The sequence below is a fragment of the Nelumbo lutea genome, chromosome 4 (assembly GCF_056320005.1).
Source record: "Nelumbo lutea isolate HS-2025 chromosome 4, American lotus-T2T, whole genome shotgun sequence".
NCBI classification, from domain to species: domain Eukaryota; kingdom Viridiplantae; phylum Streptophyta; class Magnoliopsida; order Proteales; family Nelumbonaceae; genus Nelumbo; species Nelumbo lutea.
In genome coordinates, this window is record NC_142687.1 from 91,299,768 (window position 1) to 91,588,125 (window position 288,358).

The window sequence follows — 288,358 nt, forward strand, 5'->3', positions numbered from 1 at the left end:
TCCTTTGGTCTTGCGTCGGTAGTCTTGTTTTGTTTTTCTACTTTTATCATGAAATTTGTTTGTTTCTGCTTTTTATCATAAAATGTAGTGTTTTCCACGTGCTAGCATTTGCCTTGTTTCAAATCAAAGAGGAGAGAGAAGTAGGAAGAATTTGAATAGGGGTAGGGAATTTGTTGGTTTCTTAAATGCATCCACCCTAGTAAGGACGGATCAGTGTTTGGCAATTTGATATGCCACATGGGTTGTCCTAAAGACATGATGCATGAGATTACTTATCAGTTAGACCACATGGGATGATGTGATGTGAATGACGTTCCATTTGATTCCGCATAATAAGTCCAGATCTGTTTCTCACAAAGTGCGCTTTACACGATCTCACAGTATGTCTTAATCATTCATCAAGAATATTTTCTGTATTTATATTTATTATTAATGAAAAAAATATTCTCAGTACAAGATTGAATGTGGCTGTGATGTTGGTGTAGGCACGCTATGGGAGGAAGATATCCCAATTCTTACAAAATAGGATAAAAAATGGATGACTGGTGGGTATGAATAGCTCTTTCAGTCAATTCCTTTGGATTGGGAGTTGGGACTTTGTTTTCAGTGTGAATGTGTGATGTTATTGAATTGAGGCAGTGTATAAATTAATGAAGGATAGTAGCTTCTTCATATGGAGATTATATTTAAGGATTAAAATATCTTATACCCCACCATGGGTATTGGTGGGCATTGATATGGACCGTTACTTTTTTTTTTGATATATTAACTTTATAATAATGAGATGGTCTAAGAAGAGATTTGAAACCCCTTAAACTTTTTAAAATATCTGTGTATCAGTGTATAGTGTATTCGTGTATTTGGGATACACCGATACCGATATATACTTTAATCCTTATTATATTATTTTAAAAAGGATCATTTACTAATAAGCCACCTCCTAAGTTTTGTGAATTTATTAAAACCTAGCTTTAATTGATTTACTTAATCGATCTTCCGTTAGATAATTATAGAAAATGGCATTTGATCATAATGTCCATTTCAATAAATTTAATCAAAAGAATAAAAAAATGAAAATATCATAGACATTGACAACTACTATATTTGATCTTATCGGATCATTTTTTTTTTCTATGTGAAGAAGTGTTAGGGATACTTTTAGAATAAAAAATCATGGGCCCATACCCTTTAATATTTTCCAATTAAATAAATAAATTGTAAATTATAGGAAGTATTTTAGTAAATGACCCTTCCAAAGTTCCAATGAATCACCATTCTTGCACCCATAGAGTCATAATCCAATGGCTATATGCATATATTTAGACGATAAATTCAGTATATTTTTGAAATTACTAACTTGCCCTACAAAACTTTTCCATGCTACCCTTGGGATTGTTGCAAAGAGAATAAAGATTAATAAAGTAAGATGAAAGGCCAATAAGATGAGAACAAAAAAAAAGAAAAGAAACAATTACACATGGTTCAGCATATCAAGTTTACATCAACAAACGGTCCATATTAAGTTTCACTAATTCCAATCAATCTTGCAACTTTAGCAAAAAGCTGGTTTATACTTTTGAACTAAAGGTTTAATGTTGCGGATGCCCTAATTCAATTTTAATTGACCAAAATACCATTTATGAACATTGTGAGTTGAAATCAGCCCCCCACAAGATAATTTCCCACAATGTCACACAGCATATTTCCGTGAGTTGAAATCAACCCCCCATAAGATAGTTTCTCACAACCTCACACAGCATATTTCTGCTTTGTATTATTGGAAATATCTCTCAATGATACCTTATCATTTCTGGTACTTATCATCGGGAGATATTCTCAATACACAGTGGAGATATGCTGTAGAATATTATGGAAAACTATCTTGTAGGAGGCTGATTTCAACTTGAACATTGTACATAGCATTTGAGCCTTTTTTTTCAACCATCTCTGGCTGCAATTTGGGCAGGCCCAACCTTGGGTGGGGCCTAAGTTTTCAGGTTGCAGGTTACGCTAGGTCAGAAAACTTGATTATAATCAAAACTTGGGTTGGGTTGGGTTTGAGCTGAGGGCATTAAGTATTAAATAGCCCAATTCCGGTTAGATCCAACCCGAGTCTGTCTGAACAAATACACATGTACATCCATTTTATTTACATAAAATATCCTCTCTCTCTCTCTCTCTCTAACCCTCCCCCTTGGACACATCAGCAACACTCTATAGTAAGTTTACAGAGTCTGGATCTCCTACCAATAAAACCTCAGTTCATGTCTACCCACGTAATATTGCAGCCACACATGGAGAACATCTCATCCTCTACATAGTATTGTGGATGAGGAGATGTTCCCAATGCATAAAGGTAGTGTGTTGTGGGTAGATGTATGCAAAGTTCTCTCTCTCTCTCTCTCTCTCACCTCACCTCACCTTAGAGGCCCTCTTTTCTCTCCTATACCCCTCTAAATTTTCTCCTTTTGACTGCATTTGGCATTTTTTATTTTAAGGACTTTCCTTTTTGCAGTTAAAATGCTTCAACACTCATTTTTTAACTGCAAAAACAGAAGATAAGTCCTCAAAATAAGGAATGCCAAATTCAGCCTTAATATTCTTCTCATGGTTTTCAAAACCAGACTAGATTGGACTGTCAGATCGAAAAAACCAGGAATCGAATCGTTTTTACCCCAGAATCGTTATTTCGCCAAAAACTGTTGGTTTGGTCAGAAAACCGTTGACCCATGTGGTCAAACTGCTTGAAATGCTCAACAGTTTTGGCCGTTTTTTTTTTTATTTTTTAATTTTTTGTCAGAACAAACCATCCATTCGATTCAAATGATCAAACCATTTGATCCGAGAACCAGACCCCTGACCGGTTCATTGTCCAATTCAGCTTTAAAAACCTAGATTCTTCTTTCTTTTCTCAAACCCTCATCTCTCTCTCTCTCTCTCTCCCCCCTACATCTAATCCCATGTCACAAGCAAGCCACTTTTGCTACGCTAAAACAAATATCAAAGGTGTGGATGTATCGTCATGGCCCCAGCTTGAATGATGTTCTAGCGGGGCCACAACAATACATCTAAGGCCATAAGGCCATGATTCTCAATTTTACGCCTACACTAAAACTATGTTGTAAAAAAGTGAACCCCGTCCTAGGCCCTCTTTTACCTCTTGTACCTGCCCTAAATTTTGTCTTTTTTTTTTCTAACAAGTAACAACATGGAAGCCATTAAACAATAGAAAATGATTAAATAATTCAAAATTGATTGAATAAATAATATGATAATTAGATAAGTAATAAAATGGTAAGATAATAAAAATAAATAAATGGATAAAAGGAATATAAATTGTTCAAACAATTAAAAACTGATTACTAAAATGATTTATATAACTAACCTAACTAACTAAAATAATTAACTTAGCTTAGTAATAGGAGTGAAGATGAAAATAATAGGGGAATTACTTGCCAAAAAATAATAGGAATGAAAATGATTAAATCATTAAAATTTGATTTATAATTTAAAATTATCAATAACTAATACAATAATTAAATAAATAATAAAATGGTTAAAAAATAAAAATGGCAACCTATAATTAAATGGTAAATAGAGAAATTTCAAACATTGAATTGGGGCTAAGGGTGTAGGTGATATTAAGATTGATGTCAATCTCAACAATCATCAAGATTAAAAGGGTTGCAGTCAAATCAAATCTCAACGACAATGCGATTAGTTTCTTCATCAAGGATTTGGTTCTTGCCTTAACCCTCCAAGTTTAAGGTTGTTGAAAGAAGTATAGTTTGTGTAGATTTTGTTGGTGGTTGGAAGATCATCACCATTTGAATTAATAAATAATAGTAATTTATATATTAAAGTTACAATTAATTAGAATTGTTCATGGGCCAGGTAATTTGATGGACTTGCCCACAAGGTCCGGCTTTTGTAAATAAGACCAACCCCTAATAATATCATATAATAAAAATATACATTAATAATATATAACAAATTTTGATTGGCTCTCAAATTTACATTTACTTCCTATTCAGATAAGCCTCTAGGCTTGGAATCAGGCTTTGAGCTTTATACAAGGGTTGGGCTTCAGCTTACACTTGGATATTTTCTATTGATAAGTGGTAAAGTCTGACCCGATTTCGGCTTGTGAACAAGTCATAAAGTGTATTATTAAAAAATAGTTGCACTTAATTAACTTATGACATGGGAATTAAAATTACAATTACTTCCATCTAAATTGATTAAGTTAAAATAATTAAAATAGAAAAGTAATTGCGTTGAAGTTAACTTAAACTCTAGTATTTACACTAACTTGACTTTTAAATTTAGTTAGAATAAAAGTAATTATTAATAACTATTATAAATTAAATTATTTAATTATTGTTCATGTAAATATACGCATGAGATTGGGACTTTCACTATCACATGGTTATTCATGCCCAACATCTAGATGTAATTAATTTTAGTTTCTGCCAATAAAGCCATAAATCATCATTCAGATATTCATCTTCAGAGTATCGACACAGGCCGATATGCCCTGTGTCGATACTTTTTTTTTTTAAGTTTCATTTGTTTTTTGTTTTGAAACCAGTTCAGAGGGGCCGGTTTAAGGTCCAACTATCCTCTGAACCTGTGGCTGACCCGATACAACCCCTGGAGGGGCGTATCGGTAAATCATTGGCACAATACGGGCCGATAAATATCAATACTTTGAACATTGATTTTCATAAATATGAAAAACACATGAACATTAGAGACTTCCTTCTATTTCAGTTTTACTTAACAAAACCTGCACACCGTCCAAAGGCCCAGCTAGTATATTCATAAATTCTTTCAAACCTGACCAACCCGCCCAAGCTCAACTCTAGTCCAAGTGTGTGTTGGGTTAACCTCAAGTTGGGCCACCCTTGAACCTAACACTTATCCAGGGCCTTGGGTTAACCTTTTCAATTTTGAACTCCATTCTCTGCTTTAAAACATTATAAAAAGAAGTGACAGACATATCAACTTCTGAACAATTGTCATGACAATGAAGAAAACATCAAGATTGTAGGCCTGTTTTGAGGGGTTGAACTAAATGAATAAAATTCAGAGAAAGTTAAAGATGCAAGATAGCATCTGACCAATACTGCAAGTAAAAAACCTGCAGTATTGGTCAAAACCTGCAGAGAGTGAATTTAACCTGCAGAGAGTGAAAGCTAACCATAGATTGTGATAATGACATTTGGAATAAAAAAACGTAGGGATAATAAGCAAAACCCACAAAAACAATCTTCACAGCCCATCCATTGTGGTGACATGAATTTAATCCCTCATTCTGGTCCTTAAGCTAATCATCATGAGGGGAAATATTGCAGAAAAATAATTAAGAAATTTACCAAACTGACATAAAGGATCACATTTGTTTGAAACCACTTCTTTCAGGGAATGTGAGAAAAAGTATTTATCCCTGCAAACAGAAAACAAAAATAAGATTCTCTTCATTAAACAATTGGACACTGTCCGCAATCAATCCAATATTACTACACCAGTGTCGAGGAAGTCTTAATCAAGAATTCTCTTTAATCGATAAAAAACAGTCAGAATTTAAGCACAATGATATACACTGGCATGGCTGCTTGATCAAACCCATTGGTATTTTCTTTTCTTATGCTCTTTTTAATGACCTTTTGTTTTGAGAAACAACAAAGAAAAAATTTGTTGACATAAATAAGGGATTTTAACAAGGGCTACGGAATCTTTAATACTGAAAGAGCATTGGAACTCACATACAAGATACAACCTACTTCATTGTAATTCTATACTGCTTATATATTTATATTAATTTCAACCAACTAGACTCCGAGCTTCAAATAGAGCACAACTGTGAGCCTTCATTTCATAAGCTATTAATCCTTGTATCTGCTCAGGAACAGGGTCACCATCATTTGAGAAAAATCCTGGAAATGGAAGGGCTGTGTCCACCAAACGAAGCCACACCATCCCTTCTGAAGGTGAAGGCAGAATAACACCCTCTGAATGTCCTCCAGCATTGAAGGCAATAAACAAGTCACCCCTGATTTGAGAAGAATCTGAGTCAGACTGGCTGTTATCTATGTCTGACTTCAATCTCAGGGCCAGGAATTTGCTTGATGGGTCTTCCCATCTTGGCTGAGACTGGTTGCTTCCATACCACTCTATATTTTCTACCTTCAGGAAGTTCCTCTTTTGAAGGAGATCACTTCTCCTTGTTCTAAGTGAACTAAGAAAAGCGATAAACTCCGTTGTTTGAATAGCAAAACCTGTCCTTAGAGCAGTCCAATCAAAAGGCTTCCTGTCACCATATGAAGTAGAGCCACTGGAAGATTGACCACACTCATCACCCATATTAAGAATAGGAACACCAAATGAGATGTACAAAATGAAGAGAAAATTGCGGATCTGTTTTAAACGTCTTTCAAGGACAACAGTATTATTTGTTGCACCTTCTTCGCCACAGTTCCAACTCAACTCTGAAGAAACTTCATTGCCACTGAAGCTGACCAAGTCCACGAGAGGAAGTCCAAAGTTCCTTGCAATAAAATTAAAAGAGAATGCAGGTCCCCGTCCATTTAAAAAGATGTCTCCACTCCCACATAGTCGAGTTGCTAGGTCACTAAGGAGACCCTCACCCCTCAAAAATTTTCTTATATCATGACAAAATCTATTATTAACTTCTGCCCATCTCTTCCAATGAGGGAAACGGATGTCCCTTGTTACCATTTCACATGGGTCCCAGCAGTCTGCTATAATCTTTGTCTTAGAGAGTAGTGGATCAAAAGCAATGGCCTCAACCAAAGGAGGCCGAGATAAGTACTCACCATTTAGCCCTCTCAAAAGAGAAGAAGCATTCATAAAGCAGAATCCATCTATGTGAAATTCTGTAACCCAATACTGAAGGATATCCAGAATCATCCGTTGGACAATAGGATTGTTGCAGTTCAAAGCATTCCTGGTACCCAATTGTGTGTCTCCATTAAGTATATAATAAGAAGAATTATCAATTCCTTGGAATGATATTGTTTGAAAAGAAGAATCACCACTTTCTGCAGCATGAGTGAAAACAACTTCAAGTAAAACCTCTATGCCATTGGCATGCAGTCTTTTTATCATCTCCTTCATAGAATTAATGGTAGATGCATTATCATAGGAGAGCCCATATAAGTCTGATGCTGAAAAGAAATGGTATGGAAAATAGGGCCCGTTTTGCTCACCAAAGGAGAACACTGGCTCTAATAAGACTGCATTCACACCGAGACTTTTAAAGTGGTGTAATTTCTCAATCAGACCAGAAAAGGTGCCTAAAACATCAGCAGGTAACTGGCAGGACTTGTCCTCAGTGAAACGTCTCACATTTAACCGATAAACCACTAGTTCTTCTATTTCCAAGCAAGGGCGGATATCACCACTCCAATCAAAAGTTGGTATCTTGCATAAGTGTCCAAGACATTTCGGAGGTGAATGGGTCTCTGAATGATTTGGAAGTGAGCTTGAAAGAATCTTAGCATATGGGTCTAAAAGAACATTGCGGGCATTAAATCTATCTCCTTTTTTCAAATGAATATCCCCTTTGCATCGATAACCATAGCTGACATATGGAGCCACACTTTCCATTGAGACATGCCAAATATTGCCTGTTCGATTAATGTATGGATCTAAATCAATCTCTAGGGAAGGTTGGTCTGACTTCTCATCATACAAACAAAGAACTACACTTTCAGCATTCCTAGAAAACAGAGAAAAATTCACTGATCCATCATCAGAGAAGGAGATACCCAACGGTGCAGGGTGCCCTGAACTGATACCAACAGGCACACAAAAGTTTGTTTTCCTATGACTTCTTATCTCTGAATTATTGGTAGCAGTATTAGATGAAAAAAGGAACATGAATGATAGATAGAAAGGGGCTTGATTTGATTCGAATTCAAGCTGTAGGAAATGTCTGCCTGAAGATTTCTGCATGAGAGGGGTTTCCATGGTACTGGAATGGGTTTCTGGAGCTGAAACTTGGGAGCCTGGAAGCGTCAAACATGATGAATCAGATCTGAAAATGCCCCAGTTCAGGAACAACTTATCCTCAGTAGTACACTGTGGTAAGGATGAAACTTCAATACACACTGTATAATTTGTATTCTTCCTTCCAACAGTTATCTTCACCTGACCACCAATTTCTGTTCTAAATAAATAAGTCAATGGCTTCTCTACTTCCTCAGTCTTGGTAAATGTACCCAAACTTGGTCGGGTTTGATCAACAGAACTTGGTGATGAAGCAAAGATTTTGAGATTATGATACCACTGAGCATTTTTGGTTATATCTCTCAAGCAGCCATGGCTTTGCCTTCTTCCCATGTCAATTCTCCTCACCCTGTGAATGCATTTATTTGGCCCATAATAACTGGTGGCAGTTGCCAACTTTGCCATTTTGATGGATCCACCATATAAACAGTGTGGTTCTATTGTAAGCGACAGTGGATTTGCCATTGATCTTCAGAAGGGAAAGCAAGACAAATTCAAAGTAGGATAACACTATTGCAAGCTATGAGGTTTGCCTACTGAAATTGCTGACTTATTCTGTGAGAGACAAGGAGAAACATTTAACTGAATGAGAACCTCTAAAACAATAAAGCAGAACTGATTCTTAGGCTCAGTTTGGAAGAAGTACAAATACAAATATGTACAGTACAAATACATATAAAATAATATAAAATATAAGGTTTTGTACTCCTTCCAAACTGAGCCTTAATAGCAAAATAAGACAGGACATTGAGCATCAGTCTAGGATGCTAACGGAATTCAAACAAACCTTAATAACATTTGAGAAAGAAGCCCAAGCAAGGTCTGATGCATATAAGCAAATTAATACAACAATTCATAGAAAACATTATCGTCTTCACATGAAAAACAGAAACTAAGACGAAGTAAGCGGAAACTATAAACCGTTATAGTTGAATGAGAAAAAAACTGTATAATCCAACTTAATGGATCTCTATTCCACACGAATACCTCCAATTTAATTTGAGGCATTGCCATTTAATAGAAAAACACCCAGTATGAGAAGTTGAGAACAAACAAATGCGTAAGAAAATTCATATATTTAATTTTCACCGAAGCTCCAAGAAATGAACGGCTTAAAGGAACAAGAGTACGAGATCAAACCAGAAGCAAAATCAACAAAGAAAATGATATTTGTTTTATGAAAAATCCAAGGCATTTATTACAACAACAGGGTCTCAACCATTAAAATCTTGAAACAAAGCAAACGAAAGAAAAACCAATTCAGAAGGGAACAAACCAACAAATTACATAAGAATTCGTATACGAAATCCCCATTACAACAAAACCCATTTGAAAAAGAAATGAAAAACTCGGAGAGATATAAGCTTCAACTTTGATTGGCTTTCTCTCCAAGGCAAAGAGATACCAAAGAAATTAAAAGGAAAAACAATGTGTCCTCTTTTCCTCGCAAAATCTCAATCATCAGCTAATTTAAGCCGACATGCGCAGAAAGCAGCAAAACAAGATCAAAGCAAGAAATGCGAAGAATCAAAACTTACATGGGATCTCCTCCATGACCAGAGCTGCAACCTCCCTGAGAATCCATGAGACGATAAGGGAAGCACCAAACAAGCCACAGTAAGCAATCCTAGCCGAGCGTCCGGAGATCCCAGAAGCCACAGCACTGCATAGACCGGAAGTACAAGACGCACAGCACGACAACAACCACGACATCCTCTCTCTCTCTCTCTCTGCGTCTGGACCGCACAGCCGAATTGGTTGAGAGATGAGGGTGGCAAGAGGGGGGCCGCCACGCCTGGACGTCAAGCCGACAAAGGTCTGATGTGCCTAGTGTTGTTTTACTTTTTTTTTTTCAATTTATATATTTGGAAAAATCTATGATATGGAATAGATATGGTATAAAAAGAGTTTTGAACGATCAAAGCCCACTCATCAATTTTGATAAATCACACCATGTTCCTAACCACGTTTAAGATTCTGTATTATTGGGTGATTGATCTCAGATTTTCAAGCATGATTGCACTCATGAAAGCATATCTTACACGTGGTATTAGAATCCAGAAAATTTCAAAATATCTGATGGGTCCTACTAAAAAGAAACATCAACGACCAACAGTGCTCGATATTGACTCCCTACCCTATCGACGTTCTCTGCCCCTGAAGAGCGAAAGATGACATCTACGGCCAAAAACATCAATCAGTGCATGCGGGCCCCGCCTAGAAAGATCTGGATTCTGGATGAAGAAACAAGCTGATCCAATGCCTATGGGTCCTACCAAAAGAACATCTGACCGAAGCCGAACGCTTAGGCTGTGTTTGGTTTGAAGGAAAAAGGTAGGGAAAGGAAGGAAAACCTTTCCTTTAAACCAAACATTGCCTTTAATTCTCTAGGTGGGTAAATGCAAAAGTTTGGTTGGAAGAAAGCAATCTGAGAATGCAAATTTATTGATGTTTGGGAGTTTTTTTCATTGCAAATTCAGAGAATGGGTCCCACCATCATGCCACGGCTTTTTTAAACAGTTTCCCCCTGTATTGGATCAATGAAGTCCCAACATATGTATATTTGGATTCCCATAAACGAATCATCTTAGCTAGGATATGTGGTCAACCGACTTCACCATATTTTGGATGGTTTTTCCTTTTCTCTCCCTGAATCTGCCTTGCCAAAGGAACTTTATATCGAATATGTGTTCTATCAATTGCATTATGCAATAGACATAGGATCAAACACGTTTTTTAATAGTGAATTATTGAAACTAGTGTATTCCTTATTTAGTAACCTACATACCTTAAACTATGGCATGAAGGGAGGGTCATTGATGGGGGGGTATGCATTACCACCACAATGGTATAATCCAAATACAACACGCAATACTTTGTGGAAGTACTAACAGTCTCCTAAGAATAGCTAAATCGTAGCTATTTCATACATTATGACCAATTGTGTGTAAGAACATGGCAACTTGTTCCATCACATTCATTTGGGTGGTGGGGTGGATGTCTCCATGAGGCATGAGCATTGTATAGAGTGAATCAAAACACCTACGTCTCATCTGAAGGGATGAGAGATCCATCATATGGATAACCGAACCCTGTAGGAAGGTAGGGTGAAATTTAAAAAATTTCTCTCTCTTCCATGTGAGAATCATATTCTCTGTTTTAGAAAACTGCATTTTCAAGAATCAATCTTGAACCCTAAATTAGACCAGATCTGTAACCAAAATGTATGAGATTGATATACTTGATACAGAGTAGTAATAACTCCCAAAGAAGGTGTTCACGCCTAAGGAGATCTCCAAAGACTGCTCCCACTAAAGATGACACAATGTAGGGTGGAGCAGAATCAGCAGGGTGGTCCTTTAGCAAAAACCTTATTCTTCATCAAGAATCTGATGGAGGGCGATTGAGCATGACTTCAGATCAATTTTTCACCAAAAACTAATATTAAGAATATTTCTTGATCACTCCTACTAGTGGAGAACGAATTGGCAATAACGACAACAATAAAGGGAGGTAAGAGCAAAAGGTGGCGTCAGTCTTACTGGAGCTATCTTCTCTCTTGGATCTGAGATCTTGTTGGGTGAAGTAGGGTTTTCCCTCCTCCTCTATTTATAGCCATAGAGAGAGCTCCTCCTAATCCCATTAGGAGTTTCTTAATCCAAATATGTATTTGGATCAAGACTCTCTTTAAGAGATAAGGATAAACCCTTATCTTATCTGTAGATTAAGATCAACCCTCCTAATCTTATTACGAGTTTCCTAATCCAAATCATCATTTGGATCAAGACTATCTGAGTGGATAGGGATAACTCCATATCCTATTTGCTTATCCAAATCCCAGAACTACCCCTCTTTAATTAATCAAATTAAACCAGTTCGATTTGGGCTTTAGGCCCATTAAGTTCATGTGCTCATTTGGCCCAAACTGCTACCTAGTTGGGTATCCTTGTATGGCGTGAGACCTAAACATTGATCTACACATCAGCCACATGGGTTCAGCCTAGCCTCTGTTACAAGACTTGGCCGAATTCACTATAACAGACAGTGAACCTCTGAGCCCATCACTATGGGCTCTTAATGGGCCCAACATTTACACTAAGTGGTCCTTGGGTCAAGCCACATTATGAAAACACAAAGACTGTGGGCAGATGCAAAATTAGCCCATTAGGTATTACCCTCAATGGTCTTACACTTAACCTCTCAACCCATAATGATCAAACACTTAACCTCTTAACATCTCAAGAAAACCCACACTGCATGTACCTCAGGTCTCACCCCGGCAACTGAGACAAGTTACCCCAACCAACTTGGCCGCACGTCAGTGTCAGCTTTGATAGGATAAATCTCCCCAGATCTATCCAATGACAGTGAAGATTCTAAACTAACACGAGTCTCATATGTATCTAGTTTAAGGGTATTACACAGAAACACACCATAATAACATGAATCAAATATGTATTTTATTCATTTACATTAAATATCATAATGTACATCATTCTAATTAGAACTAAGGATATACACTGTCTAACATCATCCTAATTTGTATAAGACATGATTCATCGCTATGGAATATGCTTCTCATAAACCGCCCTGTCCCTACACTTCTAACCTCTCAGATTATGGCTTCTCAACTAGGGTAAGGTATGCCATGCAGATAACTACAACGATGTAAGAACTCATAGTGGCAATGGCTCCAACAACCTACGCCTTTGAATGGTATTTGGTGGCCTCATGCCTAATGGAAAATAACACAAATATATAGGTTGAATGAGGCAAAGTCCCTAGAAAACTATTAGGTGATGCCACTAATTATAATTAGAAGATAACAAGGGTAGAACAAATCGTTTCCAATCCAAGCTATTCATTTAACATTATGTATTAAAGGGAGTTATCCATTGACAAATCATCAAGTTCTTAGGTTCCTTAAGTGGGCCCATCATATGGTTGTTATTCCCCGCTTTGGATTTTCTATTTTTCATGTGCTCCTTGATCTGTCTTCTATGTACCGTCATTTATAGATGATACTTTGAAGGCTTAAAACCAAGCTTTCTTATCGAGTTCATATTCATGAATGCTTCTAGACACTTCAGTCCAAACACTTCAGCTGTTATCAAGTGACCCCTAAGGCACCAATTAGTCACTTCAGTGCTGACCTATTAATATAACTCTTGAATTTCTAAATAACTCCTAATCCAATTAAGAAACTATCTCTTACAATAATTAGGAAAACAAACTCTCAATCCAATTAAGAAAATTAAGTCAAATAATCATTTTAATAACTAACTATGGTCCATACCTCTATAGAAATTAAAAAAAAAAAAAAACTTTTTTGGCATGTTGGTTCTTCCACCAACTGGTTATTGCCATGGGATATTGGTTATTTAGAAAATGACTATGGTAAAGATGTGGATGTTGAGATGGAATAGTGGAAAAATCAGAAAGAGTAGTAGTAAATACGAGCCGGGATCTACTCCTCACAAATGGGCACCTCATAGACACATCCATCATGCATTGGGATCATTTCCCATGAATAATAATTAATAAGTATGAGAGGTGTTCCCAATGCATGGTAGAATGTGCATTTGAAGCGCTAGGTGTGCGGAGCAGATCCGGTCTCGCTTATTCACGGGGGAGTAGGTTGTTGTCTTGATAGAAGATAAAAGGAGGGAAAATATATTATGGTTTTGGTACCTTACATAGAAAACAAAATACTGCACCACTAGCAAGTGTTTTGATGCAAGTTAAAAGGTCTAAGTAGGGCTGAGCTAAAAAGAATATGTACTAGTCAATAATGAGTTGAAGGCTCACAAAAAAAAAAAAAAACCTCCCCTAAAGTTTCTGACAATTATGAAAACCTCTCCTATAATTTAACTTTAGCAAAAACTTCCCTTCTATTTAAAAATAAATCAACAAAAACCTCCCTTCCATCAATGACCAAGACAAAAAACATTAAATCGATGATAATTTTTTTTAAATACCTATTTTACCCTTATATGAGTTATTGTATACCTATTTTTACTAAAATACCCTTTGCTCAATCTGAAGAAGAACTTTTGCCAGTTGAAGAAAAAACTAACTCTCAATGTACTGAGGATGAAACTCTGTTCATCCGGTTTCCTGAAAATGACAAAGCGTCGATACTCAGAGCAGAACTTATCGAACGTTGGGAACACCTCTGTATTTGTTTATTTTAATTCATGGAGAAATATTAGTAATGCACGACTGCAATGGGCTATTAGGACGGTGTGAGAAGAAGGGTTATGTGAGAATAAAATCTATTTTCCATACCTTACTGGCCATAGATATCAGCTCAAAGATTTCCAATTTCTTTTCACAAAATTGGTCCTCACATAGCCATGCATTGGGAGAAAACATACAAGTACGAGGTGTTCTTGATATGTAGTGGAAGGGCTGTAAGATGGATACAGAGATGTTCTCGATCAATATGCGGCTGCAATGGCTGTTGTTGGAGAAGATGGGGTTACTGTAACTTAGGAGGAGAAGCTCTGAGGCGCATCTGAAGACACTGTCTTTAGAATGTTATTTGCCCCCACTTAGTTTTACTGAATTTGCTATTGGGTTACAGGCAAATTCGTTCCTAGGATACAACAGAGCTTTTGGCAAGAATCTGCAACCAGTAAAGAAACCTTCTGTGAGATTATAGCAGACCGGACTGAGAGAGAGAGAGAGATAGTGAATTTCAAAATTGTGTTTTTGGAGTCTGATTCATGCTCCTTAAATAACTTGTGAAGAGGTATGAGGAAAATGTAGGTGCTGGTTTAGAGAAGACACCTTGAACTGATCGAATCAAAATTGGTGACTGTTAACTTTGAATTGTGCCTCTTGATCACACCCGATCGAATCGTGACCGTTGATCTCATCAATGGTGAGAAGTGCGAGCAAAATGCGCCTCATTGCGCCACACACACGCATGTGCGCGCGTGTTGCGCGATATCAAATCCCCATACTCTTCTCTACTAATTCTAAGGAGTATAAATAAGCTCCTATTGAAATATTGAAAACAAAACTTATAATTTTCCAATGTGGGACAAATTCAAAACTGAATTTTTGTAAGAGAAAAACTGATTTTTTCAAACAAGTGTACAAGTGTAATTTCTCATGTAATTGACCAATCAAATCCATTGGATTTAATCTCTTATGAGATTAAAATCCAACAGCTGTGAGGACCAATTTCGTAAGAAACAAATCCAAACAATAAGTTGGAAAACTGGCAGACCAGTTTATTCTAGATAGGCAACTCTTCAATCTTCATATGTTTCTGTTAGATTTTCCCTTGGTAACCGCAGTGTAATATTGCCGTAACCTTCATTGCAGGAAGAGGAGAAACAAAGAGTCGAATATTGGGTTCTGATGAGATACGATCAAAATTCCCAACGTTCGGTAAGTACTGCTCTACCGTTCACCCCAAGATGGAGGAATCTCTCTTCGCAGACTTGGAGCAAAGATGCCTAACTATGGATGGAAACCACCCGAGGACCGAGTTCTACGGAGAGTTTTTGAGCCTAGCAAAGGCAGTTTGGCTGCTACACTTGTTGGCTTTCTTACTCAATCCGGTGCCTTGTCATTTTTAGAAAACTGGAGGAACTACACTCTCAAAGGGTATTTTAGTAAAAATAGGTATATAATAACTCAAACAGGGGTAAAATGAGTATTTAAAAAAAAATTATCATCAGTTTAACGTTTTTTGTCTTGGTCATCGACGGAAGGGAAGTTTTTGTTGATTTTTTTTTTTAAATAGAAGGAAAATTTTTGCTAAAATTAAACTATAAAAGAGATTTTTATGATTGTCAAAAACTTTAGGGGAAGTTTTTATATTTTACGTAAAAAAAAAATTTTGAAGCAAAAAAAGAAAGCACGATGTCTAATTACATATATTGAAAAAGGGAATATTTATTATAGCCACCTTGTATCCTAAATAAGATTTAATTATCGAAGACTCCCTCTTACCAATCACAGTATAACATGATAACAAATTACCTTTTACAGAAATAAAATGTATCGTCTAGCTATTCAAAAAATCAAAGAGTCCTCTAGGACCTCTTATTCAATATCTCCATGTTGCCACCATTCAACAATTATGGAATTAAATTTTAAGCAAGATGATATGGAAATCTTACCTGATTGCAAATTTGTAATCCTTATAGCCAACCTTGCCCCAAACCTAACATTCAAAAAAAAATCTATTGCACACTCGAAACTTTGGGTGTGGGTTCAGCCCATATGGAGGGGCTCACCCCAACTTTATTTGCTCCCAAAAAAGGAGCCGTATAGTGAAAAAAAAAATGCTTTCATCTTTCGGTTTTTTGGCATCAAGTTCGTAATCACCTGACAGAGAAAAACAAAGAAAAAAAAAAAAAACACAGAACCAAAAGGATTTTTTCTGGTTCTTTGAGTTTTGTGAAGAAGAAGAAAAAGTTGGCTCTTATTCCATTCAAGATCAAGTTCAGAGGTGCCTTTCAAGCCCGTTCTTGATGATATTAAGTGCTAGAATTAAGAATCCCACTCCAGATCAGATTTGGTGATTCTTCTTCATTTCTCTACTTCTCAGTTCAGATTTATAATAACTTGGTGAGATCTAAACTTCTGTTTGTGTTATATTCACCTTGCATTTGGTGATGTTCTTATGGGCCAATGATTATTTCCTTGATGTTTGTAAGCCTCTAATTGCAACTAGAGAAGATTATTGTACCATTTAATTTCTGAATTAATGTAAGACTTTTAGGGACCATAGGTCCAATGGTTTTTTCCTGATTTTGGGGTTTTCCACGTAAAAATTCTGGTGTGCTATTGTGTGGTGATTGTTATCTGTTTTTCTGTTATTTGACTGAATTGTTTACTTGTTGTTGGCATATTTTCACACACAAACTTAGGAAAAAAGAATAGTGTAACTTAAAAAAAACATGGAGTAAGCATGAAACTAAAAAGAATCAAACATACCACACACAAAGATTCAAACGGGAAAAAAGTAAAAGAAACCATATGACAACCGACAACCAAAGGAAGTGTAATGGGATAAAAAAACATGAATTTTTCATAATATTGTCATCCCCCCCCAAAAAAATTCCTCATGTGACAACCAAAGGCTGCATTTCTTTTAAACCACATAATAGAAAAACAGATGAAACCAACATATGAAAAACATGCAAGAGTCAGAGGCTATGTACCTCCGATATCAAGAATCGGTTGTTTACTAGGTAGAAGAACAAGTGAGAACAAGTGGTCTCTGTCGAGCCTTGTTGCCTACAAAACACCAAAAAAAAAAAAAAAAAAAACACACAAAAACATTATTATCAGTAGATTATGTAGGCATCAAGGGAAAAGTAGAAGAAAACCCAGACATAATTTGGCCTCTATCTATTCCGGTATTTCTCAAATCTATTTTGGGCAGCAACTTTTCCCTTCCAAATACTGTGAAATACAGCGTCGATATGATGTATTTGGTCTTTCCATCACCGGTGAATCTCCATGGGGAGGACATAGAACATACTTGAGATGCTCTTAGGTCTTCAGAATCGCCGGCGACACCGTATGTTGATGTCAAGTCTGTCGAGCTCGAACAACAGTTTTCTGTTTTAATCAAAGGAGGTCGAGGCAATGATACGTAGCCATTGACAAGTAACTGTTGCTGTGGTGTTCGTCAACGAGAAGAAGTGACGAAGAGAGCCCTTTTCAACCATAACTCTCTTGATTGGTGAAAATATTTGGTATTTCGGTCCCCTTCTTGACCCATAACTCTCTTGATTTTACTCTCCATAACGACTCTTCCCTTTTCGACCATTTTCCATATTCCCTCATTAGGAAATCTTTCATGCGTTGGCCATCTGGACTATCCACTCCTTCCAACTCAGCTAATTGTACCTCTATTTCTCTGAGCTTAGTCTCAACCCTCCCATATCTACTAGTATTCCATTCCTTTAAAGCACATTTGCATCTTCTCAATTTGCTTGGTATTTGCGGAGAAGCCCCCATTGATTCTCAATTATTTTTTTAGTCTTCTTCCTCAGCCCATATTGGAAGAAAATGGAATTGCTTTGGTCCTGTAATCATCTGAGGGTTTGTTTCAAATGTTAACAAAGCATGATCCGAAAGGACAGTTCTCAAAGAGGTAATCTTGGCTAGAGGATGAGATGCCAGCCAGTGAATAGTGGCTAAACCTCGGTCTAGTTTCTCTCTTACATTCTTAATTCCTCCCTTTTTGTTGGACCATGTAAACTTGCATCCCACCATTTCCACTTCTACAAGAGAGTGGTTATCAATAAGGGAGTTAAATGAGGGAGAGATTTTCTTGCAAGCCCTACTTGCTGCAAAATATTCACTCGGGTGTATAATCTCATTAAATCCCCAAGTCCCACCTTTGGATATTTGTCATTTTTCTATTTAATTCATTCTCATATTTGGGCCTTTCTCTTTTCTCCGGGTGACCATAGGCTAAGCAAAGATACCATCATACCCGCCAGCGGTCTCACCTTCTTTTTCATCTATAGGCACATAATCCTCCCTTGATCTCCAGGTGTTTGAAACTTCCCCCGCATGGGGGCCATGTGTCATTTCACTTTTTGTTGTCTTTTCTTTACACTGTTTCCCATCATGGCGAGTTGAGTGAGTTGACTTGCTCTTGCCCGACGATTCCCCTTGCATCCTTCTTTGTGACCAGCTTCTTGACGTTCCTTTTCATCAATGCCGATCGGTCCTCTAGACATCTTCTTTTCTCAGCAGATCCTTCATCTTCCGAGTCCTCGTCTGACCCCGTTTCACTCATTCTTAGTAATTGAACTTTGCATCCTTCTCCTTGTACTCCATATATCGGAATTTTTAGAGGTTTCTCTGGTCGGTAATCAGCTCTAAGCCATTCACCCGGGAGGTCAATTTCTCTCTGCTCCAATTCCATTTTAACTAGCTCTAGTGACTGGTTCAACCTTTTACATCTTTGCCAGCGATGTCCCAGCAATCCACAATAAGTGCATAGCTTCGTGAGAGACTCGTAGCAGAACCGGATCCACTTCTTTTCCCCCTCTACAGTAACAAATAAGCCTGTGGTCAGAGGCTGTCGGATGTCCAGTATAACTTGAACTCTTGTGTAAATTCCTCTCATAATACCCCCGTTTGTATCTTCGGTTGATCATTTACTATATCTCCTGCCATTAGCCCAATAGCTTTAACTCTTGAATCCTCCACAATGGCACGAGGAATATAATTGGAGTTGTAGCCATACTTTTTGGAGGTGAAGCTTCTCAACCGTACCATCACCACTATCTGTCCAAGGACCTACCATCAGCCAACTCGATTTGTAAAACCATGGCCCTCCATTTATCACCTTTGCTCTCTCCTGTATATCATCAAAGAAGATCTCTTGTTGGCTGCCTTTAACAAGACCTGATGCTGTAGGTTCCAGATGGTCCTACCATGCTTTTCAATCGCCTCTCTTGAAGTTTGAAGTCAAGGAAACATTCTCCCCTTCAGTCAGTAGGTGTTGAATAAAGGCTTTTGCTTCCCTACAGGTTTCCATTTCTATCTCTACATGTGATCCTTTGACCACCGCTTTCCCTGCCATGAGCTTAGCCATCTGAAGGCTCAGAATCTGCTCTTTCCTTTGTTATTCTCCATCTGGTGAGAATATTTGGCAGCACAATGCTTTTCCAGATTATCCAAGTCCTATGGACACCTTTGAAGAATCTCTCAACAGGGGTACCAAGTACAGAAAGAGAGACGGGCACTCACGAGGATGGTTACTGTGGCTTCAGCATGGCAAGAGTGTAGTGATAAAGTAGGTTACCATATCACTATGAAACAGGAAACTTTTAGAGAAGAAAAAATAATAATAGTTAGAGGCAAGGAGGCCAGTAGAGTAACCGCATGCAAACTGATGTGAAACAGGAAACTTTTAGAAAAGAAGAAATAATAATAGTTGAAGGCAAGGAGGCCAGTAGAGTAAATGCATGCAAAGCTGAGAGAGAAAACTAAGCGACGTGAACACAGGAAACTAAAACGTGCATGCAGCTTTACCCCAGAGGAGACAGCCACAAGATAATTATGATAAGAGACAACATTTTTGATAACACGCTCATGGCTGAATTACAAAAAAACACAAGTAATGGAGATCAAACCATTGGCAGAACTCTTTTGTTCATTCTGGGTTCCAATCGGTCGAGGAGGCCAGACTGGTTGCCAGCCATTTTTTCAACGAAAATGGTGCCAAAACATCTATAGAAAAATGATTGTTGATATTTTGTTTAATTATTGCACTTTCAGATGAAAGCAAACAATTGATAATTTCTTCCAAAATGGCATGAATTTTGTTGATACTAATACAAGTAGTATAGTATTCTGTGGGTAGGGATGTGGGAACCGTTTGTGGGTAATAAATCCAGAGCACTATTCCAAAATGAAAACGATTCTATGTTAGGGCACCATTTTCATTTGAGTGTCACTGAAAAGAAAATTGTTTATATGTTGTCAATAGACTCCAAAAATCCCGATATGGTTAACCGGGTTTGGATATTAACACATGCATCAGTTAAGTAATTGGATCATATTAGCATATATTTGACCATCTCATCCATTAAAAAATTAGATCTGATTATATACAATATAATAATGTGTATGTATTATGCTTTTATATTTATATACATTTTTATTTTTATGTATGTATAAGTAAAAAATAGTTTGACATTTAATTTTTTTTTCTTGATAACAGAGTGGAACCGGATTAAATCGAAATCCAATTCAATATTTCGGAATTCAGATGGGAGTCAAATTTAGAGGTTAAATAATCAAGTTGGATTTGGATGTAGTTGAAGGGACTCTAAAACCACCTCCATTATGGCCCAAGCCATTTACGTTTTGAATGTGTTTTGATGTATTTTATTTAAAATGAGAAAATTACTTAAACCTTGTGTTTTTTAACAAATATTTTAAACTTTTTCTATGCAAGTTTTTTAAAATCGAATCAGACAATGAATCGGTTAGGGGTTCGGTTTTTGGGTCAAATGGTTTGACCATTCAAATCGAATGGACAGCCCATTCTAACAAAAAAATAAAAATAAATAAAATTTTTAAAAAATAAAAACTGTCAAAACCATTGGACGATTCGAATGACCAGTCATCAGTTTACTGACCAAATCAACAGTTTTTGGCAAAATAACTATTTTAGGGTAAAACAGAACCGATCACCTGACCGATTCTCAGTTTTTCCAGTCCGACCATCCAATCCGATCCAGTTTTAAAAACCATGCTTCTATGCTTTTACCCCTACAAAGCCTCTCTTCATGTTTCAAATAAGGGTGATCAATGGTCAGGCTGAGCAGCCTGAGTTTAACACCTATGATAAGAGAGATAGCTCAAGCCTAAAACATAAACATTTGGGATGGGCATGGGCCTATGCCTTTAAATATATTATCTTTTAATATATGGTAAAATATATACCATCGGAAAGACATAATACTGGGAGAGCTTTAACCAATCAACCCTCGGTATTTTGGTCAATACCATTTGATTAGTTACTTTTATGATACCGGTTCATCGACGCGGTTACAAGTTTTTTATGGTATCACATCTTTCTAGTATCATAGTTGAACCCTTAATATATATGATTTTCCATAATATGATACATGATTACATGTAATATATCACAAAAATAAAATAAAACATTATATATTATGAATGTATGTATATAATAAATATAATATATATGTAATATATAAATATTTGTATTTGGGACACAAAAACCTGACCTAAGCCTAGAAATTTGTGGGTTGGGTTGGTTAGGCAAAGAATGATCACCCCTATGTAATTAAGACATTGAGATTATGATTATGCCTTTGTCACGAAGGTTCACATTAAACATGGTTGTTTTCTCTCTAAAATGCCTAGGTATGGTGTTTGTTCTAAATAGAAGAGCAATGAAACTCACATAAATTGATCAACTTTTTTTGGAAATAAATTTGATAAATCCTCATTCTAATAATTTTTTATGGACAAAAATAGGATTTGGAAAATATTAAGGCTCAGTTTGGAAGGAGTATAAATACAAATATGTAAAGTGTAAAGCCTTGTATTTTGTATTATTTTATAGGGTAAATTTCTTAAACTACCCTTATGGTTTAGCTAATTGACTTAGTGTACCCTTACTGTTTGAAAATTGATTGATGCTACCCTTACGTGCATCAATGGAGATATAAAAAAGACTATTTTTCCCTCCATTATAATTACTCAGATCTCTCCCTATCCTTTTCATTTTCTTCGCCGAAACTATCGGAACTGCTAGAACTGCCAGAGCGGTAGATGATGACCGGATCTCAGATCTGAGTATCTCCCATATTTCAGGTCTGGGTTCCTTGAGAGATCTAGATTCCTTGTAGAGAATCTGAGAGATACTTAGATTTGGATTCCTTACTCAGACTTATCCCCTTTCTTCTGATTTTTCAGAATGGAGTAAACATTGGCAAGATAAGCCTTGTTTTTGTATTGTACATATTTGTATTTGCACTCTTCCCAAACTGAGCCTAAGGCTTAGTTTGGATTTTGGAAGGAGTACAAATATAAATATGTAGATTGCAAGACTTTGTTTTTTATATTATTTTATATGTATTTGTATTGTACATATTTGTATTTATACTCTTTCCAAATTGAGCCTAAAGCACATTAGCTCTACCAAGACAATTAAAGGAAACATGAAGCAAGGGTTTTTTTACAAATGAAAAACACAAGAAAGGTTTAAACATTTGTCAGAAAACAAAAAGGTGTTTAAAGTTATTTTTCATTTGGGGGATCATTTCTATCTTCACATATGAAAGATGGTGGCTTGTGCAATCTATATTTCTATTAGAGAGAGGAAAGAGAGGAAGGCAGGAATTGAACGGTTCTTTCACCCCAAAGTTCACATAGGCTTCCTCCTCCTCTCATTTCTTACACGTGTTTATCTATTTTTAGATTAAGGGGGTGTTCGACAACATGGTTGCTGAAGTGGCAATTGTTGTTATTTTCAAAAACAAAATCAACCATGTTGTTGAGCTCCCCCTAAATTATTAAAAATAAAGACTCTTAGGTCTTAATTTCCTCTATTAACATTCATCATTACTAACTGGAATAAGAAGATGAGGTCGTTCTTAAATCTCTCTCTCTCTAATATCTCCCCTCTCCCATTAAATCCTAGGTTTGGACCCAAACTGATTTTGAAACCCAAATTTGCCAACTCAGTCCTAACCAAATTTCTATTCAATCCCATGAATTTCTTGAGTTTACTTGCTAGTGAGATAAGAATGGGAAGAGAGGATACCAACTATCTTTTATGTGCTTTTCCTATCAAATATTCATGGGTATGTTAATTCTTTCACCATATCCTAGTATTTCCCAAGTGAAAGCATCTCTTAAAAGTGCCTTCACCAAACTCTTTGGGATAGCTATACTTTGAACTATGTCTTCAAATGAATAGCTAGAAATTAGAAATAGTTGTTAAGGGATGACATTTTCATTCTCGAATTAATATTTAAAAACAAGATAATAGACTTAAAATATTTGATAAAACATCTAACAATTGATTCCAAATTTTCATGTATATGTTCATGGCACTGGAATTTACTTTAGCCATTTTTTTTAATTTAAACTTATCCCTTCTTTTGTTTTAAATAAAACTGATATTTGTCTTTTTTATTTTCCATTTAGGCCCTATTCATTTGGTGGTAAGTTATTTATTCGGGTAAATGCATTTACCCCAGTAAGTGTTACTTAAGAAAGTGTTATCTAGGAAAGTACATTTACTTGTGTTGTTTTGTAGAAAAACATTATTTGGGTAAGTTAGAGAATTTCCTAATAGACCCCCTAGCTTTTATATGATGACAAGGGCATATTAGTCCCACATAGTTTGGCCAATTTCTCCCTTCATGAATAAATAACTTTCCCACTTAGAAGATGGATAGAACTTTCCTGAGTAAATTGCCAAAAGTCTTACCTAGGGGAAAGTTGGATTACTGTTGTGGCTACTCGTTCTAGAGGGAGGGATAGATTTTATATGGATATGGAGTTTGGAGTCGCCACCTAAATTTTTGGAATTGAGAATTTAGGAAAACCCGAGACTTTTTAAGAAAAACATTTTGCTTTCTTGGTGGCTCATTGCCCAATGTGGATGAGATTTTTAGGGTCCAGGGACCAAGGTACAGAGTGGGAAGGTGTTAGGCACCCCACACATGCCCGGTTAAACCGACCTCTACTTCACCAATGTTCTAAGAAATATTTAATAATTTTGGGACCTCTTTATTAGAAATAATGCATACACACACTAAACAAACAATTGAAAGGAATAACAATTCTATCTACTCATTTTATTAACTAAAAAAGGAGTATGTACTAGCAAAAAGACAAGAACACTAAAGAGAGAATGGTTAAGTAATGTCTAAAGCAAGAAAATGTATGACTCTCTAACAAATTAGAAAAAAAAAATGAATCTATTGAATTTTTAAATGAAAATGGGATTTTCTAAACTGAAGTTGCGATGATAGATTTATGTATATGCCATGAAAAAGTTGGTAGAACAAGAAATGGATGCATGGAACTAAATAGATTAATCAAAACACTTGTTGAAATAAAGATCCAACTTGAGAAACATGCTGTCTTTTTTATGTATATGAGATAAAACAGATTTGGAGACTCTGAAATTGATTTTCAAATGGTGAAAATAAATGAGCCTACTAAATAATGTTGAAGTCTAAAACAAAATAAGATGTGCAAATGAAGACAAGGGAACTAAACTACATGTTGCAACTTGAAGTGATAAAGGTGCATTTGAATACTATGGACTTTTTCCTAATTTATTTTTTCAGATGCCTTCTTAGTAGAACAACAATAAACATGCAACTATCTAAGCCTTGTAAGCCTAACTACTCTAATGCATGAGACAAATTAAAGTGCAATTTTAATATGTGAGAGATGCCCAGTAAGTGGTGTCCTAATGTAAGATAAAAGTGAAAGTGGTTAATAAATATATATAAATTGAAACAAATTAATAGTGTATGATCAAACTGAAATCCTAAGAGACTGAAAATTTGACAAAGGCTCAAATTATGATAAGAGAAGATTAAAAAAAGACATAGGAAAATATACTAAGAAATCTAAATTGACTAATTAAGGCTCAAATATGCTACATGCATGAGTGGTAGGAAAAACAAAAAAGAAGAGTGCTAGTAACGTAAGATAAAGAACTAGATGGTAAAGCAATGAGATTGACTAAAGAAGGGGACACTCAAACTAAATAAATAATAAACTTGAAAATGCAACGAAAGAAGAAAAAAAGGTGGTGGAATATTCATCTTTGGATAATCAGATGGACTAATCCTACTAGCCAACTTTAAAAAAGAAAACAAGAAACTAAGAAAGAGAAAAAAAAAAAGCATTAGTAGAAATCGTGCTGCTGGGTATGCTAATGGGTGTATCTTATGGAAGATTTTAACTAATCGAAATTGCCTTGATCTCCACCGGTGCATTTTCTTATGATAGCATAAATATTTTCAAGAATTTTTACTTGGAAACCTCCGTAGGATGTGTTCTTGATCATTCCTTGGCTGTTTATGGGTTTGAATTATAGCCCAAGTGTTGGGAAATATGGTGGATGACTATAATTTTCTACAACATTGTTTGGACTCAACGATGCTTCAAAGTTTACACCATGGATGTAAGAATGCTTTGGTGGTTTCTTGGACTGTAATATTGATATTGGGGGCTCTAGAGACGTGAGAGATGGTAGGGAGAGAGTATAGGACGTGGGTTAGGGAAGCTTGGGGCTGTTTGGGATGTGAAGGGAGGTATTCTCTAGGCTAATGGGGGTAGAGATCTCTCTCTAGGCTGGATTGTATCTAGGTTAGACTGTGTGCTTAGGACGTGAGAAAAGGGGTGGTATTTATAAATTTTTTGAGAGGGGAATGGAAGGCTGAGATGGGAGATAAGAGAGATTGATGGCTGAGGATTAAATGGTTTTAGAGGGAGATTGATTGAGAGAATGGGCTGTCAAGATAGGTCTGGATGAGATCCTCTCAGTCAATCAAAACAAAGAGTGGAAGATTTCACCAATTTACTTAAATTGGACATTCCAAGCTTAGGTGATTGGCTTGATTGATTAGAAACTCCTAACTGATCAAATCTTAGATTTTTAAGATGCTTTTAGAAGAGGAACTTTGGGTCATGGGATGCCCTAGGCTTGAAGTTTCTATAAAGAGGATTCCAAACGGAGGGTCCAGATTGAGTCTAGCTTCAAGTTTCGAGATGAAGGGGTTAACGATGTCAGAATTGGACAATCTTGGTACCATTGGACTCGGAATTTCAAACTCCTTCCACTTAAAAGATTGAATTCCATATTTCATAAGGAATATGGTTCAGATCAAAGATGATCCCAATTGAACGATTAGAATCGGTTCCGGCTTCGGGTCTTGAGATGATGGGGTAAATGGTGTCGGACTCGAGTAATCTTGGTGTGGTTGGATTTGGACTTTTAGGCTCTATATACCTATGATTTTGGATTTCTAATTTGATATGAAATGAGGTTTATGATCAAAATGACTCTCGGATGATGAAAATTGGTTTCGTATTCGGGTACTGGGATGAAGGAGTAAATGGTGTTGGAATCAGGTGATATTGGTGTTGTTGGTTTAGATTTTTGGGCTCTATGTACCTATGGTTTTGGATTTCCAATTTGATGTAAAATGAGGTTTATGATCAAAATGATTCCAATCGGATGATTAAAATCGGTTTCGACTTTGGGCCTTGGGATGAAGGGGTAAATGGTGTTGGAATTGGATGATCTTGGTGTCTTAGGTTTGATTTTTTGGGCTCGACATACCTATGGTCTCGGATCCTTGAGGCCCCAACTTTTGTAAAATTCAAAAAATACCCCTAGGTCAACTGAGAGGTTATTTAAAGAATGCTTGAAGTTTAAAATGCCGCAAAAAGACTAAGGAACACAAAAATGGGGTGTCTGTAAAATCCACACTTACAAAAAAAAGAGAAAGTGGAAAAATTGGTTAACAATACAAATTGGAAATTAAATTGTGATCTTTACAAATACATGTACTAACTAACATTCCATGTCTCATATCTAGGGCTATAAACAACATCCGTTTTTATCTAAGATGGAATCCGAAATTGATTCATCTATAACATGGTTGAGGATTTTCCTCTTCTTTTTATCCTAAATACAATCAAGAATTGATACATTGCAGTATGATATGATCACGTAAGATCTGAGTATATGCATTTAAGCTTGCAAAGTTGGTGTATATTTTGGATGTTGATTATTATTTACTAAGTGTCTCAAAAAATTGTTAGTTATTTCATTTTATCATCTATATTTATATTATACCATATAATGCATATACTTGCATTGATTTTGGTACAGATGATAAAAGTTAAACGACTTAAATCAGAATATCATATCATATAAGGTTAATATCTTTACTTGCATGTGCAATGTGCTTGTACACTAGTCTATATTATATGAAGCAGATACTTACCTTGAGTCCCGTATAAATCATAAAAGTAAATCCTAGTACCCTATGTCATATATGATTAATATTTACACACACATAGCATATACTCTTACACTAGTGATATATAATATCAAATCCATTTCTAGTTCCTTTTATTAATAAATAATATTTTGATAAGTTTTAATTAAATTTATTATAACATACCCAATATTTATATGATGGCCAAAATTTCATTAAAATTGAATACTAATGAGATGGTATTTGGATACAAGCATATCAAAGGGATGGGAAAGAGAAAAGAAATTAAAGAAAGAAAGTTCAATGTGATTAAACACCACAAGACTCTATTCAGTAAATCGACGATGGACAAAAGGTCCTTTCGTCCATGGTGCACATAATTGGCAGCTCACCCAATGGAAGACCTCTGGACTAGGATTGGTCGTCTTCAATTTTCCCTCCATTAAAATTTAAAACCACCCCTCCTGCATGCGAAGATAAACACGAGCTTCTTACCTGCAAAAAGTCTCTATAAGACAATAATTTGTGATTCTTGAAAATAAGATTCAATTTCCACAAAAAAGAAACTGAAGTGATTGTGGGTGAGTTGAAATGACCCCAAATTGAATGTTTTCTATTTTTTTTTTCAAAAATTCAAAATAAAATTTGAAACACCACAATGCCCCAATATTCCATATAAGAATGATTAGATTCATTTTCCTAGCATAAATGGAACTGAATCGATTGTGAGTTTGCTATTTTCTATTTCCCAAAGGCTTAGTTTGGAAGTAGTACAAATACAAATATAGAAATATGTAGAATGCAAAACCTTATAATTTATATTATTTTGTATATATTTACACTGTACATATTTATATTTGTACTCCTTCCAAATTGAGCCAAAAATTCAAAAAATAATCACAAAACCTGGGGAATCAAGAGGAGTAATGAACAACTCTATTTTGTATGTATAATAGATTTATCTTTCCTTGTTTTTCATCTCTCTCTCTCTCCTTTTTTTTCTATTTTGTGATATATAATTCAAATAAGGTTTACTGATTGCATCATATAGATACAGTCATCACTCAGACAGGAGGATTCGTGGAACAGCACCTCTATGTTGCCAAAAGAACCTCTCGCTCCTCTGATGTGCGTGACGGGATCTGCTCCTCACAAATGTATGTGAAATGTGCCTGTGAGGCGCCAGGTGTGAGGAGCAGATCCGATCTCCTGATGTGCATGGTAAGTGCGTGTGTATCTATGGTTTTTTTTTATACAATTTTCCATTTCCTAACAATGATAATTTGCTATCACTGTAATGTTGCTACTTGCTAGTACAAGTCAACACGCTCATACACGGGGTCTGCCCCCCACAGGACCCTATAGCCGCACATCCCGAATATGTTCGCAGTTGTAGTGTTTTGTGGGTAGCGTGTGAGTAGTGTCTAGTGGGTGGCAGATCTAGACCCCACACTGCTTCACTACTCTGTATATTGAGAATCTCTCTTATATTTGCATGTTACCATCCAATGAAGGTCGGAGAGACAACTTTATGCAGCCTCTTATATTTGAACCCTGTTCACCTAAGTCGCAATGTAACAACCAAACCATTACGCCAAGGCCCACCCTAAGACCCCACACTAACACACACAAAACAAAAGGAATCCTCAGGATAATATGGACTATGGAAAATACATTGAACCAGCTTGAGACCCATGTTGTTCCCGATTGGGTGTACTCCAAGCAGAATTTCTCTTGGTTTGCACAGGTTGATTGTACTCTTCCTCATTAATGGATGATGACCTCTCCGATTGGTTGTCCTTTAAGACTGGGTGCATGTATGCATCCTGGAGGTAGATTTTCAAGTTAAATTTGGGCTCTTTTGCACGCTCTAATGTATCCTTTCTCATTGCATCCTGTTATCAGGCATAACAGAAATTAATATCACAAGTAGAAAAGTAAATGCAATCACATAATACGCATGTAACATATTATCAATTTCCTTCAGTTTTGTCTAGTTTCCCATTCACAACAGGGACAACATAAAACTTCCTCTATGCAGGTATAACCATCTCATGGTTGCAAATCCTTTTAAACCATCTTCCATACGTTTGGACCAAAGGATTACATGCACCAATAGGAAGATGCTTGTGCGGTCCTGACTGTAATGTGATAAGATGTAAACCCCTAGACTCTCCGCATTTGCACAAAAATTCCAGGTCTAATTTTTGTCCTTTTATCATTTGGCATCTCTCTGTAATGGAAAAGGATCATTATGCTAGGAATTACTCTTTTTCCCATCTTAAAAGAGATAGATCTAAACTGTGTCAGCTTTATTTTTATGACAACACCAGTGCTTCTGCTGCACCGTTCAAACATATCAAGGATTCAAGGCAAAGAATATGCAGGATCAAAGACACTGCAGATTTATCTGTGTGAATAGAAATAAAGGATTATTAACCTGTAAAGGGAATTTCACAAATGCTGATTCAAAACGAACTTTGCAGAACATATGGAACCCAATGGTCAATACAGGAACTGGAATGAGTAATGATGCTAGGCCAGCTCCTTTTGTGCCCATCAATCCCATTAGCAGGAGTTGTGAAATGATCAACCCAATAACCAAACGGCGATGTACATCTGGCCAGAATGCTGCCCCACTCTCATATTTCTGATCATATACGTTGATAATCTTTGAAAATGGGAAAAAAAATCCATGAGCAAGGTGTTCAAAAGAAAATTGGTCAGCTTGTTGCCACATAGGTTAATTGTCACAACTCCTGAAAATATCCTTAATGCTTGGTCAACAGAAATACATTCATAGCATTTGGTAATATATCTCAATTAGAAGTATTAGAAACAGTAACAGAAGTTTAATTCATTTGGCATTATTTAAATTTTAAAGCAGAAAATTGGTCAGCTTGTTGCCATATAGGTTAATTGTCACAACTCCTGAAAATATCCTTATATGCTTGGTCAACAGAAATACATTCATAGCATTTGGTAAAATATCTTAATGAGAAATATTAAAAACAGTTAAACCGAACTTTAATTAATTTGACATTATTTAAATTTTAAAGCAGAAAAAAAAAACAAAGAAATTAAAGTAACACTATCATCACTCAGCATATATGACTAATTTACCTATGAAGTTGAAAGTATCAGCATGTAAGCATTGATGGAGATCATACAGATCCTTATGGACATATTATAGAAGGAGAAAAATACCAACCACACTACTGATTTGGCAGGAACATTATTCTAGGAAAATGGGCTGATTCTTATCATACGGGTATCTTGGTCATTTTGATCAATGTATGTTGGGTCCAGCCTATTATTTTGGTTTGTATGGTCACAGTTTAGTTGTATTTAAAATTTCAAAGTCATTGGTTTAGTTTATGAGGTTTTAGTCTTTTATTAGAGTCTGAACAGCAGAACTGTAATTTTCAGTTTTATTAGTTTAAGGAGTTCAGCTGATCCTAAACAATCTATATATGCGCATAAGGTTGCAAAAACAAATCATGGTTAATTATTCTATATTCTGCCTATGTGACTTTTGGTGAGTGATTCCTAAAGGCCTTGGAGTGATTCTAGGAACTGCAGGAATGTGTCTTGGGCTTTTCTTCTCTTTTCTTTCAATATATATATATTTTTTTAATTCATCCACTAACAGCCAAAAAAGACCTCATAAAAAAGGCAACCAAAAGTTATCATTTATAATCAGCTAAAGGAGTAAATTGATCCTAGGTAAGCCTCCTCTCAATTCCCTTCAATTCTCAACATCCACACACCTTTTGTAGAGAGAGAGAGACTTCTCTCTCCAGATCATCCCAATCAAATCCTAGTGAAAACAAGGTTTGTTCAGCCATCCCCCATATCTAAGGTTCTTCTTCATCCCACTAAAAAACTTTTCAAAATTTCCAATTAAAACCCTATTTTTCAAAAGTTTTTAATTTTTCTTTTGAAAACTTTCTATCTTTTTGTACCGAACCTTCTCAAGACTCCTTCAAATTCAATCTCCTCTGTTAGTTCACCAACCTAAACATCCCTCTAAATCAGTTTGAAGAAACCCCATTTCAATCCCTAGGTATTGAATTTTTTTGTCTCTCTCTAGAAATTTCAGCACTAAATAAGTTTCCTAATGGCATACATATAGCCTTAGACAAACCTTCATCCACCTTCAACAGGGTTGATGGGTTGTTGAGTGAGTCAACAACTTTTTGTAATATAACAGGTTAGGAGTTGACTTGAACTAGGATTTTGACTAGATCACTGGGTTACTGATTTGACCATCCATGTCAATGATGGGTTGAAAATACCAGTCCACACAGCTACTGATACCACCTGTACGGATGATGACATCAACAGAAGAAAAGCTAAACCCCCCTATGTTGTCTTGATGATCTCTTCTTGCTCTACCACCAACTTGCAACTCACCAGATGTGCAGTTCAATGTTAGATCAAGGAATAACGAGAAAGAAGAAAAAAAGGGAAAAAGAGGAAGATAAGTTTTAGGAAAAAGAATGTTAGCCTAATTGGCCACTTGTCCCATTATCATCTCCTTAATACAAAAAACAATGGAATTACAATAATGCCCTCACTCCCATTACATGCTTGTTTCTCTACAAAAAAGCATTAAGTTTGGTACTTAGAACACTAATATGTAGGGTAAAGTGTTGCCTTTGTTATTCAAATATAAATATGTAAGATAAATATTTATGGAGTTAATGCTAGATGCTGAACACAAGTTCTTCAAATATTAGAAGAATCACCTTGATGAAAATTAAATACATAGAATTTCTTTTGGTTTTTATTAAATTCAAGAAATGGGCATGTGACCCTCAAAAAGATGGAATCATAATAAACCTTACCTACCCTTATCTATATTGCTGATTGGAATATATAGACACACACAAACGCATGCACACGCACACACACACACATACACAAAGTATAAAGAGTATAAGTGCAACTTGGGCAGGCTCAACCCAAGACCAACCCAACCCAATCCAAGTTTTTGCATAGGTTGGCCTGAGTTTTTCGAGTGCAGGCTGGGTTTGGGAAAAATAACTCAGGCCTGACCTAAATGTGGGTTGGGCTTGGATTGAAGCCTTGGGTAGCTCAAGCCCGCCGGAACAAATACATACATATATGTATTATATTTATATAAAACATATATTTTTTCTAATTATTTATACACATGTATGTCATGTATAAAATATGTATTTATAGATTTGTAAATGAAATTTGTACATATTTTAGTTGTAAATCACACCTGCAATAATCTAAATTGAAAGAAAAGAAACGGGAGAAAAGGAGATTGAAGAGAGAGAAGTGATGGAGGAAGAAGATAGAAGAAAAGGAAGAAGAAGAGAGAGTAGTTCAAAACCTCTCTTCAGCCCTCAATGATCTCTTTTATTCTTTTGTTGTAAAAAATAAGGACAATTACATGCCCTTAGTAGGGCATCCATCGCTAAAGATACAATAAAAAACAATAAAAAAAAGAGAAATCAGGCCCATAACTAAGGCGCACTACCTACTAACACAACTCATAAACATAACTTAAAAAAAGCAAAGAAACTAAGGCCCATTCGGCCCATTATCATGCTGCCCAGCTTGCTTACACAATGTTGTAACTTTGCCTTGGGGACACCCTTGGTCAAAACATCTGCTAACCATTGCTCTGAGGCAATAAAAGAAAGGCAAACTTCTCCGGAAGCTACCCTTTCTCTTATAAAATGCTAGTCAACTTCAATATGTTTTGTCCTATCATGCCGAACTGGGTTGTGAGCTATGTTGGTCATGTCAAACAAGCAGTTCATACCAAAGAGGAGAAGACAAATTTCTGGGGTGAAGAACTGAATAGTTCGGCCCAACTCCAAGAGCCTCAATATATAGATTAATGAAATAGGAATGTTTATAGAAAAGCCCTTGTAGGGCTAAAGAGAAAATAACAACAAAATAAGAGATACAATACAATAGGGACTACATTAATATGGTACATCAATGAGACCCTTCACACTCTCCCTCAAACTGATGCAAAGGCATGGACATCAGTTTGCTTACAAGGAATAATTGTCTGGATCTCAACATGGCCTTTGTGAAGATGTTTGCAACTTGCATATTGGAGGCAACATGAGGGGGAGAGATAGAGCCCGCAAGAAATAGGTAGTGGATAAAGTGGCAATCCACCTCAATATTCTTCGTTCTTTCATGAAAGACATGATTAGAGGCAATCATAATAACACTAGTGTTGTCTACTGTTGAGCAAGAACTAGAGAAGAGAGGAGAGGAGAGGAGAATAGAGAGGGAGAGAAGAGAGGAAACTCGAGTGGACTGAGAGCCCTCCTTAACTCAGTGGGCGAGAGTTAGTATTATTATTTATACTGGCCCAGTCGTACAACATAAAGACAAGAGAAAATTACAACAGTACCCTTGCGGTACTAAACCTGAGAACATAAACAACTGTTAACACTCCCCCTCAAGTTGGAGCATAGATATCAATCATGCCCAACTTGTCACACAGATCATGATGTCTAGAATGGTTTAGACCCTTTGTAAAGATGTCTGCAAGTTGGTTCTCATAATTGACATAGGGAGTACACACTTCGCCTGTGATGACTTTCTCTCTGATAAAATGCTTGTCAACTTCAATGTGTTTTGTTCTATCATGTAGCACCAGATTGGCAGCAATGTTTATAGCTGCTTTGTTATCACAGAATAGAGACATAGGTTTGTCCACTAAGAAGCCCAACTCACTCAACGAATTCTTTATCCACATGCCTTCAGCTACCCCGTGGGCCATAGCACGATATTCAGCTTCAGCACTGGATCTAGCCACAACATTTTGCTTTTTACTCCTCCATGTAACAAGATTCCCTCATATAAATGTGCAATAGCCACTGGTAGACTTTCTGTCACTTTGGGATCCGGCCCAATCTGCATCTGTATAAACCTCAACTTTTAAATGTCCATGCTTTTGAAATAACAAACCAGCACCCAGATACTTCTTTAGATATCAGAGGATTCTCTCTGTTGCTTCAAGATGAAAGGACCTAGGAGCATGCATGAACTGACTGAGGACACCAACAACATATGCAATGTCTGGGTGAGTCATAGAAAGGTATAACAACCTCCCTACAAGCCTCTGAAACTGTTTCACATCCTTGAGAGGTTCACCTCGACTCTCACCTAATTTATGGTTGGGGTCAATGGGAGAGTCAACTGACTTCACCCCCATCTTCCCTGTGTCTTGAAGTAAATCTAGGACATATTTCCTTTGAGAGATGAAGATACCCTTCTTTGATCGGGCAACTTCAATTCCAAGGAAGTATCTGGCAGGTCCTAGATCCTTCACTTCAAACTGAGTGGCAAGAAAGAACTTCAACCTTTGAATTTCATCCTCCCAGTCACCAGTAACAATTATGTCATCTACATATACAATTAGGGCAGCAATTTTACCTTCTCCTCTTTTCACAAACAGTGTGTGATCTGATTGACATTGCTTGTATCCTTTCTACTGAACTGCCACATGGAATTTGTTGAACCAAGCTCTTGGTGATTGTTTCAGCCCGTATAAAAACTTCTTCAACTTGCACACTTTTTGTTCATTGCCTTGAGCCAGAAACCCAGGGGATTGAATTATGTAAACTTCCTCTTCAAGGTCACCATTTAGGAAAGCATTCTTATTGTCAAGTTGATGTAAATCCCAGTCCAAATTAGCAGCAAGGAAGAAAAGGACTCTAATGGAGTTCATCTTGGCAACAAGAGCAAAAGTTTCAACATAATCAACTCCATACACTTGAGGAAACCCCTTTGCCACTAAGCAAGCTTTGTACCTCTCCACTCTTCCATCAGCCCTATGCTTGATAGTGAACACCCATTTACATCCAACTGGAACCTTTCCCTTAGGAAGATCAACAAGATCCCATGTGCCATTCTTATGAAGGGCATTAATTTCTTCCTTCATGGCATTTGTCCATTCAGGAACTGAAAGAGCTTCTGCCACATTCTTAGGGATAGGAACATTGTCAATGGAAGTAAGAAAAGCACAGAATGAGGGTGAAATGTTCTCATAGGAAACAAAGTTAGAAATGGGATGTTTAGTGGTGCACAATCTAACACCCTTCCTATGATCAATAGGACGGTCAAGGTCATTAGCAGTAGAGGGATCATTTTCAATAGATTCAAGGACATCATTGGGAGCCAAAATACCTGAGTGAGTATGATCCTCCCCCGAGGAGTCTGGTGACACTGGAGGTACAGCTTCTGGATTTTCCACAACTCTTGAATTTGGATGGCCTTTGCGATGACGAGAAAAAACACGAAAAGGCGGAGGGTTAGGAAGAGAAGGGGAAGAAGGATTAGGAAGAGGAGACTGAGACAATGGCGAAGAATTAGGAAGAGGAGGAAGCTGAACCAGTTTCTCCTCATGTCTACACTCTCCCTGATGAGAAACAGGAAAGAAATGCTCATCTTCAAAGAAAGAAACATCCATGGAGACATAGAATTTCCGAGAAACAGGATCAAAACAACGGTATCCCTTTTGAGTAAAGGAGTAACTAAGAAATATGCAAGGGATAGCACGAGAATCCAATTTCCCACAGGTGGGAAACAGATTTGGACAAAACATCGACAACCAAAGACACGAGGAGGAATAGAAAGAAGGGGAGCCTTAGGAAAGAGAAGTTGATGTGGGGCATTGTACTCTAAACAACGAGAGGGCATATGATTTATAAGGTAAGCGGAACAAAGAACAACTTCAAGCCAAAAACGTTTGGGGACATTCATATGAAGTAGTAAATCCCAAGCCACTTCAAGGAGATGTTGGTTCTTCCGTTCGGCCACACCATTTTGTTGTGGCATGCGAGCACAAGAGCTACGATGAAGAGAACCACACAAAGCAAAAAATTCTGTGAGGTCACTATGAAAAAATTCTTTGGCATTATCTGATTGAAAAATTTGAATTTCAGTATGAAATTGAGTAAAGACCATCCGCTGGAAATTTTGAATGATTTTTGGTACTTCCTCCCTGGTTTGCATTGGGTATACCCAAGTATATCTAGAATAATCATCAATGAGGGTAATGAAATACTTCTAGCCACTCTCAGATGGTAAAGTAACAGGGCCCCATACATCAGAATGAACAATGTGAAAAGGAGATTCAGATTTACTATTTTTTTGAAGAAATTGAGTTCTACAATGTTTACTTAATTGACACGTTTGACAAGAAAAATCAGAAACAGACATTGACTTAAACAGTTTTGGGAATACTACTTTCAAAGACTGAAAAGACAAATGACCTAGACGACAATGCCATAAATAGACTCTCTTCTTGCAAGACTGACTCATAGACTATAACATGAAAAACAACCTTATTCTCCAGCATGTAAAGTCCATCAACCATACGTCCCCTACCAATCGTCCTCCCCGAGGCCAGATCCTGAATCACACAATGAGAAGGGAAAAAGGTCACTGAGCAATTCAAGGAATTAGTAACACTACTAACAGAGAACAAATTAATGGAAAAATTTGGAACATGAAGGACATCAGAAAGGGTAAGACCAAGAGGAAGAGATAGGGTTCCTTGACCAGCTATGGAAGTATATGATCCATCGGCTAGTCTCACCTTGTCTCTTCTAGAAAAAAGGTGATAGGTTTGAAAGTAAGAGGATGTACCAGCCATGTGTTTTGACGCTCCAGAATCAATGATCCATGGAGAGTCAGGGGTGTGAGAAGTAACATGGAAATCTGTGGCAGGGTTACCTGACGTAGATGAAAATGAGGTTGGGGGAGGAGCATCCATCTGACGAAGTGCTCTACCATAGAGCTCTAAATGGTCATGGAAGGAATTTATAATATCCTCCCTCGGGTCAGATCCATTGAGATGTGTCTGGGTCACAGTAGAAGTGGAGGGCTGATTCTCCCGAGTAACCATGTTGGCCATGTGATGTTTCTTTGTACCTTGCTGTTCGGGCCTCTTATTCACCTCAGAACCTTGCTTCTTAGTCAGATCTTGAGCCCATTTTGGTTTCCCATGAAGATCCCAACAGGTATCTTTGGTGTGTCAGGATTTCTGACAATGAGTGCACCACAATTTATCCTTATCTTCTGTTTTTTTCTAGAGATCTCCTTTCCTAGAAGAAGATCCCACACTAGTAGAAGCACCCCCTTTTGCTACCAACACAACTGCATCCCCACCAAGACTGTTGGGAGATCCTTAGAGCTGAGAATCTGAACTCTGATAGATTCATACATAGGATTCAGACCATGTAAGAAGGCAAACACCCTTTGTTGGGAGACAAGTTGCTTGTACATTTTTGCATCCTCATCACACTTCCAATCCACACTGGTAATGGTCCAACTCTTTCCAGACAGAGGTCAAGTTAGAGTAATATGCAGATAAAGACCTCTCCCCCTATCTGCAACTGGATGCTGCTGCCTGCAATTGATAAATTTTGGCATAGTGTCGCAATTCTGAATAAGTAGATTTTGCTTGTTCCCAGATCTCATTTGCAGTTTCAGCCCACATGAAGTTTTTTCCTTTTTGTGGTTGCATAGAGATCAAGAGCCACGACATAACCATACTGTTCTCCTGAGCCCATCTATCATATTCAGCATTCCTAGAGGGTGGTTCTTTGATTCTTCCATTTATATAGCCTATTTTCCCCCTTGCAGTGATGTATAATTTGATCCCTCTTGACCACTCTAGGTAATTTAAACCATCAAGAGGGACAACAGCCATAGGAAAGGATAGGTCACCCCCACCCATTCCATTCAGCATTGAGGAAACTCCAGATGTGGCTGAATCTTCACTACTCATGATATCGGGACTAAAAAAAGAGGAACCAAATGAATACTGCCGTAAAAGGCTATTGCTGAAAATAGGTCCTTCTGACCTACGGTTTCACTGGGAGTAAAGACTGAACCCTGTTGATGCAACACTGGAACAGGTCTGTACGACCTACAAATCCTTTTAGGAAACTAAAAAAATACTGCAGTTGCAGTACATCACCAGGTCTGAATGACCTACAAATGAACCGAGGTCATATGACCTCCCAACAGAATGAAAAAGATGGTGGAGTTCACCACACAATCGGCAGGCCTGATAGCCAAACAGTCACTGAGATTAACAGGGTAGCCGAACAGTCAATCAATAAGATCAATACAACATCAGCTTCAGGGCATCAACAGTCCATCATAGGGTTGAAGGAATAAAAAAACTCAGTTGAATACAGCAGTTTGTTAAGGAATACAGTCAACTCCATCAATCGGCTGAACATTCAATCAATAACCAGGCAATCAATAGGGCAGCCGAATGGTAGATGACTAGTACCTCTTTTAACTTCAGAAGATAGCTTCTTTGTAAGTTAGAACTCCCTCTACGAACCTCAAGAGATAGCCTCTCTACAGTCAAACAGATGGTGGATGCAACTTCTAGGCTGGAAGATGAAAGGTCTCTATGACTTCTGGGTCGAACTGAGTACACTAGATTAGCAGTTTGATGGAGCCTGCTCTGGAAGATGAAAGGTCTCTATGACTTCTGGGTCGAACGGAGTACTCCAGATTAGCAGTTTGATGGAGCTAGCTCTGGGAGATGAAGAATCTCTATAACTTTTGGACTAGAAGATGAAGAAGACCATCTACTCGACATTGAACAACAGGTTTGCTTGACACCACCCTTTAGGCCTGGACGACTTGCTCTGATACCATGTTGAGCAAGAACTAGAGAAGAGAGGAGAGGAGAGGAGAATAGAGAGGGAGAGAAGAGAGGAGACTCGAGTGGATTGAGAGCACTCCTTAACTCAGTGGACGAGAGTTAGTATTATTATTTATACTGACCCAGTCGTACAACATAAAGACAAGAGAAAATTACAACAGTACCCTTGCGGTACTAAACCTGAGAACATGAACAACTGTTAACATCTACATACAGAGGGATAGGTGGGAGAGGAATGACCCGATTCCTAAAATAAAAATTGAAGCCAAACAATTTTGCTACAAACAGATGACATTGCCCTATACTCTGCTTCCGTAGAGGACTTGGAAATATGTAGAGGAGATGGGCCGAATGGCCCATAGACTGTCATTTCATGTTATGTTATGTTTCTCTTTGTTATGGGCCTTATTCTGGGCCCATACTCTGTAATGTTCTGTTTTTTGTATTTTTCTGCCCACTCAAGGGCCTCTCTGTAATTTATCAAAGATTAACACCTTAATAAAATGTTTAGAGTGTTAGAGTGAGGTAATGTTCGAACCTCTCACTCTCTAACACTCGTTGCAGCAGCTCTCTCTCTTCTCTTCCTCTCTTGTTTGCTGTTTTGCTGTTTTGCATTTAATCTCAAACAGTTCCATACATCAAGTGAACTGTTTTTCAACTTGGTATCAGAGCGGGTCGTTGCTTGGCGTGTCCCTCATGTGGTTCTAGTTCAGCCAATTGCATGAGGAGGTTCTAGGGCTGAATGTTTACAGTCATTCGCCTGGTTCTTGGAGGTCATTGGAGGGTGCCCAAGTTTCTATACACTTGGAGAAGGGTTCGGTGACCAGAAGGAATCAGAGAGCAAGTTTTTCAGCCTGATTTGAAGTCAGAGAAAAGGGATTTCGAAGCTAGCTTAGAGAGCAAAGTGTTCGGCCTGGTTTGAAGTTCAAACCAGAGATACTATAAGTTGTTTCCTCAGTTCTTTGCTGAGTTATTTTTGTTATTTGGGAGGACTGTTAAAGCATTCAAAGCACACCTCCATTCGGCCCACTGTTGCTGGACTGATTTCTGGGTTATTCTAGAAGTGTGGTTCGGCTGTTATTGGGCTTCCAAACTGCTGAAAAACTGATCTAAATTAAGTGGTACAAGCCTCTAATTTAGTTCAGCTGCTTCTTGGACCTAGACAAAGTGTTCTTGAAGTGATTTCTGCTTGTTAACAGTGAAGTGTTGACTGTTGCATACATAGTGTTTGTAAAAAGTCCTCTTAGGTACTGTGGACTGTTTTCTTTGTTCTCCTTGGGAAATTATTGTTGGGAACCAAGAATACATATTGTTTGGAGGCCTGCTGATTGTTCCTTGAAGGCTGAATCAGGGTTTCTTCTCTTTGAAAGTGCTGCCACCGAACTTTGTTCTCATGGCTGTCAGTTCTGAACTGAGTTTGTGTGTTGCTGTGTTTGCTATTGTTTCAACTCAATCTGAGTTCTTTGAAATCAGATCACTTTTAAAGGCTTGCCGAAACCCTAATTGAAGCTGTTACATAATGGACTTCTCAGAAATTGAGAACAAGAGCACTGCTGAATATGGACATAATTCGGGAACTACAACTAATTCCTTGTTGGCTGTAGCTACAGTTAAATTGGATGGAACCAATTATTTGGCCTGGTCACAATCCGTAAAAATTCATATTTGCAGTAGAGGAAAGTGGAGGTTTATCTCTGGGAGCAAGAAAGCTCCCCCAGAGGAGGATCCCTCTTATGAGAAATGGGTGCAGGAGAATTACATAGTGATTGAGTGGCTTGTGAACTCAATGCAGCCACAGATTAGCCAACATTACCTGTGGATGAACTCGGCTAAAGAAATTTGGGATAGTGTTGCAGAAACTTACTCCCAAAAGTTGAATGTTGCCAGAGCCAACAAACTGAGAAGTGATGTGAAGAATCTAAGGCAGGGGGAGAAGTCACTCTCAGCATACTTCTCAACCCTGAAATCTCTATGGAAAGAGATTGATTTGATAGAGGCTGTGACATAGGATACCCCCAAGGATGCTGAAACATACAGGAAATTGGTTGAAAGGAATAGGGTCTTTGAGTTCTTGACAGGGCTGAACTCTGAATATGACATTACAAAGCAAAACATCTTGTCCAAGGAAGATGTTTCATTGTCACAAGCATATACTTTGGTCAACAGTGAAGAAAATAGGAGGCAAGTCCAGGTTCAAGGACTCAGTATCAATGATCATTTTGCAAATATGGGAATTAAACCCAAAGGGGTTACAGGAGCTCACAGTGGCATAGGAAGGAAGGAGGTGGTGTGTGAATATTGTAAGAAGCCGAAACACACAAATGACAAGTGCTGGAAATTGCATCCCAATCTTGTACCTATCAGATTCCAGAAGAAGAATGATAATAGAAAGACAGGAAGTGCACATGCAGCCACAAGCATAGATACAGAGGTTGAGTCTACTAGTGCATAGTTGGCAGCCATGAAAGCTGAATATGAGAAGTTTGGAAAGATGATCAGCCAGCTTGAAGGTGTAACTTCATCATCCAACCCTTCTGGAAGTCCAGCCACCATTGCATTTGCTCACTCAGGTATAAGGGCTTCTGCTAACCATGCATCCACCTCAGGTAATCACAAAACCCCTTGGATCATAGACTTAGGTGCTTCTAATCACATGACCAACATTTCCACTTTGTTTGTTTCATATGATTTACTTCCTGGTCGTGACAAAATCACCTTAGCTGATGGTTCTCTTGCCCCTATTTCTGGCAAGGGAACTGTCAAGGCTACAGACTCCTTACTCTTATCTTCCACTCTTCATGTACCTAAATTAAATACCAACTTATTATCTGTAAGTAGCCTGACCAAGTCATTGAATTGTTGTGTAACCTTTTTCCCTTCTCACTGTGTGTTTCAGGACCAAAAGTCTAAGAAGGTGATTGGGAGTGGCCATGAAGCGAATGGAATATACTTGCTCGACACCCCTGGCTAATGCTTTGATCATCCCAAGAATGTTGCTTTTGGTTCTACTTTTCTAGAGTCTGCCAGTCAAATTATGTTGAGTCATTGTTGGTTGGGTCATTTACCTTTTTCTGCTTTAAGTCATCTATTTCCAAAACTGTTTAAGGGAGTCAGTGTGTCCAGTCTCAATTGTGAGTCCTGTCAGTTGTCAAAGCATTGTAGAAAAAAATACCCTGTGAGCAATAAAAGATCATCTTTTCCTTTTCATATTGTGCACTCTGACGTGTGGGGGCCTTACCACTTATCCTCTATGGGGGGTTACAGATATTTTATCCTATTTATTGATGACTTTTCTAGATTCACTTGGATATACTTAATGAAATCCCAGGATGAAATCCCAAGACTTGTGAGGCAATTTCATGAGCTTGTTTTAACTCAATTTGATACCAGAATTAAGGTTTTCAGATCTGACAATGCAAAAGTATTTTGAGAATAGTTTATCCTTGTATCTCTCTGACATGGGGGTTATTCATCAAAGCTCTTGTGTTAGAACCCCTGAACAAAATTGAGTTGCTGAGAGAAAAAATAGACATATTGTTGAAGTTGCAAGGAGCCTTTTGTTTGCCTCACATGTTCCCACAAGATTTTGGGGTGATGCTGTAGTTACTGCTACCTATCTCATAAACTGTATGCCATCCAGGGTTTTAGGGTTTAAATCCCCCTTCTGTCTTCTTCATCCAGACAAGGATCTCTTCCCAATTCCTCTTCGTGTGTTTGGCTGTACCTGCTATGTTCACATTCCAAGTGTGAGAGACATAAGTTTGAACCGAAAGCCCACAAATGCATCTTCCTTGGTTACTCCCCCACACAAAAGGGTTATTGCTGTTTTGATCCAAAGACTGGCACCCGACATGTCTCTATGGATGTTACCTTTGATGAACTTTCTCCTTTTTATGGTTCCTCTCAGGATGGACATTGTCCACAGGGGGAGAGTCTGTCACAAGTTTTTGCTCTTCCTCTTCCTGTCCCAGTTGAGTCTCTTGACAAACCTGTATCCTCACCAAATGAATCAAAGGAGGATCAATCACTTCATACCTCTTGTCCTAGTGCCCCTATTTCTTTACCTCCTCGTCCTACCCATAATCCCAAAGTGTATCAAAGGCAGAGATCCAGGAATGAGCAAGTAGTTTCCCTTACAACAGATGAGGCTCATACATTCCCAATCACAGATGAGATAACAGGTACTGCTTCAGCTCCTTTGGAATCATCCTTCCCAGACCTTGATGTCCCCATTGCTGTTAGGAGAGGGAAGCGGAAGTGTACTGCACACTGCATTTCCAAACACCTTTCTTATGACCTACTTTCTCCTTCATACTTTGCCTATCTCTCTTCTGTTGCTTCTAACCCCATTCCTAGGTTTGTCTCAGAAGCCATTGGGATTCCAGAATGGAGAGATGCCATGGAGACTGAAATGGATGCTCTACATGCAAATGGTACTTGGGAGGTGGTGGATTTGCCTGAAGGGAAGGATCCAGTTGGGTGCAGGTGGGTTTTTACCATTAAATACAGGGCCGATGGAACTATTGAGAGGTACAAGGCCTTGTTGCAAAGGGCTACACACAGACATATGGGATTGACTACCTGGAGACTTTTGCCTCTGTTTCCAAGATGACATCTGTGGGGTTTCTTTTATCTCTGGCAGTTCACTTTGATTGGCCTCTCTATCAGTTAGATGTAAAGAATGCATTTCTGAATGGTGACTTACATGAGGAGGTCTACATGTGTCTTCCTCCAGGGATGTATGGGAAAGATATGCAAGGAAAGGTATGCAAATTGAAGAAATCACTTTATGATCTCAAACAATCTCCTAGAGCCTGGTTTGAGAGATTTAGAGCTGCACTTGTTAAATTCGGCTATGTTCAGACACAGTCAGATCATACTCTGTTTGTGAAGAAAAGTGGATCTCTAGCAGTGTATCTCATTGTGTATGTTGATGACATTATAGTGACTGGTGATGATGCCTCAGGCATTTTGGCCCTTAAGTATTTCCTCCATACAGAATTTGAGATTAAGGATCTGGAGGAGTTGAGATACTTCCTTGGCATAGAAGTTGCCAGATCCAAGGATGGGATTCTTATTTCCCAAAGGAAATATGTCCTTGATTTGTTGTTTGAAACTGGAAAACTGTGTGCAAGACCAGCTGCAACTCCCATTGATATGAGTCACAAACTTTCAGCTTTGGATGGAACTTTGTTGGAAGACAAAGGGGTCTTTCAGAGACTTCTTGGAAAGCTTATGTACCTGTGCATGACTAGGCCAGATATTGCGTATGTTGTCAGTTGCATTAGCCAGTTCATGCATGCTCCTAGAGATGCTCATATGGCAGCAACAGAACGGATTTTGTGCTATCTGAAAGGCTCTCTAGGAAAAGGAATTCTATGTACCAAGCATGGTCATCTGAAACTTGAAGCCTATACTGATGCTGATTGGGCTGGAAATATTGATGATAGAAGATCTACTTTAGGGTATTGCAATCTGGTGGCTGGTAATGTTGTCTCTTGGTGGAGTAAGAAACAATCTGTTGTAGCCCGATCCTCCGCAGAAGCAGAGTATAGAGCCATGGCACATGGAGTCTCGAAATTGTTGTGGCTAAGGTCCTTAATGGAAGAACTTGGGATTGATCATGACAAACCCATGATGTTGTACTGTGATAATCAGGCTGCCATCAACATTGCTCACAACCTGGTACAACATGATCGAACCAAACATATTGAAGTTGATCGACACTTTATTCGAGAAAGAGTCTCCTCCGGTGAAGTGTGTCTTCCATTCATTACTTCTGAAAGACAATTGGCAGATTTTCTCACCAAGGTCATTTCCAAGGCAAGGCTTCATCATGACACTGGCAAGCTGGGCATGATTAACATCTATGCTCAGCTTGAGGGGGAGTGTAGAGGAGATGGGCCGAATGGTCCATAGACTGTCATTTCATGTTATGTTATGTTTCTCTTTGTTATGGGCCTTATTCTGGGCCCATACTCTGTAATGTTCTGTTTTTTGTATTTTTCTGCCCACTCAAGGGCCTCTCTATAATTTATCAAAGATTAACACCTTAATAAAATGTTTAGAGTGTTAGAGTGAGATAATGTTCGAACCTCTCACTCTCTAACACTCATTGCAGCAGCTCTCTCTCTTCTCTTCCTCTCTTGTTTGCTGTTTTGCTGTTTTGCATCTAATCTCAAACAGTTCCATACATCAAGTGAACTGTTTTTCAACTAAATAGTTTGTTGTTTCTTGCATTTCCATGAGATTAGAGAATCACCCATGTGAAATGCTAGGAAAAGTCATGGTGAGGTAGATGAGAGATCCCACAATTTGTCAATGAAGGGAGGCATTAGGAAGCAAGGGACCTTCTGACTTGGACAATTTGACATTCAGCTCCAAGGGAGTGTCTACCCGTTTATTGTCGGTAAGACTGGCCAACTAGACAAGAACAAAGGCATACTTGTGTTGGAAAATGAAATACCCTCGGGAATTCCTTTGAACTTCAAGTCCCAAAATAGGTAAGAGGGCCTAAATCCTTCATGTTAAAGGAATTGTGAAGAAGAGACTTGAGCTCTTGAATTCCTTCAATATCATCTCCAGTCAACATGTCATCCACATACAGGAGGAGAATCATAATAACTGGGGCCTTTTCTACACAAAGACAGAGTAATCGGAAGCACTCTGGTTATACCTGGCTTACACAAAATCTCTGAAATTTTCAAACCAAGCTTGAGGAGCTTGCTTTAGCCCATAGAGAGATTTCTTCAACCGACAGACGAGGGAGGGATCTCTACAGTACCCTGGTGGAGGTCTCATATATACAATCTCTTTTAGGTGCCCATGTAGAAAACCATTTTTCACATCTAGTTGAAAGATAGTCCAAGAGTGTCTAGCAGAGAGGGCTAAGAGAACACGGATTGTAGTGATCTTGGCCATTGGGGCAAATGTCTCCTCATAATCAATGCCATACTCCTGCGTATACTCCTGAGTCAGGAGTCGAGCTTTATATCGGTCCAGAGACCCATCAGATTTCAACTTGATGGAGTAGACCCATTTGCTCCCAATAACAAAGCCATCTGAAGGTGCTGGAACTAAGTCTCAAGTGTCGTTCTTGTGCAAATCTTGAATTTCTGCATCCATGGCATCTCTCCATCGAGGGCTGCTAATGACCTATTGGTATGAGAGGGGAATATCTGTGGAAGGCAAAACAACGTAAAAGGAGCTATTGTCTAAAGGAAAACCATAGCGGTCAGGTGGTCTACATATACGGGTAGAATGACGTAAGGGAACAAGAGGACAGGAATGTCACTTATAGGTTTATTTGAGATGGGTGAAGGATCCGAACCGGGAGGAAGGGGGGTCATAGACGCAGGTACTGGACCACAAACTTGCTTGCAAAAGAAGACGAGAAGATCTTTCTCGGCAATTGATGACAAAGCATTCAATGAGTCAAAATCATACAAAATAGAAACAAAGGGTGCAGATTGTTAGGTTGAAAGGTTTTATGTATTGATGATTCAGCTGCAAAGTGTCCTTATTAGTCTGTATTTGTGTTTTAGTTGTTATGTACTGGGCCTGTGTTAATGGGCCTAAGTTTATTTGCTGTTTTAAGTAGTCTGGGTGTCCCATCACTAATCAGGGGCATTCCAGACATTTCCTGTAACATTGTACTGTAATGTACTATAAATAACAGTACTGTCGACTGGGTAGTTCAGTTTGACATTCTCAGCATCTCTTGCTCTTCTTCTCTCTTCTGCTACTTTGGCTACAGCATTTCAGCCTTCATGGTATCAGAGCATTGAGCACCTTCCTGGTTACAGCCGACCCCATCTCCTCTCTCTTGCTGTCTTTCTTCTCTCTTTTTTTTTTTTTTTGTCTGGGTTGCTGCTGTGAAACCCTAGGGTTGCAGGAGAACAACACAAGTTCGAACCTAGGGTTTCCCTTGGTAGTAGGGCGCAAGGGAAGTAAGACCCAGAAGCTGATGTCCTACTAGACTGTTTCTAGTAGTTAGCAGCTATTCGGCTGCTAAGAGAGGTTTGTATAGGACAGACCTAGTTGAGGACTGATTTCAGCAGTCCCAGTATTGGCCGTGAGGAGGGGAACTTTCTTTATAGTTGCAGTATTCGAAGCTCAAGTGGAGTCTGCATAGCACAATAGTAGAGAGCCCTTAGTTTCAGGTCGGTTACCAGCCCAGAACACCTCACTTGCTGCTGTAACTGAACTGCTTCAGAACTGTGACAGTCTCGGCAAGTCTGAAACTGTGTTGAGAGCTGTCAGAACCTGCTGTGATCACTTTGGCTAGTCAGAACCTACTTCAGAACTGCTTCAGAACCGGCTATGATCACTTTGGCTAGTCAGAACCTGCTTCAGAAATGTTTCAGAACCTGCTGTGATCACTTCGGCTAGTCAGAACCTGCTTCAGAACTGCTTCAGAACTGCTTCGGCTAGTCTTAATCAGTATCATCAACACAGGGGCTGCAGTCAAGATGTCTTCAATATCCGGAGAGGTTTCTTCTAGGGATACTTATTTCATGAGAATTATGGTGATTATTAGTTAAAGATCACTACTTATTACTATGAAACCTAGGGATCTACCCTAAGATTTATATTTTTTACTTTAAAAATCTCGTCACCTCGGCGACTAGGTGGCAAGGCGCCCCTATGACCTAGCTTCGCCTTGATGCCTTGAAAATGATGCCCCTAATCTAATCAAATATTACTATAATTTATTAATAGTTAATTTTTAACTTAAATTAATAATATTATAGAGTTTTAGTTAATCTATTATTAATTAATATATCATAATTGATTTTTATTTATATGATTTATTATTAATTAATTGTATGCTTAATTGTACCATAAAGAGATTAGTGGTGAATATTTGTTTAACAGATACTTAATAGGAGAAAAGTGAGGAGAAGAGAAAAAGTAAGAATAAATAGAGGGAAGATTATAGGGATGTAGGATGTTATGGGTTAGAGGGGGAGGTGCAACATCAACCAGAGGTATTAATTGGTGGGGGGTGGAGATTTAAGTGGATACTTTTAAGAAAAGGATAATTTAAAGTGGTATTGTTATAAGAAGCATGGATAACATGTCTGACTAAGAGTGGGAAACATTTTTGGAAACAAACCAATTGATGATTGGTTTATTGAAAGAAAATAAGGGAAAAAAAAAACACAAAATAGAGAAGGGGGAATGGAGCAAGGACAGAGCTCCATTTAATTTATTTAAGCCATTAGCATATGCTGAAGAAAATGAAATAATACAATATAAGAGTCTCAAGTTATATACATTATTTCTGCCAAATATATACTCTTGACAACCACCTCTCCTTATGAAGAAAAATTTTGGATAAATATGAAAGTCAAATGCAAGATTTGAGCATTAAAATGGGAGTTTTATATGTTTCCAAACTAGGTAGAATTGGAGAATTGGCCTTTATAAATTACTGCCATAAAAAGAAGAATTGGTGCTTATAAGTTTCATAGGATTTCTCTTTTGCCTAGAAATTCTTTTCAGAAATTGGATAACGAATAGAGCCATAAGTATGAGACTATGGATCTACCAGTAACAAACAATGGTAAGCACATCATAGTTTACCACATGCCCTCAACAAATGAGCAATATGAATTTCTTCACAGCTTTTTGAAAACTCCCAAGTGTTGAAATTTACCCAAAAAAATCTCTCAAGTGTTGAAATTTACCCCAAAAAATCTCTTAAGTGTTGAAATTTACCCAAAAAAGAACCTATCAAGTGTTGAGGACAGGTGGTACAAAAATATGATGTACTTAGCATTGTTTGTTACTAATAGATCCAAACCCCAAGTATGACAAAAAAGAAAAACAATATGAGAATTGAAGCTATAAATTAGATGTCCAGTTTCCACTTGTAAGAAAAGAGAAGAAAAATGAAATGTAGAGAAAATGACACTTTAGCCTTAACCATCTTGATTGTTAAAGAAATTCACCGAAAATAGTTAAAATAATGGGGCTGTGGGCTATAGTATTTTAGAGTTACCTTTCATGTAACTCTAAAATACTGTAGCTCACAAACACAGAAAATACCATAGGAAATTCCTTCAACTATGAATTATTTTCCATGTATTTCACATGAGTCTGTGCTTTCAAGGAACTTTATCAATGAACTCCACCAGCTAACATACCTGATGACGAAAAACCACATAGGACAGAGCAAAGAAGATGACAATGAAAGGGAGAATGACAGGTGTCACTACTGAATAGACAAAGCCAAGCAAGAAGTATAATTGTATCTGAGGTTCAAATGAAGCAAAATCTATGCTCCCAGCATCCATTGCTTCTTCTCTTTCTTCATCTGTCTTCACTAAGAATGTATTCTTTAGGTGGAATACAATTAATGGAAACAATCTAAGAATCTCTGCAGCTATTCCAGCCCAACCATCAACCATTACATAGGTAATAAAGAATGTGGCTTTCATAGGGATGGTGACACCAACTGTTTTTGGAATTCTGCAAAAAATCCAATTTCTCATATTAGAATTTCATAAAAATTAGAAGAATGCTTGCAAGAACTGAACAAGATCCCTGATTCCTATTATGTTATTATGAAATACATATTACCCATGATGCATTCGATCTAGATGTATCAAAGACAATTGCTGCTTTTAAAATTAACATACTCCAGTTTCCAACAATAGTTCATACAGAGCAACATCCTTAAAAAGCTTTAGTAGTTCTCTCCGAGTGTGTTAGCAAGGAGAGGATTTCTTGTTGATAAAGGATAACCGTAGCTTACTCATGTGGAGGTTGGTTGATAAACTGATAGAGCTGTTGAAAAGCGGTTCCTGTGATTACGCTCCCAAGAAATATGTTCACAAGTACGAATAGGTGATACTTCCCAGCTGACCTCCTCTCCAAAGATGACAGAGATGTATGACCTTCTATCTTGGACATGGTCATCAGTATATTTGGGAGTACAAGAAGGAATATTTTCAATGCAATTCCAGAAAGAAAACCTTGAATGAAAGACTTGACAACCTCCCTGCAACAGTATTTTCCAAGGATTGTAAAAAGAAGGATGGTAATAACCAAAAATAAATAAAACATGTTCCTTTGTTATGAATAAATTTTCTGAACTGATGAAAACAAGAAGTATCAGATATCAACCATTTCTCTTGGAAATAATGTAACAGCCCTCAGTCTCAAGACATATTTAACAAGACCATCATAGATTAAATTATAAGGTTAACCTCCTTGCTAAAATCCGAGTTTGATACTATATAAGTTTATTTGACAACCTATCCAATGAGAAAACTGTGTGAGACAATTTAAATGTGATTAAAGCTGTGTGACTCATGTTAGGTTGAAGGTTTTTTATGTATTGATGGTTCGGCTGATAAAAGTTCTTATTAGCCTGTATTTGAGTTTAAGTTATTATGTACTGGGCCTGTGTTAATGGGCCTCTAAGCTTGTTTAGTGTTTTAAGTTGTCTGGGTGTCCCATCACTAATCAGGGGCATTCCAGTCTTTTTTTGTAACATTGTACTATACTCTAATATAAATAATAGTACTGTCGACTGGGCTATTCAGTTTGACATTCTCAGCATCTCTTGGTCTCCTTCTCTCTTCTGCTACTTCGGCTACAGCATTTCAGCTTTCATGGTATCAGAGCATTGAGCACCTTCCTAGTTACAGTCGACGCCATCTCCTCTCTCCTGCTGTCTTTCTTCTTCTTTTTCATCTTGGTTGCTGCTGTGAAACCCTAGGGTTGCAGGAGAGCAACACAAGGTTCGAACCTAGAGTTTCCCTTGGTTGTAGGGCGCAAGGGAAGTAAGACCCAGAAGCTAATGTCCTACTAGACTGTTTCTAGTAGTTAGCAGCTATTCGACTGCTAAGAGAGGTCTGTATAGGACAGACCTAGTTGAGGACTGATTTCAGCAGTCCTAGTATTGGCCATAAGGAGGGGCACTCTCTTTACAGTTGCAGTACTCGAAGTTCAAGTGGAGTCTGCAGAGCACAATAGTGGAGAGCCCTTAGTTTCAGGTCGGTTACCAGCCCAGAACACCTCACTTGCTGCTGTAACTGAACTGCTTCAGAACTGTGACAGTCTCGGCAAGTCTGAAACTGTGTTGAGAGCTGTCAGAACCTGCTGTGATCACTTCGGCTAATCAGAATCTGCTTCAGAACTGCTTCAGAACCTGCTGTGATCACTTCGGCTAATCAGAACCTTCAGAACTGCTTCGGCTAGTCTTAATCAGTGTCATCTACACAGAGGCTGTAGTCAAGATGTCTTTAGTATCCGGAGAGGTTTCTTCTAGGGATAACAGACCTGCGGCAGGGTCTTCAAATCTGGAAAACCCTAACCTGCACAGCTTGCAGATTACAAGTGTGCCACTGGATGAATACAACTTCAGGGAGTGGTCAGTTTCCGCAATGCTGCTTATTACTTCCCGTGATCTCACAGGCTACTTAGATGGGAGCAAGAAGGAACCTGTGGTTGGCAGTAGAGAGTATGCTGTGTGGTGCAAGGAGAATGCCACAATTATGTCCTGGTTGCTTGCCTCTATGACTCCTCGGGTTGCCAGGACTGTTCATCACTTTCCTACAGCAGCCAAGATTTGGGAAAAGGTGTCTAAGACCTATGGACAGAAGAAAAACAATGCTAGAATCTACAGATTGAATCAAGACATTGCTGCCTTAAGGCTAGGTGATATGACAGTTGCCACATACTTCGCAAATCTGGAAGGTCTTTGGGAAGAACTTGACCATCACTTGATATTAGATTGGGAAAATGCCAGGGACAAGGAGAGACATGATAAGCAGATTGAAGAGAGCAGAGCCTTCAAGTTCTTGGCTGGTCTGGACCCAGTGTAGGAGGGTATAAGGTCACAAATTTTGGGGAGAGATGAATTGCCCGAGTTACACCATGTTTATTATCTGGTGAGGAATGAAGAAGTCAGGAGAAAGGAGATGCAAGTTGATTCTCAGACTCAACCAACTGAACAATTTGGAGAACATTCAGCCCTGGTTTCTACCAAGGGAAACAAACATCCAAAAAGAAGCACCTCAAGTGCCCTCATTGTGGTGGTGAGAGACATGTAAAAGAAAAGTGTTGGGTTTTGTATCCTCACTTGAATCCAGCTGCATTAAGAAAGGACAAGAAACAACAGAAGGGTCATGCGACAAGTGGGAATCTTGTCACCAGCAACAATGGTGACAACTCACAGAATATACCAACAGTGTCTTCTTCTCCTATGGGACAGGTTGCTGATTCCTCTGGAACTGGTGCTTTGGGCTTCACTGCTAGTGAGGTAGAGGTCCTTAGCCGGGCATTAGCTCGTGTAAGGAAAAATTCTTTTGCTTCCACCTCTCTTGCCAGATCAGGTATAGTCTCTGCCTTCAGTGCCACTAGCTCTATTGACTCTACTTCTTGGGTTATTGATTCCGGTGCAACTGACCACATGACACATATGTCCTCCCTATTCTCTTCATATCATCTGTTGTCTGGTCAGGATAAGACGAGAGTTGCTGACGGGTCTTTCTCCACCATCTCTGGAAAGGGGGTGACCTAAGTAAGAACCTCTCTCTTAAATCAGTTCTACATGTTCCCAGTCTTACCTAAAATCTTTTGTCTGTTTCAAAACATACCAAAAATTTGAACTGTAGTATAACTTTTTTTCCTACTCATTGTGTCTTCTAGGACAGATTGATGAGGAGAACGATTGGGAGCGGTCATGAGTATGAAGGCCTCTACTATTTTGATGCAGACATCGGTTCAGCCTTACAAGCATCTGCTGTTAGTAGTCTGGAGAGTGTGGAGTCAATAGCTAGGTTGCATCTTTGGCATGCTAGGCTAGGTCATGTGTCTTTCTCTTCATTAGAAATGTTGTTTCCCGAATTGTTTAAGGGCATTTCAAGTCAGAGTTTAATCTGTGAAGTATGTCAAATGTCAAAACAATGTAGAACTGTTTACCCAATTTCCAGTAATGAAATTTGTGCTCCTTTTGATTTGGTTCATTATGATGTCTGGGGCCTTTCACCCATTGTTTCTATTGATGGCTTCCATTACTTCATCAGTTTTATTGATCACTACTCTCGATGTACATGGATCTACATGTTAAAACGACGAGATGAAGTACCATGGATAACTATGGCATTTTGCAAGATGATTGAAACGCAGTTTAATAAGAAGATTAAGCAATTCAGGACAGATAATGCTGCTGAATATTTTGAAAAATCCTTGAACTTATTCATGGAAGATGTTGGCATATTACATCAATCATCCTGTGCTAATACCCCTCAGCAGAATGGGGTTGCTAAGTGCAAGAATAGACATCTATTGGAGACAACTCGAGCCTTACTATTCCAGCACAAAGTCCCCAAGCAATACTAGTCTCAAGCTGTTCTTAATGCATCATATCTGATAAATCGGATGCCATCTAAGGTGTTGCGTATGAAAACCTCTTTCTCTGTTTTGTGTCCCACTCTTCCAGACTTTCCCCTTCCTCCTCGGGTCTTTGGCTGTATATGTTTCATACATGTGAAGGATCCAAAGAAGACTAAGCTGGATCCTAAGGCTACAAAGGGAATATTCTTGGGGTACTCTCCTACACAAAAAAGTTACAAGTGTTATGACCCTGTCTCCAAGAGAAAGTAGGTCACCAGAGATGTGGTCTTCTTTGAGTCTCAACCCTATTTTTAGTCTTCTTAGAATCCTCTTCAGGGGGAGACTGGTGGGATGGAAGAGGATTCTCATTCTCCCTCCTTTTTTGTTCCCCTATCTGCCTCGGGTCTTCCATCCTCTCCTCCTACTCCTTGTTGTGGCATTTCGGGTCAACCCAGTGAGGCTCCCACTGTACCGGTTACCTCTCCTTATGTTGTAGATGTTCCTAAAGGCTCTAGTAGGCAACAGAAAGAGATACTCACGTACAACAGAAGAAAAAGGGGCCCTCAACCTCATGACAGCAACCAATTGGACTCGGATCAATCTATCTCTACAATCCAAGGTAATTCCAACTCACATACTTCTGATTTGGATCTCCCTATTGCCCTCTGTAAGCCTATCCGCTCTTGCACCACCCGGCACCCCATTGCTGATTTTGTTTCTTACTCACATTTATCTCCTGCCTATCACTCCTTTGTGTCTGCTCTTTCCTCTGTACGTGTTCCTTCTAGGTACTCAGAGGCTGTGTCTGAACCAAGGTGGAAAGGAGCTATGAATGAAGAGATGAAAGCCCTAATGAAAGCAAGGACTTGGGAATTAGTGGATCTGCCAGAGGGGAAGACCACTGTTGGGTGCAAGTGGGTGTTTACTGTAAAGCACAGGGAGGATGGCTCCCTTGAAAGGTACAGGGCCAGTGGCAAAGGGGTTTACTCAAAAAGAAGGGATTGACTACAAAGAAACCTTTGCCCCAGTAGCAAAGCTCAACACAATTCGGGTTCTACTGTCACTAGTAGCAAATTTTTCATGGGAACTTCATCAGCTGGATGTGAAGAATGCCTTCCTAAATGGTGACCTTCATGAAGAGGTATTTATGGAACCTCCACCAGGCTATGACTTTGGTAGAAAGGTGTGCAAACTGAGGAGAGCATTATATGGGTTGAAGCAATCTCCCCGTGCATGATTTGAGAGGCTTTATGGGGCCATGAAGAAAGTGGGGTACACTCAGAGTGGTGCAGACCATACCTTGTTCATAAGGAGACAAGATAGCAAACTTACGACACTCATTGTTTATGTGGATGATATGGTAATTACCGGGAATGACTTGGAAGAGATAAAAAGACTGAAGGAGTTTTTAGCTTTGGAATTTGAGATCAAAGACTTGGGACATTTGAGATACTTTCTTGGGATTGAAAGTGCTAGGTCAAGAGAGGGAATTTACATATGTCAGTGGAAGTATGTTCTTGACCTCCTAGAGGAAACATGCATGATAGGGTGTAGGCCAGCAGATACTCCAATAGAATAGAATCATGGCCTAGAGGAATCAGTAGGGGAGGACTAATGTGATAGAGAGAGATACCAAAAATTGGTAGGGAAGCTGATATACTTATCCCTCACTCGGCCAGATATTGCTTATGCTGTGCATGTTGTCAGTCAGTTCATGCACTCTCCAAAGATCCCTCATATGAAAGCAGTTGAAAGGATTCTCTGGTACTTGAAGACTTGCCCAGGAAAGGGAATTCTATTCAGGAAAAACAGTAGAATTGAAATTAAAGCTTTTACTGATGTAGATTGGGCTGGTTCTGTTGGAGACAAAAAATCAACTTTAGGATATTGTACATTTGTGAGAGGGAACCTGGTCACATGGTGTAGTAAGAAGCAGAATGTAGTTACTAGATCAAGTGCGGAAGTAGAATATCGAGCTATGGCTCACAAGGTTGCTGAACTCCTATGGTTCAGGACCCTTCTTAATGAGCTTGGTATTAAAGCTGAGGGTCCTCTCAGACTGTATTGTGACAACAAGGCTTCCATCAACATTGCAAATAACCCTGTGCAACATGACAGGACAAAACATATTGAGATTGATTGACATTTTGTTAGAGAGAGAATAGTCTTGGGAGAACTCTGCATTCCTTACACTCCATCCGAGATGCAAATTGCAGATGTACTGACTAAAGGGTTGGCTGCAACAAAGTTCATGGACCTTCTTTGCAAGCTAAACATGATTGACATCCATGCTTAAGCTTGAGGGGGAGTGTTAGGTTGAAGGTTTTTTATGTATTGATGGTTCGGCTAATAAGAGTTCTTATTAGCCTGTATTTGAGTTTAAGTTATTATGTACTGGGCCTGTGTTAATGGGCCTAAGCTTGTTTAGTGTTTTAAGTTGTCTGGGTGTCCCATCACTAATCAGGGGCATTCCAGTCTTTTTCTATAACATTGTACTATACTCTAATATAAATAATAGTACTGTCGACTGGGCTATTCAGTTCAACATTCTCAGCATCTCTTGGTCTCTTTCTCTCTTCTGCTACTTCGGCTACAACATTTTAGCTTTCAACTCAATCTAAATAAAGCTTCCATTGCTAGTGAGGTCCTTTTTGTCGCAAGCAGAACAAATTCAAGATCAGATTATAACAGATAGCACTGTAAACATCATTATATGTCATGTCCGGTTGCTGGAAATTCTTCATCATGCTGCTGTTATGATTAAATCGGTAAGCAATTGGTTTGCTTGATGGTATAGACTCAACCTCACATAAATGATTCATCAGTTGTTATATAAGATCATTCTATTCAACCAAAGTGCAACTTTGTCTATCATGTATGTATAATATATACCTGTAGAGCATAGTTTTCAAGGCGCCAAGGCGAGGCTAGGCGGTAGGGAGACGCCTTGTCGCCTAGTCACCTAGGCGCCCGCCTAGGCAATGGATTTTTTTTTAAGTGAAAAATACGTATCCTAGGTAGTTCCCTAGGTTCCATAACCATCTTTCCTTAATAACTATCCATAATTTTCATAAGAAAATTATAAACTTCATGTTTATGTCTAGAAAATCAACATATTTATGAGAAGAAAAAGAACAAAGAAAAGAAAATTCGAAAAATATGGAGACTGAACCCATATTTTTGTTATATGAAAAGAAGAAAAGAAAAGGTCGAAGAAGTAATGATATTTTTGTTTATAAGCACAAAAAATGAAGAAATTAGTTTATAAACACAAAAAATGAATATTTTGTTTAATAATGTCTATTTTATAATTATAATCTCAAAAAAGTAACAATATAAAAGTATTTTATAAGACACCATGCTAAACTGCTAGGTGACTGGGCAAGGCGAGCCTCCAAGGGTGCCTTGTCGCCTAGGCGCCCACCTAGGCATCGCCTTGACAACTATTCTGTAGAGTTCTCTATTTGTTGCATGTTCTTTCCATTATTTTTAAATTTAAAGATATTGAATTATGCTGCTGTAGACTGGGTCTAGATTTTACCAATCAATTTTGACAAGTAGCTTCATGTTCCTGTCGGAGCTCTCTTATCATTGTTTTAAAATCATTGTCCAACTAATGCTTAGATAAATTTCAGACACTGTTTAAGTATACCTACATCTTCATAGCATGATATTTTTCTCTATATTAATTTTGTTATTGTGCAGTACTCATTTTGGATCAGCTACATGAATCCTATTTTGTTATTCTACTCTATCAACAGCCATATCCTCCATCAATTGTGAATCCTCACATTAAACCACATCCTTTTCAGTTTCCCTCTAGTTTTATTGAACCTACAGCTTTTATTAAACTTCTAGCTGAACCATTCAATGGTCTTTTATGCACACAGGAAAGCCATTTAGGAGAGTTTTCATCTCAACATCCACATCTTGGACACATAGTTTATAGACTGAAAATGACATCCTTGAGGTGTCTTTTTATTTTTGAAACAGGTATGGTATTGCATTCTATTTGTACACCAAGGAATTGTAATATACGACAGTACCAAAACACTATATGTTGGAGTAACAATTCAGTATCCCTTTAAATAGATTGTGCAATGAAATCCAATGCAAAGAGTGCCAATTGATTTTTCTTTTCTATCACTTCAAATGTACAATCCCTACCCTTGAAAATTACAAGCATCTCAACCCTGACTTTTGGTAAAGATATCAGCTACTTGCCTACTTGGTCTTTTGTTGATATATGGTGTAACAATATTGTTATGGGCCCACGAATAGGATCTCGTCACGGGTCGGTCCACAGGGAAAACCTCCTGTTTTCCCTTGTTCCTCCCCTTTCTTGAGGAACCTATCTTGGAGCCTTAATGGTGATTTGTTCAAGAGATCACCAATTCTCCTTTGCTATTTTCTTGACTGAATTTTGATGCCTTTATTGAATAATATCAGCTCCTTAAATAGGAGATTACAAGAGATAAGGGTCCTACTTTTAGGAAGACTCCTTGCTAAATAGGAAGACTCCCTACTAATCTATCCTACTGAACTGATAAGATAAGATAAGACTGAACTGGTAAGATAAGATAAGACTCCCTTAATCTATCCTAGTGAACTGATAAGATAAGATAAGACTGAACTGATAAGATAAGATAAGGCTCCCTTAATCTATCCTACTGAACTGATAGGATAAGAACTGTATCTAGATAGAATTAGATAAGATGAGAATCAGAAAATCTTGCTCCCTTTACTGCTGCTGCCGGCGGTGATATGTCTTCCCAATAAAAGCGTCCACATCATTACTCCCCTCCTGGACTAAAAGCTTGTCCTCAAGCTCGAATTTAGGATGGGTGTCTTGAAACACAGTGAAAAGAATCCAGGATAGGTGGAATGATTTTGCCCTCCTGGATCGGGTTCCAATGAAGAGGGTTCATCCTCATCTTCCTCTTGTTCCACCAGGAGGGAGAAAAGTCTCTTGCACTTGTGCCCTGCTGAGTAAAGTTCATCACAATTAAAACACTATCCCCTCGCCCTGCGTTCCACCATCTCAGCCCTGGACAAGTGCTTAATAGGGGGTGCAATAACGCTGCTCCCCACATGGGGTGCTGATCTAGAATTTTTGCTCATCTGTGGTTTCGTTCTTAGCTGGCTGCTGAAGATGGAGCCATTCCGAGTGGTCCCGGGGATGCCCATGCTGCTGGAGGCCACCCTATACTGATACTTCCGCGGTTGAGTTGCAGCTTGCGTTCAAAGGCGCGAGCCAAATTCATAGCAGTAACCAGATTGGGGGGATTTTGCATTTCCACATCCACCCTCAAGGTTTTTGCTAACCCCGCGGTGAACATGTCAACCTGCTGGTCTGGTCATACCGATGATGCTCTTGCAAGGAGGGTCTGAAACCGACGCTGATCTGGTCATACCTAATGGGTTGCTTGTTAATGGGGGCCCAAATCTGAGAAGGCAGTAGGATTTGAATTGGGTCCAACTGAGCCCGGGTTCCTCCTGCTCCAATTTATAAAGCCAGAGCTGCGCCTCTTCCGTCATGTGGAATGCGGCTAAGCTTAACTTGTCGTTGTCCCCTGTCCGTTGGTTGCGGAAGAACTGCTCACATCTGTACAGCCATCCCAAAGGATCTCCGTTGTCGTTGTAAGAAGGGAACTCCAGCCTGCTGTACTTGGGAACGACCGCGGCTACCGGGGCGACGACTTGTTGTTCAGCGGACGATTCCGTCCAGTCTGTCGGCGGCTGTTTGTGGTTGTAGCCCCTTCTGGATTCCTTTCCTTGTTAGAGAAATACAACTCCATCAAGCGCCGTAACTCTCAGGCATTGTCCTTGATTTCGCGTACCTCCGTGCTGTTCTCCACGAGCCTGTGCTCTAGTTCGTGGACCCGTGTACCTCCGTGACGTTTGGCTCTGATACCAAACGTTTGGCTCGGACATCGTCCTTGATCGCCCATGACATTTGGCTCGGACATCGTCCTTGATCGCCCATGACGTTTGGCTCTGATACCAAATTGTTATGGGCCCGCGAATAGGATCTCGTCACGGGTCGGCCCACGGGGAAAACCTCATGTTTTCCTTTGTTCCTCCCCTTTCTTGAGGAACCTATCTTGGCGCCTTAATGGTGATTTGTTCAAGAGATCACCAACTCTCCTTTGCTATTTTCTTGACTGAAATTTTCGATGCCTTTATTGAATAATATCAGCTCCTTAAATAGGAGATTACAAGAGATAAGAGTCCTACTTTTAGGAAGACTCCTTGCTAATTAGGAAGACTCCCTACTAATCTATCCTACTGAACTGATAAGATAAGATAAGACTGAACTGATAAGATAAGATAAGATTCCCTTAATCTATCCTAGTGAACTGATAAGATAAGATAAGACTGAACTGATAAGATAAGATAAGGCTCCCTTAATCTATCCTACTGAACTGATAAGATAAGAACGGTATCTAGCTAGAATTAGATAAGATGAGAATCAACAAATCTTGCTCCCTTTACTGCTGCTGACGGCGGTGATATGTCTTCCCAATAAAAGCGTCCACATCAAATATCCCCACTTGTTACTTTCTCTCACGAAATGTCAGTCAAATTCAATATGTTTGGTTCTTTAATGAAACATTGGATTGGAAGCTATATGTGCAGCAACTTGGTTGTCACAAAACAACCTATTGGGCTGACTCACCGGAATGTTTACTTCCTGAAAAAAATGTTTCAACCAAATCAATTCACAGGTAGCATGAGCCATTTTCCTTGTACTCATCTTTGGCACTACTCCTAGAAATCAACCTGTAGTAGATTTTCTATTCATTAGGGACCTCGCCCAATCCGCATCTGAATATCCTTCTAGAAATATGTCTCCCCCTTTCTTATACAACAAGCCACAACTTGGAACACCCTTTAAATACCACAATACTCTCATAACACCATCCCAATGAGCAATTGTGGGATTTTGCATAAACTAATTAAACACACCAACATTGAATAAGATATCAGGCCTGGTGATAACGAGGCAGATCAGCTTGCCTACAAGCAAGGTTTAAAATGTCGATGTCGATGGAAATGTTGCTTACCAAAATATAGGACATATGTCGGAAATGTTGAGGGGAAATATTGTAAAAATTAGAGACATTGTGGAAATGTTATGAAATATGTGGAAATATGCAATGATATTTTGTAAAATAATAAAAGAAGCATTAAGACATATTTCTAAGCTATTATCTTATTCCCAACCATTATATAAAGCTAAGAAACTAAGATCAATAACAAATTAGTAAATGACGATTTACTAATCTATTATGCATTTTGATGTTTTTACAAGGTTATCTGATATTTTATTTTCTTATTTTTAATTCTGATTTATTATAAATTATAATATATTTATTTCACACTAGTAAATAGAAATACATTTATTCTGATTTTTTAAATATTAAAGTTATAATACATTATGTTTTATTATAAATTTAATAAACTGATTCTCCTTTTTGTAGTCTTAAGATTATGATAAATTCTGATTTCTTATAACACTTAATGAATTTATTATGATTTTTAATACTAAACTTATAATAAATTATGATTTAGTATAAAATTTAATAAATTTATTTTGATTTTTTATATTAAATGTAGAATATGATTTATTAAAAAATTTAATAAACATTTTCTGATTTTAATAAATACTAACTAGTTAATATTTGATTACTTTAAAAATATTTTATGTTTTATATTATAAAATAATTAATTTACTTTTGTTTTTATATTTTGTTAATTCTTTTTTATAAATATTTTATTTGAAATATTAAATTGAAATTATTAATGGAATAATTTATATTAATAAACTTATTATAATAATATAATATATTGATATACATTAGTTGGCATCCTGTCGACATTATCGAGATCTTGTCGACATAATAGGAAAAACTGCCATTTTTTTTGTTATTTGGACCGACTTGGTTGACCTTTCCGAAATATCGGAAATGTCGACTGAAATAATGTAATTTTTATATTACCATCCATTTTCATGTCAGTGAGCCTCGACATCGACATATATCGAGCGACGTTAGTGACTTTCGCGACATTTGAAACCATGCCTACAAGTCACCTATACCTTGCAGGGTATTCTAATGGCTCCCCCCAATTATCAATCATCCTTATATTGGGATCCATAGAGTCTCCATGGGCTTGGATCCCAATAATCCAGTTTCCCCTAACATGTCCAAAACATACTTTCTCAGAGAGAGATTCCCCACTTTGACTGGGCAACCTCAGTGTACAAGAAGTACTTCAATGTTCCTAGGGCTTTGGTTTGAAAATGTTATAGGAATTGCTTCAGTTCATTGATGCCATGTGAATCATTACCAATAAGAAGAATATCACCAACATGAACTGCCAAGATGATCTTCCTAGAGGTGGTATCCCTGCTAAATAATGAGTGAACAACATTGCACTGATTCAAACCATAATCTTGCACCACACTACTAAATATACCAAACCATGCCTGTGGGGACTACTTTAGTCCATAAATAGCCTTTCTCAACCTGCATACTTTACCTAAATCCCCCTAAGAAACATACCCAGGAGGTTGCTCCATATACAGTTCCTCCTAAAGGTCACCTTGGAAGAAGGCATTCATGACATCAAGTTGAAACAAGGATCAGTCAAAGTGAGCAACTAAAGAGATGAGAACCCATATAGAGCCAATTTTATCCATAGATGAAAAGGCCTTAGAATAGTCCACCCCATATGTTTGTGTATGTCCCTTGGAAACAAGATGAACTTTGAACCATTCAATGCTACCATCCTGATAGTGTTTAATTGTATAAACCCATGTACAACCAACTACTTTTTGCTTGCTTCACAAGGGACAAAGACGTGAGATCCCAAGTATGGTTGGACTAAAGAGCATCAAAATCTTCATTAATCACTTTTTTCCAATCAGGAAAGGAGAGAGCTTCCTGGATAGAACATGGCAACAACATATAGGACAAAAGAGAAACAAACCTCTTATATGAAGGAGATAAGTGAGCAGATGAAACATATCTAGAAAGAGGATTTGTGCAAGCAACGCTTACCCTTACGGAGAGCAATAGGGAGATCAAGATCTGAAGATAGCAAATTTGTCGATGGTGAAGGCTCAGGTGGAGGGTCAGAAGTTAGAACGGAAGTAGCTGTTGATGGTAGTTCTAACTGTTGATCACATTAGGAGTACACTATAAATCAATGGCCGAAGAGGCTCCTCAAAAGTGGGCAATGGAATAAAAACATCACTAGACTCAGAAGGAAGAGGAAGAGAAGGAGATGGTTCACCTAGAGAAATTGGGTAAGTTCTCAAAAATAGTAACATCTAGTGCAAGAGTAACCAAGGAACATCTAATGGCTCGAGGGTAAAGTTTGTCATGGCTTGGACCTAGTTTATGAACAAAGCACAAGCAACCAAACACCATGGAGGAAAAAAGAAGGGATATAGAGAAATTCAAACGTCACTAGTTTGAATCAGGTATGTTGGTTCACCCACCCAGAAAATAAGAAATTATATTAAGTCTAAATAGTGTGAAAGGATAATTATGTCCCTCAAAACAAGAGAAAATACAAATACAAGTAAAGAAAAAAGGGAGAAATTACAACAAGATAAGATACAAGCAATGCACAATATAAACATGTGTTATGGACACACCGACTAGCAGCACACTGTGGCGCAGTCATAGGCAGCGGCACGCACAGCAGGCCGCACAGCAGCACCCACCGCCCGACAGTGCCGCATAGCATCACGCACCGCCAGGCAGCGCGCAACACGCACCGCACGGCAGCAACACGCGGTAGCAGCACGCGCCCAACGGCAGCAGCACGCACCGCACGACAGCAGCACTGTGAGGCGCGCGCCGCATGGAAGCAGCAGAAGGGTGGGGCCCACATGACAGCTCATCAGAGTGGGTCCGCACTTATCTTGCCACATCAGCTCTGCTCGCTAACTCACCACCAGCTACCCCATTCCTCATCCCTTATCTTATCTTATCTTATCTTAAGAGTTGTGTTATCATTAGGAGTAGGTAACTAAGAGTTTGAGTTAAGTTGGATTACCTAGCCTAGTCAAATCCAACAAGGAGTTCCCTTATGTAACCTCCTATTTAAGGAGCTGCGAATTGAAGAAAAGGCATTCAGTTTTCAACCAAAAAAAGGGTGTTAGGAGAGTTCGGGTGATCTCTTGGACAAATCACCCACGCGATTGTCACTATAGGGTCAGTACGCAAGGGCAAGGGCAAGGGAAGACAGGAGTCTCTCCCGGTGGACCGACCCATGATGAGATCCTACGCATAGGCCCATAACATTCTGGTATCAGAGCCTACCGTCATGGGGGAACAAGAGCCTCTGTCTTCCAAGGTCCACGAACTAGAGCACAAACTTGCAGAGACCAGGATGGAGGTACGTGAGGTCAAGGATGATGTCCGGGAGCTTCGACACTTGCTGGAGACATTCTTATCCAACAGGGAAAGAAACTCAGAAGGAACCGCCACCAACAACAGCCGTAGACCGGACTGGGCAGAAACGCCTGGTGAACAACAGACAGCCACCCCGACTATTGCTATTATTCCCAAATACAGTCAGCTAGAATTTCCGCCCTACAACGGCGCTGGAGACCCACTGGGATGGTTGCATCGCTGCGAACAGTTCTTTCACAACCAGCGCACCGATGACAGAGACAAGGTCAGTCTCGCCACTTTCCACCTCACAAAAGAAGCATAGCTCTGGTTCTACCGTCTAGAGTAGGAAGAACTCGGGCTTAGTTGGGAACAATTCAAATCCTATTGCCTCCTCCGGTTTGGACCCCCGTTGACAAGCAACCCGATGGGCGAACTGATCAACCTCAAGCAGACCGGAATTGTGGCGGATTATCAGCACCAGTTCCAAACTCTTCTTGCCAGAGCAGCCTCGGCACGCCCAGACCAGCAAGTCAATATGTTCACAGCAGGGCTGGTGGAACCCCTAAGGATGGATGTCGAGATGCACCCCCCTAATCTAGTCACAGCTATGAACCTCGCACGCGCTTTCGAAAGGAAGATGCAGATCTCCCACGGGGGTTTCAGTATAGCACGGCCAACAGCAACATGGGCGCCTTTGAAGACAGCAGGAGTGACTCCCTCTTCGAACGCCAGCAGAGAACTAAGGCTACCTGCGGGCAACCCCTCCAGATCAGCGTCAAGCATAGGAAGCAGCAGGTCTGCACCCCCTCTAAAGGACGACAGGCCCATCCTCCAACCTCGAGCTCTTGTACGATCGCGCATCAATCATGGTACCTTCGAGGTTCTAGTAGAATGGGACGGACTATCATCAGCGGAGGCCACCTAGATCCCCTGGACCGATCTTCACAGCGCCTACCCCAAACTCGAGCTTGACGACAAGCTCGTAGTCCAAGAGGGGTGTGATGTTATGGACACACAGACTGGCAGCACAATGCGGCGCAATCATAGGTAGTGGCACGCACAGCAGGCCGCACAGCAACATGCGTTGCCCGGCAGTGCCACATAGCAGCGCGCACTGCCCAGCAGCACGCAGCACGCAGCACGCACCACACGGCAGCAACACTCGGTAGCAGCATGCACCGCACAACAGCAGCACTGTGGGGCGCGTACCGCACGACAACAGCAGAAGGGCGGGTCCCACATGAAAGATCATCAGAGTGGGTCCGCACTTATCTTGCCACATCAGCTCTGCTCGCCAACTCGCCACCAGCTACCCCATTCCTCATCCCTTATCTTATCTTATCTTATCTTAAGAGTTGTGTTATCATTAGGAGTAGGTAACTAAGAGTTTGAGTTAAGTTGGGTTACCTAGCCTAGCCGAATCCAACAAGGAGTTTCCCTTATGTAACCTCTTATTTAAGGAGCTGCGAATTGAAGAAAAGGCATTCAATTTTCAACCAAAAAAAGGGTGTTAGGAGAGTTCGAGTGATCTCTTGGACAAATCACCCACGCGATTGTCACAATAGGGTCTATACGCAAGGGCAAGGGCAAGGGAAGACAGGAGTCTCTCCCGGTGGACCGACCCGTGACGAGATCCTACGCGCGGGCCCATAACAACATGGCCCCATCAAACACTTCCACGATATCAAGGGATCTCCAAGAAAAACAGACCACCCTATAGTAGAGCGTCTAGTGTCAAGGCACCCAACCCAATCAGCATCAACATAGGCCCTAAGGGTGAATGGGGAGGATGAAGAAAAGAAGAGGCCATGAGACAAGGTCCCCCAAACATAACGGATAATCCAATGAACTTTTAACATATGAGGCTTCCACAGGGTAGAGACAAACTAACTGACAATCTGAACTACATATGAATTGTCTAGTTGAGCAATTGTGAGGTATATAAGACTACCAACTAGATGCTGGCACAAAGTAGCATCAACAAGGAGTTCACCATTGTTTCTGCAAATAATTTCATAGTTCAACGTAGTAGATAACAAGCAAGAAGCCGAAGATTGTCTAAAATCCATATTTCTTCCTTTTTTGATTCAGACTTCCTTTTTGTAAGGAATTTTTAGATCTTTTGAGTGATGGGTGTATTGGGTTTATGGTTTATCTCTGTACAACTTCTCATTGTACAAAGACTTAATTGTAATTTGGCCCCCTTTTTTTTTTTTTTGAAATGAAATACTTTATCTTATACTTTCAAAAGAAAAAAAAAATCCATGGTGAACAACCACTCCAGTTTATGCCCCTTCCCTTTCACCGTTCTAGTGTGTTGGCCCTGTATTAAGCAACCATTATGAGAAAAGCAAACAACATTACCATTTTCAACGAACTTGAAGAAATAGTTGGTTGGCCACGAGTGTGGGGTTCCATACCCACACACAGGCTCTAGTGTGTGTGGTTTCATACCAACACCTAGTTGTTTCTAATTTCTTTTATCAGTAGTTTCTAATTTCTGTTATTTGAAGTTTATAATTTCTGTTAAGTTGGGCTGGCTGGCCTTATTGTTTCTAATTTTTGTTTATTCCTATTCTTGTAAGGATCCTAACAGCTGTAAATAAAGGAGTGTATGGGGCAGCAGATCATTCACCACTGAACCCCTTCTTTCTTTTCTCCTCTCTTCACTCTCTCTCTCTCTCTTTCTCTCTTTTCTTCTATTCAAACCTGTAATACAGTAAACAGTTCTTCTTCTTCTTCCAAGTTGGTATCAGAGCCTTAGATCTAGGGTTTCTCAAGTGGATTTAATTCAGCTGACCACATGAGAATTGTTTAGGGCTGAAAGTTCAGAAAGATCCTTATTTCGGATGATTCTTGGAGGTTGCAAGAAGGCTTTATCAGGAAGAATCAGGCAGGAATTGAGTGATCAAGATCGATTCTTGATCAAGATTGGAGGTGTTGATAAGTTTTTTTTGTTCTTGGTTCTTTGATCAAGGTTGAAGGTGCTAATAGTAATCGATTGATCAAGTTTGAAGACTGAAGGTAGCAATCAGTTTTTTGGGCTTTTTTCTTCATAAAGTACCTTTTCTTGAGATTGATACTCAAAAGGACTTTCTTATTCATTTAGAGAGGTATGGATAGAAAATCTCAGGACTGATATCAATCCTAGGATAATAGTTGATTGTTATTTAACTGCAAAATCATTGTCCTAGGTCGGCTGATATCAGCCTTGAAATACAGTTTTTTCTTGTCATAGTAGTTTAAAGCCTCTTCTTAACTTAGAATGGAGTACAAGAACCAAGGGGAATGTGATTTTGGGACTGGTGGTTCAGGTAACATGACTGAAAACACCTTTCAGATTACAACTGTTAAGTTTTATGGATCAAACTACTTGGAATGGGCCCAATCAGCCATTATGGTTATTGGGGGTAGAGGAAAATTGAAGTTCTTGCTAGGGGATATGAAGGAACCCTCCAAGGAGGACCCTACTTATGCTAGGTGGGTCCAAGAAATTTTTTTGGTGATGACATGGCTGTGCAACTCTATGCAGCCACACATAAGGGAAAGTACTTGTGGGCCAAAACAACTAAGGAAATATGGGATGTTATGAAGGAAACTTACTTTCAGCCTCTAAATGTTGCTAGGGGTTATGAGATAAAATGTGAGGTTAAAAATCTAAGGCAAGGAGAGAAGCAAGTCTCTATTTTCTTTTCAACTTTAAAATCCCTATGGCATGAAATTGATCATCTTGAAACAATTGAGTAGGAGAGTCAGAAAGTGAAGGGATAGGAGATCCATCACATGGACGCCCAAAGATTGTGGAATAAGGGGGCAAATTTCAAAAATTTTTCTCTCCCTTCAACTGGGAATCGAATTCCCCATTTAGAAAATCATATTTTCAATGATCATTCTTGAACCATAAACTGGATCAGATCTGAACCAAAAGGAGTAGGGAGAGATAATACCTGATACAGAGAAATAATATCTCTCAATGGAGGTGTTCATGCCCAAGGATGGATCCAAAATCTGCTCCCACTGAAGATGGCGCAGTGCAGGGTGGAGTAGAATCAGCAGTGTTCTTCCAAAAGAACTTGATCATTCTCAAGAATCACCTGGACGGCTTGTGAATACAACTCCCACCAATCTTTTCTCCAAAAGATTGGAATCAAGATCCAATCTTGATTTCTCCCAAGGAATGGAGATCGAATTGCTGTAGGCGGCGGCTATAGGAAGGAGGCGGCAAGAGAGTATTTGTAGGGTGCAGAATTCTCTCTTTTGTGATTTTAGCTCTGAAGACAAGACTATTGCTTGTGGTTGTCTGTTGTGTTGATGTTGTCTAAAGGCTGCCACCCCCTTTTCCTTTTATAGACTTAAAGGGATCAGCTCCTAATCCCATTAGGAGTTGCTAACCCAAATCATATCTGGATTAGAAGTCCCTTTAAGATAAGGGCTAACCCTTATCTTATCTGCATATTAGATCAGCCATCTCCTAATCTAATTAGGAAGTTTCCAGATCTAAATCTTATTTAGATCTTGGACTCTCTAAGTGGATAGGGTGTGGGCCCAATCCTATCAGCTGATCCATCTCAGAATTCGCCCCTTAAGTGACTAATCAAATTAGCCCAGTTCGAAATGAGCTTAAGGCCCATTTAAGGTTATGTATTCATTTAGCCTTACAAACTGCTGCCCAGTTGGGCTTCCTTGTATGGCATGGGACCTAAACATTGATCTACACATCAGCCATATGGGTTCAGCCCAGCCTTTGTTACAAGGCCTGGCCGAATACACTGTTATGGACAGTGCACCCCTTGAAACCCATCAGATGGGCTCTATGGGCCCAACACTTACCCTAAGTGGTCCCTGGGCCAAGCCACCTTATAACACCCAGGGACTGTGGGCAGATGCAAGATTAGCCCATCAGGTATTATCCTCAATGGTCTTAGAGTTAACCTCTCAGCCCATAATGATCATACACTGCCCGACAAGAGAGGACCTCTCCCTTGGCTGCAAGGAACAGTGTTGCACTCTCTCAAGTATGGATCCCGAGAATTAAAACCTTTTGCAAATCATTTCGAAACCATAATATATATATACTTTTATATCTCATATAAAATATATTTTGCAAAACAAATCTCAACGATTGAAATTGGCTGCCGACAGTCTTGGTTTCCATCAGTGAGAGTGCATCCCCGATCATTACCTTTGTCCGACAAAAGGGTTGATCCTATCACTATGATCACCCACTCAAATGAATTCTCAGACTGTCCCAACATACCCAGGTTTTGACCCCCACTAAGGATCTCACTGATTGGTATATCAAAGACAGCCTAATCCGACACCTAGTGCAGTATCATAATCGAGTCTAGGGGTCGGGTGTAACTTTCCAGTTTTTCCCATCAATCTCCAAGGTCCAGGGCAATACTGAAAATTTGGTCCAGTTCAAAGATTCAATTAATCTTACACTGTATGTGCCTAGGGTCTCACCCCGGCAGCTGAGACAAGCCACCCCAACCGACTTGGTGGCACCACAGTGTCGGTCTTGACAGGATAGGTCTCCCCAGACCGACCCACTGGTTGTGAACATTCTAAACTAACACGAGTCTCATTAAGTGTCCAGTTTAAGGGTATTACACAGAAACATACCAAGGAAACATGAATCAAATATGCACTTTTATTCATTTACAAAAAACTCATAAAGTGCATCGTTTTGATTGAAGCTAAGGGCATACAAAACTGTCTAACAGCTCCCACTTGCACTTAGGTCCAATCAGATACTAGCCGGAGTCCCATGCTTTCCACGTGTTTCTCAAACACTTTCTGTGATAGTGGCTTTGTCAATGGGTCTACTACATTTTCCGCTGACGCTACCTTCTGAATCAGGACGTCCCCTCTACCAACAATCTCCCTTAGTACATGGTACTTCCTCCCGATGTGCTTCGACTTCAAGTGGGCTCGTGGCTCCTTAGCTTGAGCAATAGCTCCATTGTTGTCACACAACAATGGGATGGGTGATGTGCTGGACGGAACTACTCCCAACTCGTGAACGAACTTCTTCATCCACATGGCTTCTTTGGCAGCCTCAATTGCGGCAATGTACTCGACCTCGGTCGTGGAGTCTGCAGTGGACCCCTGTTTGCTGCTTTTCTAGCAAACAGCACACGATCCTATCGTGAGAACATATCCAGATGTAGACTTTCTATCATCTTGATCCGACTGAAAATCGGCATCTGTATACCCTTGGATCTGTAGTGAATTACCATCGAATACTAGACAAAACTCTTTTGTCCTTCGAAGGTACTTAAGTATGTTTTTCACAGCAGTCTAGTGTTCCTGCCCTGGGTTGGCCTGAAATCTGCTTACTACACTCACTGCCTGAGCAATGTCAGGGCGAGTGCACAATGTTTGCTGAAATAGGGCTATCGAATGAGAGAAGAAGAGGAAGAAGAAGAGGAACAGAAATGAAATGGGCGGTAGTAATCACTTCGGCCAGCCCTAATCTATTATATATAAAGGCATTGCATAATGTTACATGAATGGACAAGACTGCCCCTGATTAATGATGGGACACCTAGTCGAAATAAACATTAAGTAAGATTAGGCCCAGTAACAAGCCCCACTAACTAATGACTTAAGATCCAACAAAATGTAAACATACAAACTAAGACAGCCGAACCAACACTCCCCCTCAAGCTAAGCATGGATGTCAATCATGTTTAGCTTGCCAAGTAAGTCCACGAATTTCACTGTAGCTAGCCCTTTAGTCAGAACATCTGCAATCTGCATCTTGGAGGGAGTATAAGGAATGCAGAGTTCTCCTGAGACAATTCTTTCTCTAACAAAGTGACAGTCTATCTCAATATGTTTTGTTCTATCATGTTGCACTGGGTTATTTGCAATGTTGATGGCTGCCTTGTTGTCACAGTACAACCTGAGAGGGCACTCAATCTTTATTCCAAGTTCACCAAGCAGGATCTTCAGCCATAAGAGTTCAGCAACACCATGAGCCATAGCTCGGTACTCAGCCTCTGCACTAGATCTTGCAACCACATTCTGTTTTTTACTCCTCCATGTAACTAAATTTCCTCCAACAAAGGTACAGTACCCAGAGGTAGACTTCCTGTCCCCAACAGAGCCAGCCCAATCTGCATCAGTATATCCTTCAACTTCAATTTTACTGTTTTTCCTGAACAGAATCCCTTTCCCCGGGCAAGACTTCAAATATCTGAGGATCCTTTCCACAACTTTCATGTGAGGGATCTTAGGAGTGTGCATGAACTGACTGACAACATGTACAACATAAGCAATGTCAGGGCGAGTAAGGGACAGGTAAATCAACTTCCCCACTAGCTTTTGGTATCTTTCCTTATCAGGGTAGTCCTCTCCTACTGACACCTGTAGACCATGATTCTGTTCTATTGGAGTATCGGTTGGCCTACACCCCATCATGCTTGTCTCTTGAAGAAGATCAAGGATGTATTTCCCCTGACATATATAGATGCCCTCTTTGGATCTTGCAACTTCAATCCCAAGAAAGTATCTCAGTTGGCCCAGATCTTTGATCTTGAATTCAACCACCAAAAACTCCTTTAGTCTTTTAATCTCTTCCTGATCATTCCCTGTAATTACCATATCATCCACATAGACAATAAGTGCCGTAAGTTTGCCATTTCTCTTCCTTATGAATAGGGTATGATCTGCTCCACTTTGAGTGTAACCCCCTTTATTCATGACTCCACATAGCTTCTCAAACCAAGCTCGAGGGGACTGCTTAAGGCCATAAAGGGCCTTTCTCAGTCTATATACCTTCTTGCCAAAGACATAACCTGGTGGAGGATCCATGAACACCTCTTCATGCAGGTCGCCATTCAAGAAAGCATTCTTCACGTCCAACTGATGTAGCTCCCATGAGAAATTTACAGCTAAAGATAATAGAACTCGGATTGTGTTGAGTTTTGCCACTGGAGCAAAAGTTTCTTTGTAGTCAATCCCTTCTTTTTGAGTAAACCCTTTTGCTACCAGTCTAGCCTTGTACCTCTCAATGGACCCATCCTCCCTGTGCTTCACAATGAACACCCACTTGCATCCAACAGTGCCTTTCCCTTCTGGTAGATCCACTAATTCCCAAGTCCTTGCTTTCATTAAGGCTTTCATTTCTTCATCCATAGCCTCTTTCCATTTTGGGTCAGATACTGCCTCAGTATACCTGGTAGGAACATGCACAGAAGATAGAGCAGACACAAAAGAACAATAACGAGGAGACAACTGTGAGTAAGACACAAAATCAGCAATGGGGTATTTGATAGTACAAGAACGAGTAGACTTACGAAGGGAAATAGGAAGATCTAAGTCAGAGGAACTGATAGGATTACCTTGTGTTTCTGAGACAGGTTGATCCGAGTCCAATTGGTCGTTGTCATGAGTTAGAGGACCCTTCTTCCTTCTGTTGTAGGTGATTCTGATATCTCTTTGCAGCTTGCCGGAGTCTTCAGTAATATTTGCAACATCACTAGTAGTAGCTGGTACAATGGGAGCCTCACTAGATTCACCCGGGATACCACAACTAGGTGGATCAGGAGGAGAAGATGGAAGACCTGAGGTCGAGAGAGGTACAAAGAATGGGGAAACAGAGGAATCCTCTTCCATCCCACTAGTCTCCCCCTGAAGAGGATTCTGGGAAGAGTGAAAATAGGATTGAGACTCAAAGAATACCACATCCTTTGTGACATATTTTTTTTTGTTGATTGGATCATAACACTTGTATCTCTTTTGAGTAGGGGAGTACCCCAAAAAGATTCCCTTTTGTAGCCCTAGGATCCAATTTGGTCTTCTTCAGATCCTTGACATGTATAAAACATACACAACCAAAGACTCTCGGTGGAAGAGAAAAGTCAGGAAGATGGGGGCAAAGAACAGAGAAAGGAGTTTTCATCCCCAATACCTTGGATGGAATTCGATTTATCAGATATGATGCAATAAGGATTGCTTGAGACCAATAGCTTTTAGGAACTTTGTGCTGAAATAGTAAGGCTCGAGCAGTCTCCAATAGGTGCCTGTTCTTGCACTCAGCAACCCCATTCTGTTGGGGGGTACTAGCACAAGATGAATGATGAATCATTCTAGCATCCTCCAGAAACAGATTCAAGGACCTTTCAAAATATTCTGCAACATTATCTGACTTGAATTGTTTGACCTTCGTACCAAATTGTGTTTCAATCATTTTGCAAAATGTCATGGTTACCCGCGACACTTCCTCTCATGCTTTTAATAAGTATATCCATGTGCATCGAGAATAGTGAACAATAAAACTGATAAAATATCGAAAGCCATCAATAGAAATAATGGGAGAAGGACCCCAAACATCAGAGTGGACTAAGTCAAAAGAAGCTCGAATTTCATTACTTAAAGTTGAATAAATAGTTCTACATTGCTTTGATAGTTGACAGACTTCACAAACTAACTCTTGACTTGAAACACTTTTGAATAGTTCTAGAAACAGCACTTCCAATGATGAAAAAGGTAAATGACCTAGCCTAGCATGCCATAGATGTAACCTAGCTATTGACTCTACATTGGACTGACTACACGTAGCAGATGTTTGCAAGGCCGAACTGATGTCTGCATTACGGTAGTAGAGACCTCCACACTCATGACCGCTCCCAATCGTTCTCTTCGTCAAACTGTCCTGAAAGACACAGTGAGTAGGAAAAAAGGTTATGCTACAATTCAAATTTTTGGTAAGCTTGGAAATAGATAAGAGATTTGAAGAAAGATTGGGAACATGCAAGACAGATTTTAGTGAGAGGTCCTTGCTTAGGTCAACCACTCCCTTCCCAGAGATGGTAGAGAGAGAACCATCATCAACCCTCATTTTATCTTGGCCAGACATTAAATGATAGGAAGAAAATAGAGAAGACATGTGTGTCATGTGGTCAGTTGCACCAGAATCAATAATCCAAGAGGCAGGATCAATAGAACTAGTAGCACTAAAGGCCGAGACAATACCTGATTTGGCAAGGGAGGAGGATGGAAGAGAATTGGTCCTTAGACGGGCTAGGGCCCGGCTAAGTACCTCTACCTCATCGGCAGTAAAACCCAAGGACTCGGTTTGAGGGGAATTAGAAGTCTGTCCCATTGAAGAGAAAGTAACTGTAGATGTGTGTTTTGAACCATCATCACTTTGACCCATAGCCAAATTCACACTTGCAGATTGACCCTTCTGATGCTTTTTATCTTTCCTCAATGCAGCTGGCTTCAGATGCGGATGGAGAACCCAACAGGTCTCTTTCACATGCCTTTCCCCTCCACAGTGGGTGCACTTCAGATGTCTCTTGTCGGAGTACCTGTTTCCCCTTTGATTTGTAGAGATTAGGGCCGAATGCTCCACAGGCTGTTCAGCTAGTTTTGTTTGAGTATCAACCTGCATCTCTTTTCTTCTCACCTCTTCATTCCTCACAAGGTAGTAGACATGATGTAAGTCTGGCATTTCATCCCTTCCTAGAATTTGGGATCTTATGCTCACATATATAGGATCTAGGCCAGCAAGAAACTTAAATGCTCTACCCTCTTCAATTTGTTTGTCATGCTTCTCTTTGTCTCCAGCACTCTCCCAGTCAAAGATAAGGTGGTGATCTAACTCTTCCCATAGTCCTTCTAGTGTAGCAAAATATGTTGCAACACTCATATCTCCTTGCCTCAAGGCAGCAATATCTTGATTCAATCTGTAATCTTTGGCATTATTCTTTTTCTGCCCATAGGTTTTAGAAACCTTTTCCCATATCTTGGCAGCCGTGAAAAAATGTTGAACAGTCCTGGCTACTCTTGGAGTCATTGAGGCAAGTAGCCAGGACATAACTGTAGCATTCTCTTTGCGCCAAGTTCCATATTCAGCACTTCCCACTTCTGGTTCCTTCTTCTGCCCGTCTAAGTAACCAGTGAGTTCACGGGATGTGATGAAAAACATGGCTGAGACAGACCATTCCCTGAAGTTGTACTCATCCAACATCACGCTTGTGATCTGTAGGCTATGCAGATTTGGATTCTCCAGATTAGGAGACCTCCCATAAGCTCTAACATCTCTAGAAGACACTTCCTCGGATATCGAAGACATCTTCACTTACTTGTAAGTATCAAGACTGTAACTGCAATGTATAGAGAACTATTTCACACTTACGGAACTTGCTGCACTGTAAACTCAGTCCTGAGAACCAGACACAGAGCTGAAACACTGCACACTGTGCCCAAATTACTGCTGTCACTGAGTACTACACTGCAACTTGCTGTGTTGACTTCTACTGTGTGCTAAACACTGCTGCCGCAGGTTATAACTTCACCCACGAACAGTTCTAGGACTGCTGAAATCAGTCCTTCCGCCTAGATCTGTTCTACACAGATCTATCTTAGCCGAATGGCTACAGTTTGTTGTACTGTGTCTATTAGGGCATCAGCCTCTGGGTCTAACTCCCCTTGGGCCCTACAACCAAGGGAAACGCTAGATGTAGGTCTAGCTGTGTTCTACGACCAATCCTAGGGTTTCTTTGCAGCAGCCAACAAGAAGAATGGGAGAGTTACCTGCGAGTAGAAGAAGATGTGGCTGCTGTAACCAGTCGTAAGATCAGTGCTCTGATACCATGTTTGCTGAAATAGGGCTGTCGAATGAGAGAAGAAGAGGAAGAAGAAGAGGAACAGAAATGAAATGGGCGGCAGTAATCACTTCGGCCAGCCCTAATCTATTATATATAAAGGCGTTACATAATGTTACATGAATGGACAAGACTGCCCCTGATTAGTGATGGGACACCTAGTCGAAATAAACATTAAGTAAGATTAGGCCCAGTAACAAGGCCCACTAACTAATGACTTAAAACCCAACAAAAGGTAAACATACAAACTAAGACAGCCGAACCAACCCAACAAAAGGTAAACATACAAACTAAGACAGCCGAACCAACACACAGCATGGCATACATGATGCTCCCTACGGCAGAGGCATAGGGAACGTCTTTCATGCCATCAATCTCCTCAGAAGTCTTGGGAGACATCTTCTTGGAGAGTGTGACTCCGTGCCTGAAAGGAACGTTTCCTTTCTTGAAGTTTTCCATGCTGTATCTTTTGACTATTTTGTCAATGTAGGCAGATTGGGATAATCTTATTATCCGCTTCAATCTATCTCTATAGAGTCGAAGACCTAGTATATAGGAGGCTTCTCCAAGATCTTTCATGGAGAATTGCTGTGAAAGCCATACTTTCACCATAGTCAGCATTCCTACATCATTCCCAATGAGTAGAATGTCATCTACATACAGAACCAAGAAGGTAACCTTATCTCCACTATACTTCCTGTAAACACAGGGTTCATCCGGATTCTGCTCGAAGTCAAACGATTTGATAGCAGAGTCAAAACGGATGTTCCAACTTCTAGAAGCTTGCTTAAGTCCATAAATGGATCTATTAAGTTTACATACCATGTTTTCCTGACCCGCAGCTATGAAGCCTTGCGACTGCTGCATATAGATATCTTCAGTAAGATCTCCATTCAGGAATGCAGTTTTGACATCCATCTGCCAAATCTCATAATCATGGTATGCTGCTATAGCTAGCAGGATCCTAATGGATTTAAGCATGGCCACAGACGAAAAGGTTTCCTCATAATCAATGCCCTCTTTCTGAGTGTACCCTTTCGCCACCAGACAAGCTTTGAAGGTCTCAATCCTACCATCGGGGCCCTTCTTCCTCTTGTAAATCCATTTGCAGCCGATTGCTTTCACCCCGTAGGGCGGATCTACTAGAGTCCAGATTCCATTGGTCTCCATTGAGTCCATCTCTGCTCTCATGGCCTCCACCCACTTCTGGGAATCTATGTCCAACATAGCTTCCGCATAAGTCACGAGATCCTCCTCACTAGCCAAGGTTTCCACCAGGTAACTATCCTGGTCATAACCATAACGGACTGGTGGCCTGGATACCCAAGTGGATCTTCTAGGTTGGTCACTACCTGGAACTTATGGGACATCTCCCACTACTCCTGAGCTCTCCTCATCAAGAACAATTTCCTGACGATGGGTGTCCAGGATGTAATCGGTCTCCAAGAATTGGGCATTTCGACTGCAGAACAGTTTCTGCTCACTTGGGTCATAGAATAGGTAACCTACAGAGCCTTTTGGGTAGCCTACAAGTAGGCAACGGCTGGTTTTGGATTCCAACTTGTCTACACTCGTTCTTTTAACGTGTGTTGGACAACCCCAAATCTTCAAGTGTTTGACACTTGGTTTCTTTTCGGTCCAAAGTTCATATGGAGTGTTCAGAACCAATTTGGTTGGAACCCGATTCAGCACGTAAATCGTAGTCTCTAATGCGTAACTCCAAAAGGATGTGGGTAACTCCGAGTGTATGAGAAATGACCGGACCATATCCAATAAGGTCCTATTCCTCCTCTCTGAAACACCGTTAAGTTGTGGTGTAGCAGGAGGAGCTAATTGTGATACTATCCCATTGTCCTTAAGTAGCCCTAATTCGTCAGAGAGATACTCGCCACCTCGATCAGATCGAAGGGCTTTAATTTCTCTCCCCAACTGTTTCTCGACCTCTTGTCTAAACTCTTTGAACTTTTCAAAGGATTCAGACTTGTGTCTCATTAGGTACACGTAACCATATCGTGAGAAATCATCTGTGAAGGTGATGAAATACACGTATTGATTCCGTGCCCTAACACTCAGGGGACCACATGCATCAGTATGTATTAAGTCAAGTGTGCATGTACATCTTTCAGGCTTACCGTTAAATGGCCGTTTCGTCATATTGCCTTGTAGGCAAGGCTCACAGGTGGGAAGATCTTTTACAGTTAAAAAATCCAAAGGACCATCCTTTACCAACCTTGTGATTCGGTCAACACCGATGTGGCCAAATTGGTAATGCCATAGACACGTGGGATTAACTGTATCACGGGCTCTCTTCTTGGAGATTTCAACTGACGTAGTTTCGGTTATGTTAGTTTCTAGAGAATGATGTAGAACATAGAGACCGTTCTCCAGTTCCCCGTATGCGATGAATCTGTTATTTCTTTTAATAGTAATCGTATTACTAAAGAAGACATAATAACCATATGCACACAGTTTTGAAACAGGAATCAAATTTCTTCTTAAATTTTGTACATAAAGACAATTTTTCAGTACAATTTTTCCTTCTCTAAAAATTAACTCCACGGTTCCTATTGCCGCGGCTGCAACAGTTGCAGTAGACCCCAAGTAGAGAGTGACTTCTCCTTCACTCAGCCTTCTGTTTACCTTGAACCCCTGCAGTGAGTTACACGCATGAGTTAAAGCCCCGGAGTCAATATACCAGGACGAAGAAGCTACCAATAAATTGGTTTCTATAACACAAGTTTCGAAATTACCTTTCTTGGATTCCAGGTAGGCAGGACAATTCCTTTTCCAGTGGCCGGTCTTCTTGCAGAAGTGACAGGCATCCGATGCTTTATCTTTCTTCTGCTCCTTACCCTTAGTGGATTTCTCCTGAGGCTTCTTTGCCTTCCTCTTTCTTTTGCCCGTCTTGCTAGCTTCAATAAGCATAGCTACAGGCTCATCCTTTCTAATCAGTTCTTCGGCTCTTTGCAACATATTGCTGAGCTCTTGCAAGTTAACATTCAGCTTGTTCATGTTATATTTTCATGATGAACGGATTAAAGGAAGGAGGCAAAGAATTAAGGATAGCATCTATTTGGGTCGCAAGGTCCAACCCGGATCCAAGAGCCTCCAGTTCGTTGATGTAACCCATCATCCGAAGACAATGGTCATGAACTTGTTGGCCCTTGGACATTTGTGTGGTCATGAACTGTTTCAAGACCTTTTATCGAGTAGAACGATTCTGCTCTTCATACAACGTCCTCAGACTGTCCAATATGTCGTTGGCAAGTTCGATCTGATCGAACTGCCTCTGTATTGGGTTGTCCAAGGAGGCAATGATGTAACACCGGGCAAGGGAGTTTTTCTCCCATTCCTAATAGTCTCTTCTTCGGGCCTCAGAAGCCCTGTCACCCGGACGCTCTGGGGCAGGATTCTTTGCCACTTTGTCCAGCTTTTCAGAAGCTTGGACCAGCATAAGGTTCCTGTACCAGTCGGCATAGTTTAGGCCCTTAAGCTTGTTGTCGTCAAGAAGCTTTGCAAATGATCCGTTTGCCATTTTCTGATAAAAGAGCAAACATCAGTCCACAACCTTATTTGATTCATGTTCATTTCATAGATATGGATTTTAATCTACGATCCATTTCCATTTATTCATCTCTGAGATTTCCCTCCTTTCTCAGTGACAGAGACTACGGGTTGTCTCTGGAAATGTGGGAAATCACATAGGGTGCATGGAGCCAACTGTTTCAGCTGCATAACCCCACCACCTTTCTGTGAAGGATCATATCCACTCATCATATGAGTTTTCCCTTTGGCCTCTGCCAGACAAGGTTCAGAGCCGTTTTCAGGTAAACATTTCTGTCCAGTGAGTGCTTACCCATCATATTCGTGAACGTCAAGGTACCGTGAGAGAGTTCCCATTTTCTGGTGAAGCCCCTCCCACATCGGTCTATGACCCCCCTATCATCTTATGAAACACTTAGACAAGCCCAACAGCAAATGGATAGCCCATTTTCTGGTGTGTTTCCTCATTACTGAAGGACCCATCCTCGTGCTAATGATGGAAGGCCTTTAGAGAGTTCATCATATGAATCTCCCTATCACTTGCACTCATATTAGCTGGAGGGAACAGTTAATTATGCCCTAGTTTGATTTAGGTCAAACCAAAGTGGCTCCCACTGACTTTCATAAAGTCAGATTTCGGTGGGCCTTAAATCGGCTAGGGTTCCGCACGTAACCTCTTGATGAGGTATAGGGCCCACCACTGAGAGAGGTCATCCAATGACCAGAAGGGACACCATGGCAATGATGTGCGTTCAGCCATGGTGTACGTAAGAGCCACTGTCGAATGAGCATGGGCCAAGCATTTATGGCCCATGTACGCAGCACATCACACATCCAAACATCTCATGCAGGGATAAATTGATCCAATCAATTAATTATCTGTAAGGCCCATTGGAGGCCCATTTAAAAAATCCATAATATTAACCATTAATATTATCTAGGTATATGGGCTGAATTAGGGTTACCCAGTTCGACCCATATAGCTTTGTCCTTTGAACTGGGCTTTTAGCAGTTTTAACTATTTAAAACTGGGCCTTTACAGGTTGGGCCGAATTAACCATTTAATTAAATATCAATCCTCAGGCCCATTAGTGGGAAAATTAGGGCTGACTTTCAGCCTTGATTAAACCCTAGATTTGGTCCAAACAGTTTGAACCAATCTTGGTTCAAATTGGTCTAGGGTTTGATCTTTAATTAAATATTTAATTCAAGAAAATAATCTGAAATTAAATAACTGATAAAAGGAAAACAAGAATCAGTTAATCAGGGCTGTTCGCACACTCCATCCTACAAAACAAAGGTTAGATCACAGATTGCAGTTTCTCAAACTGCAAATCGCAGATAGCGAATGTCCCATCTGCGAAATCTCCTTCTTTGCGCCGCCATCTTCGATCCAAAATAAAATTAAATAGAAATCCTATTTCTATTAATAATTACATCAGATCGAATGCCTATGCATTGAGTCTAAAAAAAAAAAATTATTTACAGACCAAATGTAATAAATAAATTCAAGAAACTGCAAATCTTGCAGTTCTCCCTGCACAAACCAAGAATTCGATCTCCTCTTGTACGAACAGCCCATAAATCAAGAAAATCATACAAAACTATTCTAAATAATAATCAGATTTATATAAAATTAATTTCAGATTACTTTCCCAATAATTTTGGGAACAAATTTCCCAAAACCCATATCTGCGCAAATTGGGTAGAACGCCTTCTCCCTATTTGTGCAGGTTCAGATCTGAAACAGAATGGTTGAAGATTTGAACCATGGCTCTGATACCACTGAAGGGATAGGAAATCCATCACATGGACGCCCAAAGATTGCGGAATAAGGGGGGCGAATTTCAAAAATTTTTCTCTCCCTTCAACTGGGAATTTAATTCCCTATGTAGAAAATCATATTTTCAATGATAATTCTTGAACCATAAACTGGACCAGATCTGAACCAAAAGGAGTTGGGAGAGATAACACCTGATACAGAGAAATAATATCTCTCAATGGAGGTGTTCACGCCTAAGGAAGGATCATTCTTTAACCCTTGTGTTCTACTGCTTCTCCTCCCTCTTCCTCTTCTTTCCTCTTACCTTTCTTCTTGTCTTCGATCCTGAAATCCATTAGGGTTCAAGACTGATAACAGTCCTGAACTTCTACTGATCTGTTGGCTGAAACTGGAAAGTTGGGTGTCAAACCTACAGATACACCCATTGAACAGAACCACAGGATGAATGCAGAGAGTGGGGAGCTGCTTGAAGATAAAGTTATGTTCCAGCGGTTGGTAGGAAAGCTCCTATATCTCTGCCTCACTCGGCCGGATGTTACTTATGCTGTTAGTGTTGTCAGCCAGTACATGCATTCTCCTAGAACCACACATCTTCTTGCGGCAGAAAGAATTTTAGCCTACTTGAAGAGATGTCCGGGTAGGGGTATACTATTCAAGAACAATAACCACATGAAGGTGGAGGTTTATACAGATGCCGATTGGGCTGGGAGTGTTGATGACAAACAGTCTACCTTAGGATATTGTGCCCTTGTGGGAGGAAACATTGTCTCCTGGAGAAGTAAGAAACAAAGTGTTGTCTCCCGGTCTAGTGCTGAAGCAGAATACAAGTCCATGGCCAACGGAGTGGCTGAAATCCTATGGCTAAGATCTCTACTTGAGGAGTTGGGTATTGAGTATGAGAAACCTCTGATGCTGTATTGTGATAATCAAGCAGCCATTAATATAGCACATAATCCAATGCAGCATGACAGAACCAAGCACATTAAAGTTGACCGACATTTTGTACGAGAGAGGGTCTCATCTCAAGAAATATGCCTCCCTTACATCACATCCAATATGCAACTAGCAAATATCCTCACTAAAGCTGTATCAAGAAAGAAGCTAGAAGCGGATCTATCCAAGTTGGGAATGATAAACATTTACTCCCAACTTGAAGGGGAGTGTAGAGAAACTAATGTGGGCCCCACAGCTATCCGTAGGGTAGAATATACCTAGTCTATCTGTTATGTTATTCTGTTATTCTAGTTCTGCTATTTACTTTTCATTTTTTTTATATTGTTAAGTGTTATGATGTAAACACCAAGGGCAAATATGTCCTTTCATGTAACTAGCATAACATATAAATATTAAATTGAAGTTGCGGTGGCAGATTATTCAGAATCTGTCCTTCCTTTCAAACCTGTGTTCTACTACTCTCTCACTAATCTTTCTCCTCTTTCTTCTTCACTTTCTCTTCTGTTCGAACCTGAAATTCCTTAGTGCCCAAGGCTGATAGCAGTCTTGATCATCTTCAGGTAGCATTGGCTGCAATGAGTAATAACAATATGGGGAAGAAAAGTGACTCCAAGAAGGCTGATGATAAAGACAAGTTGTTTTGTACCCACTGTCGGTGCTCGCAACATACACGTGACACATGTTGGAAAATTCACGGGAAGCCCAAGTGGGTAGTGAAGAACCAAGAACAGGGTAAAGTGCAAGGTTAGAAGAAGATGAATACAACACATAATGCAACACATGTGGCAACCCAAGATACTCAAGTTGCTGGTACTACCCGGGACCACTTTACTAATTCTGACCCCAAGGAAGATATCATGAATTCCTTCAGAGATCACTTAGAGTCATATGGTAGGGTTTTGCGGTAGATGGATAATTCAGTCACCGGTACTCCTACTTCATTTGCATCTACATCAAGTAATGCAGCTTCTACATTCCTTGTCACTACTACCACTGATTCCCCTCGGATCATTGACTCAGTGGCCTCTGACCACATGACTGGTAAGCCAAATTTGTTTCAGACTTATAGCCTTTTACCAGGAAGGGATAAAGTGAGGCTTGCAGATGGATCATTCTCCTCCATTGCAGGCCAAGTATCAATATCCCTTCCCCATGGCCTTAACCTAAATAGTGTGTTGCATGTTCCCCAACTTCCTATAAATTTACTTTCAATCAAGTAGCATCACAAACTCTTTAAACTGTAGTATAACATTTTTTCCTGGTTCATGTGTTTTTCAGGATTTAACTTCTGGGAGGACGATTGCTAGAGGAAGCCTAATGGATGGTCTCTATATTCTCGACAACAAAGCTGGTCTCTTGGTGTTGTCCTCGGAGTCATGTAGTTAGTCGAATAAGAGTCGATTTTTTTTGTGGCATAGTCGATTAGGTCATGTTTCCTTTGAAATAGTGAAGTCATTGTTTCCGTTTCTATTTAAGTCATGTTCAGTGTCAGATTTTCAGTGTCAAACATGTCAGTTGAGCAAACAATGTAGGACAACTTTTCATTCAAGTAATAAAAGATTCAATTTTCCTTTCCATATTGTGTATTCTGATGTATGGAGGCCTACCACTATAACCTCTCAGGGCGGGTATAAGTACTTTATCACTTTGATTGATGATTTCTCCTGATATACATGGGTATTCCCGATGCGTAGCAGAGATGAAGTTCCAAAGATTGTGAAAGACTTCCAGAGGATGGTGTTTACGCAGTTCCATGTCGAAATACAGATCTTCCAATCAGATAATGCTAAGGAATATTTCCATGGTGAGATGAATGAGTTCTTTGCCTCCCATGGATCTATTCATAGGAGCTCGTGTGCAAGAACACCGCAACAAAATGTTGTTGCGGAAAAGAAAAAACAGACACCTTCTTGAGGTTGCTCGAGGGGTGATGTTACACATGAACGTTCCAAAGAGGTTTTGGATGGATGCTATACTTGCAGCTGCTTATGTCATCAATCACATGCCCTCTAGAGTGCTGAACTACATGGCCCCTCATCAGTTGTTGTTCCCTCAGTTCCTTTATTTTCCATTCCCATGAGAGTCTTTGGTTGTTATGCCTTTGTCCATAATTTGTCTCCGTCTCGGGGTAAATTAGACCCTCGGTCCATTCTTTGTATCTTTCTGGGGTATCCCTCCTCTCAAAAGGGGTATTGGTGCATTGATCCGGTTAGTCATAAATTCTTTGTCTCTATGGATGTGTCCTTCTTTGAGTTTGAACCGTTCTTCCCTGCTTCTCCTCAGGGGAGAGTTGTGTGGAAGAGGAGAAGCAGGTTCAAGTCTACCAAGTCTCTTTTCCTTCTATTCTGGACCTAGCCCCCTTTCGTGTCTTCCAACGTACACACCGTAGAGATCAACAATGTGACAGAGATGTGGAGCTACCAACCACTGAGCATCTGACACCGTCAGACTCTCATGAGGTAAATCTAAACCCTGCTACACCTATTGACACCCTGCTCCTACCGTGGATGACCTTGACATTCCTATTAGTCAAAGAAAGGGAGTCTGGTCATGCACTACCAAACATCCCATCACCCAGTATGTCTCCTATGATCACATTTCCCCCTCATACCGGGCCTTCTTATCTGCAGTTGATTGCATCCTTGTACCCAAAAATGTTGCAGAAGCCTTAAAATACCCTGAATGGACAGATGCTATGAAGGAAGAGATTAATGTCCTCCATAATAATCAAACTTGGGAATTGGTAAATCTTCCAAGGGGGAAAGACCCAGTGGGGTGTAAGTGGTTGTTTACATTTAAATGCAAGGCAGATGGGACAGTTGAAAGATATAAAGCAAGATTGGTAGCTGTAGAGTAGATGGGCCGAATGGCCCATAGGCTGTTACTGTATATTATCTTTATGTTCTTCTCTGTAATGGGTCTTATTCTGGGCCCATACTCTTTTATGTTCCTCTTTTGTAATTTCTTGTCCAACTAAGGACCTCTCTTGTAATTACTAAAAGATTAACTTAATAAAAGTGTATTAGAGAGTTAGAGGGAGGTTAAGTTCGAACTCCTCATCCTCTAACCTTTCTTGGCGCAACTCTCTCTTCTTCTCTAATCCTCTCTTGCTAGTTTTCTTTGTTTCAAACACAATCCCTACTTCTAGGACTGTTTTTCAACTTGGTATCAGAGCAGGCCACTGCTTGGCGTGCCCCCCATGTGGTTCTAGTTCAGCCAACTACATGAGGAGGTTCTAGGGCTGAGAGTTTACAGTCATCCGCCTGATTCATGGAGGTCATTGGAGGGTTCCCAAGCTTCTACACACTTGGAGAAGGGTTTGGTGACTAGGAAGAATCAGAGAACAAGTTGCTTTGCCTTATTTAAAATCAGAGAAAAGGGTTTTCGAAGTCATCCTAGAGGACAAGTGTTCGGCCTGGTTTATTGTTCAAACCAGAGACTCTCTTGCTGTAAGTCTTTGCTCAGTTGTTTCTGGGTTAATTTTTCACTGTTCTGGACTGTTAAAAGGTCCGAAGTTTCCTTGGAAACAGTACAACTATTCGGCTTTCCTCTAGTCTGATTTAATCCTGAGATTTCTGGGTTGTTTTTTATTTCTTTTCTGGACTGCTCCTTCTCAGAAATTTCTAGGTTACTTTAGAGGTCCTACTCGGCTGATTATTGGGTTGGGAAGTTGCTGAGACTGTTTTAAAACTAAGTGATACTAGTCTCATCTTCATTCCAGCCCCTTCTTGAAGGCTGAAACAGTAAACAGTGCCCTATATTTTGAAGGCTGAAACAGTAAACAATGGGCTGTTAAGTATTGCATACTGAGTGTTCGACAAAAGGTCACTCAAGGACTGTGGTCTTTTGTCTTCCTCTTGGGGACATCGGCTGTTAGAATCTGAAATATCTTGTGTTTGGAAGTTGCTGGGTGTCTTTTTCGAAGGCTGAAACAGTAAAGAAAGAACTACCACCGAATTCTGCATGATGGATTTTTCAAACTTTGAAAACAAGAATATTGCTGAATATGGGCAGATTTTGGGAACCCCAACCGATTCTATGCTAGCTGTAACTACAGTCAAGCTTGATGGGACCAATTACTTAGCTTGGTCACAATCAGTGAAAATCCATATTTGTAGCAAAGGACAATGGGGTTTTATTTCTGGGAGCAAGAAATCTCTTTCAGAGGATGATCCATCTTATGAGAGATGGGTACAAGAAAACTACACTATGATTGGGTGGCTTGTGAACTCAATGCAGCCACAGATCAGTCAACATTATCTGTGGATGAATTCAGCTAAAGAGATCTGGGATAGTATTGCAGAGACTTATTCCCAAAAGTTGAATGTTGCTATAGCTTACAAACTGAGAAGTGATGTGAAGAATCTAAGATAGGGGGAGAAGTCACTTGCAGCATACTTCTCAATCTTAAAATCTATATGGCAAGAAATTGATTTGATAGAGGCTGTGACTTGGGATACCCCTAAGGATGCTGAAACATACAGGAAATTGGTTGAACGGAACAGGGTGTTTGAGTTCTTGACAGGGCTGAATTCTGAATATGATATTACAAAGCAAAACATCTTGTCCAAGGAAGATGTTTCATTGTCACAAGCATATACTCTGGTCAGCAGTGAAGAAAATAGAAGGCAAGTCCAGGTTCAAGGACTCAGTATCAATGATCATTTTGCAAATATGGGAATTAAACCCAAAGGGGTTACAGAAGCTCACAGTGGCACAGGAAGGAAGGAAGTGGTGTGTGAATATTGTAAGAAGCCAAAACGTTCAAAGGACAAGTGCTGGAAATTGCATCCCAATCTTGTACCTATCAGATTCCAGAAGAAGAATGATAGTAGAAAGACAGGAAGTGCACATGCAGCCACAGGCACAGATACAGAAGTTGAATCTACCAGTGCACAGTTGGCAGCCATGAAAGCTGAATATGAGAAGTTTGGAAAGATGATCAGTCAGCTTGAAGGTGCATCTTCATCATCCATTCCTTTTGGAAGTTCAACCACCATTGCATTTGCTCACTTAGGTATAAGGGCTTCCGCTAACCTTGCATCCACCTCAGGTAAACACAAAACCCCTTGGATCATAGACTCAGGTGCTTCTGATCACATGACCAACCTTTCCACTTTATTTGTTTCATATGATTTACTTCCTGGCCGTGACAAAATCATCTTAGCTGATGGTTCTCTTGCCCCTATTTCCGGCAAGGGAACTGTCAAGGCTACAGACTCCTTACTCTTATCTTCCACTCTTCATGTACCTAAATTAAATACCAACTTATTATCTGTAAGTAGCCTGACCAAGTTGTTGAATTGTTGTGTAACCTTTTTCCCTTCTCACTGTGTGTTTCAGGACCAAAAGTCTAAGAAGGTGATTGGGAGTGGCCATGAAGCGAATGGAATATACTTGCTCGACACCCTTGGCCAATGCTTTGATCATCCCAAGAATGTTGCTTTTGGTTCTACTTTTTCAGAGTCTGTTAGTCAAATTATGTTGAGTCATTGTCGGTTAGGTCATTTACCTTTTTCTGCTTTAAGCCATTTGTTTCCAAAACTGTTTAAGGGAGCCAGTGTGTCCAGTCTCAATTGTGAGTCCTGTCAGTTGTCAAAGCATTGTAGAAAAAATTACCCTGTGAGCAATAAAAGATCATCTTTTCCTTTTCATATTGTGCACTCTGATGTGTGGGGGTCTTACCACTTATCCTCTATGGGGGGTTACAGATATTTTATGCTGTTTATTGATGACTTTTCTAGATTCACCTGGATATACTTAATGAAATCCCGGGATGAAGTTCCAAGACTTGTGAGGCAATTTCATGAGTTTGTTCTAACTCAATTTGGTACCACAATTAAGGTTTTCAGATCTGACAATGCAAAAGAGTATTTTGAGAAGAGTTTATCCTCATATCTTTCAGACATGGGGGTTATTCATCAAAGCTCCTGTGTTAGAACCCCTGAACAAAATGGAGTTGCTGAGAGGAAAAATAGACATATTGTTGAAGTTGCAAGGAGCCTTTTGTTTGCCTCACATGTTACCACAAGATTTTGGGGTGATGCTGTACTTACTGCTACCTATCTCATAAACTGTATGCCATCCAGGGTACTAGGGTTTAAATCCCCCTTCAGTCTTCTTCATCCAGACAAGGATCTCTTCCCAATTCCTCTTCATGTGTTTGGCTGTACCTGCTATGTTCACATTCCAAGTGTGCAAAGACACAAGTTTGAACCGAAAGCCCACAAATGTATCTTCCTTGGTTACTCCCCCACACAAAAGGGTTATTGCTGTTTTGATCCAAAGACTGGCACCTGACATGTCTCTATAGATGTTACCTTTAATGAACTTTCTCCTTTTTATGGTTCCTCTCAGGATGGACATTGTCCACAGGGGGAGAGTCTGTCACAAGTTTTGCTCTTCCTCTTCCTGTCCCAGTTGAGTCTCTTGACAAACCTATATCCTCACCAAATGAGTCAAAGGAGGATCAATCACTTCATACCTCTTGTCCCAGGGATCCTATTTCTTTACCCCCTCGCCCTATCCAGAATCCCAAAGTGTATCAAAGGCAGAGATCCAGGAATGAGCAAGTGGTTTCCTTTACAACAGATGAAGCTCATACATTCCCAATCATAGATGAGATAACAGGTACTACTTCAACTCCTTTGGAATCATCTTTTTCAAACCTTGATGTCCCCATTGCTATTAGGAAAGGGAAGCGGAAATGTACTGCCAAACACCTTTCTTATGACTTGCTTTCTCTTTCATACTTTGTCTATCTCTCTTCTGTTGCTTCTAACCCCATTCCTAGGTCTGTCTCAGAAGCTCTTGGGATTCCAGAATGGAGAGATTCCATGGAAACCGAAATGGATGCTCTACATGCAAATGGTACTTGGGAGGTGGTGGATTTGCCTGAAGGAAAGGATCCGGTTGGGTGCAAGTGGGTTTTCACCATTAAATACAGGGCTGATGGAACTATTGAGAGGTACAAGGCTAGGCTTGTTGCAAAAGGCTATACACAGACATATGGGATTGACTACCTGGAGACTTTTGCCCCTGTTGCCAAGATGACATCTGTGAGGGTTCTTTTATCTCTAGCAGCTCACTTTGATTGGCCTCTCTATCAGTTGGATGTAAAGAATGCATTTCTGAATGGTGACTTACATGAGGAAGTCTACATGTGTCTTCCCCCCGGGATGTATGGGAAAGATATGCAAGGAAAGGTATGCAGATTGAAGAAATCTCTTTATGGTCTTAAACAATCTCCTAGAGCCTGGTTTGAGTGATTTAGAGCTGCACTTGTTAAATTCGGCTATGTTCAGACACAGTCGGATCATACTCTGTTTGTGAAGAAAAGTATATCTTTGGCAGAGTATCTCATTGTGTCTGTTGATGACATTATAGTGACTGGTGATGATGCCTCAGGCATTCTGGCTCTTAAGTCTTTCCTCTGTACAGAATTTGAGATTAAGGATCTGGGGGAGTTAAGATACTTCCTTGGCATAGAAGTTGCCAGATCTAAGGATGGGATCCTTATTTCCCAAAGGAAATATGTTCTTGATTTATTGTCTGAAACTGGAAAACTGAGTGCAAGACCAGCTGCAACTCCCATTGATATGAGTCACAAACTTTCAGCTACAGATGGAACTCTATTGGAAGACAAAGGGGTTTTTCAGAGACTTCTTGGGAAGCTTCTGTACCTGTGCATGACTAGACCAGATATTGCGTATGCTGTCAGCTGCATTAGCCAATTCATGCATGCTCCTAGAGATACTCATATGGCAGCAGCAGAACGGATTTTGTGCTATCTGAAAGGCTCTCCAGGGAAAGGAATCCTATTTACCAAGCATGACCACTTGAAACTTGAAGCCTATACTGATGCTGATTGGGCTGGAAATATGGATGACAAAAGATCTACTTCAGGATATTGCAGTCTGGTGGCTGGTAATGTTGTCTCTTGGAGGAGTAAGAAACAATCTGTTGTGGCTAGATCTTCTGCAGAAGCAGAGTATAGGGCCATGGCACATGGGGTCTCGGAATTGTTGTGGCTAAGGTCCTTAATGGAAGAACTTGGGATTGATCATGACAAACCCATGATGTTGTACTGTGATAATCAGGCTGCCATCAACATTGCTCACAACCCGGTACAACATGATCGAACCAAACATATTGAAGTTGATAGACATTTTATTCGAGAAAGAGTCTCCTCTGGAGAAGTGTGCCTTCCATTCGTTACCTCTAAAGGACAATTGGCAGACTTTCTTACCAAAGGCATCTCCAAGGCAAGACTTCATCATGACACTGGCAAGCTGGGCATGATTGACATTTATGCTCAGCTTGAGGGGGAGTGTAGAGAAGATGGGCCGAATGGCCCATAGGCTGTTACTGTATATTATCTTTATGTTCTTCTCTGTAATGGGCCTTATTCTGGGCCCATACTCTTTTATGTTCCTCTTTTGTAATTTCTTGTCCAACTAAGGACCTCTTTTGTAATTACTAAAAGATTAACTTAATAAAAGTGTATTAGAGAGTTAGAGGGAGGTTAAGTTCGAACTCCTCATCCTCTAACCTTTCTTGCCGCAGCTCTCTCTTCTTCTCTAATCCTCTCTTGCTAGTTTTCTTTGTTTCAAACACAGTCCCTACTTCTAGGACTGTTTTTCAACTGTAGCCAAGGGATACACTCAAGTGTATGGAGTTGACTACGATGAGACATTTGCTCCAGTAGCTAAGATGAACTCAATTCGAGTTCTTCTACCATTAGCTGCTAATTTTGACTGGGAATTGCATCAACTAGACATTAAGAACACCTTTTTAAATGGTGACCTAGAGGAGGAGATATACATGGTTCAACCGCCGGGATTCTGTGCCAAGGGAAGTGAAAAGAAGGTGTGTAAGCTAAGAAAGTCTATCTATGGATTGAAACAATCTCCCAGGGCTTGGTTCAGTAAGTTTCATATGGTGGTTCAGCAAGTAGGGTTCAAGAAATGTCAGTCTGATCACACACTCTTTGTGAAGAGATGTCAGGAACAAGTTGTTGTTTTGATAATGTATGTGGATGATATCATCATTACAGGAAATTGGAGTTCCGAAATACAACAATTGAAACAATTCCTTGCGTCTAAATTTGAAGTGAAAGATCTAGGCCCTCTAAAGTATTTTCTTGGAATTGAAGTTGCCCGCTCCAAAAAAGGTATCTTCATTTCTCAAAGTAAGTACACTCTTGATCTGTTACAAGACACAGGCAAGTTAGGTGCAAGGCCAGCAGATACTCCTATGGATGTTGATCATAAATTGGGTAACTGTGATGGTGAACCTCTGAAAGATGTAAAACAGTTCCAAAGGTTAGTGGGGAAGTTGATTTATTTGCCCATGACTCGTCCAGACATTGCCTATTCAGTTAGGGTCCTGAGCCAATTCATGCACTCTCCTAAGAAACCTCACTTTGAGGTAGTAGAGATAGTTCTTAGATACTTAAAAAAGTATCCAGGAACAGGTATACTATTCAGTAAGCATAATCATTTAAAAGTGGAAGTCTTTATAGATGCTGATTGGGCAGGTGCGGTGGATGACAAAAAGTCCACAAGTGGGTATTGCACATTTGTGGAAGGAAACCTAGTGACCTGGAAAAGCAAGAAACAAAGTGTGGTAGCAAGGTCAAGTGCTGAAGCGAAGTATAGGGCTATGGCACATGGGGTGGCTGAAGTTCTTTGGCTTAAAAATCTTCTAGGGGAGCTTGCTGTTCACAATCCTATGTCTCTTTATTGTGACAACAAGGCAGCCATTAACATCGCCAACAATCATGTCCTACATGAGAGGACCAAGCACATTGAAGTGGACAAATACTTCATAAGGGAAAAATTGGAAAGGGAATTTGCATTCCTTATGTCAACTCCAAGGAACAACTTGTTGATGTCCTCACAAAAGGACTTCCATACTCGAGGCACAATGAGTTGTGTGACAACTTGGGCATAATAGACATATATAGCCCAACTTGAGGGGGAGTGTTGTGAATCTTATTTATTGGTTCTATGTTAGTATGTTGTTAGTATGTTGTTTGGTTCTGTGTTAGTATGTTGTCAGCCTAGTCTATCTAGGTGTTGATAGCTAGCTTCTTTTTTTTTTCTTGTTAGTTGTTTGTTATTAGGAACTACCAGGGGCATTCTTGTAACTTCAGTTCTTATTACATTAAGTGAATATAAATAAGAAGCTAGGAACGACCGGCCTAGAGTTTTTGAGTCTCAATCGACTCTCTCTTCTCTTCTCCTCTACGTTCTCTTCTCCTCTTTCTTCTCTTGTCTCTCTCGTCTCTCTCAGGAAGGAACACAGTCCCTATTGAGGAAGGCATTCTTCACATCCATTTGATATAAAGACCAAGAGTAATGGGCAACAAGAGACATGATCACACGAATAGAGTTCATTTTAGCAACTTTGGCAAAGGTTTCCAGATAATCAATGCCATAAGTTTGTGTATATCCTTTGGTTACAAGTCGAGCTTTGTACCTCTCAATTGAGCCATCTTTAATAGTGTAGACCCACTTACACCCAACAGGAGTCTTATCCTTAGGACAAGGAACAACCTCCCAACTCCGGTTCTTTATCAAGGCCTCCATGTCTTGGTTCATAGCTTCCTTCCAGTGAGGGGACTGCATTGCCTCTATAACACTGCAAGGGATGGAAACAGAAGAGATGGCAGAAATATAGGCACAATAGGAAGGTGAGAGAGCATAATAAGACACATAGTTACTAATAGGATACTTGTTACATGTCCTCCTCCATTTTCGAATGGCAATAGGAAGTTCAAGGTCAAGGCCAATAATAGAATTATCAGGATGTTCAATATTACCTGAGTCTAGGAGATCAGATTTTGATGGGCTTTCTACTTCAAGAACCACCCTCTTACTGCGCCTGATGAAAAGCTATTGTCAGGACCGAGGCTGAAACACAGGAGAAGGAGGAAGAAGAGAAGTAATACCATTGTTACAAGGAAGAGAGGGAGGAGAAGGAGGAACAAAAGAGATAGGGATAGGAAGGCAGAAGGGAGTCCGATCTTCACTTGCATTCTGCCCCCGAAGAGGACGACGGGATGACTGGAAAAAAGAGAACTCCAAAAAGGTAACATCCTTAGAGTAACCAAGGAAGACACATTTAACTCAATTAGGATCAAACTTACGCCAGGAAGGACTCATATCATGAACAAAACAAATACAACAAAAGATTTTAAGGGGGAGATTGAAAAGAGGTTCATCAAGAAAGAGAAGTTGATGAGGAGACTGAAGATTAAGGGTCCTTAAAGGAAGTTTGTTGATGAGATACACAAATCTCTCAACAACATTACCCAAGAAACAGGTGGGAACATGAGTCTGAAATAGTAAATTCTGAGCAACTTCAACCACATGCCTATTCTTCCTTTCAGCTACCCCATTTTGTTGTGGAGTATGACTACATGAACTCTGGTGAATAACGCCTCGATCTTCAAGAAATCTATGCAAATGATGTTCAAAGTATTCCTTGGCATTGTCAAATCTTATTATCTTAACTCTTTTCTCAAATTGTGTCTCTATCATATTCATAAAGTTTTGAACCACCATAGGAACTTCATCTCGACTTTTCATCAAGTAGAGCCATGTATACCAACTGTAGTCATCAATGAAGAGGATGAAGTATTTATACCCACCCATGCAAGGGATAGCATATGAGCCCCAAACATCAATATGAATCAAATGAAAAGCAACATGACTTCTTTTACTACTCGCAAAATATGTGGTTCGACATTGTTTTGATAGATGACAAACTTCACATTCAAAATTCAATTTTCACACTGAGTCAAATAAGTTTGGAAACAAAAGTTCTACAGAATTGAAAGACATGACCAAGACAACAATGCCATAATTTCAAAAGACTCATTTTCTCATTTGAACAAGACTCAGTCTAGCTCAATAACCCATGCTTTGAAGGTCCATCAAAGAGGTAGACTCCATCAGCTTCATGCCCACTTCTAATCATCTTCCCCGTGCTCAGGTCCTAAAAAACACAATGGGTAGGAAAAAATGTCACTGAGCAATTATGGGATTTTGTAAGAAAACTAACAGACAACAAACTTTAATGTAATTAGGGCACATGAAGAATTGATTCAAGAGAAAGGTTATGAGTGAGTTTGACTTCACCCTAACCCGAAATAGGAGTCTAAGATCCATCAACAACAATAATCTTGCCCTTCCCTAGGGTTAAATTATATGAGGTAAAATGTGAAGGCATCAATCATATGGGCACTGGCCCCAAAGTCTACAATCCAAGGACTAAAAGATGTGGAACAAGAAAGTGCAGTACCTGCCTTGGCATATGAACTAGATGGATTACCAAGTCCAGAACCAGATGAAGAGGATGTACCACCCTTTTCCAACAGCAACAGTATATTCCTGAGTTTGTCCATTACATCAAAGGAGTCCCTTCCTCCTGGTTTTGTATTTTTCTAGTTTTAAGTGAGGATTGAGCTTCCAACACTTTTCCTTAGTATGTCTTGGCTTCTTGCAATAATCACAAACCACATCCTCAACCTTCTCAATAATAGGGTGCTTACTAGTATTTTGCTTGGATTGAGATGACATAAAGTCAGAGTGATCAATCATAGGAGGTTGCATCATGGCTGTCCTACTCTCTTCCCCTTGTACAAGGGAGTACACAGAAGCAAGAGTGACAATGCCGGCATTAAGAATATGTTGCCTAGTAAAATCAAACTCTGGATTCAAGCCAACCAAGAAATCAAAGGCTATTCTCTTCTATATACTTTCGATATTACTCACCATCTTCAGGGTCCTTCCATACAAGAGTCTCCAGGTGATCCATTTCTTCCCAGATAAAATGTAGAGAAGAGAAATACATAGCCACAAATCTCTCCCCCTAATGAATACTACAAGCTTCCCTCCGAAGCTAGTACACTCTAGCAATATTGTTAACTTGGGAATAATTGGCAACAACTCTATCCCAAATATCTTTGGCCAATGGAAGAAACATGTAGTTTCGAGCAATATGAGGTTGCATTGAGCAAATCAACCATCTTCAGGGTCCTTCCATACAAGAGTCTTCAGGTGATCCATTTCTTCCCAGATAAAATGTAGAGAAGAGAAATATATAGCCACAAATCTCTCCCCCTAACGCATACTGCAAGCTTCCCTCCGAAGCTAGTACATTCTAGCAATATTGTTAACTTGGGAATAATTGGCAACAACTCTATCCCAAATATCTTTGGCCATTGGAAGAAACATGTAGTTTCGAGCAATATGAGGTTGCATTGAGCAAATCAACCATGACATTACAAGGGAGTTATCCTGTTCCAACTTTGCATATTTTGGATCATCTAGATTTGGCTTCACCTCCTTTCCTGTGATGTATCCTAGTTTACCTCTCCCAGTAATGGTAAGCTTAGCAGATTAAGACCACTCTAAAAAGTTGGTTCTATCAAGTTTAACAGTAGTTATCATACCACTGGAAATGTCTAAACTTCCCAGGAACACACTGGAAACCATCTGTACATCCTTAGATGATTCTATAATCTATCAAAATGCTTTTGCGCCAACCAAAAGGCGCCCCAAATACTTAACCACAGCTAAGGACCCAAGAAACTAGGCCACCACATAGTTAAGAGGCAAAAAAAGGCCAAAATACTAAGTTGGCGCCAAAATAGAGGGAGAAGAAAATCTCCCAAAAATTGTCTAGGGCGTAGAAAAATACGGGACCATTTCATGTTAAGCCCAAGGAAAAAAACAGCCTGAATGGTCTAGGCTTGCAACAGAAAAACTGATTAAACAAAGTGTATAAGGCTCGACATCAAATCTGGATTTTTTTGCGATTTTCTGCTTGAAAAATCTACTAAAATCATAGAAGTTGTAGAAGAGATGGGCCGAATGGCCCATAGACTGTCATTTCATGTTATGTTATGTTTCTCTTTGTTATGGGCCTTATTCTGGGCCCATACTCTGTAATGTTCTGTTTTTTGTATTTTTCTGCCCACTCAAGGGCCTCTCTGTAATTTATCAAAAAATTAACACCTTAATAAAATGTTTAGAGTGTTAGAGTGAGGTAATGTTCGAACCTCTCGTTCTCTAACACTCATTGCAGCAGCTCTCTCTCTTCTTCCTCTCTTGTTTGCTGTTTTGCTGTTTTGCATCTAATCTCAAATAGTTCCATACATCAAGTGAACTGTTTTTCAACTTGGTATCAGAGCAGGTCGTTGCTTGGCGTGTCCCTCATGTGGTTCTAGTTCAGCCAACTGCCTGAGGAGGTTCTAGGGCTGAATGTTTACAGTCATTCGCCTGGTTCTTGGAGGTCATTGGAGGGTGCCCAAGTTTCTATACACTTGGAGAAGGGTTCGGTGACCAGGAGGAATCAGAGAGCAAGTTTTTCAGCCTGATTTGAAATCAGAGAAAAGGGATTTCGAAGCTAGCTCAGAGAGCAAAGTGTTTGGCCTGGTTTGAAGTTCAAACCAGTGATACTGTAAGTTGTTTTCTCAGTTCTTTGCTGAGTTATTTTTGTTATTTGGGAGGACTGTTAAAGCATTCAAAGCACACCTCCATTCGGCCCACTGTTGCTGGACTGATTTCTGGGTTATTCTGGAAGTGTGGTTCGGTTGTTATTGGGCTTCCAAACTGCTGAAAAACTGATCTAAATTAAGTGGTACAAGCCTCTACTTTAGTTCAGCTGCTTCTTGGACCTAGACAAAGTGTTCTTGAAGTGATTTCTGTTTGTTAACAGTGAAGTGTTGACTGTTGCATACATAGTGTTTGTAAAAAGTCCTCTTAGGTACTGTGGACTGCTTTCTTTGTTCTCCTTGGAAAATTATTGTTGGGAACCAAGAATACATATTGTTTGGAGGCCTGCTGATTGTTCCTTGAAGGCTGAATCAGGGTTTCTTCTCTTTGAAAGTGCTGCCACCGAACTTGGTTCTCACGGCTGTCAGTTCTGAACTGAGTTTGTGTGTTGCCGTGTTTGCTATTGTTTCAACTCAATCTGAGTTCTTTGAAATCAGATCACCTTTAAAGGCTTGTCGAAACCCTAATTGAAGCTGTTACATAATGGACTTCTCAGAAATTGAGAACAAGAGCACTGCTGAATATGGACATAATTCGGGAACTACAACTGATTCCCTGTTGGCTGTAGCTACAGTTAAATTGGATGGAACCAATTATTTGGCCTGGTCACAATCCGTAAAAATTCATATTTGCAATAGAGGAAAGTGGGGGTTTATCTCTAGGAGCAAGAAAGCTCCCCCAGAGGAGGATCCCTCTTATGAGAAATGGGTGCAGGAGAATTACACAGTGATTGGGTGGCTTGTGAACTCAATGCAGCCACAGATTAGCCAACATTACCTGTGGATGAACTCGGCTAAAGAAATTTGGGATAGTGTTGCATAAACTTACTCCTAGAAGTTGAATGTTGCCAGAGCCAACAAACTGAGAAGTGTTGTGAATAATCTAAGGCAGGGGGAAAAGTCACTTGCAGCATACTTCTCAACCCTAAAATCTCTATGGCAAGAGATTGATTTGATAGAGGCTGTGACATGGGATACCCCCAAGGATGCTGAAACATACAGGAAATTGGTTGAAAGGAATAGGGTCTTTGAGTTCTTGACAAGGCTGAACTTTGAATATGACATTACAAAGCAAAACATCTTGTCCAAGGAAGATGTTTCATTGTCACAAGCATATACTTTGGTCAGCAGTGAAGAAAGTAGGAGGCAAGTGCAGGTTCAAGGCAGGAGTTCACAATGGCACAGGAAGGAAGGAGGTGGTGTGTGAATATTGTAAGAAGCCGAAACACACAAAGGACAAGTGCTGTAAATTAAATCCCAATCTTGTACCTATCAGATTCCAGAAGAAGAATGATAGTAGAAAGACAGGAAGTGCACATGCAGCCACAAGCACAGATACAGAGGTGAGTCTATCGGTGCACAGTTGGCAGCCATGAAAGCTGAATATGAGAAGTTTGGAAAGATGATCAGCCAGCTTGAAGGTGTAACTTCATCATCCAACCCTTCTGGAAGTCCAGCCACCACTGAATTTGCTCACTCAGGTATAAGGGCTTCTGCTAACCATGCATCCACCTCAAGTAATCACAAAACCCCTTGGATCATAGACTCAGGTGCTTCTGATCACATGACCAACCTTTCCACTTTGTTTGTTTCAGTTGAAAAACAATTCACTTGATGTATGGAACTGTTTGAGATTAGATGCAAAACAGCAAAACAACAAACAAGAGAGGAAGAGAAGAGAGAGAGCTGTTGCAATGAGTGTTAGAGAGTGAGAGGTTCGAACATTACCTCACTCTAACACTCTAAACATTTTATTAAGGTGTTAATCTTTGATAAATTACAGAGAGGCCCTTGAGTGGGCAGAAAAATACAAAAAATAGAACATTACAGAGTATGGGCCCAGAATAAGGCCCATAACAAAGAGAAACATAACATAACATGAAATGATAGTCTATGGGCCATTCGACCTATCTCCTCTACAATCCCTCTCAAGCTAAGCATAGATGTTAATCATGCCCAGCTTGCCAGTGTCATGATGAAGCCTTGCCTTGGAAATGCCCTTGGTGAGAAAATCTGCCAATTATCCTTCAGAAGTAATGAATGGAAGACACACTTCACCGGAGGAGACTCTTTCTCGAATAAAGTGTCGATCAACTTCTGTGCTATCTGAAAGGCATAGATGTTACTCATATGGCAACAGCAGAACGAATTTTGTGCTATCTGAAAGGCTCTCCAGGAAAAGAAAATCTATTTACCAAGCATGGTCATCTGAAACTTGAAGCCTATACTGATGCCGATTGGCTGGAATATTGATGATAGAAGATCTACTTCAGGGTATTGCAGTCTGGTGGCTGGTAATGTTGTCTCTTGGAGGAGTAAGAAACAATCTGTTGTGGCCCAATCCTCCGCAGAAGCAGAATATAGAGCCATGGCACATGGAGTCTCGGAATTGTTGTGGCTAAGGTCCTTAATGGAAGAACTTGGGATTGATCATGACAAACCCATGATGTTGTACTGTGATAATCAAGTTGCCATCAACATTGCTCACAACCCGATACAACATGATCGAACCAAACATATTGAAGTTGATCGACACTTTATTCGAGAAAGAGTCTCCTCCATTGAAGTTTCTCTTCCATTCATTACTTCTAAAGGACAATTGGCAAATTTTCTCACCAAGGGCATTTCCAAGGCAAGGCTTCATCATGACACTAGCAAGCTGGGCATGATTAACATCTATGCTCAGCTTGAGGGGGAGTGTAGATGAGATGGGCCGAACGGCCCATAGACTGTCATTTCATGTTATGTTATGTTTCTCTTTGTTATGGACCTTATTCTGGGCCCATACTCTGTAATGTTCTATTTTTTGTATCTTTCTGCCCACTCAAGGGCCTCTCTGTAATTTATCAAAGATTAACACCTTAATAAAATGTTTAGAGTGTTAGAGTGAGGTAATGTTTGAACCTCTCACTCTCTAACACTCATTGCAGCAGCTCTCTCTCTTCTCTTCCTTTCTTGTTTGCTGTTTTGCTATTTTGCATCTAATCTCAAACAGTTCCATACATCAAGTGAACTGTTTTTTCAACTAAAGCTTCGAACAAAGACAAGAATCATACCAAAAATCTTCTAAAACCAGGGCGGATCAAACCATATATGATTCATGTACTGCCGCTGACACTTGTATGGACTGCTGACATCATTTGGCGACGGTTTGACGTTAGCAGTTCATCTCGTGAATGAGAGTCAGCAAGAAAGGTATTCCCAAGTGCCTTTACCCGCTCTGATACCAAGTTGGAAACTAGTATTGTAAATCTAGGGTTTGTGTGAGAAAGAAAGAGAGAAAGAAGAAGAAGTTGAGGAATGTGCCGAGTGGTGTGTTTTTGTTACTGTTCACACCCTCAAAAGGCACTTTATATTTTGAAACAAGAAATTACAAAGAGATCCTACTTGGGCACCCAAATACAAAAAGAGTACAAAGGTAAGAGGTAAAGATTAAAAACACCCTTGCCTAATCTTTCTCAACAACTTTAACAAACTCTACGAAAATTGATTGCCCTTACAACTATCCATTCCAAACCTACACACAAAATTTCTTTCAAAGTTTCTAACCCTAGAACCATTTTCCTCAATTCAAAGCCATTAAACCCTAAGATCCTTCCTAATTTAAACAATCTCTACCTTTAGTATTAAAATACTAAACCCTATTCTATTCTTGCCTCCTAGAGTTACTAGGTTATTCTATCCCCATATTAATTGGTACCACAGTTGCAAGTCCAACATCATTTGGTGGAAAAGCAGGCAATCCTACGTCTTTTTGGTATCAAAGCAAGTTGTCCTACATCAACAAGGATTGTGAAATGATGACCCCGAATGGATCAAAAATATCATCCTTTTGTTCCTAAAAGCAACGCATGGTAAAGAAGACATGGACTACATGCAACTTTACTTTTCTTTCTTCCTTATTTGTTTTTTTTTTCTTGTTTAAACATCATCATCATCCATGCTTTATCCCAACTATATGGGGTTGGCTACATAAATCCCGTTTCACCAATACGTTCTATTTAAAGCCATATCCTTTGTTAAATTATAACTTTATAAGTGCTTAAATCATTTCTTACTACTTCTACCCATGTCCGTTTTGGACTACCCTGAGCACTTCTAGACCCTTTAGTGTGCAACAATCACTTCTTCTAATTTTACCACTTATCGGATGTTCCCAAACCATTTCAATCTACTCTATCTCATTTTATCATCTATTGTAGTTACTCCTAGGTTCCTACAGATAACTTCATTTCTAGTCCTATCCTTTCTAGTTTTTCCACTCATCCATCTTAGCATTTGTGTTGCTCAATACTTTGCTCCATACAACATAGCTGCCCTCACAACTATTTTATAGAACTTTCCTTTGAATCTAAGTGTTATTTGCTTATCACATGAAGTCCAAATGTACCCTTCGTTTTTCCCATCCTGCTCTAATTCTTTGGGTGACATCCTCCTCAACCTCTCCCATTCTTATGACTTATTGAACCAGGATATTGGAAATGGTCACATTAAGTTATCTCTCAGTCTCCAATCCTAAGTGTATCTTGATTTACATGCCTATTATTACTAAATTTAAATGTCATATACTCTATTTTAGTCCTACTAATTTTAAAACCTCTTGTTTCTAAGGCATTTGTCCATAAGCTTAATTTTGCATTTAATCCTTCTTTAGTTTCATCAATTAAAACAATGTCATCCACAAACAACATACACCATCAAACTTCCTCCTAAATATGTATAGTCAATTCAGCTAGGGTAAGTGAAAATAGATAAGGGCTAAGTGCTGAACCTTGGTGAAGACCCATAGTAACGATAAAATTTTTTGTCTCCTACTGGTATTCTAACATTGATTGTTGCTCCCTCATACATATCCATAATTAGGTCTATATACCTATTTGGAATCCCTTTCTTTTCCAAGACCCACTATCTCTCTAGGAACTCTATTATATAGATCAATGAACACCATATAAAGATCTTCTTTCTTTTAACTTTTCTATCAATTGTCTCAAAGAAATATAGCTTCCACGGTTGATCTCCTTGGAATAAAGCCAAATTGGTTCTTTGATACACTTGTTTCAAGTCGTAATTTTTGCTTAATTATTCTCTCCTAAAGTTCCAGTGTGGTCCACAAGTTTAACCCTCTGATAGTTATTAGAACTTTGTCTATCACCTTTGTTCTTAAATATAGGCATAACACTATTGTTTCTCCAATCATTAGACATCATTAGCTTGGTCATCCATAACAAGCCTACCTCTCCCATACATTTCATCCTTCTATTGGTATTCCATCAGGTCCTAACACCATCCCGTCATCTCACTTGGTGCTTCTTTTACTTAAGTAGGTCTAACTCTACAAAGGTACATATTATTTTTAACACTACTAGTATTACTAGATTTTCCTCCATTAGCACTCTCTCCCTATTGTTCGTTTAATAATTTTTCAAAATGGTTTTTCCATCTTTGTTTGATTTCCTTACCTTTTACCAAGATTCTTTGATCATCTTTAATGGACCTAACATGGTTTAAATCTCTACCTTTCCTTTCTCTCATCTTTGCTAGTTTGTACATTCCTTTTTCTCCCTCTTTAGTGCCCAATTTATGGTAAATCTCATCATAAGCCTTACTTTTAACTTTATTCATGTTCTTTTTAACTTCCTTTCTTATGGTTTTATAATTTTTCCAATACTCTACATTTCTAGTTTTTTTCCTTTTTTATACCTGCTCGTTTTAATCTAATTATATTTTGAACTTCTTCATTCAACCACCAAGATTTTTTAGTACTTTGCCTCTTCCCTTTTATACTCCTAAGGCATCCTCTGTTACTTTCTTTATATTACCTGCCATTTCAAGCCAAATCTCATTAACCTTTCCATCTAAATTCCAATTCCCTTCTATTATCAATATATTTCTAAATTTAGCTAGCTTTTATCATTTCAGGTTTTCCCACCTAATTCTTGGATGCCTATTTTCTTCCCTATTTCTCTTCTATTTCCTAATGCGCGCATCTACCACCGCTAGTCTATGTTATGTTGCTTTGCTTTCTGTAGGAATAACTTTGCAATCTTTACACGCCATTCAATTTGTTCTTCTTGTAAAGAAAAAATCTATTTTGATTTATGTTTTCCCACTTTTAAATGCTACTAAGTATTCATCATTCTTTTTGGAAACTTACCTCAACCAAAAACACGAGCTTTCTGTTTCTCAAAGTACACATGATAGCATTTAGTACATGACAGGGTGAAAAGTTCACCCTTTTGTGGGTCATGACACCTTTTCCCAAAAGTAATATGTTGAGATCTAGTCTTAAAATCAATGTTGTAATGCGGACCATATAGAATCAGAAAGCTTATTGGGTCACAAATCGAATGGTTTGATTGTGAGTCATGTAAAATTCCAACAAAGATAATTTCATGAAAACCCCAAGTTTCAAATATCATCTTTTACATGAAAAAGAAACATAGGACAAGCTTCCACTACTGTAATAGAGATATGAAATAAGATTGATAAGGATGTAGTTATAAAAAAGAAAAGCTTGTTTGTTGTTACATAGCAGATCAGAAGTAAAAAAAAAAAATCTCATTTAGAATTCTCTTTTTATTTTATTTTATTTTTTTTGTGGATTAAGATTTAATGCTTCATCCATGTTTCAGCTTGCAAGAAAGTGGTTAGTACTTAGTTTTCCCTTGTTTAAAGAAGAATAGAAAAACAATGTGGTTTTGGCTTTAATGCCTTTTCATGAATGGAACTTTATTAAATTTCAGAAGCTTTGTGGAAAGATAAATTAGTTTATTTTGTATTAACCATTGTTTTAAAAACCGGATCAAACCGACTGGTCAGACCGGTTGACCAAGGAACCAGTCATAGGTTTGAGTCCGGTTTTGGACTCCAAAACCGTCTGATCCGGGTTTGGACCAGACAGTTGGACCATTTGACCTGGGAACCAGTGGCCAAAATGGTTCCATTTCTGGTCTGGTTTTCAAAACCATGGTATTAACTAGTATATGCATAGACTAAAGTTTATTCAAGAATGCTCTTCTATACCATATTCTATTATAAATGAAACTTCGATTTTCTCTAATTTTGACCTTTGGAAAGTTTATACATATATTCCAAAAATACAGCAAAATTTCAGTATATTCTTTTTTTGTCTAAAATTCTCCCACCCAAGTTTCTAGAGTTATTGTGGTTGTATCAATCTCCAAAAAAAAAAACAAAACTTGAATATGACAATAACAACTTGGTGATAAGACCTGTTTTCCTGTTATCTAGCAAAGGATGAAACCTAGGTCGTAATTCTATATAGATGAATGGTTGTTAAGACGATGTCATTATAATTGTAGAGATAATGGGCCGAATGGGCCTTAGCTTCTTTGTTTTTCTTACGTTATGTCTATGACTTGTATTAGTAGGTAGTGGGCCTAAGTTATGGGCTTATTTTCTCTTTTTTTTTTATTGTTTTTTATTATTGTCTTTAGTGATGGGCACCCTACCAAGGAGCACTCATGTAATCATCCTTATATTTTACAACAAAAGAATAAAAGAGATCACTAGGGGCTGAAGAGAGGTTTTGAACTGCTCTCTCTTCTTCCTCCATCACTTCTCTCTCTTCAATCTCCTTCCTTTCTCCTGTTTCTTTCTTTTAATTCAAATTATTGCAGGTGTGATTTACAACTATAATGTATTATAACCACAATAAATTATAAGTGACAAGAAATTTTGCCTCGTAAGCATGGTGCAAATTAGGCATTTACAAGCAGAAAGCTTACTTACAAAATAACTACAAAAACTGAAAGGAAAAATGCAATAAAAAATGTATGAGTTAACTTACCTTTTAATTAATGGCCTTAAGAAAGGCACAACCTTCTGGATCGCTTCAATGTTTGCTAGGGATTGGACAAATGCAATAGGAATCATAAAGAAGAATGTAAGGAGAAAAAGCATAACAGCCATAATCAATCTTCGGATAATCCGTTGAAAATATGGTATTAAAAGATTATCCCAATAGACATCGCGAGGCTCAGGAGCCCACTCTGTCAACCAAATAATTGCATTACTTGATTGTTGAGTTTGAGCACAAACAGCTGCCCCCCATCGTGTTTTGAATGAAACAAATGCTGCTGGAATTATAGACTTAGGGTCACTTATAACCCTTTTCCTTTCTGCAGCTTCCTGGACAAAGGATTATTTAGTTATGCAGAAGGATGGACAAAGAAAGAAAATATTCTAATAGCAGAAGAATGCATATTTGAAAGAGTCTTTTGGATAGTCAATCAAAAAGAATTTTTAGGAACAGTACTAAAATTAATAAACCGATCAACAAATAGATGTCTAAAATATCTACAATGTCTTTTTTTCAGATAAGTCAAATTTTATTATCAGAAAAGAAATTTGTATTAATATATTTAGAAAATTCAGAGAAGAATGTTAATAGGCCATCCCACCAGCCCATAGTACATCAAATTACAACTATGCCCAAATTTTATTAACCAATAACTAAAATCTTTACAAGCATCTCTCTGAGAGGCACAAGATGCTACCTCTCCCAAGTAAATTACATATTACGTTTCAGCCCAGTTCAAACAATTTCTATTCACCCCTTGATTAGCTAAAGCATCCACAATTCCATTAGCTGATCTCCTCAAACCAAGCTCGTGGGGATTGCTTGATGCCATAAAAGGATTTCTTTAACTTGCACACCTTGCCCTGCATTTCCTTACCAAACATGCCTGGAGAAAGTAGTTGCAGAAACTAGGGTTTCAAGAGAGAGAGAGAAAGAAGAGAAGAGAAGAAGAGGAAGGAAAGGAAGAAGAGAGTAATGTGTCGAGAGGTGTGTGTTGTTCACTATTCACACCCTCAAAAGTTTATAATTTGAAAAATAATAATTACAAGAAGGCCTCTATCTGGGAGCCCCAATACTAAGAGAATATAAGAAAGGAGAAAAAGACCAAAAACACCCATGTCTAACCATTCTCAACACTCCCCCTCAAGCTGAGCATATATGTCAAGCATTCCCAGCTTGGCAAGGTTCTTAGCAAACTTTAGATGGTCAACACCTTTAGTGAGGCAATCAGCTAGTTGGTCTTCTGACCTTACAAAAGGAAGGCAAATCTCTCCCAAGGTTTAAGATGTCGATGTCAATTGAAATGTCGCTCACCCAAATAAAGAACATATGTCAAAATATCGGAAATGTCGAATGGAAATACTGTAAAAAGTATAGACATTGGGGAAATATTGTGAGATATATGGAAATATGCATTAATATTTTGTGAAATGACAAAAGAAACATAATTACACCTTTCTAGATTATTATCATATTGCAAACCATCATAGAAAGCCAAGAAACTAATATTAAGAATAAAGTGATGAACAACGAAGTTGTCCTATAGATTTCAACCATCATAGAAAGCCAAACCTGAAGTTGCTTTCCATGCTTCATATACTGGTCTCCTCAATAGTTTCTTCATCCTTTGAACTCTCTTCACCAAGACTAATCCAACCTGAATAAAAAACTTCATCTTTTTCTTTATCTCGAACATACCTCGGGTTTGGCTTCTTTGGGCTGGTGCAATAAGAAACCAGCCTTGGCTTCCAAACCCAAACTTCTTTCCATTCGGCTGATTTCTATGAACTAGCCGTCAAGGCTTTATCTTGGGACAATGAAAGAGTGTTACCCTGCTTTGGCAATGATCGACTCTTTTTACTGATCATGTGACCACATAAATGGTCACAAGGCTTCATCTTGGACGGCCCTGCTCCTGTTGTAAACCGTATGGGCCAAGCCCATTACCAACATCATTTAAGGTGTCATCCCCCTCGCTATGTTTGGTTTCATGGGCATTTATTGGAAAAATGCCACCACATCAGCACCACATAGGCGTTGGCATATATTGTGCATGAAACCACTGTTTGGTTTCAACGCTTATCAAATAAACACTGAAAAACAGAAATGCTTTGGTTTATGTGCATTAGGAATTGGGGGAAACATCAAATTCTTGTTTCCCCCTGTGAATAAACCCTAGTTGATTCTAGGTCAAAGTAGAGAAGAAGAAATAAGAAAGAAAAGAGAAAGAAGAAGAAGAAGGAGAGAAGAAGAGTGTTCGGCCATACTAGAAGAGAGAATGTGTAAAAATCACTCTCCTAGCCGACCCACTTGAATTTTATTCATAAAACTTAGAGTTACAAGAAAGACAATTTTGTCCCTCATAGAAGATGTGACACATAACTTAAACTCAGATACAATAGACCTTTCACTTTCAAGAAGATACACTAGAATGACCAAAATACCCCTGACTCGAGCATTCTAACACTCCCCCTCAAGCTGGAGAGTATATATCATATAGTCCCAGCTTGTTACAAATGTAATCTATTCTTCCCCGAGACAATCCTTTTGTGAAGAGATCGGCCCACTGATTTCTTGAGCTCACATGAGATGTAGTTATTACCCCACTTATCACTTTCTCTCTCACAAAGTGACAATCCACCTCATATGCTTAGTTCTTTCATGGAAGACGGGATTGGATGAGATGTGAACAGCAGCTTGGTTATCACAGTATAGTTTCATGGGTTTGTCAATTGAGAAACCCATCTCCTGTAGTAAGTTCTTCAGTCATACTAGTTCACATGTGGTATGGGCCATAGCCCTGTACTCTGCTTCTGCACTACTTCTTGCCACCACTGTTTGCTTCTTGCTCTTCTAAGTTACAAGATTGCCACTCAGGAAGGTACAATACCCTATGGTTGATCTCTTGTCTGATATAGAGCCAGCCCAGTCGGCATCTGTGTACCCTACTATCTCAAGAGTTCCTCCCTTTTGGTATAACAAACCACGACATGGAGCACCTTTAGGTAGCTAACGATTCTCAGAACAACTTCCCAATGAGGAACCCGGGGATGTTGCATAAACTGACTCACCACACTCATAGCAAATGATATATCTGGTCGGGTAATGGTCAAGTAGTTCAAATTTCCCACCAACCTTTTGTATCTTCCAGGATCATCAAACTCTTCACCTGCATCCACACTTAACTTGGCATTGAGTTCCATAGGAGTCTCTGCTAGTTTAGCACTTAACAACCCTGTTTCTTCAAGTAGATCAAGAACATATTTTCTCTGACATAGGTTGATCCCCTGTTTTGACCTCGTAAACTCTATTCCTAGGAAATACTTTAGCTTCCCCAAATCTTTCGTATTGAAGTGGTCCTGTAAGAATTTTTTCAGCCTGTCAATTCCATTGCTTACACTTCCAGTTATGACAATATCATCCACATACACGACTAGCAAGATTTTCCCATCCTTTGAGTTATAGCTCAACACAGAATGATCAACCTGACATTGTTTCATCCCAAAGGCCTTCACCACTTCAATGAACCTGCCAAACCATGCACGTGGAGATTGTTTCAGTCCATAGATTGCCTTTTTGAACCTGCACACCTTACTAGCCTCCCCCAAAGCAAAAAACCCTGGTGGTTGCTCCATATACACCTCCTCAACAAGATCACCATGTAGGAAGGCATTTTTTATGTCAAGCTGTACGAAAGGCCAATCATACATAGCAGCTAATGAGATCAACACCCGAATTGAACCAATTTTAGCCACAGGAGAGAATGTCTCCATATAGTCCACACCATATAACTGAGAATAGCCCTTGGCCACTAACTGTGCCTTCAATCGTTCCACACTGCCATCAGGAAGATGCTTCATTGTATAGACCCATTTACACCCAAAAGTGTGCTTACCAGGAGGAAGGGTGGTGAGTTCCCACGTGTGATTATGTTGTAGAGCAGAGAGTTCTTCTTCCATGGCTTGCTGCCACCCTGGGGACGTAAGGGCTTCTTGTACAGTCTTGGGAATGGGAACCGATGAGGGTAATGATATAAACTTGCAATGAGAAGCAGAAAGGGGAGCAGTGGAAACATAGTCTGAAATGGGATGAGAAGTACAAGTACGTTTACCTTTCCGCAAAGCAATAGGGAGATCAAGATCTGAGGGAGAAGGAGCAGTAGCAGGATTTGTCGACAGGTGCTGAAGTGGAGGAGGGGCCGAAGCACTTCTGCGGGTATACACTTAATTGGCGGCCTCTCTATAGTAACGGGCATATGATGTGCATCTGCAGTAGGAATGGGAGCTACGGGAAGAGGGTCCACAACCGGTACAAGAAGAGGAACCACTGAGGGAGAAGAAGAGACCCCGGCATCTGAGAAAAATGGAACTGATTCAAAGAAGGTGACATCAGAGCACACAAAAGATTTATGAAATTTTGGGTAATAACACTTATACCCTTTCTGAGTCCTCGAGTAGCCAAAAAAAATACACTTCGTAGCTCGAGCATCTAGCTTGTCTACTCCAGGCCCCAAGTGTTGAACAAAACAAACACAGCCAAAGACTCTTGGGGTGAGAGGAAATGGAGACAAAGTGGGAAACAACACGGAGAAAGGGGACTGACTTCCAAGGATTGACATGGGCATCCGATTTATCAGAAAACAGGATGTAAGAACTGCATCACTCCAAAAATGCTTTGGGACATGCATAATGATCATCAAGGACCGAGCAGTTTCAAGAAGATGTCTATTTTTCCATTCAGCTATACCGATTTGTTGCGGGGTGTAGGCACAAGAAGTTTGATGAATTATTTCATGATGTTCTAGGTATTGCTGAAATGGTGAGGAGATGTATTCTTTGGCATTATCGAAGCGAAGTATTTTCATATGAACACCAAATTGAGTGTGTATTTCAGTATGAAATTTCTGAAAAATAGAGAACAATTCACTACGGTCTTTCATAAGATAGATACATGTCATCCTTGAAAAGTCATCAACAAAGATTACAAAATACTTAAACCCATTGTATGACACCACTTTAACTGGACCCCATACATCAGAATGAACTAAAGCAAAAGGACTTGAGGCACGACTATTAATTCTTGGACTAAATGAAACTCAATGATGTTTTCCCAACTGACATGACTCACAATCTAATGATGAAAGATGACTCAAGGAAGGAACTAGCAGCTTCAAAGCCATGAGAGAGGGATGACCAAGTCTGCAGTGCCATTGGAGAGGAGTAAGAGATGACTGAAAAGCCACTGGGGAGTCACCACCATCAAGGTAATACAAACCACCTGCTTCATACCCTCCACCAATCTTCTTCCCCGTCTTGAGACCCTGAAACACACAAGAAGAAGGATAGAAGGTTACAGAACAATTAAGGGACTTGGTTAATCTGCTAACAAACATAAGGTTAAAAGGGAACTTAGGAACATATAAAACAGATGCTAAAGACAAGGAGGAGAGATCAACATCACCAACACCACAAATAGGAGATGTAGAACCATTAGCAAGTGTAACTATCTGAGATGTGGAGGAGCGAGAAAGGGAAGAAAATACATCAAGAGTCCCAGACATATGGTCTGAGGCTCCGGAATCAATGATCCAGGGTGAGGCTTTGGAAGCTAAGCAAGTCATACCTGAATGGGCAAGTGTAGCTGTGTTCTGCTGAGATGTTTGAAGGAACTGCTCATATACTGCCCGTGGTACACTCACGATTTCCTGTCCGGAAGCACAAGTGGGTGTGGAGGGGGTTGGGGCAGTTTGTTGGCTTTCAGTAATTGTGCTACTACTCTTAGATGTAGCATGGTTAGCCCAAGTGTTGGGTGGACCACGCAAATCATAGCAGAAATTAACTGTGTGCCCCTCTAAGCCACAATGTCTACATTTTCTCTGAGCATTACTCCTTCCTTTTCCACGGCCTCCCCTTGACTCTCGGCCTCCAGTCCGGCCACTAGCCCGGTTAAACATGTGTCCACCACGGTTGCTTGGAGGGCCACTGTTGCCACCACCACTTCTACTTCCACGGCCACTCCCTTTAGTCACTACCAAACCAGATCTATCAGAGAAGGAAGAATGTTCCATTGGCTCAATGGATGTCCTCTTAAGACGGGCAAAAACTTCTTCAAGTGAGGGGAGAGCTGATCCCCCCAATATTTGTGCTTTGACAGGCTCATACTCAGCCTTCAAGCCCACAAGAAACCTAGTCACATCAAGTTGTTCACGTTGCTGTTGTTGGATCAGGACATCTGATGTTAGAGGGTGATACACATTTAGCTCATTGCGGATGTTCCTCAAACTTGCATAATACTCTTCTAAGCTTTGACTTCCTTGCTTCAAATTGAAGTACTCTTGGTATAACTGATATACCCTAATTGTGTTGTCTTATCCAAAGTACAACTTTTTAGCATGACCCCAGATCTCTTTGGTTGTATCTAGGAACATGAAGTTCACACTAATCTTTGGTTCCATGCTGTTCCAAAGCCATGTCATTATCTGTGCATCATCTTGTTCCCAATCACTGAACCCAGGGGAATCAGAGAGAGGTTTCTCCTCCCTCATATGTTTTACTTTCCTTTTGGCCTTCAAGAACACCTCCACAAATTTTGCCCATGGTACATAGTTCTCACCGTTCAACTTGATGGATGTCATTTGAACACTTAGACAATCTGGAGAAAGCATGATGCCGGTTTTGTTGTCATTCCCATTTACAGATGAAGCCATCTCAATTATTTCACCTTTGAATATACACCACAACCTCACACTCTTCACAAGACTTATCTCACTTATGATACCACCAACTCCACCTTCTTCAACTGCACATTACACACTACACTCTAAAGCCGAAATCATTCAGTCAACACATCAAACACTTGGACTGCACACTGCAGAACCATTTACCATCAACACACCACCGCTGAAATTACTTGGTCATTTCATCAAACACTTGTTCTTCATACAGCAGAACTGATTACACACAAGGTCTAGGGTTCACTTTTAAGCATTTAGAATCATAGATATGTCAGCCACCACAACACAACCATCACCACACCACTGCTGTCGTGGACATCAGCAGTCTACTACTCTTCTTTCAGCACACATGCGAGCAAGAAAACAAAGGAACATGACTGATATGTGTATCAGTTTCACCCAGCACCACAACAACTAACTTTTGAAGCACAAAAATTAGCATTCGTAGTCCATTTCTGAACACACGACAGCAGTGTCCATACCTGTATACGTCCAGCCCTCTTCGTACACTGAATAGAGGGTCTAGTATACCACTTCAACGACCACCACAGTACCGGCCAGAGGCATTCTCACCTCCAGGCCCTCAAAACGACAACTCCTTTTCAGCCCTTTATCGAGTCTTCAATCAGGTCAGCTATAGGATGATGAAACCTACTGTGAAGCTGGCGGCGAACCCAGGAAGAAGACAGCAGCAAGAAAACACGAGACTTTATGGCTCTGATACCATGTGAATAAACCCTAATTGATTCTAGGTCAAAGTATAGAAGAAGAAAGAAGAAAGAAAAGAGAAAAAGAAGAAGGAGAGAAGAAGAGTGTTCGGCCAAACTAGAAGAGAGAATGTGTAAAACATAACTTAAACTCAGATACAATAGACCTTTCACTTTCAAGAAGATACACCAAAATGACAAAAATACCCCTGACTCGAGCATTCTAACACCCCCAATGCCTGGGAATTTATTCAAACGAAATGCTTGAGGCACACTTTAAGCTGAGGTGGAAAGTAACTTTATGGGGTGCTACTTGTGTAAAGAGACTAGGCCGAATGGGTCCCAGTATCTTCTCTTGTAATATCTTTTCTTTTCTTGTTGGCTAATGGGCCTCTCTTCATGGGCTTGTTATTTCTTTTTGTTTAATCTCTTTATGTCACTGCCTAGCTGGCCGCCCACTTAAGGGCATACTTGTCATTACTCTAACATTAATTCTTAATAAAAAGGATTAGAGGAGAAAGGGAAGATAATTCTAATCTTCTTCTTCTTCCTTCCCTTTTCGCCATCTTCTTCTCTTGTACTGCTGCTCTTACTTCTCTTCTTCCTTTTTTTTCCCTCTAATCTTCAAATTTACACTTAATATTTGAGGACTGATTTACATCTTGGTATCAAAGCAGGTCTATTTCTTCCTTTTTTTCTTCTTCCTCTTTTCATATACACCCTTAGATTAAGAGAGTGTATGGAGAGATAGGTTCTCTATAGTTCAAAGGATCTCTAACCTAGTTGGTAGAGGGTTTGGAGAGTTTAAATCTGGTTGGATATTGCCAAGAAGTGGTGTAGTTCTATTGCTACCCAAAACCCTAGCCAATTAGAGATTTTCGAAGGTACAGGTAAAGGAGAAGCTTTGGGTGTGGCGCTCTGTGCTTGGGAGTGTCTTTTTGACTCCTAAAGGAGGGTGGTTCAGGTTTGGAAGAGATTGGGAAGCTCTGGTAGGAGTTGCTGCATCTTTTATCTTTCTCCCCAACAGCTGGGTGGAGTAACACCCTAGTTTTCAAGCATCTGGGTTCTGGCTTGACTTCAAGTAAGTTTATATAGATCAAATTTCTGGTTCTTTGATTTTCGTTTGATTAATGAAGCCATACAGAAATGAGTTCAAGCAAGTGCCGGTTTCCGGCCTTGGCTCGGTAGATTCCGTTTGGACTGGTGTGATCACAATCAAGCTAGATGGGACAAATTATCTTGCTTGAGCACAATCTATAAGAATTTATATCTGTAGTAGAGGAAAACTCGGGTATCTCACAGGTAGTAAAGTGAAACCCGAAGAGACAGACCCTGAATTTGAGAGATGGATGCAAGAGAACTATACTATCATAGGATGGTTGGTCAATTCTATGCAACCTCATATAAGTCAACATTACCTCTGGATGTTTTCGGCTAAGGAGATATGGGACAGTGTTACTGAGACCTATTCACAGAAGTTGAATCTAGCCAGAGTCTATAAGTTGAAAAGTGATGTGAAGAACCTAAGACTGGGGGAGAAGAGTGTAGCAATCTACTACTCTATACTGAAATCCCTATGGCAAGAAATTGATGTTATGGAGACAGTTGTATGGGAGAGTAAGAATGATGCTGAAATGTATAGGAAGTTGGTGGAGAGAAATAGGGTGTTTGAATTTCTCATTGGACTCAACCCTGAGTTTGACATCATTAGGCAAAATATCCTGGCCAGAGATGAGGTTACTCTTTCCCAGGCATACGCTATGATAAGCAGTGAGGAGAGTAGGCGGCAGGTTCAGTTGCAGGGTCCACCTACAGAATACTTTGCACATGTGAGAATAAAGCCAAAGGGTCCTACTGAGAAAAAGGAGCAGATATGTGAATATTGCAAGAAATCGAGGCATACAAAGGACACTTGCTGGAAGCTTCTTCTTGATAGGCCTAAGAATAACAACAGCTCTAAGAAGGGCAGTCAGGTAGGAAAGCCTAAGATAGCTAATGTTGCTACAGTACCTGAAGGATGAAATAAGGAGAATGAAGAAAAATCAACCATATAGCAGTTGGCAGCAATGAAGGCGGATTTTGAAAAGTATGGGAGTCTACTAAATCACTTGGAAGCTATTGTTTCTTCGTCTCACTCTTTCAACAACAACACATCATCTTCATCTGCATTTTCTCACTCAGGTATTCGTGCTTCTACAAATCATGCTTCAGTTTCAGGTAAACATGAAATCCCTTGGATTATTGATTCCAGTGCATCAGACCATATGATTAGCCTGTCTAATCTCTTCTGCTCATACCATCTCTCTGGCAAAGAGAAAATATCTCTTGCTAATGGGTCTCTTGCTCCTATCTCTGGTAAAGGAGATATAAAGACCTCTAACACCCTTTATTTATCCTTTGTCCTTCATGTCCCTAAACTTAACACAAACCTTTTATCTATTAGTAGCTTAACTAAATCCATGAATTGTAGCATAACCTTAGTAGAAGATCAAGACTATAATCAGTCTTGAATCCGAATAGGTTTTAGGTTTACAAAACAAAAGAAAAGTGAGAGAAAAGGAGAGAGAATAGAAGAAAAACAGGAGAACACAAGGGGTTGAAAGGAGGGACAGATTCTAACAGATCTGACGCCGCCACTCTCTTATTATTTATAGGTTATGTTCAGTACATAATAGAAAGGACACATCTGCCCTTAGTACTTACATGATAAATAAAGTAAATAAAAGCTGAAATAAATAACTACTGAATTAACAAACTGACTCAAACTGACACTACTATAACTGAAACAAATAACTACACATGCTGTCCTACGAACACAGTGGGGACCACAGAAGTGGGGCCCACATCAGTGTTCTCTACACTCCCCCTCAAGTTGGGAGTAGATATCTATCATTCCCAACTTGGATAGGTATGTCTCTAACTTCTTCCTTGGAACAGCCTTGGTGAGGATATCCGTAAGCTGCATATTAGATGTGATGTACGGTAGACACTTCTTGTGATGTGACCCTCTCTCGCACAAAATGTCGATCAACTTCGATATGTTTAGTTCTGCCATGCTGCACTGGGTTGTGGGCTATATTAATAGCTGCTTGATTATCACAATACAGCATTAGGGGCTTTTCATAGTCAATACCCAACTCTTCAAGTAGTGACCTCAGCCATAAGATTTCAGCCACTCCGTTAGCCATTGACCTGTATTCCGCTTCAGCACTGGAGCGAGAAACAACACTCTACTTCTTACTCCTCCAAGAGACAAGGTTACCTCCCACAAGGGCACAATATCCAGAGGTAGGCCTTCTGTCATCAACACTCCCAGCCCAATCGGCACCGGTATAGACTTCCACCCTCATGTGATTATTGTTCTTGAACAGTATACCTCTACCCGGGCATCTCTTCAAGTATGCTAATATTCTCTCTGCCGCAAGAAGATGAGAAGTTCTAGGGGAGTGCAAGTACTGGCTAACAACACTAACTGCATAGCTAATATCTGGCCGAGTGAGGTAGAGATATAGGAGCTTTCCAACCAACCGTTGGAACATAACTTTGTCTTCAAGAGGCTCCCTGCCCTCTGCACTAATCTTGTGATTTTGTTCGATGGGTGTATCAGTCGGCTTAACACCCAACTTTCCAGTTTCCGCCAACTGATCTAGAACATATTTTCTCTGAGAGATAAAAATCCCCTGTTTGGATCTAGCAACCTCAATACCCAAAAAGTACCGTAGTGCACCAAGATCTTTCACCTCAAACTCTTGATGAAGGAGCTGTTTGAGGGACTCAATCTCATGGCTATCATTTCCTATCACCACAATATCATCAACATATACTGCAACTAGTGTCAGAGAGGACTCCACCCTCTTGATGAATAGTGTATGATCTGATTGGGCCTGTACATAACCAAACTTTCCAAGGGCTAGTCTAAACCTATCAAACCAGGCTCTAGGTGACAGCTTCAAACCATACAATGCCTTGTTCAGTCGGCAAACCTTCTTACCTGTCTCTGTATCATAGAATCTAGGAGGCAACTGCATGTAGACCTCTTCCTGTGAGTCTCCATTCAGAAAGGCATTTTTAACATCCATCTGAAACAAGGGCCAAGAGTGGTTTGCTGCTAGGGATAACAGAACTCGGATGGTGGTCATCTTGGCTACTGGGACAAGGGTCTCCAAGTAGTCTATACCATAAATCTGAGTGAACCCCTTCGCAACCAACCGGGCTTTGTACCTTTCAATAGAGCCATCAACATTATGCTTCACAGTGAACACACATATGCATCCCACCGGTTTCTTTCCTTTTGGTGGGTCAACCATTGCCCAAGTATTATTCTTCAACAGGGCATCCATTTCGACTTGCATTGCATCTTTCCATTCTGGAACTGATAAGGCTTCTTGCACTGTTCTGGGAATAGGGACATCGGCAATGGAATTGAGATAGGACCGGTAAGATGGAGATAGACGATCATAGGATAAGAACTGTGAGATGCTGTGAGTTGTAGAAGTGGTGCAATGTCGTTTCCCTTTGCGAATGGCAATAGGAAGATCAAGGTCATCCACAAGAGGGGAAGTGGCAACAGTGGGAGGTGCCTCAGTAGGTTCTGGATCTGGAGCCGTAGAAGGAACTGGAGCTGGTTGGGACTGTCGATGACTAGGATCAACCTGCCTGCATCGCCTGTGATAGACTCTCAACTCCAACTCCCTCTGACCACCCTCACCACTACAATCTTCATTACCCAGTGGAATAGGTAAAGGAACAGCCCCACTTCTACCAGCCCCACTTCCACTCTCACTGCTCTCCCCCTGAGGAGAAGCCCTAGGATAATAGGGTGTCTCCTCAAAGAAGGTGACATCCATGGAGACAAACCATTTCCCTGAAACCGGATCATAGCAGCAATAACCCTTTTGAGTTTGTGCATAACCGAGGAAAATGCATTTGGAGGCCTTAGGTTCAAACTTGGAATGATGAGGCCCGAGAAGCTGAACGAAACAGGTACAACCAAAGGTTTTAAGAGGAACAATGAACAACTCCTCGTTTGGGTATAGAAGGGAAAAAGGGGTTCTCATATCAAGAACCCGGAAAGGAACTCGACTAATGAGATAAACTGTCGTGAGGATAGCATCACCCCATAAGCGAATAGGTACATTGGAGGTAAACATAATGCTTCTAACCACCTCCAAGATATGCCTATTCTTCCTTTCGGCAATGCCGTTCTGCTGTGGTGTATAAGGGCAAGTGCTCTGGTGAATAACTCCATGGCTAAGAAGGTAGGTGGTCAATGGCTGAGCAAAGTATTCCATTGCATTATCAGATCTAAGGACTTTGATTTTGGCCCCAAACTGAGTGAGAATCATCTTATGGAAGTTTTGGGTCAAAGCAGGAACCTCATCACGAGAACGCATAAGATAGACCCAAGAAAAGTGGGTATGGTCATCAACAAACAGTAGAAAATATTTGTACCCACCCATAGGAGAGATATGATATGGCCCCCAAACATCAGTATGCACAATATCAAAAGTGGAATTACTCCTTTTATTACTTAAAGAATAAGAGGTTCTACAATGTTTGGCAAACTCACAACTCTCACACCTCAACTTTGATAACTCAACAGACTCAAATAAAGCAGGAAACATACTCTTCAAAGACTTGAAAGACAAATGACCTAATCGGTTATGCCAATGCATAACCGAACTCACAGACTAGGAAACAAAAGAATTCTTATCCACTGACTCCTCCCGACAAGAACTCTCTCCAAGCAAATAGATCTCGTTCGTCTCACGGCCAGTCCCAATCACCTTCCTCGTCTCCAAATCCTAAAAAACACATCGGTCAGGGAAAAAGGTTATTGAACAGTTCATGTGTTTGGTAATACTACTAACTGAAAGCAGGTTAGTATCAAGCTTAGGAACATGCAAGACAGAAGATAAAGAGATAGTATCCGATAGCTTGATGTCCCCCTTGCCCGAAATGGGAACAAGAGAGCCATCAGCAATGGATACTCTATCTCGGCCAGAGGACAAGTGATAAGAAGTGAACAACGATGGCAAGCTAGTCATATGGTCGGATGCACCTGAATCTATTACCCAGCAGTGGTCAGTTTTACTTGGAGCTGAAGCATTGTAAGATGAGGCTCGAGTTCCTGAATGTACAAATGCAGATGTGGTAGGTGTTGATGGTGATTGAGATGGTTGAGCTGAACACCCAACTTCCTTTTCCAACTGTATGAGGGCAGCCCAAACAGCAGCTAAAGTCTCTAGGGATGTGCCTGATGAGGATGTTGAATCAGTGTTCACGGCCACATGAGCATTACCCTTCTTATTTCTTAGTTTTGCTGGGACCAAGTGAGGATGTAGCTTCCAACAAGTATCTTTTGTGTGCTTGGGTTTCTTGCAATGTTCACATACCAGATCCCGTTTATCTTCCTTCTTCTGGTCCCTTTTTGAATCACCCCCTGACTTCGGTTTAATAGCTATCAAGGCTGGGAAAGAGAGCTGAGGCTGCATCATGACTTTCCTCCTGGTCTCTTCACTATGCACTAGGGAGTATGCTTGAGAAAGGGTCACACTATCTCTTGTCAATATCTGTTGTCGCACAATGTCATATTCTTAATTCAAACCAGCCAGAAACTCAAACACCCTATTCGTCTCAACTTACTTTCTGTGAGTCTATGCATCTTTGGGGCTCTCCCACTCAAGGGTCTCTAGATGGTCAATCTCATGCCACAAGTATTTCAAGGTAGAGAAGTAGACAGAAACTGGCTTCTCTCCTTGTTTAAGGCTGTTCACCTCACACTTCAGTTCATAGGCTCTGGCAACATTAAGGGGTTGGGAATAGGTTTCTTTCACAACATCCCATTTCTTTGGTTGTCTTTGCCCACAAGTAACTTCGGCTGATATGTGGCTGCATAGAATTACACAGCCATGCCATAACCAAATAGTTCTTCTTGACAGTGTAGCCGGCCAGAGATAAGTGGAAGAGGAGAGAAGAGAATAGAAGAAGAAGAGAAGAGAAGAGAGGAGTAGAGAGAAGGTTTGCAATGTAATAGTGCTGACGGCGCCAGTGTTTATTTTACTATATATAGGGCGACAGAAATAACAAGGGAAAAGACCCTTGTGCCCCTGATACAATAACAGACATAACAGAAATAAAAAATTGAAATAAAAAACCACTTTAATTAGCCAAACAGGCCCTAACATCTACAACTAAGTTATTTTAACATTATTCCAACACTCCCCCTCAAGTTGGAGCATAGATGTCAATCAAGCCCAACTTGTCACAAATCTTTGTGCCGCACATGATGAAGACCTTTGGTGAAGATATCTGCAAGTTGCTCTTCCGAGCTGACATATGGTGTGCACACTTCTCCCCTTTCAAGTTTCTCTCTGATAAAATGCTTGTCCACTTCAATGTGTTTCGTCCAATCATGCAGAACTGGATTAGCAGCAATATTGATGGCAGCTTTATTGTCACAGTAGAGTGACATAGGATTGCTTACTGCGAAACCCAGTTCACCTAACAGACTTCTTATCCACATGATTTCTGCAACCCGATGAGCCATCGCTCTATACTCTGCTTCATCACTGGATCTAGCCACCACACTTTGTTTTTTGCTTCTCCATGTGACAAGGTTTCCTCCTACAAAGGCACAATAACCATTGGTAGACTTTCGGTCATTGACTGTGTTTCTGGAACAACAAACCAGCTCTAGGAAACTTCTTGAGATATCTCAAGATCCTCTCTGTAGCCTCAAAGTGAGTTGTCCTCGGGCTGTGCATGAATTGACAAAGGACACCCACCGCATAGGCAATATCAGGCCTAGTCATAGACAAATACAGAAGTCTCCCCACGAGTCTCTGGAACATCTTTACATCTTTCAAAAACTCTCCTTGACTGTCTCCCAGATGGTGATTAGGTTCAATAGGTGAATCAGATGGTTTTACCCCCAACTTGCCTGTATCTTCTAGTGGATCTAGTACATACTTCCGTTGGGAAATAAAGATGCCCTTGTGAGAGTGGGCAACTTCAATTCCAAGAAAGTATCGTAAGGGGCCTAGATCCTTCACCTCAAATTTAGTGGCTAAGAATTTTTTTAGTCTCTGGATTTCAGCCTCCCAATCTCCTGTGATCACTATGTCATCTACATACACAATAAGAGCTGCAATTTTACCTTCACCTCATTTTACAAATAGGGTATGATCTGACTGGCATTGTTTGAATCCCATCTGTTGGACTGCTAAATGGAACTTACTAAACCAAGCCCGAGGTGATTGTTTCAACCCATATAGGGACTTTTTTAACCTGCACACCTTTTGTTCACTGCCTTTGGCACAGAACCCTGGGGGATGGGTCATGTACACCTCCTCTTCCAAGTCACCATTCAAAAAGGCATTCTTGATGTCCAATTGGTGAAGATCCCAGTCAAGATTTGCTGCCAAGGAAAGGAGAATCCGGATAGAGTACATCTTTGCTACTAGAGCAAAAGTCTCTGCATAGTCCACTCCATATACCTGTGTGAAGCCTCTTGCTACCAGTCTAGCCTTGTACCTTTCAACAGTTCCATCAGATTTGTGTTTCATTGTGAACACCCACTTGCACCCCACTGGTTCCTTCCCCTCAGGAAGATCTACCAACTCCCATGTACCATTTTTGTGTAAAGCATCAATTTCTTCCTGCATTGCATCTGTCCATTCAAGTATTGACAAAGCTTCTACCACGGTCTTAGGGATGGGAACACTATCCACAGAAGAGAGAAAGGCACGGTACGAAGGTGAAACATGCTCATAGGACACAAAGTTAGAGATAGGACGATTAGTGGTACAAGATCTAACACCCTTTCTCTTAGCAATAGGAATATTAAGATCATTGGGGATAGGTGAATCAACATTTAAAGGAGCAATGGGAGCAAGTGTACCTGGCTGATGGGATGGATCTGCCTCGGGTGAATCCGATGATGTTGGTTGCATAGTGTCTGGCTCCACGGCTCTTGAACCCTGCTGTCTCTTATGGCGACGATGAAAAACCCGGAACGGAGGAGGATTGGGTAAAGGAGGTAGTTGAATCTGAGTCGTCGCCTGTTTCTCCTCAACCCTACTCTCCCCCTGAGGAGAAACCGAGAACAACGGTTGACTTTCAAAGAATGAGACATCAATGGAAACATAGTACTTGCGGGCAATGGGATCATAGCAACGATGCCCCTTTTGAGATGAAGGGTAACCAAGAAAAACACAAGGAACAGCCCGAGGGTCAAGTTTACCACGAGTAGGTGACAGGTTGTGGACAAAACAACGACACCCAAAAACACGCATCAGAATGGTGGATAGCGGGGCTGTAGGGAACAAGAGTTGATGTGGGACCTTATACTCTAGTAGCCGAGAGGGCATGCGATTGATGATATATGTCGCACACAATACTGCATCCATCCAGAACTGTTTTGGCACATTCATATGAATCAGCAAGCCATGAGCAACTTCGAGAAAGTGACGGTTTTTTCGTTCAGCCACACCATTTTGTTGGGGTGTCTTGGCACAAGAGCTTCGCTGAAGTGACCCACTCGAAGCAAAGAACTTCGTGAGATCACTATGGAAATATTCCTTTGCATTGTCCGACTGGGAAATATGAATTTCCGTTTGGAACTAAGTGAACACCATGCGTTGAAAATCTTTCACAATTTGTAGCACTTCATCTTGAAATCGCATAGGGTAAACCCAAGTGTATCGAGAATAATCATCAATCAAAGTAACAAAATACTTATGACCAACCGCAGTAGGTAGAGTAACAGAGCCCCAAACATCAGAATAGACAATATGAAATGGAAATTCAGATATTTTATTTCTTAAAGGTAAAGAACTTCTACAATGCTTACTCAACTGACAAGTTTGACACTGTAACTGACTCACTAACAAGGACTCACTTTGGGAACATAACTACTTTTAACGACTCAAAAGAAAGATGACCTAAACAACTATGCCATAAATAGGCCTGACTCTCACTCGACAAACTTGTGGACTCAGTCGCCACTAGACCAGCATTATTCTCCAGCATGTAGAGACTATCCACCATGCTTCCTCTACCAATCGTCTTTTTAGAGGTCAAATCCTGAAACACACACGAAGACGGAAAATAGGTGACTGAGCAGTTCAAAGAGTGAGTAATACTACTAATGGACACCAATTTAATAGGTAATTTCGGAACATGCAGGACATTAGGAAGAGTAAGGCCAAGTGGGAGAGATATGGTGCCTCGGCCAACTATGGTAGAAAAAGAACCATCAGCCAGTCTTACCTTATCTCTCCTAGAGAGAAGGTTATATGTCTGGAACAAATTTGACTTACCGGTCATGTGATTTGAGGCTCCGGAGTCAATAATCCAAGGTGAATCAGCAGTATAAGATGACACATGGAAGGCTATGGCATTACCTAATGTAGACGCAAATGAGGTAGAAGGAGTAGGCCCAGAATCTACCTGGCAGAGAGTCCTACCATACAATTCCAAATGTTCACGGAAGGAGTTGATAATATCTTCCTTAGGGTCAGAACCGAGATGTCTCTCCTGAGTTACGGAAGGACTAGTCTCTGTCGATGCCATATTAGCTGAGTTATACCTTTTTTGATTCTTCTGGCCTGGTTTCTTGCCCTAATCCGGTGCTGACTTCTTACCCAAATCCTGTGCCCATTTAGGTTTTCCATGGAGATCCCAGCATGTATCTTTAGTGTGTCGTGTCTTCTGGCAGTGAGTGCACCAAAGCTTGCTTTTAGTTTCTGATTTTTTCTAAGTGTCACCCCTTTTAAAGCCACCTTCGACATTTGTATCTGAATTTCCCCGGACCGCTAGGGCAACTGACTCCCCTTTTACACCATTCATCACACTTCTTCTGCTTTCTTCAGACTGCACAAAGGCATACACCTCTGGACTGATGGCAAGTCTTTACTACCCAAGATTTGTACCTTGATGGACTCATATGTCGAATTAAGCTCTAGGAGGAAGGCAAACACGTGTTGCTGTGATACAAGTGACTTATAGGCCTTTGCATCTTCATCACACTTCCAATTCACATTCTGATAGTGATCAAGTTCTTTCCATATTGATGTCAAATTAGAATAGTACATCGAGAGACTCCTCTCCCCCTGCTTGCAAGTAGAAGATTCAACTTGTAGTTGATATATCTTGGCATAGTGTCTCTGTTCTGAATAAGTGGACTTCGCTTGTTCCCATATCTCACAAGCAGTTTCAGCCCACATAAAAGTCTTCCTTACTCGTGGCAGCATTGAAACCAAGAGCCAAGACATCACCATACTGTTCTCTTGGTTCCACCTATCATGCTCAGCACTTCCATACTTCGGTTCCTTTACTCTCCCATTGATGTATCCTATTCGCCCCCTAGCAGTGATGTAGAGTTTTATCCCCCTAGACCACTCAAGGTAATTCAGACCATCGAAGGGAATGACAGCAATGGGAAAGCTCATATCCATTCCCCCACTCACTTCATTGTGGCTCCCTGAGATCTCTGAAGTAGCAGAATTCTCAGTCGACATGGTCAAGCAGTTAATCAGTCCCAAACACCGGACTTAGGACCCCTCCTTACTCCACAAAACAATGCTCCACTCAGTTCACACCCACACACTCGGGTTTACCAACCAGATTGAGCACAAACAGTACCAAATTCCGGACAAAAACTAAGGTAATATTCAGCGGATTTCAGACCTGTATAGTTTTATCAGTCCCCACCTACCAGAATTTCAGAATGTCTAACAGCCACTAATCAGTAGGAGAGATCCTACTTACTTATAGTCAACTCAAACCTTTGAGAAGACAGGTCAGCATTGACCTACAGTTGTCTTAACACATGAACAGGATCACACGATCCAAGAAAACTAGGGTTACACAGGTTCGATAGCATTCAGCCGCCCCAGATTCATAGGGTTTTCACTCGGCACATGACCAAGGAGAGTAAAGAAGAGAAAAAATAGGGAGAATTGTACCAGTTGTAGCTATTCTGTAGTCCAGAATCAGATTTCTTTTCTGCTAGTCTGTTCGATCTGTTCTTTGGGTTGATCAATCTTCTCTTGACAGTAGGGTTGACCGATCTGCTCTCTTTTAATCAGCATTCTCGCTCTGATACCATCTTGACAGTGTAGCCGGCCAGAGATAAGTGGAAGAGGAGAGAAGAGAAGAGAAGAAGAAGAGAAGAAGAAGAGAAGAGAAGAGAGGAGAGTAGAGAGAAGGTTTGCAATGTAACAGTGCTGACGGCGTCAGTGTTTATTTTACTATATATAGGGCGACAGAAATAACAAGGGAAAAGACCCTTGTGCCCCTGATACAATAACAGACATAACAGAAATAGAAAAACGAAATAAAAAACCACTTTAATTAGCCAAACAGGCCCTAACATCTGCAACTAAGTTATTTTAACCTTATTCCAACAGTTCTCTTGAACCCACTTGGTGTATGTTGGGTCCTCCTTGGAAGGTTCTTTCACATCTCCCAAGAGGTAACCTAGTTTTCCCCTTCCACCAATAGCCATCATGGCTGATTGAGCCCACTCCAAGTAATTGGACCCATCAAATCTCATAGTTGTAATCTGAAACCCAGTTTCAGATACACTACCATAACTGTTGTTTCCAAAACTACTCTCCCTGACCCTTAAACTCCATCTTTGATCAAGAATCAATGGCTACAAACTGTTAGAGTCACAATACCAAAAAACAGAGTAAAACAAGCAGGTCTGAAATCTGATCTAAAAACAACACAAATCTGATCTGATATCAATCGCCTATCATAGTATATGCAAGAAATCAACTCAAATCTGATCTGAAATCAATCGGCATGCACAGTACCAGGCAGCCTGGCAATCTGAGATGCTATTTTCTGAAATCACTACTGTAAGGCCCACTGCTGCAAGAGCAAAAATTAGGGTTTCAACTGTAGGTATGAAAAAAGTGCTCAGTTGCACTCTCCAAGCAGTCCGCACAAGTGGGACTTGTCGTAGGGCAATATGAAACCCTAAAACTAATCACCTCTGAGGGGGGGGGGTTCGGCCCAACAGGCAAACCCTAGACACAAACTTAAAAAACAGTTCGGCCTCTCCTTCTAGATAGGTTCAACCTATCTCGACTGATTGCAGTCTCTGAAACTCAATAAAAAGAACTTACTTATGGATTTCGGTTTACTGCCTTCCAGGGTTACCTGAACCCTAACCTTCGTTGCTTCTTCCTGATTACCAACTCTCTGCAAGCCGCAACAAGTCTTCAGCTGCTGCGAACCTCTCCTGGTAATCTCCAAGATTCAGCCACCGAATACTTCTTCATAAGCTTCCAGCCCTAGATAGTCCTCATGTGGTCGGCTGGACTAGACACACATGAGAAGCCCTAGATAGACTCTAATACCAAGTAGAAGATCAAGACTGTAATCAGTCTTGAATCCGAATAGGTTTTAGGTTTACAAAACAGAAGAAAAGTGAGAGAAAAGGAGAGAGAACAGAAGAGAAACAGGAGAACATAAGGGGGTGAAAGGAGGGACAGATTCTAACAGATCTGCCGCCGCCACTTTCTTATCATTTATAGGTTATGTTCAGAACATAATGAAAATGAGACATCTGCCCTTAATACTTACAAGATAAATAAAGTAAATAAAAGCTTAAATAAATAACTGAATTAACAAACTGACTCAAACTGACACTACTATAACTGAAACAAATAACTACAGATGTTGTCCTACGAACACAGTGGAGACCACTGTAGTGGGGCCCACATCAGTGTTCTCCACAACCTTTTTTCCCACTCATTGTGTTTTTCAGGACCTGCAATCTCAGAGGAAGATTGGGAGTGGCCATGAGGCGAACAGAATATACTCGCTGGACACACCAGATCGAGCTTTGACCACCTCATGGAATTGACTTAGAGTCAGTTTTGTCAGAGTCTGTTAACAAAGACTTGTTATGTCACTTTCAGTTTGGTCATTTGTCATCTTTTGCTTTGAGTCATTTGTTTCCAGATATGTTTAAGGGAGTGTCTTTACCGAATCTTCATTGTGAGTCGTGTGAACTAGTAAAGCATTGTAAACATTCTTATTCAGTAAGCAATAAAAGATCTCTTTCTCCTTTTCATATTGTTCACTCTAACTGTGGGGGCCATATCATTTGCCAACTATGGGGGGTTACTGGTACTTTATCATTTTTATTGATGACTACTCTCGTTACACTTGGATTTATCTCATGAAATTCAGGGATAGAGTACCAGCTATTGTACAAAAATTTCATGAACTCATCCTCACCCAGTTTAACACTCGGATCAAAATATTCCGTTCTGATAATGCTAAGGAGTATTTTGAGAAAATCCTCTCCGCCTATCTTGAAACTTTTGGGGTTATTCATCAAAGTTCTTGTTCCTACACTCCACAACAGAACAGGGTGGCAGAAAGTAAAAACAGACATGCGGTTGAAGTTGCCAGATCCCTCTTGTTTGCATCCCATGTCCCTAAAAAATTTTGGGGAGATGCTGTTCTTACTGCTACTTTTTTGATCAACCGTATGCCCTCCCGGGTCCTTAACTTCAAAACCCCCCTTTAGCCTTCTCTTCCCGGATGAGGATATTTTTTCTCTTAACAGTCATCAAAGGCACGAGTTTGAACCTAAGGCTCGTAAATGTGTTTTTCTAGGATATGCTTCCACACAGAAGGGATATTGTTGTTTTGATCCAGTTAGTGGCACCCGCTTTGTATCTCGGGATGTCACATTTGCTGAATTGACTCCATTCTTTTGCATTTCTCTTGAGGGGGAGAATTCTGAAGAGCCATTTGCTATGTCTCCAGCTGTTCCTCTTCCCATTCCTCTTGAGTCCTATCATGAGATGTCTACTTCTCCCACTCGACCTACATCCGATATTCCTATTCCTCCTCCTCCACCTCATTCTCCTATAATTCCTCCTCATTCTGTTCTCCAAAGGTGGTACCAAAGGCACAAATTCAAACATGGGCAAGTTGTTTACACTCCTACAGAAGAGCCTCTTGCTCCTCCCATCGTTACTGAGGTAACATGTCAGCCTTCTTCTGACCCATATACATCTTTCCCAGACCTTGACCTTCCTATTGCTCTCCGCAAGGGCAAGCGGAAGTGTACAACCCATTGTATCACTAAACACTTGTCTTACAACCTTCTCTCTCTTTCCTACTACTCTTTTCTTGCTTCTGTTTCTTTCCATGGGACACCCAGGTCCGTTCCGGAAGCCTTATCTAAACCTGAATGGAGGGATGCTATGATGGCTGAACTGGATGCTTTTCATAAGAACCATACCTAGGATATTGTTAACTTGCCTGAAGGGAAGGAACCAATGGGTTGTAAATGGGTGTTTACCATTAAATATCACTCTAATGGATCTATTGAGAGGTTTAAGGCTAGGCTGGTTGCTAAGGGCTACACTCAAATGTATGGTATTGACTATCTTGAGACATCTGCTCCTGTAGCTAAGATGACCTCAGTCAGGGTTTTGTTATCTCTAGCTGCTACTTTGGATTGGCCCCAACACCCGTTTGATGTTAAAAATGCCTTCTTGAATGGAGACCTACATGAAGAGGTCTATATGTCTTTGCCTCTAGGGGTGTATGGGAAGGAAATACAAGGCAAGGTGTGTAAACTGCATAAATCTATTTATGGTCTCAAATAGTCTCATTAGGCTTGGTTTGAGAGGTTTAGGGCTGCTCTTGTCTCTTTTGGCTACACACAAACTCAATCTGATCATACCCTATTCTTGAAGAGAAATGACTCTCTGGTGACCTTCTTGATAGTTTATGTTGATGATATTGTGGTCACGGGTAATGACACTCAAGAGGTCAGTAAACTAAAAAGATTTCTCAACTCTTAATTTGAGATCAAGGATTTGGGAGATCTTCGGTATTTTTTGGGCATTGAAGTTGCTAGGTCTAAGGATGGTATCTTCATTTCTCAGCGTAAATATGTCCATAACCTCCTTGCTGAGACTGATAAACTTGGAGCTAAGCCAATCTCCACTCCTATTGATCCCAGTCATAAGCTTTCTGCTACAGATGGTGAGCTTTTATCTGATAAGGGGGTGTTTTAGAGACGGCTTGGGAAGTTGTTATATCTTTGCATGACTCGGCCAGATATTTCCTATGCAGTAAGTGTTATTAGTCAATTTATGCATTCTCCCAGAGATACTCATTTAACTATTGCAGAAAGGGTTCTGTGTTACTTGAAAGGTACTCCAGGGAAAGGTATTCTATTTGCCAAACATGAACACATGAAGCAGGAAGCTTTTACTGATGCTGATTGGGCAAGATGTATTGATGATAAGAGATCTACCTCAGGTTATTGTGCTCTAGTCGTTGGGAACATTGTGTCATGGAAGAGTAAGAAACAACTTGTAGTTGCTAGATCCTCAGCTGAAGCAGAATACAGGGCAATGGCACATGGTGTTTAAGAATTACTGTGGCTACGAACCCTTTTAGAAGAATTGGGGGTTGACTACGAGAAGTCAATGATGCTCTACTGTGACAACCAAGCAGCTATCAACATTGCTGTGATAGAACAAGAATTGGAAGAAATTGATGTCTTTCTATTGAGAAAGTAGTACATATATATACAACCTTGTAGATACTAAAAAGGAAGAAAATCATACAGCCTTGCAGATACAAAAAAGGAAGAAAATCATACAGCCTTGTAGATACTAAAATTAGAAGAAAATCAAAGAAAGAATAATTCCTATAATCAAGCCATTCCTAATTGGGCTAATACTACATATTTACAGCCTATAATTTCGTAACACTCCCCCTCAAGATGGAGCATAGATGTCAATCATGCCCAGCTTGTTACAAATATAAGAAATCCGAGCTCCATTAAAAGCTTTTGTAAAGATATCTCCTAACTGCTCTCCAGTCTTCACATATGCTGTAGAGATCAAGTTTTGTTGAATTTTCTCACGAACGAAATGACAGTCTATCTTAATATGTTTAGTTCGTTAATGAAAAACTGGATTCGAAGCAATATGAATCGCAACTTGATTATCGCACCATAGCTTCGCTGGAACTGAGACTTTAAGACCGACCTTAGTTAAGAGTTGAGAAACCCACATAACCTCACACGAAGCTTGTGCCATTGCTCTATACTTAGATTCTGCACTAGATCGCGATAGCACATTTTGCTTCTTACTCTTCCACGAAACCAGATTACCACCAACGAAAACACAATAGCCAGTAGTGGACCTTCGATCAATCTTGGAACTTGCCTAGTCTGCATCAGAAAAACACTCAATGTTACTGTAACCATGATTCCGATACAGTATCCCCCGTCCAAGAGCTCCTTTCAAGTAACACAAGATTTGTTCTGAGGTTGCCCAATGATGCATTGTAGGAGATGGCATAAATTGACTTACAATATTAACTGAGTAAGCAATGTCTGGACGAGTCATTGTGAGACAGTTCAACTTTCCAACTAATCTTCTTTATCATTCAGGACATCAAAAGCATCTCCATCCTTTGTGAGTTGCTGGTTAGGAAGCATTGGAGTACTGCATGGTTTGACTCCCAGTTTCCCAGTTTTGTTAACAGGTCCAAAACATACTTCCTCTGAGACAGGAAAATGTCTCTTTTACTCCTTGCCACCTCAATACCCAAGAAGTATTTTAGGTGCCCCAAATGTTTAGTATTGAGCTGGCTCTGCAAGAAGGATTTCAAGGATGAGATTCCCTTCGTGTCACTCCTAGTGATAACAATATCGTCTACATATACAACGAGTAGAATGATGCCAAATGTGGACTGCTTATAGAAAGAAGTATGGTCAGATTTGCACTTCCTCATCGCAAACCTCTCTACTACCTGACTGAATTTTCCAAACCAAGCTCGAGGACTCTGTTTTAGTCCATACAGCGATTTTCGAAGACGAAAAACTTTCCCAGACTCCCCCTGAGCAACAAACCCAAGTGGTTGCTCCATATAAACCTCCTCCTGAAGAACTCCATGAAAGAAAGCATTTTTAATATCAAGCTGGTAAAGTGGTCAATCATATGTAGCTGCCAGAGAAAGAAATAATTGAACTGAAGTCAATTTTGCCACAGGGGAGAAAGTATCAGAATAGTCCACTCCATATGTTTGTGCATAGCCTTTGGCCACCAGGCGAGCCATTAGGCGAGCCACTGATCCATCAGAATTAAATTTGATTGCAAAGACCCACTTGCATCCAACTGCTTTCTTACCAGCAGGTAAATCGACCAGATCCCAAGTACCATTCTCAGTCAAGGCATTCATTTCCTCAAGCATGGCATCACGCCACCCAGTATGGGATAAAGCCTGGTGAACAGTTTTGGGAATCCCTACAGAATCAAGAGAGGCAACAAATGAACAAGAAGTAGAGGACAAATGATCATAGGTAACATAAGAGGAAATTGGATAAGTACACTGGCGTTTACCTTTCCGAAGAGCAATAGGTAGATAAATATCACTGGGCATTGGATCCGATGACGAAGAGACCGGTGCTGGACTTGTCATTGGAAGATTAGGTCGTCGAGAATAGACTTGAGTAATAGGTAGTTTTGGTTGAGAAGGTGGTGGTGGGGGTATTGGAACAACACTAGCGTCTGGACCGGTGACATGATACACTAGTAGATCATCATCCTCTTGTGGACACACAGGTGTAGATGGAGCAGAAAAGAAAGGAAGATGTTCATGGAGTGTAACATCAGCTGACACAAGATACCTGTTCAAGAGAGGAGAAAAACACTTGTACCCTTTTTGGAGACAAGATTATCCTAGGAAGACACATTTTAATGACTTGGGGTCCAATTTGGAAACCTGCGGACGAACATCACGAACAAAACAAGAACATCCAAAGATACGAGGTTCAACAGGAAACACAGATTTATTAGGAAACAAAATCTTATAAGGGATCTGATCATTTAGAACAGTGGAAGGCATGCAATTAATCAAAAAACACGCTGTAGAAACATCAGCCCAAAACTGTTTAGGAACATGTGTTTGAAATAAAAGAGCCCTGGCAGTTTCAAGAAGATGTCTATTTTTTCTCTCAGCCACTCCATTTTGAGATGGAGTATCAACACAAGATGATTGATGGAAAATTCCATTCTGAGCCATGTAAGTCTGGAAGGAATCAGAGAAATATTCTTTGGCATTATCACTTCGCAATGTTTGTACAGACACATCAAACTGGGTTTTTATTTCAGCACAAAAGGTTTTAAAATGTGAAAGCAACTCAGAACGAGATTAAATAAAGCCAAGTCATACGAGAAAAATCATCCACAAAGGTAACAAAATATCGAAAACCAGTCTTAGACATAATAGGACAAGGTCCCCAAACATCTGAATGTATTAACTCAAAAGCATGACAAGCCTTTTTATTAACTCGAGAAACAGACAATTGACGATGATGTTTTGCAAATTGACAAGACTCACAATCTAAAGAAAATACATCATGAATAACTTCTTTAACAAAGGTAAAGATGGATGCCCCAACCGACAATGAGCTTCAAAAGGAGATAAAGTACTGGAACAGGCAATGGTCTAAGGTTCTTGGGTATCCAAAATGTACAGACCTCCTGATTCTCGTCCTTTACCAATAATCCTCTTCGTCATAAGATCCTGAAATAGATAATGATCAGGAAAGAATGAGATATAACAGTTAAGAGTACGAGTGAGTTTGCTAACAGATACCAAATTAAAAGAAAATTTTGGTAAACTCAATACGGATGACAAAGAAAGTGTTGGTATGGGATTGATAGTGCCAAAACCAAGGATAGAAGAAATAGAACCATCTGCTAAGGTGACTGAAGAAGGAAAAGTGTGTGATTGGAAAGTGGAAAAGAGACTAGGATTACCTATCATATGATTTGTTGCACCAGAATCAATGACCCACTGAGAGGAAGAAGAAAGAAGACATGTATTGGTTTTACCTGACTCAGCAAGGGCAGTGATGGACTGAGAGGAGTTCTTTAATGCCTCTTGATACTGGCTAAATTTCGCGTACTCATTTGCAAAAATTGTAATGGTCTGATTTGACGATGGATGAGGAGCATCACTCGTAGTTACAACATGAGCTGACTGAAACCCAGAAGACTTCTGGTTTTTCTTTAGCGATTTCTGGCAAGTCCTTTTAGTGTGTCCTGGTTCATGACAATAGTAGCAAACTACTCCCCCTGTGGCCTGAGTTCCAGCATTCCAACCACTATTACTGCCACCTCTGCTACTATTCTGAGAACGAGACCGGCCAGTTGATCCACTATTCTGACTGACAAGTGCACTAGGTTGTTGTATAGGTGAGGCATGGGAACCAGTACCTGTACGAAGGACCCTAGTAAAGACCTCTTTTAAAGAGGTAATCTCAGGATTAGACAGAATCTATGACTTAGCACCATCAAATTGAGGATTAAGGCCAGCCAGAAAACTCATAATAGCCATCTGTTCACGTTGAGTCTGCTGAACTTTGATATCAGTACTGAAAAGTAACAAGGCGTTCAATTCCTCATAAGTGCATTTGAAATTCATGAAATAGGTCTGAAGAGACTGATCCTATTGTTCAGCCCGATAAAATGTCTTGCAAACATCAAAAATACCGGAAATATTTTCTTTACCAGAGTACAGAAAAGCCAAATATTCCATTAGTTCTTTTACAAACTCACAGTGAGAGACATGACCGACGTACTCATTCTCAATAGAATTGCAGATTTGCAAAAACAATTGAGCGTAAATCCTTAGCCATTCAGTGCGGGTCTCATCAGTAGGAGGGTCTTTAGTCAGATGGTTGTCCTTAGAGATACTCCGTAAATACAAACGAATAGTCTTACTCTAGTCTAAATAATTAGTTTCGTTTAGTTTTTGTTCAGAGATCTTAGACAGAATGGGGATAACACTAGGCATAGCCAAGTTCTTTTGTTCAACCGCCATCATAAACACAGGAAAATAACTTTTAACAACCAGCAAAGCTAATAAAACACACTTAAACAAAATCGACAGCAGATGCAACACCCAAACAGCGAGAAACCACAACTGGCAGCACCGAAATATCAACTGTATAAAAAGAACAGAGAAGAAAGACTTTCCTGATGGGCAAACAAACACCACAGGAGTAACACCGAGGCTACTGTGCTACTCTCCGACCTGTTGCAGACTTGAAAGCCCTCTCCCGATCAAAGTGAAGAAGAGATGGGTGAAGGTGGGTAGGCCGATCTGGGATTCTGCCTCCACTAGTAAGGGCGGTGACATGCAGATGTCACTCGAAATGGGTGACCTAGAGATCGCAGCTGCTGCTCACTTGGGCAACGTAAAGAATTCAAAGCTGCTCACTTGGGCAGCAGAGGGAAGAAAACCAGAAATTAGTTTCAGACTGGAATTGGTGTCTCCAGCTCTGATACAATGTGATAGAACAAGAATTGGAAGAAATTGATGTCTTTCTATTGATAAAGTAGTACATATATATACAACCTTTTAGATACTAAAAAGGAAGAAAATCATACAGCCTTGCAGATACAAAAAAGGAAGAAAATCAAACAGCCTTGCAGATACAAAAAAGGAAGAAAATCATACAGCCTTGTAGATACTAAAATAGGAAGAAAATCAAAGAAAGAATAATTCCTATAATCAAGCTATTCCTAATTGGGCTAATACTACATATTTACAGCCTATAATTTCGTAACAATTGCACATAATCCTGTTCAACATGACAGAACTAAGCACATTGAGGTTGATAGACATTTTATAAGGGAAAGAGTTTCCTCAGGAGAAGTTTGTTTGCCATTCATCACATCGGACGAACAATTGGCTGATATCTTGACCAAGGGAGTTCCATGAGGGAAAATGACACACTATATAAGCAAGCTGGGCATGATTGACATCTATGCTCAGCTTGAGGGGGAGTGTAAAGAGACTGGGCCGAATGGGTCCTAGTATCTTCTCTTGTAATATCTTTTTGGCTAATGGGCCTCTCTTAATGGGCTTGTTATTTCTTTTTGTTTAATCTCTTTATGTTACTGCCTAGCTTGCCACCTACTTAAGGGCATACTTGTCATTAATCTAACATTAATTCTTAATAAAAAGGATTAGAAGAGAAAGGGAAGATAATTCGAATCTTCTTCTTCTTCCCTCTCTTTTCGCCATCTTCTTCTCTTGTAATGCTGCTCTTATTTCTCTTCTTCCTTTTTTTCCCCTCTAATCTTCAAATTTACACCTAATATTTGAGGACTGATTTACATCTACTTGAAAGTCGAAATGCCCATAATAATGCCCATAAAACGCCCAACCAAACAACAAAAGCAATAAACATTTAAGGTAGCGCTTTTCAAATAAACATTTATCTGATAAACACCCATCAATAAACGCCCACGGAACCAAACACATACAAATAAAACAAGAGTTTAAATCTGCACACCACGGCTGGGCGCCCCACAAACACCCCACACATTGGAAGCCCACCACCTGTCCTCCCACACGAATTCCCTCCTCAGCGTGTGCACAGCTAATGGAATGGCTGTAAGATTGTCCCATTAGCTCTAAATTTCACCCAAAACAAAAGTCTCCCCATTCCCACTCATACTCTCTCAGACTCTGGACGAACCAGTAAGCTTATCGTGACATATTGTTCCCAGAACCAGAATTAATTACAACAAACAGTCAATAAAAATAAGGAAAATTTTGGGATAATGAATAAAATAAAATAAATTTCATACTTCTTTAAAATATTCAGGAAAAAGTAAAAAAAGAAATATTTTTGAACTTTAAATATTGACCTTAAGCCTCCAAATACTTGAATACAGAAGATACTGAACGCCATGTTTAAAAACTGAAACAGAGATCTTAAAAGCATATAAGAAAGGTTATTTGTGAAATGCATGTTTCTTCCTTGTTTCGAAACAACATTGTGAGACAAAGCTCCAGCTAGAACATATGCAGTCGACAACAAAGCAAACCAGAGAAGAAATACCTTTTATCTTTTATGGTGCAGTTGGGGTCCTAGGGAGAGAAACATGCAAAATCTAATTTTTTTAAGGCAGACTCAAATGAAACAACTATTCTTTTTTAAGGCAGATGCAAATGAAACATGTAGGAAAAACAACTAAACAAAGTAAAGAAAAAAAAAACATCTGAAGCAGAATGTGAAATGAGCATCCTTGCTGTCTAAAAACAGAAGCAGAAATTCAGATGGGTTGCTCTATAACCCAAAACTGAAACAGAAAGCCGGATATCTGTTTTCTGTCTATCCCTTACCATCATTTGATTCCCGACGAACCAAATCTCAGCCAAGCGAGAAAGACCAGAAGGACCAAGGAATGTCGGGATGCCATAATGGACCATGCAAAAGTACTGGCGATAAAAATACCCAGCATCTCAACAGTCATCCCAAACACTGGATTTAAATGGAACACCAAAATCAACAGCACCCCTTCATGCTTTAAAGCCTTAAACAATCACAATACTCTAAAAGGGTAGCCATGCTTTAAACCTCTTGATTTGAAGCATATTCTTATCTTCTGTGATCACTTTAGATGTATGTTTCTTGGAGAGGAGAAGCAGAAAAAGTTTCTTCCAGTTGCAGACATTGAAGCGACGTCGACAAACGATTCCCTCATTTTATCCAAAAATTTTCCTTATTTTTATGGGAAATTGTCTAAAACTCACCATGACATTTTACCAATTCTCCTAAACTCACCATAACTTTTCAAAGCATCGAGGGAGCCCATGTCAGTGAGATTTATTTTTCCAAACTCACCATCTATTAGACACCACTAGTGTTCATTGGCAAAAGTTGTCCACATCGGCATAAATGCAACTTCATGACCAAACTGCCCCTGAATTCTTGACAGTGATGCCCGCTGCAAACCTGTGATCAGTACAGTAGTGGGTACTCTTCCAAAAGCTCTGGACCTCTTCTTTGAGCTTCGAACTATGTTGGCTTGATTCGATGACAGTTAAGCTGAAGGTCGTGCACTATTCTCTGGGGACGCTGGCAATTGCATTGGTCAAATATAACAAAGGGTAAAATGCAAGATGATCAGATCGGCATGAAAGTACAGAAGCTCCATGCATCTCTCTTGCGTTCCACCGGCATGAAATCACAGAAGCCCCTGCATCTCTCTCGCATTCCACCAGTGTGAAATCACAGAAGCCCCTTGCATCTCTCTCACGTTCTGCCGGTGTGAAATCACAGAAATCCCCTGCATCTCTCACGTTATGCTGGTGTGATATCACATAAGCTCCCTGCATCTCTCTTGCGTTCCACCGGTGTAAAAGCACAGAAGCCCCCTTACATCTCTCTCGTGTTCTGCATTCTCGGAAAGGATTTACCAAACCACCACTGTCTTCTCTACCATCGAAAATCCCAAGAATTAGTGAAAAGTCATGGTGAGTTTTAAACAATTTCCCTATTTTTATTGACTATTTGTAATGTTTTAAAACATGGAGGCGTGATGCGAGGCGTTCCACTACCTAGAGGTGTGAAGCATAGTTCAGAACATAAGAGGCGTAAGTCTCCCGAACACAAGGAGGCATAAGCATCCTTAAGAGGAGGGGGTTAGGAGGAAGGAGGAAGAAAAGGGAGGAGGAAGAAGAGGAAGGGGGATCTCATTTTTTTCTTTATTTTTAATAAAAATCATTTATATTAAGAAGAATAAAGATGCATAGCACTAGTTGAAAGGGGGTGTTGTCAAAGCGGAGGCGAGCGAGTCAGTGAATGAAGCAAGAGATTTTTTTTCTTCTCTTTCTTTCTTTTTCTTTCCCCTTTCTTTCTTTTGTTTTCCTTTCCTTTCCTTTTTTTATTTTTTCTTTCTTTTAGATTTTTATGAGGTGTGTGCATGAGACGTATGCCTCTTGCACCTGAGGCATACGCCTCAGAGGTGTCAGTGCCTCTAGCATACACCTCAGGGCATTTTGGGAGCATCTAGCCTGGAGGCACGACAATTTTTTTTCTTCTCTTTCTTTCTTTTTCTTTCCCTTCCCTTTTTTTGTTTTCCTTTCCTTTCCTTTTTCTTTTTTAGTTTTTCTTTATATGAGGTGTGCATGAGGCGCATGCCTCTTGCACCTGAGGTATACACCTCAGGGCATTTTGGGAGCGTCTCACCTGGAGGCATGCCTCTAGGCGTATGCCTTCCACGCCTTTTAAAACACTGATTTGTTATAATTAATTCTGGTTCCGGGAACAATTATATGTCACGACGAGCTTACTGGTTTGTCAAGAGTCTGAGAGAGTTTAGGTGGGAATGGGGAGAAATTTTCATGTTGGGTAAAATTTGGAGCTAACAGCCATCCGCACGTGCTGAGGGGGAATTCGTGCAGGAGTACATATGGCAGGCTTCCATTGTATGGGGCGTTTGTGGGGCACCTGGTCGTGGGGGGCAGATTTGAACTCAAACAAGCCCATCTCCTTTAAAGTTTCCCTCGAATCCATGTGTTTGTTTAATAGGCCACATGATAACATTTGTCCCTCATTGGTCCTAGAAACTCCATGTTTTCTCCTGTTTCACCTGAACTCCTTACCTTGCTCTGGTTTGTAAGCAACCTCATGTTGTTCAAACATTTGTTAACCATCACCTGTCCTTGAGCTTTGCTGCTTTCATGGCTGGGTTACCAACTGTCATCTCTCTAAAGCAGACACAACCGTCTGGGCATAATTATTGAACTGGGTCGTTGGATTTTGATCTTGTGGCCCCGATCTGTTATTAGAAAAGGGGAACTGTAAGGCTACCTTTCCCACTCCGAGCTCAGAAGTTTCCTGATTTCTGAACTTCTAATCCCCCTCTGGAACTTCACACTTCAACTGAAGCAGGAGCATCTTTTTTCCACATCATCATCTTCTCTAACAAGATATCCCTCCTTCCACCAAGAAGCTTCAATGGAGGTAGCGACCCAAGCTCTGTACCCCACCCCACCTGTTTGAATTTATAACAGACGTGGAACCAGTTCTGGTTTTGCTCCTATAAAATTAAGTACAGCTGCTCTCAAGTTTGAAGACCTCCACTGACCAAAGATGAAACAGAAAACCCAAAATTCTGAGTTCACTACCCATTGTTGGATCAACAGTATTGGCATTACTCAGGGGGACTACCTTTGGACCATTGCCAGACCTTGCTTTGTTTCTACTGAAGTTTCTACAATTTCCTGCTCAACAGGACGCAACATAATCAACACCCTCCTTCCATCAAAAGGAACTATCCTCACATCCCCTGAAACCTTCAGCACCTGTTTTATCTCTTCCACCAAACTGTTCCAATCTCTGTCCACTTCTTTTGCCAAGAGCACCAGTTTTTTCTCCCATTCTTCTTTGGGTTTATTCACCCAAACTTTTTTCTTCCCCAGGTTTGTAGCTAACTGTAAATCATCTTCTTCACCAGATTGAAAATTTTTCATGCCCCAGCTTTGTGATCCTATCTCCACCTTTTCCTTCATGTGATTTCTATCTTGAACTTCTTTTGTGTCCCTCTTCTTTTCACCGGTTATCCTCAAGAAATCTTGCAAGGCTTGCTCAATCATATTCCAATCCAAGGCTCTCCTTCCTTCAGGGAAGCATGTGAATTGTTTCAAGCTGTCTCCATAGTGCTCAAAAACTCCAACATACCTGCCCTTTCTATTTCCTCTTCTTTCCGCAACACACTTCCTGCTTTCTTCAACATGACAGGTCTTCCGTTCTCTTTGTTGTGCTGAGTTCATGGCACCTTCTAAAACTCCTTGAAACCACAGCACTTCTCTTCCAGTGAGAATCAAAGAAGCTTACCTTAGCTCAACTATCTTCAGAGCAAATCCTCCCCTGGTCCAAACTTCCTTCAAGACGAAGGTCTCTGCTTCTTTCTTCAAGATATTCTTCCATCTTCTTGCTGGTTAGAACTCCATTTCTAGTAGAGCTAATCTTTTCTGCTCCACATTCTTCCTCCACTTCCTAAGAGTTGTCTCGCCAAACAATTCCAAGGGGAAGTGGAGAATAGGCTAGGTTTCTTCTTCAACATATTTTAATCACTGTTCTCAAAAAATTATTTTTTTCATTTAATGATACAGCATTTATAATCAAAATAGTGAAAATGACAAGCATGCCCCTAGCCAACCAGACATAATAAAAATAAAAAATACAAATATAACCTCTCAAGATATCTTAACCACTATCTTCAAAAAAAAAGCGTATTAATTTGCTTTGTTTGACAGAAAAACAAGTTGTTTTTTTTCAGCACTAAAAATAATTAGATCAAAGAATTAGCTAAAGCTATCAGAAGCATAATTTACAGAACCAAGAGGATATTCTTACAGAATGCATGCCCCCATTTGTAGCAAAACCAATGGATGAAAACCAGTTTCAGTATAAATGCCTGTCACATGTCCCAACAGAAAATAAGAAATAAGGAAGCAGTAGCCATTTTTTATCTAGCTTCCTTTGTATTAATTTATCCTTGTTTTACTTTTACTAGATACCATCCCCCCAATCCATCTCACTTAACTTTAATCTTATACTCTTTTTTCATCTTCCATCCCTAAAAACTAATTACTTTCCTTCCAATTTTCGTTGACATGAATATCGTTATATCTTCACAAATTTAATTCCTTATATCCAAATCCATTAAGTCCAACAATGTCAGTTTCATTCTTGTTGTGCTCAATTATCCAATATTGGCATTGGACTACTGATATCCAAATTTGGTAGACACTGGTAAAACTAAATGATATGCTAACACAACCAGCACAATGGGGTTGAAGAACATATTCAAGAATATTCTTTAACCATATATCCTCTAACATGCATGCATTTTGCCCACCTTTTTATGGGTAAATAGGATCTTGCCCACCTTGTCTCTATGCTAAAATGGAAAAATAACCATTTACATAAATTAGTGCCAATATGATGTCAAATCTAACAAGTGAGAAACAATATAGAATGGTTTAGATCTATTCATTGTTCAGTTTCTTATTATTAAACAGGTATTGTAAATTCTGTACTAACAACAACGACAATGCCAACAACAGAATACAATTTGAAAATGCAAAAAAAAAATATATATATATATATATATATATATATATATATATATATCTTAAATTGGAGCATAGTATTTGCAAGATGTTACTGAAGACTTACTTCTGTTGACAATTTTTCAATTTCAGCAGTATAGAAGTCAATTGCATCCACAGTCTTCCCACAAATGCCCCAGAAACCTGTCTATATATAAGATCTTATTTAAGATGATGGACTCATAACTAAATGGTAGTTGTAGATTAGAAGATGATCATCTTTGAGAAAACAAATATAACCTCCAAAAAGTCAAGAAAAACTAAATTCACTATATATCATGTGAAGAAAATTACCTTTTATCTTTTAATAAAACAATTTTTTCTTGCTGATAAAAAAAAAGAAAAAGAAAATTACCATTACTGTTGGCTTTTTTGCAGGATCTCTCTTATATTTATTTTGGTAGTACTTAAGCCAGTTTTGCAAAGTCTTCTTTTTCTTCAACAGTTCTGAAAGCTTGTTTACATTGCACACAACCTACAGGTCCAAAGCAACTGTGGCATATATATTTTGAAATGCATGAAACTCCAATATGGAACAGAAAAAATGAATAACAAGGAAAATTTAATCCATGCATAATTTTTCTCTTTGTATCTCAAATGCCTTTTAACATAATAGTTCCTTTTGCCAACCAACAAAGAGGAGAAACAAGTGTAAAACCTGATGACAAAGATAGTAATCTGGATGATTCACACAAAAGAAATGCTCAACATGCTCACTAACTGACTCATCAGGATCTGAAGGGACATTTCTCACAAGAACCTGTGGAAGAAATTAGGGTCAACAGAACAACAAAGTAGAACTAAGATCTAAGAGCTAGATAAGCAGATTATTCAGGGAAAAGGAGAAAACCAAAAGCAATCCCAGCAACCATTAATCATGACAATTGTAACATGATCCTCTATATGATAATAAAAATGGACTTTTAGACAAAAGAAAAAGAAATAGTTAAATGCCACCATCATCATCTAAGCCTTGTCCTAACTATATGGAATCAGCTACATGAATCCTGTTCTGCTACTATATCCTATTCAGTATAGGCCCTTAAATCATTTCTTACGATTTCAACCCATGTGCTTTTGGTCTGCCCCTAGCTCTTCTAGCCCCTTTAACTTGTAACAAATTTTCAAAGGTATAATGTCGTAAAAACAACCAATTTTTGTTTGGAGATATAAAAATAAATATTATTTCCAAAGAAAATTCTGATCAATTCAATCAACAACAGAAAGTAAAATACAAATTACTTAATTGTTAATACTGACAATCACAAACAAATTCATGCATCCATGCTACCTTCTTATTCATTGCTCAAATGTGGACAGCAAATTGGGGCCATTTGGTAGTGGCTGAAATGACTGAATTGAATGACTTAGTGCTTTGTCTTTTAGTAGATAAATAGTTTATTATAAAAGACATTAAGGTCTAGTAATCAACCCAAATTCATCCTCAGTCATTAAGGAGCTCACAACCTCCTAAATATTGTATTCACTAAAAAGCAAAGCAATAAGTCATTTGGTTGATTAGTTCAGCCACTTCAACTGTTATCAAACAGCCCCTAAGGCTGTCAGGTCGTGGAAAATTGAGCCCAACCTGAAGGCCAGACAATTATGCCAACTCAATGTTTAACCATGACCAACCCAACCTAAACCCCAATAAGGTTGATTATCATAACATGCAAAACAAATATGTTAGTGAGGTTTGACCTTGCAACCTATTTCATTAAGAATAGGGTTCCTACCATTGGGCCAATCCATTGTTATCTTACAACTTGTGCACATGTGTGTAAGCAAACAACTGAACCTCGTGCATGAAAAACTCAATGCAACATCCTGGAAACCAGATTGATAAGATGGATTTGGCTTGAACCATAAGCTCAGGTGGCTTCTCCAAACTAAAGAATTTTGCTCATGTACTGCCTCATCAAATAAAATACTACTAGCGTGTATGAGTAACTAGCAACAGATACCAACTCAGCTTGCTATTACATATGTATGTGATTTTCAGGACTGACCAACATCACCTATTAGTTGATTAGTGGAAACTTGCTTACTTTTAATAGCCAAATATTAAGCATGGCTCCATTCATGGATAATAAAGCATGACAATAGGAAGTATTTTTTTTTATAAGCAATAAAAGCATTTTATTAAGATTAATCAAGATAAACTATCGAAGGATACAGCATAAATTTTCCACAGAGAGGTAATGGGGTGTTGCCTCAAATAACAAAGCAAAATTACAATTGACCCCAAAATAAATAATCATCTGTGGAAAAATAAAGAGGAAGAGAAGAAGAAAGGGAGAGAAAAAGAAATACTTCTGTATTGATAGTGTGTTGATAAAACAAGTTGAGCATACAACTTAAATAAGAAAAGATAGGAGAGACAAACTCCTAGGATCTCTCTCAATTACTCCTAGAATCTCTCTCAATTAGGGATTGATTAAATCTTTCCCTTAATCCTAGGATATGACTTTCCTAATTTTATTCAAATCTAATCTTTCCCAAATTTATTCAAATCTGTAATCAATCAAATAAAATCTTTCTAAATTTGCAGCAAATCATATCTTTCTTAATTTTCCGTAAATCATATCTTGTTGACACTCCCCCTCAAGTTGGTGCAAAGATATTTATCATGCCCAACTTGCTAACTTGAAGTTCAAATGGCTGTCTCAACAAGCCCTTAGTCAAAACATCTGCAACTTGCTGAGTGGTTGGTACAATCGGAGTGCAAATTATTCCTTCTTCAAGTTTCTCCTTTATAAAGTGTTTGTCAATCTCAACATGTTTAGTCCTGTCATGTAGAACCGGATTATGAGCAATGCTGATAGCTGCCTTGTTATCACAATACAGTTTCATAGGAACTCACTAGTCTCTTAAGATCTGCTAGCACCCTCTTTAGCCAAAGAACCTCACACACTCCTTGAGCGATTGATCTGAATTCAGCCTCAACACTGCTTCTAGCAACTACACTTTGCTTCTTGCTTCTCCAAGTAACTAAATTGCCCCAAAGAAATGTGCAGTACCCTGAAGTTAACCTTCTATCAGTGATTGAGCATGCCCAATCCGCATCTTTATACACTTCAACCCCTCTCTTCTCATTTTTCTTGAAGAAGAGTCCTATTCCTAGTGTGCCTTTTAGATACTTAAGAATTCGATACACAGCTTCAAGATGTTCTTCGTACGGGGAGTGCATAACTTGACTCACCATGCTCACAGCGAAGGCAATGTCAGGACGTGTATGTGACAAGTAAATCAATCTTTCTACCAGCCTTTGGTATCTACCTGCATCTACTGGAACCCCATCTTTAACTTCTCCGAGTTTAGCCTTAACTTCTATCGAAGTGTCTGAAGGTTTGCATCCACTCATTCCAGTTTCTTTCAAGAGGTCTAGAATATATTTTCATTGCAAAACCACAATGCCCTTCTTTGATCTAGCCACTTCCATTCCAAGAAAGTACCTTAGCTGGCCTAAGTCTTTAATCTCGAATTCCTTGGTTAAGCTCTGCTTTAGTCTGCTCATCTCTTCAATATCATGTCCAGTCAAAATTATGTCATCAACATAGACAATGAGAACTGGTACCTTGTCTTCAGTGGATCTTTTTGTGAAAAGAGTATGATCAGATTGTCCTTGACTATATCCTTGACTTTTAACGAACCTTGTGAATCTTTCAAACCAGGCTCTAGGAGACAGTTTAAGTCCATATAGAGACTTTTTAGCTTGCATACCTTAGTTCCAAACTTCTCAGTGAAACCAGGTGGAGGCTCCATATATACTTCTTCTTCCAAGTCTCCATTCAAAAAGGCATTCTTCACATCTAGCTGATTCAGTGGCCAGTCAAGGTTAGCTGCAACAGATAAGAGTACTCGAACTGTATTTAGTTTCGCCACTGGAGAAAAGGTCTCAGAGTAGTCCACTCCATACGTCTGAGTAAAACCTTTAGCTACTAGGCGAGCCTTATATCTCTCCAAGGATCCATCTGAGTTGTACTTCAGAGTGAACACCCATTTACAACCAACAACTGTCTTTCCATCCGGCAAATCCACTTTCTCTCAAGTAGCATTCTTTTCCAAAGCTCCCATCTCCACAAAAACAGCTTCTTTCCACTCAGGAACATTTAAAGCCTCTTGGATACTGTTAGGAATGGAAATACTAGACACTTGTGAAATAAAGGCACAATATCAAGGTGAAATATTTTTGTAAGATACAAAATTTGACAGAGGATGTTTTGTACAAGACCTAACACCTTTCCTAAGAGCAATGGGAAGATCAAGCTGACTGGAAGAATTAGAATTACCTGGAGGAATATTTTCAGGTATTTTTGGAGAATTCTTGTTGATGTTGCGGAATAGTGCATCTCCTTTTTAGTGCTAGATGTTCCCTTGAATATACAAGGCCTTTATACTATTTCGCACACATCTCTGTTGTTTCAGCTTTTTTATTTTGAGATGGCATCACCGAAGGTTGTTCATTTTCAATATTTAATTCATTTGTTTCCACTGATTTTGTATTTTCTGCCTTACTTTCTTTCGGTGACTAGTTGTGAGGAACATCATTATGGACAAATTCAAACATTAAATCAGAACCAACTAAAAGACCATCTTCACTAGTGTTGCTCTCCCCTTGAAGACGGGAGTGTCTGTAGTAGGAGGTTCCTTCAAAGAATGTGACATCCATAGTCACAAACATCCTTTTCAAAACTGGATCAAAGCATTTGTAACCTCTCTGATTAGTGGGATAGCCTACAAAAATACATTTATGTGCTTTTGGATCAAGTTTTGAATGTTTACGATCATGGTTATGAACAAAGGCCACACTTCCAAAGATTTTTAAGGGAATGTTTGTCACTAAGCCGAGAGTTTGGAAAACAGTCAGTGAAAACCTGCATGGGTGTTTTAAAATCCAAAATTCGTGTAGGCAGTCTGCTAATCAAATAAGTGGCTGTTAAAACGGCTTCTCCCCAAAGATACTTAGGAACCTTAGTTTGAAACTTAGGGCTCTAGCAACTTCAAGGAGATGTTTGTTTTTCCTTACAGCCACCCCATTTTGTTGAGGTGTATTATTACACAAACTTTGGTGTACAATTCCTTTCTCAGCAAAAAAGTTCCCTAACACATTGTTAAAAAATTCCTTTCCATTATCACTTTGAAAAATTTTAATCTGAGTCTGAAATTGTGTTTGAACCATGTTATAGAAAGTTTTAAACACAGTTTTAGCATCCAATTTCTCTTTTAAAAGGAAAACCCAAGTGACCCTAGTATGATCATCAATAAAAGTAATGAACCAACGCTTTCCAGAAAGAGTTGTTACTCTAGAAGGACCCCAAACATCACTGTGAATCATGGTAAATGGATTTGATTTTTTATATGGTTGGAACGGAAAAACAACATGATGATGTTTTGCTAATTCACAAGATTCACACTTAAAACACGAATGAATTTTATTCATGAATAACTTGGGAAGTAGATGCTTTAAATAATGAAAGCTAGGATGTCCTAACCGATAATGCCATAACAAAACTTCACTGTCACTAGAAACCGAGATAGAGCTGAAACAAGTATGTTGGTCTTACCTTCCAAAGGTTGATCCTTTATTAAAGAGGTAGAGGCCACCATCCAGTTTAGCACTCCCAATCATCTTCCCCAAGGTTAAATCTTGAAATTCAGAACAAGAAGACCAAAAATTAACCCGACAATTATGATCAAGGGTTAGTTTGCTGACAGATAAGAGATTGTATGATAGGTTTGGAACATGTAGAACATCTTTAAGATTTAGAGAAGGAGAAATAGACACAATTTCTTTCCCAGCAACAGTAGCAAAGGAACCATCTGCAATTTTAACCTTTTGATTCCCTGCACAGGGTGTATATGAAGAGAAGAATTGTGAAGTGTTGGTCATATGATCAGTGGCACCTTAATCTAATATCCAAGAGCCATTAGATTTGGTACAAGCAATGGCTGCAATGAAAAAATTACCTGACTGGGCTAGAGAGCAGGATGGGTTAGAGTTTCTTAATGATTGAGATTGAAACATTTTATACAAGTGCTCTATTTGTTCTTTTGTGAAAGGAAGAGACTCCGAGGATGATTGCTGCCCTGGATCCGAATTGCTTACTTGAAGCGCGCGGACATCTCCCCCTGACTTGTTGTCACTGTCTGATTTTTTCTTCCAACTTGTTGGTTTCCCGTGCAGCTTCCAGCAGGTTTACTGAGTATGCCATGGCTTTTTACAGTGATCACACAAGGTCTTTGCTTTCCTCCTCATTTATCTCCGTCTACATCTGCACCTCGGGCCACAAGAGCGGACCCTTCATTCTCAGTTTTTGTTTCATTAACATTCTTCAACTTCACTTGCCGCCGTGCTTCTTCTCTACTCACTTCTGAAAAAACTTCTCTTATAGTAGGCAAGGTCTTTCGCCCTAAGATACGTCCCCGAACCCATTCTTCTTCTTCAAATAAATCCAGCTCCTGTCAAACAGCCATCTTCTCATTATAATAAGAAGTTACGTCACGCTTACCTTGCTGCATCTTCCACATTCAGGTATTTAGTTCGAACAATTGTGAATGATTGTCCAGATCTGAATAGGTTTCCCTGACAGCTTCCCACACATCACGAGCAATTGGCATGAACATGAATGTTTTTCCAACCACAGGATCCATAGAGTTGATCAGCCAGGCGGTAACCATAGAATTTTCAGAATGCCACTGCCTGTACTTTGGATCATCAGTTGCCGGCGGTTTTACTTCGCCATTCAAATAGTCGAGTTTCCCTTTGTCGTCGATCACCAACCACACGGACTGAGACCACTCAAGATAATTCTTTCCGTTCAATTTGTGAATAGCAATCTGAAGAGAATTCTCAGAGAGAGAGATGGCCGCTGACTGAATACCTCCCTCCAAAGATGTCACACCACTGGTAGCATCCGAAGAGGCTGAACCAAAGCCAACCATGGCGACCTTAAAATTCATGATCGGACCCTAAAGCTTTGATACCATGTGGAAAAATAAAGAGGAAGAGAAGAAGAAAGGGAGAGAAAAAGTAATACTTCTGTATTGATAGTGTGTTGATAAAACATGTTGAGCATACAACTTAAATAAGAAAAGATAGGAGAAACAAACTCCTAGGATCTCTCTCAATTACTCCTAGAATCTCTCTCAATTAGGGATTGATTAAATCTTTCACTTAATCCTAGGATATGACTTTCCTAATTTTATTCAAATCTAATCTTTCCCAAATTTATTCAAATCTATAATCAATCAAATCAAATCTTTCTAAATTTGCAGCAAATCATATCTTTCTTAATTTGCCGCAAATCATATCTTGTCGACATCACCCCTATTCACCCCTTTCTTAGCTAGAAGGTTTGCCAACCAATTAGTCGATCTTCTAATTGTTATGTTGGAGGTTAGCTACTTGGAGAAGGTAGAGGCCTATCCTAATGTTGACTGGACAGGTTCTATTGATGATAGGCAGTCTACTTCTGGCTATTGTACTTTGGTGGCTGGTAATGCTGTATCTTGGAGAAGTAAGAATTAATCAGTTGTGGCTCGACCTAGTGCAAAGGCAGAGTACAGATCTATGGCACATGGAGTCTCAGAATTGTTGCGGTTGAAGAACTTGCTGACAGAAATGGGACTGCAAATTGATACTCCAATTATATTATATTGTGACAATCGAGCTGCCATAAACATAGCCCACAACCCTATTCAACGTGATCGTACAAAGCATATAGAGGTTGGTCGACATTTCATTAGAGAAAGAGTTGCCAGTGGAAAGATTTGTCTACCTTATGTGGGGACTGAAGACCAGTTGGCTGATTCTCTTACTAAAGTGGTTCCCAAATGAAAGCTCAACAACAATTTGAACAAGCTGGGCATGATAAATATCTATGCTCAACTTGAGGGGGAGTGTTAAGAGTGTGAGGGCATTTATGTCCTTTTGTGATTTTTTTTTGTATTTGGGTGCCTATTCAAGGGAACCTTTGTAATTTTGCTTGTGAAGAAAAAATGAAAAATCTCTTGGTGTGAACAGTAACACACCAAGCATTCTCAACACTTCTTCTCTTCTCTCTTCAACATCTCTAAACCTTACAATTAAGACTAAGACTATAGTACAATGACACGCCTAGACATTTCATATGCAGCCTAGATTGTAAGTCAATTTGTCTTTGTTCTGCATCAACCTCACATGACAATTGTACACCATATCATTAGATATATCCAGGGGATAGTTTCCTATGGTGTGTTCTTCCCATCCACCTTGTCACTTCAGCTCTCTGCTTATGTAGATGCCGATTGGGCTGGTTGTCCAGATACTAGAAGATCTACCACTGGGTGGTGCATATTGTTATACAGAAGAGAAGAAGAGAGGAAGAGAGAAGAGAGATTAGAGATTTGAGAGTCAAAAGATAATACTGGCGGCACCAACTTTTAGTATTTATACTAGGGTGACAAAACATAAAAAACATAAAAGGAGGAAAATACAATAGTACCCCTGCGGTATTGTACTTAAAGAATAATCGACTTCTAACACTCCCCCCTCAAGTTGGGAAACAAGTTTCTTGTACACTTTTGCATCTTCATCACACTTCCAGTCCACACTTTGATAATGATCTAACTCCTTCCAGACAAAGGTCAAGTCTGAATAGTACATAGAAAGACTCTTCTCCCCCTGTTTACAAGTAGATGATTCTGACTGTAACTGATAGATTTTTACATAGTAACGTAGCTCAGAATAGGAAGATTTTGTCTATTCCCAAATCTCATAAGCCGTTTCAGCCCACATAAAGTTGCTTCTCACTTGAGGTTGCATAGACACTAAAAGTCAAGACATGGCCATGTTGTTTTCTTGGTTCCATCTATCATACTTAGCACTCCCAGAATTAGGTTCTTTAATTCTCCCATTTATATATCCTATTTTTCCCCTTGCAGTAATGTATAACTTGATCCCTCTCGACCATTCTAAATAATTTAAGCCATCCAAGGGGATAAAAGCTATGGGAAAGGACAGATCCACACCCCCACTTATTCCATTCTGCATTGAGGAAACACTGGATATTGCAGAATCTTCACCACTCATGATCACAGTTTCAGACCACTCTTAAAGTGGGCACAAAAACTTAAAAAGAGCAGTCTAACACCAAGAAAGAAAACACCTCCTTTTCCCTTCTGAAACTCAGCTCTTTAATAAAATAAAAAAAAAAAAAAGTTGTTGTTACAGCACTAACAGGTTATCTCTTGACCTACAGAATCAAATATAGCTGTTGTACAGCACTAACAGGTCATCTCTTGACCTATAGAAACAAATATGGCTGCTGTTGCAGCACATACAGGTCATCTCTTGACCTACACATCAAATATAGTTGCTGTCGTAGCATGTACAGGTCATCCCCTGACCTACAAGTTCATCATAAAGGCTGCTGTCTCAGCATCTACAGCCTACACAGGGATCAGCAGATCCCACAAAAAGGGAAAGAAAGAGGTGTTGATCACCTCACACCCAACAATCAGACCTAGTACAGGTTCCGTCCTGGGACATGACCAGAAAAAAAAAGGAAAAAAGGAGGAAGGGATAGAAGTTACTTCGGTTCGTTGTAAAAAAAATTGGATCTTCAATAACCCAAACAGTAGCTGGCGAAGGAAGTTCTGATAGTCTGATGCGGAAGAGGTTCACTCGATCTCTCCTTTCAGATCTGATAGTCCCACTTTGATACCACGTTATACAGGAGAGAAGAGAGGAAGAGAGGAGAGATTTGAGAGTCAAAAGATAAGGCTGGCGACACCAACTTTTAGTATTTATACTAGGGCGACAAAAGATTAACCGAATACAATAGTACCACTACATCAAATTAACACATACTTTTAGTAAAAAATAAAAGGAGGAAAATACAATAGTACCCCTTCGGTACTGTACTTAAAGATTAACCGAATTTTAACACATATTTCTTGGTGATTCTCTTGTATCTTGGAAATGTAAGAAGCAACAAATTGTTTCCAAGTCATCCACTAAAGCAGAATATAGAGCCATGTCCTTAGTGTGCAGTGAGATTATTTGGCTCCAGTCACTCCTACATGACCTTAATATTGCTAAATCATCTCTTGTTCCTTTATTGGCTAACAATCTAAGTGCATCACAATTGCAGCTAATCCTGTCTTCCATGAAAGGACGAAGCACATTGAAGTGGATTGTCATTTTATAAGAAATCTCCTTACTATCGGCAGATTTCATTGCTTCATGTATTGGCAAATATTTTCACAAAGGCTATGACTAGGGCCAGGCATTCCTTTCTAACGGACAAACCGATTATAGTGCCACTACATCAAATTGAGGGGGAGTGTAGAGATAGAGATAGTGAGGGCTGAATTGTAATTTTTCTTCTTGTTGCACCATTCGTTTTCTATTCTTTTTACCTTGTACATTACTTATTGTATTATAAGGACAAAAGTGTCTTTTTACATATTTTAATATAAATAGCCTCTTCTTGGTGTGGTCGACACATTAGACACCCCAAATCTGCTGTGTTCTCTCTTGTACGAACGACATTGACAGCCTACCCTTTGAAAGACTCGTATTTCATGTATTGACAGTCCACCAATATGATACGATACGACGGATAGGGCGTATCATGTCAAAATTTTGAACCTTGGAAGCACCACCCAACAGTTCCATTCACTCAACATAAAAGACATTTTTTTTAAAAAACATTCACTTACTTTAAACACAACAATGTTAGAAGTTAGAACAAGCAACATTTATGTAGCTAAGCAATCAAGGCATTAAAACTATGAACAGAAAACATAAAGTAGTCCTGATATTTAAAAAATCCGGGGCTTTAGAATGCCTAAAGATGGCATGAAATGATAAGGAATAAGTTATAATGGACCTACAAAGAAAACTTGTCACTCATCTATTCATATTGAAAAGAGATCAAGACAGGTTCTAATTTCTAAAATCTTAGAGAAACTTACTGTAAATTGATCCGGACGACGATTCTGAGATGCAAGAAAATGAAGCCTCATAGAAGCTATTTTATCATATTCTTTATAGAGCACATAGCATGTCCATATTGAAAAAATGTAAGACATCACCAAATGCACCCAAAACCTGTATAACAAGAAAAAAAAAAAAAAGATCAATCATTTGACAGTAAACAGAGATGATGTAAGTATCCAACACATCCATTAAAACTTGTATAGAAGGAAAAGACCAATCATAAGACAGTAAAAGGAGTTAATATAATTATCCAACGCATTCCATTCATGACAGTACACAAAACAAAGCCACTATGATACATATGCAAAATCATACCAAACCCTTGAAGAAATATGGGAAAACAATAAAATGACAGCCAGGTTGAAGAACAAAATCCTATTTGTACACCACACCAGAATTGCAAAGTGGACAACAAAGCCCAGAAAAAAAGGATTGAACAATCACAAAAATGAAAAACAAGATGGATGAGTTGAGAAAAGGAGAAACATAAGAAAGATTACAAGAGAACATTAACTAGTATTCTAGCGACCATACTATCACATCTTTAATTGTTACCAGATCTACTTCTCTATCAGCTTGTTTAGCTTATTCTATCAAATGATTAACATCATGTAACTACTTTTCAATTGTTTCAACCAAACAAGGGGTGGTGTAGTAGTTATTCCATGAAATTTACTAACTTTAACATCTGCATGCATTTGGATCTCATTTTATTAGCACATCAATAGACAAGGATGAGAAATTGAAATCATCTAAAGCAAAACTGTATCATGGCATCACTTGAAACCACTGACATTTTTAAAAAGAAAAGAAACAGGTCTTGGCATCTGAACACGTGCATCACAAACTTTAAAGATAAACACCAATGTTTGTTGTTAAGATAAAGTTCAAGAACAGGAAGATGTTAAGCACCCAGATCCATCATCAATGAGACAATTGCCCATGTCATTGCACTGTTGCAGTCCCTTGGACAACTCTTTCAAGTTCTGACCTGGAACAAGGGTTAAGGTTAATCCATTCAAAATAGAAGTAGTGGCTCAACCATAAATATGTATATTTTCTGCTGAAGTGAAAAATCAAGTCCAAATTACCTAAAAGAAAATTGGCAAGATTAAGCACTAGGGGAAGTGACAAAAGATTCATTCCTTATAATGGCCTGCTACATTTTAAGTAACCAAGATCAATTTATACAGACCACTTAAAAATTTACTCAACTCAGCATCAATCCCAACAATTTGGGGTTGTCTACATGAATCATATCCCACCTTTCCAATCTATCAAGAACCATATTTCCTATTAAATAGATAGACCTTAGGTCATTTCTTACCACATCAATCCAAGTTTTCTTTGTTCTTCTCCTTGCTCTTTTGGTCCCTTCTACTTTCAACAGGTCACTCCTAGTGCAGTCATTAATCATCTATGGACATAGACAAGCCATCTCAATTGAATTTCCGTCATTTCCAATTGCTCAGCACTTTGCTCAATATAATATTGCTAGTCTTCTAGCAACCTTAAAGAATGTTTCTTTTTTGACTCATTTGTATGTATGGGTCATAAAAAAAACCAGATAAACTCCTTCATTTTATCCAACCTAGCTCTAATCTTATTTCTCTCTCATTACAGATAATCAATTCAAGGTAACAAAAGTGATCAGTTTGATCTTAACTACACCTCCATTTTTAGTACTCTTTCCACTGAAATTGCAATATATGTTTTTTCGGGTCCATAGCATCTATCAATCATTCTAGCTTTACATTTAGTCCATCTTTACTCTTGTCAATCAAATACTATATCATTAACAAACAACATAGACCACAGGATATAAATGTTTAGTTAGTTCATCCATTATTAATGCAAACAGATTTATGCTAACCTTGGGTGTAATTCATTATAATTAGAAACTTCATCTGTCCTACAGGTGTCATTCAGAGATCTTCTCATCATAGCCAAAGCTCAGAAGCAGTAAGAAAGCCATGCTAATTTGGAGTTGCATACCTTTTGCTATCTGCTGGAATTTATGTAAGGAAAGAAATAGAAGAGTTTTTGAAGATAGATGAAAAACAGTCTTTTGAGAATAGAGGACTGTTTAGAACAAATGCAGAAATCAAAATAAAATAACGGAAATCATTCTTCTAAGGAAGAGAAGATGAAGAAGAAGATGGCGGCAATAGGGGTTCAGAGTAAGAGAGTTTCGAACCGTAATCTCACTCTTACACCCCTAACACTATTTTATTAAGTTAAACTTTGATAATTTACAGAGAGGCCCTTAGTTGGGCAAGAAATTAAAAGAACATAACATAGAAAGAATAGGGCCAGAATAAGGCCCATTACAGTAAAGAATATAAAAGATAAAAAAGGATAAACAGCCTATGGGCCATTCGGCCCATCTTCTCTATACTCCCCCTCAAGTTGAGCATAGATGTCAATCATGCCAAGCTTGCCAGTATCATGTTGAAGTTTAGCCTTGGGAATGCCTTGGTGAGGAAATCTGCTAACTGTCCTTCAGAGGTGATGAAAGGTAGACACATTTCACCAGAAGCCACTCTTTCTCTTATTAAGTGTCTATCAACTTCAATATGCTTAGTTTTGTCATGTTGTACTGGGTTGTGAGCAATGTTGATGGCGGCCTAATTATTACAGTATAACATCATTGGCTTATCATGCTCAATCCCCAGTTCCTCCATCAATGATTTTAGCCACAATAGTTAAGAAACTCCATGTGCCATGGCTTTGTATTCTGCTTCTACTAAAGATCGAGCAACAACAGATTGTTTCTTGCTTCTCCAAGAGACAATATTACCTGCCACCAAGCTGCAGTACCCAGAAGTAGATCTTCTGTCATCAATGTTTCCAGTCCAGTCAGCATCCGTATAGGCTTCAAGTTTCATATGGCCATGCTTGGCAAGCAGAATTCCCTTTCTAGGGGAGCCCTTCAAATAACACAGAATTCGCTCTGCTACTGCCATATGAGTATCCCGGGGAGCATGCATGAATTAGCTGATGCAACTGACAGCATATGCAATGTCAGGCTGAGTCATGCATAGATAAAGAATTTTTCCAAGGAGTCTCTGGAAGACTCTTTTGTCTTCTAACAATATTCCATCTGAAGCAGAGAGTTTATGATTCATATCAATAGGAGTAGCAACTGGTCTAGAACCCATCTTCCCTGTTTCAGAGAGCAAATCAAGAACATACTTCCTCTGAGAGATAAGAATCCCATCCTTGGATCTAGCAACTTCTACGCCAAGAAAGTATCTCAATTCCCCCAGATCTTTGATCTCAAACTCTTTATGAAGAAAAGAATTGAGATCATTAATTCCTGAGACATCATTACCAGTCACAACAATATCATCAACATACACAATCAGGTAAACTGCTAGGAATCCTCTCCTCTTCACAAAGAGAGTATGATCATCAGACTGTGTCTATACATAGCCAAAGTTAACAAGGGCAGCCCTAAACCTCTCAAACCATGCTCTAGGGGACTGTTTTAGTCCATAAAGAGATCTCATCAACTTGCATACCTTTCCTTTTGTTAGAATGCTCGAGTCAGGGGTATTTTGGTCATTCTGGTTTATCTTCTTGAAAGTGAAAGGTCTATTGTATCTGAGTTTAAGTTATGTGTCCCATCTTATATGAGGGACAAAACTGTCTTTCTTGTAACTCTAACTTTTATGAATAAAATTCAAGTGGGTCGGCTAGGAGAGTGATTTTTTTACACATTCTCTCTTCTAGTCTGGCCAAATACTCTTCTTCTTCTTTCTCTTTTCTTTCTTCTTCCTTCTTCTCTACTTTAACCTAGAATCATCTAGGGTTTATTCACATGGTATCAGAGCTGTAAGGTTGTATCCTTATTTCTTTCTTGTTGCTGTTCTCTTTCTGGGTTCGCCGCCAACTTTCACAGTCATCTTCTTTTTCGACTGACCTGAGTGGAGGTTCGATAAAGGGGCTGAAAAGGAGCTGTCGTTTTGTGGGCCTGGAGGTGAGAATGCCTCCGGTCGTTGTTGTGGTGGTTGTTGAAGTGGTATACTAAACCCTCTATTCAGTATCGAAGAGGGTTGAATGTGGACAGGTATGAAGGTATGAACACTATTGTTGTTTGTCCAAATAAGGGACTGTGAATGTTTTCTTTTTGCTTCAAAAGTTGGTTGTGGTGATGCTCGGTGTGACTGATATGCATTTCAGTCGTGTTTCTCTGCATTTCTCTTCATATGTATGCTGAAAGAAGAGTTGTCGACTGCTGAAGTTCACAACAACAGTAGATTGGTGGAGGTTGTGTCGTGGTGATTGGTGGTGGTGGTGGTTGTGTCCTAGACCTTGTGTGTAATCAGTTCTGCAGTGTGTAGCCCAAGTGTTTGATGTGAAGACTGAGTGATTTCAGTCTTAGTGTGTTGATGGTGAATGGTTCTGCAGTGTGCAGCCCGGGTGTTTGATGTGAAGACTGAGTGATTTCAGCCTTAGTGTGTGGTGTGTAATGTGTATTTAAAGAAACTAGGGTTGGTGGTGTTATAAGTGAGATAAGCCTTGTGAAAGAGTGTGAGGTTGTGTTGTATATTTGAAGGTGAAATAATTGAGATGGCTTCTTCCGTAGATGGGAATGACAACAAAACCAGCGTCATGCTTTCTTCAGATTATATAAGTGTTCAAATGATATCCATCAAGTTGAATGGTGAGAACTATGTACCATGGGCAAAATCTGTGGAGGTGTTCTTGAAGACCAAGAGGAAAGTAAAACATGTGAGGGAGGAGAAACCTTCTTCTAATTCCCCTGGGTTCAGTGATTGGGAACAACATGATGCACATATAATGACATGGCTTTGGAACAGCATGGAACCAAAGATTAGTGTGAACTTCATGTTCCTAGTTACAGCCAAAGAGATCTGGGATCATGCTAAAAATTTGTACTCTGGACAAGACAACACAACACAACTAGGGTATATCAATTATACCAAGAGTACTTCAATTTGAAGCAAGGAAGTCAAAGCTTAGAGGAGTATTATGCAAGTTTGAGGAACATCCGCAATGAACTAAATGTGTATCACCCTCTAACATTAGATGTCCAGATCCAACAAAAGCAACGTGAACAGCTTGATGTGACTAGGTTTCTTGTGGGCTTGAAGGCTGAGTATGAGCCTGTTAGAGCACAAATATTGGGGGGATATTCACACCTTTCATATTTATTTCATACATCCTGTCAGAGCACCCTCTTCTTCTGCCAGAACACCCTCTTCTTCTGTATGAGCCTGTCAGATCATAGGCTAAGTATGAGCCTGAGTATGAACTATATGTGTATCACCCTCTTCTTTTTTCTCTTTTCTTTCTTCTTCTGTCTTCTCTACTTTGACCTAGAATCAACTAGGGTTTATTCACACCTTTCATATTTATTTCATACATCCCTGGAGGAAGAGACATATAAACCTTCTCATGTAATTCTCCACTCAAAAATGCATTCTTTACATCTAGTTGATAAAATGGCCAGTCTGAGTGAGCAGCCAAAGATAGAAGAACTCTCACAAAAGTCATCTTGGCAACAAGGGCAAAGGTCTCCAGATAATCAATCCCATATGTCTGTGTATAACCTTTTGCAACCAGTCTAGACTTGTACCTCTCAATGGTGCCATCAGCATGATATTTGATAGTAAAGACCCACTTACAGCCAATTGGATCCTTCCCTTCAGGCAAATCAACCACTTCCCAAGTGGCATTCTTGTGTAGGGCATCAATTTCTGATCTCATAGCATCCCTCCATTCTGGAATATTAAGAGCTTCTGACACAGACTTGGGAATTGGGTTAGAGGCAACAGAAGAAAGGTAGGCAAAATATGAAGGAGAAAGCAAACTATAAGAAAGGTGTTTGGAAATGCAATGTGCAGTACACTTCCTTTTTCCTTTCTTAATAGCAATGAGGATATCAAGGTCTGGGAAGGATGGCTCCAAAGGGGCTGAAACAGTACATGTTGTCTCATCTGTAACTGGAAGTGCATGAGGCTCATGTGTTGTAGGGGAAACAACTTGCTCATTTCTGGATCTTTGCCTTTGATACATCCTGGGATTAAAAAGAGGACGAGGAGGTAAAGGGGGAGGAACATTAGGACAGGAAGAGTGGAATGATTGATCCTCTCTTGATTCATTTGAAGGAAGAAGAGACTTAGTAAAAGACTCAACTGGGACAGAAAGAGGAAGAGCAAAGACTTGTGACAAATCCTCCCCCTTTGGACAATGTCCCTCCAGAGAGGAACCATAAAAGGAAGAAAGCTCATCAAAGGTGACATCCATTGTGACATATCGAGTACCGGTCTTTGGATCAAAGCAACAATAACCCTTTTGTGTGGGGGAATAACCAAGGAAGATACATTTGTGGGCTTTTGGTTCAAATTTATGTCTTTGGACACTAGGGATATGTACATAACAGGTGCAGCCAAAGACACGAAGAGGAATAGAAAAAAGCTCCTTGTCTAGATGAAGGAGACTGAAAGGAGACTTAAACCCCAAAACCCTGGATGGCATACGATTTATAAGGTAGGTAGCAGTGAGAACAGCATCACCCCAAAACTTTGTAGGGAGATGTGAGGCAAACAGGATACTTCTTGCAACTTCAACAACATGTCTATTTTTTCTTTCAGCAACTCCATTCTGTTCTGGGGTCCTAACACAGGAGCTTTAATGAATAACCCCTAAATCAGTGAGATAGCAGGACAAGTTCTTCTCAAAATATTCTTTTGCATTGTCAGATCTGAAAATTTTAATCCTGGTATCAAACTAGGTTAGGACAAATTCATGGAATTGCCTCACAAGTCTGGGAACTTCATCACGGGATTTCGTCAAGAATATCCAAGTAAACCGAGAAAAGTCATTAATGAACAAGATAAAATATTTGTAGCCACCCATAGAGGGTAAGTGGTAAGGCCCCCACACATCAAAGTGCACAATATTAAAAGGAGAAGAAGATCTTTTATTACTCAAGGGATAATTGTTTCTACAATGCTTTGACAGCTCACAAGACTCACAATGAAGACTGGACAAACTAATTCCCTTAAACATTTCAGGGAATAAATGACTCAATGCAAAAAAAGAAAGATGACCCAAACAAAAATGACATAACATGACTCGACTGATAGACTCTGTAGATATAGACCCAAAAGCAGCTTTTCCAAGTTGTTTAGGGCACTGTCCTAGAGTGTCAAGCAGGTATATTCCATTCGCCTCACGGCCACTCCCAATCACCTTCTGAGACTCCAGATCCTAAAAAACACAGTAGGAAGGGAAGAAGGTTACATAACGGTTTAATGAATTAGTTAGACTACTTACAGATAACAAGTTTGTATTTAGTCTAGGTACATGAAAAGCGGAAGGAAGAACCAAGGAGTCTGTAGCCTTGATGGTTCCCTTGCCGCAGATAGGGGCAAGAGAGCCATCGGCTAGGGTGATTTTGTCACATCCAGGAAGTAAATCATATGAAACAAACAAGGTAGAAAGGTTGGTCATATGATTAGAAGCACCTGAATCAATAATCCAAGGGATCCTACGATTACCTGAAATGGTTGCATGATTGGCAGAAGCCTGTATACCTGAATGAGAAAATGCAGAAGAGATTGAATTTTCTGAAGGGTTGGAAGAAGAAGTCACACCCTCTAGGTGACTGATCATCCTGAAAGAATGGTAGGATCCATCTAATGGACGCCATAAAGGTTGCGGAATGGGTGGGCGAATTTCAAAAAATTTCCTACCTTCTCCCAACTGGGAATCATATTCCCTAAATTTAGAATACAATATTCAAGGATCCTACTTGAACCATAATCAAACCAGATCTGTACCAAAAGATAAATGGGAGGAATATACCTGATCCGGAGAAGCAGTATCTCCCAAAGTTGGTGTTCACGCCCAAAGAATGCTCCAAGATCCGTTCCTGCTGAAGATGACACAGCTGTGAATGGAACAGAACCAGCAGGGTGCGTCCTACACACTGGATCCTTCACAAGAATCCTCTGGAAGTACTAAACACTGAATCCTTCTCAGTCTTTCTTGCAAGACTGATGTCAAGAACAGATTTCTTGACTTTCTTTTCTACAAAGATCTAATCTTGCAATGGCAGATGGCGGCGGCAGGAGGAGATCTCCAAAAACGAAAAAGGCTGAACTGTTTTTTCCCTTTTTCTGGAGAGTATGAATCAGATCAGATCTGAATTCGCAGGAGGTATCCTATACCTCTTCAAGGTGGTTCGAAATCTCCTCTTTTCTTCTTGATTAAGAAACCTCCTTTTTAGGAGTTATCCCAATCCAAATCAGTATTTGGATAGGGGATAATCTTAATCCTTTCTGCAGATAGAGTTAGCTTACTCCTGATCTTATCAGGAGGTTACCAGATTCAAATCTAATTTGAATTTGGTCTCTTAGAGTGGATAAGGCTAAAAGGCCCAATCCTTTTACTAACTTTAATCTCAAATTCGCCCCATGGATGGGTGATCATATCAGCCCACCTCGAAATGGGCTTTTGGCCCATTAAGTGTTCAGTGTCTAATTACTTTCCAATCTGCTGCCCAGTTGGGCTTCTTTGTATGGCGTGGGACCCAAGCATTGATCTACACACCAGCCACATGGGTTCGGCCCAGCCTCTAAAACAAGGCCCAGCCGAATTCACTGAAAAACTCAATGAACCCCTTGAGTCCATCATATGGACCCTATGGGCCCAACACTTACATTAAGTGGTCCCTGGGCCAAGCCATCTTATAAAAACCCAGGGACTGTGGGCAGGTGCAAGATTAGCCCATCAGGTATTATCCTCAATGGTCTTACACTTAACCTCTCAGCCCTTAATGATCAAGCACTGCCCGACAAGAGAGGACCTCTCCCTCGGCTGCAAGGAACAGTGCCGCACTCTCCTCTCACATGGATCCCGGGAATTAAAACCATTTGCAAACAATTCGAAACCGTACATATATATATAAATATATTAATTTTGCAAAACAAAATTCCAACGATTGAAATCAACTGCCGGCAGTTTGGTTTCCATCAGAGAGAGTGCATTCCCGATCATTACCCTTTGTCCGACAAAGTGGCTGATTCTGTCACTATGATCACCCACTCAGATGAATTCTCAAACTGCCCCAACATACCCAGGTTTTGATCCCCACCAAGGATCTCACTGATTGGCATATCAAAGGCAGCCTGATCCAACACCTAGTGAAATGTCATAATCGAGTCTAGGGGTCAGGTGTAACTTTCCAGTTTTGCCCATCTATCTCCAAGGTCCAGGGCAATACTGGAAATCTGGTCCGGTTCAAGGATTCAAGTAATCCCATACTGCATGTGCCTCGGGTCTTACCCTGATGGCTGAGACAGGCCATCCCAACACTTGGTGGCACACCAGTATCAGCCTTGGCAGGATAAATCTCCCCAGACTTATCCAACGGCTGTGAACATTTAAAACTAACATGAGTCTCTATAAATGTCCAGTTTTAGGGTTTTACACAGAATTAAACCAAACAACATGAATCAAACATGCACTTTATTTATTTCCACTAAATAACAAAAGTACATCAAATCAGATTGAAGCTAAGGGCATACAAAACTGTCTAACACATCCTCCCAAACTTCTCATATTTTTCTTTCATGGCTGCTAACTGCGAACTAGCTGTCATCTCTTCAATTTGGTATTTGCCACTATCTGGACCAGCAGCAACATTAGCACTCCCTGCTCTTTTATTATCATGCTTCTTCTGAAATCGAAGAGGTAGAAGCTCAGGATGTAATTTCCAGCACTTGTCTTTAGTGTGTTTTGGCCTTTTTTAGTACTCACAAACAACCTCTTTCTTCCCTGATCCACTTGGAGTCCCTGCAACCCCTTTGGGTTTCACTCCCATATTAGCAAAGTGATCATTTAGACCAGCCCCTTGAACCTGGACAAGCCTTCTACTTTCTTCACTACTTACCAAGGCATATGCTTGTGATATTGAGACACTCTCCTTGGATAAAATATTTTGTTTTGTAATATCATACTCTGGGTTTAGTCCAATCAAGAACTCAAACACCCTATTTCTCTCAACTAGTTTTTTGTAGGTCTCTGCATCATTAGTGCTGTCCCAAGTTACAGCTTCTATCAAATCTATTTCTTGCCACAAAGATTTCAGTATTGAGAAGTATACAGCTAAAGGTTTCTCCCCCTGTCTTAAATTTTTCACATCACTTCTCAACTTATAAGCTCTAACCACATTTAATTTTTGGGAATAGGTTTCAGCAACACTATCCTAGATTTCCTTTGCTGAATTCATCCACAAATAGTGCCGACTAATCTGTGGCTGCATTGAGTTCAAAAGCCACCCAATAACAGTATAATTTTCTTGCATCCACTTCTCATAAGATGGATCATCTTCTGAGGGAGCCTTTTTGCACCCGGAGATAAAATCCCACTTTCTTCTACTACAGATATGAATCTTTACTGATTGTGACCATGCCAAATAATTAGTTCCATCCAGCTTGACTGTGGTCACAGTTAGTAGAGAGTCAATAGAGGCTCCTGGAACCTGCCCGGATTCATCAACATTCTTGTTTTCAATCTCTGAGGAGTTCATCTCTTTAAACACTTCAAAAAGATTTTAAACAACTTCAAAAGACACCAAATGAAGATAGAACAAGGACTGTGTTGTGAGCCAACCTCTATGCAGCAGTACTCGGATTCTGAGTCACACTCGGAAGCTGGGAGAAACAGAAAAAAGGAGCCGCACCTTGTAGACTACACGAAACACCAAACAACTTGGTTCAATCTTCAAGAAGGAAAATCAGAAAGCCTCCAAACACTGAGCGCCCAATCCAAACACCCTGTGGGGCCCACAGACATATTTCTCCAGAAATTTAGGGTTTCAGGCTGTTGTCAGTTGTTTATGTATTCAGGTTTAGTACCATAAGGGTACTGTTGTAATTTCTCCTTTGTTTACATTGTTCGGCTGTACTAGTATAAATAATAATAGATCATTCTTTCGCCCCCTAGGTTCAGAAGGGGCTTTCAGTCCTCTCGGCTCACCTCTTCTCTCTCCCTCTCTTCTCTCCTCTTGTCTCTTCACTTGCTCTTGCTCTTGCTCAAAATGGTATCAGAGCAAGTCGTCCAGGCCTGAAGGGTGGTGTCAAGCAAACCTGTTGTTCAATGTCGAGCAGATAGTCTTTTCATCTCCCAGGGTTGTATCCATCGAACTGCTAATCAGTTGTATTCAGTTCGACCCAGAAGTTATAGAGACTTTTCATCTTCCAGCCCAGAAGTGGTATTCATTGTCTATTCGACTGTAGAGAGGCTATCATCTGAGGTTCGTAGAGGGAGTTCTGGTTTACAGAGAGGCTATCATCTGAAGTTAAAAGAGGTACTGTTCATTTACTGTTCGGCTGCCCTTCGGATTGACTGTTCAGCCGATTGATGGACTATTGAGGGACTGTATTTCTTTAACAAAGCAGTTGTATTCAACATTTTTTTTTGTATTTCTTTACCCCTTCGATGGACTGTTGATGTCCTAAAGCAGATATTGTATTGATCTCAGTCATTGACTGTTCGGCTACCAGACCTGCCGATTAGGGGTGTGGTGAACTTCACCTGTTTTTTCTATTCTGTTGGAGGGTCATATGACCTTTGTACAACTGTAGGTCATACAGACCTGATTGTGTACTGCAACTGCAGTGTTCTTTTCTTGGATTCCTACAAGACCGTAGGTTATACAGACAAGGGGGAAGTACCGCCACAGCAGTGTTCAGTCTTTGCTCCTAGTGAAACCGTAGGTCAGAAGGACCTGTTTCTATAATAGCCTTGTACGAAAGTACTCCTTTGGTTGCTATTTTTTTTTAAACCAGAAATCATGAGTAGTGAAGATTCAGCCTCATCTGGAGTTTCCTCAATGCTGAATGGAATGGGTAGGGGTGACCTATCCTTTCTTATGGCTGTTGTCCCTCTTGATGGTTTAAATTACCTAGAGTGGTCAAGAGGGATCAAGTTATACATCACTGCAAGGGGGAAGATAGGCTATATTAATGGGAGGATAAAAGAACCATCCTCCGGGAGTGCTGAATATGACAAATGGAATCAGGAAAACAGTATTGTTATGTCCTGGCTCTTGGTTTCCATGCAACCTCAAATCAGGAAGAATTTCATGTGGGCTGAAACTGCGAATGAAATCTAGGAACAAGCAAAATCTACATATTCAGAATTGAGACACCATGCCAAAATTTATCAACTGCAGGCAGCATCTTCTACTTGTAGACAGGGGGAGAGGTGTTTATCGTTCTATTACTTTGACTTAACATCTGCTTGGAAGGAGTTGGATCACTACCAGAGTGTGGATTGGAAGTGTGATGAGGATGCTAAGAAGTACAAACAGATTGTCTCCCAGCAAAGGGTGTTTGCATTCTTACATGGTCTGAATCCTATGTATGAATCTATCAGAGTTCAGATTCTTAGCTCTAAGGATCTCCCTTCTGTTTAGGAAGTCTATGCTCTTGTACAATCTGAAGAAAGCAGGAGAAATTTGATGAACAGCCCTGGTGGGGATGCTGTTGTGTTAGTTGCAAAAGGGGGTGTATCTATTGGTGGGGGATCTTCTTCCCAGAAAGAAGATCTCTAGAAAAAAAAAAGAAGATAAGGAAAAATTGTGGTGCACTCATTGCCAGAAACCCCGACACACCAAAGATACCTGTTGGGATCTTCATGGGAAACCAAAATGGGCTCAAGATCTGACTAAGAAGCAAGGTTCAGAGGTGAATAAGAAGTACAGGCAGCAAAATACAAAGAAACATCACATGGCCAACATGGCTACTCGGGAGCATCAGCCCACCATTTCTAATGTGACTCAGACACATCTCACTGGACCTGACCCGAGGGATGACATTATGAATTCCTTCCGTGACCATTTAGAGCTCTATGGTAGAGCAATTCGTCAGATGGATACTCCTCCCTCAACCTCATTTGCATCTACGTCAGGTAACCCTGCCACTGCTTTCCATGTTGCTTCTCACACCCATGACTCTCCATGGATCATTGATTCTGGAGCATCAAAACATATGACTGGTACATCCTCTTACTTTCAAACCTATCACCCTCTTTCTGCAAGAGACAAGGTGAGACTAGCCAATGGACCATACTCTTCCATAGCTGGTCAAGGAACTCTCTCTCTTCCTCTTGGCCTTACCCTCTCTGATGTTCTTCATGTTCCAAGCTTTCCCATTAATTTGTTCTCTGTTAGTAGTGTTACTAATTCCTTGAATTGATCAGTGAATTTTTTCCCTTCTCATTGTGTGATTCAGGATCTGGCCTCGGGGAGGACAATTGGTAGGGGTCGTATGGCTGATGGACTTTACATGCTGGAGAATAAGGTTGGTCTTCATGTTACAGAGTCTATGAGTCAGTCCTGTATGAAAAAAGTCTATTTATGGCATTGTCGTCTTGGTCATTTGTCTTTTGAGTCTTTGAAAGTTGTATTCCCATAACTGTTTAAGTCAATGTCGGTCTCTGACTTTTCTTGTCAAACGTGTCACTTGAGTAAACATTGTAGAACTCATTTTCTTCAAAGACATAGTAAATCTAAATCTCCATTTCACATTGTTCATTCTGATGTGTGGGGCCCTGTTACTTTACCATCTGAGAGTGGCTACAAGTATTTCATTACCCTCATTGATGATTATTCTAGATTTACGTGGGTATACCCGATGCGAACCAAGGAAGAAGTACCAAAAATCATTCAAGATTTCTAGCGGATGGTCTTCACTCAATTTCAAACTGAAATCCAAATTTTTCAATCAGATAATGCAAAGGAGTTTTTTCATAGTGACCTCACGGAATTTTTTGCTTCGCATGGTTCCCTTCACCGTAGCTCTTGTGCCCGCACACCACAACAAAATGGTGTGGCCGAACAGAAGAACCGACATCTCCTTGAAGTGGCTCGAGGTTTACTACTTCATATGAATGTTCCCAAATGGTTTTGGCTTGAAGCTGTTCTTTGTTCCACTTACCTTATAAACCGTATGCCCTCTCGTCGGTTAGAGTACAAAGCCCCACATCAACTTCTCTTTCCTAAGGCTCCCCTTCTTTCTATTCCTCCTCGTGTCTTTGGTTGTCAGTGTTTTGTCCAAAATCTGTCTCCCACCCGTGGGAAATTGGACTCTCGTGCTATACCTTGCATATTTCTTGGTTACTCCTTCACTCAAAAGGGCTACCGTGTTTTACTCGTAAATTCTATGTCTCCATGGATGTTTCTTTCTTTGAAGATGAGCCTTTCTATCCTGTTTCTCCTCAGGGGGAGTGTAGACATGAGGAGAAACTAGTTCAGCTTCCCTCTCTCCCTGACCCTCCACCTTTTCGTGTTTTTTCTCGTCGTCGCAAAGGCCAGCCAAATCCAAGGGCTGTAGAGAATCCGGAAGCTGTACCTCCAGTGCCACCAGACTCCTCGAGGGAGGATCATACTCACTCAGGTATTTTAGCTCCCAATGATGTCCTTGAATCTATTGAAAATGATTCCTCTACTTCTAAGGATCTTGTCCGTCCTATTGCTCACAGGAAGGGTGTTAGATTGTGCACCACAAAACATCCCATTTCCAACTTTGTCTCCTATGAGAACATTTCACCCTCATTCCGTGCCTTCCTTACCTCTATTGACAATGTCCCTATCCCTAAGAATGTGGCAGAAGCTCTTTTAGTTCCTGAATGGACAAATGCCATGAGGGAAGAAGTTAATGCCCTTCACAAAAATGGCACATGGGAACTTGTTGATCTTCCTAAGGGAAAGGTTCCAGTTGGATGTAAATGGGTGTTCACAGTCAAGCATAAGGCTGATGGAACAGTGGAAAGGTATAAAGCTTGCTTAGTGGCAAAGGGATTTACTCAAGTGTATGGAGTTGATTATGCAGAAACTTTTGCCCCCATTGCCAAGATGAATTCCATTAGAGTCGTTTTCTCTCTTGCAGCCAATCTGGATTGGATTTTACACCAGCTGGACATCAAGAATGCATTCTTGAATGGTGACCTTGAAGAGGAAGTGTACATGATTCAACCTCCTGGGTTTCTAGCCCAAGGAAATGAACAGAAAGTGTGCAAGTTGAAGAAGTCCTTATATGGGCTGAAACAATCACCAAGAGCTTGGTTCAATAGATTCCATGTGGCAGTTCAGCAGAAAGGATACAGGCAATGTCAATCAGATCACACACTATTCATGAAAAAAGGAGAAGGTAAAATTTCTGCTCTAATTGTTTATGTGGATGACATAATTGTTACTGGTGATTGGGAGGATGAAATTCAAAAATTGAAATTTTTCCTTGCAACTCAGTTTGAAGTGAAGGATCTAGGACCTGCCAGATACTTCCTTGGAATTGAAGTTGCCCGATCAAAGAAGGGTATCTTCATTTCTCAAAGGAAATACGTCCTACATTTACTTCAGGACACTAGAAAGATGGGGGTGAAGCCAGTTGACTCTCCCATTGACCCCAACCATAAATTAGGTGACAACTATGGTGAATCACTCAAGGATGTGAAACAGATTCAGAGGCTTGTAGGGAGATTGTTATACCTTTCTATGACTCGCCCAGACATTGCATATGTTGTTGGTGTCCTCAGTCAATTCATGCATGCTCCTAGGTCTTCTCATCTTGAAGCAGCTGAGAGAATCCTCTGATATTTGAAGAAGTATCTGGGTACTGGTTTGTTGTTTCAAAAGCACGAACATTTGAAAGTTGAAGTTTATACAGATGCAGATTGGGCTGGATCCCAAAGTGACAGAAAGTCTACTAGTGGCTACTGCACCTTTATAGGAGGGAACCTTGTTACATGGAGGAGTAAAAAGCAAAATGTGGTAGCTAGATCCAGTGCTGAAGCTGAATATCGTACTATGGCCCACGGGGTTGCTGAAGGCATGTAGATAAAGAATTTGTTGGGGGAGTTGGGTTTCCCAGTGACCAAACCTATAACTCTATTTTGTGATAACAAAGTAGCTATAAGCATTGCTGCCAATCCGGTTCTACATGATAGAACAAAACACATCGAAGTTGACAAGCATTTTATCAGAGAGAAAGTTATCACAGGCGAAGTGTGTACCCCCTATGTCACTTCTGAGAACCAGCTTGCAGACATCTTTACAAAGGGTTTAAACCTTTCCAGACATCATGATCTTTGTGACAAGTTGGGCATGATTGATATCTATGCTCCAACTTGAGGGGGAGTGTTGTCAGTTGTTTATGTATTCAGGTTTAGTACCATAAGGGTACTGTTGTAATTTCTCCTTTGTTTACATTGTTCGGCTGTACTAGTACAAATAATAATAGATCATTCTTTCTCCCCCTAAGTTCAGAAGGGGCTTTCAGTCCTCTTGGCTCTCCTCTCCTCTCTCCCTCTCTTCTCTCCTCTTGTCTCTTCACTTGCTCTTGCTCTTGCTCAACACAGGCAATACACTTGAATCAGCCAAGGAGGCGACAAAGTCAGTCCTCTTCTCTCCAGAAACCACTAACAACTGGGCTGAACAAAGTCTCTTTAACAGTCCGTATGATTCAATTCTCCATACACACTGTGTATGGGAAAAGAGGGTGAGAAAAAGGAAAAAGAGAGTCTTCTCTGATACCAAGAAGAAAAACAATCTTTTGAGAATAGAGGACTGTTTAGAACAGATGCAGAAATCAAAATAAAATAACGCAAATCATTCTTCTAAGGAAGAGAAGATGAAGAAGAAGATGGCGGCAATGGGGGTTCAGAGTAAGAGAGTTTTGAACCTTAATCTCACTCTTACACCCCCCTAACACTATTTTATTAAGTTAAACTTTGATAATTTACAGAGAGGCCCTTAGTTGGGCAAAAAATTAAAAGAACATAACATAGAAAGAATAGGCCCAGAATAAGGCCCATTACAGCAAAGAACATAAAAGATAAAAAAGGATAAACAGCCTATGGGCCATTCGGCCCATCTTCTCTACATAAAGCTTGGAACTTGGATAGGTTGGTGGCGGCTGTTGCTAAATCTGTTTCAGATTGGGTCTTGATATTGTCAGAATTTGATCAAGCCAATAAAGAGGACCTTGGGGAAGTTTTGGGATTACAAATATGTAATTTAGATTATTTGTTCTGATTTGGTTTTCTCTATGTTTTTTATGTAGCCTTAACACCTGATCAACTTGTATCATTGTTTCTTTTTACTGAAATTTTTACATTTACTATAAAAAAAATACATGTCCACAATGGCTAGCAGATTTATGCTAACCATTGATATCTTAGGAATCTTTTGATAACAGCTGAAGTGACTGAACTGAATGATTTATTGCTTTGTCTTTTAGTAGATAAAATAGTTATATAATAAAATTATTTAGAGGTACATTAATCAACCCAACATGTCTTTCAGCTAGTGAGGAGTTCACAACCCATTTAATGGTTTTTCTTTTTGAAAAAGTTAGGTAATATTATTCATAAAAGGCACAACAAAAAACCAGAGAGGGAAACATAAGCCATCCTCCCAGGCAATCAATCAAAGATCCCACAAACTTTAAGAGTTCAGAACCAAGAACATATTCTGATTACTGAACTCAGGAACAGCAGATAACCAGGAAGCTATCCTAGCAACAGTACAATAAATCAGATTCTTTGGTCTCTAAACAATCTGTTATTCCTTTCTGTCCAAATGGAGCCAATCACAGTGGCTGGAATAGTCTTCCAGAGGCATTTTCCTTTTTTAGATAGCCCCAGGAGATACCAACTATGCAACAGATCATTCACCAAGCCTCGCATTACCCAAAAAATCCCAACAGCTTTCAGGAAACGAGACCAAATCATCCACACAGAGGAGCAGTGAATGCACCAATGATCAATAGACTCCTTGACTAGCCCACACACCCCACAACTCAGATCTACGATGGGGATACCTCTTCTAGCAAGGTTACCTCTTGTCAGACATTTGTTAAGAGCTGATGCCCAAACTAAGAAGTTGATCTTGGAAGGAGAGGAGGGAATCCAAGCTTGTTTAACAGGAAATTCAGATCGCATCAAGTCACTTAGACCATCAGCAAAGGACCTAACCGTAAAAATACCATCAACACTCCATTTCCAAGTCCACTGATCATTCATAAGTGGATCAAAAGAAAAGGCATTAAGCAATTGAGAAGATTGAACACCTCCTCCAATTCCCAGTCCTGAAAAGTTCTGCGGAATCTGGGACTCCAAACCACCTCTCCCCTGACCAGATAAAAGGAATCAGCTACTGTAGCCTCCTTGTATTGGCCAAAGAGAAGGAATTTGGATTCTAAGGTTGAGTTCTCTAACCATCTGTCTTTCCAAAAACGAATCCTGCTGCCAACTCCCACTTTATAACCCACCCCTTTAGAGAAGCTAGGAAGGACCTTCATAATACATTTTCCAAAGAGAACACCTGTAGGAAGGGAGCTCCATAGCAGTCAACCACCCTCCAGACTGAAGACCATATTCAGCCGCTATGAGATTCCATCACCAACTACCTTCTTCCATCCCAAATCTCCATATCCATTTTCCCAGTAAAGCAATACTAACAGTTTTCAATCTTCTCAACCCCAAACCCCTTGAACTTCGAGGAGAACAAATCTGATTCCAAGTCACAACATGGATCTTCTTTTCACCTTCCCACCCTTTCCACAGAAAATCTCTTTGCAATTTCTCAATTCTCTTAGCCACCTTGCTCGGAATGGAGAAAAGAAAAAAGGTAGTAAGGTAGGAATCACATTCCCACCCATTTAATGGTTTATTCACTAAAAGACAAAGCAATAGATCATTGAACTCAGCCACTTCAGCCATCATAATATGAACCCTTGGTCATTGTTTAACCCCATGACCAAATGGACATGTGGAACATTATTAAAGTGATGCAGTATAACTCAAAGATGAGTAAGATAGATACACAGTTAGTATATAGAGCTATTCACAGGTTGATCCTAAACAGTATGAGGATCAATATTTTGTTGATCTGATTAGAATTACAAAAGAGTTACAGCCCATATCTCTGCAAATATGAAATTATTTTTAGATAATTCTGAAGATATAATCATTACAAGCATCCCTTAGAGAGGCACGAGATGCTACCTCACTATACACAAAAACAGAACAGAAATTATTACATGAGCCTAAAACAAAGATTGCCTATTCACCCCTTGCTTGGCTAGAGTATCAGCTAACCCATTTGTCGATCTCCTCACCCATTGTATCCTCAAATTTATATTCTTGGTGATCCATAAAAATACCAAATTCATATTCATATTCTTGGCTAGAGTATCAGCTCGCCTCCGCTTCGACAAGACCCCCCTTTCAACTAATGTTATGCATCTTTGTTCTTCTTAATATAAAATATTTTTATTAAAAATAAAGAAAAAATGAGATCCCCCCTCCTCTTCATCCTCCTCCCCTTCCTCCTCATAACCCCCCTCCTCTTAAGGAGGCTTACGCCTCTTGCGTTCTGAACTATGCCTCATGCCTCTAGGTAGTGGAACACCTCGCGTCATGCCTCCGCGTTTTAAAACATTGCTTCTAGTTGGAGCTGTTGGTGGTCTTCTATGCATGTGACAAAACCATCTTAGCCTTCTCTCTCTCTCAGTTTATCACGTATTGAAGCTACTCCTAGGTTTCTACAAATGGCTTCATTCCTGAACCTATTCTTTCTAGTTTTTCCACTCATTCATCTTAGCCTTCGCATTTCTACCACACTCATTTTCTAAACATGTTGTTTTTTGACTGCCTAACACTCTACTGCATACAACATAGCTAGCCCTACAACTGTTTTATAGAATTTTCCTTTTAATCTAAGTGGTATTCTCCTATCACACAAAAGTCCAGATGCACCCCTCCATTTTTCCCAACCTGCTCTAATTCTTTAGGTGACATCCTCTTCAATCTCTCCCTTGTTATGAATTATTGAACCAAGGTACAATTGATTCTTATGAATGTGAAACATTATTTCTTAGAGAAAACCCATGGAAGTACCATATTCTGAACTCAAAATATCATCAAAAGATGAACAAACTTCTCTAAACATACTGATTATTGGAGGTCCTATAAACCTGTAATTCAAAACATTAGAAATATACACATGAATACCTAATGTGGGACTCTAATGTATAAGAGAGAGAGAGAGTACATATTCACAAATCATTGACAAGCTCCACTCTCATACTCACAGGAATGTTGCCTACAAACCAATTTTAGTTACTGCTTCTGAAACAATGTGCGAGCATTCCCTAATTAGCTTTAACTTGAGTAACATGGATTACTCAAATGACCACCCACAAACTCCAACCAAAAGCAAACAATGTCTTTAATATTCCAGCCAAAAGTGTAGACTTTATAAACAATTTTCAAAATTATTTGAACATATTTTCTTTAAAACAAAGGTTAGAGTCAGTTAGATAGGAAAGATATGGCACAATGCCACCATAACTGAAGTAAGCAGGGCATAATTGGATACAGCTAAATTTTAAGAGAAACATAAATGAGGCCAAGAGTATGAGGCTTGTTCCTTCATTCTCCTCTGTCCAAGGCCATGCCTTCTAGTGAACAAATAGCCCCTACGATGACCTAAATAGCTGAGTGGTAAAAGTAATTAGAGAATAACTAGAAGACAAGATACATACTCCCACCTTTTTGAACCCGTTGACACATTGGAAATTGAAAGCTTGTCAATGTCACTAAATGTTAAACCTTTAATATTCTCTAGCCTCCCATCAGTCCAATTAACAGGCACCAAGATGGCAAAAGCAAGTACAGTTAGTGGAACAAATATTTTCAAGCTGCACATAGAAGTCGACAAATTAGATTATCTGTAAAAGAAAAACAAGACCCTAAAATATATGTCAGTGAATGAAATGTTAATCTTTCTATTTATATATCTGTGTTTGTGTGAGCATGTGTGCATCCATATGTCAGTTCCAAACAAGTTTGATTGGTTCTATAGGTGGTTTCAACCCTATTCATAAGAACTGGGAAAAAATATGTAAACTATTAGACACAGATAATAAGTATAGCCTCCATATAACAGGCAACCTAACTTCAAAAAGTTTCATGTAAAGTAGGAATAAAAACAAAAGAAAAGGGAAAAGTAGAACTTCGGTATGCTGACAATACCAGGGGAAATTTATATAAAAAAAAAAAAAATCATGTCAAAATTAAAACTTGCAAAATACAAACTCACCCAAGAAGATAAATTCGAATATACACAGCAGAATCAAGTCCTGCATGATCAATAAGCTCGGGTTCTGGCATTTTCAATGCTGTCGGCATCCAATTAAAAAAATTTCTGTATGTTCTAAAATCCAAGTTGACAAACTTGTTTCCAAATGCTCCAGAACAGTTTGGTCTACTTCTCATCCCCTTAAGGTACCATTTTGGGAAGTACACTCGATCATTAAAAGGTTGGAGACGTAATAAAGCAAATGCCACAAGGAATGCAATTGCTGATAGAAGATTAATAACTGCTGAAACAACAATATCTGCAAGAGTAGCCATTTATTTCCTTGAATATTATTATTCTCCTGAAAGTTTTCATATGCAAATCAAATGGTCAGATTAACTCCACCAATCTGGAGGAAGAAAATTAGGTATTGGATAAAAAATAGCTAGTTAACAAATATCATTCTTGGGTTTGTGAGTTTTCACTTGCAATCAAAGGCTGATTTTTGGCATCTTATAAAATATGCGATAGGGTATCTATAATGGTTATGACCTTTGAGCCATTTGACAAGTTTTAATTGTTTATGTGAGTATTATCTATATAGTAGCAAAGAAGTTTTTTTGCGAAATACATTCAACTATCATTATGCATTTCATAGTTAGCTTGTACAGTTCCATATGCTGCTGTTACTTATCACTAAGATTTCTCCGCTCTTTTTAAAAATATATAAGAAACAATTGAAAATTCACTAAACTCAATCTTGGGTAGTTTCTGAGAGGACTCTATGATCTCTTTTGTGGCCAAATCCTCAACTAAGATTGATTCAATTTTCAATTTTAATAAAAAATGGCTTAGAAATACTCTTTAAATATAAAAGATAGCATTACAATTGGCATCATTCCACCTCAAGAAAATGAGTTACCACTCAGACTACTTACTGTTATTTGTGTAACGTGATTCCACCTGTACAGTGATAATCACAATCAGGACAATTAAAGAAAAAAAAAAAAAAAAACTCACCTTGCAGTGCAATTGAACCATGCAACAGTAGAATGTTGTAATCAGGCCATTATTGGTTGACGAGTATCATAACCACGGTAATCGTTTCTTTCTGTATCCATACCCATCTTACATGAGTTTCTGCATGTAACATTTCAGGCTTTCTCTCTCTCTCTCTCTCTCTCTCTCTCTCTCATCACTTTCGGGATAAAAGACCAAAAATGAAAAACAACTCATTTTTTATTTTCTACCAGTTCTTTACACGACAAACCATTCTGTAGCAACAACAGTGTCAAACCCCAATGGTCAACTTTATGTTCCTATAAAAACTTTATGAAGTCCAACTAACATCGACATTTCAGATGGTATACAACATAATAAAAAAGAAAATATAATTTTTTTTCTTTCTGTTTCAGAAAATAGCATATAAAAGGGGAAAATCAGAAACCAAAGCGCTGTTCATCCAAATCTCCATACACACTATTTAGATAAATCTCACTCGGACCTTCTCTTTTTCTTATTCCAATAACAAATTAACCCAAAAAAAAATTTGCTAAAATCATTCAGAAACTCTGAAACCATCGAGTTAACCCTAAACAGTTAAAAATTAGACGAAATGAAAATCAAAACAAAAGAACATCAATCATGAAACAATTCCAATGACGTAGCATGGATGAGAATAACAAAACAAATAGAGAATAGAAAACCTGGGAATTTCGTTTTTTCGATTGAATTGGAAAGACTTGATCATGCGAACGTCAATTCAAACAACGAAAGAATCCTGTAAAAATCACGCAATAGCAGACATTTTAAGGTTTTTTTATTCTGTACAATGTGAAGTTTGCGTGGTTCGGTGCATGGATAAAATGCATATAAATTCTATTAACATATTAATAACATTATTTTTAACATTAAAAATAGTCAAAATTAATATATATAGGTATATAGAAAATGTATATTCTAAAACTATATGTAAAGAAATATACTATAATTAATATAATAGGATGCATAGAAATCTTAAAATTATATATATATATTAAAAAATAATACATGTACAAAGCTATTATTATGTTATTTTCTATTAATATATGCAAATATTAAATGTGAATTATTATGTCGATAATTTTTTATTTTATTATTTTTAATTTTTAATATTAACTGAAAATCAACTAAAAATCAATTCTTAAGTGTTTAGTTAACAATCTTTTTATTTTTGTAAACAATAAACACATTATTATAAAATAAAATTAAAATATAAATTAAAAATTTATAATAATATATAATATTAACTTAAAATATATCAAATATATTAAATTTTCTAAGATATACATCATATGCAAATTCATAATTTTTAACTGCTAAAATAATTATTCCACTATTAATATTTTTATTTTCATAAATTTTGAAATAAAAAAATATTTTTTGATATAAATGTAGATTAATGGATTTGACAAATTCAATTTATATTATATTTTCAAGGTTTTTGTAAATAATACTTTATTTTTATAAATAATATATATTTTTATTTAATTCAAATTAAAATATTAATTAATAATTTATAAAATTTTAAGATACATGCCATGTTCAAATTTATAAATATTAAGTACTAAAATAACTATTCTATTATTAATATCTTTTTTCGTATAATTTTTTGAGATTAAATAAAATTTTGATATAAATGTGGGTTTAAGAAATTATTTATTTTATTAGTTTATAAAATATTAGTTTTGAACATTATTTTTTTTTTATTTTACTGAAATTGTTAAAAACAAATATAAATTTTTTACATTACATGTAGACATGAGAATAGAAAGAAGTTATATTAGTTTAATAACTTTATATGATGATGATTGGCTTAATGCATCAAGCGCGCATTTAAGGTTCTGGCGCCGGGTGATTTGTGTTCAAATCACGCCAGACGCAATTTTTTGGAAATAAACGTGCACACAATAAAACGCTGAGTCGCCAATCTGATATGCGTGATTCATGGGATACCGGTTTATTCGTAGTGTATCCCGTATCCCCTCTAGCCGACACCGATATGCTTCACATTGGACGTATTGTATCGATATTTAAATCCTTGGATGGGAGGGTGGCAACAAGATTCTTTGCGAATTCGTTACTCTCGTGCTCTCTTGCGCTTTTGAGTTGGCACTATGGCCCATGCGATGGAAATTTTGAAAGATTTAATAATTTTATTTACTATCAATTAATATTAAATTAATAATCAAAATTTATTGTTAATTAATTAAAGTAATCAAAGTTATTGTTAATATTTTAGTAACTTTATTTTTCATTTAATGTTGATTTACAAAAAAGTAATTATTGTTAATTTAATATGAACAAATATTTTTTAATAAATTTAGTTTTATTAATAATTTGTAGTACTTTTAATATTTTTATTATTTTTAAATGAAACTTTGATTAACTTTAAGTAAATAAAAATAACTACAAAAGCTAACATTTTTATTAATTTCACTAATAATTAACAATTATATAGGAATGACAACGAGGTAGGTTTAGGGTGGGGCACCCCATCCTTGTCCCTACCCCATAGTCAAGACACTCTATTCCATCCCTGCACCGTCGCCAGTGTCAAGCAGGTTCAAGGTAAGGCAATCACTCCCCAATGTTGGGCGAATTTCAGGGCAAGACACCCCAATCCTCATCAAGGATGGGGAATCATCAAATTTCCCCATCCCATCCCCAATATTGGGCAAGTTCAAGTAGAGATGTAAATCAAGTTGTACTGGGCTGACACAACATGACCCGCATGTGAACCGTACAAAGTGTGGGTCGTGTTGTGTTGGACCATGGGGCATCCTAGGCCATGCCTCCCTCCCTTGGGATAATTTGGGGGGTCAATTCAGCAAGGGTTGTGCCATGCCGTGGAGCGGGCTTGTCCATGGGCCAAGCCAGGCCGGGGACCGGGCCAAGCTTTGAGAGATCCATTTTTTAAAAAATTGAAAAATAAATTTAAATTTTTATTTCATATGATTTTTGATGCATACAATTAGACTTATTCATGGGTCGAGTAGCCCGCCAGCCTAGCCTGGCTTGACCCGTTATTTTTCAGGCTATGACAAAATTTCAGGTCCATGGGCTTGAGCTCGAGATTTGTCAAATAAGCCTGGCCCGATACTACATATATAAAAAAGTATTTATGTTATATATAATAAATATAGTATACATATATGTGCTTCTTAAATTATTAATAAATATCAATTTACTATTAGGAAATATAAATTAGTTTGTTAATTTATTAAATTATTACTAAAAATAAGACATTATGTTTATAGATCGAGCTTCGGGCTTGGGCTCGAGCTTTAGGCTTTATATAAGGGTTGAGCTTGGGCTTAAGATCTAGGCCCAATGGTCAGGCCGGGCTCTGGTTAAGGCTTGCTCATTTTCCATTAATAAAGAGGCCCGTGTTAATTATAAAAATATGATTTTTTATAAATTATAATTTTTATTTAATTCTAGTTTAATATAAATAAATAAATATATATATATATATAATTCATATATATTTTAATAAAAAATTTGTTATTTAAATATTATAGAATAATATTTATCTTATATTCATATAACTTTCAAGTTGAGCTTATTAGGGGTTATTTAGCTTGGGCCCTATCTAGTAAAGCCATCATTGGACTCCAAAAGTTTGATACCCAATTAGACTTCGAATATGATTATCCCTAGTAATGTGTGAGCATGGTGCATATCTCAGCTAGACCTAACTAAAAAGAAAATAGTTGTTTGAGCCTGCAAATTTATAGATCTAATAGTTGCTTAAGTTATAAAACGATTTGTTACTTTTAATTAATTATTAAAATATTATTAGCCATTAAAATATTGTAATTATTAAATTACTGTATTTATTTAAAGTATAGTAATTTCTTGAAGTTATCATATTTTCAGCAATATTGCTTCTTTCTTGGCTAGAACTAATTAAATGTAATTTCCTGGTAATTAAGTATAACTTTTTGGTGATTAAATGTAATTTTCTACTATTTATAGCTTAAATTATAATTATTGTTAATTATAGTTTAAAAATAATTATTGTTAATTATATTACTATTACTAATTAAAATGCATTATTTTTCATTATTATTTAGTATATTTTGCAATAAAATATAATTAATTTAATTTTTTAATATTTGAATTAAGATTTAGGCTTTTCAGAATTTTCGGATTTTTAATTAATTTTTGGTGTTTTTTTATTATTATTCAGTAATTTTTGCATATAAGTATTTTTCAATAATTTTCAGCATTTACTTTTGCATATTAGTCACTACAAAATTAATTTGCATTATCTTTTAGTAAAAATAAATTAAATAACTAAATAAATACTATAATTAATAAAAAGTACAACTAATTTTCAATAGTTTTTAATAGTTTCTATCTTGGGTATTTTTTAATAATTTTTTGTATTTTTAATAATAAAATAATATTAATTATACTTTTTAATTATTTTTAGTAAATACCCTTATTAATATAAAATATTTTTAATTTACAATATTTATTAATTATTTTTAACTTTTGGTATATTTTCATTATTATTCAGTAATTTTTGCATATGAGTAGTTTTGCAGTGAAATACTATTAATAAAGTATGTTCTACATTTTAAAATTTCATTAATTTTTATCATTTTTAATGAGTTCATTATGCACAATAAAGGTGTCAAGTCATAAAAATTATTAATTAATTAAAAATACAGTAATACAAAGTTATCTAATAATATTATTACAACTATTAATTAATATATTTATATTTATGTTTCTTATTGTTAATAAAAATGGGTTATGCATTTTAAATTTTCATTAATTTTTATCATTTTTAATGAGTTCATTATGCACAATAAAGGTGTCAAGTCATAAAAATTATTAATTAATTAAAAATGCAATAATACAAAGTTATCTAATAATACTATTAAAACTATTAATTAATATATTTATATTTATATTTCTTACCGTTAATAAAATGGGTTATGCATTTTAAATTTTCATTATTTTTTATCATTTTTAACAAGTTCACTATGCACAATAAAGGTCTCAACTCATAAGTTATCTAATAATATTATTAAAAGTTTAAACTATCAATCAATTCAGGTGATAGAATTTTCAATATGATTCATTGATATTTAGATATGACTTTTTGGGTAGAGAGGTAGAGGGATTCGAGGATTGATGGTTTTATTATTGTAAGTTTTCGTCTCTCTTACTTTGTTTTATATTCTTCACTTGTATCTCGTGGTTTTTTCTGCGAGCATTATGTAATATCTTTACATGTTGGGTTGTTTTGTGTTAACACGGTTAGCAGAATCGTGAGCACCCCCAACATGTGTCTGTGTGTTATGTTTAGGATTTGGTGGGCAATAATTTGAAAATATATGGTGTTGTTTGGCATATCTTTTTAGTAAGATCTTCCACGGTCTAAGTAGTCAAAAGATGTAATGAAGTTTTGGGTCTTATTTTTAATGACATGGTTTAATAAGTATCCTACTCTATCATGATCTACAAAGTTGTTAAAGAAAATATTTTAGATAAATACAGGAAATTCCATTTGAAGCATTTAGATTTCTTTGTCATTTTGGGCTTCTATAAACTTTTTAGGGCATAGGTCTTTATGACTTCTTGTCTTTCATTGCTAAACACTTACAATCGTTTAAAAGATGGAAAGACCATACAAAAAAATGTGCCAAGCATCTCCTATATCTAATTGTCTTTCTGAACCTTTTTTTAACCCATCAGTTTGCAGACTTAATCTAATGGTACAATGGCTTAATTTCTCACTAAACTGGTACATCGAAGGCCAAGTGAAGGAGAAAGCAAGTATAAGGCTACAAGCTAATCCCATTTGCCATTAGATCACTGATTTATTTGTTAGATCGATCCATTTCAGCCGAAACAATACTCTGTGTGGATCCCCTTGAACCCGGTGCAATAGTTGGTCTTGCCCGGTCAAAGAGATTATTGGGAATTTGTTATGGAGTGGGAAATTTGTATGGGAACTCCACTCAGCATGTATCTTATCCTGTCATGCATGTATCTAGGCGTAGATTCCTGGTAGTTCCTAGGTTCTTACTAAAAGTGAGTCTCCTATTCCTAAAATTCAGGCATATATGATTGTACTTTGCATAATAAAACATAAAATTCTCCACAAAGATTTTTCATGGTATCAAAGCCAACATTACATTCCAACCACAGCCTATTATCGACGACTCTGAGTCTCAGTTCCTGGAGGAACTCATTCCCTAACAAGCAGGCCGCATAGCTTCCCATGGCAGCTTTTACGATCCACGACCCTTTCACTAAGCCGTTAACGATCTTGAATCGCTGGTTTCAAAACGCGTCATCTCCGTGTATGAACCTGTAGAACAGCGATCCTATAGGGATCGGTTCTGTGGTGCTCGCGACCGGGGATTGGAGATTCACCGCGAATAAGAACGTTTTGAGAGAGTTTCCGAGTGACTATGACTTCCTGAGCGTGTTGGCTAACGACCGGAGCCAATCAACACCAACGGGTTTTAGTAGCCAGTCGCCGGATAGACATTTTTGTCTCTTACTGAAGAAGTTCTTGCTGCGGAGAGAAAAGAGATCGCCCAGAGGTGAGGCCCAGCCGTTCGATCCGGTCTGGAGGTCCACGCGTTTTAGGGATCCTCCGTTGATAGCTTCATCTCTCTAGTCCCCTCCGTCGTCACACGATTTCGAGCAGACTCCAGCAGATTGTCCACCGGAGCTCCGGTTCTTCTGCTTCGTTGAGCACATTATAGGCCTCTCCTGTCTCCAAAGTCCAAAGACTACTGCCGCTACTACTTCAGTCCGGAACTCCCGCTGCCATCATTAGGAACCTTCTCGGTCCTTCCGCTTCGACGACACTTGGTTTTTGCTCGGCGTTGCGGGATCGGAGGAAACCAAGTAAGAGCTTGGGTTTGACTCAGAATCGGCGGGCTCACTTGTTCTGATTTCTTCGTGAGTCTCATTAGGATCGTCCATCTACGTGTTTCTTGCAATAATCAAGCAACTGGAGCGAATCTTGTTGATCGGTTACCATGGCTGCCAATAACAAAAGGAACAGTGAGAGCTCAAGTAAGTCAGAATGGTGGGGAGACAGACCCCACAGTACGTCGACCGAGCATGGAGCAGGTCGAGGAAAAGGGGGTGGACCCTCTGGCGGATGTGACCGAGGTTCAGGGAAAACTCATGCTACTCAGTCATCGGCAGGGGCGTGAAGTGGCTGCTAATGCAGCCGTAACTGATGGAGACAGGACCAGACTAAACGGGCTTAATGACGAGCAATGGCAGACTCTTGTAAGCATGCTTGATGCTTACAAAACCAGGACTAATGAAAAACTCTTTGGTAAGAAAAATTCTACTAATTGGATAATTGATTCCGGGGCATCACACCATATGACTGGAGAAATTGGTTTATTGATGGATGTACGGAATATTGCACTATGTCCAATGGGACTTCCTAATGGGAAGCAAACCACTGCAGTGAAGGAAGGGACTTTACATTCGGGTGGAAATATTTATTTACATCATGTGCTTTTTGTACCAAGAATGAGCTGCACCCTTATTTCCTAGCAAAATTACTTCAAGAGATAAATTGTATTGTCACTTTTATTGACAAGCTATGTGTGATACAGGACCAAACCTCGAGGATTCTGATTGGAGTGGGTGAGCAGTGTGATGGGGTCTATCAATTTAGAGGAGCAACACCAGTTTGGGCGAATAGAACAAGAGTCATGGATGAATGGGAGTTATGGCATCGCAGATTAGGGCATCCATCTAAACAGATATTATCTTTTCTTCCTAAAGTAAATAAGTTAAATAATAGAACTGAAGGAGATAAGCCATGTGATGTTTGTTACAGAGCAAAACAAACATGGAAAATTTTTCCTGAAAGTAAACATAAAGCTGATGATTGTTTCTCTCTAATTCATTGTGATACATGGGGCGCTTATAAAGTAATTCCCTCTTGTGGTGCAGTTTACTTTCTAACCATTGTTGATATTTATTCTCGTGTTGTGTGGGTTTACTTGTTACTGGAAAAAAGTGAAGTAGCACGTATTATTGAGAAATTTTGTGCCATGGAAGAACGTCATTTTGGCAAGCAAGTCAGAACTGTACGAAGTGATAATGAAATAGAATTTAAAAGTTTGAAATCATACTTTGAGACTCATGACATTCTGCATCAAACTTCATGTGTTGGGACACTGCAATAAAATGGTCAGGTGGAGAGAAAACACAAGCATATCTTGAATGTTGCAAGAGCATTGAGATTTCAAGCAGGCTTGCCCATTAGGTTTTGGGGGGAGTGTGCCTTAACCACCAGATACTTGATAAACAGGACACCTTCTTTTGTACTTGGCGGGAAGACTCCGTATGAGGTATTGTTCGGGACGCCACCTCAATACGAGCAAATGAGAGTATTTGGCAGTCTCTGCTATGCTCATTGGAGTCCTCGAGACAAGGATAAGTTTGGAGAAAGGAGTAGGAAGTGTGTTTTTGTAGGTTATGCCTACGGAAAGAAAGGTTGGCACGTATATGATGTTGAAAGAGGAGAATATTTTGTCTCCCGTGATGTAGTCTTCCATGAGAATGTATTTCCATATGCCGCTAATCTAAAAGTAACTCCAGAAGACAACCCTGGCCCAGCCATTGCACTAGCTAATACCATGGTTGATGATGATGTTTTTCACAGCCACAGAGGAAATAAAAACAAGGGGAGTGATGCAGCCGACATTTGTGATAGGGGGAGCCTTGAAAATAACGATGACGGAAGAGAGGAGGAGCACGGAGATGAAGAGTGTGCAGGAAGTGGGAACTAATGGTAGTGAGGACAGAATTAGTGTGGATTCAGCACCACAAATGGCACCAGAGGAGCAACTTGGTAGGGGACATCGGCATCGCACACCGCCTGTTTTGTTAAAGCCCTATGTGACCTACACTGCTCGATGTTTGAAAGACCCCATTCACACTCAAGTCAACCCTGAATCAGAGTCCTCAGGTACGACTCCCTATCCCATAGCGAATTATGTGACATGTACTAACTTCTTTGCTAAACATCAAGCTTTCTTAGCTGCAGTCACTGCAGGAGCCGAGCCCACTAGATTTTCTGAGACAATGAAAAGTGAGAAATGGAGAAAAGCTATGAGGAAGGAAATCCAGGCTCTGGAGGACAATGGTACTTGGACATTGGAAACTCTACCTCCCGGGAAAAAGGCAATAGGGAGTAAATGGGTGTATAAGATCAAATATAATTTAGATGGGACGGTTGAACGGCATAAGGCACGCCTAGTTATTCTCGGAAATAGACAGGTTGAGGGGTTAGATTACAATGAGACTTTCACTCTTGTAGCCAAAATAACGACAGTTCGCACTTTCTTATCCGTGGCAGCCGCTAAGAACTGGGAGTTGCATCAGATGGATGTACATAATGCATTCTTACATGGGTATTTGGATGAGGAGGTATACATGCAGTTGCCACCAGGTTTCTCATCTAAGGATTGAACAAAAGTGTGCAAACTGAAGAAATCTCTCTATGGATTATGTCAAGCTCCCAGATGTTGGTTCTCGAAATTAACAACGGCCTTGGTATAGTTCGGGTTTGTTCAATCATATCCTGACTACTCTTTGTTCACTTATTTCAAACACAGTGTTCGTCTGCACGTGCTGATATATGTTGATGATATGATTATTGGGGGAAATGATACTATAGCCATTATGAAGTTCAAAGAGTATCTCAGTCGATGCTTCCATATGAAAGATCTGGGTCCACTAAAATATTTCCTAGGTATTGAAGTAGCTCGTGGTCCTGAGGGAATATTTTTATCTCAACGGAAGTATGCCTTGAAAATTATCTCGGAATGTGGACTATTGGGGGCCAAACCAGCATCCGTACCCATTGAACAGAATCATCATCTTGCGCTGGCCAAGGGCGCTCTAATTGACAATCTGAATCAGAATCGAAGACTATTAGGGCGGTTGATATACTTAACCATCACACAACCTGAGTTGTGTTATTGTGTTCATATTCTGGCCCAATTCATGCAAAGTCCACGGCAAGAACATTGGGAGGCAACTCTGTGTGTAGTGCGATGCATGAAAGGATATCATGGACAAGTATATTGTTGCACTCCGATAGCGATCTGCGTTTGTATGCTTATTGTGACTCTGATTGGGCAAGCTACCCGTTGTCGCGACGATCGTTGACCGGCCATTTCATCCTACTGGGTGGGGCAGTCACTAGTTTCCTGGAAAACAAAAAAACAACACACTATGTCGTGCTCCTCGGCAAAAGCAGAATATCGTTCGATGGCTACGACAAGCTGTGAGTTGAAGTGGATGGAGAAACTTCTCGTCCTTGGGGGTGGTGCACGATGAACCTGCGCGCTTATATTGTGATAACCAGGCAACTCTACATATCGCCGCAAATCCAGTGTTTCATGAGCAGACAAAGCATATTGAAGTCGACTGTCATTTTGTTCACAATGAGCTGCGGCATGGGAACATTGTTACTCGCCATGTTCGAACCACAGAGCAGTTGGCTGAAATTCACCTATTTCCTTAGCAAATTGGGCATTCAAAATCTTCATGCGCCAATTTGAGGGGGAGTATTGGGAATTCGTCATGGACTGGGAAATTTGCATGGGAATTCTACTCAACATGTATCTTATCCTCTCATGCATGTATCTAGGTGTAGATTCCTGGTAGTTCTTAGGTTCCTACTACAAGTGAGTCTCCTATTCCTAAAATTCACGTAGATTGTATGTATATATATGATTGTACCTTGTATAATAAAACACAGAATTCTCCACAAAGATTTTTCAGAGATCAAAAAAAATTACAAACAACGAGTCTAAATTTCCTGCCCATAAGAACTTTACCCATGTCTATCCACATAACATTGCAACCATATATGAAAAACATTTCATCCTCTTATATAATACTATGCACGGGAGATGTTCCCAATGCATAAAAATAGTGTGTTGTAAGAATTCACATCGGTGTGGGGCGCCCCACATTGCCCTACAGCACATCCTGACCTTCTATTAAGACATCTACAAGGTCTGAATTTAGTGTGAGGCGCATATGTGTTATAGGTAGACGATGGGCAGGAGATCCGGAGTCTAAACATAAGCCTCACCGGATCATAAACTTTTTAGTTCATTCCAATTCCAACAAACAATCTCGTTAGTGGGTCGGCACTAAACACTTCCATCTCGTTAGACATACCCCACCCACCCACCCACCGCCCAAACCTTGCCAACTTATTAAAATGTCAAAACAGGACCCGCACGGATCAAGAACATCTCAGCTATGTCATTTAGTTACTTTATTCTATTAATAATAAAGAGGAAATCCAGCGACCGAGTCCTACGTTAGTCTGGCAAATTTATAGAGAGATACTACTGGTGGCTTAATTATGTCGGTCCATTCCAATATAGGGAAATTACCTTAATTATGTCTCCAGATGACTTCATCCACCCGATTTCATTTTCATTGGAACCGAATTTCATTTCCATTCAGCATGAGTCCGCGTGTGACTTTCTTATTTTGGAAATAGCGAATGAAATAGGTGGTAACCGGTAGGGGTGATGAGCAAATGCGTAATAGGGTAGGTTCTATCTGGAATTGAATGGAATTTTTTTTATTTGAATCAAGTTCGGCTTCGCAAGGTCTGTTCGAACAGTTTACATAGCCATGCATTGGAAATATTTTCCCATGAAATTAAATATATAGATATGAAAATGTTCTCAATAATCGCTGTAAAAGCTATTTGAACACCGTTACAATGGGCCTTGCACTGATATCGCAAAGATTTCAAATCAGCCCCCCACAACTTCCCACAGCATATTCCCGCCGTGCATGACATCATGTGATGTTTCCACTAAATGGTGGGATGTTGTGGGGGGCTGATTTGTTCTCCATGACAATGACAAGACGCAAGATGAGTCGCATATGACTTTCTTATTTGGAAATAGCCAAATGGGTGGTGGTAATTGGTAACCGGTAAGAATTTCCTCACACTCACGTCTGAGCTTTTGCAGCCATATGAGGAACATCTATTTTTACGAAAAATGTATATGATGAGGAAAAGATATGATATGAGAAGAGTTTTGGTCAATCAAAATTTATTCATGAATTTTGATTAATAACACCTAATTGGCTATCACGTTTATGATCAGAAGTTTTTCAGATATCATATTTTTCCCATTTCAAAGTCAAACCCCTTATTTTTATTCAAGAAACATGCACCCTAAATGATTGTGAAGTGGATGTGAGGATAAATTTTGTGAGCAGAAAATTCGATTCCAACTGGTAAACAATAATTAAACACCCTGATCCGATCACCAATTCATCGATCATTGGTCAAATTTTCACGTACGGTTTCACAAGTTTCAAGATTCCACTTCTTTGGTGACTGCATTTGGAAAACATGATAATTTGGAGAGCTGGAATTGAAATCTCGTGTAAATTTTATTGGGTATATTTCAAATAACCATTCATGTAGTTGAGAGATAGCATTTAACCCCCTGAATTTTGTTTTACAATATAGACCAATTTAGATTTGCTCTTCACACAAGTTGCAGCCATGCATAAAATACCTCCCCATGACAACATAGAAGTAAGAGAAATGTTCTAATATTCTGATGTGCGGCTGCAAGTGTTGTGAGGAATGCGTTCTACTGAGCAAATTTGGATTCAACAAAGACCTCCCAACTGTATATAGGTGAGTCTCACTATTATATTTGTGTCGTGACTAAAAGGAAAAGAAAAAAAGAGGGAAAAAAAAGGCTGAAAATGAAAGTGGCCTAATTGATTGAATATAATAATAATTTTATCTTGTTAACAAAACAGGATTGGTTGATAATATAGACTTACATGGTGTTTGGAAGCGTTGGTGCTTTTTGGGATCAATTTTCAAGAAAAAATGTCCATGCTTCCAAGATTAATTTTTCACAAAAACACATTTTTACCACATAGGCATTGAGCAATACTATGCTGTTTGGTAAGGTGATTTTTATCACAGTTTTTCATGTATGTATTGATAGATAAACACCACATAGGATACACATCAGCCAACTGTTGGGAGAAATGGTTCACCGATGCATAAAATGCCATTTCATGTATGGATGGGGTCTTGGTTTTGAGGCATATCCGATTTTTTAAATAATCGACTAAACCAAACAATGAGATATATAAGCATTATGTAGATCCGATGTAATGCCGTTTTTTTTTTATCTTTTTGAAAAATGGACACGATTACAAGCATCCCCTTAATATATAAATTCACCATTGCTACATAGAAAGTAAGTGTTTGGAACTTTTCTAAAGACTGTCACATCAATGCTATGTCTAAAATTCATTTTTTTTCATAAAATACTTGGCGTCCGATGACATTGTTTTTAGAAAATGATGATACATCAGCGCCAGGGGAAAAACGATGCTGACATAACATTTGGTGTTTTCTTATTTTTTTTATTGTTGCTAGCATATGCTGAGATAACACTGACAAACATCTATAGTACGCTGACATAACATTGAAAAGAGAAAACCATATACATGAACAAAAAATGAAAGGGTACCCAAAATGAAAAACTCCTACAACCATGGTTCTCTCAGTTCAGTCCAAAACAAGTGGTAAAGACTAAAAATGGACATGGGAAAATAAGGCAGAAAAAAAATTGTTGGCCACGTCAGATTCAAATATCATTGCCCTGGTACACCGATACACGTCTTCGTTATATTAGCAAAGCAAATATTGTGGTCCCATTAGCACTGAATTATCCCTACCTCTCATGAGTCTCGTCCTCATCATCCTCATCATAGTCATCGTCTTCGTCATCGGACGATAGCCGTGCTAGCCAACACGTTCCATACAAATGCCCGTTCAGACAAACGAAGTACTCTAGTCTACCCTCGTGCGATCCAAGCCTCCTCGACGCGCTCTTGGGCACAAGCTTAGCCGCTGTCATGCTCCACACGCGGGCCCCGCAGTAAGGACACCGGATCCTCTCTTCCAGCTCCACCTGCCGTCTGATCAAGTAAGCTCTCGTCTTCGACTTCGTAAATCCCCTAAATACCCCTCTGTAAACACCCAAATCCTCCTCGTTGTCCCCCATCGGGTGTTCACAGGGATCGCTCACGTACAACAGGTCGCCTCGGCACTTCTTCGTTAGGAAACTCCGGCCCGACGTTTTCGAGAACCGAGTCGCCTTCACGAAGTGACCCGGCGAAGCTCGGTTGACCCAGAAGTTTCGAGTGGGGTCGCATCCACAACAAAAGAACAGGAGTTTGGCCAGCGCGTTCCACCCGCCCCCGACTCGGCCGTTGGGCGCACCGTTCACCAATGCTGCTATCATGCGCGGCGCTCTCGATACGCATAGCTTCCTCCATAACAGCCTCTTCGCAATCGCACGAAGCTTCCGGTTCACGCAAGCCGTTAGACACAGCACATGGGGATCCCAATTGATCGACTCGAAAACCAAAACGAGAATCCGCTCGTTTAGGATCCCCGAGTCGCCTGACTCTGAGTCATCACTCTGCGGGTTGGATCTCGGCCTCTGGTTCGCGCTCATTTCGGAAAGGCAGCACGCCAGCACCGCAGCAGCACACGATGTTGGTATGCACGCGAGTGAGCGTACATATAGCAATGCCCGGAAGCAGTTGGAAACGCGTTGCACAGGGCATGATTGATTAACTGTTTAAGAGCTTTGAACTGGAACACGACACGTGTCCAAGTTGGACAAGCCAAGGGGACGCGTGTTAACGAAAGAGACTGATACTGTCCTTTCGATACTACACATGAGATGATGAACGTCAGCGGCTGGAGTTAAAGTGGAGGTCGTACGCCATGCTCAGTCCTTTGTCTGAAAATATCTTTACTTAATACGTGGCGTGTAGTGGTTGGAAGAAAGCCACGCGGTTTATGGAAGTGCTTTCATCAGATATCGCAATGGCTTCAGCTTATGTTACTCCTATACGCGGATGCATACTATCCATAAACGTGTATGGTGGATTCCAAACCCATTTTCACCTCCGCTTATCAAAAAGAGATCGGCTTCAGTCACTGCAACGCCCGTTCCAACACTGTTTGAACGGCCGTTTTAGCCTTGCATCGGAAACATCTATGCACTTTTGTGCTTTATTTCATAGCAAGATATTCTCAATAATGCTATGATGGTTGTTCAAACGGGCCTTACAATTAATATATAAAAAAAAAGCATGGTGTTAGTAATCAATGATGGAGACCCGATCTGCTACTCACACAGGGTGTCTCACACTCACATCCTACCATGCATTCATAACATCTTTTGTACTTGTAAGTTATTTTTTATGGGAGATGTCTCTAATGCACAGTGGATGTACATGTGAGGCGCCCAAGTGTGAGGAGCATATCATGCTCCTCCATGATGAACAAATGCTTCAAAATATTTATAAAGAAAGAAAAAAAAAGAAAGCAATTTTTAAAGGGACTTCTAGGTATGGAGATATCTCAGAGTATTTATTCCATTTTACATGTTCTTTACTTTTAAAATAGGATAAATTTCAAACAGGCAAACGCCCCAACTATTAGGGTATGTCATTTTACTTATCAACAGTTTCAAATACTGCTTGATGTAGGGGTATCTGGCCGACTTGCATATTTTGACACATGGCATTGGTCAAATCCATCCTGGCCATCCCGTAAACTTGATCGTCGAAACCTTCACCCCTGGGATAACTCTTGGGGCTTCTAACATCTTCTTTCTCTCAGTAGGTTGGACCCATCACCCTTGGACACTAGAAATTATGTTGTTGCCCTTGGCTCCATATCTAGCAACAACAATTGGCGTCATCTGTGAGAATATTTTCAAAACTTTCCCTTAAGAAAAAATAAACCTAATTTAATCAACAAGTGTCATTGAAATGGCTGACAAGCAAGACCCTATCTTTGATGGTTAAAACTTAGTTACGATTGACCAGTTCAAGATAATCCTAAACAGGTTAGACAACTTGGCCCAACGATTGGACAACATAGGGCGCCCTGCAAGAAGCCACCCATAGGGTGGCTGCACCGTCGAAAGCCATGGGCAACACAATGGGCAATCCGCCTGTACCCGGCTAAACCATTGCTTGGGCGGCCTGGAGAGAGTCGACCCCTCGGAGTCAGACACTAACAGTCAATGGGCTGGAAAACACACGTTCCAAGACTTCTCAGCTCCCCAGCTAAGGGGCCAACCCTATAGGGTTCCACACAGAGCACAAGAACCTCGGTCTTTAACACCATTACACGCAGTAACCAATCAGGATGATGGTGGGTGCTCGGGCCACTACAGTCACCCTCTAAGAGGCCGGTGCCACACCTCTCCCCCACCAATTTCTGACCTTTGTGACCTCCTCAACGATCACCGTGCCTATAAGGCTCAAGACATGCCGACTTCCGAGCATAGCGGGGAACGAAGCCGACCCGTCCCGCATGATAGAGAACCAGGACCAGGCTAAAGTGACGATGCCATATGTCGACCAACCTCGGAGATACTCAAGCGCAAATTAGCACCCTTCAAAATCAGCTTCAGCAAGTAAAGGAGGGACGAGGTGATGCCTCCACCAGTTGCACTACTTCATCCAGCCGAATGGAGGCAATCGTAGATGCCATCCTCTCCAAGCCCCTCTTGCCAAATTTTAAGGCCCCGACGTTGGAGACCTACGATAGGAGTACGACCCTGAGGACCTCCTAGAAAGCTTCCGAGCCCTCATGATCCTACACGAATACTCCAACACCCTCATGTATTGGGCCTTCCAATACCTCCATATTACCTCCATATTCCACCACCTCTTGGAAATAGTTAACAGACCTCTTCCTAGGTCACTTTATGAGCAGCCAACGGTATTAGAAAATTGCCATCTCCCTGATGTCTGTCAAGTAGAAGAGCGGGGAGAACCTTTGGGCATATATGAAGAGGTTCATCTAGGGAAGAAATCAAAGTCAAGGACCTCGACCCCTTGATCTCCATGCACGCAGCCTTTAGTGGCCTCCAGCTTGGACCCCTTAGCTGGTCCATTTCCAAGACTTCACCCAAGACTAAAGCCGAGTTCTTGAAAATGATTCATAAGTACATCACCACCGAGGAGGCGGAAGCCAATAAATGCCTCAAAGAATTAGAAGGCGAGGCCAGCTGAGGGCCTAGTGACAAGAAGACAAAGGACAGGGATGGCCGTGATGACGGTCCTACCAATAAAGGAGGAGAGTAGAAGCTGGTTCCCCCTTCCATCAATAAGTACATGCCGCTAAACTCCTCCCAAGTGCACATAGTAATGCAAGTAGGGAAGTAGGAATTCATGAAGTGGCTGACTAAATTTATAGCAATACAAGCATGTTTCAGTTACAAAGGTAGTTTTTTCCTAATTGGCTAAATCCATCTTGATTTGGTTGTAGCTTGAGTAAGCATCCATGAAACTTAGTAGCTAAAACCCTGAGGTTGCGTCTACTAAGCAGTTTATCCTAGGGAGCAGGAAGCTTTCCTTTGGGTAGGCTCTATTGAGGTCGGTGTAATCGACACACATGCGCCATTGATATTGGCCTTCTTTAATGAAGTTTACTATCAGGAGCTTCCCTACCTCCTCATCCACTATCCTCCACCGCTCTTAGGTGATGCTCATTTTCCTCTTTAGCCAATAAGTTATGACAAAAGGGGTCTACGCCAAGATTTTTTGTTGTCAACCAAGAAAAATCTAAATTACTAATTGAAAAGCTTACGAATTCAAAATCCAGTGGTTTCGTGAGAAGGGTTCCGATCTGTACCATCTTTGTAGGTCGGTATTTGAGACCAACACCAGGATGGTGTCCTCCATGGGGCAAGCTCTCTTGTCGATATTCTTCGGGGGCGGCTCCAAGTCAGCATCAACGATCTGCTTTTCCTTTGCCCTTGAGCACGACCACATAGCACTTCCGCGACTCGATTTGATCTCCTCGCACCACTCCTACTTCATAGTCCATCGGGAGTTTCACCGACAGGTGATAAGTCAACACCATAGCTCTGAGGGCGTGTAGGACTGGTCGGCCTAAGTTGGCGTTGTAGGGCGAGGGAGTCGTGATCACTAGGAAATTTTTGGTCGAAGTGCACTTGGTTTGGTGGTGAGCCCATTGTCACTGGCACTCTTATGTGGCCTAGAGGCTTCACCACTTCTCCACTGAAGTTGAATAGGGGAACTTCGACCAATTGTAGGTTTCCTTCTCTCCATCTCCATCTACTCGAATGTCTCCAGCAAGACGATGTTCATCAAGTTGCCGGAGTAGAGTAGAATCTGCTTTACCTCGAAGTCGTCTATCACTAATGGTGTAATGTGTAGCAGCCTAGTAGGGGCATTTCTACCTTTTTCCATTGTAATTATTTTAAGTTGTCACCCTAAGTATAAATACTAACTTAGGCGCTGCTAGCTACTGATTTTGAATGGATTTCCTTTTCTTTTCTCCTCTCTCTTTCTCCTTTATTTCTTCTCATTCTCTCTATCCCTTCTTATTCTATCAAACTACATGGTATCAGAGCTTTGATATGGGCACAACCTTATTAGATCGTGTTTTCTTTCCATTTCTGAAAATCTTTTTTTATTGAACTCCATCATGTTCTTCATTTGGGTGCAAGCTTAAGCCCTCGATTTTTTCTTTCTTCTCTCTTGGTTGTTGAACCAAGAAGAAGGGTGTGGTGGCAACCGAATGCAGTAAGGTGTTTTTTTGGGTTTGCGGCAACATCCGGCTCCGTTAAGTATTGATTTCTGAGGTTTCTAAATGTATTGTAAGTCATGGAAGCTAGGTATGTACTATTATATTCATGCATAAACATTTGACCACTGTGAATGTCACAATCTTGAGGTTGTAGGGGCTGGTTGTCTCCTCCTCTTATAAACTGAAGTGTTTCGGCTAAGAGTTATTGACCTACAGTCCTATTGAACCGATTTTTGGAGCCTTCTTATTTTTTTTAGAAGAAAAAACCCCCTATCTCATTTTAGTTTTTTGAAAAAAAAAACATCAGTAATTTTTTGGGGAAATGGCTACTAAGGATTCAAAAAACTTTGGTGTTACTTCCCAGGAAGGAAACCTAAATGATGGAATGGACAACATGAATTTCTCTATGTCTATTACCCCCTTTGATGGCCTAAATTATCTTGAATGGTTCAAAGGCATCAAACTTTATATCATAGCTAGAGGGAAGGCCAGTTATATAAGTGGAAAAATAAAAGAACCGAAATTTGGTACTGCTAAACATGACCAGTGGGATAAAAAAAACAACATTATTATGTTATGGATGTTAGGCTCCATGTTGCCTCATGTAAAGAAAAATTTCATATGGGCCAACACAACTTGTGAAATTTGGGAACAAGCTAAGGCAACCTATTCTGAACAGAGGCACTTTGCCAAGATTTATCAAATTCAAGTAGAATCATGTACTTGTAAGCAAGGGGACCACCACCTATCTACATATTATTCAGCCCTTACATCTGTCTGGAAGGAACTAGACTATTACCAGACTATTAATTGGAAGAATGGTGACGATGCACAGGCCTACAAAAAACTTGTCTCCCAACAACATGTTTTTGCTTTCTTGCATGAGTTGAGTCCGGGTTATGAGCCTCTCTCGGTGCAGATTTTGGGAAGTAGGGAACTTCTTTTAGTTTAGGAAGTATATGCCCTAGTCTAATCTGAAGAGAGCAGGAAAAATCTCATGAATGTTTCCGAGGGGGAGCATCTTGTTACTCTAGCTGCAAGAGAGAGTAACTAGGGGTGGCAACGAGCCGAGCTTTTCACGAGCTGCTTAAGCTCGGTTGAACTCGGTTTTAACTGAGTTTCGAGTCGAGCTCGAGCCTAATTTACAAGCTTGATTAATAAACGAGTCGAGCTCGAATATATATAATAAAATTATAGAAAACAATATATATAATAAAAATATTATAATTCTTATTTTTTCTAAATATCAAATAAAAAATATTTTTTATATATAATTTTTTATTTTTATAAAATATTTTTTCTCAAATCGAGCTCAAACAGAGTCGAGTCAAGCTTGAACTTATGAGTTTTTTACTCGAGCTTGAGCCTTATACAACCTTAGTGAGTCGAGCTTGACCCTCATACTATTTGGCTTAGCTCAACACGAATCCAACCCTAGGGGTAAGTAGGAATGAAAAAGGAAGAATCAAGGAAATGTGAAGACAAGGACAAACTGTGGTGTACTCGCTGCCAGAAGCCTAACACACTCGAGAAACCTATTAGGAGTTACTGGGGAAGTCCAAGTGGGCAACCAAAAAATAAGACACTTCAAAGAACCCTAGTGGTTCTGATCCCAAGGAAGACATCATCAACTCCTTCAGAAATCATTTGGAATTGTATGGTACGACACTCAGGCAGATGGATAGGTCAGATCCTTCCCTTTTTACCTCATTTGCTTCTACATCAGGTAAAGGTGCCTTTGCATTTCATGTGTGTACCTCTGCTCCCGAGTCACCTTGGGTTATTAACTCAGGGGCATTAAACCATATGACTGGTAAGTCAAACTTCTTTTAGACCTACATTCTTCTCCCTAGAAGGGATAAAGTGAGACTTGTTGATGGGTCTCTATCCACCATTATTGGTCAGGGATTTGTATCCCTTCCTGATGGCCTTGTCTTATCCCATACTTTTCATGTTCCCAAACTTCCTATTAATTTGTTATCTATAAGCAATATTACTTAGTCCTTAAACAGGTGTGTAACCTTTTTTCTCATTCTTGTGTTTTTCAGGATTTAACCTCAAGGAGGATAAAAAAAATGTGGTTGATGACCTCTACATCTTGGAGAATAAAGTTGGTCTTGTGGCATCAACCTCTCTGAGCCTTATGAGTCATCTATGAGTTAGTCTACAAACAGTCAACTATGGTTATGGTATAATCACCTTAGTCATTTATCCTTTGAGTATTTGAAAGTTATATTCCCTGAATTGTTCAAGTCAGTGTCTATTACTAGTTTACATTGTCAAACGTGTCAGTTGAGTAAGCATTGTAGAACAACTTTTTCATCAAATAATAAGAGATCTACTTTGCCTTTCCAATGTTGTCTTTTCTGATGTTTGGGGCCCTGTAAACATACCTACTGAGACTGGGTACAACCGTACAAGTGCTTTATCAGCTTTATTGGTGACTATTCAATATACACTTGGCTATATCCTATTCATTTGAGAGAAGAAGTACATAAGATTGTGCAAGATTTTTATCGCATGATTTTCACTCAATTTCATGTTGAAGTCCAAATTTTCCAATTGGATAATACAAAGGAATATTTCTGTCATGATTAGCTGAGCTTTTCTCCTCTCATAGATCTCTTCATAGAAGCTCATGTACCAGAACACCACAACGGAATGGCATTGCTGAAAGGAAGAACCAACATCTCCTTGAAGTTGCTCATAGTATGATGCTTCACATGCATGTTCCAAAATGGTTTTGGGTTGATGTTGTGATGGTTGAAACTTATGTTATTAATCGTATGCCATCACACCTCCTGCAGTACAAGGCCCCACATCAACTTATTTTTCCTCAATCCCCTTTATTTTCCATTCCCCTATGTGTGTTTGGCTGTAAATGTTTTGTTCATGATCTATCTCCCAACCGGGATAGATTGGATCCCAAGTCTGTTCCATTTGTTTTGTTGGGTTATCCCTCTTCTTAGAAGGGTTGCAAATGCTTCAATTTGATCACACATAAGTACTTTGTATCGATAGATGTGTCATTCTTTAAATCTGAATCCTTCTTCCAGGCCTATCCTTAGGGGGAGAATAGTGTGAAGGAGGAGAGACAAGCTCCAGCTCCAGCTCCTCAGATTCATCTTCCCTTTATTCTTGACTCCTCTCTGTTTCGTATCTTCTTGAGGCACCATAAGGGACAACTGAATTAAGAGGCTATGGAGCAACTTGAGACTATACATCTAGTTCCATCTGAATCCTTAAAGGAAAATCCAAGTACCCCTTGTTCCCTTTAATATTATTGAACCTATTGCTATTGATGAACCTACTAATGATTTTGATGTCCCAATTTCTCATAGAAAAGGGGTTTGATCATGTACTACTAAGTATTCAATTGCTCAGTTCTTGTCCTATGAAAACATTACTCCCTCATTTCGTGCCCCTTTTACTGACATTGATTGTGTCTCCATTCCCAAAAGTGTTGTAGAATCCTTATCTATACCTGAATGGACAAAGGCAATGAATGAAGAAATTAATGCTCTTCACAAAAACAGCAACTGGAGTTGGTGAATCTTTCTAAAGGCAAGGAGCCAGTGGAGAGCAAGTGGGTATTCACAGTAAAACATAGAGCAGATGGGTTGACTAAGAGGTATAAAGCCAGGTTAGTTGCAAAAGGGTATACTCAAGTGTATGGGGTTGATTATGCAAAAACTTTTGCACCGATTGATTGAGAGCTCCACCAACTGGACATAAAAAATGCATTCTTAAATGGGGATCTGGAAGAATAAGTTTACATGATTTAGCCTCTAGGGTTTGTAGTGCAAGGGTGTGAAAGGAAAGTTTGCAAATCGAAAAAAAATCTTTATATGGTTTGAAACAATCCCCAAGGGCCTGGTTTAATAGATTTCACTTGGCTCTTCAGCAAAATTGGTTCAAATAGTGCCAATCTGATCATACTCTATTTGTTAAAAGAAACCAGAAGAATGTTGTGGAATTAATTGTCTATGTTGATGACATTGTGGTTATAGGGAATTGAGATTTTAAGATTCAAAAGGTCAAAGAATCCCTTGCTATGCAGTTTGAGGTAAAAGATTTGGGACAACTTCGTTATTTTCTTGGTATTGAGGTTGCCTGCTCAAAAAAGGGCATCTTCATTTCCCAAAGGAAGTATGTCCTAGATCTCTTGTAGGACACGGGAAAGTTAGGAGCAAAGCCTGTAGATTCTCCTATTGAGGAAAACCATTGGCTTGGTGATTGTATTAGAGAATTAGTAACAGATGTCAAGAAGTTTCAGAGGTTGGTATCTCTACCTATCAATGACTCAGCCAGATACAACTTATGCTGTTGGTGTCGTTAGTTTATGCATGCACCAACATCCTCCCATTTAGAGGCAGCTGAGAGGGTTCTCAGATATATAAAGAAGTATCCAGGAATTAGGTTACTTTTCAAGAAACATGGTCATATGAAAGTGGAAATCTACACAAATGTAGATTGGGCTAGAGCAGTTGACGATAGGAAATCAACTAATGGATATTGTACCTTTGTTGCTGGAAACTTGGTCACTTGGAGAAGTAAAAAACAAAGTATAGTGGCCAGATCTAGTGTTGAGGCTGAGTATAGGGCCATGGCACATGGAGTTGTTAAAGTACTATGGGTAAAGAATTTGATTAGAGAGTTGGGCCTCTAAGTTGATGGCCCAATGTCTCTCTATTGTGACAACAAGTCAGCCATTAATATTGCAGCCAATCAAGTTCTTCATGATAGGACCAAACATATTGAAGTTGACAAGCATTTCATAAGGGAAAAACTTGAAAAGGGGGAAGTTTGTACTCCTTACATCAGTTCCAAGGAACAACTAGTTGATGTTCTTACAAAGGGTCTTCACTATCTACGACATAAAGAACTGTGTTAAAAGTTGGGCATGATTGACATATATACTCCAACTTGAGGGGGAGTGTTGTAATGTGTAGTATCATCATGGGGATACTAGATCCCGCAAGCATCATCCTCGATGAAGTAAGTGACATCCTCCATGCGAGGGCGCTTGGGCAGGTTCTCATCCTTATGCACGAGCTCCTAGAGTGAGTTGTTTTCCACTGAGGTACTACATCCTTCCACAATGGACCCACCTTTGGTCATGTTGATCACACTACAAATGAGCCGCTCTACTGGTGGTGGGCAGTTTGGTGGTGGTCTTTGTGCTTGATCAATTGCTTTAAGTATCCTCGATGGATCAGCTCCTCGGTCTCGTCCTTGAGATTATGACAGTTCTTTGTATTATGGCCAATATCTCGATGTAAGTGGCAGTACTTTTTCGGGTTTGTATTGGTTGGATCTCTTCTTATCATGGGTGGCCAACTAATGTACTCGTCCGTATTTATTTGCATCAAAATTTATCCCCTCTTCATGTTCATTGTTGTGTAGTTGCGGTTTTGGACAAGAGGGGTGTGAGAATGCTGGCCTAAGGACATACTACCTCTGTAAGGGGACTTGCTCTTTCGTGGTGACCTGCTGCACCGACTATGTTGGGACTTGCTACGTCTTGGCGACTTGCTCTTCCGTCGTTGCTTACAGCTTTCGGACTCATCCTCCGATCTCTTTAGCTTGCAACTCAGCTTTAACCGATACCCAAGCGCTTCTTCGGCCTTCGTGAACTTTGCGACTTCGTTAAGGAACTCCTCCATAGAGGTTGGAGGGTTCAACTCAGCTTTCCAGTGCAAGTTATGATGTTGGACATTGTTGAATTCCACAATGAGTTCTCCGACTGAGTCAAGGTTTGGTATCTGTAACCATTCCAGGTTGAATCGCTTGATGTGATCCTTGAGCTTCTCGTCAGGTCATTGGACAACATTCAGTAAACAGGTTGCCGACTTCGGGTACTGCTTGCTAGTTGCGAAGTGTATGGTGAAGAGATCAACAAACTGACTCCAACTCTTAATGAAGCCTGTGACGAACCCCGAGTACCACATTCGGGTTGTGCAGTGGAAGGTGGTCAGGAAGGCCTTATAGAGACTCGCATCGTTGGCCCCATGTAGCTACATAAATTCCTAGAAGTTGTTGAGGTGGTTGACTGGGTTAGTGGTTCCGTCATAGGACTCCAAGCTAGGGGCCTTGAAATCCTTAGGCGATGGGGCCATGAGGATTTCCGTGGCCAGTGGTGAGGGTCATCGGTTGCGCAAACGAGGTGCCGATCTAGCTTACCTTCTTTTCTTCCTCTTTCTTTTCTGCCTCTTCATTGTCATTCGGAGTGAGGTGGTTCCTTCTTGTGTTGTGGCATGCGGGTCTGTGATGCCTTCTTTGAGACCCTTCAATGAGTTGGTAGCCTCGGACGTCACATCTCTGGTTGATTCCACAATGGGAACCTAGTTATGGTCGTCGTGACGACGAGGTGGGTTTGATACTTGGTTCTGGTTCTGATTTTAATCATTGGGCTACTAGTTCTAGTTAACGTTCTGCCATTAAGCCTGATGTTGCTGGTATTGTTGTTGTTGTTATTGTTGCATCACTACTAGTGCCACAAAATGGCCTTCCTACATTCTCATCTACAAGTCAATCCCGCGGATGAACTGCACCAACTCATTGAACTGACGACCATTGATTCCAATTGGAACCACAGGGAGCTCGACTGGTTAGGGTTCTGTGTGACAGGGATGCCTAGTAAGGTCAAGGGCATGGTGAACTGCCTGAATAGTGAAAGAGGGGATGTCGGTATGCATGGTGTGCTGGTCTTGGCCCCTGTGATCGTTCTGTTAGCACGTACGTTGTTGTTGATGGGGTTGTTGCTAGAAGATGACATTACAGATGTAGTTAGAAAGAGAGTGAGAGAATAAGGCTTTTGTGTAGCATTCCCATAGATGATCATTTCCGCCTGGCCTGACCCAAAAATTCAGGGCTTGGGCCTAGGTTTTGTGTTAAGGCTCGGCCTGGGCCCACATCAGGCCCACAAATTTTAGGGTCCGACTTGGGCTTAATACTTCAAACCTGACCCCCAGCCCGACCCAACCCACATATATTTAAACTTACACATTTTGTGTATAATGTATACATAAGTATACATGTTATTTTACATTAGATTATATGTTTTTTTATATAAATCTTATAACATGACATGTATAATTTATATTATATGTACTATTTTATATTATATAATGTATAAAATAAGTTTATATGCATGTTATGTCATTTAATATAAAATATTGTAGATATGTAATGTTTTGTATATGAAAGACATTGGCCCAAAATCAGGCCTGGGCCCGTGTAGACCTAGGCTAGGGCTAATGTTTCAGGCTCAGAACCCTATTGGCAGCTTGGATGCTAGATTGAGTAGGTTGCTTAATTGAACTGCAAGAGAGAAGTAACCAGTGTCTGGGTTGCTTGACTTAGGGTGGGCACTCAAATGCTTAAGTTAGCGAGCTGGTATTCGATTGCAAAAGAGCATGAGAGATAGAGTTCTTAGAGAACTAAATCGCACATACCTTATGATGTTGAGGAAAGGCCCTTATATAAGCGAGTTGTCGTGATCCTCACGAAACGCATCCAGTATCTTTGGCCCGTCTGGTTCGGAGGTGGTTTCATGCCTGGAAGTGGACTCCTCATAAGCGGGTAACATTTATCCAATCCCACCCGAAGCGGGCAGGGTGATAACCAGCTCTTCCAACGTGGCATCGTGATCTCGAGGAATTCGGAGGCAATGGCCTACTTAAGGGGGAGATCGCTTGGCATGTCAGGTAAGTCGCCAATTGGAGTTGGGTCAAATTAGCGGAAGAAGGTCACCTCTTACGCTGACATGAGGTCTTCCTTGGCTGTTCAAAGTTCGACCTACTAGAGTGTGGTGAGGTCATTAATGCATTTGTGAAGTGCCCGAAGTTCTCATGGGGCCTTCTTACATGGTTCCAAAGTATCACTTAGCTATTCTACAATGTCATGTGCCATGATATCATTGTAGGACCAAATTACCACTCAATAATGAGGATTGTGATACAACTTTTAGAAATCTGGATTTTGGGTCTCGAAGTGCTTCAAAAACCATGGTTGATAATCTGTATTGATAAAATATGAACAAGTTTTGAGAAATTCATTCATAGTAAGGGGCTCTTATATTAGGATGATGCAACTCATTGGATAACATGCCATGAAAGTCGACACCAAAATACTAGGTTCAACTTGGATTACAACAAGGCCCCCATTCACTTTTTAGTAAGCTATTTATCTAGGTAAATGCACTTATCCAGGTAAGTGCATTTATTCATGTTCTTTTATTTTCCAGGTAAATAATATAATGACGACGGGGCACTTTTAGTCCCTTGGCAACTTTTTCCATATAGGAAAGTTAATTTATCCACTTAAGAGATAGTTATCACTTATCATGGTGAATGGTACATAGGAAAATAAACTTTTCATCCTCACATAAATTTGAAAAAAAGAACAAAGATTTCCTAGTCAATAAAATTATAACTTTTCCCTCTCAAAATCCAAAAAACAAACGCCCCCAAACCCAATTATTTAGTTCTAAATATCGATACACGACAACACGCCAATTGCCTTACTTTTTTTTTCCCAAATTGTTCAAAGGAATTGATTAAGGCCCGTTTACGCGTTAAGACAGATCAGACCCCGAAACACCCATTATAAAATCTATCACCAATACGATATATATCGGCTGATATGGTTGAATACGTTTAGATGTTTAGAACCTTTGAGTTCACTAATTCGCTTTTATCTCGTTATGCACTCTTGATGAATATATTGAAAAGCTTGATGATGTTGATGAAGACATTGATAATGGAATTGATTCTACTCTAGTATTACCGAAAATTATGGTCCTAAAAACATTCTCAACAGACAGATTTATTGGAAACGATGAGTTTTTATGGGGACAAATGATTACACAGTCAACAAGTATTATGATTTATGACGGGTGGGTGTTGAACATCATTTTCCTCTGAATTGGGATACGTACCGTCTACGCAATTGCGTTTCTCTTTCGATTCTCATGTATCCAAAGGACCACAACTGTAATATACGTGGCAATTATATAATATCTTATGAATAAGTGGGAGAATGAATCAAAACTCAAAGTGGAGGTATTGATAAATTAAACGGAGAAGAGAAAAAAAAATCCATAAAAGTTCTTGAGGTGGATTTAACTCTGATTATTTTTTTTTTTTTTAAGTATGTATAATTGGAAATAGTGACGGAGGATGATTTATAAGGAGTGAATAGCAAATTATACATTTTCCATCCGCAACCAGCGATGATGCGCGATCTGGCGAATTGAGTAGGTTGTTAGAGATCAAAGTGTTTGGGTTGTTTTACTTGGGATAAGTACTCTAATGTTTAAGTTAGTAAATTGGGAATTTGATTGCAAGAATGTAAAAAAAAAAAAAAAAAAAAAAGAAAAAAAATCCCTAGAGTGCTTGAAACCTAAATCACATGTTCCTTCTGAGGTTGGAGGTGAGACCCTTATATAGGTGGGCCATCATAAGTCTCATGAAATGCATTCGGGATCTCTGGCCCATCTAGTTTGGAAGTAGTTTCATGCTAGGGATGATCATGGGTCGGATTGGGCCGAGCTTTGCCTCCATAACAATGGGCCCGGGCCAAGACTCTAGGCCTAATTATTGTATTTTAGTTCCAAAATTTAACAATTATACTTTTTTTCACTTATTGTAGTGGAGATAGTAGTCGCTCAAGATTGAACAAACACTTAAAAGGAGAAGAAAAAAATAAGAAAAGAAGAGGGAGAAGAGAGAGAGAGAGAGAGAGCGAGAGAGAGAGAGAGAGATTGATAAAAAAGAGTTGGGTTGATGTTTGAAACAGCCGCCCCTCTTAAATTTATATACATAGTATCATACTTGTAAAATGGCTAAATTGCTTACATGGCAAGATAAGATAAGATAAGATAAAACTAAAAAAAGACTAATCCTAATCTTATCATAAAGAACTTATCCTAATCATAACTTATTGCTAACATACAAACAGTGGGGATCACCTTAGTGGGGTCCATATTAGTGTTCTCTACACTCTCCCTCAAGTTGGGAATAGATGTTTGTCATTCCCAACTTGCATAGATCGGCCTCTAAATTCTTCCTTGAAACTGCCTTGGTGAAAAGGTCTGCCAACTGCATGTCGGAGGTGATGTATGGAAGACATACTTCTTCAGATGTAAACCTTTCTCTGATAAAATGTTGATCAACTTCAATATGCTTAGTTCTATCGTATTGTACCGAATTATGGGCTATATTGATGGCAGCCTGATTATCACAGTACAGCATCAAGGGTTTCTCATAAACAATACCAAATTCCTCAAATAATGAGATCAACCATAGAATCTTAGCTACACCATTTTCCATGGACCTATATTCAGCTTCAGCACTGGAACGAGAAACAACATTTTGTTTCTTACTCCTCTAAGAGACAAGGTTACCTCCTACAAAAGCACAATATCCAGAGGTAGATCTTCGATCATCAACACACCCAGCCCAATCAACATTTATGTAAACTTCTATCTTCATGTGATCATTATTCTTGAATAAAAAGCTTCTACTCGGGCACCTCTTCAAATATGCTAGTATCTTATCAATTGCAAGGATGTGAGTAGTCCTAGAAGAGTGCATATACTGACTAACCACACTGATTGCATAACTGATGTCGGGTCGAGTGAGACAAAGATAGAGAAGTTTTCCAATTAACCATTGGAACATAGCTTTATCTTCAATGGGCTTTCCACCCTCGGCACTGATCTTGTGATTTTGTTCAATGAGTGTGTTAGCAGGCTTAACACCTAACTTTTCTGTTTCTTCCAACAGGTCAAGAACATACTTTCTTTGAGAAACAAAAATCCCATGCTTGGATCTGACTACCTCAATGCCCAAGAAGTATCATAGTTCTCCCAGATCTTTTACCTCAAACTCTTGATGAAGGAGTTGCTTAAAGGACATAATCTCAGTATTATCATTTCCTGTTACTACAATATCATCTACATATACAACAAGCAAGGTTAAGGAATAATTCACTCTCTTAATAAACAAAGTGTGGTCTGATTGAGCTTGTACATGTCCAAACCTTTCAAGGGCTAGTCTAAATCTATCAAACCAATCACTTAGGGGACTGTTTTAGTCTATACAAGGCTTTGTTCAATCGACAAACCTATTTTCCTGTCTTTATACCATAAAATCCAGGAGGCAACTGCATTAACTTCTTCTTGCAAGTCATCATTGAGGAAGGCATTTTTAACTTGCATCTGATACAACGGCCAAGAATAACTGGCTGCAAGAGATAATAACTCTGATAATGATCATCTTTTCTAGTAGTGTAAAAGTTTCCAAGTAGTTAATGCCATATTTCTGAGTAAATCCTTTTATAACTAACTAGGCCTTATACCTTTCAATAGAATCATCAGGATTATGTTTCACAGTGAATACCCATCTACATCCAACCGGTTTCTTACCTTTAGGCTGATCAACTATATCCCAATTATTGTTTCTGATGAGGGCATCCATTTATGATTTTATTGCATCTTTCCATTATGGTACTTCCAATGCTTCATGTATTGTTCTGGAAATGGGAACATCGGCAATGGATGAGAGAAAAGACTTATAGGAAGGAGACAAATGATCATAGGACAAGAACTGAGAAATGATGTGAGTTGTGGATGTGGTGCAACGACGCTTGCCCTTATGATCTGCTATAAGAAGATCAAGATCATCTAATGAAGGTGAAGGCTCCATGGTGAGATGTCTCTCATCTATAGTATCTATGGTACTTGGATCTGGCTCTGCAAAAGGAACTATTGATACTGTGGTATCGGGATATAGATTTTTAGATAAGACTAGGACTGGCCTGCACTGTTGATGTCCGAAATCAACCTATCTCCATTGTCTATGATAGACTCTCACATCGCTGCATCTTTAACAACCCTCCCCATTACACCCCTCTTCACTTAATGGGATAGGTAAAGAAACTTTTGGCGAGTTAATCCCAACCTTACTACTCTCCCCTTGAGGAGAAACCCTTGGATAATAGGGTACATCTTCAAAGAAAGTGACATCCATTGAGACAAATCTTTTACCAGAAGTATTCATAGTATTTTGAGTTTGTGCATTTGAGGACTTAGGATCAAACTTAGAATGATGAGGGCAAAGAATTTGAACAAATCATATACAACCAAAGGTTTTAAAGAGAATGGTAGATAATTCTTTATCAGGATATAAGAGGGTAAATGAAGGTTTAATGTCAAGAACCCGTGAAGAAATCCTATTGATGAGATACACTACTGTAAAAATAGCATCCCCCCAAAAACGTATAGGGACATTAGAGGTGAACATAATGCTTCTGTCTAGCTCCAATATATGTCTTTTCTTTCTTTCAGCAACCCCATTTTGTTGTGGTCTATGAGGACAAATACTCTGATGAATAATCCCATGTTCAAGCAAATAGGAGGCTAATGGGTTGCAAAATATTCTTTCGCATTATCAGATCTAAAAATTTTGATTTTGACCCCAAATTGGGTTAAAATCATTTGATGAAAGTTCTTGGTTAATGCTGGAACCTCATCTCGAGAACGCATGAGATAAATCCATGAAAAACGAATATAATCATCAACAAACAGTAGGAAATATCTGTACCCCCCATGGTAGTGGTATGATAAGGTCCCCAAACATCAGTATGAACAATTTCAAAAGGAATATTACTTCTATTATTATTTAATGAATATGTTGTCTTGCAGTGTCCGAGGAGGTGGAGCTGAATTACCAACTTCATTTTCCAACTGAATTAGAGCAGCTAAGAAAGCAACTCGAGTGTCTAGAGGATTGCCTCTTGTGCTAGACAAGGTTGTACTATCAATGTTAACAACCATATTTGCATTCCCCTTTTTGTTTTTTAGTTCTGTTGGAACTAGATGTGGATGCAACTTCCAATAGATCTTTTTAGTGTATTTAGGTTTTTTGCAATGCTCACATACTAGGTCCTTCTTAGTTTCCTTCTTCATGACTCTTTCCTTATCACCCCTAAAATTGGGCTTAACTGCTGACAGAGCTGATTCAAAAGGTTGTTGTTGGAGCATAACTTTTCTCCTAGTTTCTTTGTTGTGCACTAAGTTATAGACCTGGGACATAGTTACACTGTCTCTTGTCAACAATTGCTGCCTCACAATATCATATTCCAAATTTAGACCAGTCAAGAACTCAAACACTCTATTAGTTGCAATCTGTTTTCTATAAATCTGTGCATCCTTCTAGCTTTCCCATTCAATTGATTCAAGGTGGTCAATTTCATGCCACAGGGATTTCAAGATTGAAAAATAAGCAGAAACTTGTTTCTCACCTTGCTTGAAATTTTTAACCTCACATTTCAGCTCATATGCCCTAGCAACATTAAGGGGCTGAGAGTATGTTTCTTTCACAACATCCCATATTTCTTTAGTTGTTTTTGCCCATAAGTAATTTTGGTTGATGTGTGTCTGTATGGAATTGCATGGCCATGTCATCACCAAATAATTTTCCTAAATCCACTTAGCATAATTGTGATCCTCTTTATTTGGTTCCTTCACATTTTCCAACAAATAGTTCAGCTTTCCTCTTCCCCCAATTGCCATCATGGCTGATTGGGCCCACTCTAAGTAGTTTGAACCATCAAACCTTACAGTTGTAATCTGAAAGGTGTTTTCAATCATGCCACCTGAACCAATTCCAAAAGCACCCTACCCTTGGTGCTTGAACTCCATTCTTGGTTAGGGGTTAAGCAAAAATACTCCTATTTATTGTAACAATCAACCTACTGGGTCTGAAAACTTATGACAGTAGGTCTAGAAGCATAAATTAGATTCAGAGAAAAAAATATTTCCAATTCACTATATCATTGTATCAATCAACCTACTAAATCTAAGAACTAATAGCAGTTGGCCTAGGTACAAAGCTCCAAAAATAGAGGTTAGAGAACAGAAATATGAAAGCAGCCAAACTTAAAAACAAGTGTAATCTCTTATCCAGATACAATAACAGTCCTGGATTTTAGGGTTTTCTCTTAAAACCCTAGAAGAGAAAAAGAAAAAAAAAATTCTATATAGCCATACCTCACAAATTAAGCTATCCTTGTTGCTGCCCTCGAGAAGGAATAAGACCTTACCTAGGAATTTCTAAAAAAAAACTAATCTTGATTAAAAAATCTTCCTGAAATTCTGATCGCCAACTTCAGTTTGCTCAAAATTGATCTTGATTCTGATCAACCCGAGAAACTTCTGAAACATAACTAATCTCGGAAAAAAAAATCTTCTTGATCGCCAACTTCAATCTTGATGAGAGAACCAAAAAATCTGTTTGGCACCTCCAAACAGATTCTTCCTAATTACAAGGAGCACTTTCCAATCCTTGGATAGTTGCTGAAGACTTCTTGTAATCTCCAACAATCAGTCGAATGAAAAACTCAGCCCTAAATAATTCTCATGTAGTCAGCTGAATTAAATCCACATGAGAAACCCTATATCGAATGCTCTAATACCAAGCACTCGCTCAAGATTGAACAGACACTTAAAAGGAGAAAAAAAAATAAGAAAAGAAGAGGGAGAAAAGAGAGAGAGAGAGAGAGAGAGAGAGAGAGAGAGAGAGAGAGAGAGAGATTTTGATAAAAGAGAGTTGGGTTGATGTTTGAAACAGCCGCCCCCCTCTTAAATTTATATACATAGTATCATACTTGTAAAAGGACTGAATTGATTACATGGCAAGATAAAATAAGATAAAGCTGAAAAAGGGTTAATCCTAATCTTATAAAAGATTAGTCCTAATCCTAATCATAACTTATTGCTGACATACGAACAATGGGGTTCACATTAGTGCTCTCTACAGAGACTATAGTAACTTGTGAGAAACATTAAACTTAATATCAAGATAAAAGCTTCTAACATAAAAGAAACTAAATAATTATACTTTATTATAATTTATAAGTTTCAATTGGTGGTTTTGTGAAATTGGTGAAAGAGAGAGCCGAGAATGGGAAGATTAGGGTTTAATAATTTCTTTATTTCAATAAATATTAAATTAGAATTTGGTAAGATCTAGGACCTTAGGATTAAAATTTTTAATTTCCTACAAATATCTATTAATCTCTATTTAATATATAAACATGAATTATCATATATATATATATATTGGGCCATGCCTAAAAAACCTAGGCCCAAGCCTGGATTTCTCGGGCCAGGCTGAAATGATCACCCCGATTTCATGCCTAGAGATGGACTTCGTGCAAGCAGGTGATGTCTATCCAACCCTGTCCAAAACGGGTGTGGTGAAAACCAGCTCTTTCAATGTGGCGTTGTGACCCTGGGGAATTCATAGACGATTGACCATTTAAGGGGGGAGGTCGCTCAACACGCCATGCAGATCTCTAACCGGGATTAGGGTAGTTCGGTGGAAGCAAGTCGCCTCATACACCGACTCATGGTCCGGCCTAGTTGTTTGCAATTTGACCTACTAGGGTGGTGTCGAGGTTGCTGATGCAGTTGCAAAGTGGTCTACTTACGTGGTGACGAGGTGTCACCCAACTGTTCTACGATGCAACATATCATGCTGTCATTGGAGGACTAAATTATCCCTCATCAACCCAATTATTTTAAACAATGTTTTTTAACCATTGTCTATGCAACCAGTTTTATTTCACCCTCGACTTGTTTTTTTGCCAAAAACTTGGTCAATGACCCACTGACTTTGCAACAGTTTTAACTATTTTTTATTTTAATTATTTTTAAATTTTTTATCTAAAATGGACCATCCATTCAAATCAGATGGTCGAACCGCTGATCCGAAAACCGATGGCCAAATTGTTGGTGCTCATTGATCAGTTAACCCATTCTATTGGATTTTGAAAAATACTAAACCAAATCAATTCAGTCAATTAGTTGATCATTTCAGTTTTTTATTTTTATAATATTAACCAAGGTATTCGAACTGCTATTGACTCGAACGGTCAAACCATTTGGCCTGGGAACCGTTTAGGCAACTAGTTCCGTTTTACCCCAGACCTGTTGAAAAAGTCAATAACCCGTGACTCGGACAGTCGAATTATCAACCCGCCGACCCGTTCAATTGTTTTGGCCATTTTTTATTTTTGTTTTTTTTTTGTCAAAACAGGCCATCTATTTGAATTAGACGGTCAGACCATTGACCCGAAAACCAGTGGCCAAAATGATTCCATTTTTTAGTCTTTTTTAGAACCATGATATTAATAATGATTTTTTTTTTCAATTTAATTGAAAACCAAACTGATATCTTCCAGTTTTTAGATTTTTCATCATTTCATGAATACTCCTAGTTAGTACGGTGAATTTCATATTCGTTTTATTTTTATTTTTTATAGATCTTCCTCTTTTTCTTTTCTTTTCAAATGAAGAAAATTAGTTAAATAAAAATAAACCGGCTATCTATTTCTATGATACCGGGATTGACAATTATACTGAACCCAAAACCCTAAATCATAAAAGAGCTTAAAGAGGATGTGAAGATACGATAATGACAGCTCCAAAACTGAAATTGTCTATCATGCCTTATCTTCGTTCTAAACATCCTCAGAAGAACAGACTGCGCGACTTGATTAATTAGTATTTATAAGCGTAAGTTGCCTCCATCTTTTCTCTCGCTAGAGAGAGAGGGAGAGGAGAAAAATAGATAGAAAATCACTTCCTTCCAATGTAACAACTGACATATTGACTGAATAATTTGTGTATACAACATTTACTGAAAACGTAGCATTATTTACAGGGTGGGATGGAAAAATATTGGTTGAGATCATAATTCATAATAGGGGTGCATATAAAAACGAGGAAATATAATTGAAAAATCTATATAATATATATCATATTATATATATTATATATTTATAGTATTTACGTTATATATTTATATAAAAAATTTAAAAAACTGAACCGGTCAAAAACCAAACCGATCAACCAACTGATTTGATTTCGATTCAGTTTAAAGTTTTTTTTCAAAAACTGGTAATACCGATTCGATTTCAAAAAATAGTTAATGGTTCAGTTAGGACAAATTGATTAATTTTATTTCATCAAGTTGATGAAAATTCATACCGAGTCCAACCTGTTGACATTCTGTACTATTGATGCCTCAATTTAGTTTTGGTTTTTTTTATTGCATTTGATAAGAGCTCTAGAATGCAAATACAAATATATACAGTTCATGAAAATGCAAAGTTGATTTAGTTTTTCATTCATAAATTTTGTATTCTTACCAAACAGTTCGGATGTGATGGATAGAAATATGAATTTCAAGACTAAAATCCACCTTTTTCATATTGACGAACTTTGAGTGTAACATTTTGGATGCAAACTTTGCTTTCATTTTGAATGCAAATTAATATGTTTTGGAATTTATAATTGTTGTCATCTTCAGTACACAAACGTATTCTTACCAAATGCACACGAAACTGAACCGGATTACAAATTCACTCAATTTGCACTCTTACCAAATGCAGCCTTTGGAGCTTAAAATTTATTGTATTACTAGCATTGACCAAAAAGAACATGTAAGAGAAAGAAGAATGTTAGTATAATTGGCAGTCCGGATAAGCTGGAGACAAAACTGTACACACCGGGATGGGATATTTATCATGAATGAACATGCCAATAATGAGTTTATCAGTCAGTGTGGGTTCAAACCCATGGAATGGCCAGCCCTCCCTGTCATGGTTTTAAAAAAAGACCTGGAAATGGAATTGTTCGGGCCATCAGTTTCTAGGTCAACAGTTTGACCGTTCAGTTCGAACGAACGACCTGTTCTGATAACAAAAATTAAAAAATAATTAAAAATAAAATGGCTAAAAACCGTTAAATGGGTTGACGGTTCAATCGGCCAAACTAATGAATCTTTGACCAATTCAACGGTATTTAGTCAAGAACTAGATTTGGATTAAAACGAAACCGATTGTCTGAATGATTCCTGGGACAAACGGTTTGACCATCTTAACCATGCTCCCTGTAGTGAATACTGATCCACGCCTCCACAAATGATTCCATACGCCATAGATTTTGCCAAATTAAGATACAATCAATTTGTCATAAAAAAAATATCCAGCATTATCAGCAGAAAGAATAAACTGATGGATAGCTCATCCTTGCATTACCAAACTTTGGATACAGATATCCCTATAGTATTCTTTAGGTAACTGTGTTAAATATCTTATATCGAAGATTCCAAAACCAAAATGTAAGCTGGAATAATTCCCCAATTATGGAGGTCTTTGCCAATTTAAGTGGCAAATATCTGTGTTGCAGTTTCCATAAAACTGGGCCTCACATATAGGGGTCTCAATGACTGGTTTTGGGTTGAACTCTGGTTAAATCAAAATAATTTTGAATGAATTTGACGGAACAATAAGACATTGAATTGGACCAGTCCAAATTTAATGGTCCAAAGTGTTTATTGGATTGAAATGGAGTAGGTCCATCCATAATAGATTTATATTGGATTGGGTCCAATTGAACCGATATCTGATCCATTGATAGAAAGAATACAGATATCAATGGATCAAGTTTGGGTTGCAACCAATTTGAACAAATTGGATGGTCCAGACATTAAATTGGACTAATTCAAAATGGTCCAAAGAATTCATTTACTAGATTTGATTGGACCTGAGCCATCTATAATGGATTCATATTGGACTGGATCAGATTGAAATAAATCCGGTCCAATTGACACCCCTGCTCACATTGTTATTTTGATTTAATTAAAGCATATTTTAGGAATAAGAAAAATCATTGACGCAAAACTATTTGGGTTACGATCCAAATAAGAGTAATAGTTTTAGAAATCATTACGATTCAAATTGTTCTTATTAGAGAACGCCACGACTACCTGCAAGATCATTTTATTTTTGATGGTCACGAAGAAGAAAAGTATTTTTGAAGATAAATAATTCATCTATTTGATGTTTATATGCACCTCCAAAAATAGCCCCATTTGGGTTCTATTATTCCTAATTCCTATATTTCAGTCCCAAAATATTTTGAAACAAACTAGTTACCACTTAGCTTGTTACTTGTATATTAGTCAATTCAATCAAATTGACTAGGTACCAAGGTTTTTAAACTCGAATCGATCAACGAACTGGTCAGGGGTCTGGTTTCTGGGTCAAGCAGTTTGACTATTTGAACCAAATGAACGGCCTGTTCTGACAAAAAAATAAAAATTAGAAAAATAAAAACGGCCAAACCATTGAATGATTCGACTGCCCAGGTCAGCGGTTTACTGACCAAATCAACGATTTTTGGCGAAATAACAATTCTGAGATAAAATGAAACCGGTCACCTGACTGATTCCCAGTTTTTCGGTCCAACCGTTCGGTCCAGTTTTGAAAACCATGCTAGGTAGTAACCCACTTTTTATGTTGCTTTCCTTTTCATATCCCCCTTATCAGTTTTATTGTGAAAATTCAAGTTTTCACACAGGAGATCACTTCTACTATGATAGGGTTTTAAACCCAACTCTCTCCCCCTCACATTTTGATTCTCTTTTTCTTGGTTCAATCTCATCATCAAAGTCTTGTCCCAACTCAATCTCATCATCATCATCATCTAAGCCATAATATCCCATGACCATATGGGGATAGCTACATGTGGATCTTCTCTTTTTGCCGTTCTGATCTGTTCAGTTCTCCACCGATCCGCTAGTTGTATCTGAGATACCACTGTTGGAAAAAGAGCTAATTTCTTTCTTTAAATGACGGAAAATTGTTGTCAAATTGAGGGTTGTTTTCATTGATTTTGATTTTTGTCTTCTCCGTTTCTAAGCTAACCTCAATTACAAAATGTTGCACCTGAGTGCTGAATAGAAAATTAGCAATTGACAAAATGATTGATTCTTGGACTCATTCCCTTCATTAAAAACCTTCCCTGATCTTATTTTCTATCAAACCAAATTACCAAACACAGCTTTAGAGAAACAAAAGGCATTGGCAACTAGAATGAATACAAGTACTTAACGATAGGGATGAATAAATAGATCGGTTCTACCCCAAATCAATTGGAACCCACCTTGAATTACCGCTTTCAATTGATTCTTGGGGTAAGGTCCAGTTCCAAATTCTTGAATAGATCTCCATTCAAGTTAGTTGAAGGGTTTGGGGGTTTACCCTACCCAAACTGATTAAAAGAACAGGCTCCACCAAGGAGTTTCATAATATACTCCAATATATCCAAGTGTTTGATTCTAAAAGGATCTCATCGATTGACATATTAAAAATAGACCAGTCCAAGTCCAAGTCCTAATATAATAGCAGTTGAGACCTATTGTTCCACCAATTCGACAACACAAAAGTATTAGCCTTCACATGATAAACTCCCAACTATATCAATTGTTAAGAACATTTAAACCAACATAAGTCTCATAAATATATAGCTGTGGAATAATTCACAGAAATACATCATAATACATATGAAATAATAATGCACTGAATTTATTCAATAACAAATATCAATTAACATCAGTGTTATTGGAGCTGAGAGCATGCAATAACACACCATACTCAGACGATAAATAGAAATGGTGAGGAAATAAGATATCCATCTGCATCTTTTCTGCCAAGCAAGGTTCAAAGTATCAACACGTATCGACATGTATTGGCCAATACATATCATTCCGGGACCCCTCTGATACGCCCCTATAGTGGGTGTATTGGGGGTCTGACTGGTTCAGGGGGTGGAGGAGCCCTAAACCGGCCCCTTGAACCGATTTCGAAAAAATTAAAAAAAGTAGAAAAAAAGGATATCAGTTTGCCCAATATCCCCTACCGACATATCGAGCATATCAATATTTTGAACCTTGCTGCCAAGTGCCAACCACAAAATGAACTGGTTTAGGGGGTGGAGGAGCCCAAAACCGGCCCCTTGAACTGGTTTCAAAAAAAATAAAAAAATAGAAAAAAATTATATCGATTTTCCCAATATCCCCTACCGACATATCAGGCATATCGATATTTTGAACCTTACTGCCAAGTGCCAACCACAAAATGAACGATCAGCCTTAAGGCACCTAACCAGACATGATCATGTGATCAAATACAAGGTCCCAAAAAATATAGGGCAAACGAATAGCTTCGATGATAAAGCTAAGGTGAAAAGATGTTAATGCATTATAGTGCTTCTAGTAATTAGTGTTGGCATGTTAAAAAACCAACATTCAAACAATTGGATCAGGCATTGAACTAGAAAAGGGAGATTCGTGAATTACAGATTCAATCAAGAGACATTGTATTGATGTAACACATGTATATATATTATGGGTCATATAAATATTATGTATAGTATATTTTATAAATTGTATTTTACTTATATATGCTGGATATATGGCATGTTCCAAAATTATTAATGCAAATTACTAGAAGTATCTTTACTCACTTTTTCTTTAATAAAGTGAGCCCGATCTGTTTGCTTCTCAGGGCTATCAGAAATTGTGAACAAGCGGAGGAAGGCGCCCCCTAAGCTGGAATCTTCGTCTGGACTGTGGCGAACAGGTTTTAGTGTAGAAGATCGCCCAAATCCACGCAGCAGTAGGGGTAAAATAGAAGAGAGAGAGGAGGAAGATAGAGGTTGGATAAGTTGCAGCACGAAGAGTGATGAAGAGGGGATTTCAAATGACTCTGCAAGTTTGGATGGCTCTACACAGGAAGATTCCCAGGCAGGACAGATCAGAGATGAGTTAAACTTAGAGCAACTCTTTCTTGAAAATCTGATGGGTGTACGTAAGATAGATTTGGGGACTCCGATAAACTTGAACAGGGTAGATCAAAGCTCAATTTTGGACAAGCCTTTACCAAGGTTTAGCCCCTTGCAAGTAGTCTTTAAGGTGGTAGGTCATGCTTACCCAAATCTAAACAAGAGTACATCACAAGAGGTGGACAACCAGGTAGAGAAAAAAGTATTTTGTGTAAACCAGTTGACGGGGAATAGTTCCCTCCAACCCAAGGAAACAGAAAGCTCCAATTGTTCTTTACAGGGAATAGTTCTCTACAGATTAGGAGGCACATTGGGGTAACTTAACATTTAGGGTGTTCTCAAGGCTTACTTCAAACCACTGGCCTATAGTAATGTGTAAGGAGGATTTTAGAGGTGATGGTCCTATCCCATTTAGGTTTGAAAACATGTGGTTGACCCACCCAGGCTTCATTGAGAAAATCAAGGAATGGTGGCAGCACTATAATCTTCTAGTACAGTGGGAAGGAATGAGGTTCCATAAAAAGCTTCAGTTCTTAAAATCCCAAATAAAAGAGTGGAGCAGGTTGGAGTTTGGGAGACCTATGGAAAGGAAACAGGTGTTGGTAGAGCAAATAGAAGAGCTGGATATGAAGGAAGGAAGGGATCTTTTTGGTGAAGATGACAGAGAAAGGAGATGGAGTGTAAGGAATCAATTGGAGGATCTTTTGATTGAGGAAATAAGCTGTAGGTAGAAATCTAGGTGCAAGTGGTTGAAGGAGGGGGATAGAAACACCGAGTTCTTTCACTCAGTGGCAAATGGTAGAAGAAGGAAGATGATACGTGCATGTGCATGCATGCACTAGGCACACAGCATCCAAAGACCCGGTCAAAGTGGATAGCAGCAGAAGACCCGGTCATGTTAGGTCTAAGTTGTGGATAAGCCTTAGCCATTCAGTTTTAATTCTGTTATAATAGATAAGTCTTCAATTCTGTTCTTAGATAAGTGCATTAGATAAGTCTTCAATTCTGTTCCTAGATAAGTGCATTCTGTTTCCTAGATAAGAGCATTCTGTTTTTTTTTTGTTGATAAGCTCCTAAGATTAAGGGGCAGTAGTTCCTATTTCTACTCCCAGTTTGTAGCACAATAAATGAATGGAATTGGCATTGGCTTTTCTACAAACAAACAATCTCTCTCTTCTCCTTATTCAAGACCCTCCTCCCTCTTGTTAGATAACTTGAGCGTATCATTGGTATCAGAGCTGGTTCGACCATGGACACCCGTGGAAAGACTAATGCAGAGTTCCACAATGAGGTCAATGAAACCTTAGCGCGACACGAGTCGAGCTTCGACCAAGTGAACATCGTCTTACAAGTAGTGTTAACCGAACTCCAAGCCCTTCGAGCCTCACGAACCACTCCCAATACCACTCCCGATACCAACCCCTTCGCCCATGAAGAATCCTCACACCCCCATACTTCCCGTTCAAGCTCCACTCATGACCACCCTCATCAACATGTCAAGCTGTCATTCCCAAAATTTAATGGGGATGATCCGAGCGGTTGGATTTACAAGGTAGAGCAGTATTTTGAATTTCAAAATATTATTCTGGACCAACAGGTGCATCTAGATTCCTTCCATTTGGAAGGCATCGCCTTACAGTGGCACAGGTGGTTGACCAAGCATCGCGGACCGCTCACATGGGAAGAACTCTCCAAAGCGGTGTTACAACGTTTCGGCCCCACCAACTACGAGGACCTATCGGAAGCGTTAACCCGCCTGAAGCAAACCACCACTGTGACGGCTTATCAAGAAGGCTTCGAGAGGCTCTCTCACCGAGTTGACAGCCTGTCTGAGAGCTTTCTCATTGGTTGTTTCATTGCAGGACTTCGTGATGACGTCCGTTTAGATGTGAAGATCAAGCAGCCTCGAACCTTGATAGAGGCGATTGGAGTGGCCCGGTTAATTGAGGAAAGAAATCACTTACAACGGAGAGCTGGCCATCCAGTTCGATCCCCATCAGCCATGACAACCCAAAAGGGGTCACCCAACCCCATGGTCGGTGTACTTGGGCCTCCACCAAACCCGCGCGCGAACCAGGTTTCCAGTGCTCCTTCCCCAACATTCCGACGACTCACCAACCAGGAGGCGCGAGAACGTCGTGAGAAGGGGTTGTGTTACTACTGCGATGAGAAGTTCACCCCCGGCCACCATTGTGCACGTCCACAACTGTTCATGATTGAGGATCCAGAACCAGCGGACGTGGAGACTGTCGAATCAGAGGAAGAAAACCAAGAATCCATCCCTGAAATCTCCTTCTATGCTATTGCAGGAGCTGAGCACCCACAAACCATACATTTTCTTGGGAAACTGAAAAACAAGAATGTGACAGTATTAATTGACGGCAGCAACACCCACAACTTCATTGACCAAGCCATCATCTCCAAGCTTGGGTTGCCAGTGAACCGAGACAAGAAATTTCAAGTTATGGTGGCCAACTATGAAAAGATCGAGTGCATGGGGCAGTGCCGAGCTCTCATCCTCGCCATTCAAGGACACCCTGTTACCGCTAACTATTATGTTCTTCCCGTCGCAGCATGCCAGTTGGTGTTGGGAGTACAGTGGCTAGAGACGCTTGGACCCGTCGAGATGGATTACAAACAACTAACCTTGACGTTCAAAAAGGAGGGACTCTCTTGCACCTTCCAAGGATTGGGACGAGCTAGCATCGAAGCCTTAACCAACAAGGAATGCAATGGGTTACAAGGTACGGAATTTTTTTTTTCAAATACTTCCTTCACATAGTAGCGACCAACCAGGTTTTCTTCCACCCGATATGGACCACCTTCTCACCGAATTTTCCCATGTGTTTGAGCCGCCCGCAAGCCTGCCTCCTAAACGACCACATGACCACCGGATTGCACTGCTTCCCGACAAAGGACTGGTTAGTGTGAGGCCATATCGATACACGTATTACCAGAAGACTAAAATAGAGAAGATGGTGAAGGAGCTTTTGCAGACAGGGCTGATAAGACCAAGCAATAGCCCATACTCATCGCCAGTTTTGTTAGTGAAGAAGGCTGATGAAGCTTGGCCGAGCACTGAACGAAATCACTGTTAAAAACACGTATCCCATCCCCGTGATTGATGAATTATTAGATGAGCTCTACGGCACCAATTTTTACTCCAAATTATATCTACAGTCAGGATACCATCGGATTCGAGTGCAAGAAGAAGACGTCCCTAAAACGGCTTTCTGAACACATGAAGGGCATTACGAGTTCTTAGTGATGTCGTTCGTCTTGATGAATGCACCTACAACTTTTCAAAGCCTCATGAAGGACCACCTATCTCATTTGAGAGTTGTTCTAACTATGTTATCCTCTAACAAATTATTTGCAAAAATGTCAAAATGTCAATTTGGTGCTTCACAGGTCGAGTACTTGGGTCATGTGATTTCGAAACAAGGCGTGTCCATTGATCTAGCCAAAATACAAGTTGTTCTCGCATGGCCTACACCGACATCAGCAAAGGGGGTCCATGGCTTCCTTGGGTTAGCAGGATATTACCAGAAGTTCATCCACGACTTCGGAAGCATTGCAGCTCCCTTAACGCAACTGTTGACCAAAGGGGGATTCCAATGGAACGAGGCAGCAGAGCTGACCTTTCAGCAGTTGAAGAAGGCACTCACTTCACCGCCAACCCTACATCTACCAGATTTCTCCCAACTGTTTGTGATTGAATGCGATGCGAGTGGAACCGGGATTGATGCCATCCTCATCCAGCAAAACTGACCAGTGACCTACTTCAGTGAAGCATTAAAAAGTTCAGCCTTTGCATTTTCCACCTATGAGAAGGAGATGTTAGCTATTGTCAAAGCCGTTAAGAAATGGCGCCCATATCTGCTTGGGAAACCATTCACAGTCCACACCGACCAAAAAAGTCTTAAATATTTACTCGAGCAGAGGATAACCACACCAGCACAAACACGTGGCTGCCAAAGATACTGAGCTACGACTATGAGATCGAGTATAAAAAAGTGGCTGAGAACCAAGGTGCAGATTCCTTGTCACGTATGGCTGAATTTTAGTTTCTTTCCATCTCTATACCACACACAGACTGGTGGCCGACGCTACAGGAAGAGGTCAAACAAGACACCTTTTATGGGGAGTTGATGAAGAAGCGACCCTCCCACAAGTTGCTTCAACAGGATGGGGTATGGTTCAAGGGGGACAAGATTTATTTGAGCCCCGCCTCCACCTTGATTTCAAAGGTGGTGGTGGACTGCCACTCATCCCCTGTAGGGGGACACGTTGGGTTTCATAAGATCCTCTCTCGCATCAAGCACAGCTTCCTTTGGCCCCACATGCGTCAGACGGTGAAGGAGTTCTTGCAGCAATGTGACGTATGTCTGCGCTTCAAAACAGATTGCATGAGACCAACGAGATTGCTTCAGCCATTACCGATTCCTACTCAAATGTGGACAGACATCTCCATGGACTTTATTGAAGGATTGCCTCCCTGCAATGGGTACACGGTTATCATGGTAATTGTGGATCGGTAGAGACAAAATATGCCCACTTCATTCCCTTAAAACACCCATTCACTGCCACCACAGTCGCGAAGGCATTTGTTGCCAACGTTGTCCGCCTACACGGAGTACCAACATCCATTGTTAGCGACCGTGACAAGGTATTCATCAGCTCGTTCTGGCAGACACTTTTTCAGATGAATGGGACAAAATTGTGTATGAGCTCAAGTTACCACCCCCAAACCGACGGGCAAACCGAAGTTGTTAACCGGACGTTGGAGCAATATCTATGGTGCTTTGCAGGTGACCAGCCGCAAAAATGGTTAGTGTGGGTTCCTTGGGTAGAATACAACTACAACACCTCCACTCACTCTTCTACTAAAATGACACCCTTCAAAGCAGTCTACGAGATCCCACCCCCTAATCTCCTGACCTATGTACCGGGTATTGCTCGAGTAGGGGCAGTTGACGAATACTTGCATGACTGGGACATCATCCTACGTGAGCTACAACATAACCTCCAGGTAGCCCGGAACTGGATGAAATGTCAAGCGGACCAGCACCGACGAGAAGTCTCGTTCGTAGCAGGTGACTTCATGTATGTGAAGCTACAGCCTTACCGGCAAACATCGATGGCGTTTCAGCATTCCATGAAGCTCGCCCCACATTATTTTGGGCCATACCCAATCATTGAGAAGATTGGTCCAGTAGCCTACCGCTTAGCCTTGCCCCCCGGATCTCAAATCCATAATGTGTTTCATGTTAGTTTGCTGCAGAAGCACTTGGGACCCATCACCCCTACTTCCACTCAGCTTCCTCCAATCTTGGATACTTCGACCATCCTACCTCAATCGAAAGCAATCTTGGATCGTCGTATTATTCACAAGGGCAAATACCGCCCAAAATCCGAAGTCTTGGTCAAATGGATTGGGGTGTCGGCCGAGGATGCAACCTGGGAGAATGAATGGTGCTTTAGAATCTTATCCCGACTTCCTTGTGGACAAGGATCCTTCAGGGGGGAGGAAATGATACGTGCATGTGCATGCATGCACTAGGCGTACAGCAGCCGAAGACCCGGTCAAAGTGGATAGCAGTAGAAGACCCGGTCATGTTAGCTCTTAGTTTTGGATAAGCCTTAGCCATTCAGTTTTAATTCTGTTAGAATAGATAAGTCTTCAATTCTGTTCCTAGATAAGTGCATTATGTTTCCTAGATAGGTGCATTAGATAAGTCTTCAATTCTGTTCCTAGATAAGTGCATTCTATTTCCTAGATAAGAGCATTATGTTTCCCATATAAGAGCATTCAGTTTTTTTTTTTTTGTTGATAAGCTCCTAAGATTAAGGGGCAATAGTTCATATTTCTACTCCCAATTTGTAGCACAATAAGGCTATAAATATAGCTTGAATGAATGGAATTGGCATTGGCTTTTCTACAAACAAACTCTCTCTCTCTCTCTTCTCCTTATTCTAGACCCTCCTCCCTCTTGTTAGATAACTTGAGCATATCAGAAGAATTTCATTTAAAAGTTGGAAGTCGAAGGAACAATTATTTCCCATCCGGTAGAAATAGCAGAAACCTTTGTTGGCCATTTCAAATCTATTTTAAGAAGACCTTTAAATGAAAAGATCTGGTTGGAGGGTTTAGATTGGTTGACTCTAAGCCCAGAAAACAGAGAGTGGTTAGAAAGGAGATTTGATTTGTAGGAGATAAAGGAAACAATCTTTTCAATGGATAGAACGAAAGCTCCAGGTCCGGACGGATTCACAATGGCTTTTTATCAAGATTGTTGGAGTATTGCAGAGGAAGATATTGGGTTAGTGTTTGAGGAGTTCCACAGAAGGGGAATAATCAACCTAGGCTTGAACTCCACTTTCATTGCTCTGGTTCCTAAGAAGAAAGAGGTTTCACAACCAAGGGACTTAAGACCTATTAGTCTGGTAAACAATGTACAAAATAATCGCAAAAGTGTTGTCTCTAAAGTTAAAGAAGGTTCTTCCTTCTACAATTGCACCTAACCAAGGTGCTTTTATGATGGGAAGACAAATTACTGATCAAATCTTGATTGCAAATGAGAGTCTGGAGAGTTTTAGGAAATCCAAGAAGAAAGGAGTGGTGTGTAAATTGGACTTGGAGAAAGCTTATAACTTGGTTGATTGGTCCTTCTTGTTGGAGGTGTTGAAAAGTTTTGGCTTTGGAGACAATTAGTGTAATTGGATTTGGGGTTGTATTAGAAGTTGCCACTACTCAATCTTATAACTTGGTAGATTTCTTCCCTGCCTCGAGAAGAATAAAATAAGGTGATCCACTATCCCCTTTCCTATTCACTATGATTGCTAATGTACTTGGGCTATTGATTCAAAGAGCAGATTTAGAGAACAGATTCAAGGGAGGAGATACCTCTTACTCATCTATAGTTCGTAGATGACACTATCCTTTCTGTGAAGGTAGGGACATTGAGTGGATTTAGAGCCTAAAGTTGGCAATGGAGGAAAAATTATCTTTCCTTGGGTGGGGGGGGGGGGGAGAATCAATTTGATTAGATCAACCCTAACTAATCTTCCTGTGTACTTCCTATCTGTGTTTAAGATTCCCACAAAGGTATCTAACACTTTGGAAAAGCTTATAAAGGATTTCTTGTGGGAGCCTAGAGAGTGGAAGCAGGACCATAGGGTGAGTTGGGAGGTGGTAACTAGAGGTAAAAAGCTAGGAGGTCTTGGGATTGGGAATCTTAGGAAGAGGAACATTGCATTGTTGGGAAAATGGCTATGGAGGTTTCCATTGGAAAGAGACAAGTTATGGACAAAGATTGTGGCTAGTATACATGGGTTGGAAGACAATGGTTGGGAACCTAGAATCTTGGCAAGGACTATAGCTGCTTATCCTTGGTCAGCCATACACAAACTGCTTCTAGTATTCTCCCCTTGTATTAGGTATGGTCTTAACTCCGATAATAAAATAAAATTTTGGAAACAACTTTGGGTCGGGGACACCTCTAATGGATCAATTCCCTTCTTTGTACGCTCTTTTTGATTTGAAAAATGAATACATTTCTTCCTTCTTAACCCCCTCAAACTCTCCTTCAGGGTTTGGGTGGAACTTAGGGCTGAAAAGGGCAATTAGGGACACAAACATGGACCACATTTTGTCTTTGTTATCCATCCTTGAAAATGTCTTCTTGGATCCCATTAAGGAGGACACCAGATTTTGGGTTCCCTCCTCTTCAGGTGTTTTCTCTTGTGCCTCATTTTTCGAGACTTTAACTTAGCCTTCTGATCCCATTGGATTGTCTTTCCCAGTTAAAGAAATTTGGAGTAGGCTCATTCCTCCTTAGATTGGTAATTTTTGTTGGAAAACTTTCCTGGAAAGAATTAACACAAATAACCTACTTCAAAAGAAGAGACCCAACTATTGTTTACTTCCTAATAGATGTACTCTCTATAAAGCTAATGGGGAAACTGGTTACAACCTTATGGTCACTTGTTCGGTTACTAAATCAGTTTGGAAGTGGGCCTTTTCCCTTTTTGGGTGTGTTTGGATTCCCCCTAGGAGTGTCCAAAGCTTGTTCTCTCCATCTTTTTTCAGATGGCCGAAGAAGAGAGGGAAGACTATGTGGAGAAGCATTAGGGCTGCAATGTGTTGGTCTCTATGGGAAGAAAGAAACTCACGAATATTTTCAAATAAGGGAAGAACCATTGGAAACTTATTATATCTAATCCTGTTAAGGGTGGTACATTGGTTAAAAACTATGGAATTGTTCTTAGATTATTCTGTGGATGATGTGGTGAGAAATTGGAAGGAGATAGCCTCCTCTGCCCTCTGTAAGAGGACTTGTAGTCCTTCGTGGTCCCCTCCTCTTTCTGTGTTCAAAAAACTGAATTTTGATGGTAGTTGTATAAGGAACCCAGGGCCTTCTGGGATTGGAGGAGTATTCAGGAATGAGGCGAGGGTTATTATTGCTATGTTCTCAAGCCCAACTGGGGAAGGAGACTCTCTTAGGGCTGAGATCCTTCCAGGCCTAGAAGGTATCCAAAGAGTAAGGGAGTTGAACATCAGATGCTTGGTTCTTGAAGGTGACTCGGAGGTGGCGATTAGGTGGCTAAAAGGGGGAGGCAACAAATTATAGAGTTATAACAATGGGAATAATAAATTTAACAGGCTGATTAGGGATTTTGAGGTTCATTACAACTGGGTGAAAATGACTGCAAATTCTTTTGCTGATGAGTTAGCAAAGCAAGGGGTGGATAGGGTTTCGACTTTTGCGAGTAATTTTTGAATTTTCCTTGTATTCTTTGGTGGGGAGTTAAGTCTTTTTACCTCCCCTTTGTACCTAAGCTTCGCATAGTTTCATATCTTTAATAAAGTTTCTTGTTATTGATAAAAAAAAAAGTAATATATAAAATTATTAATTAAAACAACTAACAAATAGATGAATGATAATTGAGCAATACACATTGATAAGAGGTTAAGTCTTGCAATAAACATTTTAAAATTTCAATTATTTAAAGACCTAGGCAGCTTCATCCGAGACATTCACCAATTCTTCAATTAAACCGATCAAGGAGCCATATTTGACCTGTTATCAATGAATTCAATTTTTGACCCCTAGTCAACCTATCCAATTATCTAAACAAAGGTTCAAACCAGGAAGAATGTGACAAGATTGGCATGTAGGCTGTTACTTGTTGACATAAAACCAACCACTACTAGGGAGGGATCCTTACCGCGGGTTGTTGACCAATATACTCGGTTTAATCCAAGGTTCTAAATATCGATACGCCGATAGGGGTGTATCGGGCAGTATCGATACTGTTTTTTTTATTTTTTTTGACTTTTTTTTTCAAATCCAGTTCAGGGGGCAGTTTAGATTTCTCCACCCCCTAAACCGGTCAAAACTCCGATACACCCTCTGTAGGGGCATATAAGGTTGCTCCCAATATGATACGTATCAGCCAATACACAATGATTTTTTGAACTTTGGTTCAATCAACATATTAATTAGAAATGTTCATCAATAGGTACCACTATTGACCCAGGACAGATCATTCAGTCCAAGAACCATCCAGGCAACTGGTTTTTTTTCACCCATAACCCGATCCTTGGCAAAAAACCATTGATTTAAATTCTGGGTACCTGAACCAAAGAAAGGAAAGGTTCTTTTGATAATAAAATCAGCAAAAAAGTACATTGAAAATGAAATAGGTACCACTATTGACCCAGGACAGATCATTCAGTCCAAGAACCATCCAGATTTGGTCAGTGACCCACAGACCAGGCCAGTTGAACCATTAACCCATTCAACGGTTTTTAACCAGTTTTTTATTTCAATTATTTATTTTTATTTTTTAAGTTGGAATGGACTGCCTATTTGAACCAGATGGTTGAACCATCAAAACCCAGAAGCCAGTTGCCAGAATGGTTCCGGTTCCAGGTCAGTTTCAAAAACCTTGAAAAGCACCAGAAAAAATGGTGAATTAACAATCAACCTCTCAGAAAATAATTGTCCATAAAAATGGACATCCATACAGAAAAATACCGAACGTTAACCAGATTCCATAGGCAGATGATCTTTAGACTTTACACATCCTAAAAATTCTAGATAAAACACAAAAAAAAAAAAAATCCAGGACGACCAGATAGACGCCATCATGCCAACACAAATCCCTCTACTGTCTCGCTTCTTGTATATAGTCTATTTCTATAGCTCCAAATTCCCCAACAGATGTATAAAGAATTTGTACACGAAATATTTTTCTTTTCTACTTCCGACATGGCTATAAAAGAGCATCGTGAGCTAGCCACCCCGACCACACTGAATAAATAAATAGAAAAAAAAATCCACATTTCTTCACAATGAATAAAGAGAATAAGAGAATGGTGAAGTAAAAACCCACTTACTGGTTAATTGTCAAACATCTTCAAAGTTTCTGGACAAGAAAACCTAGTTTATTGAAAGCCTCTATCTTCAAGCGGCCAACAGTAGTCGGTATACTAGAACCATGAAAAATCTATCGAAAAGATACTTTACCTCGGATCACTTCATCCCGCCAGTTGAAACGAGGCAAGTAAAAACAAATGTCAGAATTTTAATCAAGTCGTATGGAACCTTAGCTTCGAATGCATTTGTGCCTGAACTTTCTAAGAGAAAAAGATTTCTCAACTTTCCAAAAGATAACAGAAATGCAAAATATCATATTGCCAAAAACTGGATTATGAATTGGAGAAAAAAATTGTCAATAATTTCCCCATAAAAGAAAAGAACATAAAAAACTATTTTCATTTAAATGAAAGGACAATAGATACATGGCAGCCTGTGACTGAAGTAGAACTCTCTCTGCAAGGACTGCCCTCCACCTTCTGCATTTGCAGAAACAATTAAAGTATATACAATGAGGTACACTGGGCGTGCCATCCTTCGGGGCCGATCCTCATTAGACCTTTCGCTAGCAATGATTCTCCAAGAAAGAATGCCTCAAATGTTTGAACAAGCCGCAGAATCCAGATAAAAAATGGACCATACCTAAAAAACCATGGTGCAATATGTTAAAAATATTTTTTTGATCAATATAATGTAAAAATTATTAACAACAAATATCTCAAAAATCCATTTATGATCACCATTAAATGGAATTTAAGACCATTACATACCTGTGCTTTCAAGCTCCTTGAGGAGACTCATCTCGGTCTCCAGAAGTTTGGAACTGCAAGACCAGAAAGAAAATTTTAGGGGCAATTTGATCAGTGGTGGTAAAATCCCAGGCTGACTAGCTTGAGAAAATATGTTTGAATTTAAGAGTAACCACTTGGTAAAAAAAGGGCAAAAGGTTAAGCCCATTTAAATCCACTACGGATAGGTGGGACCAACACTGGGTAATGGCTGAAAGCCTTCTTTTATCTAGGTGCAAATTTGGATTCCGCTATAGTAGCTAAGTAACTCTCAATAATTAGCACAAAGAAAGATTCAGACTATTCAAATCTAATACAGAACAATACCCTTGGAACGATCACAAACTAAGAACAGAAAATGACCATAATTCAAAAAAAAAATTTACCTTCTGAAGGTCTAAGAGAAGGCATTGAGTGCCTGTAGTTCAACACTCTGGGAGGAAAAGCCCATCCATGGCTTGAGGCTCGCATGGGTTCTAATGGTGGTCCATAGTAGGAAATAGGTGCATATGACATGTCAGCTTTGTCAAAATGAACAAGCCCTGGAAAAGGAAGAAAAGTGTTAATTACCTGTCAATAAATCCAGACAATAATTAAATGAAATGGCTTGCTAACGTGGGCCTACAAATCTTGGAGAGGAAGAAAATGTCGATATTCAACCAGGAAAACAAGGACCACAGACATAAGATATACACCAAAGAGAATGTTTAAGCTCGAAAGAAGTTAACAACAAGCCCATAGGACACTTACCCGAACGAAACGGCGCAGAAAGTCTAGCACGCTCACCAATCTCACGTGGAGCCACCTTCATTCTATCTTGACCATTGTATAATTTCCCTTCACTATTATCATGGCCAAACTGAAACCTCTTGCTAAATGATGAGGATGATGTTTCTCTCCAAGATGGCATGCGCCTATCTGCATGGACATAAGAGAACTGATTTGATACCAGGGGAGGTGGAGGCTGCAGATGGTAAGCCTTCCTGGGCAAGGACACACCATCTATCTGCTGAACATTATTTCCAGAATGCACTGATGGATGAGAGCCTGGAAGAGTGCCACATGATCCAGAGCTACTGGATCTCTGCATCTGCTTTGGAAGATCCCTATGTTCAGGAGCATAATAAGACGCTGCATCCAAGGTTACAGAGTTGACATTTGGCCTGCCAGTTTGCTGATCCACAGACTGCTGCATGTTCTCTTGTTGACTCTGGTCAAGTCATGTTACAAGGAAAAGAAATTAAGACTATTATTAACATGACTTATCTAACAGATTTGATCCATCCAAAAATACAAATACAGCAACAATAATAACAATAGTGGTGGTGGCGGTGATCATAATAGTAGCAGTAGCAATAGTACTAAAGGGAACATGAACCAAGTGCTAGTGTTACTGGCCAAGTGCTAGTGTTACTGGCCATGTCATTAAAGTGAATTAATTGAAATGTTATAGCTGTAAAGCTAATGCATACACATTATTTCTATAAAGTTTTTTTTCCTTTTAATTTCAATTAAGCATTTCATTTCTACAGAGACCAGGACCAACAATAAGATGAAATTCAAAATCTTCAAGTGCTACTGGATCCTTACATGTTTGTCAAGGTAGATTTTTTGATCTACAACATCAGTAAAACAATGGGACATGACCGATGGAGGAGGGGGAAGGGAAGGGGGAGCAATGGGTGGTGGAGAAGTTGGCAGAGGAGGAGGAGACGGGGGCATGTCTTCAGGGAGAGGAGGGGCAAAGGTCAGTGGCTGTTGCGGTTCAAACTGACAATATGAAGTATGTGCAGTATCAATTCCTGCAACATTATATATTGTGTTTGCCTCAGCTTCACATAACGGGGCCACATCTTCCATTTCAAGTTCACCATCAACATCTTCCAAAATATGCCTACGCTTTTCAGTAATGGATGCTGAGGTTGTTTCTAGCTCTTTGGGGACTTCGGGTACATGTTCAGGAGTAACAGCCTCAAAACATTTTTCATCATCACTTCCCTCTTGATCTTCAAGCATGCGAGGCATGTGAAAACCTGAAATCTTGAAACTAGCATTGCTGAAAGCAGAAAGTAAATCATGGTAAGCGATAATACATAAAAATATCTGTTGGCAGATCTAGAAATGAGAGAAAAGTTATCACACCTTCCATACTCATCAACAAGCATACCATCCATTTCCCTAACAGGATCATTTAAGGCCCTCTCTGATCGTGATGAGCGCCGAGAGGAAGTACTAGGAAGAGATGTATCAGTAAGGGAGTCAAGTTCTTGCATATGGTGGCGAATAATGGATTCTGGAAGGGCTTTCCTTTCCAGCCAAAGTCTCAAAACCTTTTGAGGAGAAAAAAAAAAGTCAAAACTAAGATCAACTGAATAAATTATAAAATAAGAACCATCGGTTTCATTTGCTAACCTTGAGACATTGCTTACGGTTTTCCCTTGCAGCATTTCCAGGAGGAGCAGCAGCTGACAATAGGCGTGGAAGCATTGCTTGAACTGCCAAAGGGTATATATCTCCAACATCACCTGGAAAGTACGAACTAAATTTCAACACCACCATATCCCATGCCAAATATACTCATCTGTCAAGCCTTTCTTGCTAAACAATACATATTGCTGAGAAGCCCGTAAGAAAACAAAACACTTACCTTTCTGGCCACGAGAACACTGAGTTATAGAATCCACTAAGAAAAACAAGTCCACCCTTTTGTGTAAGCTTGATTCGTTTTCCAAATTTCGAACAAGAATGTCCACCACCTGTATCAAATATATTATTCTTAAAGAATGAAGACATGGTAAATCATGGACCAAGTTTTGCCAATGGAACTTCTATTGCAATAGCAGAAATTTAAAAAAAAAATATATATATATATATATACATATACACTTCCATGAAAACAAGAGCAGTGCAGTAGTAGTTCTTTGATAAAGAATGAACACTTCATGAGGACAGTGAAAATTCCAGAAATGTATTTCAAACTAACTCATCAGAATGAACAAGCAAACAATGAAGCACCACAACACTTACATTTATGCACAACGAAGACCTCATAGTTTCCCCATTTGCAGTTTCCTCTCTATTTTTTGAAAATTTTCCGGTTAAGCCTATGGTAGTGACACTAAAATACTACACTAAATTTACTATCAAGTGATCATAAATTGAATAGCAGATAAGGATTAACATTGATTGGGTGCCACAAGCTGCCATTAATCAAGCAGATGGGTCAGGAGGCTACAAGAAATCAATGTTTGGGGATTGGTAGTCGTAATCCATTGGTGGGGATTGTAATACATAATTGCAGGGGTGGTTAGTAGTGACTAGTGAGGCTATCTACCTATCTAAAGCACACCATGTACATAAGCATTATTTCTCGTACTAACAAAATATATTTTACAGTTACTGATAAAAGAAGAGTGGTCTTAAATTGGATGATGCTTCAGAATGAAGTCGTCTGGACTTTCAGATTTTTAATTAGAGAAGCCAAACCTTTGGCTTCTATTCTGATCTGCTCAATCAGATGGACTCCCAGAAGCCCAGAGTTGCTAATAACTTGACAGACTCCTGCCAGATCTGGAGTTTTAAGTGCTCAACCCTATTGGAGAACAAAAGCTAGAGCTTTGGCTTCTTCCTGAACTGCTCTTTCAAGTGGACTCCAAGAGCTGATAATAATTTTGCGAATTAACTTGCAAGATCTGGGGTTTCAAGGGATCACCTCCATTGGATAACCTAGACTGAGGAGAAGTTTGTAAAATCATTTTTGAAAATGGGTATAGATTTTTTTGAGATGGATATGGGTAAGGTTTAGCAATGCTGTTTTTTGTATCTTGCCATTAACTCTTAAATAGCAGAATTGTAATTCTTATTAATAAAATCTCATTTTCATATTTGCTTATATATCAACTATATAGGTCCAGCCATTTCTATTGCTTAATTATGGGCCCTTAAATCATTCCTTACCACTCCAACCAACGCCCTTTTTGATCTGACCTAGGCCCTCTAGGCCCTTCAACTTGTAACAGATCAGTCCTTACAGGTGCTGTAGATAGTCTTCCTTGCATGTTTTTTTATCAATAATCTTCTCTGCATGTTATCACCTATTGGAGCTACTCCTAGGTTCCTTTGAATAAGTTCCAATTTTGGCCGTCCTTTCTATTCCCACTAAACATTAGTATTTTTCCCACTCTCAATTTTTTAAATTTCATTTCTTAACCACTGAACACTCTTCCCAATACAACATTTCTGGGCTTAATTGATCCAAAAAAAAAAAACATTGCATACATTATACTTTAGTCCTACTTGTTTTAAAGTCTCTTCTTTGCAAGATATTTATCCATAAATCTAATTTTGCATTTAATCCTTTTTAGCTTCATCAATTAATACTATGTCATTGGAAAACAACAAGCACCATGCTACCTCCTATATATTTTAGTGAAATTATCCAACAAGTTAAACCATTCTGCACCCTAAGACATAGAATAGGGCTGACCTTACTCCTGAAAGGCTAAAATGCTCTTCATCCATATAATAAAACAAAAAACAAAAAAGAACTCCATAAAAACCTGGGGAGGTTATCATAGAAGATGACTGTAACAATGAGAAGACCTAAGGATTGTTGTCTTTTCTTAGAAAAGCATTGGCATCCGCATGAACATCTTGCAAGGGGTTCCACAGTAAGGCTAGTCCAGCCCCTTCTTAGTGATGTTTCATCATCCCTTCCAACAATCTTCCCACTCTTACATTAGTCATCAAATATAGCAGCACAACCTCAAAAAAAGATAAAGGGTAAGAAGGTTGAAGCTAGTTAACATTTCACATAGAAAAATGTCTGGCACAATGAGTAATCACCAGATAGTTTATGGAGAAAGCTTATGCAACTAAGCAAGAGATTTGTACGGATGAGTAATATGGAAGGGATTTGAAGAAAACTCCCTTGGTGTGACTTATGGGTGTGTCTGAAGGACCCCTGGAGTAACAATCACCCAGTCATGGAACTGTACCCATCAATCTATACAATAACAATCACCCGGAATGCCCATGTTGCTGATTATTTTGAATTCAAAAAAGGACAGGTAGTTTGGATTACTAGGATGCGAAGAATTATGCCTAATTGGGAACTTGATGCCATGGCAAAAATTTTGATAAAAATCCACAAGGCGAAACTCTGCATAAATCACAGTGATGGCAGAATTAGAATGTAGAATGGACCAGGATTCTTTAAATCTAGATCATTTTCAAGGAAACCCTGCACCAAATACTTTTCCTAGTTGAAGGTGCTGTAGAAGTTCTTTACAAAGGCTGGCTTAAGTAAAAGGGATAGATGGGGTATTATTGCAGTGCATACTGTCATATTGTGTAAACGAATAAAGGAGATAATCTGTTCATTCAGCACAATGTGCCTAATCATTTATAGGTTAAGTTCAATGGGAGCTTTGGAGTAGTGTTTTTTCTTTCTGAAGAGCTAAAGTAAGATTTTATTAAACGAATAAAAGCTTTTAAAAGAATATCATACAACTCTTTTATTATTATGAGAACCTGTTCATAAATTGCAATTTGGCAGAGAGCCTTTGTGTACATTGGGGTACTAACTTTTTTGTAATCATTTTGCCATAAGATAAATGAAACTCGTGTTTTTTTGAGACCAGACAGGACCACTATCTAGGCATAATTGCAAAATCTTTTACGGCCAACAGTGCATTAGTTAAGAGTATATGATACACGGTAGATATTTTGGGTCTAATAGTAATTGCAAATTAATGGTATTTATCAAAACAAAAATAATAAAAATATGCTTACCTCATAAGCAATGCCATACTTTGCACAGTCCATTGCTAGGCGTGTTGCTCGACCAATACTCTCTTTCGTCCTTGATAATGTTCCAAGCATCATCTCAAAAGATCTCCGAGCAGCATTTGCTTCTGCATGGATGATCCACTTACTGAGAGACTTATCTCGACGAGTTACAGCTGATTCAAACTTCACTTCATCAGCATCAAGCACATTCATGGTTTTCTTATGATGTGGAAGAATATCAGGATTTCCGCTACCATTATGTACAAGTTTGCTTTTATTATCCAAAGAAGATTCATGGCAAACTGGGGGATCAGGAGATATTTTCTCATGGGAGTCTATCCTAGTGGTTGGAGATGGACTTGACACAGCATCTGAAGCAACCCTATTATCCAAAAGGTTGTCAGAAAAAGATTTTGAACATGACAAATGGCCCTTAGCCTGAGAAGCAGCAATCAAAATCTTCGTTGATGTCTGTGTATCCCTCTGTATTTGTGTTTGCTTAAATTCTTTCACAACATCGTACCTAGCACAGCCATAGAGTTTTAGAGTGATTCTATCAGAACTTTTTTATAAAGAAAAAATTCTTTATATGCCCCTCGAGGGACCAAGTCGATAAATTTCTACAAACAGCAAAAGTATAACAAGGAACAAAAGATGTAATATCATCTATAAAAACTTTCTAAATAGAGGGTTAAAAAGCATACATGCCCCTACTGTTGCAAGCCTCATCTGATTGACACTTCAAAGACTCTTTCCTTTCAGAAGAATGCTCATCTGTGGCAGACAGTATCATGCCATCACTATTAAGGTGCAAGATGTTCTCAACTCCCTGGACTGCACATTGAACATCATTATTCATTTCTGAATAATCATCCAAGCACTTGTTGCCCATGTCTATGATGTTACTTTTGACTTCTTCTATGGAACCTGGAGGATGAAGCAATAGTGCTTGTTCAGATAAGAGGTGAACCTGCCCTTCATTAGAATTTGATAGACAAGGTTGAGAGTTTCTGACATCAATATCAGTTTTGGCAATAGAATAAACAGATGAAATGTCATGATCATAGCCAACACCATTCCTGGCCTCAAACTTTTCTCTGTAGTCCTCATTTATTGGACTAATGGGGTTTTGGTTAAGGTGATCAGAAACGTGCATCTCCAAAGAACTTTCTGTCAGTGACTCAGAATGTGGTGGGGTCAAACTGGTTGGAAATCCAGAATTTCCTTCCAGACATGTCTTAGCACAAGAGTTCATATTCCTTACTTCTAATGCTTTATCACAAGATTTTGTATTCTGTACTTCCAATGCTTTATCTACTTCACCATTCTCTACTTCCACAGCATTCCCTTCTATTCTGACCATTGGAATATGGGGAGTATTCGTGTAAGAAGCATTGCACCTGTTAGACAGCATCTTTGTAGTTCCAGTGGCTTCAATGCATGCTTCATCATCTTCAGCTGCATTGGCAGACATAGCTTCCAAAGCCCGATGAAGGCGTTTAGATGGAGGCAAAGCAGCTTCAACATCAATCGACCTACCACGCAACTGAAACTTTGTGGCTTTCCAGAACAGAGTTCCATTTTCTATAAGATTGGTGCAGCCCTTTGATGGGGATGAGCAGCTATTCCCACATCCTTTTACCTCAATTGAAGTATCCTCAGGAGGATTTCCAACATAACAGAATGATGTGGATGCCTGCTCTATGTTATTACCCAATAACCCTTCTGAGGATTTTTCCCCTTTCTGCATGAATTTATTAAGTTCCTTGTCCTCTATAGCTGCTTCACCCATTCGAACTCTAGCTCGTTTTACTAATGGCAAGTGTCCATCCCCATCTCCCTTACAAAAACTTTCATTTACTTTTTTGGGTACATTTGTTACAGATTTAGAAGCTACATCCTCTGGAGCTTCCTCATTGTCAGGCATAGAAGTAAATTTCCCCTCATCCATGGAAGCCCGCTTTCTGGTTAGTTTCCTTCTCTTCTTAAGGACAACTGCCTTACCCCCAAGATCAAAACATTCATGTAACTCAACATCCCTCTTTAAATGCACAGCAACTTCAGCATTGTCGATTTTGCAATGAGACTCTACTGCACTACTTTCATTCAAACTAACAGAATCAGAGGTAGTGGCAATTACTTCAGAGACAGTATCCTCGCTGTTGCCATTAGAAGCAAAAGCTGGAGAGTGTGCAGGTGAATTTGTTTCATGTCCAATAGGGGTACCCAGGGAATGCTTGGTCCTTTTGTTCCCAACAGACTCATCCAGCAATACATTGTAAACAGTGTCATCGGAAGTTTTCCTGCAATGGTTTAGTTGCATAATTAGGTTTTGCAATTTACAGGGATCAACCCTTGATGAAGTTCTAGACCTTCGAACTGACATTGCCCTTCTTTGTGTAATACATCCTTGCAGAGGTGTGTCTCTTAATCTTTTTCCTAAGGAGTTACTCGCCTCCAAAGGTGTTTCTCTATGGTTATCAAGTAACAAATCACTCACAATCAACTCCCCCGATGCCTTTCCCGTCTTACAAAGATCAGTAATTTCCATTTCATCAACACGAACCTCAACAGGATTGCATAATTCATTTTTTCCTGCAGAAGCATGTAAAGTTTCTGATAGAGGATTGGTAATCATACCAGGACTTTGCTTCTGAACCTTCAACAACAATTTACCCATGGAACCCTCCGAATTCCCAGTGTTAGACACAGCACCTTCATCACCAGAGTTGGACTCAAAAACCTGGTCCTGTTTTTTAGCCTTCTCATAGCTATCAATAATCTCCTCTACTGCACGAACAAAGTCGGCCCCCTTACCCTGGCGTTTAACAAGCAATGTTTTCTTTTTCTCTTCTGTAAACGCTTCGACATCAGCAGGATTACAGAATGCACTGCACAACAAAACCCCCATCAGCATAAAGCTAAAGTCTTTACCTCATCAAGAAAGACTCTCAGAACAGGCCTTAATCATTTAACTTTAGTTCACAATAGGCAGCAAAATACAAGCATCTAAAGTGATCTGCATCATTCCAAAGCATCAATACAGCCTAAAAGGGGTCATTGAAATTCCAGGACAATGCATCCAAAATCTGTAATTGCAAGCTTCAGAAGAGCAAGCTTACAAGAAATGCTAGACCTTCAAATAATTAAGGGAAATGCATCTTAATTGATACTTGAAACAATTATTTGAAATAACAATTAAGTTTTATTTGTTTGTTTATTTACTTCTTCAATTGAATGGTAACCGTAAAAGTACATTTATTAAAATTGAAAAATATGTACAATAATAATTACATAAATTAGGCTAGCCTCAGCTACCAACCCTTTGTTGTGCAATTCTAATTACATCATGTATCCCCAAAATAAACCGTCCCTGTTGACTCCTTCCCTCGCAAGTGAATCAGAAACATTGCTCACTGATCTGTAAGCCCAACTTCAGGTATCCTCTTGCCAGCTGTTTAGCCTGCCTTAAAGTGTGTCTATGCTGCCAAGCATCCTCCTTGAGCAATTCTATTACAGCCCGAGAACACCCCCCCCAGCCCCCCAACCACAATGCTGCACAAATGGACTCTTACATTGCAATAAGCCTAGAAGCAATTACTCCATTTCTGTTGTTGTTGTCCTGAGAAGAAAGCAATGAAGTCCAATTTGAATTTCTGATGAACCCCTAATTCCTGAAGATCCAGGGATTTCTGAAGCTATAACTGTCATAGTTTAATTTCCATGAAAGGAGCCCAGTCTTTTAGCCGAAATAGTCATGAAGTTTAATTGCTAACTCAATAGTTTTTATTTATTTATCTATCAAAAAATGGATTTTATTTATTTTTTCATAGTAAAAAATCATTAGTTTTTATTTTCCTTGCTAACCTAAAATAGGATAAAAAGTTAGTACCTTCAGTGGCTTCACATGAACAAAAATTATCTAACCACCCTAACAGAACAATCAACCAAATTTCTGAAGATGCTTTCTTGCATAATAATTCAATTCTGCCCTCGGATCATTGGTAGCAATGTGATGCATAAACATTACATGATAAAAGATGCTGCTCAGAATGACAAGAAACAATTAAAAATGTTGTGGATTCTTACTTCCTAGTTCCTAATTTCATTCTTTTCCTCCCAGTTCTATCAATCTTTTCACTCTTGTTTAAAAAATATCTTTCAGTCCTATTGCTGATAGAAGAAAAATACCATAAAACAATAGTGCTAATGAATAAAGGGGGCACCGGGCCCAAGGGTCAATTTGTAACAAGGTGTCATTGTCTGGGTTTTTATGACATGTCAGTTTACCATCACTGTATGTTTTCCCTTGAAGGGGTTATCTTGGCACATAAATAAAATGTTGTTTTCAGTTGTACATTGAAAGAACAATATTAATGAACCTAGAAGAGTAGAACCAATTGCTGCAATGGTTGCAGAGGAGAATTGCAACATCTGATTTGGAGAGCTTTGGTGATACCATTCATTCTTTTTATTGGTTGTTTTTGAGGTGTCAGCATATCATTGCTTTGCACAGTTGTTCAAAATTCTTCATTCTAGAATTGAAACTTTCCAGAAAAGAAACATTACAAAACACAATGACTCTTATTGATTGTTCAGAAAACACAAAGAACAGCCACAAAGAAAGTAATTTTGGCTTCAAAAAATAGGACAACAAGCTATTGGCATCATACACTGGGAACATAGATTCCTTTCAACCACAAAATCAAATTAAAAGTTAAAGAGTTAAAATTGCATCCAAATTGAATAACAAATGAAAGTACATGTGTGGAATGCATGCTTTTGTAGCTTTGAGTTTTCTGTCAAAGGCAACTTTTAGGGAAGAAGGATAAACAAGAAAAACAAATTAGAAAAGGGTATAGTCAAACCAATATCAAATGATATCTAAGATATATGGCATTGAGTAATCTGATTCAGGAACAAAAGGAACAAAGTACTGGAAAAATAGACAAGGGCTCATAACTCTACAAAGTAGGGGTGCTGACAGCTTGGTTAACCAAACCACATATTTTTGAAACTGAACCAAAGCAAGCACTTAACCAGTTTTTGGGTTCTTAGTTTTTTATTATATTGCAATTTTCATTCAAAATAAAAATAAAAAAATATCCCTGAACCTGTACTAAAGAAAACAATGAACCAAAACCTGAATTCAGAAAAGGGGAGAATGGTTGTTTAACATACAGCCTAATTGAAAGAGATGAACAGTGAACTGAATGGTTTAGCATATAGCAATGCACTGTGTTTTAACTTTTAACAATTACATGTCTATGCTTTTAACATAAAGCAATATACCACTCTAAGATTGAGAGATGAACAGTTTTTTTATTGAGAGAGAGAGAGAGAGATGAACAGTTTAACATACAGCAATATACCTGCAAGATTGAGAGAGATGAAAAAAGAACCAAATCGCTCTATGGACTATGGTGTTGGACCACTGGTGTTTTACTAGGAGTGTGGTAGCCTCACAGTCTGGCAGCTCATCATTGGCATCCAGCAAGGTGGCAACTGAGTTTACAAACCTTTGAGTAGAGAGAACCAGAGGAGATTGGAGAAGACTGAGGGAGAATGGAGAATCAGTGACTAGGAACAAGAAAGGACATTAGAAAAATAAAAAATGGTTTTACATGGGCCATTGGGAAATGAGAATGTATTAATGGCTAAATGGGTTGGGAAATAGCCAAATAGGAAAGGGAGATGGGTGCGCATTAATGGCCAAATAGGAAAGGGAGATTGGGTCGGGACAGGATTCTCAAGAAAGCTAATCTGGAAATAGGAAAGGGGATGGGAATGCATTAATGGCCAAATGGGTTGGGAAAAGAAATTGGAGTGGGCTGGGAATCTCAAGTATGATAGTTAAGTCAGGAAACGCAAAAGGGAGATGGGAAAAGGAGATTGGGTTGGGGCAGGAATTCCTTTTTTTGGGTAACCAAAGTTGGGGCGGGAATTTTGAATAGGGTAATATATAAGCATATGCATATAAGCATATATACATATACTGATTGGTTCGGTTAACTACCAGTTTATTACTAGGTTCACCAAAAACCAAGCCCGTCCTTTGGTTTTTAAAATATACTAAACTGACTAGTCCAATTAACCGGATTTTTCGGTTTGGTTTCACCTGTCTGGTTCAGTTTATCAGTTTTTGATGAGCACCCCTACGAACCAATTAGCAAAGAAACAACAGAGAAGTTTACAGAAATGAATTCAGTGAGATAGACAATTTACCACATTCTAAAAACCTTAGACATCTATTTTTTTTATGCATCTTTAACATCACAGTAAAATTAAAGAAAAATAAGATCACCATAGAACTCATGAAGTGACAAGAAAATTGTGAAAGAACTCAAATAGCATAAGCTTCTTTCAATACTAAAAGTTCTCATTACAATACCTTCCTCGTAATTATTTGTTTTTATCTGTAACAGAAATTGTTTATGCTACAACTGTCTTTGCCCAAAGCTCTACATGGTTTCCTCTCACATTATAAACAACATTTCTGAATTTTCTCTAACTAAATTTCTGAATTTTCCCAAAACAACATTTCTGAATTTTCACTAACTAACGAGGGTTGATTGTTTGGAAGACCATCTTTCTTTGGCCCCCTATAGAGACTATGTAACTTATACTTTTCAAGAAGATTGAAGAGGACCTTAACCAATCAAAAAACTTAAAGAGACCCATATCTTCCCAGATCATAGCAATGAGTTTACTTGGAAAGAGGAACCAAAAACAAGATTCTGTTAGATCCTTAGAGGTTTCTTTTCTATAGGTATGACAGTCTATAGATGTGGAATGTATCTGGGAAAGAAGATTCCTCCTGCATGGAAGATTTCCTATGGGTGCTGTACCTTCATAAGTCTTACAAACAATCATACCATAGGGGCACATAAAGCTTCAGAGTAGTTTTGCTAGTGTAAGCAGCCAAATAGACAATGCATCATTGTTTCCTTTTTTGCGCCTCTTTCTTCGAGAAATTCTTTACCTCTCCCTTTCAGATTTCTGGGCATGCATTTGTGAATAAAATAAGTTATTCACTCTTGGCCTCCTTCTTAGGTTGGCTCTAGGGAGAGTATACTTTGATCCATGATTCCTTATTCTATATGCTGGGCTATTTGGAGGAAATAGATTAAAAGAACTTCTAATAGAATGTTAAGACTGTCCATTCATTTCCATGCTAGTCGCAGTAGCATGGAAAAAACCTCAGAAATTTATTAATCACAGAATTTCAAATAGTTAAGACATAAGATATTTTTTTATGAATGAAGAAATTTATTAATCACAGAAAATAGGAGTTACAAGTGACCAAAGAAGAGGCACGAGATGCAGCCTCTACGGAAAAAACCTAAAGAAATTCTTAAAAACAATTTGAATAAGTTACAAGGTAGTCCAAAACAGACAGTCCCGAGAAACCCCTTGTTTGACTAATGAATCAGCTATAGCATTTGCCAATCTGCTCACCCACTGAACACCAACTGTCATGTTGCTAGCAGCCAATTCACTTTTTTAAAGAGGTCTCTATAACTCCTAATGGAAGAATCTGGGTTCAGGAGCCATCCCACCACCACCTGTGAGTCACCTTCAATTAATAAATGCTCCACCCCAAGCTGGTTTGCAATCTGAATCCCTTGTATAGTAGCTAATATCTCTGCTGCTCCGTCAAGGGGTCCTTATTTCTTAGGACCCCTCCTAAACCTAAAGAAGGTCCTAGATTACCCTGACTACTCCCGTCAAAGTTCAGCTTAATGACTCCCTTGACGGAGGTGTCCATTCTACTGCTCTTCTAATCCTTCTAGTAGAAGTATTAGCCACTGCTAGCTAATTACTCCAAAGATCAACAAAGGAAAAATTAGTAAAGAAGTCTAATGTCTTCACCCAATGGATTATCCTTGTCAATGTGCAATCCTGCACCTCAAGGAAATTTATTTCCTTTTCTAAGAATATTTTGGCATTCCTTTCTTCCCAAATAGTCCACAAAAGAGCGGACTCCGATACATTTCCACATAATTCTCCCTCACCGTGTGTGCCACCCAAAATAAGGATTAAACAACAAACTTACATCGGATAGCAGGTTCCACCTACATCCAAACAAACCAAAAATCCAATTCCATAAAGCACAGTAAGTCATTTATATGCCTATCTTGTATGAAGGCCCCTTGGACTTGGCCGATGATAGCAGGAAGGACACTTTTTATTCACCTTATAAATGGTTTAAAAACCGACCTGGGACCGGAACCTCTTTTTTGATGAGTAATAAATAATAATGCAATTTTATTAAAACAGAAATTGATTCAGAATTAGTCTCATACAAGATCCCTTAGAGAAACGCGACCTGCAGCCTCTCCTGACATAATACAAAGAAGTTAGGAAAAGATTAATGGAATCACAACTGAGCCCAAAACAATTCTTCCCTGTTTGCCCCTTGCTTGGCTAACACACCAGACAAAGCGTTTGTTGGTCTCCCCACCCAATGAATAGACACTGACATATTCCGTGTTAGCCATTTAATCTTCTTAACTTCGTTCTTATAGCACCAAACAGTTTCATCAGGTTTCCTTGGCCAGCGCATTACCACCTTTGAATCCTCCTCAGTAATTAGTTGTTGTAACCCCATTTGGTTTGCAAACTGCACCCCATGTAGCAGCTAGCATTTCTGCCCTAACAGTCACCAAGTCCCAAAGGACCAGAGTACAACAGAACAACCTCTCCAAGCTCGTTCCTCAGAACCCTCCTCCCATTCCAGAAGGCCCTGGATTGCCCATGCTGCTACCATCGAAATTCAGTTTCAGTGAGCCTTCAGCTGGAGGACACCACCTTGGGACTACCCTGTTCTGGATGGAAGAGCACCTCACTTTGGCCACTGGTTTTTGGGTCAGCAGCCCAAACAGAACACCTGTTGCAATTTTAAAAAATAAAAAACAGCCAAAACGATTGTCCGAATCAAATAGGTCAACAGGTCACTAACCAAGTCAATGGGTTTTGGCAAGATTCCGATTTAGGGGTGAAACGAAACTGATTGACTGGACGACTTCCATACCAAATGGTCCAACTGTCCAAGTCAACGATGGTTCAAAAACCATGAACCTTAGGGAAAGAACCTTGGCCAAAATCTTGTAAACACCAGTCACCAGACTTGTAGGCCTAAAATATCTAGGGTGAATAGCATTAGACTTCTTGGGAATCAAGGCTAGAAAGATAGTGCCAACACCAGGACCGTAGAAGTGTCTCCCAACCAACTCCAAACTAATCCCAACAAGACCTCATGAATAACACTAGCCAAAATACTGTAATCAATCACCAAACTTGTAGGCCTATAATCTCTAGGATGAATAGCATTAGACTTCTTGGTAACCAAGGCTAGACAGCTAGTGCCAAAACCAGGATTGATAAAATGCCTCTCAACAAACCCCAAAAAAAAACTCAAGTAAACTTCCCAACCATTCTGTAAAAGTCATAATGGAACCATTAAGAACTGGGACTTTGGATCTATCCAAAAATCAAGTTCCATCCTCGTGCAATTAAGCCCAATCAAGACCCTCCAAAGTGACATTTTCCCCGAAGGCCATCTATAGACAGATTTGAATCCACAAACACCTTAGATATCCCTTCCTAATTAGCTCTTTTTTTATAAATAGCAAGATTTTATTAACATCTAAAAGACCCCTAGATATTCAAATAAATGGTAGAGAAGGGACAAATGCAACTAAAAGCGGATCACACAGGAGAGAATCCAGATGAAGTAACATGTTACATATAGACCCATGGGCCATGGCCCAGGCAAACTCCAAATCACCCCCTTGGCAGTTGACTCCAGCTCTTGCTCAGTTGTCAGCAAGGGAGTTAGCAGATCTTGGAATCCATCTTATTGAGTTAGCTAACAACCTGAGCATTCCAAGTGCATAGACTCAGTTCATTGCTTTGTTGATCAGCAACAGTAAGCCAGCCTCTTAAAAGGTCATACATTTTGATATTTTTAAATTCTTCAAGCCAAAATCCAGTAGGCTGCCTTACCTTGATCAGTTCAATCAAACCTAGGACCTCCAACACCTTGTTATCAAAGATGCTTGTGTTTCTTCTCCCAAAATAGTCCATAAAACTGCTACCCATATACAATGCCATGCCACATCAGTTTCATTCTCTTGGTACCAGAATCCAGTACATCCTGAGAAAACAGGTCCAATATGCTTTGAGGAGCAGACCAAGATTTACCAAATAAGGATAAGTAATTCCAAACCTAGCTAGTCACAAGATAAGACAAGTGGTTTGGGCTTTCACCTCACCACTTTTTTTTGACAAGTGAGCTTTCACCACTTCCCAGACATACACGCGAAGGACATGATTTCCTCTTCCTTTGGAGTTGATCACAAATGTAAATAATTTGGAAGAAGCAACCCACTGAAAGACCTTTACCCTTTTTTTTTGGGGGGGGAAGGGGTGTTAGATCTAGGGTTTTGAAGAAAGAAGAGACAGAAAAGGAACCAGAAGAAAAAGGAATCCAAATTCTCTCATCTTGCCCAAAGCATGGAATGAGATTAATGAATTTCAAGAAGTCAACAAGGTCATTCAATTCCAAATCATTCAAACCCCACCTGAAACCCAGATACCACAAAAGGTTCACTTCTCAAGGACAGCCATGTCGGCAATGGTTCTATTTTTTAGTAAAGAAATGACATACAAATGGAGGAAAGCAAGGAAGAAAGGGGTTTCTCCCCACCATAAATCTTCCCAAAATTTCACCTTGTCCCACATTGGGGATCAAATCTGATATGTTGAGAGAAAGTAGGCAGAACAGAAAAGATTACTTTCCAGGGACTCCCTAGAGTGAGATTCCTATAGGTACCCAAATCCCACCCATTAGGATTCAACCTATGTATACTTCTGATATGCAAATGCCACAAAGAGTTGTTCTCAATGGGGATTCTCCACAACCATTTTCCCAAAAGAGTGATGCTTTTGTCTTTCAACCTTCCAATTCCTAAACTTACCTTTTCTTTGCTTAAAGTTAAACACTTATAATACAACAAATTATTGCACCTGTCATTTCCCGGACCCCAAAGAAAATCCCTAATGATTTTTTCTATTCTCTTTGTCACTTTAATTGGTGCCTAGAACGGGGAAAAGAAGTAAACTAGAAGATTAGAAAAGGTAGATTTAATGAGTCAGCCTTCCCCCAAGGAGAGGTAATTCTTCTTCCAAGCTATCAATTTTCCGTAAACCTTCCAATGATTCAGTGCTTCCTCCCAAAAAGTCGATTCTTGAGGAAAGCCACATTGGGGAAGATCTAAGTATTTGATAGGCCAGTTCTTGATAATGCAACCTAGAATGCCAGCACATTCTTCTAGCTCACCCTGACTTAGATGGCTCCCCAATAGGTCATATTTGGAAAGGTTAGTCTTCATCGTATAAACCTTTCAATAATATCTAAAATGCCTTGTATAACAGTAGGATCCGGATAGCCTCTATACTCTCCCAATATTATTGTGCCATCTGCAAATTGCAAATGTGAGATCACCTTCACCTATCTTCCACTCTCAGCCCTCTGAAAACCCCTCTCTCACCAGATCTTTTGATCACTCTACCCAAAAGTTCCACAACCAGAATGAAAAGCATGGGTGATAATGGATCACCTTGCCTTAACCCTCTTATAGCCTTAAAAAAAATCTTTGTAGACTCCATTAATTAGGACCAAAAAAGAGTAGTCTTCAGGCAACTAACCATCTAACTTACCCATTTTCTTCCAAATCACATTTCTAACATAATACATTTCAAATACCCCAATCCACATGATGATAAACCTTTTCCGGATCTAGTTTGTAGATAAATCCTCTCTTCCCTGCCTTTCTTAGCATCCTCCACAGCCTCATTAGTTATGAGGCTTTGATCTAGGATTTGGCAATTTTTAACAAAAGACCCTACTCCACTGAAGTGACCAGGTAAGGAACCTTCCTAAGTATCACAGATAACACCTTGGCAATAATTTTGTAAAGATTTGTTGCAAGACTAGTTGTCCTGAACTCAGAATGGGAAGTTGGGTTAGGCTTTTTAGGAAACAAAGAGAAGAAGGGAGCATCATGCCCTTCCCTACTTTGCCCCTTCCAGGGAATTCTTGATAAACCTTCATCAAATCCATTATGATCAACTCCCAGCAGTCATGAAAGAAAGCCCAATGAAAGATCTTATCACTACACCACCCACCTCCAGTTTAATTACAAAATTCTTTCATCTCCAGCCATTTGGTAAAGCATGAAAAAACCTAATGTTCCCATCTCTTTCCACTTATACCTACATTTTTTTGATCAGTCACACCTCCTCTTTGTACAGAATCTATTCCAAAAGTTAACGCTTTCTAGCCTTATAAATCATCCAAAAGTTCAATCTTTTTGGTTATAAATATAAAAAGAAAACATTATTAAAGATTAAAAGAAATTACATCCAGAATTTCAATTTAGAACACTACAACTTCTCTAACCAACCAAAATGATCTCAATTCCACACCTTAATGCAAGCTTCAAGTCTTTGCAACTTTTTATGAAACCTAACACCTTTCCATTTGACTCTGTTCAACTCCTCCCATCATTCATTAACTTTATTGACAAAATCCAAATAAATTAGCCACACATTCTCAAATGAAAAAGGTGAGGGACTATTCAAAAATCTTCACACCATAACCTGATTGGCCAGTGGTCAAAAGTCACCCTCAGTAGAGCTCTGGACACCAAAACTTCCTATTGGAAACCAAACTGTAAGGTGAACAAAACCTATCAAGTTTAGATATTACAGGATTTTATTGGAGGTTGGACCAAGTAAATCTTGAGTGCTGAAATGAGGGCTCAAGTAATTCACAATCATCAATAAACTCATTGAATTTCCTCATGCTAGTGGTAATGCATGGATTCAGATTAGACAACTCTCGACCAAGAATCTAATCATCTTCCCCCAAACACCAAGGTCCATCCCATCCCAAAGCCTTCTACCTACATACAATTCTTCCCACATTTTTTTATCGATGACAGAAACTTTTATTAAGAGGAATAGAAAAGAGAAAGTTACAACAGGGAGGGGTAAAATCACTTAACCCACCCTAAAAACTAGAAAACAAATTACAGCAATGCCCAAAAGAGATTAGCTCTTCCCACCCCTTGTTTGGCCAAAGAATCTGCAATAGAATTAGCACTCCTCTTGGACCACTAAACCTGAATTTCCATGTTCTGAGTTAGCTGGTTAATTTTCATTTTCTCATTTAAGAACTTCCACAGACTGAAGTCTTCCTTCTGCAGCCAACTAACAGCCAGCCTAGAGTCACCTTCCACCAGCAGTTTTTTAATATTCAGCTGCTAGGCTCTTTTAATGCCTTCCAAAACTGCCAAAATTTCAGCTCTCAGAGAATCCCCCCAACCTATAAGGCCTAAAAACATGGTAATAATTCGACCTTTTTCATCCCTGAACACTCCACCTATACCAGAAGGGCCTGGGTTTCCTTCACTGCTACCATCAAAGTTCAATTTAATGAACCATGGAGGAGTCCAAGCTGGAATAGGGAAAGTATTCAAGGGAGCAGACCAAGCCACTTCCTTCCAATTTCTAATGATATCTCCAGCTGAGCAACCTTCAAAGAGCTTCATAGTCTTGACCCAATGTACCACCCTCACAAAGATTATTTCAATGATGGTTTTCTTGTTTCTTTCTTTTTCATGGAAAGTTCTTTGATTTCTTTCCTCCTACACCATCCAGAATACAGCTGCTCTTACACATCTCCACAAAATGTTACCTCTCTTTTTTAAACCCCTCACTGAAGTAGAGTTAAACAAGCTTTGCAAATTTGGAGGGGAAGGGCACCTGCAACCAAAAAGAGAAATATTTGGACACTAAACATTGGTCACAAATGAGGTAAATCCATCCTTCACACTTCTCAACTTGATTGATACTAAGAATCAACCTATCAATTCGTCTAAGGCCTACTGATAAAAAAAAAAATCCTCTGAGTCCTCTACTACGTATGTCTTCCACAACAAAGTTAATCCATATAACGCTCCCCAAGAGGGAGCCTCCACCCAACTAACATTTCTCAAACACTACACACTTCTTATGCATCTCCGATCCAACTCTGCTAGCTCCATCTTGTAGCAAAACTACATCTACTAGCTCCATCTCTTAATTAATCTCTCTCCCTCGCACTACTAATGACTCTAACATTCCAATTGACAAACTTAATGACACATAATTTGATTGACCTCCCAACCCAAACCCACTACTTGGGCACTTTCTCCTGCCCCTCCTAGCACTAAATTTTATAACCCCCTCTATATCTAAGATTAACATCTACACCTCTAACCGTTTCTTCTTATGTTCCTTTTAGCCTTCAATTTCAAACCAATCTGCTCAACTATATTATCAATTATCAACTTGATCACCATTACCGTCCTCATCACACCCTTGTCACAACCCCTTATAGTTCCACTCTCAAAAACATCTCTATCCACTACCTCCTTTTGTTTTAGCTCTTCAAACCTTTAACTAGTTGCCAAATCCATTCACCAAACCCTCCTTCCACTCCACTTTCTTCCTGCCTTCCCTAGTCCCTTGTTACCCCCCCCCCAAACCACCTACCTCCCCTTGCTCTATTGATAGTTGAGATGCAAGAACCTTTGTAACAATCATAGGGAAAGCATTAGCATCCAAAACCAAACCACCACAAATACTTGGATTATGAGGAGGTGAATGAGAAACAGAGGACTAGCTTCTTTCCAACAATAAAGCATACTTTACGAAAGAAGAGACTTGTTGGCAACCAGAACTTAACGAAGGCTTACCCGTATCTACAAGACCATTATTTCCTTGTATTCACTCAAAGCACCACACAAAAGCCTCCAAGAAGAATTTTGATCCACACAACAAACACCATGCATTCGTTGAAGATTTGGTGTGGCAATTGTTGGGGGTATCTTTTGCTTGTCTCCAATTGGTTCAAAATATCTTGTCGCTCATTTGACTTCTAATTCTCACATTAGAACTACCAATGTCACATGAACCCTCTTCAATTTATTCTTCTTGAACAAGAATCACGGTATTAAGACAATCTTTGATTTGCAAATATGCTTGACTAGGGGTGCAACTTGGTCGAGATTAGGATGGGATTTTGTCCAAACTTGAATGGGCCCGACCCAAAGGCTTGAGCCCTAAGCAATGTAAAATGCTAACTTGGGCCAACCCTAAGTTGCACCACTAGCCGTGCCCCTTCGTTACACTACCAATACTAGACGAAGCAAACGAGTCTGAATCACTATTTGAACTGCTTCCCATATCACTATTACTAACCCAATCTTCTCCTTGTACAACCACCAATATAGAGCCTCTTTGTCTATTTTGCGTAGGGTTTCTTTTCTCAAGCGAATCACACAACTTACCTTTAATCGAGATCCACCACAGAGACGAGTGGGAACTCTATTTTCCACACCATATTCCCTTCTACACCAGAAGGGTTGAAGAAGACAACACACAATTTTTACAATCCATCAACCACCCCCTACTTGTTTCTTCAAGAAGTCATGTGTGCCCTAAGCTTCCATCAAAACCCTCCAACCAATTTACCTTGTCAATCCACACAAGAACCTTACTTGGGTCCCCTTAAGCCCAACAAAACAAGACTTACTTTGTTTAAAAAATTTTAAAGTGTCACCTACCAAGTCACAATTGTTGGTTCAAAATTATTCCTTGAACCCAAGTGTACGACCAATCACATGTCTACCCAACTCCACTTCACATACACAAAACATTGTCCCTATGACTCCCAGCTTTTTCTACACCCTACTTCAAAGCCTCATCATTTAGAAAAACTTCATCCATTTTTAAAGCTCCAATCCATTTCCCTCCACATAACCATTCATCTTCATCTCTACAAGCCTCCATCTAAAGGATTTCTTCAATGAAGGTCACCAACCAAACTAAATAAGAAATCTTGATACTCACAACCCTCAACCCTCTTGGGAATATCCTCCAGGTTATCCCATTGAGAAGGACAACTACCATGTGAAGGTCAAACATAAAACTCCAACTAATGTCTGCCGCAGATTGTTGTCATGGAAGTAGGGCTGTAAGTCAAATACCCAATTTGAAATTTCTTTCCATCAAGACTGGGTTAGAGTTTAGGCCCGCTAAAAATTTAACAAATTCTCAGCCCAACCCAGCCCAAGTTGCACCCCTAAATGGAAGTGAAGAGGTCTTGTTTCCATAAGTGGAAGGGCAGGCCAATGATGCGAACTATAACCTCATCTTCCATGTAGAGATCCTCTGAGTTGGATAAAGGAGACCATCTTGATATCAAGACATTACCACAAACAAATCTATGTTTGATGTTCCAAACTACACTTCATCCAGCAAATTGATGAGAGCTTCAGACTTCTCAAACAGTGCAACTATCATAATTCCTTTCAGGTTTAAACCTTTGAGCATTGCATCTGCAACCAACTTCCAGTCCTGAACCTTTTCTTTCATTTCAACCACTAACTACTCCCCAAATCGATTCCCATCAAGGGCAACCACTCTAGAGTCTAGACTTTCCAACACTGTTTGTCACATTTACAAGTTCTTCTTTCTCCCCTTCTGTTGAATACGATCTTGCTTCAAATGAGACTTATGGTTTTTCAGATGCTTCACAACTCCCCTACAAGCACCACCATAGCGATCTTCAACTCTCTAATCTTCATAGAAACCTTCCCCCTTACCCTGCTCTCCTCTAACGGAAAGCTTTATTGCCTCCATCAATTAGCCAGCACAAACGATTTCTCCTCATCTATCTTCATTTCCATCCAAAAATTTCTGATACAGTTTCAGTTGTCACGACCTCAGGTTGAAGTGGAGCCCAAAAAATGAGGTTGGACAAATTTCAAGTTCATAGTACAAACCAAAAAAGGGGGAACTTACTTGCCCATAAATACAAAACCCATCCTAGATAAAATCTATTTAAAAAAGTCCCAATCTACATGATTGTAAGATTTTCCAATATCCATTTTGCAGATCAAACCATTTTAACCACTAGTCCTATAATCACATACAACTTCATTAGCAATCAGGATCTGATCCAAAATCGGCCTCCATATATACATTAGAAAGGCCCCTTGAGCATGTGAGTTACTGTTTCCAAGGCCTCCCTAAGTCTTAAGAGGAACACTTTGGCAATAATTTTATAGAGGCTTGTAGCTAACTAATTAGTCTGAAACTGCTTGGTCCATTTGTACACTGTTCCGTTGGGATTAACGGTATTAAGATATGGCACTACCACCTTGTTAATCTTACCCTTATGATAAAATTCCTAAACACTGTATCTTACGAGGAAGGACAGGATATCTGCAGTGTGAGCGCCTCCATCTAAAGGTTGGGTAAAGCTGAATTTTGATGATAGCAGTCAAGGAAATCCAGGCCCATCGGGGATAGGAGGGGTGCTGAGAGATAAGGACAGTAACATCTTAGCCTTGTTTTCAGGCCCCGCAGCAATAGGAGACTCTAAAAGAGCTGAGATATTAGCAACTGTACAAGGTATTAACATTGCAAACCAATTAGGAGATCAGAATTTGGTAATTGAAGGAGCATGACTATTACCTCTCTTTGGGTGGGAAGAACAACAAATACGTTAGCAAATGGGTTAGCTAAGCAAGGGGCTTCAAGGGAACATTTATTTTGGGCTGCACTGTAATTTTATTTCTGTTTTGTTTCTGTTCTAGCTTGACGTAATACTTTGATACGAGAGGTAACAGCTCGTGCCTCTCCATGGGTATCGTGTAATGCTTTAACTTTCAAGTTTTAATAAAATTATTTTCATTCATTAAAAAAATCCTAAACACTGTAAGCAACCCTCTTTTGAACAAATCCCAAGAATCCTGAAAAAAAGGACATTGTGAACCTATTTTGCCTAGGGATTTCTCCATGTTCATTTAAAAATGGCTACCCTTATCTCTTCCTCCTCAAAAGTTGCCCCAAGTTTGTTCTTGTCTTAATGGGAAATGGATTCTCACTCAAGCCCCACAATTTAAGGATGATATATCCAGGGAGTGACCAAAAGTATTTTTTTAGTAAGAGACAATATTTTGACCAAATCCATTCAGGTTCCACTCCATTCATAATTCAATTTCATGACTCCTTTCTTCCATCAGCCAAGACATGGAAAAATCTGTACAAATGGCTATACTTACTTTTTAATTTGGCTTCCTTTATGTTTTGGCTGTAGGCTCCAGTGCTGGTTGTATGGAGGGAATCTCCCCCCCCCCTTTTTAACTCATAGCTTAGAGATCCAAAAATGAATAAAGAAAAGGAAGAAAATACCAAATCTCATTGTCCCTAAGATAGCCAAGCCTTGTTCCAGTAACAAGTATCACGTAATCACTATTTATTATTTAGTAAACATGTCTATAACATTGACTCCATAAAAGCAATTGAAGGAATTGTCACTAGCCTGTAGTGCATCACTCTTGTGATGTGAAGGCATTGTGCCTGCAAAAAATTTTGCGCATAAAGTAAAACAATAACATCATCCATTGATTAGAAATAGAAATGTAAACATATAACCCCTTAATGGCATGGGATCAACTACTCACATTTGCTTGGTTCCAAAGAAGTAAACAAGAACTTTCTTCCAATCAGTTGAGTATCCCCACTTTTCAGGTTCACTTACCTGCCATAAACACCAGTTAGTAAATCCAGAGTATAATGATCATGGTGAAATTTTATTAAGCATTGAGTACTGTTAGACATTAACCTCGAGCATAATAACTATTAAAATAATAATTAAAAATGCATGGTGGAATGGTTTTTATGGGAAAAACTAATCTAAAAAAATGTTTAGCATAAAAAAAAAAACAGAATTGTTGATTATGAATGGATCATTGTTTTCAAATTGTCAATTAGTCATCAACTCAGTTGATTGACGGTAATATAAATTATAAAAGTAGAAAAAAAAATGCATAAAACAGAAGTAGGCAAAGTATTAGTTCTTATAAGTTTTCTTCCAATCTGTGGTGCTTTGATACGGAACTGCCACAAACAAAGGCCGTTTTGAAAAGAAAGGTTGTCATTCCATACCCTAGTTTATCCATCCTAATTTGTTTATGTTTGCACAACAGAGACTGTAATTTAAATGTTCAATACTGTTCATTTCTTGTATAGTTGAGGTCTAAATTAACTAAACGTTTGCATCAATGCATTAAATTCAAAACATATCCTTTTTATTCATGGCATCGACTAGAGAGGCCAAACCGACTAGTCATCTTCTCACCATACTGATAGCACTGTCACTGAAATAGATAAGTGTAGACCATCATACAGGGGAAATATGGATATTTGAAGATATCTTAACATTATGCAATACATATCACAGTAATTGTTTTTCTCATCTAATATCCTAACCTTCAAACAAAGATCAAATGTACAACGGCATGCAACTAAGAAGAGAGAAAGATGCCAAGTTCAGTACCTTCCCATGCCTTGGATCATGGAACTAAACGACACAAAATGATCACTAATATCATGTCAGACTACTTGACAAACACAATACAAACACGACCAAATTATAGTTTCAGCACCCAAGGGGAGCAGAAAAAAGGGTTTTTTTTTGGAAGGAAGGGGGAGAATCGAGTACATACTGTTGCAGGCCAGGCAGGAAACCCCTTCACCTTGGCAAGAACCAGATCTCCAACCTTCCATTGCCGCCGGGCGGCGGCGGCGGCGGCGGCAGAAGCTTTGCTAGAACCTCTTCTGCGACTGGGCGCCATGGAGACGAAATTTCAGAGCCTTCAAACAGTATAAGTCATGCGCCTTTTGAATTGAGAGACGAACAACAGATTAGTGGATTTTCTAGTTACAGAGAAGCCGAAAACGCCCGCCTCTCTGCAAAGAAAGGGAGCGGTTTCGGACTGCTTAGGGTTCTTCAATGGCGAAAGTTGGAAAGAATTTGCAGGCATCGAAGCAACGATCCGAGAGATGGACTGGAAGATACGGATTTATTGCTCCAGCCAAGAAAAATCTTCTTCTCGGTGCGGAAAAAGAGAGATGGAGAGAGAGCGCCCTAAAGCAAGTTGAGAGTTCGTGCTTTGTGTGGAAGAAGACCATTCACATACCTTTCTATCAAAAATAACATACGGATGTCATTATATACCAGCAGTGATCCGTGCGATTCACGGATTGGCACCAAAGATTTTTTTTTTCTCCTTTTTATGAATGGGGGGACAATTTGGGCACATCTTAATTCTCAAGGGGCAGTCCCTAAGATTAAAAAGACAAAATCGCCCTCGTTTCGATTAATCATCAGGTTTATTTTTTACCCTATTCTTTTTCCAGAAAATGTTATTTGGATAAGTGAAGATATTTTCTAGAAGACCCCTAATTTTTCTGAGTGGCATAGGCATTGATTTAGCCTTTTTTTTCCTTTCCATGATAAATAACTTATCCACTTACGAACAAGGTAAAACTTTTCTCCGATAATTTTCCAAAAAATTTGCCCAAGGGAAAATTTTGTTTCCTACACTTAGTCACAAACAAAAGAACATGATTCCCATTGCATCGTTAACCAACTCTCCCCACCCCCACCAAAAAATAAAAAAAAAAACTTAGGTTGTGTTTGGATATAATGTAAATGATGATTTATTGTAAATGAAGATCAAATTAAACTTGTCAGATTTTACTTTCTACCACCCCCCCCCTCCCTGGTCTTGTGTAGCCAGCCCCTCTTGGTTTCATATGTTTTGCACTGTTAGCTTCCAGACGAGAAGAGTCTCACTTTGCATGCACCTGAACCGAAGGTGCCATGACTTGTCGCATTTATATATACATTTACATCATTTCCAAATGCAACCTTACTGTCAAAAGAACGGTATCAAATACAAAAAAAAAAAAAAAAAAAAAAAATCTAGTCTAGCACTTTTTATGCACATCTCCTTTGTATAATCATTTTAGAATGTATCTATCTTTTTTTTCTTTTTCGTTACAACTAAGAAAAAATCATTCATCATATATAGTAGAACATTGATTACAAGCATTGCCATAAGATGTGAAGAAAATAACTCAAAGAACCAACTAGGCATGCTATGAGTCCAAAAACCTTTTGGATACTAAACACTAGCAAGACAATGAAGTAGTGAACAACACAATTTTTTGAATGAGGAACAAAATTCCATGAAACAAACTCAAAACACAGTGTTTTCAGATCTAATGTCCTGAATCACAAACCAGGCTTCATTGTCAGCAATCAAAAAGCGATTCATCAAACACTGGATTAAGGGGAGACAATCATAGTTCAAACATATATTGGGGAAACCCAAAAATCAAGCAGTTTGAAGACCAATCAAAACATCATAGGTTTCTATGAGCATAAAAGAATGAGGTCTATATGAAGACGCTTTGTAGCACGAAAGACCCATTCGAATAGGTAATAGAGACACCTAAATCAGCAAAGAAACCTACCAAAAAAAAAGAAAAATAAAAGAAAAGCAAGGGACCTATCACCAAATTTCCACTACTTGAGGTTGGGTTAGCTTTCCACCTGCCACTTGGCTTGAGGATGATGTAGCTCCTCCCAAAAGCTTGTTAGTAGACTTTGTTACCCATAGAACTTGTTCGGGTGGTACCTCAGCTAGCCGAAGCTGCCATGTGTTGGATTCCATGGCCAATGTCTTCGGACCACGTCAACATGCATCATCACAATTGCATCATGAAAAGGCACCCCGAGGAAAAAAAAAGGTCCTACATGGATAATGAGGCACTCCCTGTCGAAGAAAGTGGGACTTCTCGAGATCCTCAATGGATGACCTCATCTTGACAACCATGCAGACCTCATCCGACTACAACATGAATGTCTGACTATTAAAAGGCATCTTCCTTCAAGGTAAAGGACTTTTAGCATCCATTGCATTAAACATGGTTCAAACCAGTCTATTCTCTTCGATTTGTCCTAACTAATCATCCATCTCCCTTGTTGACTTGAGCGTCATAGTGCATTCTCGAGGAAAATTTCCTATGGTCTTTGGTATCTTGTTGTGCTTGCAGAACTCGATGCATGTCATCCTTACACCTCGCCCCTACCCAGTTGGCATGACTTATCTGATTGCGTCCTTTGTTTGAAACACCACGGATTGGACAACATTAGAACCAATAGAGATTACACATGCAACATTCGAAACTTAATCATCGGCAATGGTGTCATAGTGAGAGTAATGACTGGTCAATGAATCTTTGTAGCAAGAATTGCTTATAAGGGCTAACATTTTTTGTGAAAAAATGCTTTTTCTAATAGATAATCAAACTTAATTCATTACATCAAGGTCATGCTAAAAGATAACAAAGAAATTGAAATTGTTCCAAAGCATAGGAAAGCCCGGAGGTAACTGTAACGCTTTCTTTGCAACTTCATGGGTTGTTGTATTAGTTGATCTAGCATAGTGGTAGAAATTGATCTCTCCAAAATTTTGGGTGAGGGGGGCATAACTCTTCCTGAAGGATCTCACAAATCACATTTACTGCATCCACTTCTACAACAAGCTTCTGGATTCACATCTGGGCAGCTAGTTGGAGGCTCATTCTCACTACAATGATCTCTGCAACATGAGCTAACAAACACTAAGATTAGGTTCCATTTAATCTTACTACAACACTTGTAGATGATCTTAAGACTATTCCAAGCCCAACTTTTAGAGAAGAGGCTATGAATGATGCATCGATATTCAACTTGTACCAATCAAGGGGAGAGGGATTCCACTTTTGAGGAGTTTCGTGACTTGTTTGCATGGCTGGTTGAGATTGTGAGATTTGATCCCACCAATAGAGCTCATTCCTAATCTTGCAAAGTATTTGGCATGGCAACTAATTTTCATCGGAGAATATGAGTCTGTTCCTGGTTGTCCAGATGTTCCAACAAATTGCTGCTATCAATCATTGAGTTTGCTTTTTAGATTCATCATCTTCTATTTTAATCCACTACAATAACCAACCTGATAGAGTGTCCTCCTGGCTCAACTTTGTGCTAAGTGTAGAACCAAACGACATTGCTAAGTGGTATATGGTCTCCTCACTTTTTTTATAGTGGGGACATAAACCCTTCAAAATAATCTTCCTTTTTTTTCAACTATGATTTTACCAGTAGGGCCCCATGACTCACTCTTCAGAGAAAATTTATAATTTTTGACGGAATGTTAAGACTCCATATACCTTTCCAGTATGATTTGGGTCAAGGGGGCATGTAGCTCGTAGTTTGAGATTCCTCTTCCAACATTCCTTTGCAACATAATAAGTCATTTTCACTATGCATTCTCCTAAATTGTGAAAATTCTAGATTATGGTATTCTCTTGAATTCCCCAACTAATAGGAATTCTTTGAATGACATTGGCTTCTTGAGGGTGGAACCATTGACGATCTGTCTCCATATTCCATCTTCTAGAATGTTGGGTTAATAGGTCTTGTACTTGTAAAAGAGGGCAATTCTCCCTATTTTGGTCATAAGTCTGGCTATTGCTTTGATTTAGGATCCACTTGTCCTCCCATATTCTCATTGAACTCTCATTCCCTATACACCATATACATCCTTTTTTAAGAACATCTTTCCCCCACAGCAGGCTTCACCAGGCCTGTGATGCTTTATGACCTATTGTAGCCTCCCAAAAAGTAGAATAAGTGAAGTATTTCCCCTTGATCAGTTTACTTCATAAGGAATATGGGTTTCCAATAAGTCTCGAAACCTTTCTGGTGAGAAGAGCCCGACTAAATGCCCAAATATGTCTGTAACCCGTTCCTCCTTCACTTTTCGAGTTACACAATTTTTGCCATCTTAGTTAGTGAATTCTTCGTTCTTGCTATTTCTTTCCCGAAAAGAAACTTGTTGTCATTTGATTTATCATTTTACAGATGCTGATCGACATTTTGAAATGTGAAATTGCATAGATGGGTGTATATAAATCCACAACTTTTAGGCACCTCCTTCCTCGCCTAAGAGAGGAGCCTCCTCTTTCATTTAGCAATCTTCTTATCCACCTTTTCACATATCTCTAGGAAGATGGTTCTCTTACTTCTATCCATCATTGCTAGAAGGCCTAAATATTTCCTTGTGCCCGTAACTAATATATGAAGCCATCTAGAAATCAATCTTCAGATTCTAGGAGGGGTGTTAAGAGCTAAAAAAGATACTTGATTTGTGAAAGTTAATTTTCTGACTTAATAACTCACAAAAACTCTGAAGAAGAAGATGCATACCTCTACAATTTTCAGTATCTACTTTTGAAAAGACCATACAGTCATTTGCGAAAAGTAGGTGAGATATACAAGGTGTTGATCTGGCTATCTTTACCCCCTGAAACTCTCAGTTCTTAATAGCTTGTTTGTAGAAGGAAAAAAACTTTGCATGATTAGAAGGGACATATATGGACAACGGGTCTCCTTGACGAATACCTCTAGTAGGTCGGATTATGCCCATTGGGGTCCCATTGATCAAGACATTGTAACAAATTGACTGGGTGCATTTGGCAATGTTTTTTATCCACCTCTTGTCAAATCCCATTCTTGCCATGATTGCTTTATAGGAAATCCTATCTAACATGATCATAAGCTTGTTTGAGATCCAATTTGATTCTCATTTTCATCAATCTTCCCTTTCTTCAATTCTACAGGTGATGAAATAGTTCATGAACCATGAAGATTCTTTCTAAGGTCATTCTATTAGGGACGATGACATTTTTCTCTGAATCAATAAGCCCTTGCATAAGGAGCTTCATGCGATTTGTCAATACCATGGAGAAAATTTTATATATTACATTATAGAGAGATATTGGTTTATAGTCAGTTATTTTGCAAGGATTTTTAACTTTAGGGACAAGGCAAATGAATGTATGATTTAGGTCAAATGGGATTACCTCATAGTTGTAGATTTGCTTGCTCAAGGAGGTGATGTCAACATTAATGTCACTTCAGAAGTGTTGGTATACTCCCACCTGAATGCCATCTGGGTCGAGGGCTTTGTAGGCACCCATTTGGAAAATCCAAGTGTCTTAAATCAATGGCTTGGTCTTGAGTGCTTGACTTACTAAATAAATTTTGGAAATGCTGCATTATCACATGATTTAGCCCCTCCTCTTCAATCCATCTTTATTCTCCATCCTTCAATCTCTCAATATTATTCACCCGTCTCCTTTACAGAGTTGCCTAGTGGAAATATCTTGTGTTTCGAACCCCTAATTGTAGGTGTTAACCCTGGAATTTTGAAACTAAAGAGTTTCTTCATTTTGAAGAATTTATTGAAGTTCTTTTTTCTTCTACATTAATTCATTGCTACTTGAGCTCCATCTCTTGGCTTGAAGCGAACTAATTTGTGATCTAATTTGCTTCTTCTTCTAAAAAATATTTCCAAAAGCCCTCTGATCCCAGTCCTCATCTCCTGGGCTAACTCCTATGTTTTTTGTTTAAAAACTGATGCAGAGAACGGTCTATCCCCTTTCCTCCACACCTGGTTAAAAATTTGGTTATGGGTGGTTTAACCACATCATCTAAAATCTGAAAGGTGCTTTTCCTTCTACTTTTTCTTTTCTAAAGTGAGAGGATGATTGGGCAGTGATCCGATTCCATTGTTGCTTCGTGCAAGATTCTAGCCTCCGGGAATAAATGACTCCAGTCGTTTGACCACATTTTGGTTCCCCTATCTATTATTACTCCATGTAAAGTCCATCCCCTTGTATCCCATATCTTGTAATCCACACATCTCCAAGGCTGCTTTGAAACCCACCATTTGGGAGTGACTACGATGTTGTCCCACTCTCTTCTCTCTCCAACTTAATATTTAATTTAAGTTGCCAACAACTAGCCAAGCTCCTGTTACACGGGCCTCCAAATTTGCCAAATCTTGCCATGTAACATACCTATTATGTTGTTCTAGAACCCCATAGATAAAGGAGATTGTGAATTTTTCCTTGGACTGCAATCCCACCACCATTGTGATTAGGTTGTAGGTAGATGAGATGATGTTTAAAGAAATACATTCTTTTCACATTATAGTTAAACCCCCCCGACAGACTCCTAGCAGCTACTGAATGTTTGTACCCCAACCGCTTACTGATTCTCTACATGGCCTCTGTAGTGCTTTTTGTCTTCATGAGGTATATGAGACTTGGGTGGTAGGAACGGACAAGTTCTAACAAGTAATGAACTATCGGGATTGCCCCACTCCTCGACAGTTCCAAGCTAACCAATTCATTACATCCAACGGGGCTGTTATGCAGCCTCTGCCAATCTCCCCAAAACTATGGGTTGGTTTCTAATAGGGGTTGCAGATGGCCCAGCCTTGTCATTTGCTTGTGTTGTCTTTCAATGTTTCGTTGGTCTAGTGTCTTCAAAGTTAAAGTGCTCCAATGCCTCTTCCATGTCCCTTCTCTTCAAAGCACTTATGACTCCCTTCGGTATTTGCTTTCCTTCTATTTTCCCGTTTGGGTGATCTTTTCCACCACCTTTTGCTTCTTTTGGCTTTTCCATTGATGAAGACAAGGTGAAAGCCATTGTAACCACGTTTGGATTTTCCCCAACACGTTGCCTCTATCATCGTTCTTTTCTATGCTTGCCTCTATAGAATATTCTTTAATAACGATCCCTCTTTGTTTGTTATGGGGATTCCTGTTGGCTAATCCACTATTGCCTGGTTTCTTCGTACAAACCATTAGTTGATTCTCCCTCCACGTGGCCTTCTTTGATTGTCTAGGAGATTCAAATCATCATTCCCATATGCATGGCAGTTTCTTTGTTGCTCACCCTTTTGGTTTGCCTACTTCCTATAGCTTTTCTAATTAGCCCCCACCGGTGTGGATTGCTTGAAGCCAGACTCCAAAACTTTTGGTCGAATGGTCTGTCTCCTCATTAGTATATTTGTCATCCTATGCTTCTTCATAGCTGTTCAATAGGTGCCCTAATCATCTGCATTGATAGCAATAGTTGGGGAGTCGTTCGTATCTGAACTCCACCCATCTTTTGGTTTGGTTGTCTTTTATGCTCACCCATTCCTGTGTTTTCAGTGGTTTATCCACATCAATGGTAACTAAGACTCTCATGTAACCATTGACAAGGTTATCTTCTAGACTTTCCATGTCAATCTTCATAACATCTCCAACATACAATGCAATACTTTTAGTAGTCTTCTCACTAGTTGCCTCCATTGGAAATTGATGGGTTTGTAACCAAAATAGGTAGGTATTGAGTCTCACCTCTTCAATGTTTATCTCTGGTTCCCACGGTTTCATGAGTAGCAGGTTTTCATGAAAAACTATGGCCCGTTCTCTAGTATTTTCCTTGCTCCCTTCTTGTCTGAGCAAGTAACTAGGAAGTTTTCTCTTATTAAATCACCTATACGTACCCCTTTCTTCCCTATCCATAGCTACAACAGTGCTTGTTTGAATCCGTTGTGGTTTGGTTGTTTGTTTGCATGGACAAGCTAGATAATCATCCTATGCACTAGTTCGAGCCCTACCTCACTTTGGATTACTTCTATTTCCTCTAAATCCTCTTTAGACATTTCCCCTTGAAACAAACACCCTCCAGCAGAAGATTTGATACTTAATCAAAGGAGGAGCAAGAAACTTCTCAAAGAAACTTAGACACCTCACTAGAAACCAGAGAGGGATAAGATATATATAAACTTGTATCCATATGGAAGTTACCAGAACAAGGCTTTTAAAAGAATGGTAAGGTAGTTTATACACTAGAAACTTACCATATTTTTCTTTCTTTTGGTGGGTTGATTAAGGTGTTCTTTGTAATGGCTAAGCTTGATCTATATCAATAAGTGGACTAGACATGAATAAAGGTATATTGTTTGTGCATAATGAGAATATACTTACAACATTTTGGTGTCAGAAATGAAAGGTCCAACATTTAACTCAATTATGGAATTAGAAGAGATGAATGCCAAGCTTGATCAAATATTGGATTCAGTCAAGTTCCTCAAGGTAGAACAGAGGAGCAAGGCAATAGGACAACTATGGTGGAATCAACGAATGCTATGTTACCTATAAATAACCTATCATACAAAAACCATAGTAGGTCTCTAAGGTTGGATTTCCCAAGGTTTAATGAATCCAACATCGATTGATGCCTATTGTTGGTTCACCAATAATTCAATTACCATGGTATTCCTAAGGAACAATTGATTACAACCATGAGTTTGAACTTCGGAGGTGAGGCCATAGAATGGTATCGTTGGTACAAAGAATGCCAATTATCATTCTGAATTTGTGACAATTCACCTAAACTTTGGATGCCCAATTTAGAGCAGTGGGATACATTAATCATGCAGTTCAGCTTTCTAAACTTACCCAAGTCTTATCACCTTTGGATTACCGAAAGGAATTTCAGTGTATCTCTTGTAGAGTTTGTGGCTCTTGTTAAAATATTATTTGGTGTACTGTTTTATAAGTGGGTTGAAAGAGGAGATTCAAGTTGGGGTAGAAATCTTGAACCCGCCACTCTACCATGAGCATTCTAGTTAGCCATGCTTCAAGAGGAAAAAGTGTAGGCCTAACAATGGTCCATGAAGTGTAGGATCTGTTGGACCCAGCAAAATCATCCCTAAAATCAAAAGGTTATCACTAATAGAGGCTAGGGAGAAGCATGAAAAGGGCCTCTATTACCATTGTGACAAAAAATTTGCTCCATCCCATAGGTGCAAGACACAACGCCTAAATTGGGTGGATGGACTATTGAAAGAAGAGGCCCTAAAAGAGAGCCGCATAGACAACTTTGATGACATGTTTCCTAAGATCTCCCTCCACCATTAGTGGCTCAAGTGCAATTCAAGGGTACATACATCAATAAATGGAGACCATTTTAATTGATAGTGGATCAACTCATAATTCTATTGATCCCTATATTCTCCAAAAAAACTTAGGTTCCAGTAACCTCTGAATCTCGGTTTGAGGTCATGGTGGCCAATGGTGAAAGGCTCAAGGGCACTGGAAAGGTGCAAGAATGGTGTTATCCCGACACAAGGAAACGACATGGTTGTAGACTTTCATCTTTTGACTCTTCAAGGTTATGATGCAGTTATCGGAGCCCACTAGTTGAGAACTCTTAGACTTGTTACTTGGGAATTAGAATTTCTCAACCCTCTCCATGTAGCACAAGGATACAAAAGGAGTTCACACCTTACGTGGACTCAAACACCATGAACCTAGTTACATGAATGGGGATCAAGGGGCCAAGGAGTTAAGTAGGGTTTGGCATATGTTCACCTTACAAGCATGTAGCCTCGAAGAGTGACCAATGACTATGAGATGTGAACCATTAATCTAGTATTTGCTTGATGAATATCAATACATTTTTGGTGAAGCTCAAGGATTACCACCACACTGGACCAAAGCCATGCTATTCTTCTAATAAAAGGGGCCAAGCCAGTCAGTGTGAGACCTAGGGGTGTAAGCAGTTCGAATTTGAATCGAATTAGGCAATATCTGAATTCAAATTTGATTAAAAAACTCAATATCCAAATTTGATTGGATATCCAATGGATATTGAAAATCAATGTTCAAATTCAAATTTGATCAAATATTCGAATATTCGTATCAAAATTGACCAATTAATTATTTTATGTAATTAATAAATGTATAAATTAAATATTTTATTTATATAAAGTATAAAAACATATAAATTATTTATATAATTTATGTATGTATTATACAAACATGTTTAAATAATTTATACATTATATATAAAAATTATATAATCAATCGAATTTGGATATTTATCTAATCGAATCAAGTCATATCTTCCAAATTCGATTTGATTATGTCAAATATTGAATTTAAAATCGGATTTTCGAATACCATTGACACCCTAGTGAAACCATATAGGTACCCCTGCTTCTAAAAAAATGAAATTGAAAATTCAATCAAGGGAATGCTAGATCAAGGAGTAATTAGGCCTAGCACTTGCCCCATATTCATCTCCTATTTTGTTGGTTATGAAGGCAAACGGCTCCTAGCGAATGTGCGTTGACTATTGAACACTAAATCAACTCACCATTAATAAGGACATGTTTTCTATTCCAGTCATTGATGAACTATTATTGGACAAGCTACACAGATCCAATATTTTTCAAAATTAGATCTATGATTAGGCTACCATCAAATCGGGGTCAGATGTGAAGACATATCCAAAACCGCATTCCGAATTCATGAGGACATTACACAGTTTCTTGGTAATGCCCTTTTGGGAACACAAACACTCCATCAACATTTCAATCATTGGTGAATGACATATTCCAGGCCCACCTACAGAAGTTCATCATCATCTATTTTGATGATACTCCATCATCATATAGAAGGTCTACAACCAAAGCAAGGAAGACCACAAACAACATTTGAAGATCACATTACAAGTATTACCATCTCACCAACTTTATGCTAAGTTATAAAATGTCAATTTGGACCACAAGCAACAAATTGAATATCTTGGGCATCTAACAAGGGAGTGGAAGTGAACTGAGAAAGATTGAATGTATGACCAATTGACTGCAACCCACTTCCTCGAAGGCTTTGAGGGGAATTTTGGGTTTAATAGGATATTAAAGGAAGTTCATTATGAATTATGGGAAGTTGGTGCAACTCCTCACCAATTTTCTATAGAAAGTTGAGTGGCAATGGGGTGGACAAGTTGAACACATGCCTTCTTGGCTCTTAAGGGAACTATAACTAGTGCCCCTGTGTTAGCAAGCTTTTGGGCTATGATTTTGAAGCCTTCTACAAAAAAGGGAAAGAAAACAAGGCTTAAGACATCCTATCTAGACAAATAGCCAATTAAATCTTTGCCATATCAACACCCCTATCCAATTAGGTCGATGAATTAAAAGAATAGGCCAAGAAGGATGACTAACCCATCAAGGTAAAAGACAGAATTCAACATGGGAGGTTATACTCTAATAAATTTAGTACACATGATGGGTTAGTTTGGAAGAAGAGGAGACTACTGATAAGCCTAATTGCATCCACTAGGAAGAGGGTATTTGATGAACTTAATTTATGCCTCTCTCACAAGACACTCGAGGTACTTTAATACACTGTAGAGAAAAAAAAAAGTATGCAATTGGCTAGGTATTGAAAGGAAATTAAAGGCTAGATAAGGGAGTGTGAAATGTCAACAAAACAAGACTGGAAAATGTAGGCCTACTTAGGTTACTATAACCCTTAATTAGGAGTATCCAAGAGATTATGAGAAAACATTTAACCCTTCATAGATTACCACCTTCAGACAAGAAGTCCATCATCTTTGTGGTTGTTGATCATCTTTCTAAATACAGGCACTTTTTTGCATTGTCACATCCTTATAGTCCTCAATCTATGGCCTAAGTTTTCTTTAAGGGGGTGTTTAAACTTCATGGAATGTTGAAGATTATTGTGAGTGATCGAGATCATGTATTTATTAGTAGGTTTTAGCAATAATTATTCAAATTACAAGGGATGACTCTTGGTGTGAGTTCGTCTTATCACCCTCAAAGTGATGGACAAGTAAAGGCCCTTAATCAGATCCTTGAGACATACCTCAGATGCTTTACCAGTAACTAGACCTATTTTTGGGCCAGGTAGCCCAATGGGTTGGCCTGGCCCGACATATTATAAGTTAGGTTTGGTCATAATTTTACGCCTACGGGCTTGGGTTTGGGCCTAAAGCACTGGGTCTGACTTTTTTTGGGTTGGGCTCGGGCTTTCTCAAAAAAACTTGGCCCAAGCCCAACTTGATACTATATATTAAATAATAAAAATATATTTTATTTAATAAAAAAATATATAGAATATTTTTTCTTTGTTATTATTCTCTTTTTTCCAAGTAATAGTGAGATGTTTATTATTTTTGAGTTTGGAAGGTTTTAATATAAATAAAACACTTCTTATTGAATAAAAAAAGAAAAAATTATGTTTTCAAATTTTTTGCTGGGCTCGGGCTTGGACTTCGAGCTTTATATAAGGGTCGGGTTCAAGCTCAAGAGCTAGGCTCGATGGTCGGGCCAGGCTCGGGCCCGGGCTTGAGTGTATTCAATTTATAGATATACAAGCCTGACCCAAACCTGGCTGGCCCATCCCATGAACCGGTTTACCAGTAACAAACTTCATTCATAGACTAGGTGGTTGGCCATGGATAAATGGTGGTATAACACTACACACCACTCTACCGTTAAAACTGCTTCCTTTGAGGCTTTATACAGCCAAGTACCATTTACTCTACTATCATATGTTTTTGGAACTACAGAGGTCCAGACATTGGAAGATGCTCTTAAGGAATGGGAACAAGTTATAGTTCAACTCAAAGAAAACTTGTAGTCAGCTTGAGAACAAATGAAGAAAATGGCTCATAAGCATCACTCTGAGAGAGAGTTCCAAGTCAAAGATATGATATATTAAAGGCTCTCCATCCTTATAGACAAAGCTCCATTGCAACTCAAAAGTCACAAAAACTATAAGCCCGTTACTATGGTCCTTATCCTGTGACCCAAAGGATCGGTCTATTTGCTTAAAAACTTCAATTGCCTGATGGATGCAAATTGCACCCAGTTTTCCATGCTTCGTGGTTGAAAAAGAAAATTAACAACCGAGCTAGTTCAAGCACTATTCTCCCCCCATTGACGTATGAAGGAGAACTACACTTGATGAAGGTCGATCTATCCCTCGAGTCATATTTTGCCATGTGGCAATCTGAATTCATTTTCATGACACCTCGACATTACACGTGGATGGACCCCATTTGAGTGCACTCCAATTGATCTGCTTACAAAGCTTGACCAAACTCCAACCTCACTTAAGAGCACTTCAGTAGATCGGCCTATAGGCCCAGAGCACATGACCGCTTTGACTGCTCTGCACTCCCAACCTACTTGTCCGATCTAGGTAACCCGTGACCTAAGGAACCTCTTTGGCGTCAATATACGTCTTACCTATGTGGCACATCTTTCCTCATTTTTTTGTGCCCAATATCAACTCTGAGAGGTACACAAATACAATGTCCACTTGTTAGCAATAGGGCTGTTCACGGGTTGGGTTGGGTCAGTTTACTGAGATTTTTCCAACCGACGACCTGGTTAGGTTACCTGAAATTGAAATCGAAACCGACCTTGTGTTAAGCAAAACCGACCTGGTCGGTTTGAATCGGGTTGGAGAAAGAAGACTGAAATTTGATGTAAAAAAGGACACCTAATTCTATTAGAGAAAGAAGACTGAAATTGGTAGGGGGCGGACCAAGTTAGTATAGAAATTATCAAGAAAATAGAAAGTCAAACTATATTAGAGAAAAAATACTGAAATTTGTATATTTCAAGAAACCTTCTAATCTAGGTAAAAACGGACACCTAATTCTAATTGTAATCGGTTGCCTATTTGGTGTAAAAGACCATAAAAACTAGGATCCTTTGATTCTTTTCTTTAAACTTTTCCAAAAAAAATCATTGTCTAGTTGTCTTACAATACTTGTCATTGATGTCATTCCTAATTAGAAGACTAGAAATTAAGTTAGGTTGTAACTAGGATAGAGACAACTTAGTTAAGTAGGAACTAAGTAAGTTGTAACTACTAACTACTAAGGCAGTTCAGTTTGGGTTGGTTTCAATTTTCACATATGAAAACCGAAACCGAAACCGACCTGAACCATTGGTTTATGATTTTTTACAACCCGAAACCGACCGATGCTGAAGAAAATCCGACTGACTCGGATTGGGTGGGTCCGGGTTGGTTGGTTTGGGTCTTCTTATGAACAGCCCTAGTTAGCAATAAGCCTGCTTCCCTCCACTTCGTAAGGAACCAAATAGTAATGACCACAATGCCATGTAGACATATCTCGGAAGCAATGGACGAATGTGCACCAACACCCTGAACGTGTCAGACACGTCACAACTAGGTCTCAATGACTATATAAGGGTGACTCTTCACCCTCACCCTCAAGTGGTACACTCACTTATTGGCACACTTGGACTGCATTTGGCATTTCTTATTTTAAGACTTTATCTCTTTTTTACAGTTTAAAACTCAATGTTTAAGGAAGTAAGTCCTTAAAATAAGGAATACTCACTTGCTCTGATTTCCTGCTCAATCCTCTATCACCTCATTAACTCGGTACTCACTTGACCGTCTGGATTCCTTGTTCGGGACACCCCTAGCCTAGAGTAATGGTTGCTCAATGAATCTGTATTAATAAGTGAACCTATCGTGAACAAAGGCACATTGTTTACTGAACTAAATTGATTGGGTACAATGCTATTTCAAAGGTTGGGTAGAATGTTACCTGATCTAGATGCCACAAGCATTGCTCCCTAATTGGTGTAACATGCCCGATAATTCAATCAAAATCAAACTCTAGGCTAAATATGGTGTAGTCCCAAATTGTAAGAATTTGTTCATAGTCAATAGTCTGATAATCAATGTGCACTTCAATTTTCTAGTTGAATGCAAATGTTGATCACTCAAAAGGTTTGCATCTTTGCTAAAAAAAATCGGAAATAGAATAGAGAAAAAAGGTCTCCTTTCAGCCTTGGTCAAACTAGGATTTGGAAGAACAATTCTTGATGAGAATGTGTCTCTTAATTCTCCTACACTCTATCTTATATAGAGTTGGATTCCTAAAGTCCTTAAAGGAGTTTCCCAATCGAATGTCTAACTGAATTATATGCCTTCTAATTAGGGAATGGTCTTAATTAAATTAGGATCAAGAGAATAAATATCTTTCTTAATTCGACTCATAATATCCAACTATCTAACTTTGTAGTCAAACTAAGCAGGATGACTAGTCAAACTAGTCTTATTGAAAACAAATAGAACCTCTTAAATAACCTTTCTATTTCACACCATTGATTACTCCATTTGTCCACAATCTTGTATGGTGTGGGACCCACTAACCTCTAAGTTAAACCACATGGATTTGACCCATATATTTAAACATATGAGTGGAATTCACTAGTGTGACCTAGCGAACCACCCCCCATTTAATTGGACTTAAAAAGTGGCCCAACACTTTAATATATGCGGAGTTTGTGCTTCAAACATCCTATGAACCCAAGCCTTGTGGTTTAACTTGAGAAAAGTGCCCATCAAGTTTTAGCTTAGGTAGACACTTGCTCTCAACATCTAAGCCAATAATATTAATACACTATCCACAAGGAAAGACATCTTCCTTGACTACAAGATATAATGTCACATTCTCTATTTAAATGGATTCTGAGATTATGAATTTTTGCAAACCCTTTTATAAAATTAATTATTTACATATATAAATACATTTTGTAAACTAATATCAGAACAAGTTGAAATCCTTTGTTGACAGTTTTAGGTTTCTATTAGAGAGAGTATAAGCCATGATGTTTTGTTTGTGTGACAAAGTGGCCCATCCTATCACAATGATCACCTATTCAAGTGCTACTCCAAATTGCTCTAACATCCCTATGTATTTGACTCTAAGTGGATCTCATTGGTTGATATATCAAAAGCAGCATAGTTAAATGCTCAATAAAATATCATTATCAAATTTGAAGTCAAGTGTAACTTTCCAGCTTTTCCCATATGTCTCCAACATTTAATTCATAATTGGATATATTACATATTCTGTTTTTCACTAAACACCTATTCATTGTACTTAAGATCTAACCCTAGCATGCAGTTGAGACAAACTACTCCACCAAACCTTGACATGATGAACTCTCTAAATATATAAAATGGTTGAGAACATTCTAAATTAACATTAGTCTCCTAAATGTCTAGCTTAAGAGATAAATCATAAAAATATACTATAACACACATAAAATAACAATATTCAGATTTCATTTAATAACAAATACCATATTATATTAGTCTGGTTGAAACTAAAGGCACACACTGTCTAACAAATAATTGTTAATATTACAATTTCCCATTTCGATAATTTTTGGTATATATGGTAAAGTTACTTCATTAAGATCATTAGATGACAAGAAAACTTCATCTAAGCATGAAGGCGTTGTGTCTTGCTCTCTTTTAAACTAACCAAGATGAGACAATGATGACAACGATGATGTGTTGAGTTAACCATTAGCTTTTGTTGTTAAACCGTGCTCTTTTTACACATAGCTTTTGGTTCAAATGCAGATTCTCTCTCTCTCTCTCTCTCTCTCTCTCTCTCTCTCTCTCTCTCTCTCTCTCTCTCTCTCTATATATATATATATATATATATATATATATATATATATATATAGGATTTTAATAAAATATAAAATGCACTTGATATAGTACAATGGCTCAAAGAGCATCACTGAGGGATGGCCTATTTGTGTTAAGTGAGGCCACCTCATAGAGTATATTTAAATTGTTTTGAAAACCATAGGGTATATTTAAGTAGTTTAGTAAAACCACAACATATATTAAAGTAATTTACCCTAAAAACTAAACCCTTATTTTTCCTATGGTGCATGATTTTTATATTAAAGTGTATTTGTAGTTCTTTCGTAACTTGCTTCTAACCAAACTGACAAATATGTTAGAAAAAAAAAAAAGAAAAATTCTCTATCCACTGAATTTTTATAGAGTTTAGCATTGTAAATTTTCAAGTGGACATAATAAAGATAGGGCTCCAAAAGTATCAATTTCGGTTGACCTGATTCTATTCAATTTAAACAAATATGCTTATATAGGCTTAAAATGTATGTTATATGGGAAAAATCAATGCTGCTGGAAAGACATGATACCAAAAAAATCTATGACCAATCAAATCACTCTATGAATTTTGTTAAATACCATTTGATTGCTTGCCGATGATTGGTTACAAGTTTTTTCTGGTATCATTGTCGAACCCCTGTTACATATGTTAGAAAAATTGGTTTAGATATTGTATTTTTTATTAAAGAATCACTGGTTCAAGTTTCATTCGGCCATTGCCTGGGTAGCCAAGGATTGTTGTCGCATTACCATGACTATTCAGAGTTTTAAGATACAAAAGGACCTCTATAAGAATTTAGAAAAAAAAAACATACTTGACTAACTTCTGTATATTATAGTTTAAATGTCACAGTTTTAATTCAACCTTTTAACAAGTTGCTTCAACCCAAGTGTATTTGCCTTGGGGCTTTTCAAAAGTGAAAAAAAAGTTGAGCTATATATAGGGCTGGCATCTTAACAAGTGGACCTAGTAAATAGTAATGATCGTATTATAATTGGAACGAGCTATTCTGATTTCAACTGTTTAGTTGGGCGGAATCAAAATCATATTCCCATTCCTGGCACCCCCCATTTGAGAGAATGTCCACTCTCTGTCCCTTCTTTGGGAATGAAATCAAATTTCTATTGATTTCCGTTTACATTTCCATTCATGTCTGAACCAAATAGATTATGGGAATAGGTCATTCCGATTCCAACTCCAACTACGAACCAAATAGGCACTTATTGTTGGATCTTCATGATTAATTGTTTGTCTCCAGAATTGCATGCATTCAAAATATATGCATTAATGAGGAATCCACGTCTTTCTTATTACTGTCTACATTTTATTGCAGTTGTTGGGTGGGGTAGGGGTTGTGCAGTCACAGTTCATTCTCGTATCATATAGAACTAGCAGGTAAACCCTTGCAATGCATGGGGTTAGAATGGAAGACTTGTTAGGTTTGTGTTAGCACTTTTGGGTTTTTGCATCAGTTTGGTTCCAATCTGAGGAGAGAATGACCTTATATTTCCCCATCTGATTTATACCCCTTACTCTACTTAGTGGCAAGTGGCGGTCCTATACTCAGAAGTCTGAGGGGCTAGTCTAGGTTGCATATCAGAAAACGGGAAAGGAAGGGAGGAAGAAGAAGTGGCTGGACCCCCAAAGGGGCTGACTACGTACCCTCCGGCAAGGGATCATGCCACTATAGTTTTCTAGAGTTGGAATTTTGACAATGACATGAAGGGTGATGGATGGCTGCATGAGAAGCAAAAAGAGGGAGAAACGGGAGAAATGGCGGTTTCGGGAGAGAGAAGTCCAAAGGTCCTTTGAACTGGATGGAGAACATCTGTTTATAGGTTTTGGGGCCATAATCCAGAAACTTCTTAGGTTGTAATCCTTTTCCCATTTTACCCTCTTGTTCTGGAATGTTCTCCTTTTTTATGTATTTAAAACATGTGATTAAATCACTTTCTAGATTTCTTCTGTTAGTTATTATTTCTTGTTTTACCATTTTATTCTAGAACAATCTTTGTTTAGTCATTTAAGCCACATGTTTATTTTCAATCTAAGATTATTCTTACTCACACTAAAGTGCTCAATACTTGAACTTGAACTTTATTATTGCTATGAAGGACCGGTTTGACCCAAGTTTAGTTTTGGGTAAACTGGATTTATGTATTTTGTTTATACCACCCTCTTACACTACTAAGAGAGTAAAAAATGAGTTAGAATGGATTTTAAAGGAAAGAACGGGTTTAGTGGGAAATGAGTGAGAAATATAAACCCACATATGTGAGAAATGAAAAGAAAAGGAGATCTGTTTGACCTCTCTGGTGAGAGGATTTTTAAAAATGTAGTTTTAAGGGAAAAAGTGAAGTAATAGTTATTCATCAAAGTTTATATATATATATATATATATATATATATTAAATCAACTACTTAGCATGAGAACCAATTGATATTGGCTTCAGTTTAGATGATAGATTCTTTGGCTAGTTGTAGTAGAGACTTGGATCAAATCCCATTCACCAAGGTTATTGACGGTGGGGGCGGGGTTAAGGGTTTAGGGGATGAATTACTCCTCGTTGTAGTTCTATAAAGCCAAATATTGTTCTTAGCATGAGATCAATAACCAAATTAAAAAACAATTTCAAAGTTGAATCAACAAAAATAACCAAAGGCTCATGTTAGGTGCTTTCATACTACATTTTATTGTTGAACCAAAAGAATCTAGGAAACAAATCTATGTTAAATGAATAAAAAATAGGGAAAACCTGATAACCTATGGAAAGGAGAAGTGGTTTCTTTATACTTCTATATAAGAAGAAAATTGGTTCACCCGTACTGGTGGGCGAATTTGGGTTTTATCATTATTTTGGGTCAAAGCTAGGTTTATATTCAGGTTAGTCCTTAACCTAACTCCATCCATGAAGAATGGTCTTATTCGATATAACGAAAACCCATGAGGGTTTTAATTTTGCTTCATTATATTTTTAATGTTTTCATTCAAAAATAAATATGCACATGCACAAGAAATGAAAGCAGGAGAAGGTACATGTGATCTTTGTGGTTAGACCTGTTCATGGGCCGGGCTCGGGCCGGGCTTTTAGTGTTCATTAACGAAAAAATAATTGGCCCGAGCCCGAGCCCGAAGCCTGACCTAATAAAAGAAATTAAAAATTTTCCCTACATTATCTATTTTAATTCAGATGTTTTTTCCCCTATTTAAATAAACACAATCTTACATTATCACAAAACCCATTTTAATTTCATTCTTTTTTTCTTACAATCAAGTGAATCAACAACCTTCTTTAAGGTTGTATAATATATTCTCTATTGTTTGGTTGTTTCTATACAACCAAGACAAACCTGAAATAAAACACATAAGAGGCTTAAGAGAAAATCATATAGGTTCATATTCCTACAAATAGCATTACACACTAAAACTAAATTCATATAACTTCAAGTTCATGTTCCTCCAAAGTCGTAAAAAAATAATCTGAATAAGACAAACAAAATCCATAAAACATGTTCTCCATCCATTATTGAATTCAACAAGATGGAATATTCCAATTCTCAAGTTCCAAGCCATTCTAAAAAATAAAATAAAAGATTCCATTGCCCATATGACCATATCAAATAAAACATGTTCTAGGCTTCTAGCCATCTCCACTCATTCTTGAATTCACCAACAAGATTGAACATTCCAACTTCCAAGTTCCAAGCCATCCTACAAAAGAAAATAAGAGATAAATTCAGTACTCATGTCACATATGCATTGTGATAAAGATGATGTACAAATAGTAAAAGCCAACATTTCCTTCATATTGGGCCAACACCTGCTACCCACCCATACACTGCATTTTTGGGAAATAAACTATCAATACATTTGCTCCCTTCCCACCCCTTTTCTTGCAGGAGAATCAGCCACACAATTGGCTGATCTTGGTACCCATCTATAGTTAATTCTCAAATCTCTAGTCATCATTTTAATGTTTCTCATTGCATGTCTATACTGCCATGAACCTCCATGATCATTTCCTAATCAACCAACAACTACTTGAGAATAGATGGCGGGTGCTGTTCACAGTCGATCAGTATTCTGAATTGACGTAGTTTCAACAGGAAAACCAAAAAGAAATAAGGGAAAAACAGAAGATGCATTTTCTCAATGTTCGCAACTGGTACTAACAGAATATATTATCTCCAACAATTATAATACATAAATCTCCAACAGTTATAACAGAATATATTATCTCTAACAGATTTTAAACAATACGGTGGTGTTTAAAATCAATACGGTTTTCTGATAAGCGTATGAAGTATGAACAGGTCTAAACAGAATATATGGTACTAAGTCCCAAGTGTTTCCTGAATGAAGATTTTCAGTTATTCTACAACACCACTAATGGTGATCCCCAGCTGATGATGTACTCCGATTCCGATGATACACCAATTTTTAACATATCTCTGCATGGGCAAGTGTTGACCACCATGTGGGCGGCTTCCGAATGTTATGTGGGTGAGGGCAATGACCTGGTAGTGATACTAGTGAATAGCCCTAACTGGGAACTTCCAGAAGCGGACACCAGAAACGGATTCATGACTGTCGGTTGCGACACCTCTGGAACTTTGTATGACTACAATGGCGAGGCATTCTACATGGGTTGCAGATCAGGTTGCCTGAACGATACGAAAGTGACGGGGTTATCATGCGACGATGGCCTTGGATGCTGCCAGACCACCATACCCAAGGGCATCACTGATTTTCATATATACACAGGAAGCGTTTACAACTTCTCCTACACATGGAATATCAGCAGATGCGGGTATGTCTTTCTATGTGACAAGGATTTGATGGCCTCACAAGTTTCACGCCTTTGGAGCATGAGAAACGAAATGAAATATCTCGAAAATGTTGGCATCCAAACTCCAATAATACTGGATTGGACAATTCGAAACAAGACTTGCGAGGACGCACGAGGAATGGAAGATAATATTGTCTGTGGCACTACTAACAGAATTTGCAGAATATATGGTACTAATAAAATGGTAAAGAGGACTCACCGCCGCTGCCGGTGATTGTATTCGCCGGAGAGTTCATGGTGAGTCGGTGACTGTGGTCTGTGAGCTGCGAGCCTGACCTGCGATTTTGACAATGTTCACTTGATCAGTTTGCATCTGGGGGGGAGAGAGAGAGAGAGAGAGAGAGAGAGAGAGAGAGAGAGAGAGAGAGAGAGAGAGAGAGAGAGAGAGAGAGAGAGAGAGAGAGAGAGAGAGAGAGAGAGAGAGAGAGAGAGAGAGAGAGAGAGAGCTCACCGCCGCCATCGGATTTGTTGCGCAGGTGAATGTTCGCCGCCTCGCCGGTTTTGGCTGTCTGAGAGTGTGAGGATGAAGGGTTCGGCTGTGTTGGATGTGGAGATCGGAGATGAAGGGTTCGGCTGGAAAAAGGAATGGAAAGAGGCGAAGAGGTCTCGAATAGGGTTTTTACATAGTTTTAAGTTTTAACTATGGGTTGGGCCGGGCCGGGCTCGGGCCGGGCTATTTTGGCAAATCCCGAGCCCGGCTCAAATTTATTGCGGGCCGGGCTTTTTGGCTCGAGGTTAAGCCCGTGGGCCCATATACTTGTTCAAGCCCGTTCGGGAGCCGGGCCGGGCCGCCCGGCCCATGAACAGGTCTATTTGTGGTATGAGGACCCCTAACCTCCCCTATTTCCTTTTTCTATTAATAGAAAACCCATGCAATGCATGAGTATGCTTTTCTCGTCACAAGGTTTGGCAAGAGTTTATGCTTTTCTCATCTCTCTCTTTCTTAGTTCACTTCTAGTTAAAGTGGATACTAGGTTTATATTCTTTTGACAGAATGGTTGATTGGTTGTAGAATAAAAGCAGAGAAATAATATGGACCTAAAATATAAAGTTTTGCACTCTACATATTTGCATTTATACTCTTCCAAAATATAAGGTTGTAGAATAACGACAAGCAATCCTTTAACCTTGAGAGCAAAGACATGGATAAGAAAATATTAACTAAAATAACTAAAAAAACCATCATTAAAATATATACCAAAAGAACTAAACCATTAGATAGAGTAATCAACTTATACATGTGCCCCAAAAAGACATCAAGACCTTTTGCAAGGGTGTTCACAACTAGAAATAACCCTGGACCACAAGTCCATGACCACCAGGGAGTAGTACTTCATGTATTAAGAAATCAAAGAAAACTCAAATGTGCATTGGAGCTGTCATGAAAATTTTGAGAGCTCTGAATAACCTACTGCTTAGGACCAACACAGGAGTGGTCCCCGTAATTTAAAGTGTCAAGGATTAAAAACTATGGACCTAAGTAGTACTTACTTCCAGAAGGAAAACTCCAACAACTTTATTTGTCATTCAAAAAGCCAACAATCATTTTGATATATATAATTTTGAGCAACATTGGTTAGAATAACAAAACCAACTCATAATGCAAGGTAACCCAGATTGTAACCATATATAACAATCTGGATTAATAGAATTGATGAAACTTTTTTTTTTTTTTTTTTCATGCACGTGGTAAATTTTTATGAAGAGAATGATTAGGTTGTAACTTGGCGGGTTGGGTGGAACCTTCAACCCAGGCCCAATCCCAAAGCTGCAAACCTTGGGCTCCGGCCTGGCCCTTAAGGTTAAGCCCAAATTTATCAAACTAAGCCCAATTTGAGCTTAACCCAATACAAATTGGGTAAGGCTTGGGCTGGGGCTCGTCGGGTTAGTTGGGCTTGGCCTTGGGTTGGGTTAGACCTGAGTTTTTTGGCCTAGGCCCAACTTGTAGCCCAAAAAACACTGGCCTAACCCATGTAAAAACTCAAGTTGGGCATAGGTTGGACCTGCCCAAGCTGCACCTCTAATGGTGATAGAAAACAATATGGTTCCAAAAGTTTCTACATTTTTTTAATATTTATATGTTTATAAAATTATTCTTATTTGTCACACTTATTTTATTTAATACAATGAATAAATGATATTAGAGAAGTGCCCAATGTTTTTTACAATTTGTTTGGTATTTTTTATACTTTTGTGTATTTATATATTTTTAAATTATTATTATTATTATTATTATTATTATTATTATTATTATTATTTAACTATGACATCAAGGATTGACACATTATGTTGATTCACCACCAAATAGAAAAACAACTCCACTTTTTAGTTGATTTTAAATTTGTATTTTATTTCTATCATCAATAAAAAACAAATTGTTCTTTGTCATACTTATTTTTCTTTAATATGGTTAATAAATATAGGATTCAATGAAAAGAACAGAGTTGATACCCTAAATATAAGACTTAATGAGAGGGAACTAATGAGGAGTAATATAGTATTTAAATTACATTTTGTGACCTCACAATGAGAGGGACCAAATTCAAAAATAAGGGTGTTTTAGTCAAGAATATGAGTCAATAAATGTTAATAAGAGTTAATGCCTTAAAGATAAGACTTAATGAGAGGGATTTGAATGAGGAGAAAAGTGGTTGTTCAAATTACATTTTTATCCTTTTAATTAGAGAGTGACCAAATTCATAAATTGGGGTATTTTAGTCAAACAAAAAGTTTCATACTCTCATTCATAGTTTTAATAATAATATATATTTCATGCCTTTTTCCTAAATAAAGTTATAGTCTAGAAATGGTTTCATCCATAAAAAAAAGACTTCTAATGGTAGTATATATTTCATTCTCTTATATAAGATGACTTTTCAAATCATCTTTTTGTATTATTAAGAGCATAAAAAAAAAAGAACTTCGCCAATAAGCATAGCAAATGAGACAAATGAGACATAGAAAAAGTGAGAGAGAGAGAGAGAGAGAGGTGAATAAAAAATTTGTTGGGGCACTTATGTTGTTAAAAGTTAATAACACTCCCTTGTAATTAATAACTAAAAGAGACCCGTGCAATGCACATGATTTGTAAAGTGAAAGCTAAATAATAAAAAGTGTCATTTACTAAAACAACCCCTATAGTTTCATGGATTTACTAAAATCTATTCTATAGTTTGTATTTTAATAAAGGGTTAGACTATGATATGGGAAAGATATGATATCTGAAAAACTTCTCACTAGTTAATTGGGATCATAAATATGATAGCCAATCAGGTGTCATTTATCAAAATTTATGGGGGGGTTTTGATTGGTCAAAACTCTTCCGATACTATATTTTTCTTGCATCATAGATTTTTCCTTTACTAAAATACTACTTATAATTTGCAATGATTTAATCAATCTTTCATTAGATGACAGTGGAAAATGATGGTGTTGACTCTAGTGTTCATTTAAATAAATTTAATCAAAAGAAAATAAAAATAAAAATATCATTTCTGTCCCCTAATAAGACATGGACAACCACTCTATTGGATATATTTGGTCAATTTTGTTCTGTACAAAACAATCACTCATTGAATATATTTGGTCAATTTTGTTCTGCACAAAAAAGTGTTAAGGGTATTTTTGGAATAAAAAATCATGGGCCTGATGGCAAAACAAACACTCCTTAATGAAAGTTTGATTAAGTAAATAAGTTGTAAAATATATGGGATATTTTAGTAAAATGAAAACTATTAGGTAGGTTTAATTAAATATGTAAAACTATAACGTGTGTTCTAGTAAATGACTCTAAAAGAAACAGACAATAGTATACAATTGTCTTACATTTTCAACTTTTAAATAATTAATAATTATTCATATTTTATATACTACTTTTAATAATTTTTTATAATAAAAAAATAACAATAATTAATTTCAATTAGGTTTATTCGTCAAACTAATGAAACCAACCAACTCTATCAAGTCGACCTGAGTTGGTTGGTTTTCTAGTATTTTAGGTTGGCTTTGGTTAAAAAACTTCCCAACTTGACCAAGTTGGACCAGTTTCGCTTTAGCCATTTGTAAACCAACCAAAATCGAATGAAAAGACAATTGATATATATTAATATTTTATATTTTAAATATAATTTTTCATATGGAAGTGGGAAATTTTCCATTTTCTTAGCCTAAAATGTTTTATACCATTAATTTAATTTTTTAATTTATATTTTAATAATTGCACTACATTTTTTAAAATTTAAATATAGCTTTTAAGTTTAAATATTTTGAACTGACTAACCAAACCAAAAAATCAACCCAAACTTGTACAACTTGAGTGGATCGGTTTTCACAAATGGTCAATTGGCTTTAGTTGACCAACTCCCCAACCTGACTAGGTCAATTTGGTTGGCCAAACAACCTACAATTGAACCAAACCAATTCATGAACACTCATAATTTCAACTAAATAAATAGTCACATCTCTAATAAATAATACTAGTTTAAACTCCAATAATTATTGAAAATTTATTACAAAAATACACAATTATTGAAAATATAGTGATAATTTTGTAAAATAATAAATTATTATTAATTTCAATACTACGTTATAATTAAGTTTCCACATTTCATTTTTTCTTAAATTTATTACATAATCTCTTTATTTTAACTAATTTAAAATCTAGTTATGTTAAAATTTTTGTTATTTAAAATATTTACTTATTTAATTACTTATATAATATGTAAATTATTTAAATTTTAAAATATTAATTAATTATTTAATTTAATAATCCATAAAATTATAATTTATACAAAATTGCATTATTAGTTTTGTAAGATATTAAATTATTATTAATTTCAATATCATGTTATAATTATTTTTCAACTTTAAGGAAATTTTTTAAATTTATTACATAATTTCATTGTTTTAACTATTCAAAATCTAGTTATGTTAAATATTTAGTTATTTAAATATTCAACTAATATGTAAAATATTTAAATTTTTTTGTTATTTGATTTTTTTATTTAAAGCTATTACATGTTATTAAATATTTTGTTATAAAATTATCTAGATATTTATAATAATTTTTTATTTAAGATATTTATTTATCAAAGTATATAAATAAGATTTTATTTTTTATGTTAAATTTTTATTATTTGAATAACATTTAAATTGATAATCTAGAAAAAATGAATTTAAATTGTTAGTACATAACTTCGTGATATATTTTGTAAAAATTATTTTTATGTTTTTAATAAATATTTTAAAGTTATTATATAATTTTATTAGAATATTTAAATAATTCTTAAATTTTTTAATCCACACTTTCTTGAGATAGATATAGATAAAAAGTGGGGGAGAGGATAATCTGACCCGAATCTGGATCAACCCAATTTATCAACCCAAGCCCAATTTGAGCTTAACCCAACACAACTAGGGTTAGGCATGGGCTGGGGCATGTTGGGTTAGTTGGGCTTGGCCTTGGGTTGGGTTAAACCTGAGTTTTTTGGCCTAGGCCCAACCATTAGCCCAAAAACTCTGGCCCCCATGTAAAAACTCAAGTTGGGCATAGGTTGGACATGCCCAAGTTACACCCCTAATGATGATAGAAAATAATATGTTTCCAAAAATTTTTACATTTTTTTTAATATTTATATGCTTATAAAAAGTATTCTGATTTGTCATACTTATTTATATTTAATACGATGAATAAATGATATTAGAGAAGTGCCCAATGTTTTTTACAATTTTTTGGTATTTTTTGTACTTTTGTATATTTATATATTTTTAAATTATTATTATTATTATTATTATTATTATTATTATTATTATTATTATTATTATTATTATTATTATTATTATTATTATTATTATTTAACTATGACATCAAGGATTGACACATTTTGTTGATTCACCACCAAATAGAAAAACTACTCCACTTTTTAGTTGATTTTAAATTTGTATTTTATTTCTATCATCAATAAAAAACAAATTGTTCTTTGTCATACTTATTTTTCTTTAATATGGTTAATAAATATAGGATTCAATGAAAAGATCAGAGTTGATACCCTAAATATAAGACTTAATGAGAGGGAACTAATGAGGAGTAATGTAGTATTTAAATTACATTTTGTGACCTCACAATGAGAGGGACCAAATTAAAAAATAAGGGTGTTTTAGTCAAGAATATGAGTCAATAAGTGTTAATAAGATTTAATGCCTTAAATATAAAACTTAATGAGAGGGATTTGAATGAGGAAAAAGGTGGTTGTTCAAATTACATTTTTATCCTTCTAATTAGAGAGTGACCAAATTCATAAATTGGTGTATTTTAGTCAAACAAAAAGTTCCACACTCATTCACAGTTTTAATAATAGTATAGATTCATGCTTTTTTCCTAAATAAAGTTATAGTCTAGAAATGGTTTCATCCATAAAAAAAGACTTCTAATGGTAGTGTAGATTTTATTCTCTTATAAAAGATGACTTTTCAAATCATCTTTTTGTATTATTAAAAGCATAAAAAAAAAGAACTTTGCCAATAAGCATTGCAAATGAGAAATAGAAAAAAGCAAGAGAGAGAGAGAGATTTGTGAATAAAAAAATTGTTGGGGCACTTATGTTGTTAAAAGTTAATAATTCTCCCTTGTAATTAATAACTAGCGGAGACCCATGCAATGCACATGATTTGTTAATTTGAAGCTAAATAATAAAAAGTTTCATTTACTAAAACACCCCCTATAGTTTCATGGATTTGCTAAAATCTATCCTATATTTTGTATTTTACTAAAGGGTTAGACTATGATATGGGGAAAATATGATATCTGAAAAACACCTCACAATCAATTGGAATCATAAATATGATAGCCAATCAGGTGTTATTTATCAAAATTTATGGGTGGGTTTTGATTGGTCAAAACTCTTCCGATACCATATTTTTCTTGCATCATAGATTTTCCCTTTACTAAAACACCACTTACAATTTGTGATGATTTAATCAATCTTTCATTAGATGACAAGGGGAAATGATAGCTAATTCTCATTTAAATAAATTTAGTCAAAATAAAATAAAAATAAAAATACCACTTTTGTCCCTAATAAGACACGAACAACCACTCTATTGGATATATTTGGTTGATTTTGTTCTGTATAAAAAATTACTCATTGGATATATTTGGTCAATTTTGTTCTGCACAAAATAGTGTTAAGGGTATTTTTGGAATAAAAAATCATGGGCCTAATGGCAAAACAAACACTCTTTAATGAAAATTTGATTAAGTAAATAAGTTGTAAAATATATGAAATATTTTAGTAAAATGAAAACTATAAGGTAGGTTTAAGTAAATATGTAAAACTATAAGGTGTGTTCTAGTAAATGACCCTAATAGAAACACATAAGAGTATACAATTGTGATATATTTTAGACTTTTAAATAATTAATAATAAATCATATTTTATATACTAGTTTTAATAAATTTTTTATAATAAAAAATAACAATAATTAATTTCAATTAGATTTATTCATCAAACTAATGAAACCAACCAACCTGACCAACTCGACCTAAGTTGGTCAGTTTTCTAATATTTTAGGTCGGCTTTGGTTAAAAGACTTTCCAACTTGACCAATTTGGATCAGTTTCGTTTTGGCCATCTGTAAATCAACGAAAATCGAATGACATGATAATTGATATATATTAATATTTTTATATTTTAAATATAATTTTTCATATAGAAGTGGGAAATTTCCCATTTTTTCTTGGTGTAAAATGTTTTATATTGTTAATTTAAATTTTGAATTTATATTTTAATAATTGCACTATATTTTTTAAAATTTAATTATAATTTTTAAGTTTAAATCTTTTAACAGACTAACCAAACCTGTACAACCCGAGTGGATCGGTTTTCACAAATGGTCAGTCGACTTCAGTTGACCAATTCCCCAACCTGATTAGGTCAATTTGGTTTGCCAAACAATCTACAACCGAATCGAACCAACTCACAACACTCATAGTTTCAACTAAATCAATAGTCTCATCTCTAATAAATAATAATAGTATAATCTCAAATAATTATTGAAAGTTTATAGCAAAAATACACAATTATTGAAAATATATTGATAATTTTGTAAAATATTAAATTATTATTAATTTCAATACCATGTTATAATTATTTTTCCACTTCATATTTTTTTTAATTTATTACATAATTTCTTTATTTTAACTAATTCAAAATCTAGTTAAGTTAAATATTTTGTCATTTAAAATATTTAGTTATTTAAATACTTATATAATATGTAAAATATTTTAATTTTAAAATATTAATTAATTATTTAATTGAATAATCTATAAAATTATAATTTTTACAAAATTACATTATTAATTTTGGAATATATTAAATTATTATCATGTTATAATTATTTTTCTACTTTTAGGAAATTTTTTAAATTTATTACATAATTTCATTATTTTAACTTTTCAAAATCTAGTTATGTGAAATACTTAGTTATTTAAATATTCAAATAATATGTAAAATAATTAAATTTTTTCTTATTTGAGTTTTATTTATTTAAAGCTATTACATGTTAAATATTTTGTTGTAAAATTAAATAAATATTTATAATATTTGTTTATTTAAGATATGTATTTATCAAAATATATAAATAAGATTTTTATTTTTAATGTTAAATTTTTAGTATTTGAATAACATTTGAATTGATAATCCAAAAATAATAATTTTAAATTTTTATTACATAATTTTGTGATATATTTTGTAAAAATATAAAATTATTTTTTGTATTTTTAATAAATATTTTAAAGTTATTATTTAATTTTGTTAGAATATTTAAATAATTCTTAAATTTTTTAATCCAAACTTTCTTTAGATATATATAGATAAAAAGTGGGGGAAAGGATAAATAGGAATTTGAGATAATTTAGGAGAGAAACTCTCTACTAAACTAGAAATAATTTTGGAGATAAATAGGAATTAGAGATAACTTAGAAGATAAATTGGAGATAATTTAGGAGAAAGTGGGTGATAATGGGGGAGGTAGCTTAGGAGAAATTTTAGGAGAAGTGATTATTTAGGGTATATATATATATATGTGTGTGTGTGTGTGTGTGATGCTTGATCGGAGGTGGTGCACGAACCATGGTCACAGTTAGATAGTCTTTGCCAACTAGGCGGAACCAAGGTGGAAGGTTGGAGTTGTGCTCCAAGATCTGCAATCAAGAAAGATATCAGAAGCTCAAGGAATTATCCCCGAGTAGACGCTTAGACTTTCAAGTCAGTGGAAAGTAGCAAGGAATCGGGTTGAGCAGTTAGAGAAAAGTGTTGGTCCGAGCAGTATAATGGTATGAGTACTAAAAGTTGGAATCCCTTATCTTGAGTGGGAAATACCTTTTATAGCCAAATGTTCATATCATAATCGGATTAGGCTTCTAGGGTTGTCGGGATGGGGTTAACCGACGAGATTTTTGGGATGAGACCCAATCCCCAACGGAATTGTCCCTATCTACTCTCCTGTCTTGGTTGTGCTTATCTGCATGACATGGAGTTTCCATGGCTGGGGGATAAAGTGGGGGCCATGGAGGCAATGCGGCGTTGACATGGCTGCGGAGTCGAGATTCGTCAAATGTCTTTAACCAGTTATTAAAGAGTAATTAAAAATGTATCATAAGCATTCGGGGACCCTGTTCAAAAGGCATACTCAATGGTATTTCATGGAGTATGTACACATAGGTGACAAACCTTATAATAACAGTTGAAGATATCCGACTCAATGACAAACCTCATAAAATCTTTATCATGATATTTTACTCAATGGTTGATATCTTTATCATGAAGATAAAGGATTCAGTTGATGCAAGTAAATTTGTTTGAAACATCTATAACATCATAAGATGCTTGAAGGTTTGTAAAACATAATAAACATCTATATTATCATTTAGGTGTGTTTGAAACATCTAAAATAAACACCCGGAACTATAAGCCTTGTTGAGAAGAAATCCTTTGTTAAAGCCAGCCATCTTCAAAAAACAAAAAAATTGGGTTTAAGGTCTCCTATGTTTTGAATATATTTGTAACATTTTCTCGTCTACTCTCAACAATCTATAAAATACCATCATTGTCCATATCCAACAAATCACCAATCTTGAATTCCAGAATAGTTCCAAGTTGAATTCCAACCCTTAGACCATTGCCCCTACATCATCCAATTAAACACAAAACAGATTATCAGTTTGAGTAATCAAGTACAAATTATAATTTCTAGCACTACTGAACAGATTACTGTTGAGAACGAAAAATATCATATTTTTTTTCACTTAATACTTAGTCTTTTATATTTATTTTATGCTCAAATGCAGTCATTATTTTCATATTTTGGTTTAAGGCACGAAATGAGGCGTTAGGTGAGAAACAAGGCTAATCGGGTCATTTTATATAGTTTCAGCGCTGTGTTGTAGATTGAGCATAACTCTCTCATCCAGACTCCGATTGAAATGATTAAATATGCGTTGGAAAGATAAGGAAAAATTCTACAGCTTTTCAGTTTTGAGTTTTGATAGATTCAAACTGCATCAGGATCAAAGTCGGGCCCAAATTCTCTGCGATTTGATCACTCTCCCACTGGTGACGTGTTGAAGACAATCCTTAGCCTTGAAGCTTCATCTGCGATTTGATCACTCTCCCACTAACACAAGAACATTGTTTTATCTTATTTTTGAGTCTTTTCTAAATTGAGATTACCAGATAAGAAATAGGATAAGAATAGATCTAAATAAATCATTAGGATTTAGGACTTTCTATTTTTGAGAAAGAACTCCAAAAAAGAGTTGGAAACAACTCCTCCTCCTAAAGCTATATAAAGGGGGGGGGGGGGGGGGAGGGAGGGACTAGTATCAATAAGTCAATCAATCAAAAAATCCTCCAAGAGAACTTCAGCCTTCAAGGAAGCAGTCAGCAATCCAGGAGGAGAAGAAAGGCAGCGAAGAGGAGAATAAAAAAATTCAAGGGTGTGGAATTCCCCTCAATCGACTTCTATTCAAGAGTTTTCTTTTTCTTTAAACTTTACTCTCTGCTATTGTTCAATTTCACTTATGTTTAATCTAAATTTTATCGTTGGAATGATTCTTTTCATTAATAATATGAGTAGCTAAATTTCTTGATCCAGGATTTGGATGTGGTCTTTTGATTTGCCTATGATGATTATGTTTAATTGATTGGGTCGTTGATTGTTGGGATTTATCTTTTATCTTAGGGCTTAATGGTAGAAATTAATTGGTCATTAATTTCTTGAATTAAGGTATTGTGTGAAGTAGTGAGAGTGGAAGCATAATACTAGTTCATTGAGATGATTGACCTAGGGTATGTGTTGCTTCAAGATAAGAACACTCATTTGTGATTGTTAAACTGATTTCCATTGATCTTAATGGGTTTGTGTTCATTGCCTGTGATCACGAGATTAGACACGTGGTTAGCATAAACACATGCGTTGTATGTCATAGGTAATCATTTGATGAAACTCGAATCCTAGGCTTTTTATAATACTCTAAATTAAACCTATTTACTTGCATTATCATTTCTTTAATTTGGCTTGAGAATTGAATTTCTAATTTCTAAATAATAGAGAAATCTTAGAATTTGGTACTTGACAACACCTTCCCTGTGGGATCGACACTCTATTCACACACTATTACTTGCCCACGATCTATATACTTGCAGAAATCGTACAACAATTATCAGAAAGCTAAATTCAATGTCATTTTCTTACATTTATATCATTCTTTAGGAAAGGATTCACTTTCCACATATTCAATAGTTTTGGCTTTTCTTATGTGATGCTTCATCTCCCATGGTCCATCTTCACCATTGACCCAACTAACAAATCTATGAATCCCCCAACTCCCAACCTTTGCAAGTGTCGTGAAATCATTAATCACAATCTTTGAAGTAAGGCTATAGTCTCTGCCATTATAGTAGTATCATCCCTACCCAAAATGACAGATTCAACCTGCCCCACAATAATACACATGCACTTAGAACTCTTTCATTTGATAACCTTAACTTGTCAAATAACTTAAAGTTATTTTAAGGAGCATAAACATTTTTTAACTTTATCTAAATATGTTATGACCAACTTATTTGTTAAGAGAGAGTTTGTTTGTTTTTAAGTCCATAAATATAAGATTAATGGGTTTGGGTGGGTTGGATTGGGTTAAAGTAGGTTTGGGTTGAACCCAACCTATTTAATTTTATATAATTGGGTCATTAATGGGTTGTCAGGTTAGATGGATTGGGTTGAAGCTCAACCCTAACCAAACCCAACCCAACCCGCCCAATTGCTACCGCTATACGTTTGTACCTATGTGCTTTGTTATTTTTTTTATCTTTATTTGGGTTCCACCATCTACATTAGTTTTGATTTGTAATTTGACATTCCGTCATGAAAGAATACTAGTGGGACTCCTGCGATGCACGCTATTTGTTAAGTGAAAGCTAAACAATAGAAACATATAAGAGTATACAATTGTTTTATATTTTTTATTTTTTAAATAATTAATAATTATTTATATTTTATGTACTACTTTTAATAAGATTTTTACAATATAAAAATAATAGTAATTAATTTCATCTAGGGTGGTTCGTCAAACTAATGAAATCGACAAATCCAACCAGGTCAGTTTTCTAGTATTTCCAATTGGCTTTGGTTCAACAATTTCCCAACCTGACCAAGTTGGAGCAATTTCACTTTAGTCATTTGTAAATTGACCAAAATTGAATGACCCGACCATAGATATATAGTAATATTTTATATGTTAAATATAATTTATGGTATAATTTTTATATTATAAATACAATTTTTAAATTTATTTGTTTAATAATTCCACTTTATTTTTTAATTTAAATTTAATTTTTAAGTTTAAATCTTTTGAACTAACTAACAAAACAGAAAGTTGACCTAGAACGATACAACCCAAATTGGCCAGTTTTCATTAATGGTTAGTCGATTTTGGGTGACCAACTCCCCAACCTGACCAAGTCGATTTGGTTGGCCAAACAACCTACAACCAAAGCAAACCAGCCCATGAACACTCATAATTTCAACTAAATTAATAGTTTAATTTCTACTAAAAAACAATAGTTTAATCTTCAATAATTATTGAATTTTTTTAGCGAAAATACACATATTAAAAATATATTCCTAATGAAAACATAATAAATAATTAATAAAAATATAATAAATAAAATAATTACAAAAATAAAATAAATACTAATAAATATATTAAATTGGTCAATTAATAATAAAATATCAAATAATAGTTTAATCTCTAATAAATATTAATCAATAAATTATAACAAAAGTACAATAAATTAAATTAAAAAGTTAAATAACAGTTGTTTAATCTCCAATAATTATTAAACAATTCTATTAAACAAAAAACAAAATTATATTAATATATAATTATATAATTATCAAAAAAGAATAAATAATTACTAAAAATATAATAAAAATTAATTTTAGTGTATATTTAAATATATAATAATTATAGATTAAAATTTTAAAATTATTATTAATAAATCCTCTTTTTTTGAAAAGTATTTTCTATAATTATTAATTGATATAAATGAAATTCATTATTGAAAATATTATTTTTTTATTTATATAATATCATTATTTATATTTAAAATCTTAATTATTTATTGAATTTTATAATCAATCAAATTTTAATTTATACTACTATTACTTGATTTCGTTATTAATTTTTCAAAAAATTAAAATATTATTAATTTGAGTATGATGTTGTAATTAGTTTTCTATTTTTAATAATTTTTTTTCATTTATTACATTTTTTCTTTATTTTAACTATTTAAAATCTAGTTATGTTAAATATTTCATTATTTAAATATTTAATTTATTTTGTTATTTGAATTTTATTTATTTTAAAGTTATTATATAATATTAAATATTTTTTTATATAATTATTTATCTATTTTTAATATTTTATTATTTAAGATATTTAGTTATTGAAATATTGAAATAATATTTTATTTTTTTATTGTTAAATTTTTATTATTTTAATAACATTTAAGTTGAATAATCCAAAAATTCATAAAATCATAATTTTTCTTGTTAATACATAATTTTGTGATGAATTATTTTAAATAAAAATGTATTAATAATATGAATATTATTAAATCTATTATAATTACTTTTTTGTGTTTTTAATAAATATTTTAAAGTTTTTATATAATTTTGTTAGGATATTTTCTTACTTTTTTAATCAAATTTTTTTTAAGTAGATATAGATAAAAAGTTGGAGAGAGGAAAAATAGGAATTAGAGATAATTTAGGAGATAAGTACGAATTAGAGATACTTTAGAAGAAAGTGAGAGAGGTAGTTTAGGAGTGTGTGTATGGGGAGAGGGAGAAAGAAAAGCATCTCATTTGTTATTTAAAAAATGACTTATAATAAAAAAATAAAAAATTCATAAAAAAGAATAGCTCTCCTTTCGGGTAACCCCCCATTCTAATTTTCTGTTTTTTTTTTATTTTTTTCTTATTTTTTTTAATTCCACATAATTACCCATTAAACCAATAAGGAAATCATATATGCTTAACTATTTCTAAGAACCATAAAGAAAGAAGGATTTGCTTTTCTAATGTTTAGCCAAGTGGCACCACTTTCCCCGACTTCCTCATAACTTGTTTCTAATTCCTATTTATCTCCTAAATTATCTCTAATTCCTATTTTTTCTTAAATTATCTCTAATTCAGTAGAGAGATTCTCTCCTAAACAATCTATAATTCCTATTTATCCTCTCCCCAACTTTTTATCTATATCTATCTGAAGAAAGTTTTAATTAAAAAAATTTGGAACAATTAAAATGTTATAAGTAAATTATATACTAACTTTAAAATATTTATTTAAAACAAAAAAAATTAATAGATTTAATAATGTTCATATTATTAATAATTCAATATTTTTACAAATTCATCACAAAATTATGTAGTAACAATATAAATTATAATAAAAAATTAACATTAATTAAATATTTCAATAACTAAAATCTTAAATAAAAAAATTAAAATAGCTAAATAATATAACAAAATATTTAATATTACGTAATAACATTAAAATTAATAAAATTAAAACAATAAAAATTTTTAAATATTTTTCATATTATTTAAATAATTAAATAACAAAATATTGAACATGCAAAATTTTAAATAGTTAAAATAACGAAATTATGTAATAAATTTAAAGAAAAATTTAAATGTAGAAAATTAATTATAATAGAATTCATAATAATAATAATAATAATAATAATAATAATAATAATAATAATAATAATAATAATAATAATAATAATAATAATAATAATTTACAAAACTAATAACGAATTATGTAACAATAGTACAATTATAATTTTATGGATTATTAAATTCAATAAATAATTAATATTTTAAGAATTTAAGTAACAATATTATTTCAATAACTAAACAATATTGTAAATAACTAATTCCACTAATGTCGATTAATAATTATAGAAAATAAGTATTTATGAGGGCATATTTGGCCCTCTAGTAAAATTGTGACATGTGGCACCTCGTGACAACTAGGAAAACACCCAGCCAACAAACTTACGAAGTTGGTGACCCACCCGGGCACCTGTCTGGCCGGCCTGGTGCAACCTGCGCGCGGCCTGACGCGCGCCTGCGCGAACTGCGCGCGGCCTGCGTGACCTGGCCGACCTGGACCAGCCTAGCGCATGATCCGGCCAAGGCGCCAGCTTGATGACCTGATCTAGACATTGACTCGCCGACTGACACAGGCACTAGCTTGACGAACTAATCTAGACACTGTCTCGCCGACTGACACAGGCGTCGACCTGACGACTTGGCCTAAACACTGACCCGCCGACTGATGCAGGCACCCCTCTGACAACCCGGCCCAGGCGCCGACCTGGCCGCCTGACACAAGCGCCAGCCTTACGACCTCGAGGAGTTCACCACCGTACCCCGGTTCTGACAGGATGCGGCGAGTCTTACCGTTTGGAGGCTTTTCACCCACCTAATCCGCGAAGACTCCGGTATATAAAGACCTCACCCCCCAAAGGGGAAGGGGATGGAAAAGAAAGGAAAGTAACCCTGCTCTCTAGTTCTCTCATATTATCTTCAAAGCTCTCTACAATAAGAGTGCTAACTTAAGCATCGGAGAGCCCCCACCGAGAAAGTACCCCCGGGACCTCTGATTCAGTTCTCGCAGGTCCTTCAGCTCCCGCCGCCTACGAAGAAGAGGAAAAGATGCAGTTCTCGGAAGTCCCTCAGCTCCCCCCACCTACAAGGAGGAGGAAGAGATGGAATTCTCGGAGGTCCCTTAGCTCCCGCCACCTACAAAGAGGAGGAAAAGATGGAGTTCTCACAGGTCTCTCAGCTCCCGCCACCTACAAAGAGGAGGAAAAGATGAAGTTCTCGCAGGTCCCTCATCTCCCGCAGCCTACAAAGGAAAGAAGACCACCTCATGCTGAGGGCAGTCGGATTGCGCCGCACCAGGGAGCTCCAACATTCTCTAAGGCATCGACCGCCTAGTAGGGAGTACGCCAGGCATTTCGCCCCCAGGCAGTTTGTCCCCAGGCAGTTCGCCCCAAGGCAGTTCGCCACCAAGGCAGTTCGCCACCAAGGCAGTTCGCTCCCAGGCAGTTCGCCACCAGGGAGTTCGCCACCAGGCAGTTCGCCCCCAGGCAGTTCGCCACCAAGGCAGTTCGCCCCCAGGTAGTTCGCCACCAAGGCAGTTCACCACCAAGGCAGTTCGCCCCCAGGCAGTTCGCCACCAAGGCCGTTCGCCCCCAGGCAGTTCGCCACCAGGGAGTTCGCCACCAGGCAGTTTGCCACCAAGGCAGTTTGCCACCAAGGCAGTTCACCACCAAGCAGTTCTCCCCCAGGGAGTTCGCCACCAAGTAGCTCGTCACTAAGGCACGCCACCACTGGGTCGAATAACGAGGTACTTTGCCAAAAAATTTTACATCACAAAACATTGGTACGTGGCCGAAAACGGTTACATCAATTGGCGCCGTCTGCGGGAACCCGCTACAAAAAGCTAAGTTCTCATCCTACCAAAGCTAAGTTCTCATCTTGCCAAAACTAAGTCCTC

General features: G+C 38.7%; 5 protein-coding genes and 1 long non-coding RNA gene across 13 annotated transcripts; 1 reads left to right on the forward strand and 5 right to left on the reverse strand.

Annotated features, from left to right (window-relative positions):
- Nucleotides 1-5,533: 5,533 nt before the first annotated feature.
- On the reverse strand, nucleotides 5,534-9,864 carry DBE1 (debranching enzyme 1). 2 transcript variants are annotated; one of them, XM_088983160.1, is made up of 2 exons: nucleotides 9,573-9,864; nucleotides 5,534-8,589 (listed from the first exon to the last, which is right to left on the reverse strand). In XM_088983160.1, the coding sequence occupies exon 2, from the start codon at nucleotides 8,497-8,499 to the stop codon at nucleotides 5,827-5,829; it is 2,673 nt and encodes an 890-aa protein (XP_088839286.1). In that variant the 5' UTR covers nucleotides 8,500-8,589; nucleotides 9,573-9,864; the 3' UTR covers nucleotides 5,534-5,826. The 2 variants fall into 2 exon arrangements, with proteins under 2 accessions (XP_088839286.1, XP_088839287.1); XM_088983161.1 differs by having other exon boundaries at nucleotides 5,534-8,616; nucleotides 9,573-9,856.
- A 17,784-nt stretch (nucleotides 9,865-27,648) lies between these two features.
- Nucleotides 27,649-173,677, reverse strand: LOC148861776 (hyperosmolality-gated Ca2+ permeable channel 1.7-like). Of its 6 annotated transcripts, XM_088941676.1 has the most exons (14): nucleotides 173,538-173,675; nucleotides 172,852-172,942; nucleotides 171,853-172,192; nucleotides 171,302-171,451; nucleotides 150,683-150,818; nucleotides 140,379-140,480; nucleotides 140,076-140,195; nucleotides 139,788-139,868; nucleotides 104,282-104,622; nucleotides 50,003-50,248; nucleotides 49,392-49,716; nucleotides 29,983-30,213; nucleotides 29,217-29,437; nucleotides 27,738-28,037 (listed from the first exon to the last, which is right to left on the reverse strand). In XM_088941676.1, exons 3-14 carry the CDS (start codon nucleotides 172,164-172,166, stop codon nucleotides 28,034-28,036), a joined length of 2,271 nt encoding a protein of 756 aa, XP_088797802.1. In that variant the 5' UTR covers nucleotides 172,167-172,192; nucleotides 172,852-172,942; nucleotides 173,538-173,675; the 3' UTR covers nucleotides 27,738-28,033. The 6 variants fall into 6 exon arrangements, with proteins under 6 accessions (XP_088797805.1, XP_088797803.1, XP_088797801.1 ...); XM_088941677.1 differs by lacking the exon at nucleotides 29,217-29,437 and having other exon boundaries at nucleotides 27,735-28,037; XM_088941675.1 differs by having other exon boundaries at nucleotides 27,735-28,037; nucleotides 172,852-173,613.
- Nucleotides 173,678-179,970: 6,293 nt separating this feature from the next.
- LOC148861777 (uncharacterized) lies at nucleotides 179,971-181,667 on the forward strand. Its single transcript, XM_088985070.1, has 3 exons — nucleotides 179,971-180,355; nucleotides 180,826-180,953; nucleotides 181,071-181,667. Exons 1-3 carry the CDS (start codon nucleotides 179,971-179,973, stop codon nucleotides 181,665-181,667), a joined length of 1,110 nt encoding a protein of 369 aa, XP_088841196.1.
- A 4,685-nt stretch (nucleotides 181,668-186,352) lies between these two features.
- On the reverse strand, nucleotides 186,353-187,466 carry LOC148861778 (EID1-like F-box protein 3). The gene has a single exon (XM_088941681.1). It carries the CDS (start codon nucleotides 187,419-187,421, stop codon nucleotides 186,633-186,635), a length of 789 nt encoding a protein of 262 aa, XP_088797807.1. The 5' UTR covers nucleotides 187,422-187,466; the 3' UTR covers nucleotides 186,353-186,632.
- Nucleotides 187,467-223,927: 36,461 nt separating this feature from the next.
- Nucleotides 223,928-250,326, reverse strand: LOC148861779 (protein HUA2-LIKE 3-like). Of its 2 annotated transcripts, XM_088941007.1 has the most exons (13): nucleotides 249,840-250,319; nucleotides 248,796-248,872; nucleotides 248,654-248,691; nucleotides 230,916-233,102; nucleotides 230,215-230,734; nucleotides 227,069-227,177; nucleotides 226,834-226,946; nucleotides 226,564-226,751; nucleotides 226,012-226,477; nucleotides 225,172-225,631; nucleotides 224,808-224,963; nucleotides 224,404-224,456; nucleotides 223,928-224,275 (listed from the first exon to the last, which is right to left on the reverse strand). In XM_088941007.1, the coding sequence occupies exons 3-12, from the start codon at nucleotides 248,662-248,664 to the stop codon at nucleotides 224,431-224,433; spliced, it is 4,236 nt and encodes a 1,411-aa protein (XP_088797133.1). In that variant the 5' UTR covers nucleotides 248,665-248,691; nucleotides 248,796-248,872; nucleotides 249,840-250,319; the 3' UTR covers nucleotides 223,928-224,275; nucleotides 224,404-224,430. The 2 variants fall into 2 exon arrangements, with proteins under 2 accessions (XP_088797133.1, XP_088797132.1); XM_088941006.1 differs by lacking the exon at nucleotides 248,654-248,691 and having other exon boundaries at nucleotides 249,840-250,326.
- Nucleotides 250,327-269,789: 19,463 nt separating this feature from the next.
- Nucleotides 269,790-271,826, reverse strand: LOC148861780 (uncharacterized). Its single transcript, XR_016094952.1, has 3 exons — nucleotides 271,676-271,826; nucleotides 271,424-271,500; nucleotides 269,790-270,086 (listed from the first exon to the last, which is right to left on the reverse strand). It is a non-coding gene; the product is annotated as an uncharacterized LOC148861780 (long non-coding RNA).
- Nucleotides 271,827-288,358: the final 16,532 nt, after the last annotated feature.

Bases quoted from the DNA above. Each gene is read 5' to 3' on its own strand.
- LOC148861776 (XM_088941675.1), bottom strand. From the start codon at position 172,166: ATGGCTACTCTTGCAGATATTGTTGTTTCAGCAGTTATTAATCTTCTA. The intron at 30,214-49,391 runs GTATGTTAGCTG...CCATTTTCAAAG, and splicing joins ATGTGGTTTTTCGTCATCAG to ATTATCAACGTATATGATCA. The intron at 29,438-29,982 runs GTTAATAATCCT...GCCTGATAACAG, and splicing joins TTGTGAAATTCCCTTTACAG to GATGCAATGAGAAAGGATAC.
- LOC148861777 (XM_088985070.1), top strand. From the start codon at position 179,971: ATGGAGCAGGTCGAGGAAAAGGGGGTGGACCCTCTGGCGGATGTGACC. The intron at 180,356-180,825 runs GTGGAAATATTT...CTTGTGGTGCAG, and splicing joins GGAAGGGACTTTACATTCGG to TTTACTTTCTAACCATTGTT. The intron at 180,954-181,070 runs GTCAGAACTGTA...TAAAATGGTCAG, and splicing joins AACGTCATTTTGGCAAGCAA to GTGGAGAGAAAACACAAGCA.
- DBE1 (XM_088983160.1), bottom strand. From the start codon at position 8,499: ATGGCAAATCCACTGTCGCTTACAATAGAACCACACTGTTTATATGGT.
- LOC148861779 (XM_088941006.1), bottom strand. From the start codon at position 249,968: ATGGCGCCCAGTCGCAGAAGAGGTTCTAGCAAAGCTTCTGCCGCCGCC. The intron at 248,873-249,839 runs GTATGTACTCGA...TGTTTATGGCAG, and splicing joins TTCCTGCCTGGCCTGCAACA to GTAAGTGAACCTGAAAAGTG. The intron at 226,947-227,068 runs GTAAGTGTTTTG...CGTACTTTCCAG, and splicing joins GTGTTCTCGTGGCCAGAAAG to GTGATGTTGGAGATATATAC.
- LOC148861778 (XM_088941681.1), bottom strand. From the start codon at position 187,421: ATGAGCGCGAACCAGAGGCCGAGATCCAACCCGCAGAGTGATGACTCA.